This window comes from Cotesia glomerata, linkage group LG8 (assembly GCF_020080835.1).
Source record: "Cotesia glomerata isolate CgM1 linkage group LG8, MPM_Cglom_v2.3, whole genome shotgun sequence".
Taxonomy (NCBI): domain Eukaryota; kingdom Metazoa; phylum Arthropoda; class Insecta; order Hymenoptera; family Braconidae; genus Cotesia; species Cotesia glomerata.
The window spans coordinates 2,179,703-2,450,770 of NC_058165.1; the positions used below are offsets into that span (position 1 = coordinate 2,179,703).

Sequence of the window (271,068 nt, forward strand, 5' to 3'; positions counted from 1 at the left end):
TTGTGAGTTACGTTATGAGAATCTAATATTGAACTAAATAATCATTGCTATACTAATTAAATTCTGACAATAACGCGCAAGAAATGGATAAGCAAATTCAGTACCCTACGGTGATATAATAATTATTACCTAAATGTTATGGATATTTTGTACTATATAATGAAATAATACAGTGTAGAAGCCACGAATGATTCAAAAATGTTAAACCAACCAAAGAAATTTAATTCATCATTCATTAATAGGTTTTCGAACAAAATACTCAACACTTGTGAATCATTTTTTCCTCATTTTCTCACATTATACGGATTGCAAATTTTATTTTTCATTACTTACTAGTTCTTAAAGTAAATTTTTGACGCTGCCGATAATTCGTTTAAATGATTTAATACAAATAAAAAAAAAAACATAATAAATTTAATATTCCACTGACTTAAAGATGAATTTGAAAAATGTCAGTTATGATTAAATATCATAAAATATTTTTTAAGTTATAAAATATTTGATACCTAAAAAAAAATTAAATTCAGTAAATATCATTCTTTAATGGTACTTAATAACGCAGTCTAACGTTTCGCAAGCGAAAACTTTTAGCTAATTTCAGCCACCTAGCGGCACTTTTAGAACTAATAACTACATTTGGACACTTTTATGCATTAATATGTTAAGTACTATGAAAATCCTTTGTACTTAACACGCTATTGCATAACAGAGTCCATTTAATTATCAAACGTTAGAAAATTACATTGAATTTATTCTTTTTTTTATATAATATCACAAAAAATTGTTAAAAAAAAAATATAGAAAAATTTTTAACGTTTTATTAGTATTCATAAAAATTTAATATTAATTTGTGAATATTTATTTAAAGTAGATATTAAAAAAAAAATTTGTTTTTACCAAATTTTGCACAAAATTGCGAACAATACTTCACGAGAATACTTCAAAGACTGCTTCAGGATCGGTTGAAGAGTTAATAAATACTTCTCGCAATAATTAATTCCTCGTCAATGTCAATAGATAACACCGAATTGCGGAAGTGTTATCTTGTCAACTGCTGGAATTTTAATTATACAATTCTAGGAATGCTAAATAAACATAATATGCAAAAGTAACTATAGGCGCCATAAGATTGAATGCACCGCGCCCTAGAGGAAAAATTATGATGTGATGTCTGAATTTTAGCATATATTTATTGTGTACTACGTCGTAAAAAAACGTAACGGAAAATATTATCATTGCTTCAATTAGTTACAATTACCTTAACAGAAAATCATTTTGTTCAACTAAAATGAATCATTTTTATTCTGTATAAGTGAAATAACAAATTAATATCAATTAAGGTATTTACTTTGTAAGGTACTTAATTACTTAACCCACTGCTTTGTCGCTCTAGACCCTAAACTGAGATCAAGACTATTTGTTGTTATCTATTAGTGGCAGGAGTGAAATTATTGATAGGATCCAAGTGAGACTAATAAAATTATTATGCAAAAATCATAAAAATTAGAGATAATTTTTAAATTTGAAAGATGATCATTATCAAACAGAATCAACTTAATGTATTTTTATTTTTTTTTTTTTTTTTTTTGTTTATTATTATGCCAAGGCAATTAGCCGAATGGCAAGAAATTTTACATAGTTGTGTCTTCAATAATAGTATACAAAGTTAATTTAAATAATTTTTACATAAGTGCACTGATAGAAGGATTTGTTTATAGTTAAAAATATTTGTTAATATTTAACAAATCATTTATTAGAGACCACTTTTTAGTCCTTAACAAATATTTCTTAGTAGTTAAAAAGATTTATTAATATTTAATAAATGAATATCTGATTTATTAAATACAAACAAATCATTTTAAATACTAAGAAATATTTGTTTGATACTAAAAAATTACATTTGAAGAGTTTAGAGTAGCGTGTTTTAATTGGCATTTTGATAGAAATATATAAAACTGTGCAAAGAATTGTTGCGAAGAATCAAGAACAATAACAATAACATTTTTTGTCATTATTATATTCATTAACACTTATTATATTATGTTATTTATCATTTTACTTATCATGTTATAATTTCTATAATTAATCTATTATATTCTATTATCCTAATATTACATTAATTTATATGTACTCATTATGTAATGTACTTAATTCTGATGGTCCTTAGGGAGCACTTGCTCTAGGATCAAAATTTAATAAATAATAAAAATAATAATAAAAAATGGTCTCTAATAAATGATTTGTTAACTATTAACAAATATTTTTTTAATACAAATAAATCCTTCTATCAGTGTGCAGATATGATAAATTATAAAATACATTACATCCCGTGTAAAAAAAATCGTCTTAAAATTGTCGTTCGGTTAAGATCTTAAACGTGACACAAACCAAGACTATTTTAAGACTCTTTTAAGACGCCAAAAAAATAAAATCCGAGAGCAGATTTTTGAAATTTTGGTTCTCGAATTTGTTGTGAAAATTAATTTTTATACATTTTTTAGACGATTTTACGACTTTCTAACCGCAATATTTTTGAGTGAGATGTTTTTAAATTGAATTTAAAATTGTTAAAAAATTATCATCCAGCAATTCTAAGACTTTTTTAAGACGTTCCGTTTTAATGTTCCAGGGCTCTGTCACTGTTAGCTTATCTTAAAATAGCCTCTAAATTGATTTTTAAGATTTTATCATTTTAAGACAATTTAAAAACACTTCATAATAATTTTCCGGAGCTGTCATTGTGATATCATCTTAAAAAAGCCTGGAAATTTTTTAAGATTTTTTCAAGACGATTTTAAGATTTTTTTAAGACTATTAAAGATTTTTGAAAGACTATTCAAAGACGCAAAATTATTAAGAAGCGTCTTTAAAATGTCTTAAAATGATCTTAAATTAGTCTTAAAAAAAAATTTAGCGACTATTTTAAGATGATCTAACAGCGACAGAGCCCCGGAACATTAAAACGGAACGTCTTAAAAAAGTTTGGAAAATCCAAAAGTGCACGCCTCATAACGCTCAATCATTTTTTAAGAAAAAAATTAACTGTGTAATTGATTAAAAAAAAAAAAATTATAATTAAGTAATTTCTTACAGAGTATTTTTTATTTTTTTTTTTAAATATCGGCGCCCTTTTTTCTTGTCATATGCGCACGCAGTCTAAAAAAATCTAGCTTGATCAAGTGGTGCCATAGTTTTCACGTGACAAATAAGAAAAGTTCGCTTGGCTTTATACGGTTGTATCCGTGAATTTTAATAAAAATTCAATTTAAAAAAAGATACATAAGCTAGGCCACTGATATGAAATACGGACCCAGTTTATCGAATTCTTAAACTAATAAAAAAGGTCCGGTCTTGAAATATCAATTTGTTCGGGAGTAATCGTTGGTACATCCAAAATGGGGTGACATCCGGACGTCCACGTAAAATTTTTTTCAAAACGTTTTTTTTTTTTTTTCAAAATAGCAACATAAAATGATTTTAGAAAGTAAAAGATGGTTTAATTTAAGTGTTTTTCGGTGTACATCTACTTATATTATTGAATGAGTGTAATACGGTTGTGATAGAGGCATTTAAAGATCACAAAATTGCTTGATCTTGACGAGTCGAGTATAAAGCACAACCTCACGCGCTTCGCGCTATGAGGCGTGCAATTGTCGGTTGATAATTTCTTAACAATTTTAAATTCAATTTAAAAACATCTTACTCAAAAATATTGCGGTTAGAAAGTCATAAAATTGTCTGAAAAACGTCTAAAAATTAATTTTCACAAAAAATTCAAGAACCAAAATTTCAAAAATCTGCTCTCGGAATTTTTTTTTTGGCGTCTTAAAAGTCTTAAAATTGTCTTGGTTTGTGTCACGTTTAAGATCTTAAACGAACGACCATTTTAAGACGATTTTTTTTTACACGGGATGTTTTCGGTATAATTTATTTGACTAAATAAATTTAATAATAAACTTAAAGTTTAATGACTTTTGGATTAAACTAAGATAATTGCACGGATTTACTAATTTGTAATATAAAATATCAAATAATTACTAGGCAAGCCAATTTAAAATAAAGAAGCTATTGAAAATCCAGTTCAAGTAGATAATCGAACATTTTTACTTCAAATACTTCTAAACTACTAGCATTTACAATTTCTGGAGTCAGATTTTGCCATAGTCGTATTGCAGTGACTACAAAAGAGTTTTTTTATAGCAAATGTAGAATATTTTGGTACTTCAAAATTTACATTATTCATTTTGCGTGCCAATCTTTCAGAAGGTCTAGCTTCATCTTTAATAAATACTTCCTTAAGATAATTAGGTTTTCCTATTTGTAATAATTTATAAAAATAAGTAGCTAAGTAATATAGACGTCTTGATTCGATTGATAACCAATTTAATTCGTATTTAAATGAATCAAAAAAAAATTACAATATTTACGTCGTTAATTTTATTAGACATTATGATTATATGCAGACATGTATACAAAGCTTATACTAATTATTCTGCATTTGATAATAAATAAATAATAAATCTAATTTTGTAATAAAGTTCATTATTAATTCCATATATATTCGTTGAGGAAATTGCAACGCAGTTGATTTGGTTCACGTTGATCACTAGTCAACAAACTGCTGATAATATTACGCGTGGTGGTTATAAGGAGATCTGATAAATCAGCACTTATTGAGCTATCGAATGATAGCTGTAATTAAGTAATAAGTTGATAAAAGGTCGCCCAAACGATCCCCTCTTTTTGGTCAGCGACAGGGAAGTTACTGTCATCAGAAAGCATCCCTTTGATATCAGTCTTTGTTTTATCTTTCTATCATGTACTTTTCTGTATTGAATAATTATATTATGACATATATAAACTATGTTACAATGTAATCTTTGGATTTTAATTACCTACACTGTGTTATCTAGTAATGTTCGGTACTTATTTTGAACAATCACGACTCTTGTCTAATTAGCAGTTAATAATTACACTGATAGAAGGATTTGTTTATATTTAATAAGCTTTATTAACTAATAAATGATTTTTTAACATGGGATTTAATAGATATTTATTAACAATAAATTATTTATCAAATAAGATTTATTAAATGTTAATAAATATTTGTTAGGTTAACAAATATTTATTAATGGTTAATGAATATTTGTTAACTGTTAACAAATATTTATTTAAAATAAAAAGCAAAAATAGCAATTTTCTTTTGCCACTTTTAATAACTCTATAACTGGAATACATGATAATAATTAAATTCACTTAATAAATTAACGTTTTTAATATTTAAAAACATAAAAGATAATTATGAGCTGTGATAGAATTTGGTATTTTACAATAAACGTTATTATAATGTAATATAATTAATCCAAATAATTTATAAAGATGATTTTTGTTTATAAGCAATCTTTATATTATATTTTATTGCAAGCCAAAAATTCACTCAACAAAATATTTATTAGCTGTTAATAAATATTTGTTAACTATTAATAAATACTTATTAGCTATTAATAAATGTACTTTCCTCCTAAATAAATATTTATTTAGTAAAAAATATTTATTAAAATTTTATAAATGTCTTCAAATAAATTAAATTACTAATAGTTAGTAAATACTTTTATCAGTGTTTTACAATGTAATTTTCGGATTTTTAATTACCTATACTGTGTTATCTAGTAATGTTATCGGTGCTTATTTTAACCAATCACGGCTCTTCGCTAATTATCAATCAACAATTTTTATTTTTTTTTTTATGTTATAAAAAAATCAAGTGGAAGAGGTAATTGTTGATTTTTAGATTTATTTTTATTAAGCTAATTACATAAAAATAACCCGAGAAAAAATGTTTTTATATAATTATATATAATTGTATATAATCATATATGATTATATATGGAATCACATATATAATTATATACAATTATATATGATCATACATAATTATATATAATCATACATGATTATATATGGAATTGTATATGAGGTTATATATTATCATATATAATTATATATGACTATATATGGAGCAATATACAACCATGCAGGATTATATATAGTTCCATATACAATTATATATAAGTATATAGAATTATATATAATCATACATGATTATATATGGAATTGTATATGAGGTTATATATAATCATATATAATTATATATGACTATGTATGGAGCAATACCCGAGAAAAAATGTTTCTATATAATTATATATAATTGTATATAATCATATATGATTATATATGGAATCACATATATAATTATATACAATTATATATGATCATACATAATTATATATAATCATACATGATTATATATGGAATTGTATATGAGGTTATATATTATCATATATAATTATATCTGACTATATATGTAGCAATATACAACCATGCAGGATTATATATAGTTCCATATACAATTATATATAAGTATATAGAATTATATATAATCATACATGATTATATATGGAATTGTATATGAGGTTATATATAATCATATATAATTATATATGACTATATATAGAGCAATACCCGAGAAAAAATTCTTCTATATAATTATATATAATTGTATATAATCATATATGATTATATATGGAATCACATATATAATTATATACAATTATATATGATCATACATAATTATATATAATCATACATGATTATATATGGAATTGTATATGAGGTTATATATTATCATATATAATTATATCTGACTATATATGTAGCAATATACAACCATGCAGGATTATATATAGTTCCATATACAATTATATATAAGTATATAGAATTATATATAATCATACATGATTATATATGGAATTGTATATGAGGTTATATATAATCATATATAATTATATATGACTATATATGGAGCAATACCCGAGAAAAAATGTTTCTATATAATTATATATAATTGTATATAATCATATATGATTATATATGGAATCACATATATAATTATATACAATTATATATGATCATGCATAATTATATATAATCATACATGATTATATATGGAATTGTATATGAGGTTATATATTATCATATATAATTATATATGACTATATATGGAGCAATATACAACCATGCAGGATTATATATAGTTCCATATACAATTATATATAAGTATATACAATTCCCTATATAATCATACATGATTATATAGGGAATTGTATATGAGGTTATATATAATCATATATAATTATATATGACTATATATGGAGCAATACCCGAGAAAAAATGTTTCTATATAATTATATATAATTGTATATAATCATACATGATTATATATGGAATTGTATATGAGGTTATATATAATTATATATGACTATATATGGAGCAATATACAGCCATGCAAGATTGTATATAGTCCCATATATAATTATATATAAGTATATATAACTATATATGCTTTTATATAATTAACAGACATAAAAATTTTTTCTTTGAAAAAAAAATTTTTTTTAGTTATCACAAAAAGTGTAAAATGATGTTTATAATTACGTTTAAATAATTCTGAAATACAAAATTTGTCACATTTCCTATGAGATGTTTTGGTCTGCTCTGCTACTACCTAATAGTAAAATCATTATTTATTTTATTATTTAAATAAGTGTTATATTATAATGAAATTCGGTAAAATAAATAAATTATGAATAATGACTATCCAAATATATATTAAAATCAATTTTTATATTCCATTTATGATAAACTCATATGATACATCCCTAGTAGAAATGAAATCAAGTTTTTAGCCAGTAACTGGCCAGTTTTACTAGACTTAAACCAGTAACTGGCCAGTGTAATATCCAGTTTCTGTCTAGTAACTGGCCAGTTTTACTAGAGATCTAACAAAATATTATGGCGGCTTTAGTGAAACTGTCAGTTTCGAATTCTGAGGTTATTAGGCGTTATTAAAATTGTCAAATAAATTCAAAATAATGTTTAATAAACGATATGATATAAAAAAGTTTCATTTATGTGTACATTATAAAATAGATAACATCATTAGTCTGATAGACTAATAATAAATCTAACAATAGAATAAGAAAATAATTATTTTGAATTGGAGATTTGTTTTTAATGCCCACAGTCGCAATTTATATATTGTGTCATTTTTTTTCACTGTATCCATTTTGAAATATATACTGGAAATTATTTACACGTTAATAAACACTAATTTTGATTGATTTATACTGTTTTTTAATAATAATAATTACAATAATGATGCGTACAGGTTAACAAAAAAAATAAACAAACATACACACACTAGTAAAGATACACTGTCGGTGTAACTAATGTTTATGACTTAGTTGTAGGTGGCGCGATTTCAAGTTTTTACTCGATATCACTGGCCAGTTACTGGTTTATATCCAGTGAAAATTCGATTATTTCTACTAGGGATTATGTAGATCATAGAATCATTATCATCTAAGACAGCAGCTCAGCAGACAGACACTTCAAGACGCACGGAGATCACCAAAGTTAAGCAGCATTGAGCAGGGTTAATAGTTAGATGGGTGACCGCTGGTGTTATAGCTATAAAATTATATCTAGATATTTTCTTTTGCATTTTAATTGGTTACACAGAATTGCGTAGGACCACATTAAATATTCTATCCATAAAATTAACCCAATAATTAATTAGATGTAATAAATATATAATTAAATATTGTTATATATAATCATATATAACCAATTTATATATAAATATATATAAATATTTTTTCTCAGGAAACTATTATTACTGAACTTAGAAATATTTATTCTTATATCCACAACTACAAACTCATTACCCACCGCGCTTATCTAATTATAAACAGATCTCACGCGGGATCTAAACATTAGCCACCACGTGTAAGCTTACTATACCGATATCCCGCCTCGTCTAGTCAACAAACCAGCTTTTATTATATTTACGTCTGCTATTTTTAACCTATTTAGTTTGCATCGATCGCGCCCCGATGAATATCTTCTTTGGAAATAAAAGACGGTAGAGATTTACGTCAATCTTGTAGTCACGGAATTGAGGTAGTACTTTGGCATACAACACACACTTACTTATAGTTATCAAATTCTAGGAAAAGGTAATTTGTCGTTTATTGATCTGACGTTGGCTTACTTGTCTATGACTCGGTGCTACTAACACCTACATCGCTTATATTAACTTGGGTTGAATTTACAGTAAAGAATTCTTATTTGTGTTGGAATTTTTGTAATAGATAATAATTTACTACTTTAAAGTAAAACTTTAAAAAGTAAAATGTTTTTTGAATTTGGTAGATCAATAACAGTTTAATTAGAAAAAATTTATCAACATAAGTAGATCCAATATATCGAGAAAAACATAATTATGCTGAGCAATGTCTAAAATTTTTTTCAATAATTATGTTTCAGAGATATAAAGTCATAAAAAAATTATGGTATTACTTCGCATTCTTTTTCAATAAGTTCAATTAATATTTATTAATCTTTGATGATTTATTATTGATCACCATACTTCCTACGTCCGAACTTCACAGATCAGAAAGATCTTAACGAAAAACAGAAGCGTCAATTATAAATTCTGGAAAGGAATATTTTTTTAACAATTTTTAGCTCAAATGAAACAAATAAATTCAACCGTGTAACTGTTAGAAAAAAATGGTACTAAATGGTACTTTTTACATTAAATTTACCAATAAAATGCATAAATATTCGTCATATAAAAAAATCGTCGACTAAAACTTTTGAATAGTACTCAAATACTTTTTCTACCACTCTACAAACGGAAAACTTTCTTACTCTCTCGCCACCTAGCGGCCATACCGGAACTATTTACTATAAATAAAATTCTTATCAAAATAAAATCGTGAATTTTACAAAAATAATCTCCGCTGGAAAGAAACTATCTCGTTTTTTATCTCTAGAAAAATTTTCTTGTATCTAATCATATAATTTTTTATATAATTACTATCAAAACTTACAAAAAATTCTCAACTGGTGCAAAAATAATTAATTGCCTTTATAAAAAATAATAATATACTTAAATTGCATCAAAAAAATTTCAATTTAGTAAAAAAAATCCTCAACATATTTTTTAGTTACTTTAATTTAAAATTACATACATGCAAAACAAACTAGTAAATATCAAGGTCTCTTCCTCTTAGCTATGAATACGTCGGTAAAAATTACCTCTATTTAAATCTACCTCAGTAATTAAATAACTTAACAACTATTATATCATAAACTACAACAATCTAAAGTATCTTAATAATTAAACTTAACACACTACTTTATAAATTATATTAAGATTTTTTGTATTAATTTTGGATGGCCGCAAGGAGTTTCGACTTCATGGCCAATTAAATAAATAAATAATAATAATAATAATAAACAATAACTACCTGAAGTTTGGATAATCCAATTGGGATCACTCGACACTCTTTAAGTTAGTTAACGTTTTGCCTCGTGTTTTAAGAATGAAACGTTTAAATAACTTTGATAATATAAGGTGTAAATATAACGCGTGGTAAAGATTACGCGGTGTCTAGGTACGCGTATTAACTTGGTATGGTGTATGTACGTACTGACTGCGAATAGATTTCCAGCATAGTGGGGGCGCGTGCGCTCTCCTGTAACAGTTCGACCTTTATTTACGTGTCTACACTTTTTAACATGCTCGCAAATATACCACACAATACAATGTGGGTCTTATTTTACAATAAGTACCAACACTATTATATACAAGTGAGCTTAACAGTTTGCTGTTCTAATGATATGATCCAGGTGATAAGATTGGCAAGATAGCGATTAGTTTTGAAAGCAGAATATCTAATATGTGTATGTTAGAGATTAGACTAGTCACTGCTGTTGATATTATTAGAATTCTTAGATAGATTGTAAAACAGGAGGCTATTTGTTGACTTGGCACGCATTGGCTTCTAGCTTGGAGTAAATTGCATCTGGCATTGCTAGAGGTTCTGGTGTATACTTGCAATGTTCTTGCACAATTCTTCTTTGACTTACTAACCGTACAAAATACATTTTAGCGCGGCAAATTATTCCTGTTTAAAGGAAACTAATCGCGGAGATTCTAAAGGCTTCTTCGGCAGGTGTTGGATTTTTTTTTATCGAATTTTAAATAAGTGATAATGATAAGTCTTTTGAATATTTATTAACAAGTGTTTCGAGATAAATTTGGGTAATAAGACATGGTTGACATATTTAAAATGGGAAAAAAAAATTTTTGAAATTTTTTTTGTCAAAAAAATTTCAAAAATAAATTAGTTACTTTTTGAAATTAATTAATTAATTTTTTTCCAAATTGTTGTATAAATAGAGGAGTAGTATAGTTGAACAAGAGCTAATTTTAAGAAGATCTAAGTACCCTAGTGTAAAGAATGTCTACAAAAAAATAATACGTAGAAATACTTTTATCTTAAAATTAATTTGTAAATTAATTAATAACATTTGTTGAGGAAATTTCCGAAAAATTTACTCATTAAATAATTATTAACATTTAATTGACTAATAAAAAATATAGCACTCTGAATTACCGGTATACACTTGACAACACAAAAAGAGTGTCCTTAACTTTAAAATTTATTTATGTTTACTGTCTAACTAAAATGACTAAGATCTTCTAGCACTTAAAAAACTACGGTTACTTATGCTTTGGGTAACTAAGCAAGCGGTATTGCCAAGTCAAATACAAGACTTTAAACAACGCAAGTTCCGAGTGATTTTTCATAAAAAATATAAAAAAGTTTGGAAAATCCAAAAGTGCACGACTCATAATGCTCATTTAATTATGAAATATAAAAAAAAAAAAAAAAAAATTAAGTCGTTCAAAATTAATTGCCGAAAAAACAGCTGTAGTAGGAAGGTACTGCACAAGCGCCCCTGGTGGAATAAAATGTACATAATATCTATAGATATAGATATATCACCATCCATGTTAATTTTACATGGATATATATAGATATACAGTCTTGTAGTTTTCGTTTTTTATTAATTGTAATTAAACGACACTGAATTAATTAACCATTCGCATTCAGTGACCTACAATCGTCGATTAGAAATAAAAAAAAAAAATTTAACTCAAATAATTGATTTTTTAACAAGTTACAGTGTTTCCGGGGTTTCATACATGACGGACAGGAAAATTTTTTGACCTATTTTGATGTTTTTTTCCGTTTCTATTGCAGTAAATCAATTTTTAGAAAGTATGAAATTAATCTCCATTAAATTATCGCGACAATAGTATGCAAAATATCTTGATTCCGTGAACTAACAAGGCTATAATACTAAAAATAGTTGCTAAAATGAGGCGAAAAAAATTTTTCGATCGTAAAGCACTCTCTGATGCTTCGCATCATGAGTCGTGCACACTGATAAAAGGATTTGTTTATAGTTAAAAATATTTGTTAATATTTAACAAATCATTTATTAGAGACCACTTTTTAGTCCTTAACAAATATTTCTTAGTATTTAAAAAGATTTATTAATATTTAATAAATGAATATCAGATTTATTAAATACAAACAAATCATTTTAAATACTAAGAAATATTTGTTTGATACTAAAAAATGGTCTCTAATAAATGATTTGTTAACTATTAACAAATATTTTTTTAATACAAATAAATCCTTCTATCAGTGCAATATCTCCGTAATACGTTCGGAAAGCTACTTTTTTTATTGTTTTAATCTTTAGCTTATTATTTTTTCAATCAAATTCAATAAAAATAAAATTTTTTTAAAATCGTTAATTGCATTAAATTCTTAACCAAATACACGGCTGGTGGAATCTCCATTTTACATGTAAAAATTACAATTTTCAAACCTAATTATTTAATCGAACCCCGAAAACCTACTGTTATAATTTTTTTATTAATTATTCACGTGGATTGAATTTATGAATTTTCAGGAAGTTTTAAAAATTTTACTACTTCGCATGGATCTCCTTAAAAATATCAAAGTTGATATTTATACTTACTGTAGATATTGCAATAATATTATTATTGTCACCCCGGAGTTAAGTACAAACTAAAGTGAAAGTACATAATTAAAAAGAGAAAGATACAAAAATAATAAATATAATGTTAAGACTAAAATTATTTGTAATGATTACTATTTAACAAAAAATACTTTCTTTTTTTCTAAGAGTCAATTTCCGTTTGAATTTAAAAATGATCGGAAAGGTATTTTTTTACAATAACCCACTTGAGACACTTGCGCTTTTAGTGATACAAAATAAATGTTACTTATATTTCAAAGACGGAAATAATTACTTGAATAAGAACGAAAGTGTTCAAAATTGTATCCGATCAATGTGTTAGCGTTATCAAGCTTAGTACCGCGACTGCCGGTAGGTGGCGAAAAGTAGGCTAAAATTTTCCTTTGCAAAGCGGTTGCTTGAATTATTAAGTACCATCCAAAGTAATAATATTTGATAGTATCATTCATAATAATAATAAATAAAAAAAAAATTAAGAAAACTTAAAATTGCACTTATGCCGTTTTTGAGCGCTCTTCGAGCTCAAAAATACAGTTCATGTGTTGTTTTGAGCTCTCCGAGCTCAAACAGATAACATTTCTATGCTTTTGAGCTCTTCGAGCTTAGAAGTCTAATAAAAGTTTGATAAAACACTATTTTTTGAGTTTTCAAACCGCAATAACTTTTGAATGAATGAACCGATTTTTACGCGGTTGACGGCATTTGACGCAGTTTTTTAAGCCTTTTAAAAAATCTTTAAGTTCAAATTGATCAAACTAGAAATTTCGGAGTAATTCCGAAAAAACACTTTTTTGGGTTTTCTTTCCTGCACGATATCTCTCGAATGAATCAACCGATTTTGACCGGATTAGCGGCAATCGACGTGGTTTTTCAAGGTTAAGAGCTGATTAGTTTTTGGAGTTGATCGATAAAGTCGTTTGAAAGTTATTAAAAAAAAACCACTTTTGAAAAAAATTTTTTTAGATTTATCGAAATCTATCGGTCCGAATCGGTCCAAATTATATCTAAAATCTAAGTTTGGACAAGCCCTTTCGAATGGCGCCAACCGCGATCGAATCGGTCAAGCCATTCAAAAGTAATGAGAGGTTTACATACTTACATACATACATACAGACATAGTGACACCCTCGCGGGGATAGTCAGGGAAGCTTCCTGTGACCTTCAAACGTCGAGATCTGATGAAAACTCGATTTTTGTAGAACGGGGTAAAACCAATAACTTCCCGATTTTTGAAAATCTGAGATTTTCTAAGCGCCCTTAGTGCGTAACCAAAAGATCCGAGTTCGATTCCCGGTCCGAGCTATCCAAATTATTTTTTCTGTTTTCTGAGTTAAAGTTAATCAAGATATGGCTATTAAGCTGATATTTAACTGAAAATAGTTTAAGTAACTATTTATTGGGGTTCAATATAATAAATAATGTTAGATACAAGAACTGCAATTAAATAGTGGTGATGCTATTTAACTAGATTTTCCTAGTTCAGTTGACCATATTTTTCTCTCTGTGGAGGCGTTTTTTTAAAAGGGATCATCCAAAAATTCTATTCTACTTACTAAAATAAATAATGATTGGATACTTTGGACAATATTCTTATTTTTATCATGAACAGATGATATTATATTATATTTATTTTATTTATTATATTTATTTTTATAAATATAATAGTAAACTTCGTTTATAAAATTTTTTCAGATAATCGGAAAATTTTTACCAATATCATCGATAATAAATTTGATTGTTAGAAATGAGTAAATAAATCTAAATAACAGTAGTTGATTTATAATATAGAACGCCCCATATATGCCCTCTTTAAATCTGTGATGAACAGCTTAGCACGCGCGTTATTGAGATTCTTTGTGCGGTAGCACAGTGGGAGGTTATTATACAGCTGATGCTTATAAAACACTGACAAAGGTGCATGCTCAAAAAGTTTGTAAGTCAGCATCATCAGATTCAATGCCACTTTATTGTAAATAAATAAAGTATGCACCTTGATGAAATGGTTAAACAGTTTATGTTTATTTAAATAATAATTGTTTGTAGAGTTGCAATATCATTTAGATCTTTTCGCTGACGCGTAACATCCATCGTGAATTTTATTTCTTGCGATTATTTAACACGGATTTTTATACTCATCACTGGTGAATTTTTTTACATCCGGCAGTAGATTAGCACACTATTTTAACATCCCAATAATAGACTATATAAGATGATTGAATGTATATTGCTACGGAGACTCTCAAAATAAAATAGTGCGTTAGCAAAAGCCAAGAGTCAGTTTCCGTTTTCAAGAGCGGAAATCGCGTCTTCATTTATTCATTTATTAAGCTTTATCTTGTCTAATATTTTACGATGTGATCTTTAATATGCAGGCTTACTTTGAACTTTTTTAGGTTTGATCGTCTATTCTTATCATTTTGCTGATACAAAATTATTACTTAATTTTTAATATAAATTCATTTTTCATCATTTTATCACAAAAATTGCAAATTTTTATCACAACAACATGCTTTTCCAATACTCCAGTAGCAGTTAGTTACAAAAATACACATTTTTCTTTGTCGGGCGATCGAAATTGTTGTTACAAGATCTGTAATTTGTCGTCGTAGCTGGATGCCGTCGCAAAAATCCACTCCATCAAACTAACAACTCGTTTCCTCTCTTCTTTTCTCAGTTAACCTTTACTTTTTCTTCATCTTCTTATTCTTGTCTTATATTTTTTCTTGTTTTATACAAGCCCTCATTCTTTACATCCCTATGTACTTACACGTGTATCGGTTTGTAACAACAAGTGTTTTACAGATTTTTTTTTTGTGAGTTATTGGATCATTTTAATTTTACAATAATGTAAAAGCTTTCTTAATAATGTCAAATAATAGTATATTCTTTACGGAAAAAAACTTTAGGAAAAAAAATTTTTTTTTTTTAGAACGGAAAATACCATTTAGAAATTACCATCCCGTCGAAAATCAAGTATAATATCAAGATTAATTTTTATTTTATCCTATTCAGATTTGCATCGAATCTATATGTATTTTCACATGTTGGGTGTATTTGTTAAGATATGAAAAAAGCATACATGATTTTTATTGAATACCGACTTAGATGAGTCAACAATACATTTTTCGATTTACGGAAAATTTTTAAAAATTTTTTTTCATACATGTGAACAAATATATAAATAGTCCAGGTGTTAAAAAACATGTTTACATTACAATAGTACATTGTCAAAATAATAATTAATTCTTTGAAACTTAATATAAGCATAAACAGAATGTAAATTCAGACATAGCTTACACAGCAATTTGTGTTCTTACCTATGTTATTAAGAGAATAAGAAAAATTTTGTGTCCATAATATAGTCATATGATAAAATCGGTTTTTATTTAGTAAAATTTAGTGTCATTGCAAAGGTCTTGATTTGAATTTGTGCCTTTTCAAGGTTTCATATCATTCTTACCGATGGTCAATTTATTATGATAAGTATTTAGGCTGCATTCGAAAATGCTTTATCTCTAGATACATAATTAAGAAATGACCTTGTATCTTGTGAACTATTGACATTTTTAAAGATATAAGCTCATCCCGAATTTACAATCATCGAGACCTTTCATTTAAGTACCCACATCAATTTTTCATATATTTATATATATATGTATATATGAAAAATATATCAAAAATGCATGTGGGTACTCAAATGAAAGCTTTCGATAAATGTAATATCAAGATGAGCTTATATCTTTAAAAATATCAGAAGTAGACAAAATAATATGTCATTTCTTAATTATTGACATTTTTAAAGATATAATCTCATCCTGACATTACACTCATTGAGACCTTTCATTTGAGTACTAACATCAACTTTTCATATATTTTATATACTTCACAGATACCATATATGTAAAATATATAAAAAATGCCATGTGGGTACTCAAATCAAAGGTCTCGATGAGTGTAACATCGAAATGATTTTACAACTTAAAATATGTCAATAATTAAGAAATTACATTGCATCTTGTCAACTATTGACATTTTTAAAGATACAAGCTCACCCCGACATTACACTCATTGAGACCTTTCATTTGAGTACCCACATTAATTTTTCATATATTTATATATATATATATATATATATATATATATATATATATATATATATATATATATATATATATAATGTATATAAATATATAAAAAATATATCAAAAATGCATGTGGGTACTCAAATGAAAGCTCTCGATCACTGTAACATCAAGATGAGCTTATATCTTAAAAAAACTTCAATATTTAAGAAAGTACAGTGCAATTTACCAAAAATCACCACGGAAAAAAGTAAACTGTAATAAATAACAGTTGATTTATAATAAGTAATGATCAACTACTAAAAATTACCATTTGAAATAGTAAAATCGTGATTTTACTATTCACTTTATAATATTTACCATTTAAACGTCACAATTTACTCTTTACATGGAAGAAAATACTATTTCAAACAGTAATATTCGCTATATAAATGTCTAAAATGTTAAAATATAATAATTAACAATTCAGACTTTGATATTTATCATTTCTTACCTAAAAAATGATCTTATGATATGTAAAAAGTATAAAATAAAGTTAGTAAATTTCTAATACAAGCAACGACAATATTTACAAAGTAAAATAGTAAATTTTAAACGCAACGCTAAAAATCAAACTGTAATTATTGACTTGCTTGGACTGGTAAAATGTATATTTTAAAAGTATAATTTTTACTGTTTGAAATGTTAAATTCTCCCAGAGTGAGACCCCCTTCTCTTTCATCTGAGTTTCCCTTCTTCTCATAATATGGACTATATATTGAAATGGCAATTTTTACTGTAATTTTTTAAGATGAAAGAGTCGTTATTTACTATAGTAACAACTACTAATCACTTATTTTGGATATTAAATTATAAATTGTGACTTTTATACTTTCTACATTAAGTTCTGTAATATTTATATTTTTGCCACCCGGACGTCCGCTTTACTGTTTGAAACTATAAAAATTAACCGGAATCCGAGTAAATATTACAGTTTTCTTTTTTCCGTGTATTTAATAACGCAAAATTTTATTTATTTATAACTCACGTCACAGCAGTCACGTAGTGACTGCAAGGTTGCTAGTATTTATTACATACTTTTTATTTTACTTCACCTAATCAAATAGTCTGATAAAATCCTAAATTTGTTATTAAAAACACTAATTTGTCTTTTTATCCAAAAGATAGACCATCTTGGCTTATTCTAGTGATAGTATATATAATATACCTTGCACTAACACTTGTCTGAACAATAAACAGAACATGAAAGAGTGGAGCAAAAGCCTATCAGTAGCAGGGACCAATTACCCGGTTGAGCGGATCCAATTGCATCGACAAAATCAATGAGATCTCTTTCTACTAATGGCGGAGGCGTTTTTTTTTAAAAGGATATCTGTTGGACTGGCAGTTAGCTACTGATGAAAATCACGGGATCAAAGAGGTAAAGAAATGTTTACGATCAGCAAGATGACAGGGCGCTGATGATTTCGCTTCCGGTTTCTCGCGTTGTTTTTTGCTGCAACTCTATTAGTCTAAGATTGCTGATCTAGATCGCAAATAGAGGAGAGCTTTTTTTCTTTCTTCGTTTCTTATTGACTAATGGGAATGGATGATAAATGCAGCAGCCTGTGGTGCGGTTTGGTCTCTCGGATGTGCAATTTACGCATCAGGGCGAGTCCGAGAATAAACGCCCAGCGTATCGGGTTTATACGGGCCAATTACAGGTAGAGGAAGGGCCACAATTTGTTGTAGCGTGGCTGTCGAGGTAAAGGGCGGAAGTCGCACGGGATAGGGTGTGTCAGTTATTGGCAAACACGAATCACGAGACGATCTTTTTGCTTAATTTTTTTGCGTCTTGCTATGCTGAAAAAAGAATTAAAATAAAATAAAATGAGACAACTCTCTCTGTGATAGAAGAAAATGATTTTTGAAAAATGAAATTAAAGAGCCGATCAAGAATGTTGGGATCAAAGTGGCTGGTAATTAGCCAGCTGAAGGAATTTGTATGCGACTGATGAAAAAGGTTAACAAACGGAAAGGCCGCTGGATGATGCATTCTTGTCATCTTATGTGAGCGTGTAGAATACTCATTATCATCATTATCATCATCATCAGCATCATTATCCGATAATAGTCCACGTAATTTTCTATTACGAGTTTAACAACATGGAAAATATCACTAAATACAACACAGTTGGTGGTATTATTATTGTTATTACCAGAGACATGCATTTCCTGTTTTTCCTTATTAGCTCGAAATCCATCACGGGAATTTTTATCCCTCTTCTATGAAAAGTAATAATAAGTTATCGAATCGTGTGATTAATTTTTTTGTTTTTACTCACATATCTATGCGCTGATATAAGGATTTAATAACAGAATTTTTAGTCATTTATTTGGGAGAAAAAAATATTTTTTACTTGTCAATATTATTTGTTACAATTTAATAAATCATTTTTTCATTCTAAATAAATTGTATTAATGTAAACAAAGCCTTGTTATATTAAAATAAATATTTGATTCCATCAAATAAAATTTAGTAGTAAGCTTTAAAAATCTGATGATTTTTAGGCTCTATCTCTAGATACATACACAGAAAGAAAAATTTCTTGACTGGAGAACAAAATTCTTGGCTGAAGAAAATTTTTCGGGTGCCCGAAGGAAGACCGAAGTTGTGCTGGCCGAAGTTAAAATTTTTCGAAAAATTCTATTCTTGGTGAGTCATTTTTTCTTAATTCAGATCATAAATACTTGATACAATAAATTTTTATATTTGATCAAGATTTTTAGATACTTTAGGGAAGCAGCGCCACCTACTTCAGCTGAGAAAAAAATTTTTTCACCTTGAGAAAATTTTTCTCGAGAATATTTGATACTCATTTTATATTATTTTACCGTGCAATTATACATATTGAATGAAACAAAAATGATGAAATACTATTTGATCTTCCCAATTGACATGTTAATCAATAAAAATATTAATGAACATAAACTTCTATCTTTAATTTAATTTTTTGAAGTTCGAGAGAAATTTTCTCAAGACAAGAAAATTAACTTCTATCAAGAACTTAATTTTTTGGAGCTCGACGCTGAATTTTCTCAAAACAACAAGATTTTCTTGACCTAAATAAATTGTCTTGGATCAAGATACGTATTTCTTAAAGTAAGAGAATCAATTAATTTTGTTGGAATGAGTGAAATTTCTTGTGTCAAAAAAAAATTATTTTTTCGCTCAAAAAAATAATTAAAAAGAAAAATATTTCTTGGCTCAAGTGAACCTTTTTTTCTGTGTAATTTAGAAATTACCTTGTATCTTGTGAACTATTGACATTCTTAAAGATATAAGCTCATCTTGATGTTACACTCATCGAGACCTTTCATTTGAGTACCCACATCAATTTTTCATATATTTATATATATTTTATATATGTATATATAAAAAATATATCAAAAATGCATGTGGGTATTCAAATAAAAGCTCTTAGTGAGTGTAACATCGGGATGAGCTTATATCTTCAAAAATGTTATTAATTAAAAAATGACCTTGTATTATGTGAACTATTGATATTTTTAAAGATATAAGCTCATTCCGATATTACACTCATCGAGACCTTTCATTTGAGTACCCACATCAATTTTTCATATATTTTATATATTTATATATATATATATTATATATATGTAAATATATAAAAAATGCATGTGGGTACTCAAATGAAAGTTCTTGATGAGTGTAACATCGGGATGAGCTTATATCTTAAAAAACGTCCATAGTTAAGAAAGTATAAAAGAAAAAAAGTAATGAAAAATATAACAAAAAAAAATTTTTCATTACAAAAAAAATAACGACGAATAAAACATAAAAAATATTCGAAAAATTCACTTTCATCCGGTCTCAGCCTACATCCATTTATAAAAATAAAATATGCCTCCCGCTGAATATCTGAAGAGGACCGCTAAATATCGGTATTCACCGGAAACAGACTGCAAATGAAAATAAACGTTAGGAAAGTCAGGATGAAAGCCTCTTAAGAAAAGAAAAGCTCGGACTAAGATCAGAAGACGCTTAGGCTACCATAGAATAAAAGTTTTCATTTGGCATCTTATGTCCAATGCCCTGCGAGCTATTATATTGCTTTTACGACTTCTACACACTTGACAAAAAGAGTAGCGAGCCAATAGAAAATAATCTTCTCTTATGGGTGAGTCATTTCTTTTATGAAACCGCGATTTATTTCAAATTTTAACGATTTTACTTCGATATTTGGCTAAAAGATCTTTTCATCTCTATTTAAACCAAAAATGTGAATTTTTTTCCGATACATCTACACATATGTATCAAATGTATATTTTTATTATTGTTATATATGTAAGCAAACCTTCAATGAACACATTCCACTTGAATGACTTATCTACAAGACAAAAAAAATTCTTAAAGGTCTGGCCACTAGAAAATCTTATTCAATAGAATGATGAATGGAAGGCGTGAATGAGAAGACTGCTGAAGTTTCTCTCCAAGACAATTGTCGCTTGAATTTAGAGTTTTTTTTTTTTATTCTTTTTCTGAAACATAACTTTTTTTTATGCCCCAAGAATAATACCCATTGTCCGTTTCTTTCGGGCGCCTACAAAGTTTACAGTTTCCGGACTAGCTCGTTTTAAACAGGTTAGCCTTTGAGTGTTTGTTATTTTCTTATAGAGAAAAATTTTTTTAAACTAATTCGTCACGTTTTATAAAAATCTCGTGAAAATCTCTACGGTGTCGTGAGACCGGATATTTTAGATTTAATTCATTTCAGGTGACAGAACAGACAGCCTTGACTAAATTTGTGTGAAATTTTTTTTTGGTTCTTAAATAAAATGAAAATTAAAAAAGTTTAATTTTAATCAGACAGCATAAAAAATTTTATTTTAAAAAATCTAGTAATTTAGTTAGTAGTTATAAATTTTTTCGTTTCATTAAATAATGAATTTTTTAAATTGCACTGTACTTTCTTGAATATTGACGTTTTTAAAGATATAAGCTCGTCTCGATGTTACACTCATCAAGAGCTTTCATTCGAGTACCCACATGGATTTTTTATATATTTTTCATATATACATATATATGATATATATATTAAAGATATAAGCTCATCCCGATGTTACACTCATCAAGAGGTTTCATTTGAGTACCCACATGCACTTTTGATATATTGTTCATATATACATATATATATATATATATATATATATATATATATATATATATATATATATATATATATATATATATAAATATATAAATATATAAAATATATGAAAAATTGATGTAGGTATTCAAATGAAAGGTCTCTATGAGTGTAATGTTGGAGTGAGCTTATATCTTTAAAAATTTCAATATTTCACAAGATACAAGGTCATTTCTTAATTATTGATATTTTTAAAGATGTAAGCTCATCTTGATGTTACACTTATCGAGACCTTTCATTTGAGTACCCACATGCATTTTTCATATATTTTATATATTTTACAAATATTATATATATATATATATATATATATATATATATATATATATATATATATATATATAATATGTAAAATATATGAAAGATTGATGTGGGTACTCAAATGAAAGGTCTCGGCAAGCGTAACATCAGGATGAGCTTATATAGTTAAAAATGTTATCAGTGGACAAAATACAATGGCATTTCTTAATTATTGACATTTTTTAAGATACAAACTCATTTCGATGTTATACTCATCAAGACCTTTCATTTGAGTACCCACATCAATTTTTTATATATTTATATATTTTATATATATTTCACAAAGACTATATATATAAAATATATAAAAATTCAAGTAGGTACTCAAATGAAAGTTCTCGATGAATGTAACATAAGGATGAGCTTATACCTTTAAAAATATCAATAGTTCACAAGATACACGGTCATTTCTTAATTATTGACATTTTTAAAGATATAAACTCATTTTGATGTTTCACTTATCGAGACCTTTCATTTGAGTACCCACATCGCATTTTTTATATATTTTATATATATGGTATTTGTGAAATATATAAATATATGAAAAATTGATGTAGGTACTCAAATGAAAGGTCTCGATGAGTGTAATGTCGGGATGAGCTTATATTTTAAAAAATCTCAATAGTTTACAAGATACAACGTCATTTCTTAATGATGTATCTAGATACAGAGCATTTTTGAATGTAGCCTAAATCATCAAATTTTAAAATTGGAAATTTTTGAAAAAAAAAAAATGTTTATCTAGTCTATTTTGGTCAATAAACTTATTCTTGTGTAAGGCTTGGAGTATTAGACATTATTATTTAATAATAATAAGAATAATTAGAGGTTCGTTTGTCGGACATACTTCAGGGCCACCCTGGCTTCTAATTACGTGTAATGCACGGTATTTTGTAAAGTTGATGCCGCCAGAGAAGAAAAGATTTTAAAAAAAGTTTGTTCTCATCATCATCTCTTATCTTGCAATAAAACAAATGATCGGAAGACGCAGTGTTATGTCCGGCATGCTCACGCGATACAAACCCCACACGAGGACAAATATAAAACGACAATATATACAATATAAGGTATAGTAGACGATACATTTAATACCTGTTTTAAAAAATAAAACAATTTCCTTTTAATTCATTCTGATCAAAGCGCACTTGCAAGTAAGGACAACATACACGATGAAGACGTGTTTTCCTCGTTCCTTTCAACATTTTTAATACAGTATTACTGTACAACTATACTAAAGTATTTAAAATTTTTTTATGTAACAATAAAAAAAAAAGTACTTGTCATTAACAACGCCCGAAATTATTTTCTTGTTAAATTTTAAGGATCATTTAAATTCAGCTTAATTTAACAAAAAATTTTTATAATAACAATAACGGTAGCGTGTTTTATGCGTCATTATAGATCAGAAATGGTATGAGATAGCTAATGATACAAAATATAGCAAAAATAGAGCTAATAACTATTATTTTGCGGGAGAAACTGAAGTCTAGATAATAATGATTGAAAATAAAAAATAATTATTGATTATTAGTTGAAAAATTTTTCCGGTAAAAGGATTTGTTTATATTTAATAAGCTTTATTAACTAATAAATGATTTTTTAACATGGGATTTAATAGATATTTATTAACAATAAATTATTTATTAAAAACGATTTATTAAATGTTAATGAATATTTGTTAGGTTAACAAATATTTATTAACAATTAATAAGTAATTTATTTAGTACAATTTATAAACTGTTAATAAATATTTATTAATGGTTAATGAATATTTTTTAACTGTTAACAAATATTTATTTAAAATAAAAAGCAAAAATAGCAATTTTCTTTTGACACTTTTTATAACCTTATAGCTGGAATTCATGATAATTATTAAATTCACTAAATAAATTAACGTTTTTAATATTTAAAAATGTAAAAGATAATTATGAGCTGTGATAAAATTTGCTATTTTACAATAAACGTTATTATAATGTAATATAATTAATGCAAATAATTTATAAAGATGATTTTTGTTTATAAGCAATCTTTATATTATATTTTATTGCAAGCCAAACAAATTCACTCAACAAAATATTTATTAACTATTAATAAATACTGATTAAATATTAAAAATGCACTTTCCTCCCATATAAATATTTTTTGAATGTTAAAAAATATTTATTAAAATTTAATAAATTAAATAATTGTCTTCAAATGAATTAAATCATTAATAGTTAATAAATCCTTCTATCAGTGTATTTATTCTGTTTTTATATAAATTAGATCACACGAGTCAAAATAATTAAAATATCCAAAACTAATTTCTTTTTTTTAAGAATTTTTAATTTATTTTCTCAATCTTGAGTCGAAAATTGCTTAAAGTTTTAAAGGATTCAGGTTTAATAATCAATTTAATTAAAGGCGCTCAAGCAAAGTTTCGCGACCGCCGATAGGTGGCGAAAAGTAGTCTAAAGTTTTCGCTATCAAAGTGTTAGATTGAGTTATTAAGTACTATTTTAAATAATTTTTTTAAGGATTGATAATTATAAATTGTAACTATTTTTAATATAGAAATTTTCGGTTCTGTTAGTAACAATGTTTACACTCGAAATTCGATAATTATACAAGTTTTATAAATTTTTAGAAAAAATCGTATTAATAATTTTTGCGTCGGCAATTTCTGAATCTGGACCATTTGCTGCATAGTCTTTAAAGATCTTGCGATTTTCGCGGATCATCGCAAATTATGGTCTCTTGAGGATAATTGGTGTGTCAAGAAAAGTTTATTAAATAATAAAATTATGTATTTTGATTTTCAATAGAAGGCTTCAATAGTACTACATTTTTGAGTTGAATTTCAGTTAAAGCTAAATATTAGATTATTTTTTGAAAAAATTTCCTTGAATATTTATGTAAGCGTTGGTACACTGATAGCAAGACTTGTTTATATTTAATAAGCTTTATTAATTGTTAAGAAATGATTTTTTAACATCAGGATTTAACAAATATTTATTAACAGTTAATATATTATTGATTAAATACGACAGCAATTTTTTAAAGTTCCAAAGTATACAGGTTTAATAGTCAATTTAATTAAAAGCGCTCGAACAAAGTTCCGCGACCGCCGATAGGTGGCGAATAGTAGTCTAAAGTTTTCGCTTTCAAACTAGTAAATTAAGTTGTTAAGTACCATTTTTAATTATTTTGAGTGAAGATAATTATGACTAGTTTTATGACATTATACATTTTTTTGAATTTTATGTTAATTAAATTATTATGACAAAAACTTATTAAAAATATTCTACTTATGAAAATCAATGAAAATCACAAATAAAATTTTTATAACAGAAATTTTTGCTACTATTAGAAATGTTTTTACGCCGAAATTCGATTATTGTTTTGAGTTCTATAATCATTTTCACGAACGAATCGTATTCAGAATTTTTGTTTTGGTAATTTTAGAACCAGCTGAATAGTTTTCTACGTAAGTTTTTATAATTGTTGGGTTTTAATTAACGAGTCACCATACTTTGCACCGAGAACAGTTTGTCATATTGAAAAATTGTGTGATTTGCTGGGACAACAACTTTTGATTGGTAAATGAAAATATTTCTGATTTTCAATTATTCTTATATATTATTTTAATGACATGAAGTATTTATCATTAAAAGCTTTGATCTTGTAGTATAAAACAAACGTTTTGTAATAATTAATTTATTATATTGTCAATTGAAAAAACTTTATCTATTTTGGATTTCTTTTCAATGTGTCAGCCTCAATTGTTCTCCATTGTTGAGTTGGATTCCAATTAAAATTAAATATTAAATCATTTTTTAAAAAAATTTTCAAGAAATTTTTTGTGAGTATTAAAAAATTGCTTTAGATAAAATGATTTTCAACTCAAAATTATTTTATGTTCAAAGTAATCAAAATATACCTTTACTGTAACGTAATTTTTTTTTTAAATTAATAAAATAATTGTTAAAGTAAAAATTCTCTTAAAGTTTTGAAAATTTGATTCTTTCTAAGATGAAAGTTTTCAATTATTACTTCCGTAATAGACGAAATAATTTATTACAATAATCCCATAAAATTATTGAAGTCAAATCAGTAATTAATAACACTGTCGCAACTTGTCCCAGTATCTAAAAATTCAAAAAACGACAGAATTCTAAATAAATTATTTAAATCAATTATAAGATCTTTAGCAACTTACCCAGATGTTTGTACAACTCAAAAATTATTTTAAGTCCTTAAGAATGCACTTTCACTAGTTAATTTAATTAAAGGCGCTCAAAGTACCGCGACTGCCGATAGGTGGCGAAAAGTAGTCTATAATTTTCGCTTTCAAACTGTTAGATTGAGTTGTTAAGTACCATTTTTAATAATTTTGAGTAGAGATAATTATGACTAGTTTTCTGACACTAAAGTTGACAAACAAAAATTCTTTTAGAATTTTATGATAAGTAAATAACTTTAAAAAAATTATATTAAGAAAGCCGACGTATAAAAATTCATAAAAATTCTAAGTTAAATCTTTTGAAGTATTTTTTTTTTACAATTCATCTTTTATAAAAATTTATTTAATGCTGACAGCTAACATTAGTATTATTTGGATTTAATATAAAGTTTTTCCTCTTAGATTTTTGTTTATACCTGAGTTGATAATTATTCGAATTCTATAAATTTTCATAAACAATCGTATTAAAAATTTTTGCGTTGGAAATTTCTAATTAAGGACGATTTCTTTCGGTGCCATCTTTCATGATTGTGAGATTTTCATTCTCGAGTATGAAGTTTTAGAACTGAGGACAGCTAGGTATTTTGAAAAATTGCCTAATTTCTTGGGACAAAAGATTTAATTTGTTAAAAATGTTTTGCTTGTTGATGATTTTTGTGATTTAATTTTTTTGAGATGAAGTACTTACTATTGAAAGCTTGGAGGTTGACGTAGAAAACAAACGTTCAGTATCGATTCATAATAATAGTCATAATTTATCACATGGTTGAATAAACTTGATCATTTTTTTCAAATATTCTTTCAATTCATCAGCCTCGATAGTATCCTCTACTTTTAAATGAAAAATGAGTTTGAAATTACCATTAAAGCTAAATGTTAAATTATTTTTCGAAAACATTTCTGAATTTTTATGTGAGCATTAAACTTGTGAATTTTTTCTGAATGACCCATTAATTTATAATGGAATTTTTTAAATGCAGGTTTAGTCTGAGGTCTTGTGTTCAATCACAAAAAAACAAAAAAATTGCTTTAGATAAAATTATTTTCAACTGAAAATTAAGATATTTGTCTGAAGTAAATTAGGGTATACCTTTAACGCAATTTTAATTGTTGGCATATTAATAAAATAATTATTGAATTAAAAATTTCATTAAAGTTTTGAAAATTTAATTCTCTCAAGGATGAAAATTTTGAATTGTTGTTTCGGTAAAAGAACGAACTTACTACAATAATTGTATGAAATTTTGGAAGTCTAATCAGTAATTAATAACTGTCGCAACTCGCTCTAGTATCTAAAAATTCAAAAAATAACGACTTAAAATTCTAAATAAATCATTTAAATCAATTAAAAGCTCTTTAGCAACTTACCCAGATGTTTGTACAACTTAAAAATGATTTAAAGTCTTTAAATATACAGGCTCACTAGTCAATTTAATTTAAGGCGCTCAAAGTACCGCGACCGCCGATAGGTGGCGAAAAGTAGCCTAAAGTTTTCGCTTTCAAACTGTTAGATTGAGTTATTAAGTACCATTTTAAATTATTTTGAGTAAAAATATTTATGACTAGTTTTCTGACACTGAAATTAACAATCATTAAAAATTCTTTTAGAATTTTAGTATAAATAATTTTTAAAAAAATCTATACAGAGATTTTACATAGAAAAATTCATAAGAATTCTTTTTTTTTTTTTTTTAATTATTTCGTTTTGTAGATTGATTTTTTATCAAAATTAAGTTTAAGGTGACAGCTAACTATTGTATCATCCGGTTTTAATATATTTTTTTATGGTAGATATTGTGTACACCCGAAATTCGATAATTATTTAAGTTCTATAAATTTTTATATTAGAGCGTAATAAAATTCTCTGCGTCGGCAATTTTTGATTTGCGGTGATCACTCTTTGTGCAGTTTAATAATTGTAATATTTTTGTTTTCAAGAATTGAATTTTAGAACCGAAGACAGTAAGGCATTTTTAAGAGTAACATAGTTTGCTAGGACAACAACTATTGTTTGGATGGAAAAATTTTGATATTTGATTGTTTTTATGATTTAATTTTTTGGAAGAAGTACTTGTTATTGAAAGCCTTGATGTTGAAGTAAAAAACAAACGTTTTTCATCCATAGTTGGTTTATTTTTTTTTTTTTTTTAGTTAAAAAAACTTATTAATTTTTTAAAATCATTTTTTTGAATATGTCAGCTTCAATTGCTATCCATTTGTGAATTGAATTTCAATAAAAGCTAAATATTAGATTATTTTTTGAAAAAATTTCTTTGAACTTTTATATGAACATTAAACTTGTAAGTTACTGACCTTATCATCGAGGTGAAAACTCGAACGAGGATTCCAGCTTGCCTTGCAAATATCTTCACCGTGAAAATGTCTGGTAAAATTATTTTCAACTGAAAATTAATCAATTTGTGCGAAGTGAATGGGATATCCCTTAAATGTACGGTGTTATTTTATAATTTTGATAAAATAATTATTAAAGTAAAAATTTTCTAAGAGTTTTGAAAATTTAATACTATTTACCAATGAAGGCTTTCAATTATGGCTTCTGTAATAGAAAAAACAATTTATAACAATAATGTCTTCAAACTTTTGAAGTCCAATCAGTAATTAATAACACTGTTGCAACTCGCCCTAGTATCTAAACTAAAAATTTAAAAAACGTTAACGACTTCTAGAGAATTCTAAATAAATTATTTAAATCAATTAAAAGGTCTTTAGCAACTTACCCAGATGTTAAAACACATAATTGTACAAAAATAGTTTTAAAAAATTATGCTAACGGCAAATCTCCTAAGGGGTCACCCCCTCTACATACTTTTGTTTCATTTAAGTTACGGTATGTTCTAGATAATAACTGTTAGCTACTGGGTACTGGTGATAATGATCGGTCAAGCTTAGAACACTTACAGAAGTTAACTCAAGAATTTAATACTCTTTAATAAGATAACGTAGTTTCTTTGGTCATTGAGACTTTAAGGAGGCGCAAGAAAATCATCCACAAGTTTGTATAGTACCTTGCCACCAGACAGTACCAGTTACTGAGAAGGATAAGAAAAGAAATAACAAACAATTTAGTAATAGGGGCATTCCATGCAGGAAAATGATTAGAATTTTTAAATTTCTCTAATTCAGTCGTAATTTATTATTAAAATTCTATATTTTACTAATTTGTAAAGGAAATTTTTTTTTAGTCAATAAGAAAATCGATTTTTCTCTCCTAGTAACTTTTCAGCCGTACTAACTTGTATCCGGATCAAAGGTTGTTTTAATAGTTTTAGGAACAAATTGATTTCATGTTTGTTATTAACTAACATATTTATTATTATAGTTTTAAGAACAAATTTTGTTTATGTTCGTTATTAATTAACACCTAAGTTTATCAAGATCGTGTTGTCAGCATGCTAAATCCTTTATTTGTGTTTTTTAATTAGTTTTTTTCTAATTATCCTAAATAATTTATAGTTTAATATATAAACAACAATGTTTCTAAGGTTGAAGTAATATAAAAGTCTTTTTAATAAACAACTTGATGTAGACATTTTGTCCTTGTCCCACCTGTCACAAATGCCTGTCCCACCAGTCACAATAAAAACAAATTTTTTTAATTGTTTCTACGTAGGTAATCAGTCTAATTCTTCATAATATTCAATGTTTGTAGGATTAATTTTGTATTTTCGAGGGAAGTATTTTTTAAAAGTTTAGTGGACGAACTGAAATTGGACTTTAAGTATACCTTTGGTAAGAGAGAAGGATTTGTTCTTAGTCCCACCAGTCACACTCAGTCAAATGATAATTACGAGAAACTTAAAAAGTAATGGAGGTTTTTGACAAAGGGATCTTGTTAATTAGTTATTCTTCTAGATTATAAGATAAATTTTACTATAGTATAAGTTTCAGTCACATAATTATAACTTATAATTTATGAAATTCCAGAGTCAAATGTCACTATGGAATACCCCTAAAGAAAATTTTTTTTTATCAATAAGAAAATCGATTTTTCTCTCTTAGTAACTTTTCAGCCGTGCTAACTTGTATCCGGATCAAATGTTATTTTAATAGTTTTAACAACAAATTCGTTTTATGTTTGTTATTAACTAACATATTTATTATTATAGTTTTAAGAACAAATTTTGTTTATGTTCGTTATTAATTAATACCTAAGTTTATCAAGATCGTGTTGTCAGCATGCTAAATCCTTTATTTGTGTTTTTAATTAGTTTTTTTCTAATTATCTTAAATAATTTATAGTTAAATATATAAACAATAATGTTTGTAAGGTTGAAATAATATAAAAGTCTTTTTAATAAACAACTTGATGTAGACATTTAGTACTTGTCCCACCAGTCACAAATGTCTGTCCCACCAGTCACAATGAAAACAAATTTTTTTAATTGTTTCTACGTAGGTAATCAGTCTAATTCTTCATAATATTCAATGTTTGTAGGATTAATTTTGTATTTTCGAGGGAAGTATTTTTTAAAAGTTTAGTGGACGAACTGAAATTGGACTTTAAGTATACCTTTGGTAAGAGAGAAGGATTTGTTCTTAGTCCCACCAGTCACACTCAGTCAAATGATAATTACGAGAAACTTAAAAAGTAATGGAGGTTTTTGACAAAGGGATCTTGTTAATCAGTTATTCTTCTATATTATAAGATAAATTTTACTATAGTATAAGTTTCACTCACAGAATTATAGCTTATAATTGATGAAATTCCAGAATCAAATGTCCCACCAGTCACTATGGAATCCCCCAATAGTCTTACCGACTAATTGGTCAAAAAGTTTTTTTTTTTTTTCAGCTTCTAGATATTTTTGAGTGATTATAACAATAAAAGAGTATGTTGTATTACGGCTTCTTACACACAATATGTCCGTTTTAACTCATTGTTCCAGTTGGTCAGTTGGTGTCGCCAGGTAGACGGTAAACTCCAGGTTAAATAGAACAATCAAGCCTTAAGTCTTCGACTTCATGCTAAATCGAAGCGTAGTACCTGAAAAGCCGAAAATTTCTAAAGGAAAAAATGAATGACATTTGCACCTGTTAGTTTACGTGTGGTCCCTTCATGGCTGCTCGCCGGATGGCAAGGCTCACTTTCTGATCCTTTAACAAGCTCGAGTGCCGTAAGCTTTCTACAGATGCTGTGATGTAGACTGACGAAGATAAAGTCGGAGAGAGAAAGAGAGAGCAGGGAAGAGAAACACCCCACGGTGAATGAATGGGGACATTTATAGTTGTAAAATATTTAGAAGGCTCTACGCCTATAAGGTGAAGGTTTGGTTGAATATAGTGTCAAGTAGGGGCGTTTTCGTTAGCGTTTAACCTTAGTTGGTTATATGAATGTTTTTTTGAGATAGTTTTGACGGGAAAATTGTTAGTTTAGGGTGATTTTAGGAATCATTGATTTTTTTTAGATGAAATTAATTTATATTGTTAAAATATAAGGAAAAGTTGTCATAAATTTAAGGAGTTGGTAAGGAACTAGTGTTGTAAATACAACGTAGAAATTTGACTTGACTATTAGCAGAAAAAATGGTTCCACAAGCTCCGCTAGGTGACGAAAGGTAGTCTAAGGTTCTTATTTGCATAGTGGTAGATATTGCAATATATGTTTTATATTCGCAATTGAAGATATAATGAGAAAAAAGTGTATAGTTAGCTGAATTATAACGTCACAAGTATAAAAATACTTCTAAACTTTTTTTTTGTAGTTACTCGAACAATGCATTAGTTTTAGTAACTATTGGTAAATAGTTACATCGACTATATTTTAGTAAATATTTTTCTGTTATCGTGTGAAACAAAAAATTATTAGCTGACTGAAAGGTTGTTACGGACGATGTCTCAGATAGCTTAACTGTCCGAGCCCTTGGTGCGTAACCAAAAAATCCGGGTTCGATTCCCGGTCTGGGCTGTCCGAATTATTTTTCTGTTTTCTGAGTTAAAGTTAATCAAGATGACTTTTGAGCCGATATTTAACTAAAAATAGTTTACGTAACTATTGGGGTTCAATATAATAAATAATTTTAGGTATAAGAACTTCAATTAAATAGTGGTGATGCTATTTAACTAGATCTCCCTAGTTCAGAGAACTATATTTTTTTCTCAGTGCATCAATGATGTCAAGAAGATGGAATTAAATGTACACTGAGAGAAGAGTGCATAGTTAGCTGAATTATAACGTCACAAGTATAAAAATATAGTTTTCTGAACTTTTTTTTTTGTAGTTACTCGAACTATGCATTAGTTTAAGTAACTATTGATAAATAGTCACATCGGCTATATTTTAATAAATATTTTTCTGTTATCGTGTTATACAAAAAATTATTAGCTGACTGAAAGGTTGTTACGGACGGTGTCTCAGATAGCTTAACTGTCCGAGCCCTTGGTGCGTAACCAAAAAATCCGGGTTCGATTCCCGGTCCGGGCTGTCCGAATTATTTTTCTGTTTTCTGAGTTAAAGTTAATCAAGATGACTTTTGAGCCGATATTTAACTAAAAATAGTATAAGTCACTATTGGGGTTCAATATAATAAATGATTTAAGCCTAGGTTAAGAAAATTAGAAGCAAGTCTAGTTGGCAGCTTCAATAATTCTTCAAGCGCTCAATTGGACCTACGACAAAGCATATATTATTACGAGTTAACTTGTGCATAAATAACGGCTTCTGGTTTCATTTGAACCAATTATATTTCCTCAACACTTGGAATTGTCTTTAATTGCACGTATTTTGGCGTCTATTTACCTTGAGATTTATTTAATAATCTTAGCGTTTTATTGTTGGCTTAAGGCCAAGTCTGTTTCATAGTCACTATTTTCTGGCAAGAGTCAGCTGCACTGTGACTACTTTAAAATTGAATTCAGTATTCTTGAATTCCGTTTGTGTTTTGCACAGGATATATCTTATTTATTAACTTTATTCACTGATTTTACCTCAGGTTATTTAATTAAGTTATCTTTGTTAATATTTTTCCGTTCATGGTCACAGTGTCAAAGTGTCAATCGGCTACAAATGAGCAAGTAATTTATGTAAACTTTTTGTTGATATTTTGACAGATAGTGTGAAAAGTGTGATTGAAGGGTTATGATATTGTAAACAAAATAAAATAACAGAACTTTCTCTATCTAATCTTAAAGTTTCATTCATCAATAGAAGAGATTTCAGACGGTACGTATTTTTGATTTTTTATTATAGTAAGCAAAAAATTCCCTTAAACCCTAATTTAATGTATGATTCAAAATTCGGCTCTTGTTAATTTTTATTTTCAATTAAAAATTGTCTATTTTAATTTTAAAAATAGTTTTCTTTAATCTTTTTTCAAAAATTTATTATTAGATCCGTTTAAAAATTTTATTAGTCTAATTTTCATTAACTTCTATATTTGATACAAGCCTCAATATCCGCTAATTTTGTTCAAGAGAGTGTAATTAGGTAATTTTACTTTTAAAATTTAAATCCAAGCCAATATTAAGGCTGTATTAGACCCTTCCGGTCAAATTTACTATAACTTTACTAAAAAAATTTAGCCGTTTAATTTTGACATCAAATTGCTGAGTAACTTAACTGAAACTCTTGTTTTTCTAATAGTTAATCTTAAGTTTGCTTTAGATTCTGCAAATCGACAGCAAGTTTCAATTAATATAGCTATATCATAGTAGAATTATTGTTTAAGATTCCCTAACAACCAAGTCGGTTGCAACTTTCCGTCGATTTACTGCCGTAACTTGTCACCAAGTTGGTGGCAAGTCTTGGAAATGAACTCGGTTGTTCACTAAGTTGTCACCAAGTTGTCGGCAAAAATTGCTTTCGAAACTCTTTCGCACCAAGATGACGACAAGTTTCTCAAGAAATTTGGCGACATATTGCGGCAGTAGATTGGTCTTGTTTTTCTCAGAAACTTGTAGCCAACTTGACGCCAACAGTTACAAATTCGGAGGTTGACCGCAAGTTGTCGCTAAGTTGGTGGCAACTATCTGACACCAACTTGGTTGGTCTGAAACTGTGGCTATCAGGGTTATAATCCATCTGCAATTTATTAATTATTTATTTTATTAACAAATGATAACTTACCGACAGAAGAAAATGAACTTTAGTAGATAAAGTAGATACTTATAATACCGAATATTGATAAATTGACGTCAATTCGTCAAAATTATATCCGCAATTACCTTGATAGCCACCTTACCTATAACTTACTGTCAATCTACGTCCGCAATTTGAAGCAAACATGACGGAAAAAGTTGGCAAAGCGAGCTAATACCTATTAGTCACCTATAACTTACTTTGCAAATAGACGTCAAAACATGCTGTACAAGTATTTCTGTCAAATTGTAATAAAGTTGAAAAAAAAATTAACTACAAGTTTGATTATTAAGTTGTATTCAAGATACCGCCGTAGATTTCCGTCAATTTGCTTACAACTGTTGTCAAGTGACGAATTACCGCCAATTTGATGTTAAGTTAAGTGTAACTGCTAGAAGTCAACTACTTACTGAGAAAGCGCTGGCTATCAGGATTTAATGTCATTTTGCTATCATTTTTTGTTTCGTGCTTTGATAGATCTGTCTCTGTAAAATATAAGCTTCTTTTATGAACACTAGACCCTTGTTTTTCATTAATTTTAAATTGGAGAAGTTAGCATTGTAAAAATTTGATATTGACCGATTAAAAAATAATAAAATTAAACAGAATTCATGAAATAGAATCGCCCTGACAGCGACCTTAACTGAAACGTCGTCAATCTACTGCCAAAATTTGTTGTAACCAACTTGACAGAAAGTGTTGACAAAGCAAGTGATTTCAGTTAAGTTGCTTATAAATTACTCTGCCATTTGATGTCAAGACTTGCTGTGCAAGTATTTCAGTCAAGTTGCAGTAAAGTTGAAAAAAAATTCAATTACAAGTTCGATTGTTAACTTGTATTCAAATCACGTCAGTAGATTTTCGTCAATTTGCTTACAATTTTCAATCAGTGGAGAATTATCGCCTTGATATTAAGTTAACCGTAACTATTGTAAGTCAACTACTTTCTGAGAAAGCCTGACTATCAGCCCGAGTAAAAACAGAATTCCGCCGCATCACCGCCGCAACACCGCTGCACGGCTTTTTAAGCGCCGCACCACCACTGCACTACAGCCGTGACAATTTTGATTATTTTACAAGTGCCGCATCACCGCCGCACCACCACCGTGACACGTAAAGAATTTATCTATTCACCGCACTACCGCCGCACCAGCGCCGTGACAAGTAAATAAATTTCTATTCGCCGCACCACCGCTGCACCACCGCCGCACCACAGCTGTGACGCGCCCGGGTAAAAATAGAATTATTAATTTTTACGAAAAAATAATAAATTTCGTTCGACCGCCGCACCACCGCTGCACCACCGCCGCACCATACCGCTGTTTGATGGCATATACATTGAAATAAAATATTTGTTGATCATTCAAATAGCTTAACTAAATTATTTTAGTTAACTATGGCTTGCAGCGCAGTTGGCAATTCTCGAGACTTCCATGCAGACGATCCAGGTTCGAATCCCATCACAGTTCATTTTTAAAATTCCTTTAGAGTATTTCGATAGGCGTACCGCTTTTGTGCAACCCGAGGACAAAATTAAAAATCTACATCAACAATACGACTAAAAAAATCAATAATTTCACGGTGCTTTGGCCTGATTTAAAAAAAATTTTTTTTTTTAATATTAGGCATTTGATTAAAAGGAGGTTGATCAATAGGTCTTACATTGATATTTCTAGTCGCATTATTTATTAATTAATTATTGTGTGATATATTAATTATGATACCATTTTTTGTGAAATTGTAGGTATGACTTAGCATTCGTGCGGCGGTGGTGCAGCGGTGGTGCGGCGATGCTAGAGTAAATTTTTAGCGTACGGCGTAATAGTCCGCCAAATGGCGGTGGTGCAGCGGTGGTGCGACAGTGGTGCGGCGGTGGTGTGGCGGTCGAACGAAATTTATTATTTTTCCGTAAAAAATAATAATTTCATTTTTACTCGGGAGGCGAATTATGATCTATTGATATAAAATAATTAATTAACCTCCGAAGAGGTAATAATGGTAATAATGGTCAAAGGTCGGAAATAAGTATCTAAAGTGGCAAGAATTTTATAAATGCTTTATAAGAATTATTATTCCCACAAACTGATTTTTTTCAATCTTAATCGAAATTTCCGATTTGGAAAATTTGTAACATAGTAAAACCACAACTCTTGTTATCAAATTTAGAAATTTTATAACTTCACCCGCTTAAAGGATTCTCACACTGGAACTTTGCAATAATTGCTTAGCTCAACCACTGTATCTTACGAGGTTGAGAACAAACTTTAGACGAAGTAACCGCTTCCAAGTACAAGTATACTCCAGAGACTACTTACTCGTGTGAATTCGCGCACCGACGAAATATGTCAGTGCAAGTCTTGGGGCTTGTTAATGACCAGTTAAAGTGTTGAGTTGCTTCTTGAGTTTACTGCTAATGAATCTTCTTTTCATCTAGATTCTAATTTTTATTCTTATTCTTAAAGATACTTCAATCTGTCATAATTTGAATTGACATCTTAACTTTCTTATAAAAAATAAATATGTCACGTTGAAATTCAGTTAATAGAGATCGTTAGAGCTGAAAGAAGTAAACTAGTTATTCATAAAAAAAAAGTTCTTACAGTGAACGACGATTGTCTTGTGCGCCAAAAAGACAAAAAAAGCTTAGTACTCATAGTTGACTTTGAGGGCATCTTCTATCTTGGACGAGGCTCTTTACAGAGTCGTACGTGACCAAGTGTCCGACGGAGTCTCTTGACGTCTACTGAATGGAAAAAGTAGTGTGCTTTCTTATCTTTGATTTTATTAGTCTTTATAGTCGACAGCTTTATATAGGATCAGTTAAAATTGAATGGGCTTATTGTAATTGAATTCCAAATGTGTCACTGGAATAATAAATTTTTTTGAAGAAAATTTGCTAAAAATAATAAATAGGTACGAAATTTATGAAAAAAGGTGAATAGCACCACCACTATTTAATTGAAGTTCTTATACCTAAAATTATTTATTATATTGAACCCCAATAGTTACTTAAACTATTTTTAGTTAAATATCAGCTCAAAAGTCATCTTGATTAACTTTAACTCAGAAAACAGAAAAATAATTCGGACAGCCCGAACCGGGAATCGAACCCGGATCTTTTGGTTACGCACCAAGGGCTCGGACAGTTAAGCTATCTGAGACATCGTCCGTAACAACCTTTCAGTCAGCTAATAATTTTTTGTTTAACACGATAACAGAAAAATATTTATTAAAATATAGTCGATGTAACTATTTATCAATAGTTACTTAAACTAATGCATAGTTCGAGTAACTACAAAAAAAAAGTTTAGAAATATTTTTATACTTGTGACGTTATAATTTAGCTTACTATTCACTTTTCTCTCAATATACCTTATATTATAACACATATATAGCAATATCAAACTAAATTACGCAATACTATTAATTACTCAATCTGCCACTTTACAAGTGAGAAGTTTAGACTATCTTTCGCCACCTAGCGGTGCTCGCGGAACTATTTTTTGTTTTACTGCCGCTAATTCATAAAATTCTTTTCAACTATAAGCTTGGTGTCTCAGAAATTGATAAATTATTATATAAAAATTGATTAATATAATTTTTTATTCAATAAAGTGTGTTAAAATCGTCACTATATCAGAATTCAATCGATGACCCCCGAGGCCTGGATCAAGCTATTATTATCAGCGCCAAAAAAGTTTCCGATCGATTGTGCGAATCCGATTGCGTTGTTTACTGATGATAATGCATAATGTTCTGGGTCTACCGTGTATTCAGGGTGTATATATTGGGGGTGAATACAGGAAGGAGCCAATATCATCATCGCAAGCTCCATGTAAACTCATCAACGCCGTTCGGTGACGAGATGCCTTGTCCTGGTACTGGTGTCTGTGTGGAAATTTAATCGATTAATTTCGATGCTAATTCTGTACGTGATTCCTCGTGTACCATAGCTTTACAAGCAATCCTGTTGTTTTACTCACTGGAGAGTGTTTCACGGTGCAATGCCCTCTGCTCAGTTTGATAATTATTTAGTCACGCTTTTCTCGATTATTTAATCTATATTGTATACTGTGATCTGATAAGTATTTGATTTGATGCTTCGCTTGCTTTATTTAATACCATTTTCATCCCCAGATATTTGTTCGCAGTAACAACCATCGAAAGGACTTTAGTTGCATTGATTTTCTGTTAAAAATTTATGTCTTTTATTTCAATTATATTCGAACAAAAAATTATTTGTAAATAAATTTTCATTTAATTGAATGGATTTTTATAAATTTTCAGTAACCTTTATGACATTTTTTTATATAGTAAAAAAATTATAGACTTAATCTATATTCTTAAGAGAATAAAAAAAATTTTGTCTCTAGGATAGTCATATAATAAAATCGGTTTTTTTTTAGTGAAATTTAGTGTCATTACAAAGGTCTTCATCATCATTCTCACCGATAGTCAAAAATAAGTATTTAGCTTGAATTCGAAAATATTGTCTCCAGATACATAATTAAGAAATGACCTTGTATCGTGTGAGCAATTGACATTTTTAAAGACATAAGCTCATCCCGACGTTATACTCATTAAGAGCTTTCATTTGAGTACCCACATCAATTTTTCATATATTTATATATATTATATATATTTATAAATATAAAAAATATATCAAAATGCATGTGAGTACCCAAATGAAAGCTCTTGATAAATTTAATATCGAGATGAGCTGATATCTTTAAAAACGTTAATATTGAAGAAATGGCCTTGTATCTTGTGAAATATTGACATTTTTAAAGATATAAGCTCATCCCGACATTACACTCATCGAGACCTTTAATTTCAGTACCCACATCAATTTTTCATATCTTTTATATTTTTATATATATGTATATATGGAAAATATATAAAAAATGCAAGTGGGTACTCAAATGAAAGCTCTTGATGAATGTAATACCGAGATGAGCTTATATCTTCAAAAATATCAATAATTAAGAAATGACCTTGTATCTCGTGAACTACTGGCATTTTTAAAGATATAAGCTAATCCTGATGTTACACTCATCGAGACCTTTCATTTGAGTACCCACATCAAATTTTTATATATTTATATATATCATATATATGTATATATGAAAAATATATAAAAATGCATGTGGGTACTCAAATGAAAGCTCTTGATGAATATAATATCAGGATGAGCTTATATCTTTAAAAATATCAATAATTAAGAAACGACCTTGTATCTTGTCAACTATCGACATTTTTGAAGATATAAGCTCACCTCGACATTACACTCATCGAGACCTTTCATTTGAGTACCCACATCAATTTTTCATATACACGGAAAAAAGTAAACTGTAATATTCACTCGGATTCCGATTAATTTATATAGTTTCAAACAGTAAAGCGGACATCGGGGTGGCAAAAATATAAATATTACAGACCTTAATGTAGAAAGTATAAAAGCCACAATTTATAATTTAATATCCAAAATAAGTGATTAGTAGCTGTCATTATAGTAAATAACGACTCTTTCATCTTAAAAAATTACAGTTTCAAACAGTAAAAATTGCCATTTCAATATATAGTCCATATTATGATGAGAAGGGGAACTCAGATGAAAGAGAAGGGGGTCTCACTCTGGGAGAATTTAACATTTGAAACAGTAAAAATTATACTTTTAAAATATACATTTTACCAGTCCAAGCAAGTCAATAATTACAGTTTGATTTTTAGCATTGCGTTTAAAATTTACCATTTTACTTTGTAAATATTGACGTTGCTTGTATTAGAAATTTACTAACTTTATTTTATACTTTTTACATATCATAAGATCATTTTTTAGGTACCAAATGATAAATATCAAAGTCTGAATTGTTAATTATTATACTTCAACATTTTAGACATTTACATAACGAATATTACTGTTTGAAATAGTATTTTCTTCCATGTAAAGAGTAAATTGTAACGTTTAAATGGTAAATATTATAAAGTGAAAAGTAAAATCACGATTTTACTATTTTAAATGGTAATTTTTAGCAGTTGATCATTATTTATTATAAATTGACTGTTATTTATTACAGTTTACTTTTTTCCGTGTATTTATATATATCATAGATATTTATATATTTCATATATGGAAAATATATTAAAATTCATGTAGGTACTCAAATGAAAGCTCTTGATGAGTGTAACATCAAGATGAGCTTATATCTTTAAAAACGTTAATATTTAAGAAATTACAGTGTTATTTACCAAAATTAAATATTTAATGAACCAAAATTTTATTTATTTATTTCTCACATTACGGCAGTCACGTAGTGACTATACTTTTTCATTTAGTAATTTTACGATCTACTATTGTAAATTTTATCCAACAATTAAGACTAGCAAGAGTCTGAAAAAGTCGGATACTATAGAGCAAATTATACAATATGTGTTTGTGAACTTTACTATTCAACTATTGTAAAATTCACAGTTGGTTTTTTTAAAAGAAATATTAGGGAGGAGAGAGATAGAAGGTTGGACTAGTGGTACCTGTACAGTAATCGAAAAAGAAACCGACATATTCGCGCTATCTGGGAATCGAACCCAGAACTCTGTGTTGGCAGCCAGAACTCTCCCCTCCACGCTATCCGAGATAAACTAAGACCCATATCATTTAACATTTACATAAACTCGAAGTCTAGCGCTGTGCACGGCCATCACTCACACTAATTGAGAAACATTCCAATTCCACTATTGTAAAACTTGCTATAGTTCTATTGGAAAGATACAGAGGCAGCACTGGAAATTTTCATCTCTTACTTTTTACAATAGTAATATCGTATTTTTTCATGAATAAATAGTATTTTTTCTTCTAAACTATTTGACAATTAATAGTAATAAAAGTATAGTCCAGCTTTACAATAGTTGTATCGTAAATTTTCCCAGAAATTTTTCCCGTGTAGTTATCAATAACGTGAAGTGTCATTGAACCTAGAACTTTTCTGGCATAAATCAAGTTTGACGTATACTGCTGAGCTTTTTACAAAAAAAAAAAAAAATTAGTCTATACACATACAAATTTTATATACAAAGTCACTTACTTTGTAAGCGAACATTATCAACTCGAAAGCTCTTACAATCAAAATCCATACGTCAGCTGTAACCTCCAAGTGTCCTCGTCAATACACAAGTTTCACTTTTAAGAGCTTCTTGAATTAAAGTACTAATTTTTTTACTACCCCAGCAATTTTTTTTGCAAAAAAACTTGGGTGTTAATTAAATTATTCTCTAAAATTGAAAAAATATTGGATACAATTTATGTGAGTTTAAATTAAAAAAAGACATTTAAAACTATTTATTTAATTCGGAATTCAATCTTTCTCTTGATAAGAATGTGGCCTTTTAATTTACTAGAGCCTCGATTCGAGCATGTTACAGTGCAATTAATGTAGGTCAACTGTGTTCTTCAATTCACATTACGGATTTCAATGAAATTTTATACTACTAATTAGTTTTACTTTGAAGGGTAGGTCAAGTTAAATTGTATGTTATCCACTAGCTTTTTTTTTTTTAATAATTTTTTTTTTAAGTATCATTAATATTATTTTATATTATATTATCAATATTATTTTATGTCATTAATATCATTAATATAATTTTTTATGATAATACAGTTAAACTCGAGTGATCATCAGCCGTATTAATTTAATAAGAAATGCGCGATCACAACTCATTATCCGTACACGTTTTATAGTTGATTTACTTCAACCGCTAAAATACCCTGATTAAAACATCCGATAATTGAACAAGTATTTTATGGCTTGATTCTAAATCGTTAGTTGCCAAAAATAGACTGAGGATTAGAGACACATGTAGATAATTTATCTGTGATTATTTCTCGGATAATTTGTAATTAATTTATAAATAAATTAATTTAATATTGAAAAGCTGCGCGTCGCAATTTAATTTTTATATTAAAGAATAACAGAAAAAATATTTTTTAAAATTTAATTATAGTTAATAATTTTACAATTATTTATTAAATATTTTTATCAATTTAAAACTGCGTACATATTTTTTATATTAATTTTTTAACTAGCAAACTTGCAGTCACTACGTGACTGCCGTAGTAAACGATGAATAAATAAAATTTTGCTTTATTAAATAATGAATTTTGTTAAATTGCACTATACTTTTTTAACTATTGAAGTTTTTGAAAATATAAGTTCATCCCGATGTTACACTCATCAAGAGCTTTTATTTGAGTACCCACATGTATATTTGATATATTTTTCATATATACATATATATAATATATATAAATATATAAAATATATGAAAAATTGATGTTGGTACTCAAATGAAAGGTCTTGATGAGTGTAACATCGGGATGAGCTTATTTTTTTAAAAATGTAGGTAGTTCACAAGATACAAGGTCATTTTTTAATTATTGATATTTTTAAAGATGTAAGCTCATCTTGATGTTACGCTAATTAAGAGCTTTCATTTGAGTACCCACATGCATTTTTGATATATTTTCCATATATATATATATATATATATATATATATATATATATATATATATATATATATATATAAATATATAAAATATATGAAAAATTGATGTGGGTATTCAAATGAAAGGTCTTGATGAGTGTAAGATCGGGATGAGCTTATTTTTTTAAAAATGTCGGAAGTGGACAAGATACAAGGTCATTTCTTAATTATTGATATTTTTGAAGATGTAAGCTCATCCTGATGTTACGCTCATCAAGAGCTTTCATTCGAGTACCCACATGCATTTTTGATATATTTTTCATATATACATATATGTAATATATATAAATATATAAAAAATTGATGTGGGTACTCAAATGAAAGGTCTTGATAAGTATAACGTCGAGATGAGTTTATATCTTTAAAAATGTCAATGGTTTACAAGATAAAAGATAATTTCTTAATTATGTATCTAAAGATAGAGCATTTATGAATACAGCCTAAATACTTATTATCATAAATTGATATAGATGATAATATAAGCAAAGTGAATTTTTGCAAACTTTTTTGTTACAATAAATATGAAAAATTATATATTAAATTTAATTTAAAATCAATAAACTCCGCCGGCTACTTTAAGTAGTATAAACATTAAATTCGGTCAGACTCCTATTAAATATTCAGCAACCCTGAAAAAAACTTTTTCAAACGAAATTCGTGTTTAATTTTGCGACTCAAAGTTAAAAGTTTGTCTTGAAGCTGGAGGACCGCAGTGTCTTCAGTAATTTGCTTGAATGTCTACAAAGAAGTTTTGGGTCGATAATTGAAACCCAGTTTAGAAATTTTTGAGATCTCACCAAAACAAGTTTATAGTTGAGGAGCTGATTTTCAAAAGGGTATCTTTTCATATTTTAAAATACCAGTTTTCTGAACTTTTAAATATTAATTACTTCGAGAATTATAAACATTTATAAATGAAAATCAAATTGCAGCTTTATAACAGATAGCACTTTATAGCTAAATTAAAAAAAGTTCAATACAAATATTTATAATTGAAGATAACTAGTTTTTTGTCTCGATTAATCAAATACCAAAAGATACCCTTTTGAAACTCAGGTCCTCAGTTATTAATTTTTATACTGTTTCTATTTCATTTATTTACATTAATATTTTACAATTAATAGATATTTTGAATATATTTTTAATTATATTATTTAATTAAAAAAAAATTACAATTATCTCCGCATAATAAAAATATTTATTAAATCATCTTAAACACTTATCCAATTAAGCTTAATTATTTAACTACTATTAGTGTTGATGAGTTCATGATTGACTTAATTAAGCTTAGCAAGATTTATAGAGTTATATTTTACAAGTTTGTGTCTGATATTTCTGACACGCAATCTAACAAGCCAAGTGAGTCCTAACCCGATAAAAATCAGTCTTCATTCATGCTAGACTAAGAAAAAAATTAGCCATATTGTAATAAAAAATAAATTTGTTCAAAATTTTCAACAAAATAAATTTTTTATTACAATATTGCTTATTTTTTTCAAAATAATTTTTTTTTTATAATTTTTTTTATGATTTAATAATATTTTTTTGTGGCAGAACCAATATAATTTATTTAAACTATCCAATAGCGAGAACATTTTAAAACCATGCGCCACCTGTCGGAATTTTCCAAAACTAAACTCAATTTTTTCTTCAAATACTTAAAATTTAGTCCAAAAAATAAAAGAAATTTTAATTTTAATGTTTCAAATAATTATAAATAATATTTTTTGTCGGAACTAATATAACTAATTAAAACTTTCTTATAGCGAGAATATTTCGTGACAATGCGCCACCTGTCGGAATTTTCAAAAACTAAACTCAATTTTTTTCTTCAAATACTTAAAATTTAATCTAAAAAATTAAAGAAATTTTAATTTTAATGCTTCATATAAAAATAAATAATATTTTTGTGTCAGAACTTATATAATTTAGTTAAACTTTTTAACAGCGAGAACATTTTACGACAATGCGCCACCTGTCGGAATTTTCTAAAACTAAACTCAATTTTTTTCTTCAAATACTTAAAATTTAATCTAAAAAATTAAAGAAATTTTAATTTTAACAATAATGAAGCAAATTAAATTGTCCATAGTGAAAACTGGTCAATTAGCTACAAAATACACTCAAAACAACCTCACAATTACCCACATGAAATGCATCCCTGCCCATACATAAATATATTGAAATTTCTTATTATAATTATAATTTATAATTTACCTAACTATGGGCAATTTACGAGCTGTCAAGCTCATACAAAGTTAATGGTACGTCAATTACGCGCTGAAAAAGCATGTTCACCAGCGGTTGATCAATATAGGACCGTTGTTTCGCATCTGCGACATGAGATCACTTTTACTTCACTTTTATGCGTCATACAAAAAAATAAAGGCTTAGAATTTGTTATTTTTTCAATATTTAATACAAATTTAAAAGCAGTTTACTGTGCTTGCGTGAATCAATGCTCGCTCAACGGAAACATCAGAGAAATTTTTACTCCACAGCACTCACGGCAAATTAACTTTTACAATAGACTAAAAAATTTACAAATACGCTCGACAAAATATTTTTTTTCATATTTTGCTTTTAATTTGATAAAATATATGTATAAAAAAAATAAATAAATTTATGCGTGAAAATAACTCCCAGTTATGGACAAACTAATTCAAATCAAGTGAATATGTAAAGTGACCGTAAATTGATGTGGATAAAATTTATGTGCGCTCAGTTAGAGAAAATATTCCCTACAAATGTAAACAGTTTCTCACGATATAAAGCCACACTTTGATGTTAACTGTCGTTGTTGCTAGGCAACCTGTTGCCAAGTAAAGCTTTCAACGGTACATTACACTGAAAAGGCTCACGCTGAAATTATAAGCTTCGAAGAATATAATAATATCCTGATATGACTATGATCCAGATATTACTAGCATGAATATTTTATGGCGTATGAGAAGCACGGTGAAGAGTACTTGGGGAAATTATGTAACCGAGTAGAGGGAAAAAATATTTCCGTGGGCTATTACTCACAGTGAGGGGTGAATTATTTTCGTTTTTGTTTTACAGGTGTTATGAAAGGAAAAAGAGATTACATTAGAAACTAATGGGCGTATTTTTTGGTTAAAATAAGTTAAAAGTTAGAATATTTTTAAAAGAAAAAAATAGTAAGGAGTTTTTTTTTAAATAAATATTTATTGAATTTTTAAATAATAGACAGGAAAAAATTTTTTCTTAACTTATATTTAAGCTTGCCAAATTTTATAGAGTTAGAAAAAATTTTCTAAAGAAAAGATAATTTACAAAAATAAATTTAATAGTAAATTAATTACAAATAAATTAATTGAGAAGTTAAAAACTTTTGGTATTTAAAATATTACTATAATACTGTTTAATTTTTAAGTAATTAAAAAATCTAAGGATGAGTAGTCATAAATTTAAAGATTTGGTAAGTAACTAGTGTTATTAATGAATATTTCTGCGAGCTCCGCTAGGTGGCGAAAGATATTCTAAACTTCTCACTTGTATGGTGGCAGACTGAGTAATGAATATTATTGCGTAATTTAGTTTGATATTGCAATATATGCTTTATAATTGAAGATATACTGGAAAAAAGTGTATAGTTAGCTAAATTATAACGTCACAAGTTTAAAAACATTTCTAAACTTTTCTTTTGTAGTTACTCGAACTATGCATTAGTTTAAGTAACTATTGATAAATAGTACCATCGACGATATTTTAATAAATATTTTTCTGTTATCGTGTTAAACAAAAAATTATTAGCTGACTGAAAGGTTGTTACGGACGATGTCTCAGATAGCGTAACTATCCGAGCCCTTGGTGCATAACCAAAAGATTCGGGTTCGATTCCCGGTCCGGGCTATCCGAATTATTTTTCTGTTTTCTGAGTTAAAGTTAATCAAGATGACTTTTGAGCCAATATTTAACTAAAAATAGTTTAAGTAACTATTAAGGTTCAATATAATAAATAATTTTAAGTATAAGAAATTCAATTAAATAGTGGTGATGCTATTTAACTAGATTTTCCTAATTCAGAGAACTATATTTCTTTCTCAGAGCATAAATGATGTCAAGAAGATGGAATTAAATGTACACTGAGAGAAGAGTGCATAGTTAGCTGAATTATAACGTCACAAGTATAAAAATATAGTTTTCTAAACTTTTTTTTTGTAGTTACTCGAACTATGCATTAGTTTAAGTAACTATTGATAAATAGTAACATCGACGATATTTTAATAAATATTTTTCTGTTATCGTGTTAAACAAAAAATTATTAGCTGACTGAAAGGTTGTTACGGACGATGTCTCAGATAGCGTAACTATCCGAGCCCTTGGTGCATAACCAAAAGATTCGGGTTCGATTCCCGGTCCGGGCTGTCCGAATTATTTTTCTGTTTTCTGAGTTAAAGTTAATCAAGATGACTTTTGAGCCAATATTTAACTAAAAATAGTTTAAGTAACTATTAAGGTTCAATATAATAAATAATTTTAAGTATAAGAAATTCAATTAAATAGTGGTGATGCTATTTAACTAGATTTTCCTAATTCAGAGAACTATATTTTTTTCTCAGAGCATAAATGATGTCAAGAAGATGGAATTAAATGTACACTGAGAGAAGAGTGCATAGTTAGCTGAATTATAACGTCACAAGTATAAAAATATAGTTTTCTAAACTTTTTTTTTGTAGTTACTCGAACTATGCATTAGTTTAAGTAACTATTGATAAATAGTAACATCGACGATATTTTAATAAATATTTTTCTGTTATCGTGTTAAACAAAAAATTATTAGCTGACTGAAAGGTTGTTACGGACGATGTCTCAGATAGCTTAACTGTCCGAGCCCTTGGTGCGTAACCAAAAGATTCGGGTTCGATTCCAGGTCCAGGCTGTCCGAATTATTTTTCTGTTTTCTGAGTTAAAGTTAATTAAGATGACTTTCAGGCCGATATTTAACTAAAAATAGTTTAAGTAACTATTAAGTTTCAATATAATAAATAATTTTAGGTATAAGAACTTCAATTAAATAGTGATGCTATTTAACTAGATTTTTCTAGTTCAGCGAACTATATTTTTCTTTTAGTATGTCGTAAGAAATGTAGTATTTTTCCTATAAAAATTTTTTTATTGAACTAACCATAATAAATAAAATACCTCAATTCATTATACATTTATTATAAAAAATTCACAACTCAATAAAAATAAAATTTTGATTACTTCAATAACCAACCTCGTTACTCACTACTTTAATATAACAGTAGAAGTCCTAAAAAAATAAAAGAAAAGAATTTTATCGAAGGTTCTTTCCCAGGTTGCCCATTAAGTACGCTTAATAACGTACACAGTACTATTTCAACCCAAAGTTTGTTAGGTATATTCACCTCTCGTATGTTCCCTATATAATAGACGTTTACGACTTTGCCTTACATCAAGATTTGTTAGAATTGTGCCTCAGCATAAACCATGGCCTAAAGTATCTCAATTCGTTTTTCCGTTCAACTTTGTCTTTCCTTCATACACAAAAAAGACAGAAACCGGAAAACTTTAATCTCGAACATTAAGTGTCTCTTTTTATCATTTCCCGAGATACCAAAAGGCAGCTTGTGAGTTTCTTTTCAAAAAGGGTGGTGAAATGTGAACATCAAGTACTAGCACGGTGAGAAATACAAATTATTGTTTTCACCAAGATGTTAAAAGCTTAGCAGATTACGTTTACTTTTGCGTATTGGAGCATACTCTCTAATTCCTGTTTTCTCAGACTTAAGTCCGTGATTTTCATCATGAGAAGGTGTAGTGCAGTTGTATGCTTACAAATAAACCAATAAGACTCCGAGGAAAATACGGAATAAAGATGCGACCGGGTTTTAACGGAAAACCTGCCATAAACAGACTACCAGCTAGCTCTTTTCGCTATTTACATACACAGATTTCATTGGTTTAAAATTAGATTTTTATTTTTATTTTTAATACAATAGGTTATTAAATATATGCCATGAACATCAAAAGAAATCACAAAAAAAAATGTTGATTTGAGCCAAGAAAATATTTTTCTACTAATTATTTTCTTAAGCGGAAATAGTATATTACACATCTAGGGCAGTAAAATAAGAAATGTCTCAGATCACATGTAATTGTTGTCCGAGGCGAAGCCGAGGTCAATAAACATGTGATCTGAGGCTTTCTTATTTACTGCCCGTGGTGTGTATACTATTTTTCTCCTCGACGGAGGCGGAAAGCGGCATTTTCGTTTAGCGCAGCGGGAGGAAAATTGACGCTTTCCGCCCGGAGGTGAGAAAAAAAAATTTTTTTTGCTCGACGGGCAGAAAGCGTCAACTTTCGGCCCGCTGCGCTAAACGAAAGTGCCGCTTTCTGCCTTCGTCGAGCAAAAAAATAGTATACACTCCACGGGAAGTAAATAAGAAAGCCTCAGATCACATGTTTGTCAACCTCGGCTTCGCCTCGGCCGACAATTACATGTGATCTGAGACATTTTCCCTAGGTGTGTAATATACTATTTTCTCCTGCCTAAGCCGAAAGTTCAAATACCTTCCGCTTGCAGCCGGAATAAAGCAGCAGTTTCTATCCTCGGAATAAATGAACGCGCACGCGCAATAGTGCCTACATCGGCTCTCACGCATTGTACGTTCTTCTCTTTAACACATACTTTTTCCGTCAGCACTTCATGTTGCGTAATTAGTGCAATATACTATAATTATAATAAAAATAATGTAATTTAGTGATAATGTGATTTATGATAATGTTTAGTGATAATTTAATGATAATGTTATAGTTTGAAAATTTCAAAAATTATCATATTGTACCAAAAAAAGGTTGATTTACATAAAATATGTTAAATCACCAAGTCACTAGAATTATTCTTATATTAAAATTATCATCTAATATTATTATTAAGATTATCCATAATTATTATGAAATGAATACTTATAATTACTATTAATATTTATCAATATGAATATTTGAAGTTATAACACAAAATTAATTTTTTTAATATCTTTACTTAAATAATAATTTCAAATTATTAGTTATGATAATTTTAAATTAAGTCAATAAATTATTCTTATATTAAAATTATCATCTAATATTATCATTAAGATTATCCATAATTATTATTAAATGAATGCTTATAATTACTATTAATATTTATCAAAATGATTATTTAAAGTTATAATAAAAATTATTCTGTTATTTTCATAACACTAATTATTTTTTTTTAATATCTTTACTTAAATAATAATTTTAAATTGTATTTTTTCTTGACTGGGGGCTCCGCCCCCACCACCGGGGCTTTGCCCCTAGACCCCTTCCATGATTACCTACGATGCTATTGCATTAAAAGATTCGCGAACTTTCGGCTTGGCAGGAGAAAAAATAGTATGTGTGACACAGGACGAAAGTACTACATCCTCACCCGCGTGTTTGCCACCCTCGCCTTCGGCTCGGGTGACAATCACACACGCGGGACAGAATGTAGTACTTTCGTCCCTTGTGGCACAATATACTATTTTGACAAGAAATTTCATTTATTCCAACAAAATTAATTCTCTTGCTCTGAGAGTATCGATCCAAGAAAATTTATTTAAGTCAAGAAAATCTTGTTGTTTAGAGAAAATTCAGCCTCGAGCTCCAAAAAATTTAGTTCTTGATAGAAGTTAATTGTCTTGTCGAGAGAAAATTTCTCTCGAGCTCCAAAAAATCCACTGATTCGGTAGAATCTGGCACCAAGTTCCGTTCAAATCCGTTGGAAACGGAGCGCCAGACTACCGACTGTGTTTACTGTAAGCAGAACGGTTTTTTGAGGTTGCGAAATTTTATTTAATTCTACGGTACTTTTTTTACCCAATTTGTTTATCATAACAGTAATTCATAATTTATATCACCGTATTAATTAATTATATTCACTTATAACAATTTATTTACTTGAAATTATTAAATTTTATCAGCACATACTATAGCTCGCTCACAAATTTCGATCCTGACTTTTTTTTGATGGAGAAAGGTCAGCGCCACAGACTAAATAAAATAAAAATGTGTAGTAATCCTCCTATAGATACGCAATTACAGTTAAAAATAATAATTCACAGCTTACATTTACGGCCGCCAGGGTGCACTGGAATTATATCTACATAAACTGTAGCTTCAAGGGGATAGTTTGCAGTAAAAAATGCTGCCAACGCGAGATTTAAGTTGGTACCAATTGTAAATTTTCATTATAATTACAAAAAATACTAAAATCCGAACAAAAACAGTTTCACTGTAAAAAAATCGCACCAAGTCCACGTTCATAAGACTATTAGGAAAAAAAAATTTTTTTTCTTTACAAAAAGATACAAAATAAAAAAATTAAATAAACCAAGTAACCGATATGATTGTTTATGATTTTCGGAAATTAAATAAAATTTTATTGTAAATCTAAAAATTAAAAAAAAAAATTTTAGAACGTACTTGGTGCGCGTCATTGTGTATTTCAATTTTTTTAAAGTCCTAATAAATAGACTTTACGAATTTCATTAAAAGTAAAATATTTTGCAACCACGCACACTAAATACGTTCTAAAATTTTTTTTTTAATTTTTAAATTTACAATAAGATTTTTTTAAATTTCCGTAAATCATAAACAATCATATCGGTTACTTGGATTTTTTTATTTTTTTTATTTTGTATCTTCTTGTAAAGAAAAAAAATTTTTTTTTTCTTAATATTCTTATGAACGTGGACATGGCGCGATATTTTTACAGTGAAACTGTTTTTGTTCGGATTAAATATAAAGATAGAAGTTAATTTTCATAAATATTTTTATTGATTAACATGTCAATTGGGAAGATCAAATAATATTTCATCATTTTTTTCATTCAATATGTATAATTGCACGGTAAAATAATATAAAATGGGTATCAAATATTCTCGAAAAAAATTTTCTCAAGGTGAGAAAATTTTTTTCTTAGCTGAAGTAGGTGGCGCTGCTTCCCTAAAGTATCTAAAAATCTTGATCAAATATAAAAATTTATTGTATCAAGTATTTATGATCTGAATTAAGAAAAAATGACTTGCACCAAGAATAGAATTTTTCGAAAAATTTTAACTTCGGCCAACACAACTTCGGTCTTCCTTCAGGCACCCAACAAATTTTCTTGAGTCAAGAATTTTGTTCTCCAGTCAAGAAATTTTTCTTTCTCGGTCTTGATAATAATGCGCCCAAAGCCTCGAACTTGTTACGTCACTTCAAGCCGTCAAAATCCCTCCCTTTGCGCATATGTATCAAAAATAACTATAAAATAATGATTTATGCAACATTTCTTAGTTGAGAAATTTTCCATCACATTTATAATGCAATTAGTATACAATAATACATTTTTATCAATAAAATATTTCATATTGAAATTTTTTATTAAAAGAAGAAAACTAAGAAAATGGTTGACTCTGAAAGCCATCCCTGCAACTTCTTGCTAATTTCATACCTATAGGCGCTTAAAATTGCACTTATGATGTTTTTGAGCTCTTCGAGCTCAAAAATCTCATGAAAGTTTCATAGAAAACTATTTTTTAAATTTTTAAATCGCAATAGCTTGAATGAATAAATTTGAATTTCGTGAAAAGTCAAACACTGTTTTACATGTTTTTAAGAATATGTAGGACAGGGAATATTTAAATTTTGAACAAACTGGGTCGCTTTTTGACCAAGGAATTATTGAATAAAAAATCATTAAACTTGTGAGGAGTACGTCAATAATAGTCCTTCGTAAATTGATTCTTTTATTTTTGAATTTAATAGTTGACAAAAAATAACTAAATGATAAATAATTAGGTAGTGTTTGCGCATAAAACTGCCTTATCTCAGGACCCATCACATATTCAACTAAATAAACTTTACTATAAAGAAATTACTAATAAACGTACAACCAATATAATCGGAGAGATTGATTTAATTTTTTGGTTATTCTTTATTTTAGTTTAGATTACTTAAAAGCCAGAATTATTAAAATCTAGCTAGGTTACAGTAGAAAACTAATTATCAACAAAAAATTTCATTTACTATTCTTTGATGTAGGCCTTAAGAGAGTGCCAAAAGTAAATTATCTAGTTTAATCTTTTTAACCAGTGTTTAGAGTATTTACAGTGAGTCTGATAACCTCCTTCAGTGAATTTTACATGTGTTTCAAATAAACAAACCGATATATTCAATTGGCATTTGTTGTCACTGGTCCAGACTCAATTACCGACATTAGACTGTACTATATGTTCTTAATGTTAATTGTTAAAAATAAGAGAGCTCGATAAATTTATTTCTGGTTTAATTTATAATTCCTTTATTGAAAATAACGAGGAACAACAATATCATTTGATACACGGAAAAAAGTAAACTGTAATATTCACTCGGATTCCGGTTAATTTTTATAGTTTCAAACAGTAAAGCGGACATCGGGGTGGCAAAAACATAAATATTACAGAACTTAATGTAGAAAGTATAAAAGCTACAATTTATAATTTAATATCCAAAATAAGTAATTAGTAACTGTCACTATAGTAAATAACGACTGTTTCATCTTAAAAAAGACCATTCGGCAGTCGAAATGGAAGTAGATTTCATAATAAGTGTAAAAATCCAAAAATTCATTCTATCGTAGATAGATACTTCAGTATCTATCTGTAGAATAAGTATGTTGAGTTTGGTAAAGATCCATTGTAAATTGACGACGCTATCGTGGTGACAAGCCGCGTTATATCGTATATATATATATATATATATATATATATATATATATATATATATATATATATATATATATATATATATATATCGTATATATATATGTATATATGTATATATATATATACATACATATATAAACTTTTGAACCATATGTATTTTCTGACTCAGCTCGTCGAATTAAGTCGGAATATAGCAAAATTTTTCAAAAGTTTTGTCATGAGGACCATTGCAATAGTTAGATTTCCATGAAATCTACTAAAAACATTACAGTTTCAAACAGTAAAAATTGCCATTTCAATATATAGTCCATATTATGATGAGAAGGGGAACTCAGATGAAAGAGAAGGGGGTCTCACTCTGGGAGAATTTAACATTTCAAACAGTAAAAATTATACTTTTAAAATATACATTTTACCAGTCTAAGCACGTCAATAATTACAGTTTGATTTTTATCGTTGCGTTTAAAATCTACCATTTTACTTTGTAAATATTGACGTTGCTTGTATTAGAAATTTACTAACTTTATTTTATACTTTTTACATATCATTGCGATCGTTTTTAGGTACCAAATGATAAATATCAAAGTCTTAATTCTTAATTATTATACTTTAACATATTAGACATTTACATAGCGAATATTACTGTTTGAAATAGTATTTTTTTCCATGTAAAGAGTAAATTGTAACGTTTAAATAGTAAATATTATATAGTAAATAGTAAAATCACGATTTTTCTGTTTGAAATGATAATTTTTAGCAGTTGATCATTACTTATTATAAATCGACTGTTATTTATTACAGTTTACTTTTTTCCGTGTGAAAAAGTGAAAAAAAATTCCAATAAAATCATAGTATCATAAAAAGTATTTAAGAAGAATATTGTAGTAAATAATTTAGACTCAAGCAACTGAAACGCAAGATTTAATAAAATTTTCACGAAGATTAGTCTCCTCAGCTGCTATTTTTTCTGCGTTTTTTATATGCAATTCACAGACACTAATGTGTGGTAGTCCATTCATTACAATCCCGCCAACAACAACGACGTCACCTTGCTGATATATAAGTCCACAAATTCCAGATTCGGGATTAGTTGCCACAAGTCGATTTTTAAGAGCAGATTTTGCAGCATCAGAAGCCTACAAAAATTACACCGGATTAAATAAAATTGCACTGAATTATAATTATAAATTTCATTTAAATTTAATCCATAAAATAAAATTATAAATTACCTTGTAAGTTTCTAATACATCAACTTTATAAATTAAATATAATGATTCCTCATTTTTTGGAATATCCTCAATCTTCATTTTAATAACTAGTCAAATAAATTAAATATCAAACTATTTTTTCTTATTTATTTATAACATTAGATTGAATTTTTTAATGGATAAAATAGATTATAATTACCAAAGTCAGATTCACAAAATAAATGTTGAAGAGAAAAAGCCGCACAGCTGCACGCACTAGCTTCGTAGATTGCCACCAAACTCAATGTCAACAAGAACAAAAAACGAATCATCTAAAAAGGTTTGAAGAATTTATTTAAATAAATTAATAAAGTAATAAATAAATTTTATGGGATTAATAAATTATAATCACTTTTTATTTTTTTGAAAATCTTGTTAAACTTTCTGGGGATTAAAAAATATTAGATGTTAGAGTAAATAAATCCACTCAACGTTATGATAAATTACTCTTTAAGTCTCCGCTTTTATTAGCTTGTGTAATGATTACGTAATATAGAGATATTAGTTCTAATTGCAGACTTATGTTCAGAAGAGGTCAAAGATTAAAATTTATTTTTATACAAACAAGGATAATTAGTGGAAAAAACCAAATAAATATTTTTTTTTCTTTTAATCAATTTTATTGCAGCTCTCGCATCACAAAACGTTTTAAATAGTGATTTAGTCAATATTTCAAAGTCGAGAAATTTTCCGTCACATTTATAACGTGCACGGAGAAAAAAATTTTGCTATAGGAACTCTATAGTAGTTAGTTAGTTGTAAAAAGTTCCAGTAGGTTAACGTATTCTTATAGTAACAATACCGTTTGGCTCCTGCAACTCTATACTCTACACTGATAGAAGGATTTGTTTATAGTTAAAAATATTTGTTAATGTTTAACAAATCATTTATTAGTGATCACTTTTTAGTCCTTAACAAATATTTCTTAGCATTTAAAAAGATTTATTAATATTTAATAAATGAATATCAGATTTATTAAATACAAACAAATCATTTTAAATACTAAGAAATATTTGTTTAATACTAAAAAGTGGTCTCTAATAAATGATTTGTTAACTATTAAAAAATATTATTTAATACACGGAAAAAAAATTGAAGGAATTTTTACTATTTCACTATCGCAATTTTTATTAAATTAAATAGTAACGGTGGACTGTACTTCTCATTTAGTAATTTTTACGATCTACTAAGTCGAATAATATAGAGCAAATTATACAATATGTATTTATAAACTTTACAATTCAACTATTGTAAAAATTGACAATCGTTTTTTTTAAAAGAAATTTTAGGGAGGGAGAGAGATAGGAGGTTGGACTAATTGGTACCAATACAGTAACCGAAAAAAGAAATCGGAATTTTCGTCCTATCCGGGAATCGAACCCAGAACTCTTTGTTGGCAGCCAGAGACTCTCCCTCTATGCTATCTGAGGTAAACTAATATTCGTGTCCTTCAACATTTACATAAACTCGGAGTCTAGCGCTGTGCACGGTCATCGCTCACACTAATTGACAAACATTCCAATTCAACTATTGTAAAATTTGTTATAGTTCTATTGGAAAGATACAGAGGCAGCACTGGACAATTTTAATTCTTACTTTTTACAATAGTAATATCGTATTTTTTCTAATCGTAAATTGTAAAATTTCATGAATAAATAGTAAATTTTCTTCTAAAATATTTGAAAATTAATAGTAATAAAAAAGTATAGTCCAGGTTTACAATAGTTGTATCGTAAATTTTCCCAGAAATTTTTTTCCGTGTACAAATAAATCCTTCTATCAGTGTATACTACATCGTTGAGCTCTGAGAGCTAAACGTTATTTACCTCTTACAACTCTACAGGATCGTTCTGAGACTATAACAAATTTTTGGAAGTCTGCTTAATAATTTTTTTTTACGATTTAGCATTGATAATTTAATAAATACATGCAGCAGAATGAATTTATATTGCCAACAATAATTGTATATGACAAATAAGAATAGTATTATAATAGAAATAAAATAAAAATAGAACTTATATTACAAATAAAAATTATTTGTAAAATAAAAATATGGTCGTCACAAAATTATCTTATTTTCTTAATTATATCAATAAATATGGGACATAAAATCACTACCGTGATTAAAAAACTAGACTTTTTGCCTGTAGCACTGCGTAGAGGTGATATTCGACAAGACTATCTTCGTATACCGCAGGCTAATTGTGTCATGTATGATAATTCATTCTTAATTCATGGCATATGTATCTGGAATGCACTGCCAGCTGAGACTGTGGCTGTAGATAATTTGGTTGAATTTAAAAATGCTTGCTTCAATCACTTTTTTGAACATGACAATTAACAATTGCAATCTTTATTTTGGATCGTATTTAAATATTTTTTCTTGTAGAATTATTATGACTTTAAATTAAGTTATTTGTTTGTATTAAATAATCTATTTGGATTTTATAACATTTGAAATTAAATCTAATTGTAAACCTCTAATTAGTTAAGTAATCTTGTAACCTATGTAAACCAATGTAATTTAAATATTGATGGCTTTGAGGGAGCTTAGGTTCCAGAGCCAAATAAATTTTTTATCTATCTATCTATCTACCGTATATGCACGAGAAAAGATAAATAAACGAAAACAAATTTTATCTTGTGTTAAATGAGGTCTTTTTAATGTATTCCGATAACTTATCAGTTATCACTTATCACAATATATTCAACTAATAAATTAAACTAACAGTCACTGCAAATGAACCTTGAAAAACCATAAATACAAAACTGTTCTAACGAAATTCAATTTGACAAAAAAAAAACCTATTTCCTTAAATAAATAAATTGGGAACTTAATTGTCCTCATATATTTTTAATAATATAGATTAGTAACAAAATAATTATGATTGGCATTTTAAAAGGTTATGAAATATGTCAGCGCTCTCCACTACTGCGCAATGTAGAGCGCTCCCAACTATACCGTTTGGGCTCTGAGAACAATCCCGTAGAGCTCTGAGAACAATCCCGTAGAGCTCTGAGAACAATCCCGTAGAGCTCTGAGAGCTCAACAAAATTGAGTTATCAGAACTAAATAACATTTTGTTACTGTAACTCTACAACGAACAGTAAACTGTGTATAGTTGTGGCAACTCTACAGTTACGTTACCAGAACGAAATTTTTTTTTCCGTGTACTTATATATACACGGAGAGAAATTTATAGGAACCTCTTCAAAAATTATGGGAATGATTCCTATAATAAAATGATCATTATAGGTATCAATCCTATGCTCATTATGAGAACCATACCCATAATTTATTGGAAACATTCCTGTACAATAATGGAATAGCTTCAATATATTATGTGAATGGTTCCTATGATATTATGGGAATGACGAACATAATAATAGAAAAATGTTTATGTTCATAATAATGGAGCAATCACATAAAAAATATATAGTAATTATTCTATATTTTTTTGCTAATAAATTTTTTTTGTAAATAAAAATTGATTTTTCACTAGAGTGAAAAAATTTCTTTTTCATAATTTTTATTCACGTGTGTACTTAATCTTAAATTGTTTATTCTAACTCAGTTATTATTGTGTTAGATAATATTTAAAAATATTGTAGCAATTCTAAAGTTTCTCTAATAAAAGGGATATTTTCTCACTAGACAATTAGAGAAGCAAGGTAGATATGGAAATTCATTGTTTATTTTTACAATTTCATTTTATTTTTAAAACAAATTATTTATTTACAATGCATACGTTGAATATTTATTAAATCCACCTTTTGGGTATGTAACTTTTATTATTTATATGAACAATATTACTTATTTTACATATTTCAAATGATGTTATTGGGAGGCAAGTAAAATTATCGAAATTACTAATAATTTCAAATGCTTCAAAGTGGTCATCGAAGTCACAAATAACTTGAGTTGTAATGATAAATATCTCAATATTATTAGGCATCATCACTATATTATGGGAATGGTTCCTATAATATTATAGGAATGGTTCCCATAATATTATAGGAATGGTTCCTATAATATTATAGAAACTACTCCTATATATTATTGGGACCATTCCTATATATTATGGGAACCATTTCTATGTATTATGGGAACAATTCCTATATATTATGGGAACCATTCCTATATATTATGAGAATCATGCCGATATTACAGTTATAATTATAGGTATCGTTCCTATAATTACAGGAACCATTCCCATAATTATAGTAACATTTCCCAAAAATTATGGGTACAATTCCCATAATTTAAGTAATCGCTCCTAAAATGGTATAGGAAAACATTTCATTAAAATTATAGGAATGATTTCCATATTTTTCTCTCCGTGTAATAATACATTTTTGTCAAATATAATCTTTATAATGAATTATATTTCATTAGAATAATTATCCAAGTTTTTTTTGGCTTTTTTTTATATTCTTAAATTTAATTTTTTTAAAACAATTAAGGAGGTTCAAGTGAATCTAATGTAAAAAATAATTTCCAACTTTGAGCTTTGAAATTAAGTATTATTACTTTTTGAGCTCAAAAATATTATTTTTGTGTGATTTTGAGCTCTTCGAGCTCAAAACGGAGCTGTTCTATGCTTTTGAGCCCTTCGAGCTGTAGTAGATTTGTAGATTTTTAGACTGTAATAAATGTTATTTAGAACATGTCGGACAGAGTATATTTTAATTTTGAACAAGATACTGAGACGCTTTTTGACTAATTATTGAATAAAAAATCATTAAACTTGTGAGGAGTACGTCAATAATAGTCCTTCATAAATTGATTCTTTTATTTTTAAATTTAATAGTTGACAAAAAATAACTAAATGATAAATAATTAGGTAGTGTTCGCGCATAAAACTGCCTTATCTCAGGACCCATCATATATTCAACTAAATAAACTTTACTATAAAGAAATTACTAATAAACGTACAACCAATATAATCGGAGAGATTGATTTAATTTTTTGGTTATTCTTTATTTTAGTTTAGATTACTTATAAGCCAGAATTATTAAAATCCAGCTAGGTTACAGTAGAAAACTAATTATCAACAAAAAATTTCATTTACTATTCTTTGATGTAGGCCTTAAGAGAGTGCCAAAAGTAAATTATCTAGTTTAATTTTTTTAACCAGTGTTTAGAGTATTTACAGTCAGTCTAAAAACCTCCTTCAGTGGATTTTACATGCGTTTCAAATAAACAAACCGATATATTCAATTGGCATTTGTTGTCACTGGTCCAGACTCAATTACCGACATTAGACTGTACTACATGTTCTTAAATAATAAAGAAAGAAAAATTTTTTTATTATTTTGATGATCCAAGCGTTTTTCCACATTAAATCGAACTTTGACAGTGATAATGTTCTTATAAGTAAAAAAATGAAAAAAAAACTGAATAAATTCATAGTATAATAAAAAGTACTGAAGATTTACCTTTTTAATAAAAAAATTTATTAATTTTGAGAAGAATATTTTATTTATTTATTTATAGAATAATGAACTCAACAGCTTTAAGCCAATTACAGAGTTCCTTTACAATAATTGCACAATAATATGGAAACTTGTACACATGTACTACAATACACACACAGTAATAAGATTATTGATTTCCAATATTTCAGGTGATATATAAAATTAAATTTACATTAATCATTATATTAATATATAGATTTTACAATAACATCAACAAATGTTCTTATATTCTTGATCTAAGTCAAGTCTATTTCATTATCATACTCATAAAAAATATTTCCAGCACTCATCAGTTTATACAATTATTTTAGTAAGTAATTTAGACTTATGCTACTTTAAACGCAAGATTTAATATAATTTTCACGAAGATTGGTCTCTTCAGCTGCTATTTTTTCTGCGTCATGTATATTCATATAACAGATACTGCTGCGTGGTTGTCCATTCATTATAAGCCCACTAACAACAGCAACGTCATCTCGCTTAAACATGAGTCCACAGATTGCAGATTCGGAATAGGTTACCAAAAGTCGATTTTTAAGCGCAGATTTTGCATCATCAGAAGCCTTAAAAAATTATACCACATTGAATAAAAATCCACTCAATCATAATTGTAAATTTCATTAAAGTTTAATCGATAAAATAAAATTTTGAATTACCTTATAAGTTTCTAATATATTAACTTGATACGTTTTATACAGTGATTGCTCGTTTGTTTGAAAATCCTCAATCTTCATTTTAATTACTGTAAAAATAAAATGTCAAACTAAGTTTTTTTATTTATGTATGGGGCATTCCATGTGAAATGGGAAAATGATTAAAATATAAAAATTTCTCTAATTCATTATAAGTTAGTCCTAATTTAGTATTAAAAGTTTACATTTTTCTAATTTGTAAAGAAAATTTCTTTTTAATCAATAAGAAAATCAATTTTTCTCTCCTAGTAATTTTTCAGCCGTACTAACTTGTATCCGGATTAAATGTTGTTTTAATAGTTTTAAGAACAAATTCATTTTATGTTTGTTATTAACTAACATATTTATTATTATAGTTTTAAGAACAAATTTTGTTTATGTTCGTTATTAATTAACACCTAAGTTTATCAAGATCGTGTTGTCAGCATGCTTAATCCTTTATTTGTGTTTTTTAATTAGTTTTTTTCTAATTATCCTAAATAATTTATAGTTAAATATATAAACAACAATGTTTCTAAGGTTGAAGTAATATAAAAGTCTTTTTAATAAACAACTTGATGTAGACATTTAGTACTTGTTTCACCAGTCACAAATGCCTGTCCCACCAGTCACAATAAAAACAAATTTTTTTAATTGTTTCTACGTAGGTAATCAGTCTAATTCTTCATAATATTCAATGTTTGTAGGATTAATTTTGTATTGAGAGAGAAGTATTTTTTAAAAGTTTAGTGGACGAACTGAAATTGGAATTTAAGTATACCTTTGGTAAGAGAGAAGGATTTGTTCTTAGTCCCACCAGTCATACTCAGTCAAATGATAATTACGAGAAACTTAAAAAGTAATGGAGGTTTTTGACAAAGGGATATTGTTAATTAGTTATTCTTCTATATTATAAGATAAATTTTACTATAATATAAGTTTCAGTCACATAATTATAATAGCTTATAATTGATGGAATTCCAGAGTCAAATGTCCCACCAGTCACTATGGACCCGAGTAAAAACAGAATTCCGCCGCACCACCGCCGCAACACCGCTGCACGGCTTTTTAAGCGCCGCACCACTGTTGCACTACAGCCGTGACAATTTTGATTATTTTACAAGTGCCGCATCACCGCCGCACCACCGCCGTGACAAGTAAAGAATTTATCTATTCGCCGCACTACCGCCGCACCAGCGCCGTGACAAGTAAATAAATTTCTATTCGCCGCACCACCGCTGCACCACCGCCACACCACAGCTGTGACGCGCCCGGGTAAAAATAAAATTATTAATTTTTACGAAAAAATAATAAATTTCGTTCGACCGCCGCACCACCGCTGCACCACCGCCGCACCGTACCGCTGTTTGATGGTATATACATTGAAATAAAATATTTGTTGATCATTCAAATAGCTTAACTAAATTTTTTTAGTTAACTATGGCTTGCAGCGCAGTTGGCAATTCTCGAGACTTCCATGCAGACGATCCAGGTTCGAATCTCATCACAGTTCAATTTTTAAAATTCTTTCAGAGTATTTCGATAGGCGTACCGCTTCTGTGCAACCCGAGGACGAAATTAAAAATCTACATCAACAATACGACTAAAAAAATTGTAAGATCGAGCGAGCCTGGCGAAGCCAGGCGAAGCTCGATATTAATTATATCTATAGCTTCGTTCGAAGAGATCACTAAGTAGTACCGTCCATGTACGCTTATACTTACCACATATTTAAAAGTAAAAACAAAAGCTTTACGCCCTAGCAACCGCTTTGTTTATTAATCATATAGTTTAGCTAAGATTAAATAAAGAAGAGATCGCAGGGAGGGAAAAGAATAAAATTATGAACGAAGCAGGGAGGGAGTGATCTCTTCGAACGAAGCTATAGATATAATTAATATCGAGCTTCGCCTGGCTTCGCCAGGCTCGCTCGATCTTACAATTATATCTATAGCTTCGTTCTCAAGATCACTAAGTAGATGTTCAGAGCTACAGTGAACATAATTTAAATAAAATAGAACTAAATTCAAAACAGTTTACATTTTTTTTTTTTTTTTTAAATTTTAATGAACACACATAGAGGAACAAAATACAATTATGATAAAATTGTCTCAGCAAAAGTATTTTTATCAGGAATAATTGGTCGGTTATAAAATTTCTCAAAAGTCTTTGATTTATCCGACCAGCCAGCTAAGTTTTTAATAATATCTAGGTTAACGCCTTTTTTAAAAGCAGTAGAGGTAGATGCATGTCTCAAACTATGAGACGTAAAGTCATTACCTACACAGCTTTGTAAAAAAGAACGAATCCACCTACTTACAGTATCTTTCGACGCTTCTTTAAAAGGTTTAACAGTAGTAATAAATAATTTATTTGGATTAACAATTAAATCAGAAGTTTTTCTAAATATTTTTCTAAAGTTAAAACAATACAAAGTTTTGAATTTTGTAAAAATTTTGGTAAAAGTAAGAGAGGTTGAGAGACACCTCGTCTAGAAGTCTTAATCTTATCAGATATTTCTATTTCATAATTATTACCTCTCTTCAAAATATTACACCTTTTAATAGATGCAATAGTTTGAATACGATGAGCAGTAATTAACGCCAACAAAACAGCTAATTTTGTAGTAAGAGCAGGTAAATCAAGATCATTTAAAGGGCTTAATAATTCTAATTTCTCTAACACAGGATCTAGGCTAAAAACTCGATCGTAGCGAGGCTTAGCTGGTTTTAAATTGTAAGCGCCTTTTAAAAGGCGAGAAATTAAAGGATTTTTACCAATTTCAGTAACACAAATTAAAGATAAAGCTGAACGAGCAGTGTTGAGTGTGCTGTAATTAGCACCATTATTAAATTTATCCGTTAAAAATGAATAATGTCTTCGTCTTGCGGCTTAAAAATTTTAATATTCCTTGAATAACAAAAATAACCCAATCACCGATTGGTTTAGAGTATTGATGTAGGGTTGAATGGGAAATAGAATTGATAAGTAAATCAACTGCGTCCTCAGTCACACCTCGTTCCTTGAAGGCCTGGCGGATAATCGTGCAGCCATCAGTGACATCTTTTGGGCAAGAGGATGTTGTACTTGTCTACAAGGAGATCGTAGAAGGTTAACATCAGGTTGAAAAATAATTGGCTGTGAGTCAAGTAATGAAAGCCATAAGGGATACCATGGCTGACCACACCAATTAGGAACTACTAAAATACCACAAGCCTGGTTCTGTTTGAATTTTCTTTAATGTTTTCAAAATTAAAGAAAAGGAGGAAAAGCAAAGAAATAAAAATTGTTCCAGTCAATAGTGAACGCGTCAATACAAAACGCTAGCGGATCACGATGCCAGGAACAATATTTCTTGCATTTTTTATTAAGATTTGATGCAAATAAATCAATTTCCGGTTTGTTAAAAAGAGAAACAATTTCTTGGTAAGCAGAAAGTGATAACTCCCATTCTGTATCAATATTACTAATTCTTGAAGCTTCATCCGCGTCCACATTTTCTTTAGATGGGATGTATGACGCAAACAGCCAAATATTCCTACTCGCACCAACTCCAAATTTTAAAGGTTAAATCATTCAGGTACTCGTATTTAGTACCGCTCATTTTATTAATATAAGCGATAGCCGTAGAATTATCAACTCGGAGCAAAATTTCACAGTTAGATAAATTAAAAACAAAAGTCTTCAGACCATTAAAAACAGCTAAAAGCTCAAGATAATTAATATGAAATTGTTTTTCATGGTAATTCCAATGACCATAAATTACTTGACCTTCACAAAAAGCTCCCCAGCCAGTAGATGAAGCATCAGAAAAAATAATCTTTGAGAATCTTGAATTTCTAATAGGATTTTTCGACGAATTGATATTATTTAACCACCAATCAAATTCACTGATTAAATGAAGTGGTAATTGCATGATACAATCGTAATTATAATTAAATTTTAATAATTCGAGGTAACGGTGTCTTTCAAATTTCTTTGAATGGAGCCAACCATAATTAACCGCTGGACAAGCTGCTGTAATGTTACCAACAAATTGAGAAAATTCTCTAATCGAGCAGTATGAAAGATTTTTAAATTTTAAAATTAAATCATAAAGATTAATTCTTTTCTCTTCTGTGAGCTCCATTGTCATGTTAACTGAATTGAAAATAAAACCGAGAAATTTACAAGAAGTAGAAGGAATGAAGTTACTTTTCTTCTCATTAATTAAAAATCCCAAAGATTCTAAAAGTTCTCGCGTGACTTTAATATTTTGCGCACATAAAGCCGCAGAAGTTGCTACTAACAACCAATCATCCAAATAAACTACTGATAACCAGCCCAAAGAACGTAAAAAACTAACGATTGGCTTGCAAATTTTTGTAAGAATCAACGGAGCAGTGCTTAAACCGAAAGGTAAACAGATAAACTCGTAGAGATGATTATTCCAAATAAATCTTAAATATTTCCAGTAGTTTTTATGGATTGGAATCATGAGATAAGCATCCTGTAGGTCAAAGCTAGCCATGAAACATCCTTCTGACATCAGTTTGAGAACCGTACGGAAATCTTCCATTTTAAAATGAGAAGTGTCAGTGAATTGATTTAAATTTTTTAAATTCAGAATAAATCTCATTTTCCCATTTTTCTTAGGAACAAGAAAAATACCCGATAAAAATTGCCCATTTTTTTCTGTACATTCTTGAATAGCACCAATAGACAGAAGGTCATTAATGGCTTCCTGCATTTTAATTTTATCATTATTAGAAAAATTATCATTTGTGGGAATAAAAGATTGAGTTGGTGTCGAAGAAAAAGGAATTTTATACCCAGAAATTGTTTCTAAAATAAACGCGTCAGAGGTTATGCTAGACCAAGCGTGTAAAAAATATTTTAAACGACCAGCAATAACTCTCACCTCTACTTTTGAGTTGAAGCTGGAGGATGTTGGGCCTGATTCGTTTGGTTCCGAGCCCGGGATCGAGTTGCAATTTGATTGTTTTGTTTGTTTGGGTACGTTGGCTTGGCAAACGGAGGACGCTGGTAGCCCGTCTGATTGAAGTTTGCTCGAGGGCCAGACGGGCCCTTCCAGTTTAAAGAAGTCCGTGTAGTTGGAAAATCCTTTTTTGGAGGTTGGGGTTTAATAGATAACCCTGTTTTTTCCACGGCAACCGAATTTTTAATGCGCTTGCCAAGATCTTGTCTTAAAAGAAAATCGTCAGTAATAGAATCTTCAAGGACAGATTTTCTTTTGTCATCCACACAGGGGTAAATTTGTGAGCGTCTGGATTTACAGAGCTGATGAAATGACTCACAAAAAAGAGCACTGGAGTCACATAGAAGTTGTAACAACTGGGTTTTATCGACAGGTTCAACTTCATCATTAAAAATATTACAAATTGCCTGACCAAGAGAAACTAAACCACGACCAATCAAATCTTGGTTATTTGATAGATATTTGTCACGAGATTTAGCCGTCTTGTGGAGAAGAGGCAGCAACTCCGGGTTTAAAACAGGAGATGATAAAGTACAATTACCCTTGTTGGGATATTTATCAATAATTGTCGTCTTATCATTTTTATCTAAACCTGATGAAATGATAGCTTTCCAACAGTCCGACAATTCAGGATGAATGCTGTAGGTTTTTTCCTTGTGAAGGCGTTTATCCTTGCCCAGCATTTGGAGAACGGAATTGGACAGGGAGGGAACTTCAGGACCCTTCGTCTCATGCAGTTCGCCTGACGCCTTAAGATCGTGTGTACAATCAGTTTCAGGATCAGAGTCAGAATAAACACTCTGACGACGGTCGTCATCATCTGAGTCTGCAATGAGCATAAGAGCTAGGTTAAGATAAGCGACCAGGAAATAAATAAATAAATTCCTGATGCAAAATAAAATCAGATTATAAAAATCTAATTTTACTATTTTAAAGCTTAACCCAGTCAAAATAGGTACAACAAATTCAAAATAGAAAATTGTTGCCCAAAAATGATAAAAAATTAAATAAAACAAAATATAAATAATTACCCTCAGATAAGAGGTTATCAACGGGAGATTTAGTTGATGCCTTAGCTTTTTCAAGATCAATTAAATCACGATACTTTTGTAACTTTTTTTCGAAGGATTGTAAGAGGGAATTATCCTCAGCCTTACGCTTAGACATGATGTTTAATAATCAAAAAATAACTATTTAATCAATATAAGAAGATTTTGTGATGTTTATTCAAAGCGCACAAAAAACGTAATGATTAATAAACAAAGCGGTTGCTAGGGCGTAAAGCTTTTGTTTTTACTTTTAAATATGTGGTAAGTATAAGCGTACATGGACGGTACTACTTAGTGATCTTGAGAACGAAGCTATAGATATAATCAATAATTTCGCGGTGCTTTGGCCTGATTTAAAAAAAATTTTTTTTTTTAATATTAGGCATTTGATTAAAAGGAGGTTGATTAATAGGTCTTACATTGATATTTCTAGTCGCATTATTTATTAATTAATTATTGTGTGATATATTAATTATGATACCATTTTTTGTGAAATTGTAGGTATGATTTAGCATTGGTGCGGCGGTGGTGCAGCGGTAGTGCGGCGATGCTAGGGGGAGTAAATTTTTAGCGTGCGGCGTAATAGTCCGCCAAACGGCGGTCGTGCAGCGGTGGTGCGGCGGTCGAACGAAATTTATTATTTCTCCGTAAAAAATAATAATTTCATTTTTACTCGGAGAATGCCTCATATACTATATATTATTATTAAAATTAAATTGAATGTCTTAATGGATAAAATAGATTATAATTACCAAAGTCAGATTCACAGAATTTTTGTTGATTAGATTTATACACACAGCTGCACGCATTTGCTTCGTAGATTGCCACCAAACTCAACGTCAACAAAAATAAAACACGAATCATCTAAAAAATTTATTTAAATAAATGAATAAAATATTAAACAAATTTTATAAGATAAATAAATAGTAATCACTTTTTATGTTTTCGAAAATCTTATTAAAGATTCTTGGGATTGAATAATATGAGATGTTAGTGTTAATCACTCCACTCAACGTTATGGTAAATCACTCTCTAAAATTCGTCTTTTATTATATAGCTTGTGTGATGATCACATAATATAAAAATATTAGTTCTAATTGCTGACTAATGTTCAGACGAGGTCAAAAATAAAAATTTATTTCTCAACAAAAAAAGATAATCAGTGGGAAAAACCAAATAAATATTTTTTTTAATTCCCGGTAAGATAAATCAAAGATTATTAAAAATCGGAGTTATTATCACATGCATTTTGATATATTTTTCATATACAGGGTGTCCCAAAAGTAACGGACGCCATTGTACCATCTAATGAAAAAAATAATTCTGAGACGAAAAGTCCTTAGCCATTTTTTAATTAGACGCATAGATAATTAATTATTAATTAAAGTAACGTCGCTTTATGTGTTAGAGAGAGAGCGTCAGTGTCCAGTAAAGTATGTGGCAAACAAAGACACAACTAACTGTATGACTAACTAGCTACTATAGCTAACGTAGTCACACACATTTACTTACACATTCACACGTGCAAGCGTCTTCGTTTGGAACGCACTTGACTGGACACTGGTGCTCTCTCTCTAACGCATAAAAGGACATTATTTTAATTAATAATTAATTATCTATGCGTCTGATTAAAAAATGGCTAAGGACTTTTCGTCTCAGAATTATTTTTTTTATCAAATGCTACAATGGCGTCAGTTACTTCTAGGACAGTCTGTATATATATATATATATATATATATATATATAGTATATATATATATATATATATATATATATATATATATATATATATATATATATATATATATAATATATGAAATATATGAAAAATTGATGTGGGTACTCAAATGAAAGGTCTCGATGAGTATAACATCAGGATGAGCTTATAACTTTAAAAATGTTAATATTTCACTAGATACAAAGTAATTTTTTAATTATTGAAATTTCTAAAGATATAAGCTCATCCCGATGTTACACTCATCAAGAGCTTTCATTTGAGTACCCACATGCATTTTCATATATTTTTCATATATACATATATATAATATATGAAATATATGAAAAATTGATGTGGGTATTCAAATGAAAGGTCTCGATGAGTGTAACCAGGATGAGCTTATATCTTAAAGAATATTAACATTTCACAAGATACAAGGTAATTTTTTAATTATGTATATCTACACGGAAAAAAATAAACTATGATATTCACTCGGATTTCGGTTAATTTTAAAGTTTCAAACAGTAGAGCGAACATCGGGGTGGCAAAAATATAAATATTACAGAACTTAATGTAGAAAGTATAAAAGCCACAATTTATAATTTAATATCCAAAATAAGTGATTAGTAGTAAATAACGACTCTTTCATCTTGAAAATTACAGTTTCAAACGGTAAAAATTGCCATTTCAATATATAGTCCATATTATAAGGAGAAGGGGAACTCAGATGAAAGAGAAGGGGGTCTCACTCTGGGAGAATTTAGCATTTGAAACAGTAAAAATATACATTTTACCAGTTCAAGCAAGTCAATAATTACAGTTTAATTTTTAGCGTTGCGTTTAAAATTTACCATTTTACTTTGTAAATATTGACGTTGCTTGTATTAAAAATGTACTAACTTTATTTTATACTTTTTACATATCATTGCGATCATTTTTTAGGCACGAAATGATAAATATCAAAGTCTGAATTGTTAATTATTATCCTTTAACATTTTAGACATTTACATAGCGAATATTACTGTTTGAAATAGTATTCTCTTCCATGTAAAGAGTAAATTGTAACCGTTAAATTATAAATATTATAAAGTGAATAGTAAAATCACAATTTTACTGTTTGAAATGGTAATTTTTAGCAGTTGATCATTACTTATAAATCGACTGTTATTTATTACAGTTTACTTTTTTCCGTGTACTGTTTTTTAATTTTTTTATTAATTACTAGGCTACGTAAATTGAATTTACATATTTACAAAAATCTTCCTATTAAAATTTATAATTAAAAGAAAAAAGAATAGTTAATTGAAAATTATTAAAAGTTTAATAAAGACCAGAGCGCACTTGCGTTTATTCAGAAACAGAAAATAAACATAATTTCATTTTATAAATGACTTTGTTGCACTGTAGAATAGTATAGAAAGTAAAGTAAGGGTTAAGGATTGACAGTCGTATGTTCTAGTTCGATAAGCTTACAATAAGCTGCTTATTATCGAACATCGATATATGTCTTAGCCTCATTTTATTTCATTCGGCTTACAGTAAATCTTTTTTTTAAACTAATATTTTCCTGTAAAAATTATTGAACATTTTTAATTTCTTATAAAGTGCTTTGATAAATTTTTATTTAATATACTTCAAATCTTAGCTGCAACGAATTTAGTCCGATAATAGTTTAAAGTTCTCTTCAACTACTCAATAGCATACCAGTTATCTATTGTAGCAAGGGAAGAAAATTTCTGGAATTCATCGCTATTAAGGATCGCGTTGTCAAAAACTTTGATTAAATTCCTCTTTAAATATATGCTTTGTTCACTTTAAATCAAGTGAAAGAAAATCGGGAAGAATTCTGTCACTTTACCAATGTACGAAGCTCTTTAAGTACATTTAACAAGACTTACTGATATATTTTATTTTTTTTTTTATTATCTTGACTTTCGTTGGAAGGTTTTTTTTTTTTTTTTTTTTTTATACAAATGGAAAGGATGTCTCACTGAAGACACATTTATTGCATATATTTTTCACAATCAAGCTAGATTGTTAAAACACAACTATATATAAACTACCTGCTGCTTTCACGAAGTCCTGTCGCTTTTTCAGTTTAATTATAATAAAATAAATGAAACTAAGCGCAATACGATGACAGTAACAGTTAGGTAAATATAAAATTGTTGTTTTCTACTGTATTTTTTGTTTGTCAAACAGCTTCAGGCATCGAAAATTAAATGTGTCATATAAATAGTTTAAAACATCAAAAACTATTGTTATTATTATTATTATTTATATTTTAAAGAGAATAAGAAAAATTTTTTAACCAGTGTATTTATGTGATAAAATGGGTTTTATGGTTACATTTGGTATCATTAGAAAGGTCTTGGAGTTGTGCCTTTTCAAGGTTTTATATTATTCTGACTCATAGTCAATTTATTATGATAAGTATTTAGACTGCATTCGAAAATACTCTATCTCTACATGGAAAGAAAATTGAAGGAGTTTTTACTATTTTACTGTTGTAATTTTTACTAAATAAAATAGTAACGGTGGACTATACTTCTCATTTAGTAATTTTTACGATCTACTATTGTAAATTTTATCCAACAAATCCCGTGTAAAAAAAAGTTTCCTGAAAAGTTCCGGAATAGTTCCTGGTCTGGAACGTTCCTATGATAAGACAATCCGGAACATCCCCGGAATACTTTTGCAATGTTCTCGAAATAGTTCTGGATCATTCATGGAACACTTCCGGAACATTTCCGGAAAATCTCCGACAGACTTATAAAACATCGCTGGAATACTTCGAAAATGAATTAGGAATACTTCCGGAACATAATCCAAACGTTTACCGGAAATGTTTCAGAAGTATTCGAGGATTTTTCCAGGAATATTTTAAACATATTCCCGATATATTTTGTAACTATTCCTGATTTGTTCCAGAAGTATTTCGGGAATATTCCAGGAGTGTACCGGAGATGTTCCGGAAGTATTCCTAATTTATTCTGGAAGTATTCCAGTGATGTTCTATAAATCTGCCGGAGATTTTCCGGAAATGTTCCGGAAGTGTTCCACGGATGTTCCAAAACTATTTCGAGAATATTGCAGAAGTATTCCAGGGATGTTCCGGATTGTCTTATCATAGGAACGTTCCGGACCAGGAACTATTCCGGAACTTTTCAGGAAATTTTTTTTTTACACGGGATAAGACTAGCAAGAGTCTTAAAAAGTCGAATACTATAGAGCAAATTATACAATATATGTTTGTGAACTTTACAATTCAACTATTGTAAAAATTCACAGTTGGTTTTTTTAAAAGAAATATTAGGGAAGGAGAGTGATAGAAGGTCGGACTAATTGGTACCTGTACAGTAATCGGAAAAAGAAACCGACATTTTCGTGCTATCTGGGAATCGAACCCAGAACTCTGTGTTGGCAGCCAGAGGCTCTCCCACTACGCTTTTGCGAGTTTCGACCTTTGACTAACTTCAAGACTTTCATCTATTTTATAATATAGGATAAACTTGGAGTCTAGCGCTGTGCACGGCCATCACTCACACTAATTGAGAAACATTCCAATTCCACTATTGTAAAATTTGCTATAGTTTTATTGGAAAGATACAGCGGAAGCACTGGAAATTTTCATCTCTTACTTTTTACAATAGTAATATCGTATTTTTTCATGAATAAATAGTAAATTTTTTTTTATAATATATTTGACAATTAATAGTAATAAAAGTATAGTCCAGCTATACAATAGTTGTATCGTAAATTTTCCCAGAAATTTTTTCCCGTGTAGATACGTAATTTAGAAATAACCTTGTATCTTGTGAACTATTGACATTTTTGAAGAAATAAGCTCGTCCCTTTGTTACACTCATCAAGACCTTTCATTTGAGTACCCACATCAATTTTTCATATATTTTATATATTTATATATTTCAAAAATATATAAATATATAAAATATATGAAAAATGCCGTGTGGGTACTTAAATAAAAGCTCTTGATAAGTGTAACATCAGGATGAGCTTATATCTTTCAAAATATCAATAATTAAGAAATTACCTCGTATCTTAAGAACTAATGACATTTTTAAAGATATAAACTCACTCTGATGTTACACTCATCAAGATCTTTCATTTGAGTACCCACATCAATTTCTCATATATTTATATATATTATATATATAAATATATGAAAAATATATGAAAATTCATGTGGGTACTCAAATGAAAGCTCTTGATAAATGTAACATCAAGATGAGCTTATATCTTAATAAATATCAATAATTAAGAAATTACCTCGTATTATGAGAACTAATGACACTTTTAAAGATATAAGCTTACTCTGATGTTACACTCATATAGACCTTTCATTTGAGTACCCACATCAATTTTTCATATATTTTTATATATTTATATATATTATATATGTATATATGAAAAATATATCAAAAATGCATGTGGGTACTCAAATGAAAGCTCTTGATAAATGTAACATCGAGATGAGCTTATATCTTTAAAAATGTCAATATCTAAGAAAGTACAATTTATAATTATTATATGACGGTTTCAAAAGTTTTAAATAATAATAATAAAATTTTTATATTTTCTTCACTTCTGCTATTACTATTATTTTTTTTTTCTCGTCTATGAAGTAAAACTCCTTATTTAATTATATTATCTTATTAATGTAATAATTTTTTTTATTAAAAAAATTCTAAACATGTTAGTTCATTTCAGTACCATTAAAATAATTTAATTAATTTTTTATTCAATTATACCTAGTAATTTTAGTTATTTATTATTTTAAATTTCTTTTTGTAAGAAATTATCAACCAGACAGTTAAAAATAAAAAATTAATTTTTATGGAAATTAAGTTCAATGATTTTAAAAAGTCAAATTTTGTAGATAATCATAATTAATATTGAAAAAATTAAACTTCAAAAAATTTGACATATAAAACTTGTTTCAATTAATTAAAATTTATTTTAGCTAAATAAAAAAAACTCCACTCGGATATTCGGATATTTATCGGATTAAATTTCATTTTTTTGCTCTTATTCTTTTGCACTGTAAATTTATTATAAATTCTGAGATGGCACTCTTTGCAACAGGCTAATATAATATCAAGCCAACTGTCTTACTGTCGTACAAAAAATAAAAGCAATAACTGTCTAAAGGATCTTTAAAACTGACGAATTTTTACAAAAAAAAAAAAAAAAAAAAAAAAACAAACAAAAAAAAAACTAAGTTGTGTAATTAGTAAATCCAGAAATCAGCTAAAAAAATCGATGTCAATTCCTTAGCAAGCGTTGAAATAAATCTTGAATTAAAACTTTTAATTAGATCTGTGGAAATCAAGCTTCCTGATTTTCAAGCTTTTTTTAGCTTTGACAGTTGAGAAAAAGAAAAATTCAAATTACCGGAATTTTTTTTTTTTTTTTTTTAAGGGAAATAACTCTGTGAAATTTACAAAAAAAAAGTATTTAAAATTTATAGATAAATTAATATTTACACAAAAGATAAATTTTATATAATATTCAGATATATACAGATGAAGTATGTAGTTTTTATATAAATATTTGATGTAATAGTCAACGGAAAAAAAATTCAGAAAAACAAGAAACTTTTTTTTTCTGATAAAAAATTTATTTTGTCAGAAAAAAATTTTTGTTTTAACGGAAATTAAATTCTTTAATAATAATTAAGTAATAGGTAAGTAAGGTAAGTAATAATTACTAGAAACCTTGCAGTCACTATGGGACTTCCGTGACTTGTAAACTATAAATAAAATTTTGCTTTATTAAATAAAAAATTTTGTTAAATTGCACTGTACTCTCTTAAATATTGATGTTTTTAAAGATATAAACTCATCCCGATGTTACACTCATCAAGAGCTTTTATTTGAGTACCCACATGCATTTTCATATATTTTTCATATATACATATATGTAATATATATAAGTATATGAAAAATTGATGTGGGTACTCAAATGAAAGGTCTTGATGATTGTAACGTCGGGGTGAGCTTATATCTTCAAAAATATCATTACTTGACAAGATAGTAATGTCACTTAATTATTGGCATTTTTGAAGATATAAACTCATCCCGATGTTACACTCATCAAGAGCTTTCATTTGAGTACCCACATGCATTTTGATATATTTTTGATATATCCATATATATAAATATATAAAATATATAAAATATTGATGTGGGTACTCAAATGAAAGGTCTCGATGAGTGTAACATCGAGATGAGCTTATATCTTTAAAAATGTCAATAGTTCACAAAATACAAGGTCATTTCTTAATTATTGATATTTTTTAAGATATAAGCTCATCCCGATGTTACACTCATCAAGAGCTTTCATTTGAGTACCTACATGCATTTTTATATATTTTTCATATGAATATATATATATATATATATATATATATATATATATATATATATATATATATATAAAATTGATGTGGGTACTCAAATGAAAGGTCTCGATGAGTCTAATATCGAGATGAGCTTATATCTTTAAAAATATCATTACTTGACAAGATACAGGTTCATTTCTTAATTATTGATATTTTTAAAGATATAGGCTCACCCCGATGTTACACTCATCGAGAGCTTTTATTTGAGTACCCACATGACATTTTTTTATATATTTTATATATATGGTATTTATGAAATATATAAATATATGAAAAGTTGATGTGGGTACTCAAATGAAAGGTCTCGATGAGTGTAACATCGGGATGAGCTTATATCTTTAAAAATGTCAATATTTCACAAGAAACAAGGTAATTTCTCAATTATGTAGCTAGAAATAAAGCATTTGCGAATGCAGTCTAAATACTTATCATTATAAATTAATTATTGGTAAGAATGTTAAGAATGAAACCTTAAAAAGGCACAAATTTAAGTCAAGACCTTTCCAATGACACTAAATTTAACCATAAAAACCCATTTTATCATATAAATACACAGGCCACAAAATTTTGCTTATTTTCTCAACAATATAGATTATGTATAAATTTTTTGAGAATTATAAAGCCAAAAAATTACAAAAATTAATTCGCAATAATACCGGTCCGAATAGCGCTTTATAATGTACTTAATTTTACATTACCCAAATTACAAAAAAAAAAAAAACCCGTAAATTTTACCCCAGCAATTCTTTTCGAACTTGCTATTGAAGAGCAGTTAAATGCACTGGCAAAATCTTACTAATGCAAAAATAAAAAAAAAAATAAAACCCAAAGAAAAAGAAACGTCCGACGGGTATGAAGTATGAAGTATCTTGAAGAATAAAATTCCTGAGCTTCAAGGATGCGTACGAGACATCGTTGAGGATATAACATCAGGATATGCGAGTGCGCAAGGGCGTTGGCGCTGGGAAGACGGACCACCACCATACATTGTGGGTATTTTTTGAGGTGGTAGTAGTGACAGTAGTGGGAGTACGCGGGAGAATAACCAGAGGGTGGAAAACCCAAAGAGTATCTAACCCAGTCGCTCTGTCAGCGTCTATCGATACGCATATCGTTCCACCTTATAATCATGAACCTGACATGGAATATCGCGGTTATATTTTGTGCTTTTATTTAAAAAATTGTTTCAAAAATAAATATACCTCACTCAACTTTTGCAGTTTGAAAATTTTTCATTAGGATTTACGTTTTAAGAAAAAAAAAGTGAAAAAGTGCGGCGTTTTTTCTTCGGAGATATTTATGCACTGAGAAACAAACTCGTAAGTTTATTTCTTTGTTTCTTCTTTGTGTTTGCTTTTTTGCGCTTGGCATTATGTATTTTTAAATTTGTTCGATGTTTTACATTTACATATGCTTCAGATTTTCGCTTCCTTAAACTTCTTCAAAGTTTTTCCCGAGAAAATCTGATCATACTGAAAGAAGAGTGGATAGATAGCTGAATTTTAACGTCACAAGTATAAAAATATTTCTAAACTTTTTTTTTTGTAGTTACTCGAACTATGCGTTAGTTTAAGTAACTATTGATAAATAGTTACATCGACTATATTTTAATAAATATTTTTCTGTTATCGTGTTAAACAAAAAATTATTAGCTGACTGAAAGGTTGTTACGGACGATGTCTCAAATAGCTTAACTGTCCGAGCCCTTGGTGCGTAACCAAAAGATCCGGGTTCGATTCCCGGTCCGGGCTGTCCGAATTATTTTTCTGTTTTCTGAGTTAAAGTTAATCAAGATGACTTTTGAGCCGATATTTAACTAAAAATAGTTTAAGTAACTATTGGGGTTCAATATAATAAATAATTTTAGGTATAAGAACTTCAATTAAATAGTGGTGATGCTATTTAACTAGATTTTCCTAGTTCAGAGAACTATATTTTTTTCTCAGCGCATAAATGATGTCAAGAAGATGGAATTAAATGTACACGGAAAGAAGAGTGCAAAGTTAGCTGAATTATAACGTCACGAGCATAAAAATATAGTTTTCTGAACTTTTTTTTTGTAGTTACTCGAACTATGCATTAGTTTAAGTAACTATTGATAAATAGTTACATCGACTGTATTTTAATAAATATTTTTCTGTTATCGTGTTAAACAAAAAATTATTAGCTGACTGAAAGGTTGTTACGGACGATGTCTCAGATAGCTTAACTGTCCGAGCCTTTAGTGCGTACCCAAAAGATCTAGGTTCGATTCCCGGTCTGGGCTGTTTGAATAATTTTATGTTTTCTGAGTTAAAATTAATCAAGATGACTTTTGAGCCCATACTGATAAAAGGATTTATTAACTATTAATAATTTAATTTATTTGAAGACAATTATTTAATTTATTAAATTTTAATAAATATTTTTTAACATTCAATAAATATTTATTTGGGAGGAAAGTACATTTATTAATAGTTAATAAGTATTTATTAATAGTTAACAAATATTTATTAACAGTTAATAAATATTTTGTTGAGTGAATTTGTTTGGTTTTTAATGTCATATGATATAAAGATTGCTTATAAAGAAAAATCATCTTTATAAATTATTTGCATTAATTATATAACATTATAATAACGTTTATTGTAAAATAGCAAATTCTATCACAGGGAATAATTATCTTTTATATTTTTAAATATTAAAAACGTTAATTTATTTAGTGAATTTAATTATTATCATGTATTCCAGCTATAGAGTTATAAAAAGTGTCAAAAGAAAATTGCTATTTTTGCTTTTTATTTTAAATAAATATTTGTTAACAGGTAACAAATATTCATTAACCATTAATAAATATTTATTAACAGTTAATAAATTGTACTTAATAAATTACTTATTAACTGTTAATAAATATTCATTAACATTTAATAAATAATTTATTAACAATTAATAAAGCTTATTAAATATAAACAAATCTTTCTATCAGTATAGTAAAAGAAAAAAAAATAATAAAAATACATAACCCTAACCCTCACCCAAAAGCTCATTGGTTTACCGTGAAGCCTCTACCCTTAAAACGATAGTGATCACAACAAGTTTTTCGTTTATGCTTCGAATAATCATCTGAACCTCAATTCAGGCATCTAATACTTACTCCCTTATCTCAACTTCCATTATACAACCAATTTATTTTTTTTTATTTTTTCCCATATCAATAGATGAATACTCCCAGAAAATAAATAAAAGAAGACACTCATTAATAATGGACCGGAATTTATCATATCAGAAATATTTTCCATTTATATTGAAAATTTTTAAATTAACAAAAGTTTATTGCATAATAGAGAGTAACAGTAGATATAAGAGCACCTAGAGGTAAGGATACAATTACCGAGGGTCAAATAACATCCGAGATAAGAAGGACGTGACGAGGAACTTGGAATGATGAGAAGACAACGTCGTCCAACTGAGTGGAAAGTTTATACACTATAACCTTTTTTTTCATTTACTTCTTATATCTTATTTCTCGGCTTTATTTTTCTACCAGGGAGAAATTGTTTAATTGAAAGGAGATTTACTTGACAGGCTTCTGATGTTTTCTTTTAATTCTTCGTTAGAATTGTAGAGTATCATAAAATTTCACTTTTTAATAAGGTTTCGCAAGAAAATTGAATATTTTATTTTTTTAAATTAATTCATTGAAAAAAATTTTATTTTTGTTTATATTTAATAAGCTTTCATGTTTCTAAACATGATATATTAATTACAGGCTTAAAGAATAAGTCAATTTTTTTTCACCCAATCCTAGACCCTATTTAACCATATAATGTAGCTTGACGCGCCGCACAACAACACAAAAATTGAATAGACCATAAAGTAATTTCTCTTCATTAAATTTCCGCGCAAAAACCTTGAAAAAACCCAATTAATCTGTAAAAGAATTATCCACCAAGAGCCTAAAAAATTGCACGCCTCATAATCTCATTTTCCACAATAAAATTCACTAAAATAAAATATAAAAAACAAAATAATAAAAAACAGAAAACTCTGCTATGGTTTAGTGGCGCCATAATTCTAAGGTGAGGAAAAAAAATACTATAGTAAAATTTATGTATAGATATACAAATACACAGTCGTATCTTAGTTTTTTATAAATAATAATTAAACGACAGTGAATTGAACGGTGATATTAATTGAGAAAGTCCTTAGTGTGTTACTTTAGATGATAAAAAAAAAATAATTCCGGTAGGATTATTTTTTTGAGGAATTTCCCTGGCACATACACGGATCCATAAACACAGACACACGGACGTCCAGGAAACATTATTTTTAATGTTATTATTTTTAATATTAAACAAAATAATTGTTATTGAAATATATTTTACGTGCCTGACAGATTATTTTACTTGATATAAGTCCACTCATATTATCCTATACGTGCGATATAAGTCAAAAAAAAACAATTTCAGTTTCGAGAAAACTGCTTTTTTTTTTGTCGAGAGTAGAGCACTACCTCAACGCTTCGCTTATGAGGCGTGCAAAATTTATTTTAATTGCCAATTTTTTAAGAACTGCCTCAATAAAATATTTATCTAAAAATTTAAAGAATTATTTTTTAATTTTTAATTACAAAAATTGATTATGATATTAGAAAAAAAGAATTTAATTATTGTATTTATTTTAAAAATAATTAATGCAATTTTTTAAAAATTAATAATAGTATTGATCAGCAAGTAAATTAATTTACTTAAATTAAAGTTACAAAAAAATTGAATCACAAATTTCAAGCAATTGAAAGAAATGTGGGATGCAAAAAAAACGTTGTCGAGAGAAGAGCACTACCTCAACGCTTCGCTTATGAGGCGTGCAAAATTAAGAGGTAAAAAAAAATCCAAATTTTCGGTGATTTTTTGAATGGATATATTTTTGTTAAAAATTATCTATTGGAATTGTAAAAAAAAATTAGGAAAACGGTTGACCCTACAGGCCATCTCTGCAACTTCCCGCTACCTCCATACCTAAGTGCTCAACAATTCACTTATTTTTTAAGCTTTTCGAGCTCAAAAATATAATTTGTGTGTAATTTTGAGCTCTCCGAGCTCAAATAAATTGCTGTTCTGTGCTTTTGAGCTCTTCGAGCTCAAAAGGCTGATGGAAATTTTATAGAATACTATTTTTTTAATTTTCAAACCGCAATAACTTTTGAATGAATCAACCGATTTTCTCGCTGTTTACGGCATTCAACGCAGTTTTTTGAGTTCTTTGAAAAATTTTGAAGTACAAACTGATCAGACTAAAAATTTCATAGAAATTCTGAAAAAAAACATTTTTTTCAATTTTTTTCGACAACGATATCTCACGAATAAATCAACCGATTTTGACCGGGCTGAAGGCAGTCAACGTAGTTTTTTGAGGTTAAGAGCTGATTAGTTTTTGGAATTGATCAGTTTAGCCGTTTAAAAGATATTTCAAAAAAACGAACTTTTGGAAATTTTATTTTTGAGATTTCTCAAAATTGATCGACTCAAATTCTGTAAATTAGTATTAGAATTCTAGGGGCAAAGGAACTCTTCAGAATGCCGCTTATTTCGATCGAATCGGATGATCCGTTCAAAAGTTATAAGAGATTTACATACATACACACACACATACATACATACATACATACATACATACATACATACATACATACATACATACATACTTACATACATACATACAGACACGGTGACATCACCGCGGAAATAGTCAGGAAAGCTTCCTAGGACCTCAAAACGTCGAGATCTGATGAAAACTCGATTTTCGAAAAACGGGGTGAAAACAATAACTTCCCGATTTTTGAAAATTTTCAATTTTCTTAGCGGGAAGTTAAAAAAGAAATTGATAGCTTGCACTTACAGAAGGATTTATTAACTATTAATAATTTAATTTATTTGAAGACAATTATTAAATTTTAATAAATATTTTTTAACATTCCATAAATATTTATTTAGGAGGAAAGTACATTTATTAATAGTTAATAAGTATTTATTAATAGTTAACAAATAATTATTAACAGTGAATAAATATTTTGTTGAGTGAATTTTTTTGGCTTGCAATGTCATATGATATAAAGATTGCTTATAAACAAAAATCATCTTTATAAATTATTTGCATTAATTATATTACATTATAATAACGTTTATTGTAAAATAGTAAATTCTATCACAGCTCATAATTATCTTTTATATTTTTAATTATTAAAAACGTTAATTTATTTAGTGAATTAAATTATTATCATGAATTCCAGCTATAGGGTTATAAAAAGTGTCAAGAGAAAATTGCTATTTTTGCTTTTTATTTTAAACAAATATTTATTAACAGTTAACAAATATTCATTAACCATTAATAAATATTTATTAACAGTTAATAAATTGTACTTAATAAATTACTTATTAACTGTTAATAAATATTTGTTAACTGTTAACAAATATTTATTAACATTTAATAAATCGTATTTAATAAATAATTTATTGTTAATAAATATCTATTAAATCCCATGTTAAAAATAATTTATTAGTTAATAAAGCTCATTAAATATAAAACAAATCCTTTTATGAGTGTGAGGCGTGCAATTAAGGTTACCTGGTTAATTTAGCTTGGAACATTAAAAGTAATCTAGCAAAGAATAGGTGAGAATTTTTTATGCAGATGAATAGTCGCAGATATACCGTAACAATGTCATAGAAATGACAGTTGACGTGCACCCATGTCTCATGACTCACTTGACAGCTTACCTTATGAATAGATTGGCAAGAGCTTTCTCGTGTCAGGACACAATGAGGTTGCTTTAATGTTCAGCGAGGGCGAGTAAAGCATATGAACAAGTTTAAGCACAACTTCCGTCGAATGGCGAGTGGATTTATCAATAAAAGCCATAAGATTAATCAACGGCGTCGGGCGACTTTCTACATCACTAAACCTGATACAGTTAGTGACGTTCCGCGTGAGAGCTTTTGCTCTTGGACCTGGCGTCAATTAATTACGTGGAAGAGACACAACGCAATTCAGTAACCTGTTATCATCCCGGTACAGAGTTTACTCTCACGTTTAAAGTGCTATCGATTTGAGCAATTGGATCTACATCCGCTTCAATTTAACCTCCGGATTGTTTTTTTCGTTTTATTTGTCGATGAAGCACAGCCTCGTGCTCTGTACTCTCCTACATCTATTGTCCATTATTCTTTTCTGTTTTCTGCTCTTGCTTTATTTGCCACTTCAGCGAAATACGATTATTTCTTATGTACTTTTTATTGATGACAGTCTAGTCGATCAAATCAAGGATTATATCAATCTAGATTGTTTTCAGTAAATTGGAAAAATTACTGTTGATAATAATAGTATTAATTATGTCCAAGATTTTTAAAGAATAATAATCAACTAGCAACCTTGTGAACTACACTGTAAAAAAAGCGGTGTTAAAATGGACTCATTTTAACACCGCTATGTAACACCTGTGTATTAACACCGGTGTAACGGTGCTCTTTTGCGGTGTTAAAAATCCGGTGTAATATCGGTGTAACAGTAGAACAAATTTACACCGTATCGGAGTATGAATATTATATGATCCATGAAACACAATTAATATTCAATATTTATCAAAATGAGACAGGTAACATTTATTTAAGAATTTTCAATTTATAAAATTACGCAGAAATCGATTTAATGAATATTATACAACAAGTGAAATAATATTTACAATATTAAATGTTTAGGAACAATATAATAATTATTTTTATCGTAACCATAATGTTTCTCATAATATAATGGATGTTTTGAACATGTTAAAATAAATAATTTGATAACTTTGCTTTTTTTCAGATATTTCATTTGCACATAAACTCATATTGTAACACATAGTCTCTCATAGCTTACACAACAGCATTATATTATCATTATAAAAGAAAATTCTTTGAATTTCACCGTAAATGGGTAATTCGTAAATTCTTAAATTGTCCCAAAAACGTCCTAAAATTGTCCAAAAAATATTTCATCCATTAATTTCGGGACAAATCTACGGCTGTGCAAAAATAAATTATCTCTATGAAAATCATTTAAAAAACGTTCAGAATTGTCGTAAAATTGTTCTAAAAATGTTTAAAATTTGTTGAAAAAACACTCTAAAACTATCCAAGAAATGTTCCAAAATTGTCTCAAAAATATCCGAAAAATGTCTCAAAAGTATTCAAAATTTGTTCTCAAGTAGTTAAAAAAATGTTTTAAGATTATTCAAAAAAGGTTCCACATAAGTTTTAAGGACAAAATTTCAACTCAATCGCTTCAAATAAATTGCATTGATTCTAAAATTATCAGAAGTATTCCGAAAATCTTAAAAAAAATACTTAAAAGTTATGAAATTATTACTAAAATGCAGTATTTTGAAGTTTTCGATTATTTATATGATGTCCCAAAATGCTCCGGGTCCATTTTACATCGAAATTTTTTACAGTGTATTTATTTTAATTAAAAATTTTTATCTACTTAATATTTTATTATTTAAAACGTTCTAAATTAAATATTAACTTTTTTTTATTATTTATTTTTAATTATTAAACATAATAAGGTTAATTAAAAAAATTGTGTTAATTAAAATATTATCAACATTGGAAAATTTATAACACCGATTTAACACCGAAAAAAAAAATTTACACCGCGAACGGTGTTAGTGCTACACCGATTTCGGTGTTGAATTTAACACCGGAATTTTTAACACCGTACACCGCATGGGCTTACACCGGTTTTTTTTTACAGTGTATAAATAAATAAATTTTTGTTGATTAAATAATGACTTTTGTTAAATTGCACTGTACTTTTTTAACTATTGACATTTTTAAAGATATAAGCTCATCCTGATGTTACACTCATCAAGAGCTTTCATTTGAGTACACACACGCATTTTTGATATATTTTTCATATATACATATATATCATATATATAAATATATAAATGTATGAAAAAATTGATGTGGGTACTCAAATAAAAGGTCTCGATGAAACATCGGAATGAGCTTATATCATTAAAAATATTATTACACAGTAAAAAAATTTTCGTAAAATTTAACATAAAATTTTGTGTAGATGATTTTTTTACACAAAATTTATGTTAATTCTACACATACTGTTTGTATTGATGAAATCAACATAATTCTGTGTTAAAAGTAACACAAAAATATGTTAAAACTTTCATTGGCTGATTCTCGGATTTCTACACACTTAAATGTTATCCATAACACAAATAAAGTGTTGATTGTAACTTTTTCTTTGTGTTACTCAGATCAGCTGTCAAATATGTGAGTTTTAATAATAATTTAAATATATATATATATATATATATATATATATATATTTTGTGATTAAAAAATACATGAGCAATTGAAAATAATAAATTAAAGGAAAAATGCACATGTAGAAAATTAAAAAAACTGTAAGTTTATTTTCTAATAATTTATTAATTTCAATTATTTATTTTTTTGTCTAATTCAAAAAAATAAATGAAAATTGAGTTAGCCGACATCTGAAAATTTTTACAATTTTTTTTAATGAAAAAATTATTAAAAAAAAATTAAAAAAAAAAATTTCACTTGTAGAAAATTTGAAGAATTATTCGTGTAATTTTTTTTAAGTATTTTTTAACTTGTAAATAATTTGTCAAAAAAAATCAACATGTCCGCTAGATTCATAATCATAAAATTTATAATTTTTCTTATTTTATTTATTTCCTTATAATTTAAAATTTATTCTGTCTTCTAGATTCACACTAGAAAGGACATTAACCTTGTAATGAATTTTAAGGTTACAATTCTGTTATCGGATGTTTTAATATAAATTACCCTTTATTTACTTAGTTTTTAATTGCTATACACTACAATTGTATATTTATTAGCTGCATTTAAGTATTTTACGTAATGACACAAATCAAAATCCACCAAATTAAAATGACGTTGAGGCTATCACATTTACATGTCTATCTTGTGTGGAATACGTGACTATATATGAAGAATTCTTTAACATAAATTTTGTGTTGGTTGGCCAGTAACATTAAAAAAGTGTAGTTTTACTTTGAATTAACACTTGAGTGTGTTAAAAATGGATGGATTGATCAATACAAACCGTTTGTGTAGAATTAACATAAATTTTATGTAAAAAAAACATCTACACAAAATTTTATGTTAAATTTTACGAAAATTTTTTTACTGTGTAGTTAACAAGATACATTGCCATTTTTTAATTATTTACATTTTTTAAAATATAAACTCATTTTGATGTTACACTCATCGAGACCTTTAATTTAGGTACTAAATTGTTTGAACAATGCAACCCTCTATCCAAGATGACAATGATATTTCATCGCGCATTATACTTCAAGAAGTAAATGACAATAAACTTGACAATTATCAAGTTCCAAGCAAACTTTGTAAGTTTTAGTTAATTGCAAGGTTACTTACTAGTATTATTAGAAGATTTATCGAACCCTTGAAAAGGCTAGCGGCGAACTAAGTAATATTCTTTCCAATTACGCTAATTCATACATAAGAAACCTAGTTTTCTAAGTGGTGTGTAAATTGTTTCAAGCGAACTAATTCGATTAAATTAAATTATTTAGTAGATTCATTATTTTTTATATTTTCAAGTAATTAAAAAAATAAATTTTTAATTTAATAATTTATTCAATATTGTTTTTGCAAGATGATTAAAAAAAAAAAAAAAAAATTTACCTTTAAAATATTGAAATTTGAAGCATTTTAAACTTACTTTTAAGCTACATTATTAAACATTAAACTGTAGTACTTTAAACGGCAAAAGTTTCGTTGTAATCGTTAAGCACTATTGATTTTGATTCTCCGGGGGTTAAATTAATTGTTTATTGTAATTAGCCAGTTAAAAATGACTATTAGTTTTATAAAAGGGAAATTGAAATATCGTTAAAATAAACCTAATTTCTCGCTTTTGCAATTACAAGGATGTATTCTCGAATTTCATTTAATACTTAGAGGATAATATATACACGGAGAAAAAAATTTTGCTATAGGGACCGAGCACTAACTGTAGAGGCAGCACATCTGTCGGAAGTAGCGCGCCCTGGTGTTTAACAAAAGCACTAAATAGGCAAAAAGTATTACAATAGCTTATGTATTTTTTTACTAAATAATAGAAAAAACAATAAAATATGCTTTTTGACCAGTATGAATCGGTTGTATTTGAAGCAAAAACAATTCAGAAGGTAAAAAAAAAACTTTAGGCCGTGTATATTAAATATGATAAAAGAAATTCAGCACTATTAAGTCAAATAGCCATGTAAACATAGTCTCCAAAGTTCAATTCCGCCTCTAAACACGTCATATGGCTGTCATTTTTCTATGGAGTACCATTAGTACTGAGAGAAAAATAATAAAATTTTACAAATTTGTCTATTCGACGGTCCCAACTTGATATATTTATAAATGTCGTGATATACCAAAACTCTATAGTTGAAAAAATTTATTAATTTATTTAAGTAAACAATAAATCAACATTAAATCACATATTAGAGTTTAAAATTTTTGCCCATTAGCTTACAATTTCTATCATCAGTTGGCGTGACAGTCTAGACGCTCGGTCCCTATAGGAACTCTGTAGTAGTTAGTTAGTTGTAGAAAGTTCCAGTAGGTTAACGTATTCCTATAGTAACAATACCGTTTGGCTCCTGCAACTCTACATTGTTGAGCTCTGAGGGCTAAACGTTATTTACCTATCACAACTCTACAGGATCGTTCTGAGACTATAACAAATTTTTGGAAGTCTGCTTAATAATTTTTTTTTACGATTTAGCATTGATAATTTAATAAATACATGCAGCAGAATGAATTTATATTGCCAACAATAATTGTATATGATAAATAAGAATAGTATTATAATAGAAATAAAATAATAATAGAACTTATATTACAAATAAAAATTATTTGTAAAATAAAAATATGGTCGTCACAAAATTATCTTATTTTCTTAATTATATCAATAGATATTGGACATAAAACCATTACCGTATATGCACGAGAAAAGATAAATAAACGAAAACAAATTTTATCTTGTGTTTAATGGGGTCTTTTTAATGTATTCCGATAACTTATCAGTTATCACTTATCACAATATATTCAACTAATAAATTAAACTAACAGTCACTGCAAATGAACCTTGAAAAACCATAAATACAAAACTGTTCTAACGAAATTCAATTTGACAAAAAAAAACCTCTTTCCTTAAATAAATAAATTGGGAACTTAATTGTCCTCATATATTTTTAATAATATAGATTAGTAACAAAATAATTATGTTTGGCATTTTAGAAGGTTATGAAATATGTCAGCGCACTCCACTACTGCGCAACGTAGAGCGCTTCCAACTATACCGTTTGGCTCTAAGAACAATCCCATAGAGCTCTGAGAGCTCAAAAAATTTTATTTTGTTGAGGAAATTTTTTTATGAAAATTATTTTTATTCTGAGTAATTTTTTTTTTTTCTGAAATTATAATTATAAATATTATTATTATTATTATTATTATTATTATTATTATTATTATTATTATTATTATTGTAATAATAATTTTTATTATAATTATAATTATAATTATTATTTTTTATAATTATAAATAACAGAAAATTTTTTACTAGAATCGTAAATTTACAAGCATGTATGGAAAACACACATTCCATGCTTGTAAAGAAGGACTTTCTTATAAACTCCGCCGTCCATCTTACGGCATGAAACAAATTTTATTTTGTTGAGGAAATATTTTATGAAAATTATTTTTATTCTGAGTAATTTTTTTTCTGAAATTATAATTATAAATATTATTATTATTATTATTATTATTATTATTATTATTATTATTATTATTATTATTATTATTATTATTGTAATAGAGCTCAACAACATTGAGTTATCAGAACTAAATAACATTTTGTTACTATAACTCTACAACGAACAGTAAATTATGTATAGTTGTGGTAACTCTACAGTTACGTTACCAGAAAGAAATTTTTTTTTCCGTGTACTAAATGAGACTTTTTTAATGTTTCAAGCTTGCTATGAATCGTCTTGATATATTCATAAGAACCTTAAAATTTTCCAATTAAAAATTAAAACCAGGATTATTTTTTAATTGAGATGTATAATTAATCATGAGGATTTTTAATTCTTTATTCCTTCTAGAAATGAATATTACTGGATTTTTAATTATAAGCAAGCTGGGTCATTTATATTTTTTCAAAATTAAATTATAATAAATGCTTATCTTATTCACACCCAAGATTTTTTATAAAAATATTTGCCTTGTATTGAGGATGCATACAAAAATGCACTATCTCTAGATTTATAATTAAGAAATGACATTGTATCTTGTGAACTATTGACATTTTTAAAGATATAAGCTCATCCCGATATTACACCAATCGAGACCTTTTATTTGAGTACCCACATCAATTTTTCATATATTTTATATATTTATATACTTCACAAATACCATATATATAAAATATATAAAAAATGCCATATGGGTACTTAAATAAAAGGTCTCGATGAGTGTAATATCGAAATGAGTTGATATTTTAAAAAATCTATCACTAAAGACAAAATTTTTCTTATTCTCTTAATAATATAGATTTAGTAACTTACAAATGACTAATTAAAATAAATCCACTGAATAAACCATATCTTTGTCTTAAATAAATTCATTTATTAGATAGTATTCAAATAAGAAAATTATTTCCTATAAACAAATTAAAGAAAATTTTCTAACAATTCCCAATTTTTCCAATATTTTATTTCAACTCTACAATTTAATATAATTTTTCAATCTGTAATTTTTAACTCAGCAAGTTTTTTTAGCTTCTCCAGATTGAGTTCTTCCTCGGGATGAATTCTACTCTCGAGAGAGTGAATAAATAGAATATTATTTCCTCCACATTCACTCCACGTTTAAGCAGTGATATCTCCGCAAATTTTTCCCGTGTATTAGTGCATTATAACAATAATAAAAATGATTTAAAGTGAGCGTACCCCGTGTTTTTCATTTTCCGAGAGCACAACATAATTTTTTATTTTTTTTTTATTAAAAATAATACGGCTCTAAAGTACATTTGTTCATAAAATCTTTCGTTTAAATTTAGCGAGATCGCTCTTTAGCCCATGAATAATTCAACTTTTTGACTTAGACTTTTAAATACCAACGAATAAAAAGCGTCTTCAAATTATTAGTATATTACAACTTTATAAATATTTTTAAGAAGACACTGTCATGAAAAATAAAATTTTTTTTTTTAAAATACGCACAATAATTTGTTGTTTATATTTTCCAAGGGCTTGAAGAAGAATTTGTATTCTTAATTCAACGAAAAATAAATTTTCATGTTGACGATCATGAATATATTTTACCTGACTGTTTTTTTTAAATAAAATGGAACAAACAAACTTTGTGTATAAAAGCTAAAAAAAAATGTAAATTTTTATTTTATTTTTTATATATAAATTGAGAATATATATGCCCCAAGGGGATAAATGTTATGGAAGGATGAAAAAATTTGTAATTTTAAGAAATTTGATACCTTCTATGTCAGTAAATAATAACTGAGATAAAACAAACAATTTTTAATTAAAAAATTATTAAATATTATTATTATTATGATAATCCCGTAGAAAATTCATAAAAATAAATATCAATTTTATAAATTTTTAATAAATTTTTTAATAATAACTTTGGAAAGAAATTTTATTTAAAAATTATCATTAAAATCAGAGAAAACATTAAATGTTCTGTAATTTCTTATCTAATTGCAATTATATTAATAATTATTTAAAAACATAATAAAAAAAATGGAAAATTTTTAGTTTATATTAAAAGAACGAAAAAAATGGTTCCGTAAGCTCCGCTAGGTCGCGAAAAATACTCTAAACTTCTCACTTGTATTTTGAAAGATTAAGTAATCAATATTATTGCGGGATTAAGTTTAATATTACAATATATGTTTTATAATTGAAGATATACTGATAGCAAAGTGGATAGTTAGCTGAATTATAACGTCACAAGTATAAAAATATTTCTGAACTTTTTTTTTGTAGTTACTCGAACTATGCATCAGTTTAAGCAACTATTGATAAATAGTTACATCGACGATATTTTAATAAATATTTTTCTGTTATCGTGTTAAACAAAAAATTATGAGCTGACTGAAAGGTTGTTACGGACGATGTCTCAGATAGCTTAACTGTCCGAGCCCTTGGTGCGTAACCAAAAGATCCGGGTTCGATTCCCGGTTCGGGCTGTCCGAATTATTTTTCTGCTTTCTGAGTTAAAGTTAATCAAGATGACTTTTGAGCCGATATTTAACTAAAAATAGTTTAAGGAACTATTGGGGTTCAATATAATAAATAATTTTAGGTATAAGAACTTCAATTAAATAGTGGTGATGCTATTTAACTAGATTTTCCTATTTCAGAGAACTATTTTTTTCTCAGTGCATAAATGATGTCAAGAAGATGGAATTAAATGTACACTGAGAGTAGAGTGCATAGTTAGCTGAATTATAACGTCACAAGTATAAAAATATAGTTTTCTGAACTTTTTTTTTGTAGTTACTTGAACTATGCATTAGTTTAAGTAACTATTGATAAATAGTTACATCGACGATATTTTAATAAATATTTTTCTGTTATCGTGTTAAACAAAAAATTATTAGCTGACTGAAAGGTTGTTACGGACGATGTCTCAGATAGCTTAACTGTCCGAGCCCTTGGTGCGTAACCAAAAGATCCGGGTTCGATTCCCGGTTCGGGCTGTCCGAATTATTTTTCTGCTTTCTGAGTTAAAGTTAATCAAGATGACTTTTGAGCCGATATTTAACTAAAAATAGTTTAAGTAACTATTGGGGTTCAATATAATAAATAATTTTAGGTATAAGAACTTCAATTAAATAGTGGTGATGCTATTTAACTAGATTTTCCTATTTCAGAGAACTCTATTTTTTTCTCAGTGCATAAATGATGTCAAGAAGATGGAATTAAATGTACACTGAGAGAAGAGTGCATAGGTAGTTTAATTATAACATCACAAGTATAAAAATATAGTTTTCTGAACTTTTTTTTTGTAGTTACTCGAACTATGCATTAGTTTAAGTAACTATTGATAAATAGTTACATCGACTATATTTTAATAAATATTTATCTGTTACCGTGTTAAACAAAAAATTATTATCTAACTGAAAGGTTGTTACGGACGATGTCTCAGATAGCTTAACTGTCCGAGCCCTTGGTGCGTAACCAAAAGATCCGGGTTCGATTCCTGGTCCGGGTTGTCCGAATTATTTTTCTGCTTTCTGAGTTAAAGTTAATCAAGATGACTTTTGAGCCGATATTTAACTAAAAATAGTTTAAGTAACTATTGGGGTTCAATATAATAAATAATTTTAGGTATAAGAAATTCAATTAAATAGTGATGCTATTCAACTAGATTTTTCCAGTTCAGAGAACTATATTCTTCTTTTAGTATACAAATTCCTCTATAAATTGATGATAAATTATCATCTATAGATTCTCGACTAGAGTAATGAAGGTCTCGAATCTCCTTAATGTCAGTGAATTATTTTCATAATGAAAATCCATTTAAAGCGCGAAATAATTTAGTTCGAAAGGTACTGGGAGAAAAATAGATGAGCTAGTAGCACATTATTGTTACATTTACTTCATAATATTCCTCATTAAACGCCGTTTAACTTTTAATAATAGAAAAAGAATAAAAAAACCGGCCGATAAATTTTTTAGGTTCTCCATTTCATCCTTTCTAATTTACGTTTATTCCTACTGAAATAATAAATTTTACTGTTGCGTGACGTCAGAGCATTGTCTATAACCTACTTTCTATATTAAATTTTTCATCTTCATCTCCATGATGGCAGCCGTCAGTCTTTTGCAAAAATAATATATAATTTTAAATAATTTTACATGGACGAAACAAAGGACACAATATTTTGCCTTCATCCTCACCCGCTGTCGCATATCAAAAAAATTTTAATGGCTACTCTTTTATCCTTTGCATTACTGTCACGCCTCTAGTCACATATTTAACATACTGTATTTAATTAATGCGAGCTTAAATTATTTAACCGAGCTTCTATCCACTGGCAATAAATACGCCTTTGTTAATATAATGTGATCCAGTAAGCTGGAGAGAAAAAGGAAAATTGAGAAAGAGATTGTAAGAGTTACCTTACCTTACCTCACGTCCATTTGTTAATTGGCTGGCATTGTTGTATACTCAGAAGATCGCTAGATGTTAAGTGAATTTGTTAGTTTGTTCATTGCATTAAGTTATACTGACACTAAAGTTTCATCAAACACTCCCGCTATCTTTTGAACGGAGAAACCGGGGTTAAATTTTACTGAGTATGGTATAGTAGTAAGATTTAATGACTTTAAACAGGATATTTAATTTTACTACGAGACCATTGATTTTGTTTGCGAATTACTGAATTACTGAATTATCTAACTATTCAGAAATTTCTTTGATGTACGCTTAGAATTCTGGTGTAATTGTTGAAGAATTTTTAAATATTTGTACAAAGTTAAATTTAAATAAATTTTTTTATAAAATTTATTTTTTTTATAAAATTTATTTTTTTTTATAAAATTTATATTTTTATAAAATTCGTTTTTTTTTTTTTTCTTACTCAAAATGACTCTTTAATTAAATAAAAGTTGTTTAATAAAATTTTAGCAAAAAAAAAAAAAACAAAAATAAAATTCTCTATTATTGATACTAATTTTTATAATTAAATTTTTCAATCATATTTAAAATCAATTTAATTATTTTTTTTAAGAGGATACTTTTATTATCATTTTTTAGTTGTATAATTTAATTAATTAAACTCAATGGCAGTAAAAAAGTAAATTTAATGTAATATTTGTCAATATTTCCTCGATTTTAATGAAAAAAATATTTTATTCGAAAATAGTTCCGCGACGTCCGATAGGTGGCGAGATAGTTTAAAAATTTCTCACTTGCACAGTGATAGATTTAATAATTAGGTAGTATTTTAAATTTGATAAAATTTTTGTTTTGTTATAATTAAAGTGATAGAAGGAATTTAGTTTTATTTAATAAGATTTAGTAATAGTTTCTAAATAATTTAGTAACAAACCTTTAATTACCAAATATTGAGTAATAGTTACTAAATAATTTATCAAAGCCCCTTTATTTCCACCAAATGAATATTTAGTAGTATTTAACAAATTATTTATTGCTTCGCAATAAATCGTTCATTGGTAATAAAGAAATTCATTTTTCATGTTATTTATCACATTGGAATTAAAACATAGCCATCTACCGACAATACTTACCAAACAAATATTTAGTAACTACTACTAAATATCGCGTGACTAATGCAAAAAGGGCGCATAGCTACAGGTTAGTAGGGACCCATGCTAAAAGGGCGCATTAAAAAAATTTTTTTTGTCATTCTTCTTGAAATCACTCGAAACACAAAGATCTGTAAAAAAAAAAAAAAAAAGTTCGAATATACTAAAGCTAAAAGGGCGTAACTCAAACATGCGCCCTTTTAGCTTTTATAAAAGTAGTGCCTAAAGCTAAAAGAGCACATAGAAAAAATTTAAGTTTTTATAAAAAATTTTGATAAATAGCTTCACAAGACATAAAATAAAAAAGTTTTATGAATAAAAAAAAAATTTCTTAACAGCCGGTCCCTACACGGAAAGAACAAGATGACACTGGGTATCATCCCAGATTATACTCAGTATTATATGTAGTAAAAAAAAATTTCAGATAGTAGCTAGAAAAATCCAGATTATACTGCGTGATATCTGGATTATACTCATTGTAATCTGGATTATACTAACTACTATCTGAAATTTTTTTTTACTCAGTATAATCCGGGATGATATCCAGTATCATCTTGTTCTTTTCGCGTACGATTGCAGCTTTATATTTCTCTTCTAGACAAAGAAGAATTTTGAAAAAAACGCTCTGCTACGTAATAGATTTTTTAATAATCTATTTCGTATAGCAGGGTGTTTTTTTCAAAATTCTCATTTGTTTAAAAGAAAAACATAAAATTTCAATAGCTTTATAATCATGAATGCATCGAGGATCGTACCATTTCTTGCAGTGAGTGCGACGCGAGAAAAAGAGGGGATCGGCTGTTTGTAAGTACTTAAACAATATTGAAAAAATAATAATTTTTAACTATTTTTATACAAGCAATGGATAGTTAAATTAATCGAAAACTAATGGGATTGAAATAATTTTTAAATAAAAAATAAATTAATACAATCACGCATATTTTGCAATTTTTTAAAAACATTTTTAATTGTAATTTTAAAAGAATGTATGTTGAGTTAGAATACGCCTCTTTCGTGTGAATCTACCATTTTTTTTTTTTAAATTTTAGGCTAAAAATGAGCATTTTAATGAATTATTTGGAAAGAATAGTATATTGTGTGACTAGGGATGAAACAAAACGATTTCAGACCAGTGAAGTTGCCTGCCCGAGCGAAGCGAGGGCTGGCATCACTCGGTCTGAAATCGTGTTTCATCCCGCGTCACACATTATATTTTTCTCACCTCCGGGCGGAAAGCGTCAATTTTCCTCCCGCTGCGCTAAACGAAAATGCCGCTTTCCGCCTCCGTCGAGGAGAAAAATAGTATACACACCACGGGCAGTAAATAAGAAAGCCTCAGATCACATGTTTATTGACCTCGGCTTCGCCTCGGACAACAATTACATGTGATCTGAGACATTTCTTATTTTACTGCCCTAGATGTGTAATATACTATTTCATATAAGTTGCATTAAAAATGCTAGTTTCAATGTCTGGAGCCAACCAGAACTAGATAGTTTCAGACGAACAGCGAAAATACCATTTTATTATGAAACTTATAATGAAATAGAAAGTAATAGTTTATTTTTTACCAAACATTATTCGTAAATTGACAAGTTTTCTTTTATCATTCTTATTTATGCTTAATAACAGAATTATAATATGTCAGTACAGTTAACGGTTAGAATGACAATTATAAAGGTATAAAATAAACAAACAATTGATAGGATTGAAAATAAAGCTGCAACTTCACCTCGCGGACAGAAAATCGTCATTTTCTGTCCGCCGGGAAGAAATAATTGATACCTGCCAGGCACAGTCGCATTGGTCTGAAATTGTTTAGTTTCGGTTGGCTCAACAGGCATTGAAACTCACATTTTCAATGCAGGTTATATGAAAAAATTTATAAGCCCTTTTAGCTTTAGGTCATAAAATTTTCAAATTCCTGAAGCTAAAAGGGCGCACAATTAGAGACATACGCCCTTTTAGCTTTAGGAAATCAATGCTTGATTTTTCGACGAAGAATATGTCAACTAGTCGATTGGTGATAAAAAAAAAATTATGCGCCCTTTTAGCTTTGCAAAGCTAAAAGGGCGCATACTTTGCCATGCGCCTTTTTGCATTAGTCACGCGATATTATTTGGTGGAAAAAAATATTTATTTTGATATAATAAGGCTTTGTTTATATAAATATAATTTATTTAGAATAAAAAAATGATTTATTAAACTGTAATAAATAATATTGATGGGTAAAAAATATATTTTTCTCCCAAATAAATTACTAAAAATTTTGTTACTAAATTAGTTTAGTACTCCGTACTAAATCCTTCTATCAGTGTAATACAATTGTCTTTTAAATTAATATAGATCCACTTTTGATCAAAAATTTGCTAAAAATAAATTCAAATTATTCTATAAATCTAATTGCGTTGAAAGCACTCGATTAGTGCCATGGACAGCAACTTTGCGACAAAAAGCGTAAATAAGTAAATATAGTAAATAAAAAAAAAGTGTATGGTGAGTTTGTCGGTACTAGTAATGAAACTTTTTCAATAGTCCGTTAATAGAGTTATCGCAACTTCTAAGCTCAGAGTCGAGAGATAGTCTAGGAAATTTTTTAATGATCCTAAAACTCGGTTGTTTTTGTAATTGCGTCACGTTGCTCATTTTTCTTCAGCAAAATTAAACTAGTAAAGCTTAATCGCGTTATTACTACGTCTACCCTTAATCCGTCGAAAAGTTTTATGTTGTGCAGTTAATGTTGGACTTTATTTTTAAAATCCACTGAAGTAGTCTTGGTATCGAAAATCAATCTATCAGCTTGTTAAGACCAAGTTTTTTGGCAACTAGCCTTTAAGTAGGTGCCAGCAATACAAAGCAAACCAAAGAACTTTACCGTTTTTTTAATCTAATCCTTCCAATTATTGATATTTTTTTTTGTCGACAGAATTTACGACTGTTTTTAATTTTTAATGCTTACTAAGAAGCTTTTTAATAACAATAACAATAACCAAAAGCTTGCAATTCAGAAGTTACACTTAAGAGGAATACACTTGCGGAAGTTTGAACTTTGATCGTAGATTGAAAGAGCCTCGAGTAAGTTTGTGTATGATTCTGCTAAAGTTTCACCGACTAGTGGTTTAGCTTTAACACAACATTTCCGTTGTACACAAAACTTCTTCCGATACATCTTTCTATTCTTCATTGAATATTACTTTAGGCGAGTAGAACATTAAGATCAGCAGTTAATGAGAAAAATTACTGTACATGTTGGAAATTTTGGATTAATTATTAATTATTAATTTTAGTTTGGTGAAAAATAAAATGAAATCAAATTGTGAACTTAATTATAATCTATATTATTGAGAAAATAAGAAAAATTTTGTTTCCAGGATAGTCATATGATAAATTCGGTTTTTTTAGTGAAATAAAGGGTCATAACTCATAACAAAGATTTTGATTTGAATTTGTCTCTTTTCAAAGTTTTATATTATTTTCACCGATAGTCAATTTATTATGATAAATATTTAGGCTGCATTTAAAAATGCTCTATCTCTAGATACATAATTAAGAAATGACCCTGTATCTTGTGAACTAATGTTATTTTTTAAGATATAAGCTCATCCCGATGTTACACACATCGAGACCTTTCATTTGAGTACTCACATCAATTTTTCATATATTTTATATACTTATAAATTTCACAAATACCATATATATAAAATATATAAAAAATGCCATGTGCGTACTTAAATAAAAGGTTTCGATGAGTGTAACATAGGAATGAGCTTATATCTTTAAAAATGTCAATAATTAAGAAACGACCTTGTATCTTGTCAACTAATGACATTTTTAAAGATATAAACTCATCACGATGTTACACTCATCGAGATCTTTCATTTGAATACCCACATCATTTTTTTTATATATTTTATATATTTATATATTTCACAAATACTATAAATATAAAATATATAAAAAATGCCATGTGAGTACTCAAATGAAAGCTCTTGATGAGTGTAACATCGGGATGAGCTTATATCTTTAAAAATGTCAATAATTAAGAAACGACCTTGTATCTTGTCAACTAATGACATTTTTAAAGATATAAACTCATCACGATGTTAAACTCATCGAGATCTTTCATTTGAATACCCACATCATTTTTTTTATATATTTTATATATTTATATATTTCACAAATACTATAAATATGAAATATATAAAAAATGCCATGTGAGTATTCAAATGAAAGCTCTTGATGAGTGTAACATCGGAATAAGCTTATATCTTTAAAAATGTCAATAATTAAGAAACGACCTTGTATCTTGTCAACTAATGACATTTTTAAAGATATAAACTCATCACGATGTTACACTCATCGAGATCTTTCATTTTAATACCCACATCATTTTTTTTTATATATTTATATATTTCACAAATACTATAAATATAAAATATATAAAAAATACCATGTGAGTATTCAAATGAAAGCTCTTGATGAGTGTAACATCGGGATGAGCTTATATCTTTAAAAATGTCAATAATTAAGGAATGACTTTGTATCTTGTGAAACATTGATATTGTTAAAGATATAAGCTCTCCTCGACATTATACTTATCGAGACCTTTTATTTGAATAACCACATCAATTTTTCATATATTTATACATATATTATATATATGCAATTATGAAAAATATATAAAAATGTTTGTAGGTACTCAAATGAAAGCTCTTGATGAGTGTAACGTCAGGATGAGCTTACATCTTTAAATATGTCAATAATTAAGAAATTACCTTGTATCTTGTCAACTATTGACATTTTTAAAGATATAAGCTCATCCTGATGTTGCTCTCATCAAGAGCTTTCATTTGAGTACCCATATGCATTTTTGATATATTTTTTATATATACATATATATAATATATATATAAATATATGAAAAATTGATGTGGGTACTTAAATGAAAGCTCTTGATGAGTATAGTTGCTAGTTTTGTATAATCCATCGAAATAATTTTAATTGTGTAAAATAATTGAAATCCAAATAATGTACCCGATATAATATTGTACACTACGCTTTTGATGCTTTTCCAATTGACCTTGCATCTCTAATTGCGTAAAATTTAGAGTAAAAGCACTCTAAATTATTCAGTATACAATTGTAATATTCGTTATGATTGGTGTTATCTCTATATAAAGCATAATGCTCTCATCAATACTTCTCATGCAGCTTAACCGAACGGGGTTAAAAGGTATCACAAATACATACACATATATATTCACTTTAATACATTTATCATTTGTAACATCACTTTAAAAATCATGAGATCTTGAAACGTCGGATTTATTAATAAATAATCTTTTAAATTCTTCAAATAATTTATCAAATATTTTTTATAAAAAAAAAGTTTTATTTCTATTTATTAATTATTATTTTTAAAGACTAAATTAATTTTCTTTTAAATATAATTTTATTGATTTTAATTGATTGTTTTTTGCATAATAAATGTTGATTTTTTTTCCGTACAGAAAAATTATAATAACAATTTTTATTCTCTCTGCATACTTAACTGTCTTTTCAAATTATAATTACCGGAAATTGTAACTAAAAAACAAACACTAGGCTGCTAATAAAAAAAACGTACTAATAATAATGATTATAATTATAATATTTATAAAGATGATAAATAAAACAAGACTAGCAGCAGAATAAAAGTTAAAGAACGTTTAGATAAAAGGAAAAAGTAAATTCAGTGAGTATTCCAGAGGGTTAAATGTTCCTAGCTCTTTGCACAGGGTATGCATAATGCAGTAGACTGATGACTAACAATGCCATGTTCTCTCTTTGCTCTATATATATAGTATACATTTGTATATACTGTATGTTGACTCAATTTTAGGATTTTAATGTATGCATTTATCAACATGGTGTTCAAATTGCATCTGCTAGTTTCAAAACGTCTTCATGTCATCTAAGTCCGTGTTATATTATAATCTTTTATTCATAATTTTTTCAATGAAAAAAATAAAAGTAACTATTGATAAATAGTTACATCGTCTATATTTTAATAAACATTTTTCTGTTATCGTGTTAAACAAAAAATTATTAGCTGACTGAAAGGTTGTTACGGACGATGTCTCAGATAGCTTAACTGTCCGAGCCCTTGGTGCGTAACCAAAAAATCCGGGTTCGATTCCCGGTCCGGGCTGTCCGAGTTATTTTTCTGTTTTCTGAGTTAAAGTTAATCAAGATGACTGTTGAGCCGATATTTAACTAAAAATAGTTTAAGTAACTATTGAGGTCCAATATAATAAATAATTTTAGGTATAAGAACTTCAATTAAATAGTGGTGATGCTATTTAACTAGATTTTCCTAATTTAGAGAACTATATTTTTTTCTCAGTGCATAAATGATGTCAAGAAGATGGAATTAAATGTATCACTGAGAGAAGAGTGCATAGTTAGCTGAATTATAACGTCACAAGTATAAAAATATTTCTAAACTTTTTTTTTGTAGTTACTCGAACTATGCATTAGTTTATTTATTTATTTATTTATTTATTTCCTTATTATAGACCCAACAGCTTACGCCATTGACAGGGTCACTTACATATACAAAATAATCGGTGTCCTTATAAATATGAGGACTTATAAATATAGTTTAAGCAACTATTGATAAATAGTTACATCGACTATATTTTAATAAATATTTTTCTGTTATCGTGATAAACAAAAAATTATTAGCTGACTGAAAGGTTGTTACGGACGATGTCTCAGATAGCTTAACTGTCCGAGCCGTTGGTGCGTAACCAGAAGATCCAGGTTCGATTCCCGGTCCGGGCTGTCCGAATTATTTTACTGTTTTCTGAGTTAAAGTTAATCAAGATGACTTTTGAGCCGATATTTAACTAAAAATAGTTCAAGTAATTATTGAGGTTCAATATAATAAATAATTTTAGGTATAAGAACTTCAATTAAATAGTGGTGATGCTATTTAACTAGATTTTCCTAATTTAGAGAACTATATTTTTTTCTCAGTGCATAAATGATGTCAAGAAGATGGAATTAAATGTATCACTGAGAGAAGAGTGCATAGTTAGCTGAATTATAACGTCACAAGTATAAAAATATTTCTAAACTTTTTTTTTGTAGTTACTCGAACTATGCATTAGTTTAAGCAACTATTGATAAATAGTTACATCGACTATATTTTAGTAAATATTTTTCTGTTACCGTGTTAAACAAAAAATTATTAGCTGACTGAAAGGTTGTTACGGACGATGTCTCAGATAGCTTAACTGTCCGAGCCCTTGGTGCGTAACCAAAAGATCCGGGTTCGATTCCCGGTCCGGGCTGTCCGAATTATTTTTCTGTTTTCTAAAGTTAATCAAGATGACTTTTGAGCCGATAATTAACTAAAAATAGTTTAAGTAACTATTGAGGTCCAATATAATAAATAATTTTAGGTATAAGAAATTCAATTAAATAGTGGTGATGCTATTTAACTAGATTTTCCTAATTTAGAGAACTATATTTTTTTCTCAGTGCATAAATGATGTCAAGAAGATGGAATTAAATGTATCACTGAGAGAAGAGTGCATAGTTAGCTGAATTATAACGTCACAAGTATAAAAATATTTCTAAACTTTTTTTTTGTAGTTACTCGAACTATGCATTAGTTTAAGCAACTATTGATAAATAGTTACATCGACTATATTTTAATAAATATTTTTCTGTTACCGTGTTAAACAAAAAATTATTAGCTCACTGAAAGGTTGTTACGGACGATGTCTCAGATAGCTTAACTGTCCGAGCCCTTGGTGCGTAACCAGAAGATCCGGGTTCGATTCCCGGTCCAGGCTGTCCGAATTATTTTTCTGTTCTCTAAGTTAAAGTTAATCAAGATGACTTTTGAGCCGATAATTAACTAAAAATAGTTTAAGTAACTATTGAGGTTCAATATAATAAATAATTTTAGGTACCAGAACTTCAATTAAATAGTGATGCTATTCAACTAGATTTTTCTAGTTCAGAGAACCATATTCTTCTCTTAGTGTATACAAATTCCTCTATAAATTGATGATAAATTATCATCTATAGATTCTCGACTAGAGTAATGAAGGTCTCGAACCTCCTTAATGTCAGTGAACTATTTTCACAATGAAAATCCATTTAAAGTGCGAAATAATTTAGTTCGAAAGGTACTGGGAGAAAAATAGATGAGCTAGTAGCACATTATTGTTACATTCACTTTATAATATTCCTCGTTAAGCACCGTTTAACTTTTAATAATAGAAAACGAATAAAAAAAATCGCCCGATAAATTTTTTAGGTTCTTTATTTCATCCTTTCTAATTTACGTTTATTCCTACTGAAATAATGAACAGTTAAAGGGTCCATATTCTTTTCTCAGTGCATCAAAAATTATATAAATTCAAGTTACAACCTTTTTAATGATACAAAATTAAATTAGAAAAATTGTATCATAAAAACATTGAAAATAAAATTTTATTTCTTTAATTACATAAAATTAAAATCATATTTTTATATGCAAAAATATCTAACGCAAAAAATTGTTGATAAATTTTCTATAGTTATTCTATAAAATTATTTTTAACATAGAAATTTTCGTAGGAAAAATAAGTGAAATAAATATCTATCCTCTGTTAAATACTCAAATATCATCCAGATATATTTGATAGGACACTTGTTTTTAAAACTGACAATGGTATCATTAAAAAAACAATAAAGTCACTAGTGAACATTCACGGGCAGTAAAAAAAAAGATAATCGGACTGTCGAGCCGCTCAAGAGCGGATTTAAAAGATAGGCAATATTTACAGAAGAGATTCCAACTGTCCACAATGTTACTTTTATGGGTCATGACATCACAAGAGTTATGATTGTTATTTTGCGATTTTATTGTCAAGCTTTAGAGCAACCTTTTATAAACTGTCGCTTAAGCTTTCAGGTGTCATTTATAACTTCAAATCCTAGACTAGTCCTTCCTCTTCTGTGCTTCTAGATCGAGTTGATTAGTTCGCTAATAATTGTAACTTTAAAAGTTTAAAAAATGAAAAAACTTATTGAGTAATAAACGATTATTGAGCAGCTCGATTCTTTAGAAAACTTAATCGAATACAAACCGGATTAAAATTGATTGAAACCACAGAACCGCTAGGGATAATATTGATGATATAGTCAGCCCTTGATTGATATTTTTTAGAAATTTATTATTGTTTTTTTTTTTCTAAATTAAAACGATCAAATTTCTTTTTTAAGATTCTTTAATAGTTTCTGACAAAATTATAATTTTTTTCAATCAATTTAATTCTTAAGTCAGAAAAGATTTTTTTCCAAATTCGTTTAGGAAAAAAAAATTTTTTTTTTTAATTTTTCAATCTCAAAACTAGAAACTTCAAGCTATAAATTGATTTTTTTTTACAACTCCGCGCTGATAGAAGGATTTAGTACGGAGTACTAAACTAATTTAGTAACAAAATTTTCAGTCATTTATTTGGGAGAAAAAAATATTTTTTATCCATCAATATTATTTGTTACAGTTTAATAAATCATTTTTTTTTTCTAAATAAATTATAGTAATATAAACAAAGCCTTATTATATCAAAATAAATATTTGTTTCTACCAAATAATATTTAGTAGAAGTTACTAAATATTCGTTTGGTAAGTATTGTCGATTGATGGCGTTGCTTTAATTCCAATGTCATACATAACCTATTAACTAACTTAGATTATTTTATTGAGCTCGATTTGGGGAGATTTATCTTCCCTTTGAAAACACACATACGTCCCAAATGGCTTATATGCCATTTTTCAGTGGAGTTTAGTTTAAATTTTTCAATTAGTCTATTATTGATATGTTAAAAACTTGTTTAATTCCAAATTTTATAAATTTCTTAAATAAAAAATTATAATTTAATGAGATTATTTTCTTTATAATACCTTATATTTTTACTTAAAATTATTTATTTTAATTATTTTGATTTATTTTGAGTAAAAAAGTTAGGTTATACGGTAAAATTAGTTAAAAAATGAATTTCTTTATTACCAATGAACGATTTATTGTGAAGGAATAAATCATTTGTTAAATACTACTAAATATTTATTTGGTGGGAATAAATGGGCTTTAATAAAATATTTAGTTACTATTACTAAATCTTATTAAATATTAATTGACGAGCTCATACCATATGTGGTCACCAGAATATTTTTTTACGGGACACCCTTAGGTTGTTTAATAAAATAAAACTTTCCAAAAAATGCAATTTAAGTCGACTTCTTTCGTTGGTTGATTTGACATGAATTGACCCATATATCTATATATCTATATATGAAATAAGAAAGAGGAAAGATAAATAAAAGAAGAGATAGCAATATAACCAGAGAGACAATTCCATCGAGATTCCGGTGCTCTTTGCTTGGAAGCCACCAAGCGAAACCAGGACGTTCCAGAGAACCTGAAAGAAATTTCTTTGCAACAGGAAAATAGAATTTTATAGCATACTGAACGATTCATGCGGAAATTGCCGATAACAGACAACTTTTCAAAAATTTTTTTCATTCATTATTGCTATTTATTTTGCCTCTCTACAAGTCTCTGTAAATTTTAATTATTTTTAACGAAGGCTACATACTCATATTTATTTATTTGCATACATTTCAGAAAAAATTTAAGCGCTTGAAAATTCATCGCAGCTTTTTTCAACTCGACAAACTTGATCGATTAATTTACCCACGAAATAATTTTTTAAAACTCTATTATGAAAATAAATATTAAAATTATCGAAGCGAGGAAGTAATTTTTCATATTTTTTATTGAATTTTAAGTATATATTCTGGTCTCTTGCGCATTATAAGCGTGAATGCTAGCTTTATTACTCAGTCGTAATTTTATGATAACTTTCTCACGTAAAAAGATTGCAACACTTTTTCTTAGAAATAAATTTATTCATAAAATAAAAAAAAAGGAATAATATATTTACTTTGAAAAATCAGAGCTTCAAATTTTTATGAACAAATAAAATTTTGCTTTATTAAATAATTATACACGGAAAGAAAATTGAAGGAGTTTTTACTATTTTACTATTGTAATTTTTACTAAATAAAATAGTAACGGTGGACTATACTTCTCATTTAGTAATTTTTACGATCTACTATTGTAAATTTTATCCAACAATTAAGACTAGCAAGAGTCTTAAAAAGTCGGATACTATAAAGCAAATTATACAATATGTGTTTGTGAACTTTACTATTCAACTATTGTAAAAATTCACAGTTGGTTTTTTTAAAAGAAATATTAGGGAGGGAGAGAGATAGAAGGTTGGACTAATTGGTACCTGTACAGTAATCGAAAAAAGAAACCGACATTTTCGCGCTATCTGGGAATCGAACCCAGAACTCTGTGTTGGCAGCCAGAGACTCTCCCTCTACGCTATCCGAGGCAGGGGCTGCTCACTCAATGCTTTTAGATGGGACCGAATTTTGTCTTTGCAAAGATTCATTCATACCACTACAAAATTGAAATCACTATGTATCTATAGTTTTTTTTTTGTAAGTGTAGAAAAAATGTCAGCAGTTTTTAGGAAATTGAGAGCGCCCTCTATTGAGTAACGTGATTGGAGAGAATTTAGGCGCGGAAATTGGAACGAAATAATAAATTATTATTGGAATTATGATAACAAATAATAAAATATCAATAGAAGTCAGTTGAAAAATAAAAAATCATCAATAAAACAATAAATGAACAGTAAATACACCAAATAATAAATAATAATAAACAAACCCACTTACGCTCGAGGCTTAAAATTTACTTAATGTGATATTTGGTTGTAAGCTGAGATAGCTCTGAGGGACGCTGAAAGACTTGTCAACGTTCAGGCGCACGTTCGAATTTTGCTACCGTGGAATTTTTTTTTTTTTTTATTTTTTTCAAAATAAATAATAAAATTAAAGTAATGTCAAAATTTTTTTTTTTTTTTTTTTTTTTTTTTTTTTTTTATAATAAATAAATGAGCAAAATTTATACTTAGGAGAAAAAAAAACTACGGAATAAATTATTTTGGCTTTTATTATAAGTTGATAAGTCATTGATTAATAAATTACAAAAATAAAACATTTTTATTGTTTATAATAAATTAATAATAATAATAATAATAGTAATATATTTGATGATGTGTAGACTTAATGAGGAATTTATTTACATTTTTTTCACAAAAGGAAATAAAAAATGTGATTTCACAATATACAAAAAATAATGATTTAATATTTAATTAATATAATATAAATAAAAGAAAAAAGTTTCTAAAAGAGAAAATAAATAAATGTGAATTATTAAATAAAAAATTGGACAGCAATAATATTAACAAACGCAAAGTAAACAATAGCAAAAGTTAGAGGTTATAAAACTTTACTAAAGAATAAATTTAAAAAGACTTTGAAAAAATTAATTATTGATTTAAGAAATAGGCTCAAATAGTAATTAGAGTTTAGAGATAGCTGAATAATAATAAAAAGTCAAGAATAACGCTTCAAATCGCAAAAAATTCGAGATAACCAAAATCAACACATGTAATCGCAATAATAGTGGCCACAAGAATGGCGGATTGTTATTTTCCGGTTGTGGATTTCGAATATTATTATTATTAGAAGTGCTGCCATATTTCAGAAATAAATATAGGGAAAATTTCATTTTCTTAAGTTGTAGTCCTTCGTCTTTGCAAATGACAAAATTGGGTATGGTGGGGGTCAGAAGTGAGCAGCCCCTGATCCGAGGTAAACTAAGACGCATATCCTTTAACATTTACATAAACTCGAAGTCTAGCGCTGTGCACGGCCATCACTCACACTAATTGAGAAACATTCCAATTCAACTATTGTAAAATTTACTATAGTTCTATTGGAAAGATACAGAGGCAGCACTGGAAATTTTCATCTCTTACTTTTTACAATAGTAATATCGTATTGACACCCTAAATTATTTTTAAATATATTAAATTATCTGTAATAAGAATAACGATCAAATAAATTTTTATTAAATTCTAATTAATTAAAAAATTGAAAAAAATCACATTCAGTTCAAAATATTAAATATTAATTATTAAAAAAAAATAAAGTTAGCACCAGTTCATCAAATCAGCTTACGAGCGTCTATTTTCATAACAACTTTGGTTAGAAAAGCATTTTTTTTAATTGCCGAGTTTAAATTAATTTTTTCATGTAATTATAAGATCTATTTTTTTTTTTAATTAACAATATATGAAATATTTATAAAATTAAATAATCGAAATTAATTGTATGCTTTATGATATTTAAATAATGGGAGTCAATAACTAGTTCATAATTTTTATGGTGAATCCCATATTGACAGCCAGTCGACAGCGCTATGACGCCTTTTTTTTTTTAAGTATAAAATACGTTATATACGCGATTATATTCAAGGCTTTTAACTGTCAAATAACTCGGCGTGTTTTAGTGTTAAATATGTTTTTAAATAAATTGTTATATTTTTCATAATAATTATTCATTCATAGAAATTATTATTAATTAACTTTAATAATATTGATTACTTTATATCAAGTTTTTGATAAATAACAATATAACCAAATGATTCGACGCATGTGCAGTAGGGGCGTCAATAATTGGGGTTACGGTACGTCAATAATTAGATCAATCAGTTTTTGAACCCGTCAATAATTGGTGTATCCAGATCATATATTTAATTATTTAAAATTAATTAGTAAATATCACTGATTATCATTTTAAAAAAAGAAATTGATTAGTTAAAACATTACTGAAGACATTACCACAAACAAAATTCATCGATATTTATATTTGATTGCTTAAAAAAAATGAAATCATAACTTTGTCTCTTATAGCGTCAATAATTGGGGCTTTTACCTTAGTAATAAAAGTATAGTCCAGCTTTACAATAGTTGTATCGTAAATTTTCCCAGAAATTTTTCCCGTGTACTTTTGTTAAATTGCACTGTACTTTTTTAATTATTGACATTTTTAAGGATATGAGCTCATCCTGATGTTACATTCATCAAGAGCTTCTATTTGAGTACCAACATGCATTTTCATATATACATATATATAATATATATATATATATATATAAATATATGAAAAATTGATGTGGGTACTCAAATGAAAGGTCTTGATAAGTGTAATGTCGGGATGAGCTTATATCTTAAAAAAGGTCGATATTTCACAAGATACAAGGTCATTTCTTAATTATGTATCTAGAGATAGAGCATTTTTAAATGCAGCCTAAATACTTATCATATTATATTGACTATTGGTGAGAATGATATGGAAATTTCAAAAGGCACAATTCCAGGTCAAGACCTTTCTAATGATACCCCATTTAACCATAAAAACCCATTATATCATATAAATACACCGGTCATAAAATGTTTCTTATTCTTAAAATAAAACAATTAAAATACAAAATTTTTTTTAAACAAAACAAATTTCAATGCGTTTAAGTTTAAATAAATTAAATTTAATGTTAATTTACGTAACTATTTTTTGATAAAAGTAAATATTTGAATGATAACTCTGACAAAAATAAATAAGTATAAAAACTTTACCAAAGAGCATAATTATAAATTTATTTACTTTGAGTCCAAAATTCAATCGCTTAAAAACACACGAATGGAAAGAAGTTATAAAACAGTTAAACTCTAAAATGTTAGCACAGCGCTTTGGTTAGAGTTCTAAAAGTCAACGAGAAAAAGTTGTTACGTTTTGACCGAGATCCACTGCTAAAGTAAACGCCTTTTCGTAGTCGTACTGCTTTAACGATACAGATCAACATCAACATAATATAGATCATTCCATTTCATTGGATAAATAAAAGAAATATTTTCTTTTGATTGAATCTATTTAGTATTGATACTTAAATTAATTTTTGTTTACACATATATTATTTTTATTAAAAACAAATTCAAATATTTAAAATATGAAAAATATATGAACTCCTGGAATGCCTTAATGGGTATGTCCAATAGAAACATTTCTTTCCTGGATAATTTCAAATCAATATCACAAAAAATAAATGTCACTAAAGGCCAACCACCCGGTCGGCATTTAATTTTTTAAACCTAATCTTAAATTTTTATACCCTTCACCATAATATTTAATAACTATAATTAAACCTTAAACTAACATAAAAATAATTAAATAAAAAATAAAAATAACAAAGAAAAAATTATAGTAATTAAATTAAAACTAGATCTTAAAAATAAGCTGAAAAAAAAAAGAAACTAATAAACTTATTGTCTATTACCCCTCCTTTTTTTTGAACTTGGCTGAATGACATCAATTATCATCGCTTTCCTTTTCCCCTGGATGTCGTCCTTCTTCGGGCGACTCTTCAGTTGCTCCAGAACTCCTTTGAGTTTCTCTTCCATCATGTCCAAATTTTGAGCTGATCTTCTTTCCTGACGTATATTTTTTTTGTCACTAGTTTGAGTCTTTTTAATTTCACTGTTTTCAAAAAACACTCCTCTATTGACACTCCGAAATTTCGGAATAGCAATCGGACGAGTGTCCCGCGGTAAAACACTAAAATTTCTCTTCTGAGACACTCGGTCTATCCGCGCAGGTTGGACCACAATGGCTTCTTCTTCTTCTTGGTTATTCCCGGGATTCTCCTGTACATCTTGGTCCTGTCTGCTTGTCTCTTCCGCCGTATTATTCTCCTCTATAATAAATAATTGTCGACACAAGGGCTGATTAAACTTCATATAATCCTCCGGGAAGTACTGCAAAATAATTTTTCCCGGAGTTGGAGGATTTTTATTAATATCAATGTCACGATCTATAAACGCGATCGATTCCATTATTTTTTCGTTAAAAGCCCTGACGTCAATTTTTTCCATTTTAAAAAAAATAATTATTATTATTTAAAATAAACTTAAAAAATAAATTAATTATTTATCAACACGTGGTTGGAATTGAGGTTAGGAAACACTAATATTTAGCTTTTTATTACTAATTAACACAATTAAACAGATTTTATTTAATAAAAAAACAAATTTATAATTTAAATACAGAAAGCACTTAAGTGAGTTTGAATTAGCAGAAAAAATAATAAAAAATGTGGTGACGTGGTTCAAATTTGGCAAAAAATAACTTATAAACAGACACGTTGTTCACTCGATGGCTGTTCAACTAGTTATGACTATACCATACAGTCTATAGGCCTACAGAGGTGTACAGCGCCGCGCTGCTACGTCACAGACTACGCCTACTTTCTAAATTTACTATAGAAAGTCCCCACGTGACATCTAACAACCTAAAAATTACCTTAAGTTTATTTTAATTATTGCAATTTCAACACTAAAAACAATCAATCAAAACTGTTAATAATTATTAACGGCTTACTTTATTTTATATCTGATAAATAAATATAATAACATATATTATAATTAACCGTCTGCAATATCATGATAAGTATACCATGTGACACAAAGTATAGAATATATTAACCATGGTTGTTACTCATGTAGTTTTCTAGATACAATTTAGAAGTGCCTACGTGATATATTCAAAAATTATGTATACTATCACCTACATATCACATTATATCTGGATTTTTTTATAAATTCTGTAGTTTTTAGATAGAAAAATATTTAAAAAATTCTTATGTATTAAAAAAATTTATTTGAAAATTAGTGTAATTATTTTGTAAGAATATAATACTAACATAAAAATTAAATTTGGGGGAAATTCTTTTGCTTTTAGTATTATAAATTTAAAATATAATTACATTGATTGTAAAAAAAAAAAATTATATGCTTTTTTAAATAATTATTTAGTTATTAAAAAAATCGGTATTAGAATTATAATACGAATTTTGAAATATTAAAAAAAAAGAAGAAACAAAAGAGTCAAAAAATTCGCAAAAAATACTATGCTTGAAATTATGAAGAAATAAATCCGAAACAATCTTTATAAAAATAAATTAAATAGAAAAATCATATGATATTGTCGTTCCTCGTTATTTTCAATGAAAAAATTATAAATCAAACCAGAAATCCATTTATCGCGCTTTTTTATTTTTAACAGTTAGTATAAAGAACATATAGTACAGTCTAATGTCGGTAATTCAGTCTGGACCAGTGACAACAAATGCCAATTGAATATATCGGTTTGTTTATTTGAAACACATGTAAAATCCACTGAAGGAGGTTATCAGACTGGCTGTAAATACTCTACACACTGGTTAAAAAAATTAAACTAGATAATTTACTTTTGGCACTCTCTTAAGGACGTTCCCAAGGAAAACACTTTTCTTGGAATATCGTTCAAATTTTGAATCCAGATACTTATAAGTGTCCTTTATACGTAGAAATTTTTTAAAACCCTTCTTGCGGTGCTAAATTTTGAATAATCGAAAGTTTAAAATCACATATTTAACATGTGATCCCTATCCTAACCCTCATTGTAGCGCACTTTTTTTTTAAATAACTACAGTAATTTTCTTAGAATTTTTATAAAAAACTGAAAATTGTTAATTGAACATATAATAAACATATTTCTCAAAAAATAACAAAAAGGAGCGGTATTCATTTAGTTATAAAAAATGTTGAAAGTGAGTTACTTTTCACTTTTTTTTCATTACTCGATCAAAGAGAGATGGTGGCTTGGCAACGCTGCGTTGGGCGGGAAGTTTGAAATACCGTAAAGGCGCAGCAGTTGTAAATAAATGCGAGTTGCTCACAAATAGGTTAACTGTAGGATGTTGTAAAAAAAATGTGATTTCGTAAATCTCTGGAATATTTATTATGAATTATTTTTCAACATTAATACTCCATATATTAACATAATTAATAATTATAGATTCAAAAATATAATTAACAATATAATTTGTATAAAAACTTTTGTTTCATTTACTAACATAAAATGAAACATTTTAGAAATATATTATTTTTTAGACAAGTTTTTTTTTAATTTTTTTTTTTGGTGATTTTAATTTCTTTATCATTATTAAGTCATTATTAATAAATTGTTTTTTATTAATTTCTCTTCAAAATAAAAGTAACCTTAAAATATTCAAACTCTATTACACTCGGCTCAAATATAAATAAAAATATACAGAAAGAGATTACAATGTTGCCAGATCGGAAAAACGACGCAATGGGTATACTTTTGGACTTCTGCGCACGTTCGTGCCACTGAAAATGTACAGTGGATCGCAACTTTTTGTTGTTGCATTTATAGTATGGTTTATATGGGGAGACCGTTTTTAAAGTTGAGCACAACTGCTACTTGGGAACGTCCTTAAGGCCTACATCAAAGTATAGTAAATGAAATTTTTTGTTGATAATTAGTTTTCTACCCTAATCTAGCTGGATTTTAATAATTCTGGCTTATAAGTAATCTAAACTAAAATAAAGAATAACCAAAAAATTAAATCAATCTCTCCGATTATATTGGTTGTACGTTTATTAGTAATTTCTTTATAGTAAAGTTTATTTAGTTGAATATGTAATGGGTCCTAGGATAAGGCAGTTTTATAAGCGAACACTACCTATTTATTTATCAATTAGTTATTTTTTTTTCAATGATTAAATTTAAAAATAAAAGAATCAATTTACGAAGGACTGTTATTTACGTACTCCTCACAAGTTTAATGATTTTTTATTCAATAATTACTTGGTCAAAAAGCGACCCAGTTTGTTCCAAATTTAAATATTCCCTGTCCTACATGTTCTTTCATACTTTATTTGGAAGAAATGAAAGAACAAATAAAAAAAAAGTTTGGAAAGTCCAAAAGTGCACGACTCATAATGCTCATTTAATTATGAAATATATAAAAAAAAAAAAAAAACTTAAGTCGTTCAAAATTAATTGCCGAAAAAACAGCTGTAGTAGGAAGGTACTACACAAGCGCCCCTGGTGGAATAAAATGTACATAATATCTATAGATATAGATATATCACCATCCATGTTAATTTTACATGGATATATATAGATATACAGTCTTGTAGTTTTCGTTTTTTATTAATTGCAATTAAACGACACTGAATTAATTAATCATTCGCATTCAGTGATCTACAATCGTCGATTAGAATTTTTTTCAAAAATATTTAACTCAAATAATGGATTTTTTCACAAGTTACAGTGTTTCCGGGTTTCACACATGACGGACAGGAAAATTTTTTGACCTATTTTGGTGTTTTTTTCCAATTCTATTGCAGTAAATCAATTTTTAAAAAGTATGAAAATAATCTCCATTAAATTATCTCGACAATAGTATGCAAAATATCTTGATTCCGTGAACTAACAAGGCTATAATAATAAAAATAGCCGCCAAAATGAGGCGAAAAAAATTTTTCGATCGTAAAGCACTCTCTGATGCTTCGCATCATGAGTCGTGCAAAATAATTAAATTTAACCACCCGAAAGTTGACACCTAGGATATACATTAATATACATTATAGAGATCCAATGTTAGCTGACCAAGATTAATTTTATTTTTCGGGTAGATCGGTAAAACAATTTCCGGAGACAACGATCCAAGTTTGCGGTCGGGCAGCGCCAAGATTGGGCTTGTTATTACCATAACGTTGAATTCCGGCCAAGAGAACATTAATCTCATCTAACGCGGTACCAAGGTGGTCGCCCGGTCATTTATTACTCCAAATTGGTAAAATTTTCATATGATAGGGTAACAAGCGAACATTGAAGCAATGGCCATTCACACGCGCTACACCAACAATTTGTTGTAGAGCCAGATGGCGTCTTGTCTTCGGCGCATGTACGCAGATCTATCTATCTATATTCACCCTTTACTTCCCAGGATCATGTTGTAATTAAAATAAATTAGCGGCTGTTATACCCGACGAATACAAGCATAAATAGAGTTAATCACTGATGACAATGAATTTGCGGCTGATATTATCATGAATTATGAAAAATTAGATCATCTTAGTATGTTCCATGAAACTTAAGGTACCCGCTGGTGGTAAGACCTAAGTGACAGAAATGATATTTAAGGAGATCCAAGTACCGCCTTAGTGTAAAGAATATCTATGAAAAAATATATAGAAATACTTTTGTTATCTTAAAATTAATTTTTAAATTAATTAATAACATTTTTGAGGAAATTTCCGATAAATTTACTCATTAAATAATTATTAACATTTAATTGACTAATAAAAAATATAGCACTCTGAATTACCGGTATACACTTGACAACACAAAAAGAGTGTCCCTAACCTTCAAATTTATTTATGTTTACTGTCTAACTAAAATGACTAAGATGTTCTAGCATTTAAAAAACCTTGGTTACTTATTTTTCGGTAACTCAGCAAGCGGTGTTGCCAAGTCAAATACAAGACTTTAAACAACGCAAGTGTCCGAGTGATTTTTCATAAAAAAAAAAAATATCTCCGTAATACGTTCGGAAAACTACTTTTTTATTGTTTTAATCTTTAGCTTATTATTTTTTCAATCAAATTCAATGAAAATAAAATTTTTTTTAAATCGTTAATTGCATTCAATTCTTAACCAAATACACGGCTGGTGGAATCTCCATTTTACATGTAATAATTACAATTTTCAAACCTAATTATTTGATTAAACCCCGAAAACCTACTGTTATAATTTTTTTATTAATTATTAGGCTACGTAGATTAAATTCACAAATTTTTGGGAAGTTTTAAAAATTTGACTACTCCGCTAAAGGCTACTCTAGTAGAAGCATCTAGCATAGAAATGTCTTGACAAGTTTATAGAGTCCCGATACCACGTTTCCTGTCTTCTATATTTCAATCATCCGTCATATGCTAAAGTAGCAAAGAACAATTCCTAAAAAACGGTTTGAGTAAATAGTAAGCATTTGTTTATAATTTTATATTTAATTATTTAAAATCATTGGTCTAATTTTTATCAACATTTTAAAAAGTATTGTTGCTAAATTTAAGTGATGATTGATCTTTAATACCAATTTTATTAAGTACAGTATTACTATTTCCAGTATGTTTAACCCTTGGGCCTTATTACCCCACCTACGTAAAATAACGCCTATTCGTAAGGTTTTTGAAAAAGTTCAATTTTGTGTTTGTTAATGCTGAAAATTACCATTACTTCATTATATTTAATGGCTAATGTATTAAAATAAAAATCAATGATACATTTCGATAATTAAATGCAATATTTTTGATTTTTTTCAAAACCTCCCTTAGCTAGGCCTTATTACCCGCCGGTACCTTAGTTCTTTTTCTCAATGAAAAATCTCTAAGAACCCGTGAAAAATTTTCTGATTTATACATAGCTTCTTCTAAGCTATGAAAAAATTCAGATTTGATTTTTCATTCTTATTCCGTAATCTATAAGACAGAACAAAGGATACTTACATAAGTTCCTTTAGATAAAGCAGTTGTGCTTGTTATAAAAACCAATCCTTGTTTTTGGTTATATTCTTATATCATTAAACCGATCCTTACATATGAATGATTTTGCAACAGGACGGATAGAAGGAGATCCTATCTTACTACAGATTATACTACTCTCTTAAAGATATAAATATTGAAAAGTAATTAAAATACACGGAGAAATTTTTCTATCTCTCTAGATAGTGCTCTCAAATTAGCATCTAACGGGAACTTGACCTAGCTCGTTTTCCTCTACGATTACCCTTCTTCTTATTTTCTATTTCACTCGAGATTTGCATCTCAGTAATGATTTTCCATCTAGAAACCAGCAGTAGAAGGACTACAAGCTATCTCACTTAGTGCTTTAAGAATATACAGTGCTTTTTACTCCTTTTCACGGGATTTTACTCTTGGAATATTTCAAGAGAGTTTTCTCAAAACGGTATTTCAGGAAATTATGGTATTTATTTTTTTTTTTTTATAAGTAAAGCTTGTAATTATGACGGGAAATTAATTTCGAATGGAAAAAATTTTATAGTCAGTTAAATTTTCATAAATTTATAGAATTGTTTGTTAAAATTAACTTTAAGCACTTGCGATTCACGGAGAATGATAAGAAGTAAATCTTCTTGCAAGACTAACTGACTGTATGGAGTTTTTGTAAAGTTTAAATGGAGTTAATCCGCTTGAAACAAGATTAAGTGCATCTAAAAACTGCTATTAGCTCCTAGAGAATATTATTTATTTATTTATTTATTTATTTAATTTGAATGCCAAGGCAATGGCCGAATGGCAAAAGTACAAAAATATAAGAATATAAAGTACATGTAAGAGTATAAACGTCTCTTAATAAATATTGTAACAATATTAAGATTTTGCTAACAAATAGTGAAAACAATCAAAAGATTTAAGAAATATCATCAGTTTTTTACAATCAAAAGAAATATATAAGGTGAAATAAACGTAAGCAAGTGTTTTGACTTGCGATTGGTTTACCGCAAGTATATAAAATTTTACGTTTAAAATTAAAGCTTATATTTTATACCAAGTAAATGAGTTACTCAAATAAATTGTGAATAAAACGTTTAGTTCACAATTAATAAATGCAAGACTAATAATAGATGTTGCACTAAGTAAAAACCATGAGGTTGAGTTTAACTTTAATTTATTTAAAGTAAAAAAATGCGACTGTGCGCTACAAAGTATGTAAGAATAACTAACTTAGAAAAAATACAAAAATTGTTACAAGGAGAGTAAGAATTAGGCGTTACAATTACAAGTAGAAAAAATTAGGAGTAGGAATATTTGGCAACGAATAGTTAACCAGGAAATAATTTGGAGGCGGGATAACTGCCAGCTATGCAGTTTGGAAAAATAAGCAGGAAAGGGAATACGGATGCTAAGATTTTTACCTGGATGGGCGATACGTTTACAAAAAAAATATTTCTAAACTTAGTAAGCAATAAAAAGATTAAAAATACGAAATTTACCAAAAAGTAAAAACCCAAAGTAATATAACCCAGGTATCAAATTTATGACCATAAGCAGATTAAAAACTATTAAGAAAATATCCCAAAAATTACCATTAAAAATTCATTTTCTATTCTAAATCTAGAAAATAACTAAAATATAAAGGAGCAAAAAAAATTGTTTAGACTACTATTGCAATACCTAGGCTGGGAAATTTACTGCCATAAATAAAATTAAACAAATGAATAAATCTTTTTTTTTTTTTTAGATAACATGAAATACTTAAAAATACGGGTTTGAATTTAAAATAAATTATAGTATTTTAATTATTTACCGATTTAAATAATAATTTTCGAATATACAAATAAAAAAAATATGAAATTATTTAATTAATTTAAAATTTTCTAATAAAACTAATCGTACGACGGAACAGCAAGAAATTTCTTAAAGTTCCAGTTTTAGCTGAAGAGAAGGCAAGAAGTTTTTAAAGTGGGTATCAGACTAGGTTTAGATCTAAATTTATAGTTTATAGCACTCCAATTATTAATGATTATGAGTCATCATCGGTGAAGCCGGGACTCAAGTTCTCCTTAGGCTCAAGATCATGGAAGAATTTGTAGGCTTTTGTCTTGAAAGTATCTATGCTAAGTGCATTGGTGATATTGATCTTCTGGATGCTGCATTTTTATGATAGAAAGAAAAATTTCTTGACTGGAGAACAAAATTGTTGGCTCAAGAAAATTTGTCGGATGCCTGAAGGAAGACCGAAGTTGTGTTGGCCGAAGTTAAAATTTTTCTTTAAATTCTATTCTTGGTAGAAGTTATTTTTTCTTAATTCTATCATAAATACTTGATACAATAAATTTTTATATTTAATCAAGATTTTTAGATACATTAGGGAAGCAGCGCCACCTACTTCAGCTGAGAAAAAAATTTTCTCACCTTGAGAAAATTTTTCTCTCGAATATTTGATACCCATTTTATATTATTTTACCATGCAATTATACATATTGAATGAAAAAAAATGATGAAATATTATTTGATCTTCCCAATTGACATGTTAATCAATAAAAATATTAATGAAAATTAACTTCTATCTTTATATTTAATTTTTTGGAGCTCGAGAGAAATTTTCTCTCGACAAGAAAATTAACTTCTATCAAGAATTAAATTTTTTGGAGCTCGAGGCTGAATTTTCTCTTCACAACAAGATTTTCTTGACTTAAATAAATTTTCTTGGATCAAGATACGTATTTCTTAAAGCAAGAGAATTAATTTTGGTGGAATAAGTGAAATTTCTTGTTAAAAAAAAAATTTTTTTTCGCTCAAGAAAATAATTAAGAAGAAAAATATTATCTTGGCTCAAGTGAACCTTTTTTTCTGTGTACTAGTCAAGATAAGATTGATATTTCCTTAAAGAGGCTATTAGATTAGATAGTTGATAAAATAGTCGAAAAGCCAGACACTTGTTTGTATGTAGTGTGTTTCATAATGAAAGCTATTTAAAGTATAAAAAAAATAACTAGGTAACTTTAACACCTCAAACGTTGAACTTTATAGTGACCTGCCGAGTGGTTTTAACCGAGGAAAGGTCATTATACAGCTTGATACTTTAATGAGTTAATTCAGGTAAATTTAATTATTTTCGCGGTCTGTAGAAATTTGAGGTAAGCTGCTTTTATTATCATGAAAGATTTTCCAATAATTTGTTAAAAATTTGCTTTTAGAGCTATAGGAAATTTATGATCGACATGAGGTTAGAAGCTACTGTGATTGAAATTTGGTTGTTTGAAACTGCCGATAGAAACAAAGGTAGTAAATTTATAAAGTAGCGTGTGAGTGACAAATGAATAATTATTGATAAATAGTTACATCGTCTATATTTTAATATTTATTTTTCTGTTATCGTGTTAAACAAAAAATTATTAGCTGACTGGAAGGTTGTTACGGACGATGTCTCAGATAGCTTAACTGTCCGAGCCGTTGGTGCGTAACCAGAAGATCCGGGTTCGATTCCCGGTCCAGGCTGTCCGAATTATTTTTCTGTTTTCTAAGTTAAAGTTAATCAAGATGACTTTTGAGCCGATATTTAACTAAAAATAGTTTAAGTAACTATTGGGGTTCAATATAATAAATAATTTTAGGTATAAGAACTTCAATTAAATAGTGGTGATGCTATTTAACTAGATTTTCCTAGTTCAGAGAACTATATTTTTTTCTCAGTGCATAAATGATGTCAAGATGATGGAATTAAATGTATCACTGAGAGAAGAGTGCATAGTTAGCTGAATTATAACGTCACAAGTATAAAAATATTTCTAAACTTTTTTTTTGTAGTTACTCAAACTATGCATTAGTTTAAGTAACTATTGATAAATAGTTACATCGACTATATTTTAATAAATATTTTTCTGTTATCGTGATAAACAAAAAATTATTAGCTGACTGAAAGGTTGTTACGGACGATGTCTCAGATAGCTTAACTGTCCGAGCCATTGGTGCGTAACCAGAAGATCCAGGTTCGATTCCCGGTCCGGGCTGTCTGAATTATTTTACTGTTTTCTAAGTTAAAGTTAATCAAGATGACTTTTGAGCCGATATTTAACTAAAAATAGTTTAAGTAACTATTGGGGTTCAATATAATAAATAATTTTAGGTATAAAAACTTTATTAAGTATACTGTCGATCCAGAAAATATTCCCCTAAATTCATTTTTCTGCGGTTGACATCGATTGTTAAAATAATTTCCTCTTTGCGGCCTAATGGCGTAATAACTATTACAAACCTCATAGTTTTTAATTATAATAATATTCCTTCAATTGTAGACCTCTGAATAGTCATAAATGAACGACTACAAAAGGACATAATAGTAATAAAAAAATGGGAGCAAAGAAGATTATCAAGTTAAATTAAAAAAGAAGTTACTAAACTAGTTAAACCAATTCTCATAAAGAAATGAAAAAAAGAGCTTACTCGCATACCTTTTCCATCTACCACAGCTGTAAGTAAAAGCATCTTAAGTTTTATAATATAAGTCGGCTTTAGTTGAGAAAAGGATGTCAAATGGTATGAATTTAAGAATTTAAATAATTTAATGCAACTGTACTCAAAGGGTAACTTAACTTACGGTAAACTTAAGAAATTTTTTTTTTAAAGAGCAATAAAATAATTTTGAAATTCCCCGCGGTACTTATCTAGTTAATATTCAGTAGTCCTCGGTATGATAAATTTGGATATTAGTCGCAAGTTATAATGGCTTGCAATACAGTAAATTATTCGATAAATCAATGAAATATTCAGCTTAAGTAAATTACGATGACTGTAATTTGTACCGATACGATTAATTCAATCTTTAGTGTATCGGATGTACTGCTTATTCATCTGCTATTTTTGACGCTCGTAACTTTAAGCCAAAATAATCAATATGAGGTGGATTTAATAGCGGCATAATATCGGCTATTAGTTTAAAATATCAGAAATTTCTATGGAGAGAAATTTTCGATAGTATAAACTAACACTATGTGACTGCCATGATTAGTGAACTATAAATAAATAAGCTTTTGCTTTATTAAATAATGACTATTGTTAAATTGCACTGTACTTTTTTAAATATTGACGTTTTTAAAGATATAAGCTCATCCCGATGTTACACTCATCAAGAGCTTTCATTTGAGTAGCCACATGCATTTTTATATATTTTTCATATATACATATATATTATATATATAAATATATAAAATATATGAAAAATTGATGTGGGTACTTGAATAAAAGATCTCGATGAGTGTAATGTCGAGGTGAGCTTATTTCTTTAAAAATATCATTAGTTGACAAAACACAAGGTAATTTCTTGATTATTGATATTTATAGAGATATAAGCTCATGCTGATATTGTACTCTTCAAGAGCTTCCATTTGAATACCCACATGCATTTTTGATATATTTTTCATATATTCATATATATAAATATATAAAGTATATGAAAAATTGATGTGGGTACTTAAATGAAAGGTCTCGATGAGTGTAATATCGGAGTGAGCTTATTTCTTTAAAAATGTCAATCTTTCACAAGATACAAGGTCATTTCTTAATTATTGATATTTTTAAAGATGTAAGCTCGATTTTGTGTTACGCTCATTGAGAGCTGTCATATGAATACCCACATGCATTTTTGATATATATATATATATATATATATATATATATATATATATATATATATATATATATATATATATATACATATATATATAATATATGAAAAATTGATGTGGGTACTCAAATGAAAGGTCTCAATGAATGTAACATCAGGGTGAGCTTATTTCTTTAAAAATGTCAATCTTTCACAAGATACAAGGTCATTTCTTAATTATTGATATTTTTAAAGATGTAAGCTCGATTTTGTGTTACGCTCATTGAGAGCTGTCATATGAATACCCACATGCATTTTTGATATATATATATATATATATATATATATATATATATATATATATATATATATATATATAAAATATATGAAAAATTGATGTGGGTACTCAAATTAAAGGTCTCAATGAATGTAACATCAGGGTGAGCTTATATCTTTAAAAATGTCAATAATTCACAAAATATAAAGTCATTTCTTAATTATGTATCTAGAAATAGAATATTTCACCCGATATTCTCATGTGTCATTAATTATTTCTTTAATTTAAAAATAAAATTTTAATTTTGAATCTCAAAGCTTCATTCTTTAGAGGGTTTTTATGGCGAGCTTTAAACAGTATACAAAAAAATAAAATCCGTTGTTACAATATCACACCTCTAAAAATATAATTTCTGGCACAAGATCTTGCTTAGAGAACTTATATCACGTCAAAAGATTAAATAACAGCTTTTATTGTGACATTTATAAAGAATATACTTTATTCTTTGTAAAATGAGCTCTATAAAGCTTAAACATTATTGAATAGAGTTGAATATAATATATAATTTTTTTACCAACACCTGAAACAATATTTTTAAGCTTTGAGAAATATCAAAAATTTACCGAACTAGGACTAAGTACAAGGTTTATTATTTTCACACTGATAGAATAATTTATTCAATTTAATAAGCTTTATTAACTGTTAATAAATTATTTATTAAATACGATTTATTAAATGTTAATAAATATTTGTTAACTGTTAATAAATATTTGTTAACTATTAATAAATACTTATTAATTATTAATAAATGTACTTTCTTCCCAAATAAATATTTATTGATTGTTAAAAAATATTTATTAAAATTTAATAAATTAAATAATTGTCTTTAAATAAATTGAATTATTAATAAGAATAAATGAATTTTAAATAATTTAAAAAAGAGAGAAAGGTGGGGTGAAATAGACACATTGTTTAGTTGTACAAGAATATTTACTGAAGTGTATTTTACAGAACATTGGTAGCAAGCATTTAAAAGACCTAATTGTTAAATGGATTTGATTCAGCTGAAAAGCTTTCATTATATTATTGGCTTGATTATAAAAAAACTGGAAATTCTACATGATTTGTTTTGTATACGGTTTGTCATCGACGTCCCTTTAAATTCACAGTACAAGTATTCAATTCAACAAATACTATTTTCCTTTTTGCACTCAATAAATGCTTTGTGAGCTGTTTTTATTTATAGAAATATAAATATAAATCGAAATGGAGTTTTATTCAGGTTGTAGATGAAAATTTTCACTTTTTGCCTCGCCGAATCATTGGGCTATAAAAAATTGATGGAGCGTTAGGTAAAAAAGATTTGGGTTGACTATGCTATGGTTTGTTAATTGAACTCATCAGTACTGAAGTCATTAATTATGCTATTTATTTTTACAACTCAATCTTAATTTTCTTGCTTTATTTATTTTTATTTTTTTTTATTAAATAAAATGAATAAAAATTATTTCTTTTATTACATTAGCGTGCAAATTGAAATTTTTAATGTAAATTCAACGACAAAAAATAAAAATAAAAAATTCCAACGCTGTCTAACGTATATTTATAACTTCTGCTGAATAAGCTTTCATTAAGTAGCAGCATATTAGCACAATAACGAGTATATAATAGTGGGGGAAAATAAATAGAGTTGTTTCGCGTTGACAGTTTGACTTGCTGGCTGGTTTATAAGACAACAATGCATTGTTCGCGAAAGGTATAAAGGATTTATATTTTTTTTTATTATTAATTCGACGTGTGACTTAATAACTAATTAACCAAATAACCTCATTTCTTTGACGGGGTATTTTATACGAAATGGGAAAATGACTAAAATTTAAAAATTATTCTAATTTAGTCCTAATTTATTATTAAAATTCTATATTTTACTAATTTGTAAAGAAAATTTCTTTTTAATCAATAAGAAAATCAATTTTTCTCTCCTAGTAACTTTTCAGCCGTACTAACTTGTATCCGGGTCGAATGTTGTTTTAATAATTTTAAGAACAAATTCATTTTATGTTTGTTATTAACTAACATATTTATTATTATAGTTTCAAGAACAAATTTTGTTTATGTTCGTTATTAATTAACACCTAAGTATATCAAAATCGTGTTGTCAGCATGCTAAATCTTTTATTTGTGTTTTTTAATTAGTTTTTTTCTCATTATCCTAAATAATTAATAGTTAAATATATAAACAATAATGTTTGTAAGGTTGAAATAATATAAAAGTCTTTTTAATAAACAACTTGATGTAGACATTTAGTACTTGTCCCACCAGTCACAAACGCCTGTCCCACCAGTCACAATAAAAACAAATTTTGCACGCCTCATAGCGCGAAGCGCGTGAGGTTGTGCTTTATACTCGACTCGTCAAGATCAAGCAATTTTGTGATCTTTAAATGCCTCTATTACAACCATATTACACTTATACAATGATGTAAGTAGATGTACACTGAAAAAACACTTAAATTAAACCATCTTTTACTTTCTAAAATCATTTCATGTTGCTATTTTGAAAAAAAAAACGTTTTGAAAAAAATTTTACGTGGACGTCCGGATGTCACCCCATTTTGGATGTACCAACGATTACTCCCGAACAAATTGATATTTCAAGACCGGACCTTTTTTATTAGTTTAAGAATTCGATGAACTGGGTCCGTATTTCATATCAGTGGCCTAGGATACATATTTTTTTTTAAATTGAATTTTTATTAAAATTCACTACGATACAACCGTAAAAGCCAAACAAACTTTTCTTATTTGTCACGTGAAAACTATGGTGCCACTTGATCAAGCTAGATATTTTTAGACTAAGTGCGCATATGACAAGAAAAAAAGGGCGCTGATTTAAAAAAAAAAGAAATCAAGAAATTACTTAATTATATATTTTTTGTTTAATCAATTGCAAAATTAATTTTTTTTCTTAAAAAATGAATGAGAGTTATGAGGCGTGCACTTTTAGATTTTCCAAACTTTTTTTAATTGTTTCTACGTAGGTAATCAGTCTAATTCTTCATAATATTCAATGTTTGTAGGATTAATTTTGTATTTTCGAGGGAAGTATTTTTTAAAAGTTTAGTGGACGAACTGAAATTGAACTTTAAGTATACCTTTGGTAAGAGAGAAGGATTTGTTCTTAGTCTCACCAGTTATACTCAGTCAAATAATAATTACGAGAAACTTAAAAAGTAATGGAGGTTTTTGACAAAGGGATCTTGTTAATTAGTTATTCTTCTAAACAATCAGACAAATTTTACTATAAGAGCATTTCAAGCGAGAAAATGAATAAAATTTTTAAATTATTCTAATTCAGTCCTAATTTATGATTAAAAGTCTATATTTTACTAATTTGTAAAGAAAATTTCTTTTTAATCAATAAGAAAATCAATTTTTCTCTCTTAGTAACTTTTTAGCCGTACTAACTTGTATCCGGGTCGAATGTTGTTTTAATAATTTTAAGAACAAATTCATTTTATGTTTGTTATTAACTAACATATTTATTATTATAGTTTTAAGAACAAATTTTGTTTATGTTCGTTATTAATTAACACCTAAGTTTATCAAGATCGTGTTGTCAGCATGCTAAATCCTTTATTTGTGTTTTTTAATTAGTTTTTATCTAATTATCCTAAATAATTTATAGTTAAATATATAAACAATAATGTTTCTAAGGTTGAAATAATATAAGTCTTTTTAATAAACAACTTGATGTAGACATTTAGTACTTGTCCCACCAGTCACAAATGCCTGTCCCACCAGTCACAATAAAAAAAAATTTTCTTAATTGTTTCTACGTAGGTAATCAGTCTAATTCTTCATAATATTCAAAGTTTGTAGGATTAGTTTTGTATTTTCGAGGGAAGTATTTTTTAAAAGTTTAGTGGACGAACTGAAATTGGACTTTAAGTATACCTTTGGTAAGAGAGAAGGATTTGTTCTTAGTCTCACCAGTCACACTCAGTCAAATGATAATTACGAGAAACTTAAAAAGTAATGGAGGTTTTTGACAAAGGGATCTTGTTAATTAGTTATTTTTTTATATTATAAGATAAATTTTACTATAGTATAAATTTTAGTCACATAATTATAGCAGTGTAATTTTTAAAATCGACAAATCAGATTTATTAGAAGAATATAGCGTTCTTTTCTTTGAAGCAAATTCATCTTGCAAGATTAATGATTCCGTAGGAAAATTTATTGCTTCGCAAATTTAGTTTGTAAATAGGAGCACGTATGTATGCATAAAATAAAATGCAATTTTTAAGGGATCAATAGAAATGACTGATTTCATGTTTCGTTACTATATGCACCTGAGAGAAAGATAAAAATGAAGATAAGCAGATAAAGAATTGAGCTGGGTGAGAAATTGGGATTAGAGTTTCGTAACACGTACTTAAACTTCGTGAACTTGTTCTATTCGCTTTGACATGTCAATTAAGAATCCTACGTCAGTGTGAAAACTAATTCCAAGTTTGTGGTTTCTTCGAACAAGGAGCATTGTTTATTCCATGATACTATTATTATGATTATTATTATGGATATAATAGTTATAATGTTAAGAGAAAATGTTTTTCTCACCTTTCAACCGTCGACTTTCATAAAACGTGCATCCAGCCACAAACTTTCCACATGTCTTACCATGCCGCATGTAGTTCAAATAAAACGCGCTCTTTTTTTTTCTTTTATAGCAATCCAGTAGTTTCGCTTGAAATTATTGTTAAGCATGTTTTTTACTTGTGTTCTGCTGCACCAAGCTACATGATACGTTATTATTCTGCAAACATGTTACATGAATTTTTTTTTTTTCGGAAACATTATAGAGACTAGAAAAAGTTTTTAATCAGAGTTTTAGAATTCATTAAAGTTCCAATTAAAAATTTCAAGTTGGTCGAACATTTTCAAGAATAGACTCTGAAATAATTAAATAGCATATATTCAATTGAAGTTCTTATAACTAAAATTATTAATTATATTGAACCTTAATAGTTACTTAAACTATTTTTAGTTATATATCGGCTCAAAGTAATCTTGATTAACTTTAACTTAGAAAACAGAAAAATAATTCGTACAGCCCGGACCGGGAATCGAACCCGGATCTTTTGGTTACGCACCAAGGACTCGGACAGTTAAGCTATCTGAGACATCGTCCGTAACAACCTTTCAGTCAGCTAATAATTTTTTGTTTAACACGATAACAGAAAAATATTTATTAAAATATAGTCGATGTAACTATTTATCAATAGTTACTTAAACTAATGCATAGTTCGAGTAACTACAAAAAAAAAGTTTAGAAATATTTTTATACTTGTGACGTTATAATTCAGCTAACTATGCACTCTTCTCTCAGTGATACATTTAATTCCATCTTCTTGACATCATTTATGCACTGAGAAAAAAATATAGTTCTCTGAACTAGGAAAATCTAGTTAAATAGCATCACCACTATTTAATTGAAGTTCTTATACCTAAAATTATTTATTATATTGAACCTCAATAGTTACTTAAACTATTTTTAGTTAAATATCGGCTCAAAAGTCATCTTGATTAACTTTAACTCAGAAAACAGAAAAATAATTCGTACAGCCTGGACCGGGAATCGAACCCGGATCTTTTGGTTACGCACCAAGGACTCGGACAGTTAAGCTATCTGAGACATCGTCCGTAACAACCTTTCAGTCAGCTAATAATTTTTTGTTTAACACGATAACAGAAAAATATTTATTAAAATATAGTCGATGTAACTATTTATCAATAGTTACTTAAACTAATGCATAGTTCGAGTAACTACGAAAAAAAAGTTTAGAAATATTTTTATACTTGTGACGTTATAATTCTGCTGACTATTTTTCTCTCATTGCAATCACATTGAAGAACAAGTTCAATCTGCTACCAATTTGTATCAACTGACAAGTGTAACGTATCACGACAATCCAACGTTGCATAACTTTACCCAGGAAAATTTTCATTGAAAACTTATTGCTTCTTGAAATCGAATTTTTCAGCGAAAATTGCGACATGTGTAAGAGCGATTTCCGACAAACGGTTGCAGCGGTTGCTTTGGCATAAAGTGCACTTCATATGAGTACTCGTATGAACTCCCGCGTTCACTGCCGTTTACTAGATATTCATACTCACGCAAACATGTATGTTACCTCAGTAAACGCGAGCTAATTGCAACTCGTTAAAAATTTCTTTTGACGGCTTTCAAGGGTAACATTGTATGGATAAGTTATTTATTTAAAACATCACTGGGTTTAGAGTCGATATGAAATTTGCTCGGAACTCTCATTTGTTATCGATCACGGCATATTTGTCGAGGTGACTGACAAGGGATGAACCCTCGTATCGTATGGAAACGAGGATGACAAGCGAATTGTCTGTTAGCAGACAAGAACATGGGTGCAAGTACCAAGTTTCCTGAATTAGAAACAAATTTTGTGATGATAACACATTCCTGCTGTCAATTTGTTTTAATGATTTTTGTGGACTGATAAAAAAAATGACTTGATTCAAGAAAAACTTTTTCTTAACTTAACTTACGGTAAACTTAAGAAATTTTTTTTTTAAAGAGCAATAAAATAATTTTGAAATTCCCCGCGGTATTTATCTAGTTAATATTCAGTAGTCCTCGGTATGATAAATTTGGATATTAGTGGCAAGTTATAATGGCTTGCAATACGGTAAATTATTCGATAAATCAATGAAATATTCAACTTAAGTAAATTACGATGACTGTAATTTGTACCGATACGATTAATTCAATCTTTAGTGTATCGGATGTACTGCTTATTCATCTGCTATTTTTGACGCTCGTAACTTTAAGCCAAAATAATCAATATGAGGTGGATTTAATAGCGGCATATTTTCGGCTATTAGTTTAAAATATCAGAAATTTCTATGGAGAGAAATTTTCGATAGTATAAACTAACACTATGTGACTGCCATGATTAGTGAAATATAAATAAATAAGCTTTTGCTTTATTAAATAATGACTATTGTTAAATTGTACTGTACTTTTTTAAATATTGACGTTTTTAAAGATATAAGCTCATCCCGATGTTACACTCATCAAGAGCTTTCATTTGAGTACCCACATGCATTTTTATATATTTTTCATATATACATATATATTATATATATAAATATATAAAATATATGAAAAATTGATGTGGGTACTTGAATAAAAGATCTCGATGAGTGTAATGTCGAGGTGAGCTTATTTCTTCAAAAATATCATTAGTTGACAAAACACAAGGTAATTTCTTGATTAACACATTCCTGCTGTCAATTTGTTTTAAAGATTTTTGTGGACTGATAAAAAAAATGACTTGATTCCAGAAAAACTTTTCCTTCAAAATGTCATTCTTGTTTTGAGTAATTCAATTCTCTTAACTTAAGAAATTGATTTCTGAATCAAGAAACTTGGTTGTTTTAAAATAAGATATATACAACTGTCGCCCAAGAATTTCTTTCTCTTGGATTAAAATAGACGGTAACATTGGTTCAAGATATTACCGACTTGTTCCAAGTATGGCGCCACTCGAGAATTAACATATTATTTTACTTGTTTTAAGCATATAAATTTAAGTATTTTTGCTATTCTCTATATTAATAAATATTTTGTCGGCAAATAGAGAAATAAAAATTTTTGAACTTCAAAGTTTTTTTCTGACTTAAACTTATAACATTATAAATAAAAAAATTTGTTCTTGAATCAACAATCAATAATTCTTTAAATGAAATAAAATAATTGTTTATTGAAGAGAATCGTTTTTGAATAAAGAATTCACTTGTATCGATCGAAGATAATATAGTCTCGAACCTCGTAAAAATTTTATCGATCGGAGTAATTAGATCTCTCACTCCAAGAAACATTAAATCAAGACAAGAATTTATTGAAATAAGACAACTAGTTCTCTTCAAAATAATTTTCTTGGAAGAATATTTTTCTTTAATGAAGATATTTTTTTTATTGGAGTTTTGAATTGCAAAGGACCGAAGATCACTGGTTGAATATATAAAATAGTATCAACAGAATCAAACCGACGTGAAAGTGCTCAGCTGGTTTGAAAGCAGGTTGGAAGCTTGCCATTACAAATGATACATAGCTTGAAGTTTTATGATCTTCGTAATCGATGCGGACTTCGGTCTATTCTCGGCAATCCTCGATGATTAACAGTAAAATATTGTGAATGATCATCTGGGATGATTTTACCCGGAACATTCTAGTGATAAGACTCTCTGATTTATGGTCCTTAGAGTATTTTTAGAACATTAGTGAATATAATGTAGAAGCGAAGAGTTCTTAGAAGCCCCCGAGGTGTTATAGTTCCAAAAGATTCAAGATTAATGCTGTGTCCGTTGATTAATTTTAGGACATTAATAACGGGCCGATAATTACTAGAAAAAAAATATTTAGAGGGTGATATATTTCTTAGTCTTTTGAAGGGATCAAGATGTCATAAGGGTGCAAAAAGGGAAGTCTCTTGCAACTGATCGGTTGGATAGAGCTCTTGGGAAAAATTGAAATAAGCTAAATAGAGCATATTAGAGCTGATGAGTGATAAGGAAACGGCGGAATCGATTAATGATAACATCAGCTGAATTTCTTTTGATTCCACGATGAAATTTAATATAATTAGCCTAATTATCTCTATTGTTAAGAGAATAAGAAAAATTTTGTCTCCAGGATAGTCATATGATAAAATAGATTTTTTTAGTGAAATTTAGTGTCATTATAAAGATCTTAACTTGAATTTGTGCCTTTTCAAGGTTTCATATCATTTTCACCGATAGTAAATTTATTATGATAAGTATTTAGGCTGCATTTGAAAATGCTTTATCTCTAAATACATAATTAAAAAATTACCTTTTATCTTGTGAAATATTGACATTTTTAAAGATATAAGCTCATCCTTGTATTACACAATAATCTGCAATAAAATATAATTAACATTTAATTAAAGACAACTTAATCATCTATAAACCATAGCAATATAGATACTCGATATCCGAATCCATGTGGATCGTGATAATCACGATCCACTAGATCGGGCATATACACATCTAAAGTATAGTCATACGAGGATCGTGATCATCACTATACTGTATCGTGAAAATAGCAATACTTTTTTCTCCGTGTATAAGCTCATCCCGATATTATACTCACCGAGACCTTTCATTTGAGTACCCACATCAATTTTTCATATATTTATATATATTATATATATGTATATTAGGGTGGCCCAAAAAAACCGACTATTTTTTTTTTTTTGAGTCTCGAGTGAAAAAATGTTAGTTTTTGATGTTTTAAGAGCCCTCTCCAAAAGACAGCTCAAAAAAAAATTTTTACGAGGTCACTCCAAATTTTTTAAAATTTCAAAAATCGTCAAAAATCGAATTTTTTTTTTTTTTAATTTTTTTTCTCGTAACGGTATAATTTTATAGACTAAAAAAAAATGAGATTCTGAAAATTTCAGTTCAAAATTTAAATTTTGAAAGGTTGCTCATAATTTTTTTCAATTTATTAGTACATTAGTTTAGATTTTTTCGAGCGACCTTTTACTATTTAAATTAAAATTCCATGAATTTTTTTTTTTTATTTAGTACCATAATCAATAAAAATACATCACGAGATGAACTAAAAATCAAGCACAATACAGAAAAAATAATTTTTTTTAATTTAATAATTTTATTTAATAAACTTCCAAGCGTGAATTCGAATCCCAAGCTGGTCTTAGAAACCAGCTTGGTTGAGATTTGACCCTTGCCGCGTAGGTTGAGATTTTTACAAACCAAAAAAACCCCACCGTACCACTCCCAACAGTTAAAGTCGGCGATATGACTAATTAAAGAAAAATAAAAAAATTATGAGCGACCTTTTGAAATTTAAATTTTGAACTGAAATTTTCAGAATCTCATTTCTTTTAAGTCTATAAAATTATACCGTAACGAGAAAAAAAAATTAAAAAAAAAAAAAGTTCGATTTTTGAAGATTTTTGAAATTTTAAAAAATTTGGAGTGACCTCTGAAAAATTTTTTTTTAAGCTGTCTCTTGGAGAGGGCTCTTAAAACATCAAAAACTAACATTTTTTCACTCGAGACTAAAAAAAAAAAAATAGTCGGTTTTTTTGAGCCACCCTAATGTATATATGAAAAATATATCAAAAATGCATGTGGGTACTCAATCGAAAGGTCTTGATGAGCGTATTATCGGGATGAGCTTATATCATTAAAAATGTCAATAGTTAAAAAAGTACAGTGCATTATTATCAAGATACTTTACTAGAATATTTTTTGTCTTCAACTATGAAAAATAATTCTACACTGATAGAAAGATTTGTTTATGGTTAAAAATGATTGTTAATATTTAACAAATCGTTTATTAGAGACGACTTTTTAGTATTAAACAAATATTTCTTAGTATTTAAAATGATTTGTTTGTATTTAATAAATCTGATATTAATTTATTAAATATTAATAAATTTTTTTAAATACTAAGAAATATTTGTTAAGGACTAAAAAGTGGTCTCTAATAAATGATTTGTTAAATATTAACAAATATTTTTAACTATAAACAAATCCTTCTATCAGTGTACAAAAAAAAATTATCTTAATTTTAATTATATTTCTTTTTTCCCTTTGAAATTTTTTCAAACAAAAAATTGTTTTTATTAATATGATAAGTCAAAACCAGATGAAGTTGTAAGAAGTAGAAGACTAATGTCACTTCAAGTACGTACTTTAAAAATAAAAATCTTCAATTTTCTTAGCGGGAAGTTAAAAAAAAACGTAAAAGAAGAAGTAATTAAAATTAAAGTTAAGGGCCGGAATTCAAAAAGAATTTTTATTTTTATGAATAGGACAATATTTCACAGTGTTAATTAGAAAAATAGTACTTTTAAATGAAGTACCCTAATCATCACCTTTATCATCATCATCATTATTATTATTATTATTATTATTATTATTATTATCAAATTGATACAATTTTTCAACATTTTTTATTACAGTTCCAATTGAAGTATCTGAAAATTTTCCTACCGAACAATTTCAACTTAAAATTTTTTTTACAAGTAAGTTTTTTATAATAATAAATTCATATTTAAATTTTACTTTTTATTTTTATAATAAAATATAATTTTATTTTTTTTAAGTAAATTATTTAAAAATTTTTCTCCCACGTATTTGACAATTGTAATTAATTATTTTGTAGTACTATTATTTAAGCACTACACTCCACCAAATAATTTATCAACTTGTAGTTTAGTATCCCTGTGATATTTCCCAACCTTCTTTTCTTGTCCTTCTTTTCACCTTTCTTTTTACCTTCTTTCTGGTTGTTTATTTTTTCACGAGAATCTAAAGAATATAAGACGAAAAATGTAGATGCAAAAAAAACATAAAATAAAATAAAGGTCTTGGGATTTTTAGGAGACAGCTTCACCATGTAATCTACAGGCTCGCTGTTATAACGTCAATTTATACTGTCGACCATTCGTGGCATAACCGTCATTTTTTGTATTATTTTATTACATTTTCCCTCGTACTCGCTGCGTGGAATCTTGCTACCTTTTAGCGGTCTAGAATAAAGTCTGTTAGCTTTTTTATATCTCGAGCTTATTCATTTGTACGTTCTCGATTCAGCAAGTAAAATTAAATAAAATTAAAAATGGTCATTTGTGGCTAGTAATAGTGATGATAAAATTACGGACCGCCGAGCAGCGGTTTTTACAAAATTTTCAAGGAAATAAGTCGGGAAATTTCCTACAATTTAAGTTATTTTTAGATAATTAGATTTTTAACTTTAGAAATGTTCTTGACGTTTACTGACGGCTTTTAAGTTACCTTTTATTAATGTGAAAAAATTTAAAGTTTTATTGGAATTTTTTTAACTTCAAATTTATAGAAAAAATCATTCAAATATTTATTTTACAGAGAAAAAAAATTTATTAACAAAACACGGTAATTTTTAATAATACACTGATAGAAGAATTTAGTACGGAGTACTAAACTGATTTAGTAACAAAATTTTTAGTAATTTATTTGGGAGAAAAAAATATTTTTTACCCATCAATATTATTTGTTACAGTTTAATAAATCATTTTTTTTATTTTAAATAAATTATATTAATATAAACAAAGCCTTATTATATCAAAATAAATATTTGTTTCCACCAAATAATATTTAGTGGTAGGTACTAAATATTTGTTTGGTAAGTATTGTCGGTAGATGGCTATGCTTTAATTCCAATGTCATACATAACCTATTAACTGACTTTGATTATTTTATTGAGCTCGATTTTGAGAGATTTATCTTCCCTTTGAAAACACACATACGTCCCAAATGGCTTATATGTCATTTCTCAGTAGAGTTTAGTTTGAATTTTTCAATTAGTCTATTATTGATATGTTAAAAACTTGTTTAATTTTAAATTTTATAAATGTCTGAAATAAAAAATAATAATTTAATGAGATTATTTTCCTTATAATACCTTATATTTTTACTTAAAATTATTTATTTTAATTATTTTGATTTATTTTGAGTAAAAAAGTTAGGTTATACGGTAAAATTAGTTAAAAAATTAATTTCTTTAATACCAATAAACGATTTATTGCGAAGCAATAAATCATTTGTTAAATACTACTAAATATTTATTTGGTGGAAATAAATAGGCTGTAATAAATTATTTAGTTACTATTACTAAATATTTGGTAATTAGAGACTTGTTACTAAATCATTTAGTAACAACTAGTCACTGTGTGACTGCCGTGGCTTATTAATTACAAATAAATAAAATTCTTTATTAAATAATGACTTTTGTTAAATTGTACTGTACTTTCTTAAATATTGACCTTTTTAAAGATATAAGCTCATCATGATGTTACACTCATCAAGAGCTTTCATTTGAGTACCCACATGCATTTTGATATATTTTTCATATATACATATATATATATATATATATATATATATATATATATATATATATATATATATATATATATATGTTATATCAAAAATAAAAAGAGTATACGCCAAAAGCGTAGGCCATTAGGTAGTATTTAAGTCTAGCTGTAAGATACGATGTCTGGAGTGTATGAGTGCAAGAGAGAAAGAATGAGAACGAGAGTATGTACTAAGGTACGTAGGTATGATTTTTGAGAGATGTCAGAGTAAGTACGAGGAGTTGGAAAAGGGGATGAGTACTGAGGGTCAGTTGACCTGTGTGTAAAAGTTAGTTCTCTACGAGCATTTGACGAAGATGTGCCATTTTTTTTGTAAGACATTGTTCTAAATAAACTTACAATCATTTTAGATTCGACTAGTCATCACTTCTAGAAATAAGAACCTTATCCCTAGTTATCCATCTAAAGGGGATATCACATATATAAATATATGAAAAATTGATGTGGGTACTCAAATGAAAGGTCTTGATGAGTATAACATCGGGATGAGCTTATACCTTTAAAAATTTCAATAGTTCACAAAATATAAGGTCATTTCTTAATTGTTGATATTTTTAAAAATATAAGCTCATTCCGATGTTACACTCATCAAGAGCTTTCATTTGAGTACCCACATGCATTTTTGATATATTTTTCATATATACTTATATATAATATGTATAAATATATGAAAAATTGATGTGGGTACTCAAATAAAAGGTCTTGATGAGTATAACATCGGGATGAGCTTATATCTGTAAAAATGTTAATACTTGACAAGATACAATGTAATTTCTTAATTACTGATATTTTTAAAAATATAAGCTCATCCTGATGTTACACTCATCAAGAGCTTTCATTTGAGTACCCACATGCATTTTGATATATTTTTCATTTATACATATATATAATATATAAATATATGAAAAATTGATGTGGGTACTCAAATGAAAGGTCTTGATAAGTATAACATCGGGATGAGCTTATATCTTTAAAAATGTTAATATTTGACAAGATACAATGTAAAAACTTAATTATTGACATTTTTCAAGATATAAACTTTTTTTGATATTACACTTATCGAGACCTTTCATTTGAGTACCCACATGGCATTTTTTATATATTTTATATATAGTATTTGTGAAATATATAAATATACAAAATATATAAAAAATTGATGTGGGTACTCAAATGAAAGGTCTTGATGAGTGTACCATCGAGATGAGCTTATATCTTTAAAAATGTCAAGAGTTCACAAGATACAAGGTCATTTCTCAATTATGTATCTAGAAATAGATCATTTTCGAATGCAGCCTAAATACTTATCATCATAAATTAACTATTGGTGAGAATTTTATGAAACCTTGAAAAGGCGCAAATTTAAATCAAGATCTTTCTAATGATACAATATTTAACCATAAAAACCCATTTTATCATATAATTACTAGCCACAAAATTTTCCTTATTCTCTTAATAACATAGATTACTAAATCTTATTAAATGAAACTAAATCCTTTTATCAGTGTAAAGTATACATCTAAACCTAAATTAATTATTGCTCTAAAAACTATACTAGTATTTTAATAATCACGCTATTTATTTTTATCATAAGAAAATTTGCTTGATAATACTTTGTATACAAATAAAAGCAATATTTTATCCATCAAAATTGGCTACTAATAAATCAACATTCCATTCCAATCAACATAAAAATTGTCCATATTTACAGTCACTACAACATTCTCTCGATAATATAAAATTTACGACATAATGTAAAAAAAATTGACATAAAATACATCTATATATTTAACATAAAAGATTGATTATCCGTCAAGCTTAAATATTACCATATGAAATACGTTATACGTTATTCATCACTGAGATTTTTGTTTATTCTCGAGATCATATCGAAGAAGTACATCGGAATTTTCCGGTCAGTAAAGCTGGGGAAGGAACACGTTGCTTAAGCTTACGCTGTTTTTATTTTAACGGAGATGTTCAATAGGTTTTTGGCAAGCAGCCACTACGATAATGTGTAAAGTGCGATAGCAAAGAAATCCCGGCGTTATAAACACGGGTGTCAGATTAATTATGTAGGTGCTGAAGAAAATTATCGCAGTAGAGAGAAAATAGGTGTTTAATACCACCGGGCATTTTTATAAGCTTCTTTATTGAGGTTCTAAAAAATTAAAATTACGGGATTTTTATCTAACTTTTTTGTCCCGAAACTTTGTTCAATATATAGAAGCTAGAGGCTAATCGACGGTATTTAATTCCGTCCAGCTTAAATATTTTTTATTCACCCTCATAATTTATTGCTTTAAAAAAAAATTCGAGATATACAAATGTGACTCTAAATAAATATTAAGTAGCTCTTTGGTTATATATTACCAACCTCTCGGGACAAATCCTATATATCAAAGCTGGTAAATTATTCAGACTGTTAATTTTAGTTAAATTTTAAATAAAAACAACCTGACAGGTTCTTTGAAATATTTTAAAAATAGTACTGCTAAATAAAATTTTCTTAAGGGGTGATTCTGGTTCCAAAGCTCGAAAAAAAGCCAATGTTAATGATTTTTTTACACACAAACTGTTATAGATATTAATATTTAATTTATTTAGCTCAACAAATACACTCTTGAATAACACTAAAAATATCTAAATTTATTTTTAAAATATTTTTTATATGAATAAACAACGGGTGAACGGAGCTCTGACAAAACGTTGGTATAAAGCTCACGTACATGATAACTTGATAACGGCTTATCTAAAACACTAAAACCAAAATTATTTACCTTCAATATATAAGTAGCTATTGCACCAGCCAAGGAGATTAATATTTATTGATGAATAACAAATTGGTGGACATTTAAAAAAAAAACTGAAAATTGAGGCTTCTTTTCACAGTTTTTAGTCCTGAAAAAATAGTAAAAATAAAAATTTTTATTTGGTTGGAGCTGATGCAATAGCTACTACTATGTAGAATATGTCGTTTAAATTTCATTAAGATCGGGTCAGTCGTTCCGGAGATATCATGTACCTAAACCAGAAAAACATACTTCTAAGATAAACAAGTTTAAAGTTTTTTTAATTTATAAAAAACAAAATTTTACCTAAAGTCAATCAGCGACACCGGGACCATGAAAAATCCCTTCAGCCTTTTCAAAAATTTTATTTTCTACCACTCGAACATCCACATAACCATCGTAAAATAATATAGTTACAGTAGTTTTATCATTTAAAAATTTTAACACAATTCTTTTAGACATGTGTACTTTTGAAAAAAAAAATTAGGAAAATGGTTGACCCTGAAGGCCATCCCTGCAACTTCCCGCTAATTCCATACTTAGGCGCTTAAAATTGCGCCAATGACGTTTTTGAGCTCTTCGAGCTCAAAAATACAATTTATGGGTTATTTTGAGCTCTCCGAGCTCAAAGAGATTGCTTTCCAATGCTTTTGAGCTCTTCGAGCTCAAAAGTCTGATAGAGATTTGATAAGACACTATTTTTTGAATTTTTAAATCGCAATAACTTTTGAATGAATAAACCGATTTTTACGCGGTTAGAAGCATTCGACGCAGTTTTTCAAGCCTCACAAAGAATCTTAAATTTTGAATTGATCGCGCTAGGAATTTTGGAGTTATTCCGAAAAAACACTTTTTTCGGTTTTCTTTCGTTTACAATATCTCTCGAACGAATCAACCGATTTTGACCGGACTGGTGGCGATCGACGTGGTTTTTTAAAATTAAAAGCTGATTAGTTTTTGGAATTGAACCATCCAGCCGTTTAAAAGTTATTCCAAAAAAACCACATTTGAAAAAATTTTTTTTTTCAGTTTTTTGAAAATTTCTCAAAATCTATTGATCTGAATCGGTCCAAATTGTTTTCAAAATCTAAGTTTGGTTAACCCCTTTCGAATGGCACCAACCGCGATGAAATCGGTCAAGCCGTTCAAAAGTTGTAAGCGGTTCACATACTTTCACACACACACACACACACACACACACACACACACACATACATACATACATACATCTGATGAAAACTCGATTTTTGCAAAACGGGGTGAAAACAATAACTTCCCGATTTTTGAAAATCTTCGATTTTCTTAGCGGGAAGTTAAAAATAAATTTTTTTTTCCTAATGAAATATTAAGGAAGTTCGAGGGTAACTAATGAGTCAAAATAGTGTTAAAATTTTTTTTTAATTTTAGTTTTTTCAATATTCGTCAAAATTCTTTATTTTAATTTAAAATAATTTAAACAATTTAATAATTTATGATTTTTACTTATTGTTAGTTAATAAAGTAAAGTAATAAAATGACTTTGGTATTTATTACTTGCCGGAATAAACAAACAGATTTGGTAATAGCGCGCTTGATTATACCCATAATTGAGACGTGGATGAGTGGGTGAGTTAACTTAAACATTTCTCTCTCTGTAACTATATTTCTATCCTTTTGTTTTTTCTCAGCTGTTGACGCGATGTTGTCAAATCTTTATTCGAATAAATGGCTAACGATAAACCATTTACAAACATAAAATTTGACTTTAAATATTTCAAAAATTATATCGGTAATGTATTATTATTAAATAGTTTTTATATTTTGCAATAATCCAAGTTTCTTGTGTATAGTTTTTTATCCGTTAAAGTTGGGAGGTTAATATTGAAAAAAGTTTGGAAAATCCAAAAGTGCACGACTCATAATGCTCATTTAATTATGAAATATAAAAAAAAAAAAAAAACTTAAGTCGTTCAAAATTAATTGCCGAAAAAACAGCTGTAGTAGGAAGGTACTGCACAAGCGCCCCTGGTGGAATAAAATGTACATAATATCTATAGATCCATGTTAATTTTACATGGATATATATAGATATACAGTCTTGTAGTTTTCGTTTTTTATTAATTGCAATTAAACGACACTGAATTAATTAATCATTCGCATTCAGTGACCTACAATCGTCGATTAGAATTTTTTTAAAAAAAATTTAACTCAAATAATGGATTTTTTCACAAGTTACAGTGTTTCCGGGTTTCACACATGACGGACAGGAAAATTTTTTGACCTATTTTGGTGTTTTTTTCCAATTCTATTGCAGTAAATCAATTTTTAAAAAGTATGAAATTAATCTCCATTAAATTATCTCGACAATAGTATGCAAAATATCTTGATTCCGTGAACTAACAAGGCTATAATAATAAAAATAGCCGCCAAAATGAGGCGAAAAAAATTTTTCGATCGTAAAGCACTCTCTGATGCTTCGCATCATGAGTCGTGCAAAATAATTAAAGTCTCGACAAAACGTTTGTCCGCCATAAGAGCCCGTGTATAAGGAGATAAAATATGTGATTTTTTAAATTTAATATCTAAGTAACTAAACGGTGAATCTTTTTTAAATTTTGGGATTAGATAAATAACGTATTTATTTATACGTATACTTAATTTCAAAGCTCAAAGTTGGAAATTATTTTTTACATTACATTAGATTCGCTCGAACCTCCTTAAATTGAACTATTTATTATCACAAAATCCTTCCTAAAATTTGCTGTAACAGAAGTCCAGTGGATATTCTAACTCTGTAGAACGTTTCCAAATCCCGCAATCGGATTTCCGGAGAAACATTCGGCATTGCCATTGCTATATCGTATTATATAAACAATAGAGTTGTATTTGTTTGGCGCTTGAGACACTCAAGAGAAGTTCAATCTCAAGAACAATCAAATACTGTTTCCCCGAGTGTCTATAATTACATATGTGTCAGTTTGTATGTGTGCCCGCACAATAACTGGGCTTAGTTATGGATCACAGTGTGAGTGTGAGTAAACCGTAGTGTATATTATCGAGCTGAATGGATAAACTACCACGTTCAATCTATAGAAGTTGCCGCTAAACAATCACTGTGCTGTTTAGTTAAGATAAGCTAAATTAATTATCTACTAATTGCCAAGAGAAATCTCGAAATATTGACGTTGTATCAGATAAAACGAGATAACTGTGAAAAAAAAATACAAATTTTTGGGAATTTTTAATTTTTCGCGTTCAATTTTTCTCTATAATTTTAATGAAATGTTTTCCTATACCATTTTAGGAGCGATTAGGGGGCGTCCATTAATTACGTGAGGTGTTCTAGGGGGGGAGTGGATCATGCTAAATCTTACCAAATCTCACTTAGGGGGAAGAGGGGGGGGGGGATCTTAACAAATATCACGTAATTTTTTCTCTAGCAGAAAACAGTGTAAAATTGCGTGAAAAAGTATTTCTATAATAAAATATGGCCAAATTTGACACAATAGTGTTTGTCGTATTCGTCTGAACCCTGCAGAGCAGCAAAGTAGCGCTCGATTGTTTAATTTGATTATTGATCGATAGGATTCACTATTTTTTTAGGTATAGATTTCTTTAGAAATCTATCGGTGGTAGCCGGTCTCATGTCGTAATTTTAATACAATTTTGTCATAATATGTTTAATTATCTTCAATTTAAACTATTGTTCGTCGATCTCTTTAATACTTTTTTCAATTTATTTCGTAGTTGAGAAAATTCAAAAAATAAATAATAAATTAAATTTTAGCTTTTATCATCAAATGACTCTTTATATGTAAAAATCCTATTTTTTAGGTAGATGTCTTTAAAAAACTATTTGCTGTAGTCAGTATCATATCGTTATTTGCAAAAATATAATAAAAAATAAATTTTAGGACATTACGGCCTTTAATAACGTGTTTTTTTCAATATTCAAACAAGAAATCTACCTATCCATGTCGGGTGTAGCCGAATGGCACTTTTTTTCTCAATAATCCAACCCGTTTACAGCCAAAACATAAATTTTGAATAATCTTGCGTGAGATTAGGGGAGGGGGGAGGGAGTTGAGGAAAATCTTACGAAATCTCATCAAGGGGGGAGGGGGGGTTAAAAAATTCTCAAAAATGCCTCACATAATTTATGGACGCCCCCTTACTTAAATTATGGGAATTGTACCCATAATTTTTGGGAAATGTTACTATGATTATGGGAATGGTTCCTATAATTATAGGAACGATACCTATAATTATAACTGTAATATCGGCATGATTCCCATAATATATACACTGTAAAAAAAAAAACCGGTGTGAGTCCATGCGGTGTACGGTGTTAAAAATTCCGGTGTTAAATTCAACACCGAAATCGGTGTAGCAGTAACACCGGTCGCGGTGTAAATATTTTTTTTCGGTGTTAAATCGGTGTTATAAATTTTCCGGTGCTGATAATATTTTAAGTAACACAATTTTTATAATTAAACTTTTTATGTTTAATAATTAAAGATAAATAATCAAAAAAAAAGTTAATATTTAATTTAGAAAGTTTAAAATAATAAAATATAAAGTAGATAAAAGTTTTTGATTAAAATAAATACACTGTAAAAAATTTCGATGTAAAAATGGACCCAGAGCACTTTACATGGCCGTGTAGTGTGAAATAATGGTGTGAAATTCTCTCGGTGTAAATTTTCGATCCGTGTTACTTTAACACCATTATTGAAGGACAATTTTAGGACATCATATAGATGATCGGAAACTCTAAAATAGTGGATTTTAGTAATTATTTCATAACTTTTAAGTATTTTTTTTAAGATTTTCGGAATAATTCTAAGATAATTTTAGAATCAATGCAATTTATTTGAAGCAATTTAGTTAAAATTTTGTCCTTAAATCTTAGGTGGAACCTTTTTTGAGAACAAATTTTGAATACTTTTGAGACATTTTTTGGATATTTTTGAGACAATTTTGGAACATTTTTTGGACAGTTTTAGAGTGTTTTTACAACAAATTTGAAACATTTTTAGAACAATTTTACGACAATTTTGAACGTTTTTTAAATGATTTTCATATAGATAATTTATTTTTGCACAGCTGTAGATTTTTAATGTTTAAAACATCCATTATATTATGAGAAACATCATGGTTACGATAAAAATAATTATTATATTGTTCCTAAACATTTAATATTGTAAATACTATTTAACTTGTTGTATAACATACATTAAATCGATTTCTGCGTAATTTTATAAATTGAAAATTCTTAAATAAATGTTACTTGTCTCATTTTGATAAATATTGAATATTAATTGTGTTTTATGGATCATGTAATATTCATACTCCGATACGGTGTAAAATTATTCTACTGTTACACCGGTATTACACCGGTTTAACACCGGATTTTTAACACCGCAAAAGAGCACCACTACACCGGTGTTAATACACAGGTGTTACATAGCGGTGTTAAAATGAGTCCATTTTAACACCGCTTTTTTTTTACAGTGTAGGAATGATTTCCATAATATATAGAAATAGTTTCTATAATATTATAGAAACCATTCCTATAATATTATAAGAACCATTTCCATAATATTATAGTGATGACGCCTAATAATATTGAGATATTTATCATTACAACTCAAGTTATTTGTGACTTCGATGACCACTTTGAAGCATTTGAAATTATTAGTGATTTCGATAATTTTACTTGCTTCCCAATAACATCATCTGAAATATGTAAAATAAGTAATATTGTTCATATAAATAATAAAAGTTACATACCCAAAAGGTGGATTTAATAAATATTCAACGTATGTATTGTAAATAAATAATTTGTTTTAAAAATAAAATGAAATTGTAAAAATAAACAATGAATTTCCATATCTATTTTGCTCCTCTAATTGTATAGTGAGAAAATATCCCTTTTATTAGAGAAACTTTAGAATTGCTACAATATTTTTTAATATTATCTAACACAATAATAACTGAGTTGGAATAAACAATTAAAGATTAAGTAAACACGTGAATAAAAATTATGAAAAAGAAATTTTTTCACTCTAATGAAAGATCAATTTTTATTTACAAAAAAAAATTTATTAGCAAAAAAATATATAATAATTACTTTATATTTTTGAAGTGATTGCTTCATTATTATGAACATAAACATTTTTTTATTATTATGTGCGTCATTCCCATAATATCATAGGAACCATTCCTTTAATAGTATAGGAACCATTCCTATAATATTATAGGAACAATTCCTTTAATAATATAGGGACCATTTCTATAATATTATAGGAACCATTTCCATAATTTTTGGAAAGGTTCCTATAAATTTCTCTCCGTGTAATAGCTGCTGAAAAGTTTTCTCACGGATATTAAATAATATTAATAAGCTGAATATATCTTCAAGATTGTAAAAAAATTCAAAAGATTTTAATATAAAAATGATGGACAATTATATTTTATATGCCTTGAAGGGATACATTGAAAATGTTGGCATAATGTTATGAAAATCCTTGTGCTATAATGACGTGGAACAGTTATTATAATGTTATGAGACTCGTTTTTGTAGTAAGATAGGATTTCCTTCTATCCGTCCTGTTGCAAAATCATTCATATGTAAGGATCGGTTTAATGATATAAGAATATAACCAAAAACAAGGATTGATTTTTATAACAAGCACAACTGCTTTATCTAAAGGAACTTATGTGAGTATCCTTTGTTCTGTCTTATAGATTACGGAATAAGAATGAAAAATCAAATCTGAATTTTTTCATAGCTTAGAAGAAGCTATGTATAAATCAGAAAATTTTTCACGGGTTCTTAGAGATTTTTCATTGAGAAAAAGAACTAAGGTACCGGCGGGTAATAAGGCCTAGCTAAGGGAGGTTTTGAAAAAAATCCAAAATATTGCATTTAATTATCGAAATGTATCATTAATTTTTATTTTAATACATTAGCCATTAAATATAATGAAGTAATGGTAATTTTCAGCATTAACAAACACAAAATTTAACTTTTTCAAAAACCTTACGAATAGGCGTCATTTTACGTAGGTGGGGTAATAAGGCCCAAGGGTTAAACATACTGGAAATAGTAATACTGTACTTAATAAAATTGGTATTAAAGATCAATCATCACTTAAATTTAGCAACAATACTTTTTAAGATGTTGATAAAAATTAGACCAATGATTTTAAATAATTAAATATAAAATTATAAACAAATGCTTACTATTTACTCAAACCGTTTTTTAGGAATTGTTCTTTGCTACTTTAGCATATGACGGATGATTGAAATATAGAAGACAGGAAACGTGGTATCGGGACTCTATAAACTTGTCAAGACATTTCTATGCTAGATGCTTCTACTAGAGTAGCCTTTAGCGGAGTAGTCAAATTTTTAAAACTTCCCAAAAATTTGTAAATTTAAGCTACGTAGCCTAATAATTAATAAAAAAATTATAACAGTAGGTTTTCGGGGTTTAATCAAATAATTAGGTTTGAAAATTGTAATTTTTACATGTAAAATGGAGATTCCACCAGCCGTGTATTTGGTTAAGAATTTAATGCAATTAACGATTTAAAAAAAATTTTATTTTCATTGAATTTGATTGAAAAAATAATAAGCTAAAGATTAAAACAATAAAAAAGTAGCTTTCCGAACGTATTACGGAGATATTTTATATTTTTTATGAAAAATAACTCGGAACTTGCGTTGTTTAAAGTCTTGTATTTGACTTGGCAACACCGCTTGCTGAGTTACCGAAAAATAAGTAACCGCGGTTTTTTAAATGCTAGAACATCTTAGTCATTTTAGTTAGACAGTAAACATAAATAAATTTGAAGGTTAGGGACACTCTTTTTGTGTTGTCAAGTGTATACCGATAATTCAGAGAGCTATATTTTTCATTAGTCAATTAAATGTTAATAATTATTTGATGAGTAAATTTTTCGGAAATTTCCTCAAAAATGTTATTAATTAATTTAAAAATTAATTTTAAGATAACAAAAGTATTTCTACATATTTTTTTATAGCCATTCTTTACAGTAGGACGGTACTTGGATCTCCTTAAATATAATTTCTGTCACTATAATGCCTTATTACCCGCGGGTACCTTAACTTTGAGAATCTAGTTGTCTTTACATGACTGACAGGTCTAATTATAAATTATAAATCACTCTACACTCCCCTTGCTTTGGAAAACATGACCCCAGCTTGCGTTACTACAATTTCACCCCTCGGACAATTAACAATTAGGGTTCACAAATTACACCCTTGTGTTACGCTGTCATCGACGTTACAAGCTCCTCAATTTCAATAGAAACCCTTGATCTGACAAGAAATTAATCACTAATTACAAACAACAATAAATAAAATTCAGTAAACGTAAAAAACACCGACGTGACATCAATTTAAAAATCAACAAGCGGATATACATTTAACCCTCTGGTTTTTACACACGACGATCAGGCTGATAATATCCTGCGTCGGACAAGTGTTGCTGGTTTACCGCTTACAATATCTCGACTAAAAAACACCCCAACTCTCAGTGTCAACACGCTCGTTTATCGCCTGATAAAAATTATGATATGTTAATAGCTTCGGCCGAATTTAAAGAGAGTAATAAAAAAATATGCAAAGAAAAAAAGGTTCACTTGAGCCAAGAAAATATTATTCTTCCTAATTATTTTCGTGAGCGAAAAAAAATTTTTTTTTAACAAGAAATTTCACTTATTCCAACAAAATTAATTCTCTTGCTTTAAGAAATACGTATATTGATTCAAGAAAATTTATTTAAATCAAGAATATCTTGTTGTGAAGAGAAAATTCAGCCTCGAGCTCCAAAAAATTTAGTTCTTGATAGAAGTTAATTTTCATTAATATTTTTATTGATTAACATGTCAATTGGCAAGATCAAATAATATTTCATCATTTTTTTTCATTCAATATGCATAATTGCACGGTAAAATAATATAAAATAGGTATCAAATATTCGAGAGAAAAATTTTCTCGAGGTGAGAAAATTTTTTTCTCAGCTGTAGTAGGTGGCGCTGCTTCCCTAAAGTATCTAAAAATCTTGATCAAATATAAAAATTTATTGTATCAAGTATTTATGATCTGAATTAAGAAAAAATGACTTGCACCAAAAATAGAATTTAAAGAAAAATTTTAACTTCGGCCAACACAATTTCGGTCTTCCTTCAGGCACCCGACAAATTTTCTTGAGCCAAGAATTTTGTTCTTTGATTCAATATAAAGAGAGCAATAAAAAAGTATAAAATTATCCACACTATCTCTAGAAGATTTCTTCTACATGATACACGCACGAATTATTTATTTATTTATATTTCATCGGATTTATTTTTCCCTTTTCGGAAATAGATTCCCTTAAATCAATACAAAGCTGATCAAATCCCAGGGGGATATCTTCGAAGACCAATTGAATGGTGTGTGGAGAAGACTAAAGCGGCTGTAAAGGACGATGAAAAAAAAAAGCGCTTTGATACCTTAAAAGTGTAGCTATTAATCTTTTCATCTGTCTGGTAATACTTGGTAGGTTTATTGAATTTATATTTGCTGACAAGATTAAATAGTTTTTGTCTGGCGCCGTAAGTGCCGATGAATAGAATTAATAGGAACTATTTTTCTCAAACTTTTAGGTCGAAGAACATGACTTTCCAATTCGGTGATAAAATTATGGTATATTACTGAGAGAAAAGTGAATTATAACATCATAAGTATAAAAATATTTCTAAACCTTTTTTTGTAGTTACTCGAACTATGCATTAGTTTAAGTAACTATTGATAAATAGTTACATCGACTATATTTTAATAAATATTTTTCTGATATCGTGTTAAAAAAAAATTATTAGCTGACTGAAAGGTTGTTGCGGACGATGTCTCAAATAGCTTAACTGTCCGAGCCCTTGGTGCGTAACCAAAAGATCCGGGTTCGATTCCCGGTCCGAGCTGTCCGAATTATTTTTCTGTTTTCTGATTAAAGTTGATCTAGATGACTTTTGAGCCGATATTTAACTAAAAATAGTTTAATTCACAATTGGGATTCAATATAATAAATAATTTCAGGTATATGAACTTCAATTAAATAGTGGTGATGCTATTTAACTAGATTTTCCTAGTTCAGAGAACTATATTTTTTTCTCAGTGCATAAATGATGTCAAGAAGATGGAATTAAATGTACACTGAGAGAAGAGTGCATAGTTAGCTGAATTATAACGTCTCCAGTATAAAAATATAGTTTTCTGAACTTTTTTTTGTAGTTACTCGAACTATGCATTAGTTTAAGTAACTATTGATAAATAGTTACATCGACTATAATTTAATAAATATTTTTCTGATATCGTGTTAAAAAAAAGCTATTAGCTGACTGAAAGGTTGTTACGGACGATGTCTCAAATAGCTTAACTGTCCGAGCCCTTGGTGCGTAACCAAAAGATCCGGGTTCGATTCCTGGTCCGGGCTGTCCGAATTATTTTTCTGTTTTCTAAGTTAAAGTTAATCTATATGACTTTTGAGCCGATATTTAACTAAAAATAGTTTAAGTCACTATTGGGGTTCAATATAATAAATAATTTCAGGTATAAGAACTTCAATTAAATAGTGGTGATGCTATTTAACTAGATTTTCCTAGTTCAGAGAACTATATTTTTTTCTCAGTGCATAAATGATGTCAAGAAGATGGAATTAAATGTACACTGAGAGAAGAGTGCATAGTTAGCTGAATTATAACGTCTCCAGTATAAAAATATAGTTTTCTGAACTTTTTTTTGTAGTTACTCGAACTATGCATTAGTTTAAGTAACTATTGATAAATAGTTACATCGACTATAATTTAATAAATATTTTTCTGATATCGTGTTAAAAAAAAGCTATTAGCTGACTGAAAGGTTGTTACGGACGATGTCTCAAATAGCTTAACTGTCCGAGCCCTTGGTGCGTAACCAAAAGATCCGGGTTCGATTCCCGGTCCGAGCTGTCCGAATTATTTTTCTGTTTTCTAAGTTAAAGTTAATCTAGATGACTTTTGAGCCGATATTTAACTAAAAATAGTTTAAGTAACTATTGGGGTTCAATATAATAAATAATTTTAGGTATAAGAACTTCAATTAAATAGCAGTGACGCATGAGATTTTTCTCTTGGTGTCAAAGATCTGTTGACCTTTCTTCTAGTGATATACTGCTATTACTACTCACTTATTGGCCGATTGAAAAAACCCCATTAATTTTCCGAAAAATTCAATGAAATTATTTTTAGAGAAATTTGTATGCCACCCTCACTGAGAAACTTTCCAAGCTATCCATTCTCACCAAGTTTCTTTAACGATTTGATCCCAAGTTATCCAGCTATTTTTCTTCCACGCGTTTCTAACTTTTCTAAAAAAAACTTTTATTGTCGCTTAAAAAAAAAAAATCATTTTTTATCGAGTTGTAGAAAAAATTTATAGAAATTATTCTGTTGAAAAAAAAAAATATTCGTAATTAATTTTGAAAAATCTCTGATATAAAATTTTTAACTTTCATTCTTGCTCGGTAACTTTCAAGATAAATTACTTTAAAAGTTTTCTTGCCAATTAAAAGAATTCTTTGGTAACACTATCTGAAAGTTACTGTAACTTTTTTTTTATTTTATTAAAAATCTCATTATATTTATTACTTGAATCATTTATTTTCATATTCTTATTAAACTTCAAGATAAATAAATTATTCGTAAAAATTATTTTTCCAATTATTTCTTAATTAATAAAGAACAATTGTATTCATAAGTAATTAATTTAAATACACTGATAAAAAAATGACTTTACTCAAGAAAAACTTTTTCTTAAAAATGTCATTCTTCACTGATAGAAGGATTTCTTATTATTTAAAAAGATTTCTTTGTATTTAAGAAATCATATCTTAAACATCATTTCTTAGTATTTAAAAAATATTTCTTAAATACAAAGAAATATTTCTTAAATATTAAGAAATATAACTACTAAGAAATATTTCTTAAATACAAAGAAATATTTCTTAAATACTAAAAAATATTTTTTAAATGCTAAGAAATGTTGTTTAAGAAATGATTTCTTAAATACAAAGAAATCTTCTTAAATGCTAAGAAATCCTTCTATCAGTGTTGTTTTAAGTAATTCAATTCTCTTAACTTAAGAAATTGATTTCCGAATCAAGAAACTTGGTTGTTTTAAAATAAGATATATACAACTGTCGCCCAAGAATTTCTTTCTCTTGGATTAAAATAGACGGTAACATTGGTTCAAGATATTACCGACTTGTTCCAAGTATGGCGCCACTCGAGAATTAACATATTATTTAACTTGTTTTAAGCATATAAATTTAAGTATTTTTTCTATTCTATGTATTAATAAATATTTTGTCGGCAAATAGAGAAATAAAAAGTTTGGAAAATCCAAAAAAGCACGCCTCATAACGCTTATTCATTTTTTAAGAAAAAAATTAATTGTGTAATTGATTAAAAAAAAAAAAAAATTATAAAAGTAATTTCTTACAGAGTATTTTTTATTATTTTTTAAATATCTTTTTAAACAATACTGAGTCTCTTGACCTCCTAGGATTTAACCAACCAATAACGACCAGTGCTTTAGCGTCAATTCTCTTGTCTATGAGACAATAGTATTTACTCATTTTTCTTTCCTGTGTATTTTTCTTTTTTTTTTTTTTGTTATTTATGTATTAATATTTTTATGTTAAAAAATATCTTAATGGCACCTCATACTGTTACACTGTATCGCTGTATATATTGTTAGAATGACCCTGTTAATGGCTAGTGCTGTTGGGTCTATGTATAAGAAATAAATAAATAAATAAATAAATATCGGCGCCCTTTTTTCTTGTCATACACGCACGCAGTCTAAAAAAATCTAGCTTGATCAAGTGGCGCCATAGTTTTCACGTGTCAAATAAGAAAAGTTCGTTTGGCTTTGTACGGTTGTATCGTAGTGAATTTTAAGGTAGTACGGTTATGAAAGCAATATTTCAAGAAATCCTCGAAACTTTGAATATAAGTCATTAAATACATAATACATATGCTGTTAAAATTTGAAGACGATTTACCACACCAAGCTCGAGATAATTGCAATTGAAAATGACATTTTTGTACATGTAACATAGGAGAAGCGTGGGAAAATGACAGTATTTTTAATTTTTTCCATCGAAAGAATTTCAAGACTTTATCAAAAAACTAGTAGATTGAAGAATATGATATTTCGAACAATTAAAAAAAAAATGAAAATTTTTTACCATGTAGTTTTCGAGATTAATTAAAATCAATTTCACTTTTAGAGGATTATTTTTAGGAGAGGGGGTACAAAAAACAGCCGCTAGTCACTGAAACCGTAGTGTGTGTGTATATGTATAGAGAATATAGTAGTGACGAGTACAGTAACGTTAAAAAATCTTAACCTACAACCTTAGCTCTGTCGATACGTATAACATGGATAGCGAGTCAAAATTTTTGATCTGGATTGTCGCGGAGGTACTACCTTAATAAAAATTTAATTAAAAAAAAAATACGTAAGCTAGGCCACTGATATGAAGTACGGACCCAGTTCATCGAGTTCTTAAACTAATAAAAAAGATCCGGTCTTGAAATATCAATTTGTTCGGGAGTAACCGTTGGTACATCCAAAATGGGGTGACATCCGAACGTCCACGTAAAATTTTTTTCAAAACGTTTTTTTTTTTCAAAATAGCAAAATGAAATGATTTTAGAAAGTAAAAGATGGTTTAATTTATGTGTTTTTTCGGTGTACATCTACTTATATCATTGCATAAGTGTAATATGGTTGGGATAGAGGCATTTAAAGATCACAAAATTGTTTGACTTTGACGAGTCGAGTATAAAGCACAACCTCACGCGCTTTGCGCTATGAGGCGTGCAAAATTTTTTAACTTCAAAGTTTTTTTCTGACTTAAACTTATAACATTATAAATAAAAAAATTTGTTCTTGAATCAACAATCAATAATTCTTTAAATGAAATAAAATAATTGTTTATTGAAGAGAATCGTTTTTTAATAGAGAATTCACTTGTATCGATCGAAGATAATATAATCTCGAACCTCGTAAAAATTTTATTGATCGGAGTGATTAGATCTCTCACTCCAAGAAACATTAAATTAAAACAAGAATTTTTTGAAATAAGACAACTAGTTCTCTTCAAAACAATTTTCTTGGAAGAATATTTTTTTTTAATGATATTTTTTTTATCAGTTATTACGATTCAATTTTGTGAAAATTACTCGATCAAGTATAGATTGAAATAAAATAATGAAAAAATTTTTTTCTATGATGCAACACTATCTAAATTACGATCCAACAGAATATTTATATTTTTCTCTAATCTAATTCTGACATCGATAATATTTAAATATTTTTAACTCGGTAACTTTTGTTTGTTTCCATTATTTCAGTTCTTTATTTGAATTTTGATTACATTTCACTATTCTTCGTTATCACATTTACTCAGCGATTTTACCTTTAACCACACTGTTGAATTTAAATTCAACCGATTGCTTCAGGTTCTATTCGTTCATATGAATTTAACAGTTTTATAAAACAATTGATTTATATTTTAGTGCGCAAGATAAGTAGAAAATCACGTGCGAAAAAATCGAATTTAAATAACTATTTTTATTAAATAAAATAATAAATAATGATAATAATAATAAAGTGAAATTTAATCCCTTAGTACTGAAAAGTTTTTTAATCAAGATTTTTAAAATTAGTTTTAAAGCTTTAGAAGTCTCCAGTTTATTTAATTAAAAAACTACTGTATTAATTTTGACGAAGTCAAAATTAAAAATTAGTCTGATTAATTTTTAGTAAAAAAATTTATCAATTAAATAATGCAATTTTATAAAATTTGTAGTTTTAATTTAAGAAAAATTAATTGAAAAATTTGTGTTATTTTTTATAAAATAAAATTTTTTTATAAATTACTGTGTAAGCACAGTAATTATTGGATATTTGGTACTTTTATTTAAGCGATAAAAAATTTTAATAAATGAGAGTTAAATCATGGACAATAAAAGTTTCTGAACAATTGCATTTAAATAGACCTCAGGCAATTTTTTTCTGTGCATAAAGTAGTAGAGAAGCTATATAGGTTAATTTTATACTCAAATTACTCGAGAGCTTTTTTTGTAACTCTAATTTAAGTAAATTAATTTACTTGCTGATCAATACTATTATTAATTTTTAAAAAATTGCATTAATTATTTTTAAAATAAATACAATAATTAAATTTTTTTTTTTTTTAATATCATAATTAATTTTTGTAATTAAAAATTAAAAAATAATTCTTAAAATTTTTAGATAATTGTTTTATTGAGGCAGTTCTTAAAAAATTGGCAATTAAAATAAATTTTGCACGCCTCATAAGCGAAGCGTTGAGGTAGTGCTCTACTCTCGACAAAAAAAAGCAGTTTTCTCGAAACTGAAATTCATTTTTTTTGACTTATATCGCACTTACAGGATAATATGAGTGGACTTATATCAAGTAAAATAATCTGTCAGGCACGTAAAATATATTTCAATAACAATTATTTTGTTTAACATTAAAAATAATAACATTAAAAATAATGTTTCCTGGACGTCCGCGTGTCTGTGTTTATGGATCCGTGTATGTGCCAGGGAAATTCCTCAAAAAAATAATCCTACCGGAATTATTTTTTTTTTATCATCTAAAGTAACACACTAAAGACTTTCTTAATTAATATCACCGTTCAATTCACTGTCGTTTAATTATTATTTATAAAAAAGTAAGATACGACTGTGTATTTGTATATCTATGTATAAATTTTACTATAGTATTTTTTTTCCTCACCTTAGAATTATCGCGCACTAAACCATAGCAGAGATTTCTGTTTTTTATTATTTTGTTTTTCGTATTTTATTTTAATGAATTTTATTGTGAAAAATAAAATCATGAGGCGTGCACTTTTAGATTTTCCAAATTTTTTTATAATTAATAATAAAATTAAATCGATAAAAATGCATTTAACTTTTAACATTGCATAAGAATAAATTTCTCTAGAATCAACAGTATACCTCTTACTCGACAAAAAGCATAAAAAGAAACCAGACGGACGATACTCTTGGGAGTAAATGTTGAATTAAACCTCGTACTCTTTTTCCAAGTTTCTTCATATTTGTCACTTTCTTCATTACACTCTTTTTTCAATTTTTTCCTTCGGAGAATTTCTTCCCTCGATGCGAAGATAAATGGGTCAGCTTAACTTAAAAAGAAAAGCTCATGAAAATAATGCAAAAAGTAAATGAATAAATGTGTTTTACAATCAAGTACTAGTACTATCACTATCAGCAGAACTCATTACCAAAAACGTGCCATTTATAATCTTTCGATACAATATAGTAATTTTTTTTCGAAACCTAATCTCCTTTTAGGATTTAAAGGTCATTCCGTCATTGTAATGGAAATGTAGTAATTCACAGAATGGTCCTTTGTAAATGACATGTGTACTTTGTTCAAATATGCATAGATATGTGGGCTAGTGTAGCGTTAAACACGAAAGTGGACAAAGCGACCACTATCTCAGTTCATCTTTGCTTTTAATTAAAACACTCATCTCAACTTTGTGCATAGAAATTAATGCTACAATTTATTGCTCAAACTTTTCGGATAAAATTTATCTACATCTAATTTGATAAATTGTGTTAAATTAAAGGGTGTTTTTACTTTGATAACAATTCTAAAGTAAAACAATAGAAAAATTTTTTGATAAATAGCAAAAAATTAAATATTTTAGAGAAGAGAAGGATTAAGTAACTAAATTTTTAGTTATTTGGGAGAAAAAAATATTTTTTACCCATCAATATTATTTAATACAGTTTAAGAAGATCTAGGTACCCTCCTAGTGTAAAGAATGTCTATAAAAAAATGTGTAGAAATACTTTAACTGAAATTTTTAAAAATTAATAACATTTGTTGAGGAAATTTCCGATAAATTTACTCATTAAATAATTATTAACATTTAATTGACTAATAAAAAAAAGTTTGGAAAATCCAAAAGTGCACGACTCATAATGCTCATTTAATTATAAAATAAAAAAAAAAAAAAAAAAAAACATAAGTCGTTCAAAATTAGTTGCCGAAAAAACAGCTGTACTAGGAAGATACTGCACAAGCGCCTCTGGTGGAATAAATGTACATAATATCTATAGATATGTCACCATTCATGTTAATTTTACATGGATATATATAGATATACAGTCTTGTAGTTTTCGTTTTTTATTAATTGCAATTAAACGACACTGAATTAATTAATCATTCGCATTCAGTGATCTACAATCGTCGATTAGAATTTTTTTAAAAAATATTTAACTCAAATAATGGATTTTTTCACAAGTTACAGTGTTTCCGGGTTTCACACATGACGGACAGGAAAATTTTTTGACCTATTTTGGTGTTTTTTTCCAATTATATTGCAGTAAACCAATTTTTAAAAAGTATGAAAATAATCTCCATTAAATTATCTCGACAATAGTATGCAAAATATCTTGATTCCGTGAACTAACAAGGCTATAATAATAAAAATAGCTGCCAAAATGAGGCGAAAAAAATTTTTCGATCGTAAAGTACTCTCTGATGCTTCGCATCATGAGTCGTGCAATATAACACTTTGAATTACCGGTATACACTTGACAACACAAAAAGAGTGTCCCTAACCTTCAAATTTATTTATGTTTACTGTCTAACTAAAATGACTAAGATGTTCTAGCATTTAAAAAACCTTGGTTACTTATGCTTTGGGTAACTAAGCAAGCGGTGTTGCCAAGTCAAATACAAGACTTTAAACAACGCAAGTGTCCGAGTGATTTTTCATAAAAAATATAAAATATCTCCGTAATACGTTCGGAAAGCTACTTTTTTATTGTTTCAATCTTTAGCTTATTATTTTTTCAATCAAATTCAATGAAAATAAAATTTTTTTAAAATCGTTAATCGCATTAAATTCTTAACCAAATACCGGCTGGTGGAATCTCCATTTTACATGTAAAAATTACAATTTTCAAACCTAATTATTTGATTAAACCCCGAAAACCTACTGTTATAATTTTTTTATTAATTATTCAAGTAGATTGAATTTACAAATTTTCAGGAAGTTTTAAAAATTTGACTACTTTGCGTGAACCTCCTTAAACTATTTTTAATTAAATATGGACTCAAAAGTCGTCTTGATTAACTTTAACTCAGAAAACAGAAAAAATAATTTTGACAGCCTCGACCGGGAATCGAACCCTGATCTTTTAGCTACGCAGCAAGGGCTCGGACAGTAAAGCTATCTGAGACATATGCTTTACAAATAAAATTTTTAGTCATTTATTTGAGAGAAAAAAAATATTTTTTACCCATCAATATGATTTGTTACAGTTTAATAAATCATTTTTTTATTCTAAATAAATTATATTAATATAAACAAAGCCTTATTATATCAAAATAAATATTTGTTTCTACCAAATAATATTTAGTAGTTATTACTAAATATTTGTTTGGTAAGTACTGTCGGTAGATGGCTATGCTTTAATTCCAATGTCATACATAACCTATTAACTGACTTAGATTATTTTATTGAGCTCGATTTTGGGAGATTTATCTTCCCTTTGAAAACACACATACGTCCCAAATGGCTTATATGTCATTTCTCAGTGGAGTTTAGTTTAAATTTTTCAATTAGTCTATTATTGATATGTTAAAAACTTGTTTAATTTTGAATTTTATAAATGTCTCAAATAAAAAATTATAATTTAATGAGATTATTTTCTTTATAATACCTTATATTTTTACTTAAAATTATTTATTTTAATTATTTTGAGTAAAAAAATGAGGTTATACGGTCAAATTAGTTAAAAAATTAATTTCTTCAATACCAATAAACGATTTATTGCGAAGCAATAAATCATTTGTTAAATACTACTAAATATTTATTTGGTGGAAATAAATGAGCTTTAATAAATTATTTTGTAACTATTACTAAATATTTGGTAATTAAAGATTTGTTACTAAATCATTTAGTAACTATTATTAAATCCTTCTATCAGTGACAGAAGCTCAATTTTTTTTCCAATTAAGTATCTTATTTTCACAATAAGCAATAGCAAGAAATTCAATTAGTCATCTTCTTATTTTGTGTGCATTAAAGTTAATTTTCTATTTAAAGCCCCCAGTAATCGCTTTTCCGACAGAACAAGTTCTAGCGAAAAGGTATAGGAGCTCTTCTCCAAAAGAACAGCCATATAGCGTTTTTCAGGTAGTGCAAACTACTCTATTTCACTCGGCACGATCAAAGACATTGTCTGATGTTCATTCTTGTGTGAAACAGATTCAATTACGACATCGAGAAACGCCTCTATTTGAATTTAGCAAGCTAAAGCACTCCAAATTCCAATTGATGGGATAATACGTTGCATGAGACTGAGACTTTGATATTAATCTATCATCCTTTCAATAAATACCAATCAATTATCGACTTACCGTTCGATATGATGAAAATGTTGCGAATCCCTGACAAAGTACCCAACTAAAATAAATTTATTCCAATGCGATTGGAAAAATCGTAAGCCGGCAATCATGAATCGGTTTTCGTTAAAAATCTAACGCGGAATCAGCTTTAGAATGTCTCTATTTATTTTCCTTTTTATACGGACTTTGTCAAGCCATCGCATTCAACTGAAACTTAGTAATGAACTACTTTGAAGTCTAACTATTCAATTGGAGCTTGATTGAATCGGGAATGTTGAAACAAACGGAATTGCAATGTCTTTAAAAGAAAAGGAAAAAAAGTTTGGAAAATCTAAAAGTGCACGCCTCATAATCTTATTTTTCACAATAAAATTCATTAAAATAAAATACAAAAAACAAAATAATAAAAAACAGAAAACTCTGCTATGGTTTAGTGGCGCAATAATTCTAAGGTGAGGAAAAAAAATACCATAATAAAATTTATACATAGATATACAAATACACAGTCGTATCTTAGTTTTTTATCAATAATAATTAAACGACAGTGAATTGAACGGTGATATTAATTGAGAAAGTCCTTAGTGTGTTACTTTAGATGATAAAAAAAAAATAATTTCGGTAGGATTATTTTTTCGAGGAATTTCCCTTGCACATACACGGATCCATAAACACAGACACGCGGACGTCCAGGAAAGATTATTTTTAATGTTATTATTTTTAATGTTAAACAAAATAATTGTTATTGAAATATATTTTACGTGCCTGACAGATTATTTTACTTGATATAAGTCCACTCATATTATCCTGTAAGTGCGATATAAGTCAAAAAAAATCAATTTCAGTTTCGAGAAAACTGCTTTTTTTTGTAGAGAGTAGAGCACTACCTCAACGCTTCGCTTATGAGGCGTGCAAAATTTATTTTAATTGCCAATTCTTTAAGAACTGCCTCAATAAAATATTTATCTAAAAATTTAAAGAATTATTTTTTAATTTTTAATTACAAAAATTAATTATGATATTAAAAAAAAAAGAATTGAATTATTGTATTTATTTTAAAAATAATTAATGCAATTTTTTAAAAATGAATAATAGTATTGATCAGCAAGTAAATTAATTTACTTAAATTAAAGTTATAAAAATATTGCTAATAAAAATTGAATCACTAGTTTCAAGCGATTGAAAGAAATGTGGGATACAAAAAGAACGTTGTTGAGATTCTGATAACGAAAGCCGATGAAATGAGATTTATGTTTGCAATGCCTCGTCTTTTACTCGTATTTCGATAGTATGGTTGGTATACTCGGTATAACACAACATACGACCGCTACTGTTGTATTATAGTCACCAGTTAGAGAAATATAAACCAAAATCAATCCTATCTCGTGCACATAACATATCATACAAATAAGGTTTCAGATCATTTATGTATTGATGATCCTTGGATTCATGAAATGAATCACCGCTGGCATTATATTTAAAGTGTCAACCTATACATGGTATGCTATTGAATTAATTGTCGTATCAGTATAAATCGATGTGAAATATGCTTCGTATTATGTAATAAAATTTTGCAAAAAAAAAATATATTATTATGAGAATAAGAAAAAGTTTGATAAATATTCAGGTTGCATTAGAAAATTTTCTCTCCAGATACATAATGAAGAAATGTCCTTGTGAACTATTGACATTTTTAAAGATATTAGCTCATTCCGATGCTACACTCATCGAGACTTTTCATTTGAGTACCCACATCAATTTTTCATATATTTCATATATTTATATATATTATAAATGTATATATGAAAAATATATCAAAAATGCAAGTGAGTACTTAAATGAAAGCTATTAATGAGTGTAACATCAGAATGAGCTTACATTGTTAAAAAATCTCAATATTAAGAAATGACCTTGTATCTTGTAAACTATTGAGATTTTTGAAGATATAATCTCATCTTGACATTACACTCATCGAGACCTTTCATTTAAGTACCCACATCAATTTTTTACATATTTTATATATATTTATATATTTCACAAATACTATATATATATGTCGGAAAAATACTGGTTTGGGCATTATTGGAGTCCTTTGGATCATTTTCAGCCATCTTTATTTATTTCACAATAATCAAATATAACACAAACCTTGATTTGAAATATAACGTACACTAACTTGTACAAATGATAGATTCAATTACAAATATTCTACTACGATTGATATAACAGTTAAAGACGTTGGGGAAATAAGACCGAGAACGAATCCGGGGTCAGCAGGATGTATGCGATCTTTACTTGATCAATGTTCAACGAGAACTACTCTTCCAAGTACCCTAAGTACTTATTCACTCAAAAATATTTCGACAGCCCTCATTATCTGTCGATATTTCTAACTATATACTTTTTACTTCTATCCTGTGACCTCGGCTACGTTTGGTGACCATTGTCACTCCGGACTTAAGCCCATCGTCATAACCATAAAAATATAATCAGCTTAAGTCGTAAATAAAATCTAAATATTCTATGCTTTACAATTTTGCCTAAAATTAACAGATAAACTAAAATGTTGGGAATTTCCTATCTCTGGGAAAACCCAGCTCGACATTATCTCCGACATATATATATATATATATATATGTCGGAGAGTAAAGTACAGTGGAGTATTTCTCTGGCAATCTGATGGGAATATTCTTTAGAATAGTAATATTTTTGTAATCCTCAATAATTAAAGAATGTACCCTTACTTCGAGTATGGGTGTAAAAATAAGTTTAACTAAATTGTTTTATTGCGGTAGGCTTAGACCTAGGTCGACACATGGTTGTCAACGTAGTCGTGGTCACAGGACGATAGGGGTATCATAAATTACCAAGGGAAAAGGAAATATGCAGTTGTCATATTTTTTGAGAATCTTTGAGAAGACAATCTTATTCTGGAATCGAGATCGTACAGACGTCCTGGTGATCACGAATTCGTTATCCTCCTAAGTCTGAGTGTATTGCAAAGCAATTTAACATCGTATCGTATTTTGTGTATTGTTGTGTTAGTGATAAGTGATAATTAATGATTGTGTTTATTCCTGTAATACGAATCTATTTTACTCATTTTTATTAATTGACATATTGTAACTCCGCATATTAATTTGATTGTAATAACAAAAATGAACGTACACGATAATTCTGATACTCCAACAATTATTCCTGACTTACCGACATATATATATATATATAAAATATATATAAAAAATGCCATGTGAGTACTTAAATGAAAGGTCTCGATGAGTGTAGTATCAAAATGAATTTATATCTTTAAAAATGTCAATAATTAAGAAATGACAGTGTATCTTGTTAACTAATGACATTTTTTAAAATAAAAGCTCATCCCGACGTTACACTCATCGAGACCGTTCATTCGAGTACCCACATTTATTTTATATATTTATATATTTCACAAATACTATATATATAAAAAATGCCATGTGGGTACTCAAATGAAAGGTATCGATGAGTGTAACATCAAAATGAGTTTGTATCTTATAAAATGTCAATAATTAAGAAATGATCTTATATCTTCTCAGCTATTGACATTTTTAAAGATATAAGCTCACCCCGACATTACACTCATCGAGACCTTTCATTTGAGTACCCACATCAATTTTTCATATATTTCATATATTTATATATATTATAAATATGTTTATATGAAAAATATATAAAAAATGCAAGTGGTTACTCAAATAAAAGCCCTTCATGAGTGTGACATCAGGATGAGCTTACATTGTTAAAAATCTCAATAATTAAGAAATGACATTATATCTTGTCAACTATTGACATTTTTAAAGATATAAGTTCATCCCCATGTTACACTCATCAAGACCTTTCATTTAAGTACCCACATCAATTTTTTATATATTTTATATAAATATATATTTATGTATATTATGTATATGAATATATGAAAAATATACAAAAATTCATGTGGGTATTCAAATGAAAGCTCTTGAAGAGTGTAACATCGGAATGAGCTTATATCTTAAAAAACGTCAATAATTAAAAAAGTACAGTTCAATTTAACAAAATTCATTATTTAATATATCAAAATTTTATTTATCCATAGGTCACTACGGCAGTCACGTAGTGACTGCCAGATTGCTAGTTTATATTATTAGAACATCAAGATTTACTGTCACAGAAAATCTAATCAATCTAAACAAAAACCCGGACGTTTAATTAAATATGCATGCCATGAAATTCAACGTAAATGTCCTCTGCCTCAAAAAAGTGAGTTTACGCTTGTCAATTTTATTCTATTTTTCTTTTTATTTATCACTAAACTCTTTTTTGTCCGGCTGTTCGTTTAATATTTAGCATCCTTTGTGCTTTATATTGCACTATCTCTTTTTACTGTCACTGTACATATACTTTACTTGTACTCCGTGATGATTCGAACGGATCGTTAAAATTGATAAACGTGGTATGCGTGGCAATGAAAAGTAAATTCATAGCCGGATCAGTAATTGCCACGGGGCTGTTGCTCTCCCAACGGTAGCCATGGCAACAGGTGGGCGACCCTTGCTATGCACTATCTTTCCTTAGATAATAATATGTACGTGCCAAACGATACCAGCAAACTCCATCATCTACTCTCCAGTAGTTTCAGGATAATTTTAATAACTTTTAACTTTTCCCAGTATCAAAGGCAATAAGATTAAATCTCTCAGATTTGTTTTTTTTTTTTTTTTATATAAAGCTTCTTTTTCTGAAAATAAATGTACGCTGATTTGCGTCACAGACGAACGCGATCAGCATATATTAAGGCAGCTCTCAATCTTCTGGATGGATTCTGCTTTGGAATCTTACAGTCAAGAATATTAATCTTAACTAAATGATTGGCTGAGAAGGAAATATAGAACTAGCCACACAGACGTCGGGTTCTGTTGAAAGGTTGAAGTTCAATGACATTTAAGTTTAACGTCAAAGCTTTCCTGCATAGAAAGAAAAATTTCTTGACTAGAGAATAAAATTCTTGCACGGAAAAAAGTAAACTGTAATATTCAGTCGGATTCCGGTTAATTTTTATAGTTTCAAACAGTAAAGCGGACATCGGGGTGCCAAAAATATAAATATTACAGAACTTAATGTATAAAGTATAAAAGCGACAATTTATAATTTAATATCTAAAATAAGTGATTAGTAGCTGTCACTACAGTACATAACGACTCTTTCATCTTAAAAAATTACAGTTTTAAACCGTTAAAATTGCCATTTCAATATATAGTCCATATTATGAGGAAAAGGGGAGCTCAGATGAAAGAGAAGGGGGTCTCACTCTGGGAGAATTCAACATTTGAAACAGTAAAAATTATACTTTTAAAATATACATTTTACCAGTCCAAGCAAGTCAATAATTACAGTTTGATTTTTAGCGTTGCGTTTAAAATTTACCATTTCACTTTGTAAATATTGACGTTGCTTGTATTAGAAATTTACTAACTTTATTTTATACTTTTTACATACCATAAGATCATTTTTTAGGTACCAAATGATAAATATCAAAGTCTGAATTCTTAATTATTATACTTTAACATTTTAGACACTTACATAGCGAATATTACTGTTTGAAATAGTATTTTCTTCCATGTAAAGAGTAAATTATAACGTTCAAATTGTAAATATTATCAAGTGAATAGTAAAATCACGATTTTACTGTTTAAAATGGTAATTTTTAGCAGTTGATCATTACTTATTATAAATCAACTGTTATTTATTACAGTTTACTTTTTCCCGTGTGGCTCAAGAAAATTTGTCGGTTGCCTGAAGGAAGACCGAAGTTGTGTTGGCCGGAGTTAAAATTTTTCTTTAAATTCTATTCTTGGTAGAAGTTATTTTTTCTTAATTCTATCATAAATACTTGATACAATAAATTTTTATATTTGATCAAGATTTTTAGATACTTTAGGGAAGCAGCGCCACCTACTTCAGCTGAGAAAAAAATTTTCTCACCTTGAGAAAATTTTTCTCGAGAATATTTGATACCCATTTTATATTATTTTACCGTGCAATTATACATATTGAATGAAAAACAATGATTAAATATTATTTGATCTTCCCAATTGACATGTTAATCAATAAAAATATTAATGAAAATTAACTTCTATCTTGATATTTAATTTTTTGGACCGAGAGAGAAATTTTCCCTTGACAAGAAAATTAACTTTTATCAAGAACTAAATTTTTTGGAGCTTGAGGCTGAATTTTCTCTTCACAACAAGATTTTCTTGACTTTAATAAATTTTCTTGGATCAAGATACGTATTTCTTAAAGCAAGAGAATTAATTTTGTTGGAATAAGTGAAATTTCTTGTCAAAAAAATTTTTTTTCCGCTCAAGAAAATAATTAGCAAAAAAAATATTTTCCTGGCTCAAGTGAATATGTAATTATGCTAAAGTATAGTATTCATTTAAAAAATTAAAATTTTTTAAATATAATAAATATGTTAACTTCAGGAATGCCTTGATGGGGATGTCCAATAGAAACATTTCTTTATTGGATTATATCAAAGCAATATCACAAAAAAGAAATGTCACTAAAGGCCAACCACCTGGTCGGCATTTAATTCCTTAAAACTACCCTTAAATTTATATACCCTCCACCATGATATTTAATGACTATAATTAAATCCTTAAACTAACATAAAATAATTAAATAAAAATTAACCTAAAAATAAAAATAATAAAGATTAAACTATATTAGACTAAAGCTTAAAAATAACCTGAAAAAAAAATATGTTTATTAATTCATTTATTACCCCTTCGTTTTTTTGGGGCTGGCTGGACCACATCGATGACTTGGGCTTTCCTCTTGCCCGGGTTCGTCTCCTTCGAGCGACTCTTTAAACGCTCTAATACTCCTCTCAACCTGTCCTCCGTCGGGGCTGGAATAGGAGCCGGTTCTTCTCGAGGCATCCTTCTTGTAATGGCCTGGGACCTATTAATATCAATGATGTTCCCGAAAAACACACTTCTATTGACATTCCGAAATTTCGGAATGGCAATAGGGCGGGTGTCTCGGGGTAAAACACTGAAATTGTACCTCTGAGCCGTCCGGTCTAGCCTCTGAGGTTGCACTGGAATATTTTCATCTTCAACTCTTTCTTCAGGCTCTTCCTGTTGAGGCTCCTCTTCCTGCTGGGGTACAAACAGCTCTCGAACGGGAAGAGGCTGGTTGAACTTGGCATAATCCTCCGGGAAGTATTTCAAAATTAATTTTCCCGGAGTTGGCGGCTTTTTCGTTATGTCAATCTCTTTTTCCATTGACATGATGGACCTCATAACTTTATTGTTGAATGACTTGAGGCTGAAGTTCTCCATTTTTTTAAAAATTATAATTATTATTTAAAATATATTTAAAAAAAAAAATTAATTATTTATAAGCACGTGGTTAGATTTAAGGTTAGAAAGCACTTAAATTTTAATATTTATAATTAATTTACACAATTAAAAAAATTTTAACTGACAAACAAACAAATTAACTATTTATTTATTATTTAAATACAATAAACACTTAAGTCGAATTAAATTAGCGGTTGAAAGTAATAAAAAATGTGGTGATTTGGATAAAATTTGGACAAAAATAACTTAGTAGCAGACACGTAGTTCACTCTATGACTGTTCAACTAGTTATGACTATATCATACAGTCTATAGGCCTACAGAGGTATATACAGCGCCGCGCTGCCACGTCACAGACTATGCCTACCTTCTAAATTTACTATAGAAAGTTCCCACGTGACATCTAACAACCTAAAAATTAATTTGTTCTTTTAATTTATTGCAATTTACACATTAAAAAATAGTTATTTTACACTATTCATAATTATTAACGACTAACTTTTTTTTATATCTGATAAATAAATATAATAACATATATATAATTAACCGTCTCAAAAATTGTGATAAGTATACCACGTGACACAAAATTTAGAAGATATTAATCAAAAAAGATATTTAAAAAAAATGTATACGCTCTTATTAGAATTAAATACAAATTTTAAAACAATTAAAAAAAAAGAGTCAAAAAACTACTAGCAAAAAATACTTTGCTTAAAATTATGAAGAAATAAATCTGAAACAATCTTTATAAAAATAAGTTAAATAGAAAAATCATATAATATTATCGTTCCTTGTTATTTTTAATTTTATTTTTATTTTTAACAATTAACATTAATTCAAATTATCATAAATACTTAATACAATAAATTTTTATATTTGATCAAGATTTTTAGGTACTTTAGGGAAGCAGCGCCACCTACTTTGATTAAAAATAACAATAAGTAGCTGTAGTAAAATGAATCAATAAAGTTTATGATCGTGATTTAACTATTTTGTAGAGAAGCTCAAGAATTATTTCCACCTAAGCAGTAATGGATTAGCAGTAGTATGAATGTACATAATACATTATTCATAAATCTCGCGTCTTTTGTCTTACTCAATTTAGTTAATTGATTTACTTCATTTTCCTCAATAAACTTCTAGCCATTAACAGTAGTAATCCTCGATAATCTTAGTCGTCGCCGACATAGTCACCTGTTTTGTATGGATGACGTTTCTCCATACGAGAACAACGAAGCAACAGAGCAATATAACCAACCCTGCTAAAGTGAGCGATAACGTTAAATTACGAGCTATTATTGAGATTGTATTCTCCAAAGAGCAAGTATTATTCCAAATATCTTCATAAAATTTTATTATCTATTATCAAGTAGAAATAGGAACCTATTTACAAAATATATGCCAGGATTTGTATAATAATCTTCTTTTCTGCGCCTTTTGTATAAAAACACTGAAATGCAATGCTATTTTGCTATTTTAGCGTGGCATTAAAATGAGTTAAGACAGTTCTAGGATTTTCATAAGATATGACCCATATGTGCGTCTTGTATGTCTACAATACAATTTATTTAATCTTTATGCGCTTCTATGGAATTACAATGTATTAGTTGTGACATTAATAAGATTTCTCCAGTGACTAGGTCAATGTTATTTGATATTGTCTTGTTGAATTACTTATCTTCAGATTCATGTATCCTAATTGATTTGCTATGTCTATGTCAGAATGAATGAAAGGGATGTAACTGAAAGAAAAGGGGAAAGTTAGCTGAATTATAACGCCACAAGTATAAACTATTGATAAATAGTTACATCGACTATATTTTAATAAATATTTTTTTGTTATCGTGTTAAACAAAAAATTATTAGCTGACTGAAAGATTGTTACGGACGATGTCTCAGATAGCTTAACTGTCCGAGCCCTTGGTGCGTAACCAAAAGATCCGGGTTCGATTCCCGGTCCGGGCTGTCCGAATTATTTTTCCGTTTTCTGGGTTAAAGTTTATCAAGATGACTTTTGAGCCGATATTTAACTAAAAATAGTTTAAGTCACTATTAGGGTTCAATATAATAAATAATTTCAGGTATAAGAACTTCAATTAAATAGTGGTGATGCTATTTAACTAGATTTTCCTAGTTCAGAGAACTATATTTTTTTCTCAGTGCATAAATGGTGTCAAAAAGATGGAATTAAATGTATACTGAGAGAAGAGTGCATAGTTAGCTGAATTATAACGTCACAAGTATAAAAATATAGTTTTCTGAACTTTTTCTTTGTAGCTACTCGAACTATGCATTAGTTTAAGTAACTATTGATAAATAGTTACATCGACTATATTTTAATAAATACATTTATGTTATCGTGTTAAACAAAAACTTATTAGCTGACTGAAAGGTTGTTACGGACGATTTCTCAGATAGCCCGTGTAAAAAAAAAGTTTCCTGAAAAGTTCCGGAATAGTTCTTGGTCCGGAACGTTCCTATGATAAGACAATCCGGAACATCCCCAGAATACTTTTGCAATGTTCTCGAAATAGTTCTGGATCATTCATGGAACACTTCCGGAACATTTTCGGAAAATCTCCGACAGACTTATAAAACATCGCTGGAATACTTCGAGAATAAATTAGGAATACTTCCGGAACATAATCCAAACGTTTACCGGAAATGTTTCAGAAGTATTCGAGGATTTTTCCAGGAATATTTTAAACATATTCCCGATATATTTTGTAACTATTCCCGATTTGTTCCAGAAGTATTTCGGGAATATTCCAGGAGTGTACCGGAGATGTTCCGGAAGTATTCCTAATTTATTCTGGAAGTATTCCAGCGATGTTCTATAAATCTGCCGGAGATTTTCCGGAAATGTTCCGGAAGTGTTCCACGGATGTTCCAGAACTATTTCGAGAACATTGCAGAAGTATTCCGGGGATGTTCCGGATTGTCTTATCATAGGAACGTTCCGGACCAGGAACTATTCCGGAACTTTTCAGGAATTATTTTTTTACACGGGAGCTTAACTATCCGAGCCCTTGGTGCGTAACCAAAAGATCCGGGTTCGATTCCCGGTCCGGGCTGTCCGAATTATTTTTCTGTTTTCTAGGTTAAAGTTTATCAAGATGACTTTGAGCCGATATTTAACTAAAAATAGTTTAAGTAACTATTGGGGTTCAATATAATAAATAATTTTAGGTATAAGAACTTCAATTAAATAGTAGTGATACTATTTAACTAAATTTTCTTAGTTCAGAGAACTATATTTTTTTTAAGTGAATCATCAATTAGATTTCAATTTTTAATGCTAAGAAATTTTATTGTTTGCTTCATTTAGACGAATTATAAGTTGCGAAATTTCAACGGGCGAGGAAGTATTCAATTTCAAACATAAATTAATTACCACGGGTTAGTTAAAAAAAAACATAAATTGAATTATAAGTTTATGAATACACCACTGTGGTTATAGAAAAGGTAAATTATTTTATGTAACTTGAACTTTGAAATTGTAATGCTGAAGTGCTATAGGTAGTTGTTAAAAAGTTTTTATTATTGATACAAACAAAAAATATTTGATTTAAGAATAAGATTTCCAATTATTTCTCATTTTAAAAATAGTTATTTTTTCATAAATTAAGCTAAAGTAATTTTTTCGATAAAAAATCTTGATAGAAAAAAAATTTTTATTTTAATTTTGGAAAAAACTAAATTTTATTTTAACAAGTGTATTTTGTAAAATTTATATTTTTCATCATATTCTTTAAATATTTTCTCTTGAATTTTCAATATTCAATATTCAATATTCAATTTTCATTTTTTTCAAAATTCTAGACTAGAATACCCCCTTAATAAAAAAATTGAAATTAATCTATATTATTAAGAGAATAAGAAAAATTTTGAGTCCAGGATAGACTTATGATAAAATTGATTTTTTTAGTGAAATTTAGTGTCATTGTAAAGGTCATGATAGTTAATTTATTATAATAAATATTCAGACTGCATTCGAAAATATTTTATTTATACTATTATTAGTACTAATAATTAATACTATTGACATTTTTAAAGATATAAGCTCATCCCGGCGTTACACTCATCAAGACCTTTCATTTGAGTACCCACATCAATTTTTCATATATTTCATATATTTATATATATTACATATATGTATATATGAGAAATATATCATAAATGCATGAGGGTATTCAAATGAAAGCTCTCGATGAGTGTAACATCGAGATGAGCTTATATCTTTAAAAAAGTCAATATTTAAGAAAGTACAGTACAATTTAACAAAATTGATTATTTAATAAAACAAAATTATATTTATTTATTTTTCACAACTCATAGAAGTCACGTAGTGACTTCAAGGTTACTATAATTTTTTATTACTATATTTTCACTATTATTGTTACTACTTATAAAATAAAACATTTATTCAGTCTATTCTTAAAAAAATAAAAATCTATTTCCCAGAAAACTTCGAAAAGTTTTATCAAGAAGAATAAAATGACAGAAACTGGAAAAATCTATATGTCCGAGCCGATGAAAGAGCCTTAAATTTGATACTCTTCAACCGTAGGAAGGAACTAAGAAGTGGAGCGAAAAAATAAAGGATCTTTCCGATAAAAAAAAATGCAATATGTAAGATGTCGTGGATCACAATTTAAAGGAAAGAATCGAAGACGTAGCAAGTACAAAAGAGGAAGAGAGAGTTAACGAAGAGTATCAGTAAGATGTCAAGTAAGTTGTGCAGGAAAATGCAAGCACAGAAAATGGATAAAGGAAAACCAAATGGAATAGAGCGTGGGTTGTTTCTCTCAATTAAATGTTACCGAGACACTCTATCTTCTTCGGTTCAATTACGCGCGCATTCTTCTTTGTCCCAGACTTTCTACTGCTATACTATTTTGTAGTGTTTCAATGTGTACTTACTGAAGAGTAAGGCGGAAGCGGAGGCACACTTCTCAGACTACTTCAGCGAAAAAAAAAAAAAAAAAAAAAAATAAAAAATAAACTCGTTAAAGCTTGATAAATTTAACGAGAACTTGGTGCTATTGGTTTTCTTTGTTACGTTTATCCACTACTTTGTTGCGAATGATTTTTTTTTCTTCCGTGAACTTAATGTACGAGATCTAGTTTATTTGTTTGAAGGAAATATTATTTTTAACCTTTTTTTTTACGTGAATAAAATTAAACTTATAATTAACAATTATATAAATTTATTATTTATTCTGCAAAGTTTGTATTTTTAAGAAGAATGCTAGATAAAATTATTTTTGTTGAGATAATTTTTTTTTTTTTTTTTAGAAGATTGTTTCTATTGACTTGATGGATCTTTCAACAGTCCGCAGAGTTTACTTAACCGATTCAGGTTGAATTTGCAGAAAATCTAAACTAAGGGAAACTCGAATTCCGCAATCCCAATTCCGATCGGTCAATTCGGTTAAAAGTTAACACATTTGCATACATAGTCTTGGGGAAATAGTTTCGATATCTCTAGAGCCTTGAACTGTTAGCGATGACAATTAATATTTGGAGATTTTGAATTAAAGAGATTCAAGTACCCTCCTAGTGTAAATAATCCACGGAAAAAAGTAAACTGTAATAAATAACAGTCGATTTATAATAAGTAATGATTAACTGCTAAAAATTACCATTTCAAACAGTAAAATCGTGATTTTACTATTCACTATATAATATTTACTATTTAAACGTTACAATTTACTTTTTAGATGGAAGAAAATACTATTTTAAACAGTAATATTCGCTATGTAAATGTCTAAAATGTTAAAGTATAATAATTAACAATTCAGACTTTGATATTTATCATTTGGTACCTATAAAATGATCTTATGATATGTAAAAAGTATAAAATAAAGTTAGTAAATTTCTAATATAAGCAACGTCAATATTTACAAAGTAAAATGGTAAATTTTAAACGCAATGCTTAAAATCAAACTGTAATTATTGACTTGCTTAGACTGGTAAAATGTATATTTTAAAAGTACAATTTTTACTGTTTCAAATGTTAAATTCTCCCAGAGTGAAACCCCCTTCTCTTTCATCTAAGTTCCCCTTTTCCTCATAATATTGACTATATATTAAAATGGCAATTTTTACTGTTTGAAACTGTAATTTTTTAAGATGAAAGAGTCGTTATTTACTATAGTGACAGCTACTAATCACTTATTTTGGATATTAAATTATAAATTGTGGCTTTTATACTTTCTACATTAAGTTCTGTAATATTTATATTTTTGGCACCCCGATGGCCGCTTTACTGTTTGAAACTATAAAAATTAACCGGAATCCGAGCGAATATTACAGTTTACTTTTTTCCGTGTGTCTATAAAAAAATAATACGTAGAAATACTTTCGTTATCTTAAAATTAATTTTTAAATTAATTAATAACATTTTTGAGGAAATTTCCGATAAATTTACTCATTAAATAATTATTAATAGTCTACTGTCCCCACTACGAAACTTTTCTGGAAGTAATTACACCATTGGATTCCTTGAATTTTTTTACATTAAAACAAAAAAAAATTGAGTTTAGTAATTACTTCCAGAAAAGTTTCGTAGTGGGGACAGTAGACTATAACATTTAATTGACTAATAAAAAATACAGCACTCTGAATTACCGGTATACACTTGACAACACAAAAAGAGTGTCCCTAACCTTCAAATTTATTTATGTTTACTGTCTAACTAAAATGACTAAGATGTTCTAGCATGTAAAAAACCTTGGTTACTTATGCTTTGGGTAACTAAGCAAGCGGTGTTGCCAAGTCAAATACAAGACTTTAAATAACGCAAGTGTCCGAGTGATTTTTCATAAAAAATATAAAATATCTCCGTAATACGTTCGAAAAGCTACTTTTTTATTGTTTTAATCTTTAGCTTATTATTTTTTCAATCAAATTCAATGAAAATAAAATTTTTTTAAAATCGTTAATTGCATTAAATTCTTAACCAAATATACGGCTGGTGGAATCTCCATTTTACATGTAAAAATTACAATTTTCAAATCTAATTATTTGATTAATCCCCGAAAACCTACTGTTATAATTTTTCTATTAATTATCAGGCTACGTAGATTGAATTTACAAATTTTCAGGAAGTTTTAATAATTTGACTACTTCGCGTGGATCTCCTTAAGATTAAAAATGATTTTTTCTATCGACGTTGATATAAAATAACTAAATAATACTATTTTAGTGAAAAAAGTGGCAATAGATTTCAAATAATTCACGACTCAACATCTATGACAAACGAACTAATTAAATTGATGGTCCTAAAATAACTTTGCGGCATAAAATAAAAGTACAAGTCCGTGAAGGATTCGTCCCATCGGAAATTGAGGCCGTGAGAGTGACAGGTCCGAAATGAAGGATTAACCTATCAGACGTGGATATAGGTAAAGATGTGTAGGTTGAATACAGGTAGCTCGGTAGCACGACCTAGAGAGTCTGATGGACATACATCCACGGGCACTTGCTCGTCAACCAATCCTGGCAAGTATCGATGAGCACCTTTGTGCATTTCGAATTCCCTCAGCTTGTTGGCACGACCGCAAGTACCTGACATTTGAGTAAGAGCCACACCCAACTGATGATAGCCTATGATACTATATACTCTCTGTACAGCTCACTAAAGCTCCGAAGCTCCGAAGCTTTTCCCCGCAGTGTACTATTACTCTACTTACTCCGCACGTCTGCCTCTACCTTCACCTCCACTACTGCTAACACTGTTTCACCCAAGCTGTATTCAATGGAATGACACGAATTTACTGGACCAATAAAGTGAATGGCTCGTGGAAAAACTAGTGAGCAATAAACCTATAAATGCAATTCGTTCTCGGTTTGCAGTTTTTTTTTATTTTTTCATAGAAAATTGGTTATTAATTATACAGAGTGAAAAATATGGATCTCTGAACTAATTAAATAGCATTGACACTATTTAATTAAAGTTTTTATACCTAAAATTATTTATTATATTGAACCCAAATAGTTACTTAAACTATTTTTAGTTAAATATCAGCTGAAAAATCATCTTGATTAACTTTAACTTAGAAAACAGAAAAATAATTCGGACAGCCCGAACCGGGAATCGAACCCGGATCTTTTGGTTACGCACCAAGGGCTCGGACAGTTAAGCTATCTGAGACATCATTCGTAACCAACTTTCAGTCAGCTAATAATTTTTTGTTTATCACGATAACAGAAAAACATTTATTAAAATATAGTCGATCTAACTATTTATCAATAGTTGCTTAAACTAATGCATAGTTCGCGTAACTACACGGAAAAAAGTAAACTGCAATAAATAACAGTCGATTTATAATAAGCTATGATCAACTGCTAAAAATTACCATTTCAAACAGTAAAATCGTGATTTTACTATTCACTATATAATATTTACCATTTAAACGTTATAATTTACTCTTTACATGGAAGAAAATACTATTTCAAACAGTAATATTTGCTATATGAATGTCTAAAATGTTAAAGTATAATAATTAACAATTCAGACTTTGATATTTATCATTTCGTACCTAAGAAATGATCTTATGATATGTGAAAAGTATAAAATAAAGTTAGTAAATTTCTAATACAAGCAACGTCAATATTTACAAAGTAAAATGGTAAATTTTAAACGCAACGCTAAAAATCAAACTGTAATTATTGACTTGCTTGGACTGGTAAAATGTATATTTTAAAAGTACAATTTTTACTGTTTCAAATGTTAAATTCTCCCAGAGTGAGACCCCCTTTTCTTTCATCTGAGTTCCCCTTCTCCTCATAATATGGACTATATATTAAAATGGCAATTTTTACTGTTTGAAACTGTAATTTTTTAAGATGAAAGAGTCGTTATTTACTATAGTGACAGCTACTAATCACTTATTTTGGATATTAAATTATAAATTGTGGCTTTTATACTTTCTACATTAAGTTCTGTAATATTTATATTTTTGCCACCCCGATGTCCGCTTTACTGTTTGAAACTATAAAAATTAACCAGAATCCGAGTGAATATTACAGTTTACTTTTTTCCGTGTACAAAAAAAAGTTCAGAAAACTATATATTTATACCTGTGACGTTATAATTCAGCTAACTATTCACTCTTCTCTCAGTGTACATTTAATTCCATCTTCTTGACACCATTCATGCACTGAGAAAAAAATATAGTTCTCTGAACTAGGAAAATCTAGTTAAATAGCATCACCACTATTTAATTGAAGTTCTTGTACCTAAAATTATTTATTATATTGAACCACAACAGTTACTTAAACTATTTTTAGTTAAATATCGACTCAAAAGTCATCTTGATTAACTTTAACTTAGAAAACAGAAAAATAATTCGGACAGCCCGGACCAGGAATCGAACCCGGATCTTTTGGTTACGCACCAAGGGCTCGGACAGTTAAGCTATCTGAGACACCGTCCGTAACAACCTTTCAGTCAGCTAATAATTTTTTGCTTAACACGATAACAGAAAAATTTTTATTAAAATATAGTCGATGTAACTATTTATCAATAGTTACTTAAATTAATGCATAGTTCGAGTAACTACAAAATAAAAGTTTAGAAATATTTTTATACTTGTAACATTATAATTCAGCTAACTATCCATCAGATGAAAGTTTATTCTCTTCAAAAATTGACAGTACCAAGATTGTATTTATACAATAAAAATATTTTAAGATTCAAAACAGAAAAAGTGACCGGAATGAAAATCAAGTGAATTGAAAGTAATATAATCCATTTGGATTCATCGACGTGAATGCCGCTTGTATCCTGACAGAGGAATAAAAGGTTTTTTCGGCAGATAGATGGGTTAGAGGGTCTAGAAAAGTTGTGCTGAAAATGATGAGAGAGTAAAGCTTGAAGGATTCCTCAGACTCGACTTATAACGACTCTAGAATTGGTTTCTGAGTTTCAGACGTGCTTTCGTGCTAGATAAAAGCACGGAAAGAATGACTTTTGTTATTTTTCTTAATAATTTTTCTTTTCTTTTGAATTTTATTACACAGGACATATAAAACTAGTTTATTTAATTAACATTTGTCTTATTAATTATGAACTATAAAGCGCTTTTATAATTAAAAATTCAAGAAGTTTTATAAGATCGTTTGAGCAAGAGAAATCTAAGAAATGCGGAAAGTAGTGGGGAGTTATACTAGGGAGGAAAGTAGGACATTCCTTTCCACGTGGTAAAATAGTGAATTTAAATATCATACCTTTCCTTTTGGAAGGAGCGCACACATTTCTTTCCACCATGTGTGGCTTCAATAGTTTAAATTCTTGTCATCGTCGACAGGTCATTCAACTTGCCTATTAAGCTTGTTTAGTGTCTCATTAAATGCTCAAGGGAGATAACTTTGAGCTGACTTATGATTTTATAATTACAATTATATACGTTGAGAAAATTGGAATATTTGTAATAATTAAAATTTCAAAAATAATTCAAACAGAAAAAAAAATTTTTCTTGTACTAAGAGAGAAAGTTAATTCAAAATTTTGTTTTTTTATTTAAAAATCGTGAAAACGATTAAATTGCTCTGTATATTAATTGTTAATTTTAATTGTCGTTTATTTATTTTATAAATTCTGAGAAGATAACTTAAAACTTAAAAAAAATTAATTTGAATTAAGAAAAAAATTTTTGAACCAAGAAAATTATTTGAAGAGCTTAATTGTCTTGATTTAATTTAAGAAGAAAGATTCTTAAGTTAAATAAAATTTTTATTATATTTTCAATTGACATTTAGAATTAATAAAACCGTTTAAATTAAAATTTTTAATTTTATGTTTTAATATAGTAAAAATAAATTTTGAGTATATAACAGCTGCGATTTATTTTTCGGAATTTATACTTTTCTCAGGATGTTATAACTGATGAAATATTTATCGCAGGAACAATAAATTTGATAGAGTAAATTTATTGTCGGTATAAAAAACTCAGATTTATTATACTTTTAGTCCATAATGTTCAAGCACTAAAATTTAAACTCATTGGCTGTGAATTAGAAATTTTTTTTTATTAAAAAAAAAATTTACAAGTTAACTTTCTAAGTCATGTTCGACGTTATCTTGGCTACCATAAAAATGTATGTATGTAAATAAATACAAGGTGGATATTATTCGACATCTTAAGTAAGATATTGTCAGTACGTTGTGATATGACGAGTAAATGTTAATCCAACAGATCCTCGAGAATCGAGGAACCATGTTGTGGAATTACAAAGACTGAAGCACAATTTCAAGCCTCTCATACCAAAACAACTTGACCCTGCCGGAATATAGAGATCCTTGTCTTGGCTTGTGCCTGTTTTGGAATTCTGAGACGCAGGTTTTCCTTAAATTAATCTAACACTAAAAAAATATCATTTATTTTTTATTCGATTCCTCATTTAAGAGTTTAACTTTATTGATTCTAGACTTTAAATTTATTTTTAAGAACTTGTAGTACAGTCTAATGTCAGTAATTCAGTCTCAACCAATGCCAATTTAATACATCGGTTTGTTTATTTAAAAGACATGTAATATGCACTAAAGGAGATATAATATTGATAAAAAAATTCAAATTTTTAAAATATGATAAATATGTAACTTCCAGGAATGCCTTAATAAGGATGTCTAATAGAAACATTTCTTGATTGAATAATATCAAAGCAATATCACAAAAAAGAAATGTCACTAAAGGCCAACCACCCGGTCGGCATTTAATTTCTTAAAACTACCCTTAAATTTATATACCCTCCACCATAATATTTAATGACTATAATTAAATCCTTAAACTAACTTAAAATAATTAAATAAAAAATAAGCTAAAAATAAAAATAATAAAGACAAAATTGTATTAGATTAATTAAAACTAAAGCTTAAAAATAACCTGAAAAAAAAACATGTCAATTAATTTATTTGTTACCCCTTCGTTTCTTCGGGGCTGGCTGGACCACATCGATGACTTGGGCTTTCCTCTTGCCCGGGTTCGTCTCCTTCGAGCGACTCTTTAAACGCTCTAATACTCCTCTCAGCCTGTCCTCCGTCGGGGCTGGAATAGGAGCCGGTTCGTCTCGAGGCATCCTTCTTGTAATGGCCTGGGACCTATTAATATCAGTGTTCCCGAAAAACACACTTCTATTGACATTCCGAAATTTCGGAATGGCAATAGGGCGGGTGTCTCGGGGTAAAACACTGAAATTGTACCTCTGAGCCGTCCGGTCTAGCCTCTGAGGTTGCTCGGGAATGTTTTCTTCTTCTGCTTGGTCTTCGGGCTCCTCCTGTTGAGGTTCTTCTTCCTGCTGGGGTACAAACAGCTCTCGAACCGGAAGAGGCTGGTTGAACTTGGCATAATCCTCCGGGAAGTATTTTAAAATTAATTTTCCCGGAGTTGGCGGCTTTTTAGTTATGTCAATTTCCTTTTCCATTGACATGATGGACCTCATTATTTTGTTGTTGAATGACTTGCGGCTTAAGTTTTCCATTATTATAAAGATGAAATATTTAAAAAGTAAATTAATTATTAATAAACACGTGGTAGGAAAATAGGTTAGGATACACTTAGATTTTTATACTTAAAACTATTTCACAGGATTAAAAAAATTTAAATTAATAAACAAACAAATTAACTATTTATTTATAATTTAATTACAATAAACACTTAAACGAAATTAAATTAACGATTAAAAATAATAAAAACTGTGTTGATTTGAATGAAATTTGTGCAGAAATAACTTAGTAGCAGACACGTAGTTCGCTCTATGACTGTTCAACTAGTTATGACTATATCATACAGTCTATAGGTCTACAGAGGATATACAGCGCCGCGCTGCCACGTCACAGACTATGCCTATCTTCTAAATTTACTATAGAAAGTCCCCACGTGACATTTAACAACCTCAAAATTAACTTTAGTTTTTTTAATTTATTGCAATTTACACACTAAAAATAACAATTCAAAACTGTTTATAATAATTAACGAATAACTTTATTTTATACCTGATAAATAAATATAATCACATAGATAAAATTAACCGTCTCGAAGATTATGATCAGTATACCACGTGACACAAAATATAGAAAATATTAATCAAAAAAAGTATTAAAAAAAAGAATTTATACGCTCTAGTTAGAATTAATTATGAATTTTGAAAGATTTAAAAATAGAAAAACAAGAGTCAAAAAATTACTAACGAAAAATACTTTGCTGAAAATGATGAAGAAATAAATCCAAAACAATCTTTATAAAAATAAGTTAAACAAAAAAATTATATAATATTGTCGTTCCTCGTTATTTTCAATGAAGAAATTATAAATTAAACCAGAAATAAATTTATCGTGCTCTCTTATTTTTAAAAATTAACATTAAGAACATGTAGTACAGCCTAACGTCGGTAATTCAGTCTGGACCAGTGACAATAAATGCCAATTGAATATATCGGTTTGTTTATTTGAAACACATGTAAAATCCACTGAAGGAGGTTATCAGACTCACTGTAAATACTCTAAACACTGGTTAGAAAAATAAAACTAGATAATTTACTTTTGGCACTCTCTTAAGGCCTACATCAAAGTATAGTAAATGAAATTTTTTGTTGATAATTAGTTTTCTACTGTAACCTAGCTGGATTTTAATAATTCTGGCTTATAAGTAATCTAAACTAAAATAAAGAATAACCAAAAAATTAAATCAATCTCTCCGATTATATTGGTTGTAAGTTTATTAGTAATTTCTTTATAGTAAAGTTTATTTAGTTGAATATGTGATGGGTCCTGAGATAAGGCAGTTTTATGCGCGAGCACTACATATTTATTTATCAATTAGCTATTTTTTTTTCAATGATTAAATTTAAAAATAAAATCAATTTACAAAGACTATCATTTACGTACTTCTAACAAGTTTAATGATTTTTTATTTAATAATTTGGTCAATAAGCGTTCCAATTTGTTCAAAATTTAAATATTCACCTGTCCTACATGTTCTCAAATACATTTCCGATACAGCTAACAGATTTATTCAAAGAAAAATTTCAATTCACTCACTATTTATTTTAGACAGCGATGTAAGCCGAATCTATGACGGAAAAGTCAATAAACGCCATTGCAATTTCAATAATGGTCCGCTGAAAAAATCTTTTCAGCTCGTTAGCATAAAAAACAGGTCTCTTTTCATCCCTTTATACTTTTTCATGTATATCAACGATTAAATGGGTGATTTTCTATACATAAATAAAAAAAATTTCCAAAACAAAAGCTTTCAATTTACTAGTTTTTTTTATTTTTTTTTTTTTTTTAATAGACTATCTCCATCCTCAATCCTCTCCGATTGAACTCGAACAATGAAAACAATTTAATCTGCCGTAAATCACTGGAATACGTAGGCATTGAAGCGTAAGATAGCAATAAGTCGATACCGAGACGTACTAAGTCACCCTTAGTTACGACTAAGATCCTCTTTTTGGGCCATAATTCGTGTGTGTATCGTCCTACGTAATTATGCCTTATCATGGCTAATGATCTGAATTAACGACACCTCCATAAAGTAAGGGACATAAAGTAGTTGACCCTGAACCGGATTAGGACGTAAGTGTTTAAAATAGCCTAATATATACAGGCCATTTACTTAAGGGGTATTCCATAGCGACTGGTGGGACATTTGACTCTGGAATCCCTTCAATTATATATAATTATGAAACTGAAACTTATACTATAGTAAAATTTATCTAATAATATTGAAGAATAACTAATTAATAAGATCCCTTTGTCAAAAACCTCCATTACTTTTTAAGTTTCTTGTAATTATCATTTGACTGAGTGTGACTGGTGGGACTAAGAACAAATCCTTCTCTTTTACAAAAGGTATACTTAAAGTCCAATTTCAGTTCGTCCACTAAACTTTTAAAAAGTACTTCCCTCGAAAATACAAAACTAATCCTACAAACATTGAATATTATGAAGAATTAGACTGATTACCTACGTAGAAACAATTAAAAAAATTTGTTTTTATTGTGACTGGTGGGACAGGCATTTGTGACTGGTGGGACAAGTACTAAATGTCTACATCAAGTTGTTTATTAAAAAGACTTATATTATTTCAACCTTAGAAACATTATTGTTTATATATTTAACTATAAATTATTTAGGATAATTAGAAAAAAACTAATTAAAAAACACAAATAAAAGATTTAGCATGCTGACAACACGATCTTGATAAACTTAGGTGTTAATTAATAACGAACATAAACAAAATTTGTTCTTAAAACTATACTAATAAATATGTTAGTTAATAACAAACATAAAATGAATTTGTTCTTAAAATTATTAAAACAACATTTGACCCGGATACAAGTTAGTACAGCTGAAAAGTTACTAGGAGAGAAAAATTGATTTTCTTATTGATTAAAAAGAAATTTTATTTACAAATTAGTAAAATATAGAATTTTAATCATAATTCAGGACTGAATTAGAATAATTTAAAAATTTTATTCATTTTCTCGCTTGAAATGCTCTTATAGTAAAATTTATCTGATTGTTTAGAAGAATAACTAATTAACAAGATCCTTTTGTCAAAAACCTCCATTACTTTTTAGGTTTCTTGTAATTATCATTTGACTGAGTGTGACTGGTAGGACTAAGAACAAATCCTTCTCTCTTACCAAAGGTATACTTAAAGTCCAATTTCAGTTCGTCCACTAAACTTTTAAAAAATACTTCCCTCGAAAATACAAAATTGATCCTACAAACATTGAATATTATGAAGAATTAGACTGATTACCTACGTAGAAACAATTAAAAAAATTTGTTTTTATTGTGACTGGTGGGACATCAGGCATTTGTGACTGGTGGGACAAGTACTAAATGTTTACATCAAGTTGTTTATTAAAAAGACTTTTATATTATTTCAACCTTCGAAACATTATTGTTTATATATTTAACTATTAATTATTTAGGATGATTAAAAAAAACTAATTAAAAAACACAAATAAAGGATTTAGCATGCTGACAACACGATCTTGATAAACTTAGGTGTTAATTAATAACGAACATAAACAAAATTTGTTCTCAAGACTATGATAGTAAATATGTTAGTTAATAACAAACATAAAATAAATTTGTTGTTAATACTATTAAAACAACATTTGACTCGGATACAAGTTAGTACAGCTGAAAAGTTACTAGGAGAGAAAAATTGATTTTCTTATTGATTAAAAAGAAATTTTCTTTACAAATTAGTAAAATATAAACTTTTAATAATAAATTAGGACTAAATTATAATAAATTAGAGAAATTAAAAAATTTTAGTCATTTTTCCAATTCGCATGGAATGCTCCTTAACACATTTGACTCACAAGTGATTGTGTAAATTAGCCATCTATCGGTTGGTTGGTTAAACCACAACCCTAAACCCAACCCCGCAGGTTATTCACAGCTATTAGGAGCGCAATCAACTGACGCACTACTTAACTACCCGTACCTGGTCCATTGAGTCAAGTTGAATGACTTGCTGATGAGTGATGGAAGATTCTTGTTAAATTTGCATCGGCTGATGACAAAGTGCTGGAACTTGTAGTCTCGGGATAGAATATAGAAATATGCTTTACTTAGTCTGCTTCGGAATATCTTAGAGTGATTATGAAACTTTCGAAACTCGAGGGTCGAATTAAGGAAAATTAACTTGGCTTTCTGTGGCTTCTGATTAACGTAAGTAACTTGTTTTAGAGAAAGGGAAATATAGTGTGCTAGTTAAAATAATTTTTGATGAACTAAATTACGAAATTTGTGCAATTTTAGTTTGTTAAGTACACTGAAAGAAAAATCTAGTTGAATAGCACTACTATTTGATTGAAATTTTTATACCTAAAATTATTTATTATATTGAACCCTAATAATTACTTAAACTATTTTTAGTTAAATAAGGTCTTAAAAGTCATATTGATTAACTTTAACTTAGAAAAAAGAAAAATAATTCGGACAGCGCGGACCGGGAATCGAACCCGGATCTTTTGGTTACGCACCAACAGCTCGGACAGTTAACTTAATGGAAACATTCATTGAGAACTTGAAAAGTTGATTTATTATGATTAAGCTGATAGTTTTGTAGCCCTTGTTAATTTTTTCTATAATAAAATCAAAAATAATTTGGTCGGACAATTTTGTACAGATTTAAGACGTCCTTACAGAGAATTACCCATATATATATATATATATATATATATATATATATATATATATATATATATATATATATATGAAAAATATATCAAAATGCATGTGGGTACTTAAATGAAAGCTCTTGATGAATGTAACATCAAGATGAGCTTATATCTTTAAAAACGTCAATATTTAAGAAAGTACAGTGCAATTCAACAAAATTCATTATCCACAGATTCGGTAGAATCTAGCACCAAGTTCCGTTCAAATCCGTTGTAAACGGAGCGCCAGACTACCGACTGTGTTACCTGTAAGCAGAACGGCATTTTGAGGTTGCAAAATTTTATTTATTTTTACGGTACTTTTTTCCCTAAATTGTTTATTATAACAGTAATTCATAACTTTATTTTACCGTATTAATTAATTATATTCACTTATAACAATTAATTTACTTGAAATTATTAAATTTTATAAGCACATACTATAGCAAGCTCAAAAATTTCGATCCTGACTTTTTTTCGATGGGGAAAGGTCAGCGCCACAGACTAGATAAAATAAAAATGTGTAGTAATTCTCCTATAGATACGCAACTACACTAAAAAAAGGTAATTCACAGCTTGCATCTACGGCCGCCAGAGTGCGCTGAAATTATTTTTACATAAACTGTAGCTTCAAGGGGATAGTTTGCCATGAAAAGTGCAGCCAACGCGAGATTTCAGTTGGTACCAAAGAAAAATTAACTAAAATCTTAGAAGGGTTCACACTCACACACACACACACACACACACACACACACACACACACACATGTTGATGGATATTAGTGTTTTGCCGGTAATTATTCTTTTATTTATTTACTTTTAATTTTCGCGAAAAAGTATTAAATTAAAATTGTCAAAACTTTTATTATAATTACAAAAAATACTAAAATCCGATCAAAAACAGTTCCACTGTAAAAAATAGCGCCAAGTTCACGTTCATAAGACTATTATAAGAACAAAATTTTTTTCCTTTACAAAAAGATATAAAATTAAAAAATTAAAAAATCCAAATAACTGATATGATTGTATATGATTTTCGATAATTAAAAAAAAATTTATTGTAAATTTAAAATTGAAAAAAAAAAAATTTTGGAATGTACTTGGTGTGCGTCATTGTGTAATTCAAATTTTTTTAAATCATAATAGATCGATTTCACGAATTTTACAAGAACAAAAAATATTGTGCTACCACGCACACCAAGTACATTCCAAAATTATTTTTTTTTTCAATTTTAAATTTACAACAAAATTTTTTTTAACTATCGAAAATCATATACAATCATATCAGTTACTTGGATTTTTTAATTTTTTTATTTTATATCTTTTTGTAAAGGAAAAAAATTTTGTTCTTATAATAGTTTTATGAACGTGAACTTGGCGCTATTTTTTACAGTGGAACTGTTTTTGATCGGATTTAATAACGCAAAATTTTATTTATTTATAGTTTACTAATGCAGTCACATAGTGACTGCAAAGTTGCTGGTTCTTATAATTAAAATTAAAATTATTATTATTATTTTCTATCATCATTATTTTAATAAAAAATACAATTTTTGCATCGGTTAAACTTTTATTGAAGAAATTTTATTACTTGGCTCAATAAAAACGATTTATTCTAAGCATCCACTAAAAATAAACTTAAAATAAAAATTTTTATGTAAAACAGAAGTAAGTTTATATTGAATAAAATGACTGATATTATGTTCGATACTAAAAATTATTTTTACTGAAAGTATATATTTACAGCCCTTAATAAATATTTATTTTCCAACTTTTTATCGCCTTAACCCGCAACTTAATTCAATAAGCGTTTCCATAAAAAAAAAAAAAATAAATAAATAAATGAATGAAAAATGATAAAAGTTAGTACGTTAAAAAAAAAAAATTGATTAACTTCTAAAATTAAAATAAAAGTTTTCTTCTTCAATATTTCATAAAAAATTTTATTCCAAATTTACGGGTGGATAAAAAAAGAGAATTGAATATCCATTGGCATGAAATTAATAGTTTCATCAAATTCACGACAAGTTTATATAGGAAGAAAGGAATTGTTTTATTTTTCCGCATTGAAAAAATTCAATAAAACCGTGTGTATAGACGGATGAACAGTAGCGAAGGTTAGAAAGTATATACACAAACAGTGAAATTGACTTTTTTGGAGTCTTCTCGCTTCTATCGACACCCCACACAATCCAACCAAGCAATTTATATTCGCATCTTGATTACATGAATAACAATTCGGAACGTACATTTTTCCGATATCACTCGCTATGAATCCACCTGGGTGAATTGACGGTTTGAATAAAAACCAAGTTCTTATATCTACTTATTATTATTTTTTCAAATATTGATATCGAGTTGGATAGCGGTTTAAATAAGTACCAATTTTTACATCTCAATTATTATCGACAAATTTCATATTTTTAAAATTTAGATAAAATTAATAATAATAATGTAGATAGTAAGTTAGCGATAAGCTATTTGCTGAAGTTTGTTGTTGTTGTTGTTGTTGTTGTTGTTGTTGTTGTTGTTGTTGTTGTTGTTGTTGTTGTTGTTGTTGTAGTACAACAACAACCAATCATCACAAATTTGAGATAAAATACATTAGAAATATACTTTATGGTAATTGGTGACTGAATGGTAATTCTGAACAGTGTCTCGGATAGCTTAAGGGAAGAGCAGTTGGCGCGATACCAAAAGTATCCAGGTTCGATTCCTGGTCTGGGCCGTCTGAATTATTTTTTCAGTCAAATTTACCTTTAATGACAAATTTATATACGAATTTTAAAATCGTTTATGCCTGTAGGGAATACAGGCGAACGATATTAAAAATTATTAGATAAATAATTAGTTAAAAAAATTCGTGCAATAGACTGGACAACCAATAAAAAAATTCAGATTTATAGTATTGTAAAAACCAGTCTACAGAAAATATATTGTATAAAAAATAATGTAGATAGTTAGCTGAATTATAACGGCACAAGTATAAAAATAAATAGTTCTAAACTTTATTTTTGTAACTCGAACTATGCATTAGTTTAAGTAACTATTAATAAATAGTTAGATCTATTATATATTAATAAATATTTTTCTGTTATCGTGTTAAACAAATAATAATTAGCTGGTTGAAAGGTTGTTACGGATGACATTAGTGTAATTTTAGAGTGAGCTTATATCTTTAAAAATATCAATAGTTGACAAGATACATGGTCATTTCTTAATTATTGATATTTTTAAAGATATAAGCTCATCCCAATGTTACACTCATCAAGAGCTGTTATTTGAGTACCCACATGCATTTTTGATATATTTTTCATATATACATATATATAATATATATAAATATATAAAATATATAAAAAATTGATGTAGGTATTCGAATGAAAGGTCTTAATGAGTGTAATGTCGAAATGAGCTTATATTTTTAAAAATATCATTAGTTGACAAAATATAAGGTCATTTCTTTATTATTGATATTTTTAAAGATGTAAGCTCATTTCAATGTTATGCTCATCGAGACCTTTCATTTGAGTACCCACATGCATTTTTTATATATTTTTCATATATAGTATTTGTGAAATATATAAATATATAAAATATATGAAAAATTGATGTGGGTACTTAAATAACAGGTCTTGATGAGTGTAATGTCGGGATGAGCTTAAATCTTTATAAATATCATTAGTTGACAAGATACAAGGTCATTTCTTAATTATTGATATTTTTAAAGATGTAACCTCATCTTGATGTTACACTCATCAAGAGCTTTCATTTGACTACCCACATGCCTTTTGATATATTTTTCGTATATACATATATGTAATATATATAAATATATGAAAAATTGATGTGGGTATTCAAATGAAAGGTCTTAATGAGTGTAATGTCGAAATGAGCTTATATCTTCAAAAATATCATTACTTGACAAGATAACATTATAATTTCTTAATTATTGACATTTTTTAAGATATAAATTCATTTCGATGTTACACCCATCGAGACCTTTCAATTGAGCACCCACATGCATTTTTGATATATTTTCATACATGATATTTGTGGAATACATGAATGTATAAAATATATGAAAAATTGATGTGAGTACTCAAATGAAAATTTTTTATGACTGTAATGTCGGAGTGAGCTTATATTTGAAAAAATATCATTACTTGATATGATAGCAATGTCATTTCTCAACGATTGATATTTTTAAAGTTATAAGCTCATTTTGATGTTACACTTATCAAGAGCTTTCATTTGAGTACCCAGATGGACTTTTTATATATTTTTCATATATAGTATTTGTAAAATATATAAATATATAAAATATATGAAAAATTGATGTTGGTACTCAAATAACAGGTCTTGATGAGTGTAATGTCGGGGTGAGCTTATATCTTTAAAAATGTCAATATTTCCCAAGATAAAAGGTCATTTCTTCATTTTGGATCCTGGAGACAAAATTTTTCTTATTCTCTTAATTATATAGATACCTGAGATTTTCAAAATTATTTTTATCTGATAGTTTAAGGTTTTAATATAATAATAATAATAATTTTTACCAAAATAAAATGTGATTTTCTTCAAAAAAATAAGCTACCATAAATTTCCAAGAGATAAACGTCACATCAAATTGAAAGCACAGTACTTGTAAGAACGGATGTTAAAGAACAAACATATTGGTATATACAAAAGCGACATATATTGCATGCATACGTTAAAATTTTGGTAGTGGTTGTCGTGTCGCTTTAGCAATGTATATCAACGACATGCAGACGTCTGGCAACATTAGATCGACGTACAATGTATTGTAAAATCTACGACTTACAACTTGGTACACTCTCTATAAAATGTCTATAGTGAACTCTTAGCTTTAAATAATAGCGGATGTCCCACCACCAATTTGCAATGCACTACAAACTGGACATTCTCCAAATAGCAGCTATATTGGCCTCTTATCCTTTTTCTTTCCCTTTTTCAGCACTTCTCATCCTCCCTATACATATACATATGGGTGATTCTCTGTAAGGATGTTTTTTGCTGTCCCAGGCATTTTTTTACTAGAAAAATTATTTTGTTACTGAAAAAAATTTATTACAAAAGTAAAAAATCATTTCTATTTGGAGCATTGAAAACTAAAATGAAATAAATTTTGGGTTTTTTGCTATAAATTGGTAAACCACCGAAATAACAGTCCCCTAGGCTGTCCTATTCCCAAAATTAAAACTTTAAGATTAAATTTTAAGTTATTCGTCAATAATATATAATTTGGTCCATAATGTTCATAAACTTAATTAGTTAACTAACAATCTTCTTCAATAAAAAGTACCGAAAGTTAATTTGTTTCATTAAATTCATTAAACCAAAGTTTGTCCCAGGCATTTTAAGAACAGTCCCCTGCCAGAAGTTCAAAGCCAAAAAAAAAATCCAGCGTGTTATTTTACCTTTTGTAAGGTTTATAAGGATCTAACTAGCCTTGAGTTAATAACTATACACGCAGAAAAAAATTTTGTTAAGATAACCTAAGATATGTTGTGGTAACAAATGAATTTGTTAACATAGGGATAACAAACTATAAGTTAAAATAACAAAATTTAGATTATAACAAAGTTATTGATATGTTATAACAACATAACAATTTGGTTACTATAGCAAAATCTTTAAGTAGATTCGACAAAATACTTTAGTGCACGGAAAAAAAGACTCTGTCAAAATTACAGAAAAAACTGTCAAATTTACAGATTTACCGCTGTCAACCCAAAAATGTCAATTTTACAAAGTTAAAAATGTTATTTTCACATTGTGAAAACTGTCAATCTAAAACTGTTAATTTTACAGTTTTTCAATGTAATAATGTCATTAAAAAAATGTGAAATTCACTTTTAAAAAAAAAAAAGTTAAATTTATGTTAAAACAAAAATTGAACTTGTTATTTATGAGTAAGATTTTCACATTTCGTGAAATGTAAACAATAAACAAAAAAATATTTTAAAAATTAAAGTTTTAACTGAAAAAATTAGGTCACATAAAATAATTGTTCAGATCTGCAAACCATAGAAAGTAAAAAGCATTAAGATACATATAACTATAATAATGAATATTAGATTTATCTATACTGTTAAGAGAATAAGCAAAATTCTGTGGCCAGTGTATTTATATGATAAAATGGGTTTTTATGATTAAATTTGGTATGGTTGGAAAAGTCTTGACCTGGAGTTGGGCCTTTTCATGATTTAATATCATTCTCACCAATAGTCAATTTATGATGATAAGTACTTACACAGAAAAAAAATTAACTTGATTCAAGAGAAAAATTCTTGAACCAAGAATATAATTTTGAAGAGGGTAATTGTCTTGAATCAAGACGAAAAATTCTTGAATTAAGTAAAGTTTCCTTAAATCAAGAAAAATTTTCTTAAATCAAGAATTTTTCTACTCAAGCCAAGAATATTGAGCTCTTCAAAATATATACTTGATTCAAGAACATTTTTTTTCTGTGTAGGCTGCATTCAAAAATGCTCTATCCCTAGATACATAATTAAGAAATTACCTTGTATCTTATGAACTATTGACAGTTTTAAAGATATAAACTTATACCGATGTTACACTCATCAAGACGTTTCATTTGAGTACCCACATCAATTTTTCATATATTTTGTATATTTATATATATTATATATATGTATATATGAAAAATATATCAAAAATGCATGTGGGTACTCAAGTGGAAGCTCTTAATGAGCGTAACATCGGGACGAGCTTACACACTGACAAAAAAAGTACTACTCTTGAGAAAATTTTCTTGTCACAGGAATATATATTCTTGATAATTTTCAAGAATATATTTTCTTGTCTCAAGTATTGATCGAATTAATCGAAGTATTTATTGTTTAATTCAAGTGAACCTATTTGTTTGTAAATCTATCGAAATTAATGCAAAAATTTTATTATGATAAATATTGATATTTTTTTGTCAAAAAACTAAAATTCATCTCAAGGTAGTACCTCCACGAAAAGCATATTTCAAGAAACTTATGGAATTTTTTTTATCGAAAGATAAATATATTAATAATTCACCACCAAAATTTCAGATCAATTCACTGCACCGTTTTTGAATAATTAATTTTCAAAATTGCATCTTTGACACGTAGGGGTATAGAGAGATGGTAAAGTTAGTATGAAATCTATTTGCATCACTTGAGTGGTACGGAAGATTTCATACTAACTTTACCATCTCTCTATATACCTCTACGTATAAAAGATGCAATTTTGTAAATTAATTACTCAAAAACGGTACGGTGAATTGATCTGAAATTTTGGTGGTGAATTATTAATATATTTATCTTTCGATAAAAAAAATTCCATAAATTTCTTGATATATGCTTTTCGTGGAGGTACTACCTTAAACGATTTTTGAGCCAAGAAATTTTTTTCTGGACAAAAATTTTTTTTTTCTCAGTGCATCTTTAAAAATATCAATAATTAAGAAATAACTTTGAATCTTGTGAACTATTGACATTTTTAAAGATGTAAGCATTTTTTCAAATTTTTTTGTTTTAATCTAATTTTTTTTTTTTTAACTGAGGTCTTTTTTTTGCTTCATTTTGATTTTTTTCTTTGTTCTCAGCGATACTTAAGACTTCGGGCGATACTTAAGAATCGTGGTTTTCCCTCGACGATGTTTTCTGGGAGGAGAATATCTAGATTTTGATGATATTGGCTTAAAAAAAAATAAAATTTGTTTTCATATGATTTTTTGGGGAGAAGACCGTCGTACCCCACAAAAAAAAATTTTTGTTTGATTTTTTGCAAAATTTCGACTGATTTATTCGAAACAGACGGAAAATAAATGAATTTGATAGTTAAAAGCCGCAAAAACCGTCTTGAACCTTCAAAAACCGTTAAGGGGACCGTCGTGCCCCAGGCTCCCCTAATTAACTTTTTACATATTATTACTGTAAATTTGACAGTTTTTATCTGTAAATCTGACATCTTATGGTTATGTTATTTTCACATATTATTTATGTAAATTTGACAGTTTTTCTTTGCAAATCTAACAAAATCTGGCCATGTCAATTTAACATTCCCATATCTGTCATTTCCACAGATTATTTTATTCCGTGTGGGTATAAAAATTTTTTTTGTTGAAACAGCAAAATTATGCTATTATAATAACGAAGAGAATTTGTTGGAGTAACAAAGACAATTTGTTAAAGTAATTAAGAGAATAAATAATTTAAAAAATATGCTATAATCAGCTATAGCTGATTTGGAAAATATTTAAGCAGCAAATTAGTTTTGTTATTGCAACAAAATCATTTTGTAACAGCAACAAAGTCATTTTATGACAGCAACAAAATGATTTTGTTAGGGCAACAAATTGATTTTGTGAATTAACAAATTGGTTTGTTAGTACAAGTTAAAACATTTTGTTAATGCAACTAATGAATTTGTTGCTATAACTACACTCATTTGTTACTGGAACAAATTTTTCAGTTATCCCGTCTTTTGTTATTCCAACAAAATCGTTTTATGCGTGTAGGGCTGTTAGCGCTTTATCGACATTTTATTTAGTGTCAAAGCACCGTTTGTTCTGGAAATATGTGTCTGGGCCACTTAAAAACTCAGTCCCCTGGCAACTATTTTTATTTATAATTTATTTATAAAATTCGATCCATAAGTCTTAATATTATTCTAATTAATGTAAACATTAATTAAGAACTTGAAAAGTTGAATGCATTGAAATAGTTTGCTTGATTTTTCTCAATTTGATAAAAAAAAACAGTCCCCTGGCAAACAGTCTTCTGTGATTTTATATGGCAAAAGATACACAAATATCGAAAAAGCAAAAATTAATTTGGCTGTTTATTTATTATGATTCAGCTGATAGTTTTGTAGCCCTTGTTAATTTTTTTTCTAATAAAATCAAAAATAATTTGGTCGGACAATTTTGTACAAATTTAAGACGTCCTTACAGAGAATCACCCATATACATATATATGTACAATTCGCCGTCTAACATACTCGAAAGCTTTCTTCGTGAAATATATATGCTCTTACGATCCTCTTGAGCGTCTTCTGTATGGAATCTCAAAGCTGGAGATCTTATCCCAAGCAGGTAGAAACTCTTATCTCATCTTATCTACAATTTTTCTTGATCCTTATCTCTGCTGAAAACTTTGATAAAAATATCATTTTTTTATTCAAGTGGACCTAGATCTCAACAAGTTTTAAATATTCATAACAATGTTCGGATACCTTCGTAAATACCTTGGAGGAGTAGTAAAGCAATCAGCTTCGTAAAAAATATGCTAGCAACCTTGCAGTCACTACGTGACTGCCCTAGTGAACTATAAATAAATAGAATTTTGCTTTATTAAATAATAAATTTTGTTAAATTGCACTGTATTTTCTTAAATATTGACGTTTTTAAAGATATAAGCTCATCCTGATGTTACACTCATCAAGAGCTTTCATTTGAGTACCCACATGCATTTTTGATATATTTTTCATGTATACATATATATCGTGTGCCTAAAGGAAAAAGGGCTTATAACAATTTATGCGCCTTATTACCTTTGCAAAGGTAAAAGGGCGCATATTTTTTTTTTTATTGCCAATCGAGTAGAAGACACATTCTGCGCTTAAAATTGAAAAAAAAAATTATAAAGGTAAAAGGACGTATGTCTTTAATTATAGGCCCTTTTACTTTTAAGAATTCCAAATTTTGGTGATCTAAAGGTAAAAGGTCGCATAATTTTTTTTCGACCAGTTTACAAAAAAACATATTCGTAGTTTAAAAATGTGAAAAAAAAACTTTCTGTGGTAGTAAAACCTCAACTATACAATTTTTTTAAAGTTAAAAAAGAAAATATATCAAAAAAATGCCATTCGGCCAAACCCGAAATGGAAGGTAGATTTCTACCGATAGTTGTACTACACATTGCCTGAAAATAGTTCAATTGAAATCTTAACTTTGAAAAAATAACTAAAAATGGTCAAAATGTCAATGCTATAAACGTCAAATTATTTATTTTAAGAAATAGTGATTATAAAATTTGGATTCTGGATGCATGATCATGATGAAACAGCTGTTCTGTGAACGGCACCAGTAGTTATATTCAATAGGGCGATTAAAACGGGAAATTTTAAAATATTTCAATGTTATTTGTCATTGTGATTTTTTTTATTACTTAATTTTGATGTAATTTGTATATGAGGCTGTTATTTGAGTATAACTTGTCTTGTGAAACTATTATTTAATATTTGGTATAAAAAATACAACTTTTTTTTATACGCTCTTTTACCTTTAAGTAGTACTTTTCTTAAAGGAGAAAGGGCGTATGTCTTAAGATACGTCCTTTCAGTTTTAAGATACCAACTTTTTTTTTTCACAGATTTTTACGTTTCAGACAATTTCAAACCGAATGGCAAAAAAAAATTTTTTTATACGCCCTTTCAGCACAAATCCCTATTAACCCTTAGTTATAAGTCCTTTTACCTTTAAGCACGCGATATAATATATATAAATATATAAAATATATGAAAAATTGATGTGGGTACTCAAATGAAAGGTCTAGATGAGTGTAATATCAGGATGAGCTTATATTCTTAAAAATGTCATTGGTTGACAAAATATAAGGTCATTTCTTTATTATTGATATTTTTAAAGATGTAAGCTCATTTCAATGTTATGCTCATCAAGAGCTTTCATTTGAATACCCACATGCATTTTTATATATTTTTCATATATACATATATATAATATATATAAATATATAAAAAATTGATGTGGGTACTCAAATGAAAGCTTTTAATGAGTGTAATGTCGGAGTGAGCTTATATCTTTAAAAATGTCAATATTTGACAAGATACTAAGTCATTTCTTAATTATTAATATTTTTAAAGATATAAGCTCATTTCGATGTTACACTCATCAAGAGCTTTTATTTGAGTACCTACGTCAATTTTTTATACATATTATATATATAGTATTTGTGAAATACATAAATATATAAAATATATGAAAAAATTGATGTGGGTACTCAAATGAAAGGTCTCGATGAGTGTAATTTCGGGATGAGCTTATATCGTTAAAAATGTCAATAGTTCACGAGATACAAGTTCATTGCTTAATTATGTATCGTGGATTATTCTCTTAATAATATAGATAACATTCTAAGCATACAGCTCTTGTTCCAGGTTCTGACGGGCAAGAAAAGGAGGGAAAAAAGCATCTGCTAAAAGCTTTAAAAACGCATTATGTTCTCGTCAATAGCAGTTCCATCCCTACACGTCAAGTTCAGCTGAAGTACTTACGGTAAGAAGAACTTGTAAGGGGAGGTTGGACGAGTAGCTTGTGAAAAAGGAAGTAAGATAAGACGAAAATTGTTGAATGCAAAAGCCAATTTCTCGTACGCTCAGCGAATAAAAACGACGTGTTGAAGGGTAATTTAGAAGAGACTTCCAAAAATAAAAATAAAAATACTCTGCCACAGATATCCTGGTTTTGAAAAGTCCTCTCAGTGATAAAGGTTAAACCCTAAAGCCTTTGCTATATTACCGATCAAGAAAAGTATATAACCTTGTCGATAAATATAATTTTGGTGTACTATTTTTTGATTGGAAATATTTTTTGTTTGTCTGTTACAAATTAGAAAACCTGTAGCAAGAGATTATTTTTAGATAAATTTATTTTTAACTCTTTGTAATATCTGTAAGATTAACAGATCTTGAAAAAAACTTGGACTTTTTCCGAGCTTGATATAATAATAATAATAACAATAATAATAATAATAATAATAATAATAATAATAATAATAATAATAATAATTTCAAGCATTCTTGAACATTGAGCGCTGTAATTTTATACGAAAGTTCTTTATCGATCCAAAGAGTTATTTTAAATTGAAGCTTCACTAGCAGAATGACATTAAAAATTATAACGCTGTCACTAGTAATTAGTGTCGGACTATGGCTGGTCTAAATCTGGTTAAAATATGAGTCATAAAAAACCCCGATTACATTTTTCATCGGGTGTTACCTTTCAACTTACTAGACGCTATTCATAAAATAGCAATTCTATGCACTTTTCTTTCAATATATGGGTGATTCTCTGTAAGGATGTTTTTTGCTATCCCAGGCATTTTTTTATTAGAAAAATTGTTATTTTGTTACTAAAAAAAATTTATTACAAAAGTAAAAAAACATTTCTATTTGAAGCATTGAAAACTAAAATGGAATAAATTTTGGTTTTTTTGCTATAAATTCATTATAAACCACCGAAATGTCAGTCCCCTGGGCTGTCCCAGTCCCAAAATTAAAACTTTAAGATTCAATTTTAAGTTATTCGTCAATAATATATAATTTGGTCGATAATGTTTATAAACTTAAATAGTTAACTAACAATCTTCTTCAATAAAAAGTACCGAAAGTTAATTTGTTTCATTAAATTCATTAAACCAAAGTTTGTCCCAGGCATTTTAAGAACAGTCCCCTGCCAGAAGTTCAAAGCCAAAAAAAAAATCCAGCGTGTTATTTTACCTTTTGTAAGGTTTATAAGGATCTAATTAGCCTTGAGTTAATAACCATAGGGCTGTTAGCGCTTTATCAGCATTTTATTTAGTGTCAAAGCACCGTTTGTGCTGGAAATATGTGTCTGGGCCACTTCAAAACTCAGTCCTCTGGCAACTATTTTTATTTATAATTTATTTATAAAATTGGATCCATAAGTCTTAATATTATTCTAATTAAACATTCATTGAGAACTTGAAAAGTTGAATGCATTGAAATAGTTTGCTTGATTTTTCTCAATTTGATAAAAAAAAAATCAGTCCCCTGGCAGTCAGTCCCCTGTCATGTTATACGGCAAAAGATACGCAAATATCGAAAAGCAAAAATTAATTCGGCTGTTTATTTATTATAATTAAGCTGATAGTTTTTTAGCCCTTGTTAATTTTTTTTTCTAATAAAATCAAAAATAATTTGGTCGGACAATTTTGTACAGATTTAAGACGTCCTTACAGAGAATCACCCATATATATAGAAAAGATTAAAAATTAAACTATTAAGGGTATATTCTAGTCTAGAATCATTAATTTTTTCCTAACAATCTGAAATAAAAAAATAAAAAATATTAATAAGAGGTTAGGTGTGATTCAGAGGTTCAAAAAAAAAGGTATTTTTTACTACTTTTTTTTTAGTATATCATATATTTTATTTAAACAATTCAGCATATGAAAGATACATATACGAAGGAAAAAAAAATTAAAATTTGAATTTTTGACAGACTTTGAACAAAAAAACACATTTTTTGGTCAAATTTTGGCCATTTGCTCGAAAAAATTAGTTGTAATAAATTAAAAAATCCTTCCTCCAATAACGAGATTTATCCATATACTAAAGAAATATGTTTAGTTCTTTGACTTTAGATGAACCAATAATGAGTTATACTGTCTACGGCAAGAGCATTTTTTTTTGAGACGTCAAGGGAGATGAGGTACCAACGGCTGAGTTTTCAGAATTTTTAAATAAAAATTTTACAAAATACTGTTTAAATGTGTATCTTCGATATGCTGAATTGTTTGAATAAAATATATGATTGTATACTGTTCAGTGAACAGGCCCACCCGCGATAAAGCCGCCCCTGGGGGACTCCCAATTTCACGAGCCGCACCTGTCTACCGCTAGTTCCCGCAAAAACTAACCGCCTATGAAAGCATAACTTGACTGATCACGCCATGTCTCGGTGGTGTGATTGGCTGATTGCTCCGCTGACATGCGCAATCAGCCTTCTTCCCCAAGTCGACGAGGAAGAAGACGCATTATTATTATTATCTTTCGCTTCCACTCTTTCGTTGCAACAAGTCGCCATTAATGTTACTTTACTTTCGCTTTTTGCTAACAAACCGCATTTCGCTTATTTAATAAGTTAATTTGCTTAAATTAATTGTTATTTACCCGCTTTAGTTTGTTACAGATAAATTATGTTATTTGTAAAAATAATTATCCGCTTTTCCAGTGTCGGCAGTGTGCTCAACCACGTGTCAACCGACTTCGCTTTATTAATCACGCAGTGCTTTATTTATCCGCTTTTATTTAAACAATCCGCTAACATATTAAATAAATATTAAGTGTAATTTGTGTAAATAAATTTATAGGGTTTATTTTAATATTTCCGCGTTTTAATTGAGATATCCAGACCAAAACCTGATCCTCCGCTTTCCCGCATTTTCAGCATTTTACATATACACTAAAAAAAAATATTATAAATACCCTTTTTTTGAACCTTTGAAACGCACCTAACCCCTTAATCTAAAGAAATGTCGTTTATGGCTGGAACTACGGAAAAAGTTCAAAAAAATTTTCTTTACAAAATGACAACTGCCTGAAAAAAAAAAAAAAAAAAAAAAACACATTTTTTTGGCACTTTTTTTGATTTTCAATTTTTTTAAAAATAGTAAAAATTGAATTTTGGGGATGACCGTAGTTCCAGCCATAGCGATATTACTATAGATTAATAATTTTTTTTATTTTTTTATTTCAGATTATTATAGGAGGGTTTGAATCGTGGGTATGGTACGTGCCAATTTTTTGAGTTGCTAATTTTTTGAATTTTCAAATTTTTTTATTTTTTTCTGTATTCTTATAATGTTAATAAATAATTGATTAAAAAAATGGATAGTAAAAATTTTGATTGCCTTTTTTTACGGCACTTCAAAAAATTACCTAAAATTAATGCTTCTAGACCAGAATACCCCCTAAACCCATTTTTGTAATCTTATACACTTAATATAAGCTTAGATTAGTTAGGTATCATAAATGAACTTTGGGCGCCATTGTGGATAATCATTCTAAGGGATTAAAAAGGATTTTCCCAGAGAATTTATCAGATTATCAATTAATTTTAAAGTGGTCATTGTTTAGAGTACTTAGATAATTCCAGGTATTGTTTGAATACTTTGCAAGACCTTAAAACTTGATCTCCTTAAAACTATTTATAGCCAAATCTTTGAAACAAGAAAGTCTCTTTACTTATAAATTTAAACTCCTAAAAAACTTTTAAGTAAGAAATAAGAACGTTTAAATCTTCAATACACTTTTGAAGTGGATTTTCGTAAAACGCTTCTGTGAAGCTTATATCATTTAACACTTAATAAAAAATCGAACTTTCTTTCATATATATTTAACGTAAAAATGAAAATAAAGATAAATGATATTATCGGAAAATATTATATTATATACTTTTGATTGATATTGATGATAATTGCTTTTCACAGGAAATTGGAATAAACAAATTAATTTTTAATGATAGGTCTGATTGATGAAACTCTTATTTGATAATCCAACGTATTGATTATAACAATATTTATTCATACAAAAACAAATATGTTGAATAAATACGTTGTCACGGACGAATTCATAATAGTCGTTAGGAACGTGACGATTTGTCATCATGATTTTCACTTTATTTTTGTTAGCTGAAAGTCTATATTTATTTTGGAATTGAATTGTTGTGAGATGTAGAGGATAGTTATTACTTTTGTATTTATAACGGAAAAAAAAATTTTTTTTCTAGTACTATACTGTGAAAAAATTTACTGATAGACATATATAATCTTTATATGACGTAAACTGGTCACATATAGTCGTCATATATCAGGACATAAAAAAGTGTAAAATGATAATTTATCATAATTTTTTTATTGTTTCTATAAATTATTTGTAAACAAAAAAAAATTATGATCATATATGACCATATAAGGCTAGATATTAGCAAATAAGTCACATTTGAATATATATTTAATTAATTTTTACAGAGAAAGATGTCAATTATAATTTTTTTTAGAAAAAATTAATTAGTGCGAAAACAAAATTATTTTTTTATATAATAATAAATTTTTTACATAATTAAGAAATGACCTTGTATCTCGAGAACTATTGACATTTTTAAAGATATAAGCTCATCCTGATGTTATACTCATCGAGAGCTTTCATTTGAGTACCCACATCATATATTTATATATTTTTCATATATTTATATATATTATATACATATATGTATATATGAAAAATATATGAAAATGCATGTGAGTACTCAAATGAAAGCTCTTGATGAGTGTAACATCAGAATGAACTTACATCTTTAAAAATATCAATAGTTAAAAAATGACCTTGTATCTTGTTAAATATTGATATTTTGAAAGATATAAGATCATCTTGATGTTATACTCATCGAGACCTTTCATTTGAGTACCCACATCAATTTTTCATATATTTTATATATTTATATATATTATATATGTATATATGAAAAACATATAAAAATGCATGTGGGTACTCAAATGAAAGCTCTTGAAGAGTATAACATTAAAATGAGCTTATATCTTAAAAAATGTCAATACTTCACGCAGAATAAAAATTTTGTTTAAATAACCTAAGATATGTTCTAGTAACAAATGAATTTTTTAACATAGGGATAGCAAATTATATGTTAAAATAACAAAATTTAGGTTATAGCAAGTTATTGATATTGTATAACAACAAAACAATTTGGTTACTATAGCAAAATCTTTAAGTAGATTCGACAAAATAATTTAGTTGGTATAGCAAATTTTTTCGTTGAAAAAGCAAAATTATTCCATTAAAATAACAAATAAATTTGTTACAGTAAATTTTGTAAGAATTTATAATTTAAAAATATGCTATAATCAGCTATATTTGATTTGGAAAATATTTTAGTTACAAATGAGTTTTGTTATTGCAATTAAGTGATTTCGTTAGGACAACAAATTGATTTGGTGAGTTAACAGACTGGTTTGTTAGTACAACGAAACATTTTGTTAGTGCGACTAATGGATTTGTTACTATAAATACAGTCATTTGTTACCAGAACATATTTTTCAGTTATCCCGTCTTTTGTTATTTCAACAAAATCGTTTTTATGCGTGTTAAGAAAATACAGTTCATTTTAACAAAAATCATTGTTTAATAAAACAAAATTTTATTTATTTATATTTCACAAATCACGGAAGTTACATAGTGTCTGCAAGGTTACTAGTAGATATAATTTAAGTAATTTAAAAAAAAACATTTTTTAATTTCCATTTCAGACTATAGAACAAAAAAAAAAACATTTCTTTTTTCAATTATTCATGATTATTCTTTCCAAATCCATTTTTTATTTTCAGTTCATTTCATACTACCAAAAGCTCTTTTTTAAGCAACCGACCTAGAATTAATAAACTCCCAACTGTTGAAAAAAAAAAAAAAAATGTAAAAGCTCAAACTGTTATGACGGAATTTAGCATTTTTTTAACTTACAAATCACAATGAACTCATGAATATTCGATATAAAAAATAAAACTAAATATAACATCATATACGAAAGCTCGAGAAGAAGGGGGAAGGGGATGTACCGTTTGGTGGCCTCGTCGTGAAAATAGTGAAAGAATAAATTTCCGTAGGGTTGGCGAATGATCGTACATCCTTATTTATTTTTTATATAAATTTCATTCATTAGTAAAAAAAATAAAAAAAAAAGTCGATTATTTTTTATAACACTCAATGCTATTGGCAAAAATTGCTGACGCGTTCTAGAGGACCCACTGAACAGTAAATTCTCTTCCAGATAAATTAAAGTACAATCAAGCATGAAAAAAAAATAAAAATTACAGGGGCATTCTATAGTGACTGATGGAACATTTGACTCTGGAATTTCATCAATTATAAGCTATAATTATGAGACTGAAATTTATACTATAGTAAAATTTATCTTATAATCTAGAAGAATAACTAATTAACAAGATCCCTTTATCAAAAACCTCCATTACTTTTTAAGTTTCTCGTAATTATCATTTGACTGAGTGTGACTGGTGGGACTAAGAACAAATCCTTCTCTCTTACCAAAGGTATACTTAAAGTCCAATTTCAGTTCGTCCACTAAACTTTTAAAAAATACTTCCCTCTAAAATACAAAATTAATCCTACAAACATTGAATATTATGAAGAATTAGACTGATTACCTACGTAGAAACAATTAAAAAAATTTGTTTTTATTGTGACTGGTGGGACAGGCATTTGTGACTGGTGGGACAAGTACTAAATGTCTACATCAAGTTGTTTATTAAAAAGACTTTTGTATTATTTCAACCTTACAAACATTATTGTTTATACATTTAACTATTAATTATTTAGAATTAATTAGAAAAAAACTAATTAAAAAACACAAATAAAGGATTTAGCATGCTGACAACACGATCTTGATAAACTTAGGTGTTAATTAATAACGAACATAAACAAAATTTGTTCTTAAAACTATAATAATAAATATGTTAGTTAATAACAAACATTAAATGAATTTGTTCTTAAAACTATTAAAGCAACATTTGACCCGGATACAAGTTAATACGGCTGAAAAGTTACTAGGAGAGAAAAATTGATTTTCTTATTGATTAAGGAAGTTCGAGCGAATCTAATGTAAAAAATAATTTCCAACTTTGAGCTTTGAAATTAAGTATACGTATAGATAAATACGTAATTTATCTAATCCCAAAATTAAAAAAAGATTCACCGTTTAGTTACTTAGATATTAAATTTTAAAAATCACATATTTTATCTCCTTATACACGGGCTCTTATGGCGGATAAACTTTTGTCGAAACTAATTATTTTTTTCAATATTAACCTCCCAATTTTAACGGATAAAAAACTATACACAAGAAACTTGGATTATTGCAAAATATAAAAACAATTTAATAATAATACATTACCGATATAATTTTTGAAATATTTAAAGTCAAATTTTATGTTTGTAACTGGTTTATCGTCAGCCATTTATTCGAATAAAGATTTGACAACATCGCGTCAACAGCCGAGTAAAAACAAAAGAATAGAAATATAGTTACAGAGAGAGAAATGTTTAACTCACACACTCATCCACGTCTCTGTTATGGGTATAATCAAGCGCGCTATTGCCAAATCAGTTTATTTATTCTGGCAAGTAATAAATACCAAAGCCATTTTATTACTTTACTTTATAAAATATGTAAAAATCATCAATTATTGAATTGTTTAAATTATTTTAAATTAAACTAAAGAATTTTGACGAATATTGGGAAAACTACACGGAAAAAAGTGTAAACTGTAATATTCACTCGGATTCCGGTTAGTTTTTATAATTTCAAACAGTAAAGCGGACATCGGGGTGGCAAAAATGTAAATATTACAGAACTTAATGTAGAAAGTATAAAAGCCACAGTTTATAATTTAATATCCAAAATAAGTGATTAGTAGTTTTCACTATAGTAAATAACGACTCTTTCATCTTTAAAAATTACAGTTTCAAACAGTAAAAATTGCGATTTCAATAAATAGTCCATATTATGAAGAGAAGGGGAACTTAGATGAAAGAGAAAGGGGTCTCACTCTGGGAGAATTTAACATTTCAAACAGTAAAAATTATACTTTCAAAATATACATTTTACCAGTCTAAGCAAGTCAATAATTACAGTTTGACTTTTAGCGTTGCGTTTAAAATTTACCATTTTACTTTGAAAACATTGACGTTGCTTGTATTAAAAATTTACTAACTTTATTTTATACTTTTTACATATCATAACATCATTTTTTAGGTACGAAATGATAAATATTAAAGTCTGAATTCTTAATTATTATACTTTAACATTTTAGACATTTACCTAGCGAATATTACTGTTTGAAATAGTATTTTCTTCCATGTAAAGAGTAAATTGTAACGTTTAAATTGTAAATATTACAATGTGAATAGTAAAATTACGATTTTACTGTTTGAAATGGTAATTTTTAGCAGTTGATCATTACTTATTATAAATCGACTGTTATTTATTACAGTTTAGTTTTTTCCGTGTAAAATTTTAAAAAAATTTCAACACTATCCTGACTCATTAGTTATGCTCGAACTTATTTAAAAAAATGTTCTCAACAAATTAGTAAAATATAGACTTTTAATAATAAATTAGGAATAAATTAAAATGAATTAGAGGCATTCGCCTCGACAGTTGTTTAAATTGCTTACACGTCAATAAAAGCGCTTCATTTTCCGTGTATCATTTTTATTTTTATTTTATTGTTTCAGGACTGAGAAGTTTTGTTCCAAGAACCTGGAGAGTACAAAAGAATCATAAACAAAAGGAGGGGATAAAAAATAATTTAAAAAAGATTTAAAGAAAAACAGAAGAGAAGACCAAGACAGCCAGAACGTACTCGCGGGTCTTTCGTGGTGTTTTCAGCAGGAGGGGGCGGTGGAGGAGGAGGCGGTGGAGGAGGAGGTGGCGGGTGCCGACGACGTGACTACGAACGTCGCAGTGCTGGCGGTCGGAGTGCTTCCGGTCTTGCCACCATCAGCTCCTCGGTCGCGGGGAGCGCGGGAGGTTGTGGCCCCGTTGTGGGGCTTCCCTCCTACAAAAAGCGCCAAGGTATGTTCTCTATTTTTTTTTTATTTTTTAATCATTTGTTTCAATAAATTTATTCGGGTGTTGAGCATATTAATTATCCCTTCGAGCCCATTTTTAAGGATTAGCTCGCTCCCAAGGTTTATATAAACTATGTCAATAAATTAACGCCGGAAAACAAAGGAGCTATAAAACGTGTTTTACTAAATCTGAACAGTGTAAATGTTAAATTTTAAGCAACTGCGTTTTAAAATATCAGTCATACTTAAAAGGTTATAAATTATGATTTGAGAAGAAAAATACTTGAATAGAGATCATAAATAATTTTCTTGTTTCAAGATCTTCAGGTGTCGGTAACAATGCATTTTTCTAAAGCTATGTAATTATGATGTTAAAGTATGACATTGCAAAAAAAAAAATCAAATATGTTAATTGCAGGAATGCCTTAATGGGAATGTCCAATAGAAACATTTCTTTATTGGATAATATCAAAGCAATATCACAAAAAAGAAATGTCACTAAAGGCCAACCACCCGGTCGGCATTTAATTTCTTAAAACTACCCTTAAATTTATATACCCTCCACCATAATATTTAATGACTATAATTAAATCCTTAAACTAACATAAAATAATTAAATAAAAAATAACCTAAAAATAAAAATAATAAAGATAAAATTATATTAGATTAATTAAAACTAAAGCTTAAAAATAACCTGAAAAAATAACATGTCAATTAATTTATTTGTTACCCCTTCGTTTTTTTGGGGCTGGCTGGACCACATCGATGACTTGGGCTTTCCTCTTGCCCGGGTTCGTCTCCTTCGAGCGACTCTTTAAACGCTCTAATACTCCTCTCAGCCTGTCCTCCGTCGGGGCTGGAATAGGAGCCGGTTCTTCTCGAGGCATCCTTCTTGTAATGGCCTGAGACCTATTAATATCAGTGTTCCCGAAAAACACACTTCTATTGACATTCCGAAATTTCGGAATGGCAATAGGGCGGGTGTCTCGGGGTAAAACACTGAAATTGTACCTCTGAGCCGTCCGGTCTAGCCTCTGAGGTTGCTCGGGAATGTTTTCTTCTTCTGCTTGGTCTTCGGGCTCCTCCTGTTGAGGTTCTTCTTCCTGCTGGGGTACAAACAGCTCTCGAACCGGAAGAGGCTGGTTGAACTTGGCATAATCCTCCGGGAAGTATTTTAAAATTAATTTTCCCGGAGTTGGCGGCTTTTTAGTTATGTCAATTTCCTTTTCCATTGACATGATGGACCTCATTATTTTGTTGTTGAATGACTTGCGGCTAAAGTTTTCCATTATTATAAAGATAAAATATTTAAAAAGTAAATTAATTATTAATAAACACGTGGTAGGAAAATAGGTTAGGATACACTTAGATTTTTATACTTAAAACTATTTCACAGGATTAAAAAAATTTTAATTAATAAACAAACAAATCAACTATTTATTTATAATTTAAATACAACAAACACTTAAGCGAAATTAAATTAGCAATTAAAAATAATAAAAAGTGTGGTGATATGAATAAAATTTGGGCAGAAATAACTTAGTAGCAGACACGTAGTTCACTCTATGACTGTTCAACTAGTTATGACTATATCATACAGTCCATAGGCCTACAGAGGTATACGGCGCCGCGCTGCTACGTCACAGACTACCCCTACCTTTTAAATTTACTATAGAAAGTTGCCACGTGACATCTAACAACCTAAAAATTAACCTAAGTTTTTTTAATTTATTGCAATTTACACACTAAAAAATAATTATTTTACACTATTTATAATTATTAACGACTTTATTTATATCTGATAAATAAATATAAGTATACCACGTGACACAAAATATAGAAGATATATTATAATATTTATTATGTTATAATCTCTAAATTATAATAAAAAAAGATATTTAAAAAAAATGTATACGCTCTTATTAAAATTGAATACGAATTTTAAAACATTTAAAAAAAGAGAAAACAAAGTCAAAAAATTACTAGCAATAAATACTCTGCTTAAAATAATGAAGAAATAAATCCGAAACAATCTTTATAAAAATAAGTTAAATAGAAAAATCATATGATATTGTTGCTTCTCGTTATTTTCAATGAATAAATTATAACAAACTAAAAATATGTTTATTGAGCTCTTTTATCATTTAAAAAAAAAATAATTCGCGGAAAATTCAATACTATGTCAAATAAGTGTTAGAGAAAGTTGCTTTAGAAGCATGAGGCATAAATTCTATAATTTATCCAGTGAACACAAAGTAATTATTACTTTTTAAGTCTATCTGTGTACTTGTAATTTACTATGACTAAAACTAAACTAAAGAACATTAACCAAACTTTTGTGAGTATAATTACGAGTTACATAAAAACTACCCCGGGGATTAATTATTAACTACAGAATAAGAGTAAAGAAGATCTTTTAAATAAAAATAACAATAAGTCAGATTAGGACTTTGTGAATAATCAAAAGAGCCTCTTAGGACCTAAGAATAATGTTCTATTACAATTTTTTTTCAAAAATTGTAACAGTAAGACCATTAAACTCTTCATTTTTTCTATTTCGCATCAATAAAAAAATTTCAATGTCTCTTTTTATGATTAAAAGAAACAAATCCTATTTTGAACAATTAATATTAAGAACATATAGTACAGTCTAATGTCGGTAATTCAGTCTGGACCAGTGACAACAAATGCCAATTGAATATATCGGTTTGTTTATTTGAAACACATGTAAAATTCACTGAAGGACGTTATCAGACTCACTGTAAATACTCTAAACACTGGTTAAAAAAATTAAACTAGATAATTTACTTTTGTCACTTTCTTAAGGCCTACATCAAAGTATAGTAAATGAAATTTTTTGTTGATAATTAGTTTTCTACCCTAATCTAGCTGCATTTTAATAATTCTGGCTTATAAGTAATCTAAACTAAATTAAAGAATAACCAAAAAATTAAATCAATCTCTCCGATTATATTGGTTGTACGTTTATTAGTAATTTCTTTATAGTAAAGTTTATTTAGTTAAATATGTAATGGGTCCTGAGATAAGGCAGTTTTATAAGCGAACACTACCTATTTATTTATCATTTAGTTATTTTTTTTCAATGATTAAATTTAAAAATAGAATCAATTTACAAGGACTATTATTTACGTACTCCTGACAAGTTTAATGATTTTTTATTCAATAATTTGGTCAGAAAGCGCCCCAGTTTGTTCAAAATTTAAATATTTACCTGTCCTACATGTTCTTAAACGTTAATTTAATTACGGGTTCACAAAAAGTAAGTTAAAATACAAGAAATATTCTAGACAAATATTCAAGAAATAATTTAAATATTTCAGTTGAATAGCTATTGATAAAATAATCGATACTCTCTCTTGAATAATATGCATTCGCTAAAATTAATAAACTGTCGGCGCGCACTGTAGACTCCATCTGTGTATTTTTCTCTTCATCCGAGATCTATTTACCATTATAACAAACCAGCTTTAAAATTCTATGCATTCATAAACTCTATTTAAAAAAAAAAGTACAGCAGCTATTAAAGTCCTTTTGACAACAAAAACAAAAGCAATAAAAGAGATAATTATGAAATTAAACACAATTTCAGGAAGTGCAGCGACATGGAACCGAGACCGTGGACGTGCCAGGGGAAGTCGCGGCACCGGGGATGGAGCAACATTTTTGGCCGGCAATGTTCCCGGAAATTATCCTCCAGGATATCAGGCACCCGGGTACCATGAGGTCTTTAATATTCTCGGCAAGCGCAATCAAGCCGGGACACTAACGGGAATAGGACCACCACCGGGCATCGCCGAGACTGAGGAAGACAACGAAGAAGAAAATGCACCGAAAAAACCACCACGGCCATTGTACAGAAGATTTTTTAATTACGTACGGCAAGCGTGGACTGGCGTCAAATTTGCTTTAGGTAATTATTCGTTACTTTTATAATTTTTATATATTTTTTCGTGTGTTTGGATTTTTTTATACATTTATTTAAGCTAATTCTGCTTGCTAAGTTGAAAGACACACTGATAGAAAAATTTATTAACTATTAATAATTTAATTTATTTGAAGACAATTATTTAATTTAATAAATATTTTTTAACAAATAAATATTTATTTGGGAGAAAAGTACATTTATTAATAGTTAATAAGTATTTACTAATAGTTAGCAAATATTTATTAACTGTTAATAAATATTTTGTTGAGTGAATTTGTTTGGCTTGCAATAAAATATGATATAAAGATTGCTTATAAACAAAAATCATCTTTATAAATTATTTGCATTAATTATATTACATAATAATAACGTTTATTGTAAAATAGCAAATTCTATCACAGCTCATAATTATCTTTAATATTTTTAAATATTAAAAACGTTAATTTATTTAGTGAATTTAACTATTATCATGTATTCCAGCTATAGAGTTATAAAAAGTGTCAAAAGAAAATTGCTGTTGAAATGCCTATCACGCTACAACTACCTTAAATGAAAAGAAATATTTTTTAAATGCTAAGAAATGATTTTTAAGAAATGATTTCTTAAATACAAAGAAATCTTCTTAAATGCTATGAAATCCTTCTATCAGTGCAGGTTTCAAATGTATTGATATGGCTTTCATATGAATCTCATATTAGTGTCAAAATATGAGATTCATTATGATACTCATTATGAGCGTCATAATGATATCATATCATTTTTACACGGGAAATATTTATTAACAGTTAATAAATTGTACTTAATAAATTAATTATTAACTGTTAATAAATATTTGTTAACTGTTAACAAATATTTATTAACATTTAATAAATGGTATTTAATAAATAATTTATTAACTGTTAATAAATATTTATTAAATTCTATGATGTTGAAAAATTATTTATTAACAGTTAATAAAGCTTATTAAATATAAACAAATCCTTTTATCAGTGCAATGTTGAATTTTCTTCAAGAAAAAAAATTTTTACACAAAAAAATTGTTAAAAAATAATAACACAAATTTTTTTGACGAAATAACGCAAAATTTTTTACTGGTAGTACTAATGAAATTAAAAAATTAGGACAACGTATTTAGTAAAACTGTAATAATTGCAAACAATTAATTAATTTTAACAATTTTAAAATTAAAAATTTTTTTTATTATTTTAAAGCTATAATTTCTATTTTTTCCGTACATTGATTGATTATTTTTATCCTTTTAATTACGGTATAAATTTATGTTGTAAATGATTTACTTTTTTAATGAATACATTCATTAAAGTATCCAACAATGCATTAAATTATCAATTGTTTCATTTATCTGAACAATAGATTGATTAATTTCTTTCATTTTCGCTATTCTAGTGCGAGTATTTAACCACATAGTTGTCTAGGTCAATGTCTCATTATATTGATTTATTGCAAGACGACTTATAATCTTGAAAAGTTGTACACAGAAGCAATTGTATCAAAAACAATCTATCAATAGTAAAAAAAAAAATTTTAAAGTCATAAAAATTTTAAGGACATAAGTCATAAGTTATAATTTAAGGTCCTAGTATACGAGGATAACTAACCGATGATAGTTTATTATTTTAGTAATAAAATAACTTGAATATTAACCGCTTCAACTAAACGACAGTTAAATAAGTTTGAAGTTTACGAGGCAACAGACAAAATTTATAAACAAAACAGTTAATATTCTTAAATTACTATTAAAACTTTGTGACTTTAGAGTTTATTTTTCCAATTATAGTTTATGGTTTTATGAAGAAAATAAAAAGTAGTACAACGCACTTTGTTACTAATGAAATGGTGTAGCAATAAATTTTACTGAACGAAGATTTAACATAGAGTTGAGATCATATTTTTATTTTATGATTTTTGTTTTGAATATAAAATTCAAAAATGTAATCCATTTAATATAAATTTTTATGAAGTGGAGTTTATGATTGTTTTTATTATCTATACTATTTTTATGGTTAAATTTGGTATCGTTGAAAAAGTCTTGACCTAGAGTCGTGCCTTTTCATGGTTTCATATCATTCTTACCAAGAGTCAATTTAGAATGATAAGTATTTAGGCTGCATTCGAAAATACTCGATCTCTAGATACATAATTAAGAAATTACCTTGTATCTCGTGAACTATTGACATTTTTGAAGATATATGCTCATCCCGACGTTACACTCATTAAAAGCTTTCATTTGAGTACCCACATCAATTTTTCATATATTTATATATATTATATATATATATGTATATATGAAAAATATATTAAAATGCATGTGGGTACTCAAATGAAAGCTCTAGATGAGTGTAACATCAGGATGAGCTTATATCTTCAAAAATATCAATAATTAAGAAATGACCTTGTATCTTGTCAACTACTGACATTTTTAGAGATATAAGCTCATTCTGATGTTACACTCATTAAGACCTTTCATTTGAGCACTCCCATCAATTTTTCATATATTTTATACATTTATATACTTCACAAATACCGCATATATGTAAAATATATGATATATAAAAAATGCCACGTACACGGAAAAAAGTAAACTGTAATATTCACTCGGATTCCGGTTAATTTTTATAGTTTCAAACAGTAAAGCGAACATCGGGGTGCCAAAAATATTAATATTACAGAACTTAATGTAGAAAGTACACGCAGAAAAAAATTTTGTTAAAATAACCTAAGATATGTTCTAGTAACAAATACATTTGTTAACATAGGGATAACAAATTATATGTTAAAATAACAAAATTTAGGTTATAGCAAGTTATTGATATGTTATAACAACAAAACAATTTGGTTACAATAGCAAAATCTTTAAGTAGATTTGACAAAATAATTTAGTTGGTATAACAAATTTTTTTGTTGAAACAGCAAAATTATTCTATTAAAATAAGAAATAAATTTAAATTAAATGTTACATTAAATTTTATAAGAATCCATAATTTAAAAATATGCTATAATCAGTGATATCTGATTTGGAAAATATTTTAGCAACGAATCAGTTTTGTTATTGCAATAAAATGATTTCGTTAGGACAACAAATTGATTTGGTGATTTAACAGACTGGTTTGTTAGTACAACTTAAAACATTTTGTTAATGCGACTAATGGATTTGTTACTATAACTATACTCATTTGTTACCAGAACATATTTTTCAGTTATCCCGTCTTTTGTTATTTCAACAAAATCATTTTTATGCGTGTATAAAAGCCACAATTTATCATTTAATATCCAAAATAAGTGATTAGTAGCTGTCACTATAGTAAATAACGACTCTTTCACCTTAAAAAATTACAGTTTCAAACAGTAAAAATTGCCATTTCAATAAATAGTTCATATTATGAGGAGAAGGGGAACTCAAATGAAAGAGGAAGGGGCTCTCACTCTGGGAGAATTTAACATTTGAAACAGTAAAAATTATACTTTTAAAATATACATTTTACCAGTCCAAGCAAGTCAATAATTACAGTTTGATTTTAAGCATTGCGTTTAAAATTTACCATTTTACTTTGTAAATATTGACGTTGCTTGTATTAGAAATTTACTAACTTTATTTTATACTTTTTACATATCATAAGATCATTTTTTAGGTACCAAATGATAAATATCAAAATCTGAATTCTTAATTATTATACTTTAACATATTAGACATTTACATAGCAAATATTACTGTTTGAAATAGTATTTTTTTCCATGTAAAGAGTAAATTGTAACGTTTAAATAGTAAATATTATAAAGTGAACAGTAAAATCACGATTTTACTGTTTAAAATGGTAATTTTCAGCAGTTGATTACATATTATAAATCGACTGTTATTTATTACAGTTTACTTTTTTCTGTGCGGGTACTCAAATGAAAGCTCTAGATGAGTGTAACATCAGGATGAGCTTACATCTTTAAAAATATCAATAATTAAGAAATGACCTTGTATCTTGTCAACTATTGACATTTTTAAATATATAAGCTCATCCCGACATTACACTCATCAAGACCTTCTATTTGAGTACCCACATTAATTTTTATATATATTCTATATATTTATATATATTATATATATTAGGGTGTGCCAAAATGTAACTCCCGTGGAGAACCTTTTAAAATTGGAATTTTTAGTTCCGCTTTTAACAGGGGCTGCGTTTGGGCATTTCCTGATATATTTTGGTGTGAGACAATGTATTTGATTTTCATAAAATTTTTCAACAGAAGCTTAGTTTGGGTATTTCCGGTGAAAATTCCAAATTTGGCCGGAAGTGCCCAATTAAATCTCCTGTTAAAAATCCTATAAATAATCAAATGAATTCTCTCAACCCGAAATATCTCAGGAAATGCCCAAAAACAGCTGCTGTTAAAAGTAGAACTCAAAATTTCAATTTTAAAAGGTTCTCCACGGAAGTTACATTTTGGCACACTCTAATATATATGTATATATGAAAAATATATAAAAATGCATGTGGGTACTCAAATGAAAGCTCTTAATGAGTATAACATCAGGATGAGCTTATATCTTAAAAAACCTCAATATTTAAGAAAGTACAGTGCAATTTAACAAAAATAATTTTTTAATAAACCAAAATTTTATTTATTTATAGTTCACTACGGCAGTCACGTAGTGACTGCTAGGTTGCTAGTTATTATTGTAAAGACATTTACAACGCACTTAACTAATAATACAATAACTCAAAAGCTTTTTATAGCATTGTAACTCTGATGTAAAAGTAATAGATAAAGTACCTAGTCATGTTAAGAGTTATTTACCGTCAGCGTGTTACACCACTCGTTTCTCCACCCGTAAAATATACACAAGGATTGCATGACAGTCAGTTCATTTTTTTTCCACAACAACCCGATTACATTCAACATGTTTGTCATTCTATTATAGATAGTATCTACTTCATTATTTTTTTTTAACAATCATAATAATCACTTACACAGTTTTTTTTTTTTTTGCTCATCCTTCATTATACTGACATTAAATGAACTAGTTCATATACCAGCAACGCATTACCATTTTTGGCGAGGAAAATAATTAGCATCGCAAACGATAAATTATTACGACAGTTGATTTGAATGTTAATGCCAATTAATATCAAAATGTACTTTAATTATAATTATTAAGCTTGTTATAATATTTAATATACAAACAAATTTTATTATTTTTTTTTTTTAGTAATTTTATTTTATATAATTGAAATAAAAATTATGAAAATTTAAATACAGATTCTGAATACGAGGAAGAACAAATACCACGCTATAGACCAGACTCGTTAGCAAGTCTCTGCAGGGCAACTAGATTTACTGAAGCGGAATTGAAAAGGATATACCGTGGCTTTAAAGCAGTGTGTCCTACAGGCGTGGTCAGAGAGGACACTTTCAAATGTATTTACTCACAGTTTTTCCCTCAAGGTGGTGAGTATTATTTTAGCGAATATATATATATATATATATATATATATAGAACTTTTAATTAATGAGATGGAAAGAAAAACGAGTAAATTAAGATTCTTAGTTAAATTAAAAAGAATTTTATCGTCATAAAATTATATATTTTATGCATATTTTATATTGCTCAAGCTGAATTATTGAAAAGAGCTTCGAAATTTTTGCAAAAATAATTATTACATAAGAAATGACCTTGTATCTTGTGAACTATTCACATTTTTAAAGATATAAGCTCATCCTGATGTTACACTCGTCGAGACCTTTCATTTGAGTACCCACATCAATTTTTCATATATTTTATATATTTATATATATTATGTATATAAATATATTAAAAATATATCAAAAATGCATGTGAGTACTCAAATTAAAGGTCTCGATGAGTGTAACATCAAAATGAGCTTACATCTTTAAAAATATCAACAATTAATAAATGACATTGTATTTTGTGAACTAATGACATTTTTAAAAATATAAGCTCATCCCGATGTTATACTCATCGAGACCTTTCATTCGAGTACCCACATCAATTTTTCATATATTTTATATATTTATATATTTCACAAATACCATATATATAAAATATATAAAAAATGCTATGTCAGTACTCAAATGAAAGGTCTCGATGAGTGTAATTTAAAAATGAGTTTATATCTTAGAAAATGTCAATAATTAAGAAATGACCTTGTGGTTTGTGAACTATTGACATTTTTAAAGATATAAGCTCATCCTGATGTTACACTTATTGAGACCTTTCATTTGAGTACCCACATCAATTTTTCATATATTTTATATATTTATATATATTAAATATATGTATATATGAAAAATATATTAAAAATGCATGTGGGTACTCAAATTAAAGCTCTTGATGAGTATAACATCCTGATGAGCTTATATCTTTAAAAACGTCAATATTTAAAAAAGTACAATGTAATTTAACAAAATTCATTATTCTATAAAGCAAAATTTTGTCTAGTTATAGTTCACAAGTCACGGCAGTCACGTAGTGACTGCAAGGTTGCTCGTAATAAATTCAATAAAAAACACTTTTTACTGTAAAATTTTTTCTCATTTATCAATAACACATTCAGCTAATTTATAATCCAACTTTACTTCAGCTCGATAAATTTAAATATTCTTATTCGCGTATTTTTTATCCTCAACACTCATTCTTCATAAAATAGTTCCCAAGTAACAATGCATAATCTACAACAAGTTAAAAATTCAACGTATTCCATCGGAAATCAATTTCCATAAGAAATATGTCGGGTCATTTCATCCCCGATTTATTCATTGAGTTATAATGATAGTAATATATATTCTAACATACAGTCACTTTAAAAAAAAATAAATTATTAAACAACAATAAATAATAAATTATTAATTAAACAATAATAAATTATTTAATTTTTAATCAATTAGACTCACCTTAAATAATTTATTTATTTATTTATAATTTATTATTTGTACAAATAAAATCTTATAAAAATTAATAATTACGGTCAATTAACTTAACTTAACTATCAAAGAATCAAGCTCAACAACAGTCGGCCGAATAAAGCTGAAGCTTACTTGAGAACAAAGCCACAATACAAGCGAGTATTAACAAATGCGTAAATTGCAAATGCTTAGAATCAACTGGTACATATAAACAACAGTGTTTATTCTTTTAGGTGGAACGTATAACAAGCATGCTTGTTTCCGGCCTCTGTACATATACATAAAGTCTGCTGTTTATCTCAATTCTCACTTTGTTATTTGTCTATTAACAAAACCAGCGTACTTATTTTACTCTCACAATTGACAGCTTTAACAGTATAACAGTACAATATAGTTTGATAATAATTAACAGGGGAATACGGTTGATAGCAACAGTTATTGCTTCAATTCAATTGTACAATGCAACCACAGTTCACGCTAAAGTTAATAGTTCTCACATTATTACCCTCAAATTAACGGGTCCGAAAAATTATTGATACACTGAGAAAAAAATATGGTTCTCTGAACTAATTAAATAACATCACCACTATATAATTGAAGTTCTCCTACCTAAAATTATTTATTATATTGAACCCCAATAGTTACTTAAACTATTTTTAGTTAAATATCGGCTCAAAAGTCATCTTGATTAACTTTAACTTAGAAAACAGAAAAATAATTCGGACAGCCCGGACCGGGAATCGAACCCGGATCTTTTGATTACTCAATAAGGGTTCGGATAGTTAAGCTATCTGAGACATCGTCCGTAACAACTTTTCAGTCAGCTAATAATTTTTTGTTTAACACGATAACAGAAAAATATTTATTAAAATATAGTCGATGTCACTATTTATCAATAGTTACTTAAACTAATGAATAGTTCGAGTAACTACAAAAAAAAAGTTCAGAAAACCATATTTTTATACTTGTGACGTTATAATTCAGCTAACTATGCACTCTTCTCTCAGTGTACATTTAATTCCATCTTCTTGACATCATTTATGGACTGAGAAAAAAATATAGTTCTCTGAACTAGGAAAATCTAGTTAAATAGCATCACCACTATTTAATTGAAGTTCATATACCTAAAATTATTTATTATATTGAACCCCAATAGTGACTCAAATTATTTTTAGTTAAATATCGGCTCAAAAGTCATCTTGATTAACTTTAACTCAGAAAACAGAAAAATAATTCGGACAGCCCGGACCGGGAATCGAACCCAGATCTTTTGATTACTCAATAAGGGTTCGGATAGTTAAGCTATCTGACATCGCCCGTAACAACCTTTCAGTCAGCTAATAATATTTTGTTTAACACGATAACAGAAAAATATTTATTGAAATATACTCGATGTAACTATTTATCAATAGTGACTTAAACTAATGCATAGTTCGAGTAACTACAAAAAAAAAGTTCAGAAAACTATATTTTTATACTTGTGACGTTATAATCCAGCTAACTATGCACTCTTCTCTCAGTGTACATTTAATTCCATCTTCTTGACATCATTTATGGACTGAGAAAAAAATATAGTTAAATAGCATCACCACTATTTAATTGAAGTTCATATACCTAAAATTATTTATTATATTGAACCCCAATAGTTACTTAAACTATTTTTAGTTAAATATCGGCTCAAAAGTCATCTTGATTAACTTTAACTCAGAAAACAGAAAAATAATTCGGACAGCCCGGACCGGGAATCGAACCCAGATCTTTTGATTACTCACCAAGGGTTCGGATAGTTAAGCTATCTGACATCGCCCGTAACAACCTTTCAGTCAGCTAATAATATTTTGTTTAACACGATAACAGAAAAATATTGATTGAAATATAGTCGATGTAACTATTTATCAATAGTTACTTAAACTAATGCATAGTTCGAGTGACTACAAAAAAAAGTTTAGAAATACTTTTATACTTATGACTTATTCAGCTAACTATGCACTTTTCTCTCAGTGTATTTATCCTAATAATTCTTGTTATTATTATCAATTTTTAAAAATAAATATTCAAAAATTTATACCATGAAAAATTCATAATTAAAACATTTTAAAAAGTTTTATTTAAAAAAGTTAATTTCTGATTATCCGCAATTCAAACTTTTTATTTTTCCGTTCCAGCAAATACCAGTCAGTACGCTCACTACGTTTTTAATACATTAGACCAAGATCACAGTGGATTATTGAGTTTCGAGGTAAGTCGAAGAATAATTCTACTAAATAACCCGTCTATCAATTTTTCCTTTCAATGAATCGTTATTCAAAATCGAGCATATTCTTTTGAGCGTCTTTTTGTCATTCAATAATGACCTTTTCGACATTGACATCGCCTGAGGAAGAATTTGGTCTTTTAACGTTGAGATTAAAGAAAAATATAGTATGGCTGGAAAATAAAAGAAAGAAAACAGGTTGCATCAAATTGACTTGCATTGATGCAGTCATCCAAGTAACTGATGTTTATTTAGAAGGTTTATAATTCATAATTTATTGTTTTTATATTCTTCAGAATAACATACATATTAATGAAAATTTCTAATGTAGCAAAATAACTTAGAAAAATATCATTTAAAATTTTTCAATATTTAAAATTGAATTCTCTAACAAATTCTTTGACAAATAATCATTTCTATTAAACACACACTGATAAAAAGAATGACTCGATTAAAGAAAAACTTTTTCCTTAAAATGTTATTCTTGTTTTTAACCGTCCGGTCAATGACCAGGTATCTATTTCAGCTTCGTAGATAGAATTTATTAACTTTTTCTTAAAAAAATTGTGTAATCGTCTGGATCCCCGAAATTTAAGTAGTTTGAAACCCAATTTTTGTCAATTTTTTTTATAATCAATTATTTTATATTGAGTATATTATTAAAGTAATGAGGTAATTTGACTTTTAAATAAATAATAAACAATATATAAAAACCAGTCTACAGAAAATATATTGTATAAAAATATCGATGGCGTTAAAGATGTATTGACAGGAGTCAAGTAAATAGAATTAAAGTTCGTAGTTCGTCATTAAGAGGTGACTGAATGGTAATTCTGGACAGTGTCTTGGATAGCTTAAGGGAAGAGCAGTTGGCGCGATACCAAAAGTATCCAGGTTCGATTCCTGGTCTGGGCCGTCCGAATTATTTTTTCAGTCAAATTTACCTTTAATGACAAATTTATATACGAATTTTAAAATCGTTTATGCCTGTAGGGAATACAGGCCAACGATATTAAAAATTATTAGATAAATAATTAGTTAAAAAAAATTCGTGCAATAGACTGGACAGCCAATAAAAAAATTCAGATTTATAGTATTATAAAAACCAGTCTACAGAAAATATATTGTATATAAATAAACAATATAGTTTATAATTTCTTTTATTTGAACAATTTTTATTATAAACCATAGCAAAGATAGTAAGTAAAAAAACATAATTCCATTTATATTTACATGGTTAAGAATTTTTTTTTGATTATCTATTTATTTACATTGTTTATTTTTTTATAATAAGACAATGCCACACGAAAATAAAAGTAAATTTTATTTTTTCGCACACACTTCACATGTTGCACAGTAAAAAATTTTGTGTAAAATCAACACAATCCTAGTGTTAGAATCCGTCAACACAATTTTAGTGTTAATTTTCAACACAAAAAATAGTGTTGAATTTTTAACACAAATATTGTGTCAAAATTAACAGTAATTTTGTGTCAACTGTATCTAACACTAAAATTGTGTTGATTTTACACAAAATAAGTGTTAACTTACTTATTATTTGAGTTTGAATATAAAGGTTAGGGAATTATTTAAAAATAAATAAATTTTTCATGTTTATTAAGAAAATTAGTTTATTTCATTTCTTTAAATTTGAGTCAAGTACCAATAGTCTTTAACTTAAATATATGATTTACTCATCTTAAACTTACTTAATGCTTAATTTATTTTTTATAAATTAATAACAATAATTAGTAATCATCACAGAATTTTCGGCATTCAATTCGTACAATTCCCAGCTTTTAATGTATGGTAAATCTAAAACATTGATGACAAATGTCTGACATGTTTGTTCAGTAGCGTAACCAAACATAAACATAATATTTCGTTGTGAACTATCAGTCATCTTTATAAAAAATAAAACTAGTGTCAGAAAATATAAAATAAAAATGCAAAAGAAAAACATAAAATCAATAAATTTTTTGATATTTTTTTTATAAATTTGTTAAATTAACAGAGAAATTGTTCAAAGTCTGTCATTTTTAATAACTATTATAAATTTTATCGTTAAATAATATTTTATTTAGTAGATTTACTATAGGAAAGTGAAGTTAGTTGAGCATTTTATATGATTATAAATACAGTAAACTTTTACTTACTTTAATGAATATCAAATTTACTTTTTTTTATTGAAAACAACCTGGTACTTTTATCAAATATATTTAAATAAACTATTTTTCACAATATTTAACACTTTAATTTATACGCACGCGTGGTTAAATAGCTGTCCGGTAATACAATGCGTTTGGTGCGTAAACTGAAGAAAGAACGCGCTAACAACACAAACTTAGTGTTAATATTTCCCGCTTAGCACTAATTTTGTGTCATTTTATCTAGTAACACACAAAAAGTGTTGATATCGTGAAAACAACACTATTTTAATGTTAAAATTCAGGTAACACAAAAAAAGTGTCAAATTAACACACAATTTTTCAACACAGACCGTTTCTGACGCAAATACACAATATTTTTTACTGTGTGTGGTTGTAATACAATGTTCATCGCAAATAGGGTTCTCACATACTGAACATATTTTTTTCGTTTTACAACGTTTTTTGAATTCACTTTGAAGACAAGTATAACATACACCAGTAATCTTTTTCCTTCCGGCTGAATCGAGCTATGTCTAGGGTCTTGATGATCCAGGTGTTGTTGGTTGCGTATATGGATTGATACACTGATAGAAGGATTTGTTTATAGTTAAAAAGATTTGCTAATATTTAACAAATCATTTATTAGAAGCCATTTGTTAGTCCTTAACAAATATTTCTTAGTATTTAAAAAGATTTATTAATATTTAATAAATGAATATCAGATTTATTAAATACAAACAAATCATTTTAAATACTAAGAAATATTTATTTAATACTAAAAAGTGGTCTCTAATAAATGATTTGTTAACTATTAACAAATATTATTTAATACAAATAAATCCTTCTATCAGTGTAGCTCGGCCAAAAAAAGATTCAATCGCCACTTTCGTTGAGAAATGCCTCATAATTTGTGGATTCTGCGAACGATTTTCAACGAATGGAGTACACAGTTCTCTGCCCAATTTCCGATAAAATAATCGCCGCTCATACGATTTTTTAGCAAGCATTTTATTATTCTCATAATACAGAATATATGCTGCAAGGCAGGTGACATCGAGAATATTATAAAAAAAGTTTGGAAAATCCAAAAGTGCACGCCTCATAACGCTCATTCATTTTTTAAGAAAAAATAAATTGTGTAACTGATAAAAAAAAAGAAAATTATAATTAAGTAATTTCTTACAGAGTATTTTTTTTTTTTTTAAATATCAGCGCCCTTTTTTCTTGTTATATGCGCACGCAGTCTAAAAAAATCTAGCTTTATCAAGTGGCGCCATAGTTTTCACGTGACAAATAAGAAAAATTCGTTTGTCTTTGTACGGTTATATCATAATAAATTTTAATAAAAATTCAATTTAAAAAAAAATACGTAAACTAGGCTACTGATATGAAATACGGTCCCAGTTCATCGCATTCGTAAACTAATAAAAAAAGTCCGGTCTTGAAATATCAATTTGTTCGGGAGTAATCATTGGTACATCCAAAATGGGGTGACATCCGGACGTCCACGTAAAATTTTTTTCAAAACGTTTTTTTTTTTCAAAATAGCTACATGAAATGATTTTAGAAAGTAAAAGATGGTTTAATTTAAGTGTTTTCTCCGTGTACATCTACTTATATTATTGTATAAGTGTAATATGGTTGTGATAGAGACATTTAAAGATCAAAAAATTGCTTGACCTTGACGAGTTGAGTATAGAGCACAACCTCACGCGCTTCGCGCTATGAGGCGTGCAAAATGATAGAGGTCATCTTTGAGTAGATCTTTTTGTAGTAAATCTACCAAGCATTTTATCTTAAGTAATTCAATTCTCTTAACTTAAGAAATTGATTCTCGAATCAAGAAACTTGGTTGTTTTAAAAATAAGATATATACAACTGTCGCCCAAGAATTTTTTTCTCTTAGATTAAGATAGACGGTAACATTGGTTCAAGATATTACCGACTTGTTCCAAGTATGGCGCCACTCGAGAATTAACATATTATTTAACTTGTTTTAAGCATATAAATTTAAGTATTTTTGCTATTCTCTGTATTAATAAATATTTTGTCGGCAAATAGAGAAATAAAAATTTTTTAACTTCAAAGTTTTTTTCTGACTTAAACTTATAACATTGTAAATAAAAAAATTTGTTCTTTAATCAACAATCAATAATTCTTTAAATGAAATAAAATTATTCTTTATTGAAGAGAATCGTTTTTGAATAAAGAATTCACTTGCATCGATCGAAGATAATATAGTCTTGAACCTCGTAAAAATTTTATCAATCGGAGTGATTAGATCTCTCACTCCAAGAAACATTAAATCAAGACAAGAATTTCTTTAAATTAGAGAACTAGTTCTCTTCAAAATTATTTTCTTGGAGCAAGAATAATTTTCTTGAATGAAGATATTTTTTTTTATCAGTGCATGACCTAATATTCTAACACTAATTGTCATAAATTCATAAACTAAAATTACGCAGTGCCCTCCCTCTAATTACTAATTTCAGCGAGTGGAAAATTAAAAGCAATAGTGCATAGAACAGCCAACAATTATCCACCAAGCAAGAATAGAAGCTGGTTAACATCGAGCAGAAATGGATCTCCCTCTCTTTCTCGATTTCTCCCTTACTCTTCTCTATGCAAAGCGATCCATTCATTGCTTGGAAAATTCAGTATCTGCGAACACTCCAATCACCCCAGAACATCACTATCATGTTTGCTCTGCAGCTCATCATTTAGATAGAACACTGCAGCAACTAGCCGTAGATATAGAGGATGGAGGATAGAGTAGACTTGGGTTCAAGCACAATATTCTAGTCCTAGTTTATGCGCCCACTAACAACCTGAAACCCCGATCCTGGATCATACCCAAAGCAAAACAAACTAGTGAGTTGACAGCGTGAGATTCGGGCTAAAAGTCATGAGAGCGTTTTCGTGTTTATTCATTCTAGACTAATGAGATGACACGAGTTTCCACCTATCTACCCAAACTCTACTAATTCTCAAGCTTTTCTTTTTTGGTAAATTTATAAAATCTATCTGGGGCATTGGCCCTTGTGTCAAAATTTACATAGAATTTCATTACTATATTAATTATTTAGTCGAATAAGGTTTAAAAATTACATTGGTTTGGAAATTTATTTATATATAAATATAAAGACGTCCTGTAAGGACGTCTTAAATCTGTACAAAATTGTCCAACCAAATTATTGTTGATTTTATTAGAAAAAAAATTAACAAGGGCTACAAAACTATCAACTTAATGATAATAAATAAACAGCCAAATTAATTTTTGTTTTTTCGATATTTGTGTGTCTTTTGCCATATAACATCACAGGGGACTGTTTGCCAGGGGACTGTTTTTTTTATTATCAAATTGAGAAAAATCAAGCAAACTATTTCAATGCATTCAACTTTTCAAGTTCTCAATCAATGTTTACATTAATTAGAATAATATTGAGACTTACGGATCCAATTTTATAAATAAATTATAAATAAAAATAGTTGCCAGAGGACTGAGTTTTGAAGTGGCCCAGACACATATTTCCAGCACAAACGGTGCTTTGACACTAAATAAAATGCCGATAAAGCGCTAACAGCCCTATGGTTATTAACTCAAGGCTAGTTAGATCCTTATAAACCTTACAAAAGGTAAAATAACACGCTGGATTTTTTTTTTACACGCTTTATATTAGCTTCACTTGTATGTCAGTTTGTCAGTATGTCAGTATGTAACTCTCCGTGGGTAATCTGCGCGCCTGCGGCCTTCCTTGGTTCTGGTAGCCGTTTCTCAGGCTCGCTCTCCGAAATCGAACTCTGATTCCCCGTATTTATAATATTTATAAATAATTATTTTTATTAGCTTCACTTGTATGTCAGTATGTCAGTATGTCAGTATGTAACTCTCCGTGGGTAATTTGCGCGCCTGAATATTTTTGATAATCAACAAATAATAGTTTAAAAAAACTAAAAAATCACGCTTTTATAAATAAACCAAACTAAAAAGTAAAAAATAAATAATAGTTTAAAAACTAAAAACACGCTTTTTATAGAAAACCAAACTAAAAATAGAAAATAAATTTAAATTAAGAATAGTGTTAAAATTTCAATAAATATAAATTAATAATAGTGTAAATAAAAAAATGTATTTTATTTTAAAAAAAGCGTGGGGTGCTTTTTAAGATATTATCAAAATGACAATCACTCTACTCATATCTGTCAATAAAATATTTATAACTATTGACACCATGCACCTCACGCTTTTTTTAAAATAAAATACATTTTTTTTATTTACACTATTATTAATTTATATTTATTGAAATTTTTAACACTATTCTTAATTTAAATTTATTTTCTATTTTTTAGTTTGGTTTTCTATAAAAAGCGTGTTTTTAGTTTTTTTAAACTATTATTTATTGGCTTTGAACTTCTGGCAGGGGACTGTTCTTAAAATGCCTGGGACAAACTTTGGTTTAATGAATTTAATGAAACAAATTAATTTTTGGTACTTTTTATTGAAGAAGATTGTTAGTTAACTAATTAAGTTTATAAACATTATCGACCAAATTATATATTATTGACGAATAACTTAAAATTTAATGTTAAAGTTTTAATTTTGGGAATGGGACAGCCCAGGGGACTGTTATTTCGGTGGTTTACCAATTTATAGCAAAAAAACCAAAATTTATTTCATTTTAGTTTTCAATGCCCCAAATAGAAATGTTTTTTTACTTTCGTAATAAATTTTTTTTAGTAACAATTTTTCTAATAAAAAAATGCCTGGGACAGCTAAAAACATCCTTACAGAGAATCACCCATATAAACAATAATGTTTCGAAGGTTGAAATAATATAAAAGTCTTTTTAATAAGCAACTTGATGCAGACATTTGGTACTTGTCCCACCAGTCACAAATGACTGTCCCACCAGTCACAATAAAAACAAATTTTTTTAATTGTTTCTACGTAGGTAATCAGTCTAATTCTTCATAATATTCAATGTTTGTAAGATTAGTTTTGTATTTTCGAGAGAAGTATCCCTAGTAGAAATGAAATCAAGTTTTTAGCCAGTAACTGGCCAGTTTTACTAGACTTAAACCAGTAACTGGCCAGTGTAATATCCAGTTTCTGTCTAGTAACTGGCCAGTTTTACTAGAGATCTAACAAAACATTATGGCGGCTTTAGTGAAACTGTCAGTTTCGAATTCTGAGGTTATTAGGCGTTATTAAAATTGTCAAATAAATTCAAAATAATGTTTAATAAACGATATGATATAAAAAAGTTTCATTTATGTGTACATTATAAAATAGATAACATCATTAGACTGATAGACTAATAATAAATCTAACAATAGAATAAGAAAATAATTATTTTGAATTGGAGATTTGTTTTTAATGCCCACAGTCGCAATTTATATATTGTGTCATTTTTTTTCACTGCATCCATTTTGAAATATATACTGGAAATTATTTACACGTTAATAAACACTAATTTTGATTGATTTATACTGTTTTTTTAATAATAATAATTACATTAATGATGCGTACAGGTTAACAAAAAAAATAAACAAACATACACACACTAGTAAAGATACACTGTCGGTGTAACTAATGTTTATGACTTAGTTGTAGGTGGCGCGATTTCAAGTTTTTACTCGATATCACTGGCCAGTTACTGGTTTATGTCCAGTGAAAACTCGATTATTTCTACTAGGGATTTTTTAAAAGTTTAGTGGACGAACTGAAATTGGACTTTAAGTGTACCTTTGGTAAAAGAGAAGAATTTGTTCTTAGTCCCACCAGATAGTCACACACAGTCAAATAATAATTACGAGAAACTTAAAAAGTAATGGAGGTTTTTGACAAAGGGATCTTGTTAATTAGTTATTCTTCTTCTATATTATAAGATAAATTTTACTGTAGTATAAGTTTCAGTCACATAATTATATATAATTGATGGAATTTTAAAGTCAAATATCCCACCAGTCACTATGGAATGCCCTTTAATTATTTACTTATAATAACTAGAATTTAAATTTGCGCGCGCAAGCGCGCGCCTGACTATAGAGTTTGCATATATTTTCATGCTTATGATATATTTGACCAATCACGTTACGAATAGTTTGTTTACATGATATATTTTCATATTTTTCATCTAAATTATAAAAGTGGATTCGAACTCAAAAAAATTTTAACCATTTTTTTATGATCAAAATTTACTTAAAATTCCTTTAAATAATCACAAGTACAGTTCACTTGGTCTCATAATATTCACAGTATACTCTCTCATACAAAAACTAACTCATGCGAAAAAAAACGTAGAGCGATGCCCACGTACGAACTTACAATTCCGAATAAAAGTTGGATAGCGATTTAATACTTATAAGGGTGGCTTTAAAAGGAAGTCGGAGAATGCCAGAAAGGACAACAGCTAGCTTTCGTGAATGTGTTGTATAAATTTCACTCGTACCACTAACCTAGGTATATATATATATATTTATATATATAGCACCCGACAACGCTTAATCTTACTTACATCCTACAACCTAAAGTTTTTCGCGTCCGCCATACCAATTCTTTACCTTTTCCCATTCTACCGTCTTTTTGCACATCACATAATTTTTCCTCTAAAACATGCTTCCTATATTTCTCTTCGATGTAAATGTACAGACACTTATAGGCTTATAAACTTCATAACAAACGAAAACTAAGTAGCTTTAAATTTAAGTGCCATTGAATTCACTCTGAAATTTGACTTTTAAGTTTTGAATTGTTTGTCTTGAGTTTGCGGGTAACCACATTGGTTTGTGGTTGCTTTATCGCTCTTCTGGGTTGGGTACAAAGCATAAATTATTTTACCATTATCCCTTAATAATACTAATTGAAATTTAACGCTTTTTTTTGTGAATTGCAATTGTGCAACACTTTATTGATAAAAAAAGAAAAAAAAACAAAATTTTAATAGAAGAAGTAAGACGTGTGAGTAATTATCTGAAGTTATAACAATGACACTCGCAGGAAAGTAATTATAAAAAAGTAAAAACTTACCTATAATTTATCACGTAGCTAAATTACCGTTTTTTAATTTTAAATTCAACATCTTTGCACTTTATGCTGGAAAAATAAAAATTAAGAAGTAATTATTACAAATACTATTTTGACTTTCAAACCAATCAAGACATTGTAATGTTATTTTTGTTTTTAAGGAGGTTCAAACTAATCTAATGTAAAAAATAATTTCCAACTTTGAGCTTTGAAATTAAGTATACGTATAAATAAATACGTGATTTATTTAATCCCAAAATTTAAAAAAGATTCACCGTTTACTTACTTAGATACTTAATTTTAAAAATCACATATTTTATCTCCTTACACACGGGCTCTTATGGCGGACAAACGTGTTGTCGAGACTTTAATTATTTTTTTCAATATTAACCTCCCAACTTTAACGGATAAAAAACTATACACAAGAAACTTGGATTATTGCAAAATATAAAAACAATTTAATAATAATACATTACCGATATAATTTTTGAAATATTTAAAGTCAAATTTTATGTTTGTAACTGGTTTATCGTCCGCCATTTATTCGAATAAAGATTTGACAACATCGCGTCAACAGCTGAGAGAAAACAAAAGGATAGAAATATAGTTACAGAGAGAGAAATGTTTAACTCACACACTCATCCACGTCTCAGGTTATGGGTATAATCAAGCGCGCTATTGCCAAATCTGTTTATTTATTCCGGCAAGTAATAAATACCAAAGTCATTTTATTACTTTACTTTATTAAATAAGTAAAAATCATCAATTATTAAATTGTTCAAATTATTCTAAATTAAAATAAAGAATGTACGAATATTGGGAAGACTAAAATTTAAAAAAAATTTTAACACTATTTTGACTCATTAGTTACGCTCGAACTTCCTTAAGAAGAATATTAAATAAAAGAAAAAAAGAATATAAATTTTTAATAGTACTTAATAATATTTCAACTACCTCTCTACAAGCGAAAATCTTTTGGGACATTTCGCCACCTAGCGGCTGTCGCGAAACTATTTTTTATTTTTTTGCTAAAATTAAGGAGGTTCGAGCAAATTTAATGTAAAAAATACTTTCCAACTTTGAGCTTCGAAATTAAGTATACGTATAAATAAATACGTAATTTATCTAATCCCAATGTTTAAAAAAGATTCACCGTTTAGTTACTTAGATACTTAATTTTAAAAATCACATATTTTATCTCCTTACACACGGGCTCTTATGGCGGACAAACGTTTTGTCGAGACTTTAATTATTTTTTTCAATATTAACCTCCCAACTTTAACGGATAAAAAACTATACACAAGAAACTTGGATTATTGCAAAATATAAAAACAATTTAATAATAATACATTACCGATATAATTTTTGAAAGATTTAAAGTCAAATTTTATGTTTGTAACTGGTTTATCGTCAGCCATTTATTCGAATAAAGATTTGACAACATCGCGTCAGCAGCTGAGAGAAAACAAAAGGATAGAAATATAGTTACAGAGAGAGAAATGTTTAACTCACACACTCATCCACGTCTCAGGTTATGGGTATAATCAAGCGCGCTATTGCCAAATCTGTTTATTTATTCCGGCAAGTAATAAATACCAAAGTCATTTTATTACTTTACTTTATTAAATAAGTAAAAATCATCAATTATTAAATTGTTTAAATTATTTTAAATTGAAATAAAGAATTTTGACGAATATTGGGAAAACTAAAATTTAAATAAAATTTTAACACTATCTTGACTCATTAGTGACGCTCGAACTTCCTTAAGTGTATATCTGTTTGAATAGTTTTAAAATAATTTGGAAAATTCAAAAATGCATGACTCATAATCTTATTTTCCACAATAAAATTCATTGAAATAAAATACAAAAAAAAAATAATAAAAAACAGAAAACTCTGCTATAGTTTAGTGGCGCGATAATTCTAAGGTGAGGAAAAAAAATACTATAATAAAACTTATACATAGATATACAGATACACAGTCGTGTCTTAGTTTTTTATAAATAATAATTAAACGACAGTGAATTGAACGGTGATATTGATTGAGAAAGTCCTTAGTGTGTTACTTTAGATGATAAAAAAAAAATAATTCCGGTAGGATCATTTTTTCGAGGAATTTCCCTGGTACATACACGGATCCATAAACACAGACACACGGACGTCCAGGAAAGATTATTTTTAATGTTATTATTTTTAATGTTAAACAAAATAATTGTTATTGAAATATATTTTACGTGCCTGACAGATTATTTTACTTGATATAAGTCCACTCATATTATCCTGTAAGTGCGATATAAGTAAAAAAAAATCAATTTCAGTTTCGAGAAAACTGCTTTTTTTTGTCGAGAGTAGAGCACTACCTCAACGCTTCGCTTATGAGGCGTGCAAAATTTATTTTAATTGCCAATTTTTTAAGAACTGCCTCAATAAAATATTTATCTAAAAATTTAAAGAATTATTTTTTAATTTTTAATTACAGAAATTAATTATGATATTAAAAAAAAAGAATTTAATTATTGTATTTATTTTAGAAATAATTAATACAATTTTTTTAAAATGAATGATAGTATTGATCAGCAAGTAAATTAATTTACTTAAATTAAAGTTACAAAAAAATTGCTAATAAAAATTGAATCACTAATTTCAAACGATTGAAAAAAATATGGAATACAAAAATAACGAGCACTACCTCAACGCTTCGCTTATGAGGCGTGCAAAAGAGCTCAAACAGTTAAAAAAATTATATTTTAAAGCTATTAAAGTTGGAAAATGCCAAAAACAGTCAATTGTTTGTTAGATTTAAAGTCTATTAATTAAAGTTTTAATTACTGCTATCCATGCAAAGTAATTCGAAGTTGTCCCATATTCTTGTATTGAATTATGAACTTAATTACGAAGTTATATTGGCATACTAACGTAAAGGTACATTTATGGAAACAATCTATGGAATTTATTGATTAGTAAAGAGATTTACGTACTATCCCTTGCCAGCTATACTATATTTGATTCTACCACTTCACTGGAGTACGTGGTACTAGTTAATTTAGTTGTTAATTTCAAAAGCTAATTAATATTATAAGTATATTCAATATATGTTTATAATTCAGTATCAATTTATTGATTCAAAATTTGTATTTTTAATTTTACTCTGTTTGTTTCTATCTATCTATCTATCTGTCTATCTATCCGTTTCTGTATTCTCTTATAGTTGAACAAAGCTCAACTAGTTTAATAAAACTTGGTATGTAGATAGGAATCACAGTGAAAAATATAAGCGATGCGCCGTGTCGATAAATTGGGTGAAAATCACGAAATAAATTTTAGTTTTTTGGAATTGGAATTTTTTAGCCATTTTAGTGTTTTTGGGGTTCACAAAGGTTTATTGAGACTTAAATTTAATTGAAAATCGATCCATTCCTATCGTGAAGATCCACAATAGGATTGTCTGGTTAAAAAACTAATCCAGTTTTTGTTGAAAAACTGGAATCAATTTTTAACTATTTTTGGAACTGATATGACCCAGATTTTACTTTTTGTATTTGAGTATTTTAGTTTATTTTTTGTTAATTACTTAAAAATTAATAGAAACAATTATTGTTATTAGTGCGGCGATAATTATTTAATTATTGTATTTATTTAGTTAATAATTTTATATTATTGTTACTGAAGGTATGATTAAAATTAAGAAATTAAGCGTGTGCGAAATTATTACGAAGCCGAGCGAATTAATTGTAAAAGAAATTAAAAGACTGGGAAAATTATTCTAAGTTCCGAACAAGATTTAGTATGGGAAAGCGATGAATGGATATAAAATGAAAGAAATGACGATTATTATTTTGTAAGAAATAATTTAGGTAAGCGAAGATTTTATAAGCCCCGAGGACAATTTAGTATGGAAAATCAACGAATGGATATATAATGAAAGAAATTGCGATTAAAATAATAAAGAATTGTGAATTTGACGAAACGAATGGATAGAGAATGAAGGAAATTACGATTAAAATAATAAAGAATTGAGTTTCGAAAATAAAAACTTAGAATTTGGCGAGACGAATGGATAGAAAATGAAGGAAATTACGATTAAAATAATAAATAATTATTTTTGAATGCTAGTTCGAGGGCACCGGACAGGTGTCTAAAACGACCCTTCCGGTTCGTTACAAGAGAGTTGGGGGAAAAATGATAAACGCCAAAATTTGGCTCGATAAAGCAAGCAGTTCTTTCTCGGGAGAATTACTCGGGCGAATACTCTTCACCAAGTAATTCCAGAGGATGATACTCTACCTGGAGTCTGACCAAGGCCCAGGTAAGTATCGTGAACCGACCGGATGAAAGTGCTTCTCCCCGTGCCGAAGCCTTCAGCTGAGGTACGGTAGGTGATCATAAGCCGTGTAGGTGGGGGCGAAGAGGACACTCTCCATTCGCTCTCGGGGTAGAGGTTTAGGCCCAGGGGTGACGGCTAGTCTCCTGGGGAAGCGGGGAACCAGCTCTTGACAGTTAGTTCGCGATTTTGAACCGCGAATAATGTGTGAAAAGAGTGTTCTAATATATTGTTTATATTGTTTAATTTGTTTATATTGTTCATATCGTTTATTAACATGATCAGGCTAATAAAGAGGTTTTCCTTTTTCTTTGATTTATTTAAAATAAAGTGTTTTGTTATATTTTGTTATTGATAATGTAATCCCCGTTTATGACCCTGGACTCCAGCGAGCAAATTTCGAGCCGGTGACAAATAAATAAATTATTTATTTTTATAATTTTTGAAAACGTGGACGTTACACTGATATTTATTATTTAAAAAAAAAAATAAGTATTTTATACTTAAGAACATGTAGGACAAGGAATATTTAAATTTTGAACGCCCTGGGGCGCTTTTTAACCAAATTATTGAATAAAAAATAATTAAACTTGTCAGGAGTACGTAAATAATAGTCCTTGTAAATTGATTCTATTTTTAAATTTAATCATTGAAAAAAAATAACTAAATGATAAATAAATAGGTAGTGTTCGCTTATAAAACTGCCTTATCTCATGACCCATCATATATTCAACTAAATAAACTTTACTATAAAGAAATTACTAATAAACGTACAACCAATATAATCGAAGAGATTGATTTAATTTTTTTGTTATTCTTTATTTTAGTTTAGATTACTTATAAGCCAGAATTATTAAAATCCAGCTAGGTTACAGTAGAAAACTAATTATCAACAAAAAATTTCATTTACTATACTTTGATGTAGGCCTTAAGAAAGTGCCAAAAGTAAATTATCTAGTTTAATTTTTTTAACCAGTGTTTAGAGTATTTACAGTCAGTCTGATAACCTCCTTCAGTGGATTTTACATGTGTTTCAAATAAACAAACCGATATATTCAATTGGCATTTGTTGTCACTGGTCCAGACTCAATTACCGACATCGAACTGTACTACATGTTCTTAAGGAGATCCACGCAAAGTAGTTAAATTTTTAAAACTTCCTAAAAATTTGTAAATTTAATCTACGTAGCCTAATAATTAATAAAAAAATTAGGAAAACGGTTGACCCTGAAGGCCATCCCTGCAACTTTCCGCTAATTCCATACCTGGATGCTTAAAATTGCACTTATGCCGTTTTTGAGCGCTCTTCGAGCTTAAAAATACAGTTTATGTGTTGTTTTGAGCTCTCTGAGCTCAAATAGATAACATTTCTATGCTTTTGAGCTCTTCGAGCTCAGAAGTCTAATAAAAGTTTGATAAAACACTATTTTTTGAGTTTTCAAACCGCAATAACTTATGAATGAATGAACCGATTTTTACGCGGTTGGCGGCATTCGACGCAGTTTTTTAAGCCTTTTGAAAAATCTTTAAGTTCAAATTGATCAAACTAGAAATATCGGAGTAATTCCGAAAAAACACTTTTTTGGGTTTTCTTTCCTGCACGATATCTCTCGAATTAATCAACCGATTTTGACCAGATTAGCGGCGATCGACGTGGTTTTTCAAGGTAAAGAGCTGATTAGTTTTTGGAGTTGGTCGATAAAGCCTTTTGAAAGTTATTAAAAAAAAACCACTTTTGAAAAAATTTTTTTTTACAGTTTTTTTTAGATTTCTCGAAATCTATCGGTCCAAATTATATCCAAAATCTAAGTTTGGACAAGCCCTTTCGAATGGCACCAACCGCGATCGAATCGGTAAAGCCATTCAAAAGTTATGAGAGGTTTACATACTTACATACATACATACAGACATAGTGACACCCTCGCGGGGATAGTCAGAGAAGCTTCCTGTGACCTTCAAACGTCGAGATCTGATGAAAACTTGATTTTTGTAAAACGGGGTAAAACCAATAACTTCCCGATTTTTGAAAATCTTCGATTTTCTTAGCGGGAAGTTAAAAATTAAAAAACAGTAGGTTTCCGGGATATTTAATCAAATAATTAGGTTTTGAAATTGTAATTTTTACATGTAAAATGGAGATTCCACCAGCCGTGTATTTGGTTAGGAATTTAATGCAATTAACGATTTAAAAAAAATTTTATTTTCATTGAATTTGATTGAAAAAATAATAAGCTAAAGATTAAAACAATAAAAAAAGTAGCTTTCCGAACGTATTACGGAGATATTTTATATTTTTTATGAAAAATCACTCGGACACTTGCGTTGTTTAAAGTCTTGTATTTGACTTGGCAACAACGCTTGCGCAGTTACCCAAAGCATAAGTAACCAAGGTTTTTTAAATGCTAGAACATCTTAATCATTTTAGTTAGACAGTAAACATATAAGGTTAGGGACACTCTTTTGCACGGAAAAAAGCAAACTGTAATAAATAACAGTCGATTTATAATAAGTAATGATCAACTGCTAAAAATTACCATTTCAATCAGTAAAATCGTGATTTTACTATTCACTTTATAATATTTACCATTTAAACGTTACAATTTACTCTTTACATGGAAGAAAATACTATTTCACACAGTAATATTTGCTATGTAAATGTCTAATATGTTAAAGTATAATAATTAAGAATTAAGACTTTGATATTTATCATTTCGTACCTAAAAATGATCTTATGATTTGTAAAATGTATAAAATAAAGTTAGTAAATTTCTAATACAAGCAACGTCAATATTTACAAAGTAAAATAGTAAGTTTTAAACGCAACGCTAAAAATCAAACTGTAATTATTGACTTGCTTGGACTGGTAAAATGTATATTTTAAAAGTATACTTTTTACTGTTTGAAATGTTAAATTCTCCCAAAGTGAGACCCCCTTCTCTTTCATCTGAGTTCCCCTTCTCCTCATAATATGGACTTTATATTGAAATGGCAATTTTTACTGTTTGAAACTGTAATTTTTTAAGATGAAAGAGTCGTTATTTACTATAGTGACAGCTACTACCCGTGTAAAAAAAAAGTTTCCTGAAAAGTTCCGGAATAGTTCCTGGTCCGGAACGTTTCTATGATAAGACAATCCGGAACATCCCCGGAATACTTTTGCAATGTTCTCGAAATAGTTCTGGATCATTCATGGAACACTTCCGGAACATTTCCGGAAAATCTCCGACAGACTTATAAAACATCGCTGGAATACTTCGAGAATAAATTAGGAATACTTCCGGAACATAATCCAAACGTTTACCGGAAATGTTCCAGAAGCATTCGAGGATTTTTCCAGGGATATTTTAAAAATATCCCCGATATATTCCCAATATATTTTGTAACTATTCCCGATTTGTTCCGAAAGTATTTCGGGAATATTCCAGGAGTGTACTGGAGATGTTCCGGAAGTATTCCAGCGATATTCTATAAATCAGCCGGAGATTTTCCGGAAATGTTCCGGAAGTGTGCCACGGATGTTCCAGAACTATTTCGAGAACATTGCAGAAGTATTTTGGGGATGTTCCGGATTGTCTCATCATAGGAACGTTCCGGACCAGGAACTTTTCCGGAACTTTTCAGAAAACTTTTTTTTTACACGGGTAATCACTTATTTTGGATATTAAATTATAAATTGTGGCTTTTATACTTTCTACATTAGGTTCTGTAATATTTATATTTTTGCCACCCGGATGTCCGCTTTACTGTTTGAAACTATAAAAATTAACCGGAATCCGAGTGAATATTACAGTTTACTTTTTTCCGTGAATAAACTATGGGTATGGTTCCCATAATGAGCATAGGATTGATACCTATAATGATAATTTTATTATAGGAACCATTCCCATAATTTTTGGAAAAGTTCCTATAAATTTCTCTCCGTGTAGGAAGGTACTTGGTTCTCTTTAAAAAAAATTTTTTTTCACACCTAGTTATAGAACTTACACTCTAACTATGCAAAGTATCAAAATTAAAAAAAAGTATTACTTCAACTCTGTTGATCAAAGCATTTTACCGCAATGCAATAATTTTTTTATTTCTTTGTAATTTTACATTTTCCGACCACTCTATAGATCCTGCATACAAAGGACCATATAATCATGAGCGTAAAAATACATCATAAAAATGAACTCGTAAAATATTCAGCGACTTTTCGTCCAACCATTTTGCAGTAGCTCAATAATATTTATTATTATAACCACAATTATTTTTATTATCAAGATCATGAATTATTTTCTTGATTATATTCTACATTAAAGCTGACGGGTACATCTGTACTGAGATTTTGACATTACCGCTAATTTATCGCATTAAAAGCTCCAAGGAACAAAAACAAGAAATCTAGTCCTGTTTTATGTATCAAGTTTTTGCGTTACTATGCTTTAAATTAATGCGCTTAATGAGTGATAAAATCCTTTCAAGTGTATTTAATAATGAAAACTACTGCAATTTTCTGTCTGAATTATTAATCCTTGTTATTATCATTAAAACTTTTCTTTTCACAGGACTTTGTTACGGGCTTGAGCATACTATCACGTGGATCAATAGACGAAAAGCTTCGCTGGACATTTTCGCTTTATGACATAAATGGAGATGGCTGTATCACACGAGATGAAATGACGGATATCGTGACTGCGGTTTATGAACTGATGGGAAAATTTTCTGACCCCAATATGGATACTGATGGTGTGAGAGAGCGAGTCGATAGAATATTTCAGGTACTATTTTTATTGAGATATCTAAAGTAAAAACGATAAAAAACTACTTTTTTTTATTTTTTTATTTGTGGGATAAAAAGCCACATTTTGATCCTGGATTACTAAGTTGATATCTGCAATTGGACGATTTTAACGATTATGTGATAATAAAAAATATTGATAGTATTATTTTATACAGTAAAAAATTTTACGTCATTGGGTCAAAATAATTTAAACTTTCAAAATGTATTAACAAAAATTCCAAAAAAAATTTTATTTACAATACAAACTAGCAACCTTGCAGTCACTATGTGACTGCCGTGACTTGTCAACTATAAATAAATGAAATATTGCTTTATTAAATAAGGACTTTTGATAAATTGCACTGTACTTTCTTAAATATTAACGTTTTTAAAGATATAAACTTATCACGATGTTACGCTCATCAAGACCTTTCGTTTAAGTATCCACATGGCATTTTTTATATATTTTATATATACGGTATTTGTGAAATATATATAATATATAAAATATATGAAAAATTGATGTGGGTATTCAAATGAAAGGTCTCGATGAGTGTAATGTAAAAGTGAGCTTATATCTCTAAAAATGTGAATAATTGACAAGATACAATGTCATTTCTTAATTATTTACATTTTTTAAGATATAAACTCATTTCGATGTTACATTTATCGAGACCTTTCATTTGAGTACCCACATGGCATTTTTCATATATTTTATATATATGGTATTTGTAAAATATATAAATATATGAAAAATTGATGTGGGTACTCAAATGAAAGGTCTCGATGAGTGTAATGTAAAAGTGAGCTTATATCTATAAAAATGTGAATAATTGACAAGATACAAGGTAATTTCTTAATTATTGATATTTGAAATTTGTAACCTCATCCTGATGTTACCATCATCAAGAGCTTTCATTAGAGTACTCACATGCATTTTTTATATATTTTTCATATTTACATATATATAAAATACAAAAATATATAAAATATATGAAAAATTGATGTGGGTACTCAAATGAAAGGTCTTGATAAGAGCAACATCGGGACGAGCTTATATCTTTAAAAATGTGAATAATTGACAAGATACAATGTCACTCTTTAATTAGTGACATTTTTAAAAATATAAACTCATTTCGATGTTACATTTATCGAGACCTTCCATTTGAGCACCCACATGCATTTTTGATATATATTTCATATATACATATATATAATATATATAAATATATAAAAAATTGATGTGGGTACTCAAATGAAAGGTCTCGATGAGTGTAACGTCAGGATAAGCTTATATCTTTAAAATTGTCAATAGTTCACAAGATACAAGGTCATTTCTCAATGATGTATCTAGAAATTTTTATTCTCTCAATAATATAGATGATTGATTTCTTACTTCTATTTTAAATCGCTTTTCATATTTCCGTAAATTATTTATCTTTACCCATCAATCAAAAATTTCCGCGGCGATATTCTTTACCTCAATCTGTATCATGTATAAGTTTTTCTTCTGATCAAAAGTTTCATTAAATCTTTATAAAATATAGTTTGAAATCAGAGTATCTGGTAGTTACTTATGCATTACATGAACAAGGACAAAATTTCCCAGAGGACGTATGCTGAATCGAATCTCTTTGGGCTTGTACACATGTTAGTAGTCGGTTGCAGAACAGCATCTTCGTCAAAATACACATGCATATATATATATAAACACACATTCTGAAGTGCCTAGTTGTGCTGAGTTTACTTCTGGCAAGTGGAGAAGTGAGAGTTGAGGGAAACGATGACTTAGACGATACAGCGAAGGTTGACTATTCATCCTCATTTTCACTGAATCGTTTGTGGATTCTGGCTGCTTTTATTAAAGATGTATATGCATATATATCAGTGCGTAAAATAAGCTCTTTACATATCAATTAACATGACGTTTTAATTAAGGAAACGTTAATTAATGGTATTCATTGATAAATTTCATCATTTGACGTTTTGATCAAAATATGCAAAGGCCGCTTGGTTATAAATGTCTCTTGAATTTTAATTAGACAACTTTCATAATTGGTATTTGTATTAATGATCTTAAATTCATTTATATTTATGTGCAATAAATATTTTTTTCTCAATAAAATGCACTCAAAGATAATTTAAAATTAAAATTACTCTGTAATTATTTATCAGCCATTAAGAAAATTCGAGCGTAACTAATGAGTCAAAATAATGTTAAAATTTTTTTTAAATTTTAGTCTTCCCAATATTCGTAAAAATTCTTTATTTTAACTTAAAATAATTTAAACAATTTAATAATTGATGATTTTTACTTATTTAATAAAGTAAAGTAATAAAATGACTTTGGTATTTATTACTTGCCGGAATAAATAAACAGATTTGGCAATAGCGCGCTTGATTATACCCATAACCTGAGACGTGGATGAGTGTGTGAGTTAAACATTTCTCTCTCTGTAACTATATTTCTATCCTTTTGTTTTTTCTCAGCTGTTGACGCGATGTTGTCAAATCTTTATTCGAATAAATGGCTGACGATAAACCAGTTACAAACATAAAATTTGACTTTAAATATTTCAAAAATTATATCGGTAATGTATTATTATTAAATTGTTTTTATATTTTGCAATAATCCAAGTTTCTTGTGTATAGTTTTTTATCCGTTAAAGTTGGGAGGTTAATATTGAAAAAAATAATTAAAGTCTCGACAAAACGTTTGTCCGCCATAAGAGCCCGTGTATAAAGAGATAAAATATGTGATTTTTAAAATTTAAAATCTAAGTAACTAAACGGTGAATCTTTTTTTAATTTTGGGATTAGATAAATGACGTATTTATTTATACGTATACTTAATTTCAAAGCTCAAAGTTGGAAATTATTTTTTACATTAGATTCGCTCGAATCTCCTCAATAACGTCCAATATATTATCATCTGAAAGCTTTATTATTAATTAAAGAATTTTTTCCTCCATTAAGGTGAAATCAAGCTTTATAACAAGTTTAATAGTAGGTCGTAAATGTGACGTATCAATTCGCAAATAAATCATCATGAGCAATTTAATAATTAACGGACGATAAACTTGCTAAGTTGCTCGATGAAACGAAAGTTTTAATAGACTGATGATAATAGCCTTTTATACTTCGTCCACTCTTATTGTTCCTTTGGAACTTTTTTAGTAGCCAGATTGAAAGATCGATATAACTATAACAAATTCATTGGGATGCTATAAAATGGTATTACTGCAGTTTTATAAAATTTATGCCGTATAAGTATAGTATTTATTAAAAAAATTCAAATTTTTAAAATATGATAAATATGTGAATTGCAGGAATGCCTTAATAGGGATGTACAATAGAAAAATTTCTTTATTGGATAATTTCAAAGCAATATCTCAAAAAAGAAATGTCACTAAAGGCCAACCACCCGGTCGGCATTTAATTCCTTAAAACTACCCTTAAATTTACATACCCTCCACCATAATATTTAATAACTATAATTAAATCCTTAAACTAACTTAAAATAATTAAATTAAAATAAGCTAAAAATAAAAATAATAATGATAAAATTATATTAGACTAATTAATACTAAAACTTAAAAATAACCTGAAAAAAAAACATGTTAATTACTTTATTTGTTACCCCTTCGTTTCTTTGGGGCTGGCTGGACCACGTCGATGACTTGGGCTTTCCTCTTGCCCGGGTTCGTCTCCTTCGAGCGACTCTTTAAACGCTCTAATACTCCTCTCAGCCTGTCCTCCGTCGGGGCTGGAATAGGAGCCGGTTCTTCTCGAGGCATCCTTCTTGTAATGGCCTGAGACCTATTAATATCAGTGTTCCCGAAAAACACACTTCTATTGACATTCCGAAATTTCGGAATGGCAATAGGGCGGGTGTCTCGGGGTAAAACACTGAAATTGTACCTCTGAGCCGTCCGGTCTAGCCTCTGAGGTTGCTCGGGAATGTTTTCTTCTTCTGCTTGGCCTTCGGGCTCCTCCTGTTGAGGTTCTTCTTCCTGCTGGGGTACAAACAGCTCTCAAACGGGAAGAGGCTGATTAAACTTGGCATAATCCTCCGGGAAGTATTTTTAAATAGTATATTACATTCCTAGGCCAGTAAAATAAGAAAAAGTCTCAGATCACATGTAATTGTTGGCCGAGGCGAAGCCGAGGTTGACAAACATGTGATCTGAGGCTTTATTTACTGGCCAAGGTGTGTATACTATTTTTCTGCTCAACGTATAGCCAGAATGTGGCAACTTTGCTTAGAGCAGCGGCCAGAAAGTTGCCACTTTCGGGCCGGAGGGCAGAAAATTAATTTTCCCGGAGTTGGCGGCTTTTTAGTGATGTCAATTTCTTTTTCAATTGACATGATGGACCTCATTATTTTGTTATTGAAAGATTTGCGGCTAAAGTTCTCCATTATTATAAAAATATTGTATTAAAAAAATTAATTAATTATTAATAAACACGTGGTTAGATTAGAGGTTAAGAAACACTTAAATTTTAATACTTATAATTAATTTACACAATTAAAAAAATTTTAATTCACAAATAACAAAATTCAAAATTTATTTATAATTTATATACAATAAATACTTAATCAAAATTAAATTAACGGTTAAAAATAATAAAAACTGTGGTGATTTGAATTAAATTTGGGCAGAAATAACTTAGTAGCAGACACGTTGTTCACTGTACGGCTCTTCAACTAGTTATGACTATATCAAACAGTCTATAGGCCTACAGAGGTATACAGCGCCGCGCTGCCACGTCACAGACTACCCCTACCTTCTAAATTTACTATAGAAAGTTCCCACGTGACATCTAACGACCTAAAAATTAACTTAAGTTTTTTTAATTTATTGCAATTTACACACTAAAAAATAATTATTTTACACTATTTATAATTATCAACGACTTTACTTTATTCATATCTGGTAAATAAATATAATCACATATACATAATTAACCGTCTCGAAAATAATGATAAGTATACTATATGAAACAAAATATAGAAGATATTAGATACAATGTAAGAGTGGCTACGAGATATATTCAAAACTTATGTATACTCTTCAGCCTCGTAATCGCTAACACAACAAAAATTCAAAACTATTGGTAATTTTTAACGAATAATTGTATTTTTCCAAGAACATAAATAAATATCGGATAATTGATCTTCTAAATTTAATTAATTTGAAAAGAATATAAAAAAAAAATTTATATTTCCAAGACAATTTTTTTTTCAATCCAAGTTATATTTCTTCAATACATACAAACCTTAATTTACAATTTTAAATTGAAAACATCTTCAGTATCAATAAAACAAGCGCTTATTTTGAATGTTTCAGAAAATGGACGGCAACAAAGATGGCGTGGTAACACTAACTGAATTTTTGGACGCGTGTCGCTCTGACCCTGAGATATCAGCATCAATGGCTGCCCTGGACACGGCTTTCTGACACGAGGCGAGTTTTCGCTACGCTTATTGGACTTGAAAATTGAAGCTGTGACTCGCAGCTAAATTCCGACAGGAATGAAGACTAACTTCATTGTCCTCATATCTGGTGTTAGTTGGGAAAAGTATAACCGCTCAATTGTCACACACGGTAATCACTAGAGAGCTAAATAGACAATTACTAATGTAACCAACAAAACTTATAGTTTTATTTTGAAGGTCAAGAACAAAATTAGCTAGCTATATATGGAGATCAAAGAAGTATATACTCTAGATGGCGCGTGACAACGATAATGTTAGGTCAATATTTTTCGTTCGATTAAACTCGGTCCAAAATAATGAAATTACAACTGAAACAAATATTTCCGATAGAAAATCATAAATATTGCTCATAAATATTGAATTATGTATGAGCCAGATAATTTCCGATCGGTTATAAATTTGTTTAGTAAATAAGTGTGTCGACAAATATTTATTTTTGTGACAGATACATTGATGACGTAATGTTAATGATAAGTATCCATATTTACAGTATATGTAATGAATAATTAATTATATTTCGCGCTGCTGGAAAATCCTTTAAATATTTTACTACCAATCAACGAATATAAATATCTTTTTTTGGGAAGGTAATTCTTGCATTGAGTGCGAATTATTTAATGCGGCTCTTTGGGTCAGCTATTAAAAGAACTGCGAATTGTTTCGTACTGGCAAATATGAACACTTATGGTTATTTTTATTTTATTATATTCATCGGTGAATAAATAATAAAGACGTTTATTTCTAACAGTTGAAATCTAATTTTAAATTAAGGAGATTCGAGCGAATCTAATGTAAAAAATAATTTCCAACTTTGAGCTTTAAAATTAAGTATACGTATAAATAAATACGTCATTTATCTAATCCCAAAATTTGAAAAAGATTCACCGTTTAGTTACTTAGATATTAAATTTTAAAAATCACATATTTTATCTCCTTATACATGGGCTCTTATGGCGGACAAACGTTTTGTCGAGACTTTAATTATTTTTTTCAATATTAACCTCCCAACTTTAACGGATAAAAAACTATACACAAGAAACTTGGATTATTGCAAAATATAAAAACAATTTAATAATAGTACATTACCGATATAATTTTTGAAATATTTAAAGTCAAATTTTATGCTTGTAACTGGTTTATCGTCAGCCATTTATTCAAATAAAGATTTGACAACATCGCGTCAACAGCTGAGAAAAAACAAAAGGATAGAAATATAGTTACAGAGAGAGAGAAATGTTTAACTCACACACTCATCCACGTCTCTGTTATGCCCTCGCGGTTTTGAGAATGCCGTAAAAATACCGTAATTTTTCGGCATTTATGCTCATGCCGTACATTTACCGTTATAATTCAGTAATAATGCGGTTAAACTATAGTTGTTTTGGCCAGTTTTTATCCTGTAGTTATCCAGTATATATACTGCACTTATGATGTACAGTTACCAAAAATATACTATACAATTACCGCATAAATGCCCAAATTTTACCCAAAAAATTCCAAATAATTTCCGTAATAATACAGTAATTTTGCCGAATATTGTCTGACATAATGGACAATTATTAAAGATTTAGTTTTATTTTTAGTTCATTTCTATGTTAGAAATGAATAAAATGAAAAATTTCAAATTTTGCTTTTTATTCTCCATCGCTACTTTGTAAAAACAAATACTATTTTTGAATACAAAATATGTAGAATATTATTTTTAGTTAGGTATTTAGCAGTAATTAATATAAAATAATACATATGTTAAGTAAATATATTCTAATTTTAATTTCAATTTTTAATTTCTCACTTAGAAAATCGCAAATTTTCTAAAATCGAAAAGTTATATTGTTTCACTTGTATAATTATATTATTTAATTTTAAATATGCTTATCGTAAGATGGACGGTGTGACTTAATGTATATAGAATAAGCAAAAAAACAGTATGGTATAATCCGAGTAGCTCAAATGGTAGAGTAGCCGACATATCCCCAGGAGGTTCTGGGTTCGAATCCCAGTCCGAGCGTTATTTAATTTGACACCATTTTTTAAATATGGTTTTAATACAATCATTTTACCGCCTTATCACCGTAAATATGCCGCATTTTCAGCGTAAATATTCTAAATTTTTAGCGTAAATGTATCGCATTTTTACGGTAAATGTTCCGTAATTTTTCGATAAAAAAAACTGACCAAAACAACCGAAAAAATGCTGAAAAAATACCGCATTAATACTGTATAATTGCGACATTTTTTTTCGGCATTTACAAAACCGCTAGGGATAGGTATAATCAAGCGCGCTATTGCCAAATCTGTTTATTTATTCCGGCAAGTAATAAATACCAAAGTCATTTTATTATTTAACTTTATTAAATAATTAAAAATCATCAATTATTAAATTGTTTAAATTATTTTAAATTAAAATAAAGAATTTTAACGAATATTGGGAAGACTAAAAAATAAAAAAATTTTAACATTATTTCAACTCATTAGTTACACTCGAGCTTCCTTAAATTTTTTTTTTCCCTAATATAGGCTATAATTTTTCCCTTTTTGATCTCACTATAAATATGAAAAAAAAATGTTATTTATGTGATACTTAAAAATTTCAGCAGCGCAATAGTTAATAAATAAAAAATAAATATATAATATTAAGCCGAGATACATAGAGATTTACATCGAAGGTTATCTCATATCAATTTGATCACTACCACAAGTCTTTGAACAATGCGTACTAACTACTCAACAATAAAAAAATAAAAAATTATCAATTTTTTTTTTAATAGCAAAAACAAATCTATAAGTAAATAAATATAAAAAAAAATGTTTAAGTAGTTAATTAAAGTCTATGTAGAACTCTATTTTTAGTTACGTAGCTTAATTTTAGTTGTCTATCGTCTTTGTCTTAAACTAAAATATATCTATGTACTTATATCTATATATCTATGTCAATGGCTTCAAAACTTACGCTATCGAATTATAAATTTAAATACAAAAAAAAATATATCTATATGTGTATGCTGAGAAGAAGAAATTATATATTTACCGTGGATGGAAATAGTTATTTATGCAACGTGTCAAGAAATAGGCGTTGCGATCGTTGCGGTGTAAGCTTAAAGTTTATGCCGCGTTTATATGAATATTATTGTGGACGCGGCAGAACTTTTTGAGCAAACTCCGTGAAATTGAGGTTATAGCGCTTTTTTCTTCTTGGAATTGAGTTATTATTCTCGAAATCTGTTAAGGAATATCAATTTTAAAGAATTTAAGCATTAATATTGATGATTTTTCAAAATAATTTGAAGGTTAAAATTTTTTTGATCATTGCATTTATGATTTAAACGAAAATTGCGGTAATTTTAAGAGTAATTTCATTGAAAAAAAAACATACTTAGACAAGAAATTAAATTATATTCAATTATTGATTCAAATAAAATTCTGTCAAATTCAAAATTTTTATTTTTGGCCTTTTGAAGGTTAAGTCAAGTATAAATAAGGTTATAAAGAATTTTTGAACATAAATTTTTTAATTTTTGCTTAGAAATTTATAAAATTGACTTTTTAAAGCAGATTTTATGGATAATATATTAAAAAAAAAAAAAAAATGATTAATGAAGAATGAAATAGAACAAAAATAAAGAGCTTATGTAAACGGATCAGTATTTAGATCCTTACGTCCATCTTTTAAGATACTCAATGAACGTTGTGTTAGTATGTACCGCTCATTAATAACACTTTGGAATTTTTAACTAATAAAATGGAAGACAAATGGCTTAATGCGATTTAAATCCTCACTAGTTTTCTATCTAAGTTTTTAGAAGGGTGATTCTCTGTAAGGATGTTTTTTACTGTCCCAGGCATTTTTTTATTAGAAAAATTGTTATTTTGTTGCTAAAAAAAAATTTATTACCAAAGTAACAAAACATTTCTATTTGGAGCATTGAAAACTAAAATGGAATAAATTTTGGTTTTTTTGCTATAAATTCGTAAACCACCGAAATGTCAGTCCCCTGGGCTGTCCCAGTCCCAAAATTAAAACTTTAAGATTCAATTTTAAGTTATTCGTCAATAATATATAATTTGGTCGATAATGTTTATAAACTTAATTAGTTAACTAACAATCTTCTTCAATAAAAAGTAGCGAAAATTAATTTGTTTCATTAAATTCATTAAACCAAAGTTTGTCCCAGGCATTTTAAGAACAGTCCCCTGCCAGAAGTTCAAAGCCAAAAAAAAAATCCAGCGTGTTATTTTACCTTTTGTAAGGTTTATAAGGACCTAACTAGCCTTGAGTTAATAACCATAGGGCTGTTAGCGCTTTATCGGCATTTTATTTAGTGTCAAAGCACCGTTTGTGCTGGAAATATGTGTCTGGGCCACTTCAAAACTCAGTCCCCTGGCAACTATTTTTATTTATAATTTATTTATAATAAATAATAGTTTAAAAAAACTAAAAACACGCTTTACATAGAAAACCAAACTAAAAAATAGAAAATAAATTTAAATTAAGAATAGTGTTAAAAATTTCAATAAATATAAATTAATAATAGTGTAAATAAAAAAAATGTCTTTTATTTTAAAAAAAGCATGGGGTGCTTTTTAAGATATTATCAAAATGATAATCACTCTACTCATATCTGTCAATAAAATATTTATAACTATTGACACCATGCACCCCACGCTTTTTTTAAAATAAAATACATTTTTTTTATTTACACTATTATTAATTTATATTAATTGAAATTTTTAACACTATTCTTAATTTAAATTTATTTTCTATTTTTTAGTTTGGTTTTCTATAAGAAGCGTGTTTTTAGTTTTTTTAAACTATTATTTATTTTTTACTTTTTAGTTTGGTTTATTTATAAAAGCGTGATTTTTTAGTTTTTTTTTAAACTATTATTTGTTGATTATCAAAAATATTCAGGCGCGCAAATTACCCACGGAGAGTTACATACTGACATACTGACATACTGACATACAAGTGAAGCTAATATAAAGCGTGTAAAATTGGATCCATAAGTCTTAATATTATTCTAATTAATGTAAACATTCATTGAAAACTTGAAAAGTTGAATGCATTGAAATAGTTTGCTTGATTTTTCTCAATTTGATAAAAAAAAAAAAAAAACAGTCCCCTGTGATGTTATATGGCAAAAGATACACAAATATCAAAAAATCAAAAATTAATTCGGCTGTTTATTTATTATGATTAAGCTGATAGTTTTGTAGCCCTTGTTAATTTTTTTTCTAATAAAATCAAAAATAATTAGGTCGGACAATTTTGTACAGATTTAAGACGTCCTCACAGAGAATCATCCAGAAGCTTTGTTAAAGATTAAATTTATTAAAAATTTGATCATTTAAATTGATAGAAAATTTTTTTTAATTTTGAAATAGATTTTTTAATCATAATTAAGCTTAATTGAAACCTCAAATATTTCAAAAGAATCAAACTTAATTAAACCTTGAAACAATAAAAATTGAGTTAACTGAGGAAATTTTCTAAGTATTAAAAGAAACATACGCTTAGGTATATTTTTTCCGATAAAAATAAATAAAAATTATTAATTCGAATAGTTGAGTCTCAAATTTAATAAATAAATGATGTTAGAAGAATTATATTTAAATTGCTATTGAAAATACTTTCCCATAAAGATATACGCTTAAAAAAAAAAATAAAAAAATAAAAAAAAATAAAGTATGAAAGCAGAAAAAAAAAGTTGATTTGTAATTTTGAATATTTTTTTAACAAGCTAGATTGCGAGATTATTTTTAGCGAACTGACTAGAATAATAAATAAGACTAACATCAGATAGCTAAATTATAAATGATGAGTCGTGAGTTCAATATATCGAAATAGTCTTTTTGAAAAATAAAAAAAATCAAACAGAATTTTTGGATTTTAGTTAATGAGCAGTACTGTAAGATGGTCCAATATACAAATATTGTTAAAACGCAAACGTATATAAATAAATAATTAATTAAAAAAGATAAAATATATATTGAAAAAAAAAAATAAAAAAGACATAATCGTTAGTCTGAATATTGACATTGAAATCTTTCGAATTTTGTCATTAGTAGAGTGGCGGAAAAAATTTGACTATTTTTTTTTTTTTTTATTATTTAAATTATTTTTTTTTTCTGAAGACGTTTAAAATTTTTTAATTAATTTTTTTTTTAATTTTGATTCACTTTTAAAATTTTTTTTTGCTAAGATTATTTACTAAAAATATTAAAATATTTATCAAAAATATTAAAATATTGTTAATAAATATTAAAATATATATTAAAAATATTTTAATATTCATTAAAATATTATAATATTTAAATAATATTTTAATAAATATTTATTAAAATAATATAATATTTAAATAATATTTTAATAAATATTATTTAAATATTTATTAAAAATATGATTAATTAATATATTTTTTTAGAAGATTTTAAAAATAAAAATAATCAATTTTTTTTGCACGACTCTAATCATTAGATTTTGTATAACAAAAGAAAATTAATTGTCGATTTCAGACGAAATTACAGTCAACTAAACAAACAAAATTATATAATGTTGATAATGACGTATTTTAAAAAATAAAAAAAAAAAAAGTATTTATGCAGTGACAAACAATATATATAATATATATTTTCAGTGTAAATGTACTTTATTAACGTGGTAAAACTGCGTGTTAAATAGCTTTAAATATGAATTAATACAAAACCCATTTATCAATTGTTTGTGATTTTTTTATTAACAAAAAAAGATATTTTTTGTTAATAGAAAAAATAAATAAAATATTTAAATTATGGTCGATCCAGATATTGTATGTGTAAATTAATTGTTTGGATGTTGGTTGTTAAATGTTAGTGTAGGAAAAATATATAAGAATATGAAAATTAAGAAAATAAAAAATTCGAATTGAAAATTACCTCTGAATTAAAGTGAAATTAAAGCGGGGAGGTGCTGAGTTACTAACAGCGAGTAATTTTGAAATTTGAGAAAAAATATCAGCTAAAAAATTAAATTATTAAAAAAATAATTCATTTATTTGTTAGTACTGCAGCGCCTTGCCCTCGTAATTTTTTTTTTTTAATATAAAAATATTTTTGCAATGGTTTTTGTTGCTGCTAGATTATTAGTTTCGTTTTTGTGGTTTAATTGCCGTTATTTAAAAATTAATTAAAAAAATTACTTATTAATTAAATTGACGGCAAAAATAATTTTTAAATAATTAAAACCACAATTATTGAATCACTGCCTGTTAAATTAATTACCCAACTTTGGTTAATTAATTGAAAGAATAAGTAAAAATAGTCTTCAGGCTAAAGGGAACCGATGAAAGTTCAAAAAAAAAAATAAATAAATAAATAAAATAAAAATAAATGATAAAAGGCTGAGATTATTTAAAAGGGAAAAGATCTTTTTAATGAGGATTTGATGAAGTTAATTAATTAAAAATAAAATATTAATTAATATTAATCCACTTGCTGATTTTATTTGCATAGTTATATATTATAGTTATATCATCAATTATAATTAAACATGTAATGATTAGTTATTGATTGTTTATTGAAATAATAATTATTATTATTATATGATTATGAATGGAAGTATTGAAATATTTTATAAATAAATAGATACCTAATGTTATAAGTGCATTTATTTATTTCTTCATTTTTTTTCTCTGTATATTTCTTTATTCATGCCATTGGTAAATATTTTATATTGTATAAAATTAAAATTAAAAAAAAAAATCATTTACAATTTCTTTCGGAAAAATTAACTCACGCTTTAACACTTTCTTCTAATTGGGTGATAACATAATCCCAGTATCTTTTTCTTATTTTGTCATAATTTTCTGATAATTCCTTGCAATGCTGGAACATGAAAAAAAAAAAATTTATTTATTATTATTCATTTTAGAGTTGCTAAATTTTATGTAAAATTCATATAAAATTTATAAATTATTTACATTCTTTTATTACGCTATCCTGTTATTATTATTATTATTATTATTATTATTATTATTATTATTATTATTATTATTATTATTATTATCATTATTATTACATAAGATTTTTCTTATTAAAAAATTATGAATAATTTATTCAATACTAATAATAATAATAATAATAATAATAATAATAATAATAATAATAATAACACTTAAAACTTAATTTAAAAATTATTATTATTATTATTATTATTATTATTATTATTATTATTATTATTATTATTATTATTATTCGGCTGTTTCAAATTTTTTAAATAATAATAATAATAGTATTTGTTTACTTTATGAAAAAAATTGAATTCTATAAAATTCAACATAATTTCAAATAAAAAAAAAAAAAAAAGTATACAATTACCGTAATTGCGCGACTTATATGATAAAATGAATCCAAAGGTTCATTAGGATGTCTTGCTTGACAAATATCAATAATGCATGCCAGTAGATGATTAACACGATTTCCATTTGTATACAACTCTTCACATTTCTTCATAACTTTTTCATTATACGCTAGTCCTCCTTTTTTGTCGTGCATCAAAATTCTAAAAAAAATAGAATCAAACTAGTAAATTTGCATAAAAAAATCTTATCTAATATTATTTAATACCTTCATTAAAAATAAGAATAAAAATAGTATCAAGTACACGGAAAAAACAAGATGACACTGGACATCATCTCAGATTATACTGAATGAGAAAAAAATTTCAGATAGTAGCTAGTATAATCCAGATTACAATAAGTATAATCCAGATATCACGCAGTATAATCTGGATTTTTCTAGCTACTATCTGAAATTTTTTTTCATCACAGATATCACTGAGTATAATCTGGGATGATATCCAGTGTCATCTTGTTCTTTTCGTGTATGTAAAATAAATTTTTTATTTTTTTTAAAGAGTAATAAAATAAATTACTATAAAAAAAAAATTTATAGAGCGATTAATTAAACATTTATGCTATTTTTAATTTTTAATAAAAAATATTCTTTATTAAAATTAAAAATATCTTACCCACGCAAATAATTCCAAGCGCTTTCATTTCCTTTAACAATAGATATTTTTTCCAAAGCAAAATCAACTTCTCGATCTATAACACCATCTTCAAATTGCGTTGTATTATTTAAAACGAAGTATCTTTGGTTCCACGCTGAGTTATTCCGGATGTCTTCTTTCAGCAGCTGTTCAACATACTCCAGTTCTTTGTCCCACAATCTTTAAAATAAAGACACCAATTGTAAATAATAAAATTGATAAAAATAAAACAATTTATTTTTTAGTTATTTTATTATTTATTAATAAATAACTAAAACTAAATAATAATTTAGTTTTTTATTATGTTAAAAAAAAAAAAGTTTGGAAAATCCAAATGAGCATGCCTTAAGCGCTGATGTCATACATAAATTATTTAGATCATAACAAAAATTATTCGTTTTTAATTTGAATTTTCCCGCGAGTAGTATTATCCCCTCTGTAGGTCGAACTAAAGGAAAATCCGAACAAAAACAGTTTCACTGTAAAAAAAATCGCGCCAAGTCCACGTTCATAAGACTATTAAGAAAAAAAAATTTGTTTTTTTCTTTACAAAAATATATAAAATTAAAAAATTAAAAAATCCAAGTAACCCATATGATTGTTTATGATTTTCGGAAACTAAAAAAAATTTTGTTACAAATTTAAAAATTAAAAAAAAAATTTGGAACGTATTTAGTGTGCGCGGTTGCAAAACATTTTACTTTTAATAAAATTCGTAAAATCTATTTATTAGGACTTTAAAAAAATTGAAAAAGTTTGGAAAATCCAAAAGTGCACGACTCATAATGCTCATTTAATTATGAAATATAAAAAAAAAAAAAAAAAAACTTAAGTCGTTCAAAATTAATTGCCGAAAAAACAGCAGTTGACCTATTTTGATGTTTTTTTCCAATTCTATTGCAGTAAATCAATTTTTAAAAAGTATGAAATTAATCTCCATTAAATTATCTCGACAATAGTATGCAAAATATTTGGATTCCGTGAACTAACAAGGCTATAATAATAAAAATAGCCGCCAAAATGAGGCGAAAAAAATTTTTCGATCGTAAAGCACTCTCTGATGCTTCGCATCATGAGTCGTGCAATACACAATGACGCACACCAAGTACATTCCAAAATTTTTTTCTTAAGAGCGGTTTATAGTTGATTTTCAAACGTGTTTTTCTCATGTATGTGATAAAATTTCGAAAAAAAACGCTTCGCTCTTCGATAGATAGTTAAATTATCTATCGAAGAGCGAAGCGCTTTTTTGGAAAATTTTCATTTATTTATGCATAAAATGCGTTTTAAGATTCCATTTGTTGTACAAGTATGACAGAGATACTTTCGTTTGTCAAATAGAGGGCGAGAGAGAGAAAAAATGTAAACTCTTCTTAATGTTTAAATTTATAACACAATTTTTTTTAATTTCCCAAAATCATAAACAATCATATCGGTTACTTGGATTTTTTAATTTTTTTATTTTATATATTTTTGTAAAGAAAAAAACAAATTGTTTTTTCTTCATAGTCTTATGAACGTGGACTTGGCGCGATTTTTTTACAGTGAAACTATTTTTGTTCGGATTTTAGTATTTTTTGTAATTATAATAAAAATTTACAATTGGCACCATCTTAAATCTCGCGTTGGTTGCATTTTTTATAGCAAACTATCCCCTTGAAACTACAGTTTATGTAAAAATAATTCCAGCGCACCCTGGCGGGTGTAGATGTAAGCTGTGAAATATCTTTTTTTAACTGTAGTTTTCCATCTAATGAAGGATTACTATGCATTCTCGAATTATTTAGTCTGTGGCAGATCACTTTGCTCATAGAAAAAAAGTCAGGATCGAAATTTTTGAGCTTGCTATAGTTTGTGCGGATTAAATTTAATAATTTCAAGTAGATTAATTGTTATAAGTGAATATAATTAATTAATAACAGTCAAATAAAGTATGAATTACTGTTATAATATATAAGTTAGGAAAAAAAAGTACCGTAGAATTAAATAAAATTTTGCAACCTCAAAATACCGTTCTGCTTACAGTAAACACAGTCGGTAGTCTGGCGCTCCGTTTACAGCAGATTTGAACGGACCCTGATAGCCAAGTTGGTCGCAACTTTCCGTCGATTTACTGCCGCAACTTGTCACCAAGTTGACGGCAAGTCTTGGAAATGAACTCGGTTGTTCACCAAGTTGACACCAAGTTGTCGGCAAAAATTGCTTTCGAAACTCTTTCGCACCAAGTTGACGACAAGTTTCTCAAGAAATTTGGCGACATATTGCGGCAGTAGATTCCCTGATAGCCACAGTTTCAGACCAACCAAGTTGGTGTCAGATAGTTGCCACCAACTTAGCGACAACTTGCGGTCAACTTCCGAATTTGTAACTGTTGGCGCCAAGTTGGCTACAAGTTTCTGAGAAAAAAGAGACCAATCTACTGCCGCAATATGTCGCCAAATTTCTCGAGAAACTTATCGTCAACTTGGTGTGAAAAAGTTTCAGAGCAACTTTTGCCGACAACTTGGTGAACAAGTTGACACCAACCGAGTTACTTTCCAAGAGTTGCCGCCAAGTTGGTGACAAGTTGCGGCAGTAGATTGACAGAAAGTTGCGGCCAACTTGGCTATCAGGGTTGGTCTTGTTTTTCTCAGAAACTTGTAGCCAACTTGACACCAACAGTTACAAATTCGGAAGTTGACCGCAAGTTGTCGCTAAATTGGTGGCAACTATCTGACACCAACTTGGTTGGTCTGAAACTGTGGCTATCAGGGGAACTTGGCGCCAGATTCTACCGAATCTGTGGATTTAACAGATGATAAAACAGTTAGTAATTATACCATCATGAATGTATAGTTTCTGCTTGTTTATAGTTATTTCAATTCTGTTTATGAAAAATAATATATATGGCTGCCGAAATCGAACAAAAAGTCACCGAACTGACAATCGAAAAAAATTAACTGTATCGAAACGGTATTATTTTGACACGCAATTTTCACAAGGGTTTTGATAAACTTCCTCAGGAATAAAACAAAAAAAAAATTAAATCGTAAAAGTGATTTTTGACAAAGTTGTGGTGTTATCAAGCCCATAGCTCCCGTGAATACCACGCTCTTATTCATTTAATTCATCAGAAAAACGAGTTTTTTCTGAGAAATCTTATTTAATCGATAAGAAAATTTTTTCAACGTGTTCTGTAGTTACTATTATTTATTTCAATATGCTTTTTATCCATAATTTTTTTCGTTTAAATTATGAAAATCACGTTTTAATCAAAATCACGATTTTTAGGCGAGAGTAGAGCATACCTGCGCGCTTCGCGCTTAAGGCATGCAAAAAAACATACTTGAATTCTTGAATGCACCACTGCCGATGTTGCCACGTGTGGTAATTCTTAGCATCTTTCTCCAAGATCATTGCAGTGAAATTCAACTCACAACTAGGATCTCTAAGCCATTCGATAATTGCTTTTCTGTGATGCCAAACTTGGTAATTCTTGGAGTTTACTTCAATGATTGTGTCTATGTACTTGAGCTCTTCGTATAAATCTTTGTCCAGCTCCTTTAAAATGTCACGTCTGTATTGCCAGACTGTGTAATTAGCGGGATTCAGCCAAAGACAAACAGCTGTAAGTTCTAGAGCTCGTTCACTTTTTTCGCCGCTCTTTAGGATAGCGCGGAAATAATCGTATGCATCTCGAACTGGAAATATATATTCATATTAAAATTTATTAAATTGTGATAAAAAACATATTTCATGTTAAGAAATTTTAGAAAATTATTTTTTAAAATTAATTCATTTGTTAAAAAAAAATTTATTCCAATTTTAAACAATTTATTATGATAAGTATTTAAACTGCATTCGAAAATACTCTATCTCTAGATACATAATTAAGAAATGACCTTGTATCTTGTAAACTATTGACATTTTTAAAGATTTAAGCACATCTTGATATTACACTCATTGAGACCTTTCATCAGAGTACCCACATCAATTTTTCATATATTTTATATATTTATATATATTATATATATGTATATATGAAAAATATATCAAAAATGCATGTGGGTACTCAAATGAAAGCTCTTGATGAGTGTAACATCGGGATGAGCTTATATCTTAAAAAATGTCAATAATTAAGAAATTACATTGTATCTTGCAAACTATTGACATTTTTTAAGATATAAGCTCACTCCAACATTACATTCATCAAGACCTTTTATTTGAGTACCCACATCAATTTTTCATATATTTTATATATTTATATATTTCACAAATACCATATATATAAAATATATGAGAAATGTCATGTGGGTACTCAAATGAAAGATCTCGATTAGTGTAACATCGAGATGAGCTTATTTCTTAAAAAATATCAATAATCAAGAAAATAAATTGTATTTTGTCCACTGATAACATTTTTAACAATATAAGCTCATTTTGATGTTACTTTTATTGAGACCTTTAATTTGAGTACTCACATCAATTTTTCATATATTTTATATATTTATATATATTATATATATGTAAATATGAAAAATATATCAAAAATGCATGTGGGTACTCAAATGAAAGCTCTTGATGAGTGTAACATCAGGACGAGCTTATGTCTTTAAAAATGTCAATAATTAAGAAATGACCTTGTATCTCGTCAACTAATGACATTTTTAAAGATATAAGCTCATCCTGATGTTACACTCATCGAGACCTTTCATTTGAGTACCCACATCAATTTTTCATATATTTCATATATTTATATATATATATGTATATATATATATATATATATATATATATATATATATATATATATATATATATATATATATGTATATATGAAAATATATGAAAATGCATGTGGGTACTCAAATGAAAGCTCTCGATGAGTGTAACATCGGGATGAGCTTATATCATTAAAAATGTCAATAATTACGAACTGACATTGCTATCTTGTCAAGTAATGATATTTTAAAAAATAAATTACTCCAAAAAAAATTGACGTAGAAATTAAAAAAAAAATAAAAAATGCAATTTTTTAAAAATAATTCTTTTAGAAAATAAAATTAAAAAATCATCAACTAACTTTTACCTTAAATGTCATAAAAATAATATTAATAACCTTACATTTATCAGAGTAAGCAATAGCAACAACAGGATTCGGCCCATCATCCTGAGGAATAGGTATCACATCCTTCCATTCATCTCTTTCATTATAAGGAGTCCAAATTCCATCTTCAACACCGTCATCTGAACTGTCAGACATATTTTTTATATTACAAAAAAAAAACAACCACACTTTTTATTTAAAACAAAAACAAATAATATTCAATTGTAATTTAAAAACTCAACAATCAACAAAACTCTTAACTCTGACATATTTTTTTGCTGTCAGTGCAGAATTATCATCCCGCAACTACCGCCCTCTACAACACGTCAACATTTTTAACTTAACATCGACGAAAATTAAAATAACCGACATCTCAAAATTTTAATAATTATTTTTACTGAGAAAAAATTGAAATGAAAAATTTGACATGTTAAAAATTTGAAAAATTATACGTGCAATTATTTAAAATTATTTTTTTACTTGTAATTTAATTGATAAAAAATGAAAAATTTTTGAACGTCGGTTAATTTTAAGTGATACTAAATCTAGCCGATAATTTCAATTTTTTTTTTAATAATTAAATTAGAAAAAAAAATTATTTTAAATAATTGCACTTACAGTTATTAAAGTTTATTACAAGTGAAAAATTTTTGTTTATTTTTATGAAAATAAAATTAGCAGACAGCTGATTATTTCCAGAATTTTTTATTTTAATAAAATTATTACAAAAAAATTAAAAAAAAAATTACACATGCAAAAAATTTAAGAAACTATACGTGCAATTTTTTAAAAATATTTTTTTATTGCTAATTCAATTAACAAAAAAATAAATTAAATTTTTTCACTGTCGGCTAATTTTAGTTTTATTTATTTTTTTGTAATCATTTCTTCAATAAAAAAAAACTAAAAATTTTTAAATGTCGGCTTACTTATAATTTTCATGAATTTTAACATCATTAACATCGTTCTAATTTGTCACAGCGCGGTAAGTAATTCACTGAGTATATTTTGACATCAAAAATTATAAATATGTCTCCGCAAGTTGAGAACAGCTGGTCAAAAAAGTGGGGAGCGCTCACGCCGAGTTCCCGAGTTTCTTTTTTTTTTTAACGTAAATAATTTTTTAAGTTTGAGATTAAAACAAACAACAGATAGTTTTTTAATAATTTAAAATTATTTTAATATTAAAAATAATAATGTAATTTTGAATGGATAATTTTGTACTACCATCCGGATTTATTTTTAGTGTTTACTTGGATTATTATATTAAATTTGATAACAATAATGACTAATGACAGGTTAGTTTTATTGTTTGTAATTTTTTTTATATAATATTTTGTGAATTTATTTTATTTTAATTAATTTCGATAAAAATTAATTAATTTTAAAATTTTCGGTATTGTTTTAAAAAAAAAAATTGAAGAATAAATAAATTTGTATAAAAAAATTTAATTATTAAAAAAGGTGAAGTAAATTTTTTTTTTAATTTGAATGATAATTTTTTATAAAAATTCAATAATTATTTACTTATTTTTAAGAGCTTTAAAAAATAAGACCTGTTTAACAAAAAATCACACTTGACAAGTTAAACTTTTTTAATAAATACATTTTTTTTTTCACACTGATAGAAGGATTTGTTTATATTTAATAAGCTTTATTAACTAATAAATGATTTTTTAACATGGGATTTAATATATACTTATTAACAATAAATTATTTATTAAATACCATTTATTAAATGTTAATAAATATTTGATAACAATTAACAAATATTTATTAACAGTTAATAAGTAATTTATTAAGTACAATTTATTAACTGTTAATAAATATTTATTAATGGTTAATAAATGTACTTTCCTCCCAAATAAATATTTATTGAATATTAGAAAATATTTATTAAAATTTAATAAACTAAATAATTGTCTTCAAATAAATTAAATTATTAATAGCTAATAAATCCTTCTATCAGTGTACACTGATAGAAGGATTTGTTTATATTTAATAAGCTTTATTAACTAATAAATGATTTTTTAACATGGGATTTAATATATACTTATTAACAATAAATTATTTATTAAATACCATTTATTAAATGTTAATAAATATTTGTTAATAGTTAACAAATATTTATTACCAGTTAATAAGTAATTTATTAAGTACAATTTATTAACTGTTAATAAATATTTATTAATGGTTAATAAATGTACTTTCCTCCCAAATAAATATTTATTAAATGTTAAAAAATATTTATTAAAATTTAATAAATTAAATAATTGTCTTCAAATAAATTAAATTATTAATAGCTAATAAATCCTTCTATCAGTGTACACTGATAGAAGGATTTGTTTATATTTAATAAGCTTTATTAACTAATAAATGATTTTTTAGCATGGGATTTAATAGATATTTATTAACAATAAATTATTTATTAAATGTTAATAAATATTTGTTAACAGTGAACAAATGTTTATTAACAGTTAATAAGTAATTTATTAAGTACAATTTATTAACTGTTAATAAATGATTTTTTTAATACGATTTATTAAATGTTAATAAATATTTGTTAACAGAACAAATATTTATTAACAATTAATAAGTAATTTATTACGTACAATTTATTAACTGTTAATAAATATTAATTAATGGTTAATAAATATTTGTTAACTGTTAACAAATATTTAATTAAAATAAAAAGCAAAAATAGCAATTTTTCTTGACACTTTTTATAACTCTATAGCTGAAATACATGATAATAATTAAATTCACTAAATAAATTAACGTTTTTAATATTTAAAAATATAAAAGATAATTATTCCCTGTGATAGAATTTGCTATTTTACAATAAACGTTATTATAATGCAATATAATTAATGCGAATAATTAATAAAGATGATTTGTGTTTATAAGCAATCTTTACATCATATGACATTGCAAGCCAAACAAATTTACTCATCAAAATATTTATTAACTGTTAATGAATATTTGTTAACTATTAATAAATACTTATTAATGGTTAATAAATGTACTTTCCTCCCAAATAAATATTTATTAAATGTTAAAAAATATTTATTAAAATTTAATAAATTAAATAATTGTCTTCAAATAAATTAAATTATTAATAGCTAATAAATCCTTCTATCAGTGTACACTGATAAAAGGATTTATTTATTTTTAATGAGATTTATTAACTAATAAATGATTTTTAACATGGGATTTAATAGATATTTATTAACAATAAATTATTTATTAAATGTTAATAAATATTTGTTAACAGTGAACAAATGTTTATTAACAGTTAATAAGTAATTTATTAAGTACAATTTATTAACTGTTAATAAATATTTATTAACAGTTAATAAATATTTATTAACAGTTAATAAATTATTTATTAAATACAATTTATTAAATGTTAATAAATATTTGATAACAGTTAACAAATATTTATTAACAGTTAATAAGTAATTTATTAAGTAAAATTTATTAACTGTTAATAAATATTTATTAATGGTTAATAAATATTTGTTAACTGTTAAAAAATATTTATTTAAAACAAAAAGCAAAAATAGTAATTTTCTTTTGACACTTTTTATAACTCTATAGCTGAAATACATGATAATAATTAAATTCACTAAATAAATTAACGTTTTTAATATTTAAAAATATAAAAGATAATTATTCCCTGTGATAGAATTTGCTATTTTACAATAAACGTTATTATAATGCAATATAATTAATGCAAATAATTTATAAAGATGATTTTTGTTTATAAGCAATCTTTACATCATATGACATTGCAAGCCAAACTAATTCACTCAACAAAATATTCATTATCTGTTAATAAATATTTGTTAACTATTAATAAATACTTATTAACTATTAATAAATTTACTTTCGTCCCAAATAAATATTTATTAAATGTTAAAAAATATTTATTAAAGGGTATTCCATAGTGACTGGTGGGACATTTGACTCTGGAATTCCATCAATTATAAGCTATAATTATGTGACTGGAACTTAAACTATAGTAACATTTATCTTATAATATAGAAGAATAACTAATTAACAACATCCCTTTGTCAAAAACCTCAATTGCTTTTTAAGTTTCTCGTAATTATCATTTGACTGAGTGTGACTGGTGGGACTAAGAACAAATCCTTCTCTCTTACCAAAGGTATACTTAAAGTCCAATTTCAGTTCGTCCACTAAACTTTTAAAAAATACTTCCCTCGAAAATACAAAATTAATCCTACAAACATTGAATATTATGAAGAATTAGACTGATTACTTACGTAGAAACAATTAAAAAAATTTGTTTTTATTGTGACTGGTGGGACAGGCATTTGTGACTGGTGGGACAAGTACTAAATGTCTACATCAAGTTGTTTATTAAAAAGACTTTTATATTATTTCAACCTTACAAACATTATTGTTTATATATTTAACTATAAATTATTTAGGATATTTAGAAAAAAACTAATTAAAAAACACAAATAAAGGATTTAGCATGCTGACAACACGATCTTGATAAACTTAGGTGTTAATTAATAACGAACATAAAATTTGTTCTTAAAACTATAATAACAAATATAATAGTTAATAACAAACATAAAATGAATTTGTTGTTAAAACTATTAAAACATTTGACCCGGATACAAGTTAGTACGGCTGAAAAGTTACTAGGAGAGAAAAATCCATTTTCTTATTGAGTAAAAAAAATTTTCTTTATAAATTAGTAAAATATAAACTTTTAATAATAAATTAGGACTTATTTAGAATGAATTAGAGAAATTCAAAAATTTTAGTCATTTTCCCATTTAGCATGGAATGCCCCTTAAAATTTAATAAATTAAATAATTGTCTTCAAATAAGTTAAATTCTTAATAGTTAATAAATCCTTCTATCAGTGCAAAATTTAAAATTATAAATTTTTATACATTATGAATGTGAATTGTTAAATTATTAATTTATTTTTTATAGTTTTTCAGAAAAAGAAAATGAGCCTGTAACAAAGTCTGATACAGTTTTAACAATCGTAAGTAATCACTAAATTACTCTTCTACACTTAAAGAACAAAAATTTTCTAAAAAAAAACAAAATAAAAATCTATAGTCATTTTGAAATATCCAAATATGTCTTGTTTAAATAAAAATCGGTATCAGATATTATTAAATTTCCTGACTGAACATAAAAATGAATTTTTGACTAATCCGAAATGGATCGATGGCGACGTTCTCCGTGCGATGGTTTTAAAAATTTGGGGCCGTTATAATCGAATTAACCGGGAGAAATTGCGACTGCTATTACGTCAAAAAAGAGAGGCCATCGTTGCGGATATTAATAACCACACGACGGTTATCAGTAAGGAAGATTCCACTGAGAGAAAAATCAGAAAAATAGTAAATATCTTACAGAATAACCTGCAAAATATTAATTTCCGTAATTTAACTCGAGAGGAAGCAAGAAAAGTCGCCTGCAAGTATTTTAATTCGCAGTCTGTGAACAGAAGGCGTCATAACGGGATTTATGCTTTCATGCGGAACTATTATGTTCAAATTTTATCGCAAATACAGGTATGCTGGACTGTTATTGGTATTTGTTGACGGAAACAGAGCTTGCATTGGCTCTCTCTCCATGTATTTGTACTTGATTTGTGTCTTACATGTGCTGACTTTTGCTCCCAGGAAACAAAATAATGCACTGATAGAAGGATTTAGTTCTATTTAATAAAATTTAGTAATAGTTACTAAATGACTTAGTAACAAACCTTTAATTACCAAATATTTAGTAATAACTAACAACCTTGCAGTCACTATGTGACTGCCGTGATTTGTGAACTATAAATAAATAAAATTTTGCTTTATTAAATAATGACTTTTGTTAAATTGCACTGTACTTTTTTAACTATTGACGTTTTTAAAGATATAAGCTCATTCTGATGTTACACTCATCAAGAGCTTTCATTTGAGTACCCACATGCATTTTTGATATATTTTTCATATATATATATATATATATATATATATATATATATATATATATATATATATATATATATGAGTGATTCTCTGTAAGGACGTCTTAAATCTGTACAAAATTGTCCGACCAAATTATTGTTGATTTTATTAGAAAAAAAATTAACAAAGGCTACAAAACTATCAGCTTAATCATAATAAATAAACAGCCGATTTAATTTTTGCTTTTTCGATATTTGTGTATCTTTTGCCATATAACATGACAAGGGACTGTTTGCCAGGGGACTGTTTTTTTTTTTTTTTATCAAATTGAGAAAAATCAAGCAAACTGTTTCAATGCATTCAATTTTTCAAGTTCTCAATGAATGTTTACATTAATTAGAATAATATTAAGACTTATGGATCCAATTTTATAAATAAATTAAAAATAAAAATAGTTGCCAGGGAACTGAGTTTTGAAGTGGCCCAGAACACATATTTCCAGCACAAACGGTGCTTTGACACTAAATAAAATGCCGATAAAGCGCTAACAGTCCTATGGTTATTAACTCAAGGCTAGTTAGATCCTTATAAACCTTACAAAAGGTAAAATAACACGCTGGTTTTTTTTTTTTTGCTTTGAACTTTTGGCAGGAGACTGTTCTTAAAATGCCTGGGACAAACTTTGGTTTAATGAATTTAATGAAACAAATTAATTTTCGGTACTTTTTATTGAAGAAGATTGTTAGTTAACTAATTAAGTTTATAAGCATTATGGACCAAATTATATATTATTGACGAATAACTTAAAATTGAATCTTAAAGTTTTAATTTTGGGACTGACATTTCGGTGGCTTACGAATTTATAGCAAAAAAACCAAAATTTATTCCATTTTAGTTTTCAATGCTCCAAATAGAAATGTTTTTTTACTTTCCTAATAAATTTTTTTTAGTAACAAAATAACAATTTTTCTAATAAAAAAATGCCTGGGACAGCAAAAAACATCCTTACAGAGAATCGCCCATGTATATATAATATATATAAGTATGTGAAAAATTGATGTGGGTACTCAAATGAAAGGTCTCGATGAGTGTAATGTCGGGGTGAATTTGTATCTTTAAAAATGTCAATAATTCACCAGATACAAGGTCATTTCTTAATTATTGACATTTTTTAAGATATAAGCTCATCCCGATGTTACACTCATCAAGAGCTTTCATTTGAGTATCCACATGCATTTTGATATATTTTTCATATATACAAATATATGAAATATATGAAAAATTGATGTGGGTACTCAAATGAAAGGTCTTGATTAGTGTTATGTCCGGGTGAGCTTATAACTTTAAAAATGTCAATAGTTCACAAGATACAAGGTAATTGCTTAATTATGTATCTAGAGATAGAGCATTTTCAAATGCAGCCTAAATACTTATCATAATAAATTGACTATCGGTGAGAATAATAAGAAACCTTGAAAAGGCACAAATTCAAGTCAAGAACTTATTGAGAAAGCTTATTTTTTCAACAATTAATAAATTTCCTCGGAAAAAAAAAAAATTCTCCCGGCAAGATCTGTACCAGGTCCCGAATGTCTGCCAATACACTGCACTAGGAGCAAAAGCAGCGGTTCAGATCTGATTTTTTTTTACATCCAAACAAGAAATTAATTTTGTTCAAAATTTTAAACAATTTTATTTTTAAGCTGAAGAAATAAAAATTTTTCTCTCAGTTACTTTCTTCATCTAAAAAATAAAATTATTTAAAATTTCTCATTTTTTTTTTTCTCAGTGTACAACTAATTACCTCACCAATTTAATTTCCAGAGCAGTGACAGCTCAATCGGTGGTTCCCCAGCAAAAAAGCGTCAAAAACGCCCTCCGAAAAATTCCACCAAACCATCCCGCATAATCGCCTTGGACACCGACAGCGAGGATGACTTTGAGCCACTGAAGCCTCTATTAAATTCCCAAGAATCCCTCAAAAGCTCCCCCAGAATGTCGGCTCCTAAAAAATTCAGCCCCAAAAAGCAATCAAGTTTAACCCGACCAGGGTCTCAACCTTCAACCCGCCCCGGGTCTCAATCTTCAGCCAGCCCTACCAGCCCCCGCCCGAATTGGCGCGGGCCCGATTTCAAGCTCAACTTGAGCCCCTTGGGAGTAAACGAAGACATGAAAGCCTGGATAAAATCCAAGGAAAAAGCAGAAGTAATGTCCCAATCCCCAAAGTTAGAATTCGAGCTGCACTTGCATTTAAACCAGTTAAACACTCACTACATCGACATCCAGGAAAAGATGCTTTCCGTTTACGATAAAATCCCTTTAGAAATCCTCGAGAAATTCCCTCAGTTCGACAGTAGCATCTTTAGCACCCTTAAATCCCTACGCCAACACGTTAGAGCTAAGCGATTATTAACCGAAAAGAAGCTCCGCAGCGCAAGTAGTCCCTCCGGATCTTCCCCAACTCCTACTAAAAATTCATCAGCTAACAAATCTCCTCCAAGCTCAGAAATAAGCTCAGAAGCTTCTAAAAAGCGTCCTTTGGATTTAGACAGTAGCTTGGAACAATTTGGAACCCCAGAAGCTTCAGGAAGCTCTAAATTCCAAGTAAAACGCCCAGTAAAGTCAATTTTACCCGAAAATGCCAGTTCAGAACCTTTAAGCTCCCCAATAAAGCAAAATTTGGCGCCAAAAACAAATTCTATGGACTTTAGCTCCCCAATAAAGCCTCTAAAGCAAAATTTGGCGCCCAAAACAATATTTATGGACTTTAGCGACCCAGAAGACTCAGAAGAGCCTGTAATTAAGCCAGTATCCAAATTCCAGGTTAAAAAGCCTATAAAAGCAATCTTATCTGAAGTTAACAACAGTTTACCTGCTAAAGAAGCCCCAGTAAGCGTTTCTAGCCAATCTAACCACCCAATAAGCTTTAACGAGCCTTTTTCTAAGCCCAAATCAGTCTATGTAGACTTTAGCGACCCAGAAGACCTAGAAGAGGTCCAAAAAACGCCCAAAGAAGTGAATTTAGACCCCCCAATAGAAGAATTTGACCTAACCCACTTTGAAGAAAGCTTCGACGAACCTTCATCACTTTCCAATCGTTCTATAACCCAAGAACTAGAAGCGTTACCCACATTGGGCTTTAACAGTCAAGAGACTACCTTTAGAAACAACTTCAAAGCAATGTTCGAGGCGCCTCCGCCTCCAACCGGAAAATTTATGGGAGATATCCAAAATGCGGGACTTACAAAAGAATTCGATCATGAATTTCCGCACTCGGAAGAATTAAAGAAGTTATTTAGGACTAAATTTGGATTGATAAGCTTCCGTCCAAATCAGCTACAGGTTATGAACGCAGCTATGACTGGGCATGATTGTTTTGTGCTAATGCCAACAGGTGGCGGTAAGTCCTTGTGCTACCAATTGCCGGCATTGTTGGGTTCTGGGGTAACTATTGTGGTTTCGCCGTTAAAGAGCTTGGTGTTAGATCAGGTTCACAAATTGAATTCGTTGGATATCAAATCAGCGCATTTATTGGGTGATGTTTCCGATGCGGAAGCTAACGCAGTTTATAGAGATTTGAACAAAGATTCACCCAGTTTGAAGCTTCTGTATGTAACTCCGGAAAAATTGTCGTCTAGTACGAAATTTTTGGATGTTTTAAAGAGGATGTATCAAAAGGGATTGTTGGAAAGGTTTGTTATTGATGAAGCGCACTGTGTTTCACAATGGGGACATGATTTCCGACCGGATTATAGGAAGTTAAGCTTTTTGAGGAAGTCTTTTCCTAAAGTTGGGATGATGGCGCTTACTGCCACTGCTACGCCAACTGTTAGAACGGATATTTCGATTAGATTGAGCTTGAACAATCCCAAGTACTTTTTTACCAGCTTTAACAGGCCTAATTTGAAGTACACCGTGATTGAAAAGAAGGGAAGAAATTGTTACGCTGAAGTTGCAGCGCTGATTAAAGAAAAGTATTCTGGAGAATGCGGAATTGTTTATTGCTTCTCCAGGAAGGATTGCGATGATTATGCTGATCATCTGAGGATGAATGGAATCAAAGCGGGAAGCTATCATGCTGGGTTGACGGACAAACAGAGAACTGAGTCGCAAATGAAGTGGATTAGGGAAGACACTAAGGTTGTTTGTGCTACTATTGCTTTTGGCATGGGCATTGATAAGGCTAATGTTAGATTTGTCTTTCATGCGACGATTCCCAAAAGTATTGAAGGGTATTATCAAGAAAGTGGAAGGGCGGGAAGGGATCAGGAAAATGCGGATTGTATTCTGTTTTATAATTATTCGGATACTATTAAATTGAAGAATATGATGATGGCTGATCAGAGCTCGAGGGATGCAATGCAAAATCATTTGGATAATTTGGCCAAGATGATTTCCTTTTGTGAAAATAAAACTGATTGTAGGAGGGTGCTGCAATTGAGGTACTTTGGGGAGATTTTTGATAGGAAATTTTGTATTAGTAATCAAGCTACTACTTGTGATAATTGTCGGAATAAGGTGAGGAGAATTAGAAGATTTTTTTTTTATTATAGAGAAGGTTTAAGACCCAGTTATTGACACTGGACTAGTTTTTTGACACTTGTTATTTTATTTTAATTAAAGACTTTTTTAAAAAAATCAATTATTTTAAAATTTATAATATAAATTTATGATATAAAAAATGTTCTCAAAAAATCAATTATCTTAAAATTTATAATTAAAAAATTATATTTATTAAAGTCGATTTTTTTTTAATTAAAATGATAAATTTATTTATTTAATTTTTAATTAAAATAAAATTTAAATTTTCAATAATTGGGTCTTTTACATTAGTAGAATTTTAAATAATTAATTTAAATTATAATTAATATGATTGAATTTTTAGGAGAATTTTATTATGGCGGATATGACTGAAGATGCAAGAGCTATTGTACGCGCTGTAAGGGATATTATTCAAGCAAGGAAGTGTAATTTGACTTTGATTTATCTGATGGAGGTTCTTAAAGGATGTGATTTAAAAAAAATACGAGAATCAGGTAATTTTTTTTTCTATTTATTTATTTATTTATTGAAGCACCTACTAAGGCAAATATTCACAATTATTTTCGGTTATATTGGTACTGATATATTCATATTAAATAAATTTATAAAAATAAAATCCACTGAATCATTTAAAATTGGTGTGTTTAATATAAAAGTAAAATTTTGCTTTATTGAATAATGAATTTTTTTAAATTGCTCTGTCCTTCCTTAACTATTGACGTTTTTTAAAATATAAGCTCATCCCGATGTTACACTCATCAAGAGCTCTCATTTGAGTACCCACATGCATTTTTGATATATTTTTCATATGTACATATATATAATATATATAAATATATGAAAAATTGATGTGAGTACTCAAATGAAAGGTCTTGATAAGAGTAACATCAGGATGAGCAAATATCGTTAAAAATGTCATCAGTGGACAAAATACAATGTCTTTTCTTAATTATTGTCATTTTTAATGATATAAGCTCATCCCGATGTTACACTCATCAAGAGCTTTCATTTGAGTACCCACATGCATTTTTGATATATTTTTCATATATGCATATATATAATATATATAAGTATATAAAATATATGAAAAATTGATGTGGGTACTCAAATGAAAGGTCTCGATAAAAGTAACATCAGGATGAGCTCATATCGTTAAAAATGTTATCAGTGGACAAAATAGAATGTAGTTTTTTAATAATTGATATTTTTTGAAATATAAACTCATATCAATGTTACACTTATCGGGACCTTTCATTTGAGTACCCACATGACATTTTTTATATATATTATATATATGATATTTGTGAAATATATAAATATATAAAATATATGAAAAATTGATGTGGGTACTCAAATGAAAGGTCTCGATAAAAGTAACATCAGGATGAGCTTATATTGTTAAAAATGTCAATGCTTGACAAGATACGAGGTCATTTCTTAATTATTGATTATCATTTTTTAAGATATAAACTCATTTCAATGTTACACTTATCGGGACCTTTCATTTGAGTACCCACATGACATTTTTTATATATATGATATTTGTGAAATATATAAATATATAAAATATATGAAAAATTGATGTGGGTACTCAAATGAAAGGTCTCGATGATTGTAATATCGGAGTGAGCTTATATCTTTAAAAATGTCAATAGTTCACAAAATACAAGGTCAATTAAAAAAAATAAATATTTAAAATTTCAGGTATGAATCGCGATGTTTTATTCGGAAGATTCAAAGCATGGAACAAAAGTGACATAGATCGTTTTTTGCATCAATTAGTATTTGAAAACTATCTATCAGAAGACCTTCAGAATATCAAAGAAATAGTAGTCGCTTATGTAAAACTTGGAGAACGTGCTAAAGTTTTAATGACCACCGAAGTCAAGGTAAATAATTTAAGAAAAACAATATTTTAATTTTCTTAATAATCAATAATATCATCTTAAATGAAAATTAAAACGTCAAAGAAAATAAAAAAAAAAAAATTGACTTTTAGAAAATTAAAAATATAAAAAATGAAATTTTTTGAAAATAAAAATGACATTAAATTTATCTGTCACTTTACAATTTTTTTTTTTTTATTTTTTTTAAGAAAAAAATGTATTGAAAATAATCATTTTTAAAAAATTGCATTTTTAATTTATTAAAATTTCTGCATGTCAATTTTTTTTTTCTAATTTTTTTGCCATAATTTATTTGTTAAAAAAATTATCATATATCTGTTAAATTAATTATCATAAAATAGAAATAACTTTTCGTAGCAAATTTATATTTTAAAAAAATCTAAATTAATAATCTAATAATTAATAAAATAAAATTTTTAGGTGATGTTCCCAACAAGACTGGAGACCAACAACAGATTGACAGTAACAGTGTCATCAGCAACAAAGCCCGACAACAAAGCCTTGAAAGAACTTCAAGACCGGTGCTACGCAGAGCTGATGCGTGACATAACTGGCATAGCAGAAGCCCTGGACATCCCGGCTGCAAGTATAATGAGCAACATTGCAGTCCGTGCGATGAGCCAGCAGTTGCCGGCTACTAAAGAAGAAATGCTGAAGATCCCCCACGTGACAGAAGCGAATTACAACAAGTACGGTAAAGTATTGCTGCAAATAACCGAGCGGTTCGCTGCGGAGAAAGTCGCGATGGAAATGGAGGCAAAGGAGATGGAGGAGGAGGCAAATCTTGGGCTTGACCAGGAGGAAGATTGGCTTGATACTGGGTCCATTGGTGGGTCAAGCGGCGCTAGTTCTTACAGAGGGTTCCGCGGTCGAGGTAAAAAACGTTTCGGTACTAGTAAAAAAGGTAGCAATCCAAAACGTACTAAATATTCTGGGTCATCTTACTCTAATTCTCCATCTGGGTCCAATCAATCCAAGGCCAACGCCGCAAGTAAGAGTTCACGTGGACGTAGACAAGCTAGTGGACGAGGACGAGGACAAACTAGTGGTCAAGGACGGAATTTAGGGCTTGTTGATTTTACTCAGAAAAAAGAATTTATTGCAGATCCGTTGAGATATTCTGGTTTAGGACTTTAAATGGTTTAGTTGTTTAGTTTTGAGTTTAAGAGTTCAACTATTTATTTAATAAGTTAATCAGATTAATAAAGATTTTTAATATTATTCTATGATTACTTATTTATTTATTGATAAATATCAGGCTTTTATTAAATTGCACGGTACTTTCTTAAATATTGATGATTTTTAAGATATAAGCTCATCCTGATGTTACACTCATCGAGAGCTTTCACTTGAGTACCCACATGTATTTTTGATATATTTTTCATATATACATATATATAATATATATAAATATATAAAATATATGAAAAGTTGATGTGGGTACTCTAATGAAAGGTCTCGATGAGTGGAATATAGAAGTGAGCTTATATCTTTAAAAATGTCAATTGTTGACAAGATACAAGGTTATTTTTTAATTATTGATATTTTTTAAGATATAAGCTCATTTTGATGTTACACTCATCGAGATCTTTCATTTGAGTACCTACATGTATTTTTATATATTTTTCATATATACATATATATATATATATATATATATATATATATATATATATATATATATATATATATATATATATATATATATATATATATATATATTATATATAAATATATGAAAAATTGGTGTGGGTACTTAAATGAAAGGTCTCGATGAGTGTAATGTCGAAGTGAGCTTGTATTTTTTAAAATATCATTAGTTAACAAGATACAATGTAATTTCTTAATTATTGATATTTTGTAAGATATAAACTCATTTCGATGTTACATTCATCGAGACCTTTCATTTGAATACCCACATGGTATTTTTTATATATTTTATATATATGGTATTTGTGAAATATATAAATATATAAAATATATGAAGAATTGATGTGGATACTCAAATGAAAGCTCTCGATGAGTGTAATCTCGGGATGACCTTATAAGTTTGAAAATATCATTAGTTGACAAAATACTATGTAATTTTTTAATTATTAACATTTTTTAAAATATAAACTCATTTCGATATTACACTCATCGAGACCTTTCATTTGAGTACCCACATGCATTTTTATATATTTTTCATATATACATATATATATATTTATACATATATATATATATACATATATATATATATATATATATATATATATATATATATATATATATATATATATATGTAGTCATTGACCATGGCTGATAATTAAACTTTGATAATACCGATGATATTTTGTGGGACAGTGCCTGATGTACAAAAATGATTTAGATCATCAAACTTGCTTCAAGATATTGGTATTGAAGGATCATAACAATTCTCAAGAACAAAGTTCTTTTTGGATGACTTTTTTAAAATTACAGTTCTAAATGGCTTACAAAACTCTTTTGTTAATTGTAAATAGATCTGAAGTAAAAAAAAATCAATTTTGAAAAACTTTGAGGCTAATAATAATGAAAATTATCAGAAACTTGGACCATCAAAATAACTCAGTGTTAAATTTTTTAAATGTTGCAACGTTTCGTTGTATTTCACAACTTCATCAGGGAAACTGTACAAAAGAAAACACATTGTACTAACAATATGACAAGGATAACAAAAAGATAAATTAAAACATTAAAAATCTTACATTTAAGATTAACACTGTTGTATCTCAAAATAAACTCCGAAAAATTTTTCCATCGTTTGACAATATATACATAAAGTCAAACAAGTGGTAACCATAATATTAAGAAACTTAGTCAATCTCCATTCCATTTAAGCAAATTAGTCAACAATAATTAGTTATAAAATTACAATAATTACATACAATTTAACACAGTTATTTTTATGGTCCAAGTTCCTGATAATTTTCATTATTATTTATAAATTATGGATGATAACAGAAGTCATAATTTGAGGCTAATTTTATTAACTTGAAGACATACCCAATGTTTTCAAGATATGAATTTATTTTTTCTTAATTTTTCATTCGTTTTTTCACTCAAATAAATATTTGTTGATATAAATTAAGTTGTGGAGTGATAATTTCTATCACCTTTGCAATTTTTTTTCTTACTCCGACCTATAATTGATAATAAACCGAAAAAACAGGATACGCCTTTATGGTTTTAGAAAAATGTTTTCTTAAAACCATAAGGGCGTATCACAAAAAAAAAATTTTTTTCGTTTTTTCCATAAATGTTAATGTTTTCAATATTTTTACATTGATTGGAGCAAAAAAAATTTTTTTATACGCCCTTATGGTTCTACTAGTAACGCGAAATATTTAATTCATAGTTTAAAATTAAATTTATTATATATGATACTCAAGAAATTATTTCAAAATATTGTGCAAGCAGCCAAAAGATTTTTATCTTTCTAACATAATAAAAGTATCGCTAAAATTCCAAAAGTATTTTTTTAAACTTCTAAAAATATATTTCAACAAACAATATATTTACATTTTCTTACCCTGGATAAAAGAAGAAAAAAACTATCAATAAATATCAAAGCTATTGATCTTAAGAAAACTATTGAATATCCACATAATAAAAATTAATACAAATCTGGTTGAACAATTCGAGATTGGCGGTCATCATTACGCACATGTGTCTTAAGTAAATCCATTATCTCATGATTAAACTCAACGGGAGTTGGTTTCATGCCGATAGCCCAGTAGTATAGATCCCAATCGTTGGAAGGCAAGTTTATCAATTCATCATAGAGCGCCAGTTGTTTTTCACTAAATGTGTCTAAATATTTTTTAGCGAATGTACTCAAGACAAGTCCATTTTCCAGCATCCCTCGCTTACGAGATTGGTACACAAGTCTAAAAAAATTATTATTAATTAATTAATTAATTGGTGTTAAAGTTAGCTGACATATAATTTTATAAAAATTAATTTAGTTGCTGTTTAATAATTTTAATAATTTTTGTGACAAAAAAAAATTGACGTAAAAATTTTTAAAAATTAAAAATACAATTTTTTTAACAAAAAAATTTTTAAATTAAAGTTTGCTGTCAATAATTTATAATTTTTTTTTTTTTTAACAAAAAAAAATCATTTTTAAAAAATTGCATTTTTTAATTTTTAAAATTTTTACATATTAATTTTTTTTTTGCCATAATTTATTTTTTATAAAATATTCTTAAATTTATTAAATATATACTAAATTAATTTTTATTAAAAAATGTAGATACAGTTATTTTTTAAAAAATATTTTTTTAATAATAATTTATTTGTTGAGGGAATAAAAAAAAATGTCTGCTAACTTTAGTTTCATAAAAATTAATAATTAATAATAAAAAGAAGATAATAATAAATACTTATGAAAATAGAGTTAGCCGACATCTAAAAATTTTTATGATTTTTTTTATTAAAGAATTATTACAAAAAAATAAAAAAAAATTTTTTCATTTGTTAAAAACTTCAAAAATTACAAGTGCAATTTTTTAAAAATATTTTTTAGATATAAATTAATAAATTAAGGAAAATAAAAAAATCAAAAATATCGGCTAACTTTATTGTTATTAAATACCTGGCTTTTTTCAACTTGATGTCTTCTTGAAGACGAGGAACATATACAGGAATTGCTGGTTCATTGCCGGGAGGATGATGGATCTCGGAGTTGGATCTTACTCCGACTATTTGCAACGTCGGCCTAACCTGGTAAGTAAAAATAAAAATTTTATTTTATTAATTATTAATGTAAATAATTTTATTGATAGAAAAATTAATTTTTATTGCTTTACTCACCAATCGGTTGAAATTATTGAGACGCAGCATGATAAAGATATTTTTTTTTTTACTACTACGTCTTAATTTTAGAGGATATTTTATTTTAATAGCAAGTCTGGTGATAGACAAATGACAAACATCACCAGCTGATGTTTATTTTTTTACTGCGCATGACAAATGCGGCGCGGGAAATTATAAAAATTTTTCAATATTATCGAATCCTATAATAAAATTAAGATGAAAAATATTAATCCTATAATAAAATTAAGGAAGTTCGAGCGTAACTAATGAGTCAAAATAATGTTAAAATTATTTTTAAATTTTAGTCTTCCCAATATTCGTACATTCTTTATTTTAACTACTTTATTCAGTATTCTGAACTGCCATATTAAAGCAAATTTTTAAGGGAGTTGGGAAAGAACGGATAGGGGAAAGGGGGGGACCTACTCAGTGAGGATTTTTCCGTAATTGAAAAAATAATCAGACAGCCCAGACTGGGAATCGAACCCAGATCTCTCGGTTACGCGCCAAGGGCTCTACCAGTTAAGCTATCCGAGGCAAGTAGTGACTACTTTATTCAGTATTCTTTATTTTAACTACTTTATTCAGTATTTAATTTAGAATAATTTGAACAATTTAATAATTGATTAATAAATGACTTTGGTATTTATTACTTGCCGGAATAAATAAACAGATTTGGCAATAGCGCGCATGATTATACCCATAACCTGTAGACGTGGATAAGTGTGTGAGCTAAACATTTCTCTCTCTGTAACTATATTTCTATCCTTTTGTTTTTTCTCAGCTGTTGACGCGATGTTGTCAAATCTTTATTCGAATAAATGGCTGACGATAAACCAGTTACAAACATAAAATTTGACTTTAAATATTTCAAAAATTATATCGGTAAAGTATTATTATTAAATTGTTTTTATATTTTGCAATAATCCAAGTTTCTTGTGTATAGTTTTTTATCCATTAAAGTTGGGAGGTTAATATTGAAAAAAATAATTAGTCTCGACAAAACGTTTGTCCGCCATAAGAGCCCGTGTATAAGGAGATAAAATATGTGATT

General features: G+C 27.9%; 6 protein-coding genes, 3 long non-coding RNA genes and 1 other non-coding gene across 12 annotated transcripts; 4 read left to right on the forward strand and 6 right to left on the reverse strand.

Annotated features, from left to right (window-relative positions):
* Positions 1 to 55,051: 55,051 nt before the first annotated feature.
* LOC123270755 (tissue inhibitor of metalloproteinase-like) lies at positions 55,052 to 55,926 on the reverse strand. The gene is made up of 4 exons (XM_044736904.1): positions 55,781 to 55,926; positions 55,589 to 55,700; positions 55,411 to 55,496; positions 55,052 to 55,317 (listed from the first exon to the last, which is right to left on the reverse strand). Exons 2-4 carry the CDS (start codon positions 55,698 to 55,700, stop codon positions 55,081 to 55,083), a joined length of 435 nt encoding a protein of 144 aa, XP_044592839.1. The 5' UTR covers positions 55,781 to 55,926; the 3' UTR covers positions 55,052 to 55,080.
* A 5,305-nt stretch (positions 55,927 to 61,231) lies between these two features.
* On the reverse strand, positions 61,232 to 68,647 carry LOC123270756 (tissue inhibitor of metalloproteinase-like). The gene is made up of 4 exons (XM_044736905.1): positions 68,539 to 68,647; positions 68,357 to 68,468; positions 61,563 to 61,648; positions 61,232 to 61,469 (listed from the first exon to the last, which is right to left on the reverse strand). The coding sequence occupies exons 2-4, from the start codon at positions 68,466 to 68,468 to the stop codon at positions 61,242 to 61,244; spliced, it is 426 nt and encodes a 141-aa protein (XP_044592840.1). The 5' UTR covers positions 68,539 to 68,647; the 3' UTR covers positions 61,232 to 61,241.
* A 7,767-nt stretch (positions 68,648 to 76,414) lies between these two features.
* Positions 76,415 to 91,371, reverse strand: LOC123270325. Its single transcript, XR_006510569.1, has 3 exons — positions 91,293 to 91,371; positions 82,922 to 82,931; positions 76,415 to 76,427 (listed from the first exon to the last, which is right to left on the reverse strand). It is a non-coding gene; the product is annotated as an uncharacterized LOC123270325 (long non-coding RNA).
* Positions 76,790 to 201,459, forward strand: LOC123270323. Its single transcript, XR_006510567.1, has 4 exons — positions 76,790 to 77,064; positions 132,478 to 132,540; positions 192,517 to 192,634; positions 201,427 to 201,459. It is a non-coding gene; the product is annotated as an uncharacterized LOC123270323 (long non-coding RNA).
* On the forward strand, positions 172,410 to 188,446 carry LOC123270324. The gene is made up of 3 exons (XR_006510568.1): positions 172,410 to 172,428; positions 185,738 to 185,744; positions 188,332 to 188,446. It is a non-coding gene; the product is annotated as an uncharacterized LOC123270324 (long non-coding RNA).
* A 45-nt stretch (positions 201,460 to 201,504) lies between the features above and the next one.
* On the forward strand, positions 201,505 to 238,801 carry LOC123270827 (Kv channel-interacting protein 1; the record flags this gene model as incomplete). The annotated part of the gene is made up of 6 exons (XM_044736974.1): positions 201,505 to 201,766; positions 205,373 to 205,693; positions 210,983 to 211,171; positions 214,813 to 214,886; positions 232,944 to 233,156; positions 238,510 to 238,801. Coding segments are annotated over 6 exons (1,170 nt in total), but the record flags the coding sequence as incomplete, so codon positions are not given.
* Positions 238,802 to 246,332: 7,531 nt separating this feature from the next.
* Positions 246,333 to 253,051, reverse strand: LOC123270626 (protein farnesyltransferase/geranylgeranyltransferase type-1 subunit alpha). The gene is made up of 5 exons (XM_044736761.1): positions 252,787 to 253,051; positions 251,009 to 251,363; positions 247,663 to 247,863; positions 247,011 to 247,194; positions 246,333 to 246,518 (listed from the first exon to the last, which is right to left on the reverse strand). The coding sequence occupies exons 1-5, from the start codon at positions 252,923 to 252,925 to the stop codon at positions 246,426 to 246,428; spliced, it is 972 nt and encodes a 323-aa protein (XP_044592696.1). The 5' UTR covers positions 252,926 to 253,051; the 3' UTR covers positions 246,333 to 246,425.
* An 884-nt stretch (positions 253,052 to 253,935) lies between these two features.
* Positions 253,936 to 266,399, forward strand: LOC123270302 (Bloom syndrome protein homolog). 3 transcript variants are annotated; one of them, XM_044736295.1, is made up of 7 exons: positions 253,936 to 254,067; positions 257,747 to 257,801; positions 260,548 to 261,504; positions 261,697 to 263,241; positions 263,609 to 263,759; positions 264,970 to 265,154; positions 265,593 to 266,399. In XM_044736295.1, exons 1-7 carry the CDS (start codon positions 254,054 to 254,056, stop codon positions 266,307 to 266,309), a joined length of 3,624 nt encoding a protein of 1,207 aa, XP_044592230.1. In that variant the 5' UTR covers positions 253,936 to 254,053; the 3' UTR covers positions 266,310 to 266,399. The 3 variants fall into 3 exon arrangements, with proteins under 3 accessions (XP_044592230.1, XP_044592231.1, XP_044592229.1); XM_044736296.1 differs by having other exon boundaries at positions 260,548 to 263,241; positions 265,593 to 266,046; positions 266,151 to 266,297; XM_044736294.1 differs by having other exon boundaries at positions 260,548 to 263,241.
* Positions 266,400 to 268,769: 2,370 nt separating this feature from the next.
* LOC123270602 (succinate dehydrogenase assembly factor 2, mitochondrial-like) lies at positions 268,770 to 270,145 on the reverse strand. Its single transcript, XM_044736729.1, has 3 exons — positions 270,012 to 270,145; positions 269,794 to 269,921; positions 268,770 to 269,083 (listed from the first exon to the last, which is right to left on the reverse strand). The coding sequence occupies exons 1-3, from the start codon at positions 270,039 to 270,041 to the stop codon at positions 268,810 to 268,812; spliced, it is 432 nt and encodes a 143-aa protein (XP_044592664.1). The 5' UTR covers positions 270,042 to 270,145; the 3' UTR covers positions 268,770 to 268,809.
* Positions 270,146 to 270,479: 334 nt separating this feature from the next.
* On the reverse strand, positions 270,480 to 270,552 carry Trnat-cgu. The gene has a single exon. It is a non-coding gene; the product is annotated as a tRNA-Thr (tRNA).
* Positions 270,553 to 271,068: the final 516 nt, after the last annotated feature.

Coding starts and splice junctions, on each gene's coding strand:
- LOC123270755 (XM_044736904.1), bottom strand. CDS start 55,700: ATGATTCGTTTTTTGTTCTTGTTGACATTGAGTTTGGTGGCAATCTAC. Junction 55,497..55,588: donor ATTTTGTGAATCTGACTTTG/GTAATTATAATC, acceptor TTATTTGACTAG/TTATTAAAATGAAGATTGAG. Junction 55,318..55,410: donor ATGTATTAGAAACTTACAAG/GTAATTTATAAT, acceptor TAATTTTTGTAG/GCTTCTGATGCTGCAAAATC.
- LOC123270756 (XM_044736905.1), bottom strand. CDS start 68,468: ATGATTCGTGTTTTATTTTTGTTGACGTTGAGTTTGGTGGCAATCTAC. Junction 61,649..68,356: donor ATTCTGTGAATCTGACTTTG/GTAATTATAATC, acceptor TTATTTTTACAG/TAATTAAAATGAAGATTGAG. Junction 61,470..61,562: donor ATATATTAGAAACTTATAAG/GTAATTCAAAAT, acceptor TAATTTTTTAAG/GCTTCTGATGATGCAAAATC.
- LOC123270626 (XM_044736761.1), bottom strand. CDS start 252,925: ATGTCTGACAGTTCAGATGACGGTGTTGAAGATGGAATTTGGACTCCT. Junction 251,364..252,786: donor TATTGCTTACTCTGATAAAT/GTAAGGTTATTA, acceptor ATATATTTCCAG/TTCGAGATGCATACGATTAT. Junction 246,519..247,010: donor ATATAAGTCGCGCAATTACG/GTAATTGTATAC, acceptor TTCATGTTCCAG/CATTGCAAGGAATTATCAGA.
- LOC123270302 (XM_044736294.1), top strand. Junction 263,242..263,608: donor GTGATAATTGTCGGAATAAG/GTGAGGAGAATT, acceptor TTGAATTTTTAG/GAGAATTTTATTATGGCGGA. Junction 265,155..265,592: donor TAATGACCACCGAAGTCAAG/GTAAATAATTTA, acceptor TAAAATTTTTAG/GTGATGTTCCCAACAAGACT.
- LOC123270602 (XM_044736729.1), bottom strand. CDS start 270,041: ATGCTGCGTCTCAATAATTTCAACCGATTG. Junction 269,922..270,011: donor TCAATAATTTCAACCGATTG/GTGAGTAAAGCA, acceptor TTTACTTACCAG/GTTAGGCCGACGTTGCAAAT. Junction 269,084..269,793: donor ATCAAGTTGAAAAAAGCCAG/GTATTTAATAAC, acceptor TAATTTTTTTAG/ACTTGTGTACCAATCTCGTA.